At 40.2% G+C, this 288,358-nt stretch overlaps 1 protein-coding gene and 1 long non-coding RNA gene across 4 annotated transcripts; both read left to right on the top strand.

Moving 5' to 3' along the window:
• The first annotated feature begins 5,766 nt into the window (after positions 1–5,766).
• LOC137159717 (uncharacterized) lies at positions 5,767–12,798 on the top strand. Its single transcript, XR_010921715.1, has 3 exons — positions 5,767–5,847; positions 8,392–8,472; positions 12,557–12,798. It is a non-coding gene; the product is annotated as an uncharacterized lncRNA (long non-coding RNA).
• A 45,148-nt stretch (positions 12,799–57,946) lies between these two features.
• STXBP6 (syntaxin binding protein 6) lies at positions 57,947–280,519 on the top strand. 3 transcript variants are annotated; one of them, XM_067558075.1, is made up of 6 exons: positions 57,947–58,139; positions 116,351–116,536; positions 216,338–216,468; positions 218,452–218,617; positions 265,289–265,446; positions 274,053–274,697. In XM_067558075.1, exons 2-6 carry the CDS (start codon positions 116,383–116,385, stop codon positions 274,176–274,178), a joined length of 735 nt encoding a protein of 244 aa, XP_067414176.1. In that variant the 5' UTR covers positions 57,947–58,139; positions 116,351–116,382; the 3' UTR covers positions 274,179–274,697. The 3 variants fall into 3 exon arrangements, with proteins under 3 accessions (XP_067414176.1, XP_067414177.1, XP_067414175.1); XM_067558076.1 differs by lacking the exons at positions 57,947–58,139; positions 274,053–274,697 and adding exons at positions 107,708–107,837; positions 276,818–280,519; XM_067558074.1 differs by lacking the exon at positions 57,947–58,139 and adding an exon at positions 107,708–107,837.
• The last annotated feature ends 7,839 nt before the right edge of the window (positions 280,520–288,358 follow it).

Here is a 288,358-nt window from a genome sequence, read left to right as displayed (position 1 = left end):
GTGACATCATTGCAGTCTATTGTCAGCCAGCTCTTCCCAATTCATGGTGACAATGCTTCCCTTTTAAAATATGCTTTTAAGGTATTATCCTTGTAGCATTTCCTCTGTCCCCCCATGGGTCCTCTTGACTAACTTGAGAAAAGAGGACTGGCTTCAGAAGACTAGTATCAGCCATCCGCACACAATGACCAGCCCAGTGAAACTGATGTTTAATAATCGCCTCAACACAGGTGATGCTAGCTAAAATCTGTCAATAAAGACATGACAGAGCAACTATCCAAAGGATGTGCTAGCAGAACGGATTCTATGTTCGATCTCCACATCAAGGTTGGCTGCCTGGGAGAGGTTGCTATCAAGGTAAGGGAAATGCTCAACGTTTTCCAAAGGTTCACTGCCAATGACAATTTGTGGGAGAAGAGGGGAACTTGTGCTGGGGCAGGCTGGTGGAGCACCTTAGTCTTCCCAATATTGAGGGAGAGCCCTAGGCTAAGATAGGTGCCTGAGAAGAGATCTAGGGTGGATTGCAAGTCAACCCCAGTGTATGCAAAGATAGCACAGTCATCAGCATGCTGAAGGTCAGTAGTAAATGTTATATACCATAAAAGGGGACACAATAAATTTATATAGAATAATGAGCAAATGATCTAGAGAAGGTGGATCAGAGTTTCTATTCTCCCTGTCACATAACACAAGAACAAAGCGGTATTCAATGGAATTAAATTCAATGAAAATTCAATTAAATTAAAAGTCGACAAATTCAAAACTTGTCATTTCTTCCAATAGGACCATGTAAATGACAGGCACTTATTAGCTCAGTTACAGATTGAATAAAGTTCTACCCTTGCGTTGGGGTGCTGGGTTTGATTCACACTGGAATTCCCACATAGCAGCATGGCAGGAAGCGCTTAAAGTAAAACAATTTGTATTGCTAAAACTATATAAATTGCTCTTTGTTTTTGTTCTTATTAGCTTGTGTACAAAGTAGAAGCCTGGACAGAAAGATAGTTTGCTCCATAGGATATATTCCATGGTTTGTTTTTTTATTTTAGGCTGATATTAGCATATTGCTAGTCTTTAAGAAATGGCTCTGATCTTACTCTGGTGTAAATCAGGAGTAACTCCAGAGAAGTCACTGGAGTTATAGAAGTAGTTGAAATGGGATCAGAATAAAGACAAAGTAGTTTAGAACTAATGGCCCTGATTCGATGAAGCACTTCAGCACATGCCTATGTGAGTAAGCCCATCCCTAGTCTGCAAAGCACTGAGCATGTGGAGATTGACACATGTCTAACTCCCTTTGAAAAGTGCTTTGGTGAACTGGGGCCTAAGAAAGCCTTTAGAAGATTATTACTAGATTTTTCTCTCTTAAAAATGGTGAAAATATGTTTCATAATGAGATCTTTGTGTGGGTCATAGGAGGTCTCCTGATTCCAAAGATATCTGGGTGATACATACAGGCAAGTGGGGCATTAGGAACGAAATAAAGGAGTATCAAGAGTTCTCAAAACTGGTTTAGCATAGTTTTTGTCTGCACATGAAGATGAGAAATGATTTCATTTATTTGTGATACTATATGACACTTTTATGCATAGTTCTTTCAGTCCAGAGTAGAATTTTCACAGATTGTGTGTATTTCAGGCCTGATTCTGATCTGACTTACACCAGTTTTACACTGGTGCACATCCATTTACTTCAAGAGAGGTACTTTTGATTTATGCCAGTGTGAATCAAACCCAGCATCTCTACACAATGGCAGAATCTAATTAAATCTGTAACTGAGCTTAGAAGTGCCTGTCACTTCCATGGTCCTACTGGAAAGTATGAAAAGACAAAGAAGCATTTATTCTAGCAATTTAGAGACTTTTCTAATATGAAGTAAATTTTAGTCCTCGTGGCAAATAAAAATAAATTAAGATTCAAAATGCAAAGCTGAAAAGCACTGAAAAAATCCTGGCTCAAAAATGTAGGATTAATGACAATCTTTTGACTGCTTCTCACAAGTCTTAGGTGCATATTGCTCGTGCTGAATATCCATGCAACTTGCAAGGAAAAACTACAACAGATTTCCAGTTGACATATTGTGCACCTTGTCCTGTTCACTAAGAGTAAAGTTATCCCATGGGCAAAGGGCCAGCAGAAGGGTTATGCCCACTTAAACCCTCTTTTTAGTATAGGCGTTGTCCTAGCCATTTGTATGGGGTGAATTCATCATAAACCTACCATTATTACAGCTTTCTCATACAAACATGCAGCTGCAGGAGTTTGAGGGTGCATTAGCCCAGTGCTTAGTGGTGCTGCTATGAGGCCTTGTTCTTTGGACAGATAGGAACTGGCAACCTGATAAATCGTAGGGGGGTAGGAATATCCTATTCCTCAGAAACACTTCTCATCTAGTGTAGAAGTGGAATTGAAGGGTCCCAAGGAGAAAGTCTGTTCTCAGACACTTCCTTTAAAATGGCTGTGGGTATGATGTGATGCCTTCTGGGCGGGAGCCAGGACATAACAGTGAGTGAAGGGATCTCCAGGACTCTGAAAGGGATGCTGAGAAGACAGTGAGAAGAAAACATGTCTCAAAAGGATCTTTAAAACATCCATTCTTGTAGATGTCCCAGAGCAAATATATAAGCACGTCCCAAATTGTAAATGTTTAACTCATGTTTCCAAGACCAAGTCTTCCATATTAATGTTTTCTTTGGACACTGCCACCTCGGGAGTGATGGCCCCATAACTGCCTTCAATGCAGAAGTGGTGGAGGTGGCTTGGGAAGCTCTGGAATCTGTACTCCACCCTGAGGTCAAAGCATGGGGCTGCAATGAAGTCCTGTCTTCCCTTGCAGCCAAAACTCCAGGCCCTCCACACTACTTAACTTGTGTTAAGGACACTGAATCCATAGAAATGTGTGTCCAATGGCCCCTTCCTCATACTACCTACCTCCCATCCATCACTGCTCTCCATGCTATGACCCTTTTTATGGCACACATTCGGTGCTCTAGAGCCCATGCATGGTTGCTGCATTGGGCTTGAGTGTCCCACATGTGTACACTGCTTCTTCATGAGTAAATTTTACCATTTGAAAACAACTATTTTACATCATGATGATTCAAGACTCTCAGACTACATCGAGGCTATTTATCTTTATTTCCTGAAGCTTACACGGTTGGGTGAATCAGAACTGATAATTCGTCATATCCTCTCTAAACCGTTATTGCGTAGGAGACTAATCACAGTTCCAAAAAATAGATATTTCTTTTTATTTACAAATTAATTTGACATGATGCTAAATTAAAAATGAAACATTTCATCTGCTATGTTCTCCGGTGCTAATCATTATTATCCTTTACAACATCACAACATTCTGAATTTTGCAATGTCAGTTAGGGAAGTCTTGGATGGTACACAGCAGCTTGTGCATGATTAATTTTGTCTAAATATACCTATATATAAATATAGTGAGGTACATAGACTGTGCCCTTTGGAGTATACTGCATGTCCTGTTTGCTCACATTTCCTTTGAGGAGGTTAGCTGTTGTGGAGGTGGAAATGAGTTTGTTGTTGGGGGTTGTTATTCTCTTTGAATGTAGTGAACACGCTGTGATGGTCACTACAGATCCTTCAGACTGCAAAAGAGAGTCTAGTGGCTGGGGGTCTGCCATGTGCCAGTTACCTAATACATGGAGATAACATCTGTTCTGGAAATTATAGGTGAGTAGTTAGGACCTCGAGGAGCAACCTCAGGCTCAAAGAAAGGAGCCAGGACAGCTGCACCCAATTTTCCAAAGCCCAGGAAGAAAGTTTTCTAAGAAGGTGGCTGTCACTGTGCAGAGAACTACTTTCTGCTTCCTGAAGGATTATTCCAGTTGTATTTTTTGTATTGTGAGCCTTGTACCAGACAAGGATCTCCTGTTGTTTGTGACAAGCACTGTGGGACAGGGCGGAATACATTGATTTGGTTGTGACAGTGTTAGGTTTTTGGAGTAGGATGTGACTTTGGCTTTTTGTAAATACACCTAGAGATTAGTTTACAGCCACATCTTGTAAAGGGGAAAAATAAGGCCTCTTAAAATAAACTACAGAAGCACATTTTATTACTTATGTCACAGACAGACCTTTCACTGCATTCAGTGTGGCCACTGGATCTGGCCTTTGGGGCCTAAAAAACCAGTGGCAATGGAGCCCTGGTTTTTTTGGCTCTCAAAGTCAGCTTTTATTTTATTATTTGCTGTGATGCTAGCCTTGGAAATGAAACTTGAGCATTGGGTTGAAAGACAGCCATGGTATTTTTTCCTAAGTATCATGGGTTATTCATAGTCCGCACTATCCTACAACTGCTCAGGTCTTTGGGGTCAATTAAACTTGTGGCCATTGTTCCCTTGAAATCTGAAGGAATCCCACATGAATTCATGGCTGAGTGATGGCTGGGTTGCCACTGCTACAAGCTCCCTCTCAGCCACCAGACAGCTGCCTGCATCTGGATCAGCTTCTGCATTCAGCAGCCAACTTGCTTTCTGGCCACAGGGCAGGACAGCTCAATAGTGAGAGAAGCAGCATTTTAGTCACAGGTGTGATAGCAAAAATTTTCAACGTCAGCATCTCTGACATGTACTTCTTCTGTAGACATGCCAAATCGCTTAGACTTTCTGCCTTGGTTTCCCCGTAGCGGTATTGAAAGATCAATGAGTTACTGTCTGTAAAACACTATACGAATGCTAACTATTGTAGTAAGAGCGATATGGGAAGGGCTGCAGTAAGATAAAGGTATACAGCTTGGAACAATGAGGGAAAGGATTGGAATAAGGAGAAAAACCAGAACAGAAGGGGCTTAAGGGTGAAGAGAGGATGACCAGGAAAGAGAGAATGAAAGGAAGGAGATGCTGCTTTTTGAAAGAGAGCAAGGGGGAAAAGGAAAAGAGAATAGTAGACAGGAGGATGATGAAAACTATAATGAGTCAGATATGAAAGCAGCCAAAAACGAGAACGAAATGCAAAAAGAGAGCAAGGAGTGAAAGACACACAAGTTCTGAATTAGTGAGATCATAACTTATGTTCCTTTATCTTGTTCTTCTTCTGTCACTTTGTGAGTTTGGGGAAAGGGATCTTTTGAGCATTGCTGGCTACTCCAGATTCTATAGTTAATATAATGCAGAAAAAGTCCAAGAAAACACTTTTTTTTAATTTTTATTTTATTATTTTTTGGCAGACTAACCCAAGAAACGGGCTGGCTCTGAGCTCGCTTTCCCAATGTATAGACCCCTTGTTGCTCCACATTAATTTTCAATTTGCATTCAGTACTCTTCTGCAGTCATCCCTGGGTTTGTACGTGCTTTCCTGAGGTGCTGACTTTGTGATCTGGTTCAGGACTTTCCCCATGATCAGACCGCTGCCAATAAGAGGGAGGGGAACTTGGTCTCCATTCCCATCTAGTTCTTGTCTTCACTACTGAGAAGGTCAATGTCAATTGATGTGAAGTATGACGGAGGCAGGGGACTATGTGTGTTGTTTCCTGGGACTAATTTATTTTTACACAGACCACGAAACAACTTTGTCTTTTCTTTCTCCTCTTCTTAGCATGTGCACGATGTGTTCAAGTGACACATGAGCAGGATTCATCACCAAATGTGGTCCGCTGGTTGGATCATTAGCTTGCCTGGCCTGGGCTGGGTACTGACGGGGAGCGGTCAGTGAAGACCCGCTCAATCGATCTGGAAGTCGATGAGTTAAAACCACCCCCTCAAGTGACGCAGCGCGGTGAAGACGCCACGTAGAAGAGGATTTACAAAGTCAACGGGAGTTATGCAAGCTGCTCTGTGTAGTTTGCCTAGCTCCCGTCAACTGCCACTGAATTTGAAGGTAAATGTAGACCACAGCTTACATGAAAGGGTTGGCTGTTTTTTTAAGTTAATGTTAATATTTTTGCTGACTCCTTGGGCAACTCTGGGTCCCACATGTACACATCTACTCTTCTGTGTCCAGCTCTCTCTCTCAAATGCTGCACAGCTGAGGCCTGTTCTTTCAGGGCAGAAAATAAGAATCTACCACATGCCTTTGCACTGTACCTAATTTTTAGCAGCATTAAAGTCCACATAAGGCTAACCTCTCTAGTGCCATCCTGAAATCTGCTCTGGTGGCATGTGCTGACAATTTCTGATGTGAGAAGAAAAGTATTGTCATAATAACTTCTGTTTTAATTAACTGAACTGTCATGTTTTTAACCAATTTCATGCTTTATTCTTTGTCCAATTGGTAATATTGATCTCTCTGATGCATGTTTAATCTTCAGATCCTTGGAATCTAGCTAACTGATCAAAGTAAAAACTTTTAGATACAGCTAAATTGATCTTCAGATGTTTATATGAATAGTAAAATGCAGATGTAGCCAATCATTTTCTATAGAACTGTACATCACTCATCCTAACAAAGAACTAAATCAGAGGTGCTGTTTATTTCTTGACAGGTGCATTTTCATTTTCATTAGCTCATGTCCATCAAATATAAGTGCTAGGCTTTTCTATCTCAAAGATAACGTGTTTGAAATGTGATAGCCATGTTTCAATACTGCCAGCTTAGTTTCCAATTCTGGCAGGGCTGACATCTCTGCCTGAGCAGAGCTCTTTGTAGGATAGGGGCCTTGGAGCCTTATTCTACAAACTACCACGTACTTTAGCTCCCAACTGAATTAAATGCGTAGTGCTCATCAGCTTGCAAGAATTGTATATCATCCTTCACAGATCATTCCCTAAGAGGACCTAATGGCTGTCTTAATTTTCTGTCACCTGTGTTTAAGGGAACACATTGGTGTCTTATGTAGTCCACATACTACTTACTGCAGTATTCCCTTCTTTGAAGCTTCTCACATTAACTGTTTCTGTCACACCTGTGGGAGGTCTGTTATTGACTTGTGTGAGGCTTTCACAGTAAAGAGTTTCATTGATTTGTAAGTATTAAAAAGGGAAAGGAGGGAGCCCAGACCTCACAGATCAGTCTAAGAATTTCAAATCACATAGGTTTCCAAAAGGTAAAATGTTGTATTTAAATCATAGAAGTAATGAACTGAAGCAGAGAGAAATCTTACTGATGATGAAATTCTCCCCTCCGGGTTAGGCCTTCCTGCACGCAAAATGGTAGCAACCATGGAACTATACATCACTTCCAGTATAAGGACCTGATGTAATTAGACTGTTTTGTTGATCAGAATTAGTAATGGGTCATTCATCCATGATCTAAATTCACTGAAATCTGTGAAGTCATCCCAGCAATGAATTTGCCCCCAAAATATTAATAATTTTATAATTATTAATAGCCAAGATCCAGTTGGAACTTCCATGCAGAATCAGAGTATAGTCAAAATACAAAAATGAATCACGTGCCAAATTTATCAAGTAGAATTTTAGTACCATATATATAAAACTTGTGATTCCCACAGAAATTAAATGTGTAGTTTTAAAAAAAATTCCAAGCCACTTCTGGGTTTCCCAATCTGTCGTGTTTCTAAGGGTCCTGTGTGGACGGGAGGGAAGTTGGGGTAACACATGGGAAAGAGTCCTGGCAAATTGTGCAATGAAGACATACACTAAGAAAAAGCAATTTCCTACATCTGCATACACACCCTATTTGTCATCTATGGTTCTTAAATAATGCTGTTTAATCATTCTCATAGGAAGTCTTAGATAGAAGGTGTATGTGATTGTTATGGTGGCACTAATCATTGATGTGCAGAGCCAGCAGGGATAGGCTGTTGAGAGAGCCAAGACTGATAGCAGAACAAAACCTGGAAGATGTTTCCTTAAAGTATAGACTCCCCTCCTTTTGTATATGTTTTCATATATTTTTCCACTGTATAGTAAAGCTGTATGAAGTATCCATTGACATTAGGAAATTCTGTGTTCAGACTGATTGATAGTTCTGTTACTGGAGGTGTACTGATAATTTTGTGAAGCAGTTCAGCAAAGGCTAGGTCCAATCTGGACTGTAGGCCACTGAAACAGCAATTGCTTTGTTAGAATGCAGGGGTTTCTAATACTACTTATAATGTCCTGTCATTTTCTTGCTGTCAGCTTTGGAGGCTTTTACCATTAACTACTTACCTAACTGAGTGCTTGCTTAAAGAGCAGTGCTAACCCATGGTGTTGTGGCATCACATCATCGTAAAGTTTAAATTGTATATTGATTCAGAGTTAGCACTGACTCCCTACACTTGCATTATAATATTTGTTTGCTTCTGAAAGCTACAGCCATCCAGTTGATCAACAAATTAAGACACAAATCATGGTTCTCTAACTTCTATTTGGCCAACCAGGTCGTGAGAAGAAGATACACTCACGGACTGTCTCTTCCCCCATTTTCTAACAGTTCATCCTCACTCTTCTTGGTTCTCAAAATGTGTCTTTTCTGCAGGCCTCCATGAAGGTTTCCATAGGTACAGTTTAAGAGCCACTGCCCTAAACCTTGTAGGCGATGCCATTCACTTCCATGCAGGTGAGTATTTTGTTCAGATTCCTCTGGGTTGTCAGTTAGGAGTGTGTGTGCTCTCTCCGTATGCTGTCCCAGCCCTACACAGATAGTTGGTTCAGCAGACCTTGATAATACTGTCCAGAAAGAAGGACCACCAGCACAGTTCAGTGACAAAAGCACTCCGCTACCTTTATTGCCCTCAAGACACAGTACTAGCACCCTGGCTCCATGGTTACAGGGACGTGAGTTACACATGACGTGAGTGTCCAGTGGCAAGGAATGGCTCAGTCAGCAGTGGGACTTTGCAGTCCTGAAGGCCGCACAAAGAGTTAAAAGTGAGGCACCCTGTAGGAAGCCACCGTGGCCTCCCACGGAGCCAGAGCCTGGGGAAGGCCCCGAGAGCTCTGATTGGCCTAACGCACACCCGGCCCCAGAGTCTGCCCGGCAACAGGAGACCCGGGCTGTGATAGGGCCACCCGGCCAGGCCAATTGGCAGCCGCGGGGCGGAGCCCCGACAGGAAGGGGAAGGATAAAAGCCTGGCCCCTGAGCTCAGTAGGACCCAGACTGCTGCCGGAGGCAGACGTGCTGCACCGCCAGCAGAGGCCTAGGCCAGAGCCTAGCCACCGCCGACGAACCCCGGCCCCACCTGGGACTGGGGATTGGATAGGGCCTTCGAGGAGCTGGACAAGGCAACCCGGCCAGGACGACTGGGCCGAGTTACCCCGACCCCGAGCCCGGGGCCGTGCTCTGGGACCACCAGACTGGACCGAGACCCCAGAGCAGCCCGAGTGGCGGACACCCCCGGAGGCCGGGCCAGATTTGGAGGAACTGCCGGCCGCCAAGCCCCTCCCTGCAGCAGGGCAGGACTTGGAGGAGCTGCCCGAGGCCAGCCCGCTCCCCTTCTACAACGACCTGGAGGAGCTGCCCCCTGAAGAGGAGTTTCCTGCCTTACCCCCGGTCGACGAGGAAGGACTAACAACGCTACCCCAGGTGGACTGCCTTAGGGACACGGAGGCAACAGGTACTAGGGTCAGTGGGGAGGAAGTAGCCCAGGGACAGCCACGGCCTGTGGCTGAAGCCGCCTTATAGCCGGTGTGTTGCGGCGGGAGCCCCGCCAGCACAGTGGCAGCCGCTTCTGCCGCTGCTAGGGCCCTGGGCTGGGACGCAGTGGAGACGGGTGGGCCTGCGTCCCCCTCCCCTTCCCCGTTCCCTAGCCACCCCAGGAGAATTGCTCTCCTGACCCCGCCTGAGCGATCTGCCTCTGCTCACCCTGCCTAGGGGTTGGAGCAATAGACTCCTGCTCGCTCGCCTTGCCTGAGGCCTGAGCGATCTGCCTCTGCTCACCCTGCCTAGGGGTTGGAACACTAGACTCCTGGTTCGCTCGCCTTGCCTGAGGCCTGAGCGATCTGCCTCTGCTCACCCTGCCTAGGGGTTGGAGCACTAGACTCCTGGTTCGCTCGCCTTGCCTGAGGCCTGAGCGATCTGCCTCTGCTCACCCTGCCTAGGGGTTGGAGAAATAGACTCCTGCTCGCTCGCCTTGCCTGAGGCCTGAGCGATCTGCCTCTGCTCACCCTGCCTAGGGGTTGGAGCAATAGACTCCTGCTCGCTCGCCTTGCCTGAGGCCTGAGCGATCTGCCTCTGCTCACCCTGCCTAGGGGTTGGAGCAATAGACTCCTGCTCGCTCGCCTTGCCTGAGGCCTGAGCGATCTGCCTCTGCTCACCCTGCCTAGGGGTTAGAGCAATAGACTCCTGATCACTCGCCCTGTCTGAGGGCCTGAGCGATCCGCCTGCTCACCCTGCTAGGGGTTGGAACAATAGACTCTTGCTCACTCGCCCGGCCTGAGGGCGAATTAACAAGACTGATCTCGCCAAGAGCGAGCTATTCCCCTTGTAGGAAGCCACCGTGGCCTCCCACGGAACCCGAAACGCCTACACACCCCAATATTTATATGCTGAGACAAACAACTCTCGTACTATCTTAGGTGTTTCATGACATCTGCTTGTAACCTTCCCTTGTATCATGCTCCAGGTGTCCCTAGCATAACACCCCTATTCATTATTTCTAGGAGAACCTCTGATCTGGTGTTAGAACAGGACGTACCTGGGCTTATTGTCTCTGGTATCTGTTACTTCTTTGTTTCTTCTTAGGGGTGCCTGTATTTTAGCCATGCTAGTAATATTTTTGCCAAAGTCATACAGCGAACTTGTAAGCAGCTACTTTAATACATAGCCTAACTTTGGATCACAGCCTCTGGGTCAGGCCTCAGACTTGCACCAGGTGCGGTGCTCCAGGCTCTCCCTTTCTCCTACACTCTGCTTATCAAGAAGGGCTTGGGACAGCAAATTAAGCACCCAGTCCAGCACCTTTGTAAAGTGCTATGAGAACCTATGGATGAAAACTGCACTATAAATGCCGGGTAGTTCTTACTATTATCTTGTTGCCATTGACTTCAATAAGTGACGAGCCAGGCTTCAAAAGAGAAAGTATCCAAAGTTTCCTTTTGGCAATTGTGATAATACTGTATTTGTTATGTAGGTCATACTCATTTACTCCGTTATTGCAAAACAGTATATTTCTTAATGAATTTCCCTTGGGGAAGCAAATGTGGAAATCTAACCAAGTTGTTATGGTCTGTTGCATAAAAACTACAGTACGCATGTTTATGACCCTCCACAGAGAACTACTCCTAGCTATTTAATGATGCAATACTTTTTAGCTCTGACAGAGCATCACTTTTATACAGTATCTTGGGAAGGGGTTCAGTACCACAACCTTAATGTTCCTTTGAGGATAATTCTTTTAGTTTTATTTCTATTTGTCTGTTACTAAACTACCCTAAAGAATTGAAAATATCTGTTTACTAACATATCTTGTCCTCTGAAGAAAAGCCATAGGAAAGAGAAGTTCTAATGTATAACTCATGTAAATATTCTCATTGGAAAAGAGCAGAAATAAACACAGAGAAGAGAATACAAAATAAGTATTTATAAAGACTTTTTAAATGAGAGTAAGGGGAAAGGAGGATTAGATCCCTCAAGAAATTTTCAATAGGATTGGAACATTTTACCTTCTGGTTGTTTCTCTGAATCTGGCCCAATCAGTGGTAACAAGAAGTCACGATTACTCTTTGATGGTGGTTTGGTGACCTTTATGAAATGAATTAGTGGCCTCAGTCCAATTCAGACTAGAAAGGTCAATGACAGAATGGAATTGAAGAATTCATTCCCCAAGGAAGGTAACAAATATGGCAATTTCCACAACCACTAATTTTTCTAAAACACAGTTCAGATAGGACACTTAAAAACCAAACTTCACTGCATAATGCTGTGTGTCATGAACCAAGCCTAATATCGGAAATGAGGTGACTGATATAGTACATTTGTCGCTTGGGTGGAAAATCTTTTTTCTTTTTTTTTTTTAAACACTAGTCAGACAAAGATGTTGTCTGCTTGCAAGAAGTCCTGTGTTATAAAGATCAGACTGAACACACATTCACTCCATGGTCCTGGGCAAGTATCTTAACTTTTCTGCTTCCATTTCTCTATCTGGAAAATGAGGATAAAAGTATTTACTAACCAATATGTAGGAGTATTGCAAAAATTGATTAGTTCATGCTGATGAAGCACTTGGAAGTAGGAAAGCAATACAAGTTCTCATTATTATTACAGCATTTGTGGGGACCAAAAAGCAAGATCCATATATAATCTTACACTAACACTCATCTCTGAAAAATTAGATGAAATATGTAAGCAAAAATGTTGTTCTTCCACTAGTGTAAGACAGAGACTTACTGATGTAACTAATGTGCAAGGGGAAAGTTAAAGAATATTTGCATAATTGCCAATCATCCATCCCCTTGAAAGGAAATACACTATGAAGTACTATTAATAAGTGTCAATGAAAATATAATTTTGGTTACATGATTTGAATGACTCATCAGTTCAAAATGAAGCATGTCCTTGCTTAAAGGCAAATAGAAAAGTAAGAATGAAAAGAAATGCTCTCAAAAACAGGCCGTTGTATATGAAAAATCTTCTTTCTGGGACTGACTTCCCCTTATCTCCCTCAATATTATCTGAATTGTGTTCCTTTTTATTATCTGAAAGATTGTCCCAAGATTCAGAAGTGCATATGGACCACCACCTGTACTGGTGCCCTTGGATGTTTGGAGCCAGGACCTCGGGATCTCAAAGCATGAGCTATTAAAGGGCCATGTCCTTTAGCTCTAAGGCACTCAAACCTCTCTAAGGTCTAGTCTCTACAGATGGACAAAAGCCACAGTGCTCTTTCATCCCTTTAAAGATATGTCCTACCAGGTGGGAATCACGGCATATTCAAAAAATAAATATTTAAGGCCAATTTCTGAACTTGATGCTACACTTTCATTTCCCCCTGAAGCCAATGGAAGATGCACATGCCTATCAGTAGGGCCCTAACAAATGCACAGCCGTGAAAAACGCATCATGGACCATGAAATCTGTTTTTTTTTTGTATACTTCTATCCTATACTATACAGATTTCATGGGGGAGACCAGCGTTTCTCAAATTGGGGATCCCGACCCAAAAGGGGGTCTCAAGGCTATTGTTGGAAAGAGTGGTATTGCCATCCTTACTTCTGCACTGTTGCTGGTGGCTGGCAGTGGCTGCTGGCTGGGTGCCTAGATCCTAAGGCAGTGCCACTGCCAGCAGTAGTGCAGAAGTAAGAGTGGTAATACCGTAACCCCCATCCCCCCACAACTTCCTTCTGGGTCAGGACCCCCATGATTACAACACTGTGAAATTTCATATTTAAATACCTGAAACCATGAAATTTAAGATTTTTAAAATCCAGTGACCATGACATTTCCCAAAATGGATTGTGAATTTGGGAAGACCCTATCTATCAGACACCGACTGTTACTATGAAGTTGGAGACACCATACCAGAATTTTTCATTCATCTTGTCTAGAGTTGGTTGGGAGTTTTTTTTTTTTCTAGAAAATGCCAGTTAATCAAAACTGAAATTTTTAGGGGGTATGTACCAGTTTCAACACAACTTTTGTTGGAAAGTTTCTCAGCGCCGGGGAGGGAAGGGGAAAAAGAGAGAGGATCTGCAGTCCAGAATAGCCATTAGGTGATAGCCTCGTGTTTAGGGCACTTACCTATGATGTGGAAGACCCTGCTCTGCCTGACTTGGAGCTGGTCTTCGTTTTCTCTGTTGTGGAATGAGAAGATTTTTTGAAATCTTGAAAAGTTTTGTGGGCCTGAAAAACTGTTTCCTGGCCTGCTCTAATTTTAACTTTAGTTGTATACATAGATTAAGATGGTACTTAATCCCATGCTAGTGTGTGGTGCTGGGGAGATAAAGAGTGCAAAGAACTTTCCACCTTACCTAATGTGGGCCAGGCTTAATCCCAGTGTTTGCGCGTTGACAGGCAATGTCCCACGTAGGGGACTCCAGCACTGATAGTACTGTAGTATTAGCAGTCCCACAAGAGATGGAGCAAAGCAGATGTTGGAGCGCACTGGGCCAGCATGAGAGAAATACACTCTGCGCCCTGTATTTCAAAAAAAAAAAAAAAAAAAAAAAAGCACCGACTTGTGCTCCCATGAATCTGATGCTGGAATGGCAGACGAGGAAATGACTGAGAGCAGTGGCTAGTGCTCACCTACGTATCTCCTAATGCAGGCAGTGCATTAAAACCATGATCCTGCCTGCCCTTATTTTTTAAATATTGGAATACTTCAAGTGCAAAATTCCTGAAAACTACAATATGGCTAGGACACTTTCTGCTTGACGACAGCCATCTAAAGCTAGCATTTTGTCCAGGTGTAAAGGAGACACAATCCCCTCCTCTCTCAGGGAAAACTGAAAAATTAACTAAGTTCTGAGGTGTTGAAATTTTTGCCCTTTATGTTTCTGGACACCTACATTTGAAACTTTTTTAAAATTAGACTCCTAAATCTATATTTAGGTATCTAATTAAGTATCCTTTCTTTCAAGGAAAACACTGATCTGCATGTTTGAAAATAAGACCAATCTTATTTTGGTGCCTAAACATGGATTCTTGAACAATTTGGCCATAGCAGATGCATATTAATAAATTGCTCTTCCACATTTGCAAAGTAACTTTTAGCATAGACATACTAACTTTTTTTTTTTTTTTTTAATCTGTATTTGTTTCATCCATTTTTAATCCATTGCAGTTGTTGTGAGAGAGTCCTGTTTACGGGCTTGATTTCAGTTTGAACATCCTCTGTTATCTTTTAATTCCATCTGGTTTATGTGAATAGACACAACGATACATATGTTCTCCCTACTGGATCACTGAGACATCAAACGCATCTTATGTGCATTTTTCACACCTCTTTGTGAACTTCTAACCCCTCTGATATTTCCATTATTCAGTTCTGTGATGCCTGTTAGGAAATAATATTACTGTCTTATTGCAGTTAAACAGTGCAGAATGCTAATGTATTATATCTTTTTCAGGATATGTAAGAAACAACAAAGTGATTTGGGAGAGATGGTTACATAAAAAGCCTCAAACAAATGTCATTTGTTGTCATTAGTTGGCAGCTATAGACCAAAGGTAATGAAACTGCAGCATGTTGCTATCATTAATAGGTGTCTCTTTCAGCAGCTTTCACAATGAGAAAATTCTCTCTTTTTCTGATTCCCAGTTAAGACTGAGAGCTGTAGTCTCATTTTTTTCCTAATAGCTATCTTTCTAGCTTTGGGTTAAGGGGGGCATATCTATTTTGAGTTTGTTTATGATTTGTTCTGCTTGGTTTCTCCCAAGGGCATTTCTGTCTTTAAAAGTATGATTAATATTTGTAAAATGTTAGTGTTTGTGAACAGTCCATATTGACAGCCTGGATGTCATATCTAAAGCCACAGAAAAGATAATAAAGCTCAGGCAGCAATGTGAACTACTCCAGGCTAATTCACCAAATGTATCAACGTATGTTCTTATTCTTATATGGCAGCCCTTGCTCTAGTGTCTGACCTCCCAAATCCCATAACGTCCCTGAAGTAGAGAAGTATTATCCCCATTTTACACTAGGGAAATTGAGGCAAAGGGACTAAAGACAAAATTTTCTAAAGCACCTAAGTTATTTAGGCTCCTAAATCCCATTGTCATTGTCATGTCAGGACTTAGGCTCCTAAGTCTCTTTAGAAAATTTTGCCCTAAGTCACTCGCCCAAGGTTATGCAGGAAGTCTATGGCAGAGCTGGAAATTGAATCCATATCTCCTTAATCTCTGTCCACTGCCTTGATTGCAAGACCATCTTTCCCCATCATCATGGAGAGACTATCTGGAGAGTAGGTCAGGAGGGTGTCCATTCAGTTCTTGGCCTCTCTGGGATGGCACTAGCAATAAATACCTTTGTTGGCAAACTCTTTTTTTTTGGTAAAACGGATACTTGCATACTGGGAAATGGACTAAAACCACCAAACTCATTTTACATGGGATAGTTTGCAAGATAGTAATCTGTGAATATTTTCCCCTGAGCTATTCCCTAAAATCAAAGATTTGTCATTAAAATACTACAAGTTTTTTACATATCAGTCCAAACAGCAGGTATACCAGTCTAAAAAATTTTCCTGCACCCTCTTATAGGTTAAAGAAAATAGTCTAATGATTAAGGTTCCTAACGTTCTGTTGGGACTGACATTGCTGGAGCACTAACAATGAAAAATCTCTTTCTTGAAACATAAAAGGTCCAATGTGCAACCTCTAGCAAGTAGTCATGTCATTGCAAATCCTGCACAAAAATCAGTACAGAGAAACAAACACCTGAAAGCTCATGTAACCATTTCCTTCTGGGTTATTTTTGTTGATGGTCTACATCAGACCACACTGAAAAGTGCATGATTAGTCTGTGTGAAATTTAATGTCAGTGACAGCAATACTCACTCAAAGGCAAGTGTCAATAATATTACCATGTCAATAATACTCAAAGGCAAGCAAGACAAAATTTTCTTCCCTCTTACTGATGTGGGATAGCAAGTAATGGGTTAACCCTTTCTATATACACAATAAATGTCTAAAAACTAAAGACTAAAAATGTTGCACCTTCTTCCTTGAGAGCTCCACTTAAACATAGCAAGTGAAATTATTGGGTTTTCTGTTTGTATAGCCTCTCTAATATCCCAGACGTGCCCTTGCTCATTGCAGATTGTTTCTGATAGGGGTACCAATTTCAGCAAATACACGAAACCTCAGGTGTATGGAAGAATGTACTGGACACAATAGAAAATGGGACTCTTTTTCATTTGATTTGTTTCTCTTCATTCCCATCTTTACTTTATCAACTTCTAACCTCTTCCTTTTACCAGGATATACTGTATCCCATTTAATAAATTCTCCCCTAAGAGATGTCTGTCAAAACCGTGTACCCTTATGCCCTTGTTGGCTTTTTTCCTGCCTTTAGTAAAAAACTTCTCTCTGACCTTTTTAATTTTACATGACAGCAATCTGGTTCTTGATTTAAGTGGAGTCCATCCTTCCTGTATAGGTTCCTTCTTTCCCAAAAGGTTCCCCAGTTCCAAATAAACCCAAATTCCTCCTCCAAACACCATTGTCTCATCCATGCATTTAGTCCATGCAGTTCTCCCTGTCTAACTAGCCCTGTGCATGGAACTGGAAGCATCTCAGAGAATGCTATCATAGAGGTCCTGGACTTTAATCTCTTAGCTAGCAGCCTAAATTTGGCCCCCAGGACCACTTTCTTACCTTTTCCTGTCATTTGTACCTACGTATAGCTCACCACTGGTTCTTTCCCAGCACTGCAAGTATGTCTATCTAGATGTCTCAAGAGGTCCGCAACCTTCGCATGCTGTTCTCCTGGTCATCACAAATCCAATTATCTACATTTCTCATAACAAAATCCCCCCTAACTATTATCTGACTCTTGCTAATCACAAGGGTCCCCTCCTCCTGGAAGGGTATCCTCTGTGTGAGAGGATACCATGACATCGTCTGGAATTAGGATACCAGCTATGAGATTGTTTCCCTCCGCTCCAGCTTAATGTTCTCTTTCCCTTAGACTTTCCTCCTCCTCGACAGTACAGAGTCTGTCAGAGTGGGGGTGGAGTAGAATCTCTCTGTTGTGTCATGGAAAGTCTCATCAGGTTACCTCTCTGTCTCCCTTTGCTCTTCCTGTTCACCCATGCTGGTTTCAAGAGCCCGAACTTGGTCTCTGAGGGCCATGAGTTGCTTGCACCTTATGCACACATGCCACCTGCCCACAAGGCAGGTAATTGTTCATACTTCATAGAATGTAACAAATTGGATAGTCTCCATTCTGCTGCTGGACTTCTGTTTGCATTATTTTTACTCTTGCAGAGGTTTTCTTTTTGTTTTAGGTTTTGGTTTTTTTTGGGGGGGGCAGATATTGAGGAGTTGGGTTTGGGGGGGATTTTTTTGTTTTGTTTTTAGTGGTCATGCAAATGCTCAACCTCCATTCCTACCTGACTCCCCAATCTTTTGGCAGCTGTGGTACTACAATGTGATGTCAGGGGAGTCAATGCCATCCTGATGTCCAGGTTCAATAACTGACACAGTGAGTTCCCAATAAATAACTTTGTGCTTTTTTATTGTTGTCCACTAATAGCTAGATTAATGATGTGGGACAATTTCCTCCCATGTTTACGAAGGAGGCGGACACTTGCTACACTAATGGGCCCCCAGGAACTCACTGGAACCACATTTTAGTCTAGTCCACATTCTACTCCCTCCATTATCCACCTCCCCTAGGATCTTCTTAGAGGTTAATGCATCCTAGAGCAGGCAGTGATAATCCACAAAGAGCAATGCTCAGATGTTGGGAATTTGTTTTCATTGTCCTGTTCACCCAAGTTCCAAGCCATTCTGTGGTCCCCAGCCATGGAAGGAGCTTGCGTCCCTTTCACTTCCAAGGTACAGCTAGGTTGTGTGATGGCAGTAGTCTATTCTGCTTTCTTATCACATAATACATATCTAGGATTTGGGGCCATGAAAAAATGGATTACTAAAAACCATTTCCACCCAGCACCACAGTTCAGTTTCTTTTACTTGTTCCTGTTATCAAAAAAAAAAAATTCTTTACTCCTGTTAGTTTGCTTTTTCAGAAGAGGTCATCTGTGGCAAATGTCTCTGCTGATATTGGTACTGATCCTGCAGCTCACGTGAGAAGGCCACTGAAGATGAAGGCCTTCTGGGTTGGAAATGTTGTCCTTTTGGGATGCGATTCCTTGCCTTCATATGTAACATCTAGAAATCTCTTACTTTTTAAACAAATCATCCCATCCCCACACAATACTGCATATCTAAGAACCCGTGACATCTTTTACTTATATTTAGAAAACAAACATAATGCTTCTAATGAAATATACTTTTAAGAGTGAATTTTTATTTCATAAAAAAAATCCCACTATTATGCATCCAGATCTGCTCTCAGTACAGCCATTGTAAATTGAGATTAGTCATTGGAGTTACGTCAGGTTTACACAGGTGTATAGCAGAGCAGAATCTGTCCCTCACTATTACCTGTTTGCCTATCTTAGTGCCTGAGGGCATCAGACTAGATACTTTCTCACTCTCATTTGGCAGTCTATTTTTGTTCGGCTAGCCAATCTAATCTAATCTAGGTTTTTGTACTGCGCCTTCACCATGCTATCTAAGTGACTTGGAGCTGAGCTGCTGTCTGATCTTTCTAATACTCTTAAATTCACTTTTTTCTATGTGATTACATTCTAATATCCTGATTAACTGAACTGACATCTTAATAGGCATATGAAGAGTCCTGAAACAATAGTGCTATTATCAATGTAATATGCATAATTACTGCATGGATTATTACTGTATTTCATTCACTTATCAATTACCCTGTGTTCTCATAAGTAATTGATAGTCTGATTCTCATAATCCCAAAATAATCCAGAATACAAAAATTCAAGATGTTTGGAGAATGTCTTCTATGAACTGAAATAGGCTTTTTAATTCATGTAAAAATGTGCCTCTTCAGTTTAAATCGTTATGGTTGAAATTCACAGTAGTGCAAAGAGCATACACAGGACCCTTACACCACTTAAATCCCACATAATCTTGAAGTGCAAACCTTGGTTGGGGCCGTAAACCTTGCACAGGCATTTGAGTGAATTTCATTCTCTCTGAATTTAAAAGTAAACTGAAAATTTTTAACCACTAACTACTACAGCCATGGCTCTGGGTTTCTGCTGTAGGCCACTAAGGGTATGTCTACACTGCAATTAAAAACCCACGGCTGGCCTGTGGCAGCTCCCTACAGCTGGAGTTTTGGGATCCTCCCTCCTCGAGCCTGAACATCTACACCACAATTAACCAGCCCCTTAGCCCGAGCTAACCTAACTGATTTTGATTACTTCAGCTCTATGGAGATGAAGTGATGTTCACCCTTAGACTCTACTTTTGCAATTCACTGGACCAGCACAGAACGCCCTTGACTTCAGTGAGCTCCATGCAGTGTATTTGCATGCAGAGATGTGTATAGTCTGGTCTTCAGAATGTAAAAAGAGAGATGCTTCCCACACGTTCAGACCTTCTACATCCATGCTGATCTTTTCATTTTGCCCTTGAACTAATTTTGAGTCAAAACCTTAAGGCTTTACTCAAGCTGTACTTTCATTGACTGACCAAGTATGTTGACCTCAGTGGCAGTCTTGCTTGAGTGTGAACGCAGATTTGGGCTTGATGTTTGTTTCAGGAATATAGCTATCTGTATCTATCTGCAGCAAAATCTTCATGGCTTGGATAAGGAAAACACCTGCTATTTTGGGTATACATACCATTAACATTGCTATTTCAAGGACAGTCACTGCATATTTTGAGAAAATCTTTGCACTGGAAAGATTTAGATAAAATAAGCAAGCCTTCCTTTAAATGGTCACTTGAGACTTGTGCTGCTTTTTCATCTTAAGGCTGGAGTTTCTATGCTTACATTTTTCAAAAGAAATTCAATACTCAGTCCAAAAGAGATCAAAACTTTTATTCATTTATGTTATTTCAGAAACCTTCTTTTTCTCAGCCCATTCTTAATTTCTTTTTTCATGAGACATCTTATGATTATGTGGTATATTTAGCATGGCTTCTTTAGTATGAGTTCAAAGCATATGGTATGACCTCTGGAAAACAGGTTTCTCATTAATTCCATCTGGGAAATCTTTTTTCTTTGGTACAGATCTAAGGGAAGTTCTAATATTGTTTTCTTAACCTCAGCACACACAGTTTACCTTCTAAACAATCAATTTTTTTAAGTTGAGTTGGTCCCTTTTTCTTACAAAACAGATTTTCAGTCTATAATCTAGAGGGATTTCTTATCTCAATGTGTGCGTGTGTGCATGCATGCACAATGGTTATTTTTTTCTATCAGGAGCTAAAACTGAGAATGTTGTGACTAGAAATAACATTTGTAGTTACTTTTGTTAAGATGCAATATGTTGTTGTAACAGAACTCTTTTCACAGCTAGGATATTATATGCTTAGTAATTATATATACACTATAAATGCATATGGGGGAAAGTTTCTTCCAGACTGCAATGATCAGTTTATGCTCTGAAGTAGGATCTTTGACTAACTTTATCTGTGTTGGGGGTTTTTTGTTTTGTTTTTATGAAATATTTTACCAAGAGAAAAGGGGGTAGGGAGCGTGTGTGTGTGTGTGTGCATTATATAAGATATATATATGCTAATAAATTGTACATGTAAAAAATAAACCCAGCCTAAGTCTGAGATTTAGTTTCTGAGTTTAGGTCTATCTAGCTCTAAGAGTCACAGCCCAACCATCTATTAGTTAGGTAGTTCCAAGGAAAAAATAAGCCTGCAAGTCTCAGTTTCAGAAAAAGTCATTGTTAACTTCTTTCAACTCCTAAACTACTGAACAGATTTACTTCTAACATGTCTGAAAATTCAGTCTGTCCTCAGAAAGTAAATGTTGTAAGTGCTGATGCACACTCTTTAAAATCTCTATCAAAGTTCAAATCTTAAGGCAGTCTTACATTAGAAGAGGATCTGGGCACTAATATAGCTAACTATCTTCTGGTATAATCTGGTCCAAATCAGCCCATCTCCATCGTCTTTAAGGACTTGGTCCTGCAAACTGGAACAGAGATTGGGCACAATCTAGCTCTCTGTGGATAAAACAACATTTCCTGAACTTAGCCTCAGAAACTTCTTTTTCACTTCAGTTAAGGCTTTACATAAAACTCAGACATGAATATCTTATTTTGATTACTATAGAGGACTGAGAAGACACTTTCAACTGTGAGAAACTTCACCAATAGAATATCTGAAGGATCTATGAATTGTGGAGTGAAAGATATTTATCAATTGACAGTATGGCTGTTGTTTTGGGCTAAGAGGCATAATTTAACAAGGTGCAAGTATAATACGCAGCTCACTTCTGCTCCTGTTGCAACTGATGGCATAAGTCCCACTGATTGAAATAAAAGCCAGACCAGCTCAGCGGTTAGTGCAGAATTAGCTTCTAGAATTTGGAAAAGCTACAAGTTAGTTTGGAATTCTCAACCTATTCTTCTGTTCCTATTTGGGAGGAATTTGTGGCAGCAAGATTTGTAGTTTTTTATAGTTTCATTTATTTTGGTTATTAAAGGTCTGTGAAACACTTCTCCTTAAATTCAACCTTTCATGTTGCAATTGCTCAAAGGCAGTGCATCTAATTAAGCCTCCGATATATATATCATTACTCTGTAACATTTAATATTAAATGATTTGACCTCCAAGGCTTTTGAACATCTTGGTAATTGCTAAACTTAATTTTAAACAATTAACATAACCACTTTGTTAGTTTTCCTTTCACACAAGAGAAATAAAACAGAACATGCTCTGTTCAGTGCAAACTAGGGATGAGTGAATCTCGGGGACTTGGAGGTTTTGCAAACCACTTTAACCATATTTTGTGTTCACAGTTCACAAACCTCATGTTCCTGTATTCTAGAAATACATCTTTTAAGTAATTCAATTAAAAATAAACAAGTTTTCATAGCCCAAGAGAAAACTGTACTATGAATTGGATGGGAAACCCCTCACCCCCCCAAAAAAAACCCTAAAGTGGAATATAGAGTGTATATGGTATACACAAACACATACATAAAGTGTATATAGTATATAAAACATATATCGTACGTAAAGTATATGTAGAATACAGAGTATATATTTTTATTAGAAACTTTTCTCTTACCCTCTTGATTCCACTTTTTCATCCTGTTCTTTTTCATAATATATTTTTCTCTATGCCCTTCCTCTTCTAGTTTAGTCTCTTTTCCACAGTCTCTTAAAGGGAATTGAACCCAACAATGTTCAAGTCAGAACTGAACTGCTAAGCACAAATGTTCAAAATTAGGCCAAACAAGTTCACACACCTGTTTTACAAACTTTAATTGTGGACCCTACTTGCCAAAACAGTCCTTTATACTGTAAAGCATACTAAGAATGGTTTAAGTTCTAGGCTGCTCCAAAACGAGCAAAACCTGGGATATGAAATCTTCTAAGGTTGAGTATACAGACTAGTCTATTGTAATGAAAATGTATGTGCATTTTCAAGCACAATCTAATATGTCTTACATAACTTGTCCATAGACACTAGTGAAGTGAGACAGGTTCAGCGCCCTTAGTGCAAATTAAATAAACAAGGTTAAAGGATTGTGAGACAGGGTTTAGCTATAACTGCTGAAACTAATGGCTGAGAGAGGAAAGGAAAATCTGTTTTTTCTTTTCTGTTGTGTTACTTTACTACTAAAAAGGACTTAACCTGTCAATAGAAATTGAACGTGCTTGGAACTAAAGTTCTCCTCATAATCAGAAGCCATAAAATCATAGAAATGTAGGATTGGAAGGTTATTCTGACATGGTAATCTGCCCCTTAAGGGCTGCACTGCCTACAGGTCAGTCTTCCCTATCAAGTGGTATGGCCCTTTACGAGTTTGGGGTGGTCTGACACACAAAGCCTGAGGAGAGAGGAAAGGGGTCTCGGAAAGAAGTAGCATTTAGAAATAATCCTGTTTACTGTATCTTTATGGGCCTGGAACATGGAGCCTTGCAGAGAGGGTGGGTCAGGGCTCCCCTCTCACCCATCCGAAAAGAAATAAGCGGGGAGAAGAGGCCAGGATAAATACCACTTCCTTCTTCATAGCAGGGAGATGCCTGTAGACACTGCAGGGAGTAAGAAGGCTCCTGCAGGGCCCTGAGTTAACAGGGAGCAGACACCCACAGGAGAAGGCTGCCAAACTGTCTGAGCCTGAGGACTAAGTGGGGCCCACTGATGGAGATAAATTGCAACCTTACTCCAGGAGGCCAGCTGGGGACTCCTACTAAGAGAGAGAATAATTGCCTGAACTACCCAAGTTCCAGGAGAAGGGCTGAGACTCCTCCCATAAGTGGAGAGACAGGACTGTGATGGCATGGACTTCACTAGGCTCAGAGGCCCCCTGCTGGAGACCTCAGGGTCCTGCCACACCCATCCCAGGGAAGGAGTAGTGAAGCAAAGTTTTTCAAGCAGAGTCTTTTCAAGTCTTTAAAGCAAGTCTTTTCAAGAGAGACTGAAGCAATCGAAAGGCTTCAGAGGCAGCCAATGAGGGCCCAGAAGAGCTGTATAAAAGGAACTGCAGAGTCAGAGACTGCAGTTCCTTGCTGGAGCCAGAGGAGTGCAGCAGCTGGTGCTCCTGGCAGGCCAAAGGGAACTGCAACATCACAGACAGCTTAAGGACCAGGGGAGAGAGGAAGAGCTCCTGGCTGGCTGCTGGGCCTGAACATAAAAGAGCCCTGAGGTAAGGATGAAGTTTTGGTGAATGCTGGGACCACGGGGAAGTGGCTCAGGGAACTGAAAGCAGTTTCGTTAAAGGGACATTATGGTATGTGGCTGCTATTCTTAGGGTCCCTTGCGTGGGACCCGAAGTTGTGGGTAGGCTTGGGTCCCCCACTTTAGGCCACGGGGGAAGTAGCCTACAATTGCACAGCGATAAACCTCCAGAAGGGGATCTGAACTGTTAAGTGGCCCATCTGGGACTAGAAGGGCCCAGAGAAGGTTAAACCATACCCTCTAAGAAGGAAGCACTGGGGCTATGGCCTGATACCAGGGCTGGGACCATTTAAAAACTGCAGACACACCTGACCAGAAAGGGTATTTGCAAGATATAGGTGCCATGCTGTTACAAAGACTGAGAGAGAGCCCTGAAGGGACTAGAATAGACCTTACCATGTAAGCCAGAAGCATGTTTTGTTTATCTTGGACTTATTGTTATTGCCACTTTTGTATGAGACTTTGTAATAAAAAAAACCCTACGAAGGGTATCATTGAATCAAACATCAAAAGTGCCTGAAGTGAAGTCATTCCCTTCCTGAGAAGGGAAACTGAAGCAGGGAGTATGTAGCATGCTACACTAACTCAGCAGGGGGCACTATAAGACAGGCATGCCCTATAAAAGTCAGTCCATCCCCTGGTTTGATGCAGGGCCAAATATACATGGACAATCCCTAATAGGTGGACAATCCCTACATGGACAATCCCTAATAGCTGTCCAACCTCTTCTTAAAAACCTCCAGCAACTGGGACTCTATAACTTCCCTTGGAAGCCTATTCCAGTGTTTAACTATCCTTATAGTTAGAAAGTTTTCTCTAATATCTAACCTAAATCTCTCTTGCTGCAGGTTAAGCCTATTGCTACTTATCCTACCTTCAATGGACATGAGAACAATTGATCCCAGTGCTCTTTATAACAAACCTGAACATATCTGAAGACCATTTTCAGGTCCTCCCTCAGTCTTCTTTTCTCAAGACTAAACATGTCCAAGTTTTTTTAACTTTCCCTCATAGCTCACGTTTTCTAATCCTTTTAGCATTTTTTGTTGCTCTCTTCTGGACTTTCTCCAATTTGTCCGTATCTTTCCTAAAGTGTGGTGCCCAAAACTGGACACAGTACTCCAGCTGAGACCTCAACAGTACTAAGTAGAGCAGGAAAATTACCGCCTGAGTCTTTGTTAGACTGCGTGTAAAGGCAATGATTGAACTATAAGACACTGTAATGGTTATTGGCAAAGAACAAATATAGTTCATCCTGAACTTAATGTGAGTGGTGAGTAATAGGAAAGTCATATTGGCTTATTTCCAGTTTTGTACCTCCTGAAATAAAATATGGAACTGCTGTAAGTAAATGGGCAGGGCTAGGTGATTCAAAAGGGATTCTCATTATTTGCCTTTAGAACAAACAGATTTAATTACATTTCAAATTACTCTAGTTCCCTCAAGCTGTTTCCTAATGAATGTTTATTCACATTACAAAACTACACAATTTGACATCAGCCTCCAATATCTACTTATAATAGACATGACTGGAACAAGGTTTATAGATTTAAGATTAAGATGCTATGTCAGTGTCACAGAGAGAGGTTTATGTAACACTTGCATGTACCATCCTAAACTGAGATTGCTCAAGTAGCAGAGCCCTTCTGTGGCCACCCACTTGCACCCTCCCAAAAAAAATAACTTGCCATCTGTGCCACCATCTTATATGACAGAAGAAAATCTGGAATGAGGAACCCATCTGGCTAGAAAATTCCCCATGGAAAACAGCAGAGCTCTTCAGATATGGGGAGGAGGGAAATTTTGTCAGAGCTTCTTTCTGGAACCTTTCTCCTCCCTCCCTGTTTCACACACAATTATAGGTCACTGTGGCTTTGTGGTTCCCTCAGAGGACGACCAATAAGTGCTCCATGGATAGACAATGGAGAGGGTGATAAATTCTTTAAGAACATCTTTCTGACCCCTTTGGCTCCATTGTGGTATGGATGGAAACTCTCTATCAGTGGTATAGCGGAGGACTTTTTAAGGGCTAAACTAACCTAAACTAAACTCCATAGTCTCCCAAATGAGAAGTCTGCAAATTCCATTTGCCAGTGTTTACCCTTGTTCACAATACTACTCTCAGCAACACCTTGCTTTATTGCGGCAAGGTTCATGAACTGCTGCGCAGGTTCATTCCGACTGTCTGAGAGCTCTACTACTTGCAGATACAAGGGCTGTGCACTTCTCAGTGTTCATTGTCAAGTTTGTTTGTAGACATCCACATAGCTGTTGATCTCCTTTTAGATGTTCAGATACCTTGATGTTCAGCCTGATATAAAACACAGATACAATTATACTTCTGCGACACCCTTGCAGATTGAATCAAATCAATACCAGATTAACCTAGATACTCTGGGTAGCTTTTTTTAGAGGGTCTAAAGTGGTTTTAGGAAAACAAGTCCCATTCAACTTTCATGTGAAATTTGTGCTCCAAATGTTCTTAGGTACTTTACAAAGCCCCACCCTGTTTGAAGAAAGATGGTTGGGGAGAATAATCCAAAAGTATGAAAATGTTATATTTACAAAGGAAATCATGGTTCACGTAAACCAGCTAATCTATCATTCTCCTGGTCCTCTCCACTCCCCCAAAAGTATGTGTTTGTGTTATACACACGTGTAGAGACATTAGATAAGAAGGAACTAGCTATAGTACATCGTGGGTTCTGTTTGGGGAGCCAATCGTAGCTGTGTTACAGCCAGATGTGTGTTTAAAAAAGGATTTTCACTGAATTGGGAGCTAAGGACAGTAACTCTAATTTCATTAAAACAAACTAATGTTTATGTAACTTTTCATTAGCTTGAATATTTGTAATGCCACTCTTAAGTATGGGAGTGACACTTAACAGTTTGAAAGTAATACAAAAGAATATAAAATGTGTTATACTGTACATCCATTTTATGTACCATGCATTTAGGAAAAACCAAAAATAATCCTTATCTTATTTTCCTACCGTGGATAAAATCTTAGGATGATAGGTTAAGTTTAGCCTCAATTCTCTATTATAAGAAATTTTTTTTTTAAAAGCAGCCAGGACTCATTTTATATCACCCTGAGTAGCTGCATTTTATGTCTGTCCTTGCACAGAAACATAATGTATAATTTCTTAAATGCCCGAAGACATCCACAGTTTAATTTCTTTACCAGCAGTGAGTCCTCTTCAATATCTTTCTGATTTAGGCTCAAAGTCAAAAAACTGTCAGGTACAGAATGACTTCTACTATCAAACTAGCTGCAAGGCCTTTGAACGAATACAAAGCAAGGTGTTTATTGGATGGAGAAAACTGAATATAGTCTGTCCTGATAAGACTTGGGTTGAAATCTGATCCTACTGAATAATTCAGTCCTTGTAATACGTTAAATGAGTAAAGCACTAGAACCAGCCACCATAAATATGTATTGATCCACCTTAATTCTGTCTTCTGAAATATGTAAGTGTCCAAATTTGACTTTACAGAAAGCATTCTTAGGGCTTGTCTTCATTTACCTCGGAGATTCGGTGGCAGTTGACCAGAGTTATGCAGACTACGCAAAAAACTTGCATAACTCCCGTTGACTTCTGTGCTTCTGTTCTGCGCGCTGTCTTCACTGCACTGCGCTGATGGGAACCGTGTACCCGTCAACGCAGTGCTACACCACTTGAGAAGGCGGTCTTAATACGTCGATTTCTGGATCGACTGAGCGGGTCTTCACTGACCACTCAGTCAATCCAGGTAAGTCAATCTGATGGTGGCGAATTTTTGGTGGTGGTAAAAATCTAGCTCCAGTTCCTAATGAACATGGACTTTCCTAATAATTCTCAGTAAACAAAGTGGGGGGTAGGAATTATTAAACTTTTAAATTAAACCTTTTATATTAATTTAAGGAGAGGAAACTCTACAAATATAAAGAAGAGGGAAAAAAGTAAAAACCCATTTTTTAAAGTTTTTCAGATTATCCTTACATATATATGGAAACATATATATAGAGAGGAATGTAAATTCTTAATAAATGTCTGGTTTGTTTGAGATTATTTTAAAATATTTCTATTGTAAGAGTCTGTTTAGACAAAGTAAATATGAATAACTTAAGACTGTCTGCTGCAAATGAAATGCAGACTGTTTCTCTGGTTCAAATAACACCACTCGTGCTTAGTTGTCACTTGTGAAGAGGGACACGTAGTACAGGAAAACCTTGTTCAGTTAACTCTGCATTCTTTAAACTCCTTTATAGATTAACGCACTGAATTTAAGAAAACAAATAAACAAATCCAGTTTAATCCCAGAAAGTTTTTAAAAAATCTTTGGTATATATTCCGTGAAACAAAGAGTGAAATGACTGCACAATCCGATAGAGCCTGTCAACAGATTGCACACCACTAATGTATATTGCATTGGGAGCTGGGGAGACAAATTGCACATATACTGCTACCGTATGGAAATCTATAATAAACTAGCTTTGTTTTCCTCTGAATACCAGACTACATGTTGTTGATGCTATATTTTGTGATTAAATCAATGTACGGTGTTGGATACTGAAATGACATTTGAAGAAAGTACAGCAAAGTACTAATAAGAAGTAATTAGCAATTTGTACAACTGATTGATTAATATGTTAGTCTGCAGTACCTTGGCTCATGGCAGTAGATACCAGGATGTATAACTGATAGGTGCTTAAATCCAGTCATAAAGGGGATTGATGGAACACAAAAGGATAATATGCCATTCGCTTAAGAACCTGTTAGTCAAGTAAACATCTCATGATGATACTTTAGTGCTCACATAACATATTCCTGAGGAAGTTTAATTATGAGGTATAGCAGCATTGCTGGGCAGTCATAGAGACTGCCAAAATATCTATTATAAGGCTTACCTCTCACGTGTGTACAACTTTTTAGATGAGGAAAAAATAGGCTTAGATATGGAATGTAAATGATGCACAATATTGGTCCGTTCATGCCTGCAGCCATATCATTGTGGGATTAAATCTCCTACTAAGCAGGATCACGGCAGATCACTCTACTAACTTCAGCAGGATGGACTCTTTGGAAAGTAGCCCAGTAGAGCCATGTTCTTCAAAATGTGGTCAATGTGGACTGCACAGAGCTTGCTGGTGGTCCGTAGTGAGTCTGAAGAAAACATTATGCTGGCTCTTCTGCATTTATTTCAACCATTTCCAGAGATATGCAGGTTCCATAGAACAGGTATCAACAAGGCAGAGGAGCTAGCCTAGCTCACACCATTTGGGACGACTAATACATAAGTTGAGGAGATAAAAAAGGCGCTGTCCTGAATGACTAGAGCTGCAAGTGAGATCAAGATTACTTGCCACCCGTGGGACCACCAGGAGCCGCCAGTGAGAGAAGAACGTGCAGGAAAGGGGGTGAAAGGAGGATCAAGTGGAGGAAAAGCATGTGCTAGAAGCAGGGGAAGAAAACAGAAGTGATGGGAGAGCAGAGGTGAAATAAAGAGAAATACAACAATGATCACTCCCTCTTCCTACTCTCATATCAGTAAAGACTGATGGAGAATTGTGAATACTTCCATGTACTACTTTTCCACATAAGTAATTGCTGTAGTTGCCACAGGGGTGTTTTATGGTCACAAACAGTATCATGGTTCGAACAGGAAAAGCATAAGAGGTCCATGAGATAATTAGAGCTGGTCAAAAATCTGTGATGACTTTTTTATTTTAAAAAATGGGCTTTCATAGAAAACAAGGTTTTAAAAAAAAAATCATTTTTGATGAGATGTCTTGGTTTGATAACCCATCATTAAAAACTTTAGGGGAGAACATTTTTTATTCAGAAATTGTGGGAAATTGTATACCTTCTCTCATTTCTGTTTTCCCTAGAAAAACGGGTTGGGGGCAGAAGCCCATCATGGTAACAAATGGAAAATAGTGAGAAAACAAGGGTGTGGGGGGGAAAGAAGAAGATTGTCCAACACTTTCTTATTGTTTCTAATTTTCCTATGTGAAAACATTTATTTTCTATCAGGAAGTTTTCTCATGGAAATTTTTCCTCTGAGAACTCCGACTGCAAAAACTCCTATTTTCCAGCCTGCTCTAGAGACAAATTCACCATTATGATTTAGCCACACTATGAAAAACAAAGGGATCCCCCCTTAATCGCTAAAGGCAAAAACAGTAAGATGTTGCAGCTGCTGGAAGTGATGTTGGCTCAGTAGGTGGCACTGTGCTCTGAGTCACGGCTGAATTTAAGTGTCAGTGTGATGTTATAGGACATTGCACAACTGTCTTTCTAATGACAATTGAATGGGTCCCCTACCATGCCTCCCCTACCCCTGAATCCTCCCCACTCTGCTAAATAAAAAGGAAATGAAAAACAAAAGCCATGTTAATGTTTTGTTTAGCATTTGCTGATTTAAGTCAAGCAGTTCAAAATTATGATTGAAATTAAGCCTTTAAACTGCCTTAATGTGCTTAGGTGATAAAATGCTTATGGCATCTAAAATCACCCACTGATCACAAATCCCTGAAATACCTAGACATTCAGCATTTCAGCTTGAGCATCACTTTTTTGTTGATTATAGCCAGACATTTTAACATAATCTATTGCATTCAATACTGTACACAAAGATTCATTAAATTCATAAATAATTATCTTCATTATGTCTAATCTTAGCTATGTAAACTTATTTACTGTTGTCTTTTCTAATAAATGACTCAATGTGTCCACTTTCTTAATGGTCTCAGAAAGAAAAATAATCCACTTTCTAGCTGGCATGCATTTACTGAAAAGCTGTAGAATGACAGATGTCAATGTGGAGATTGCATTTATTTCTCCAATATGTTTTTGAATTAACCTGAATCTGTTCATATTTAGCATATCCCAGAAAGTTGGTTATAATTGCATTATTTCTATATCTATTTTTAATGCTAAAATTGCAGCTGCACATGCAGGATTTAGTTTGTGCATTGGCAGCTAACCAAAACAGCCTTTCAGCTATGGGCTAGATACTTAGCAGGATAGTAATCTTCTCTCTTTTATTTTATTGTGAATTCAGAAATCAGCTCACTTTTTACCGCAAAACATTTAATGCCTTACACTAGAGTTCAGTGGTCAGCTGAATCTTTGTACTTACCATCAATAGCATTTAGACAAAGGGAGATAAGCATGTGTCTCCTGCTAGAAAGATATTCCCGACTGCTAAAGCCATCTTGTACCATTAATGAACACAGACACATTTTCTCTCTCCTTCTGAAAAAGAAATACCTGCTGATGCAGAACATAGAGGCATGTTGAGAACTAGGTGAAAAAATGAGAAAAGTAACCTCCAGAGGTTATAGTCAGGAAAAAGTAAAAGTGTAAAAGTGACAGTTTTGTACTCAATATGTCTATTCTATGTACATCTTGGAATGAAGCCTGCTTACTTTAAAGTCAGGAGCAGTGGGTTGCGGTGTTTTTACCTTTTTAGCCTCGAAGAGACAGTTCAGTTATGGAAGAATGAGCTGGATTCTATTTTTTTTCTTCTTGCATCATCCAAATTGTCAGCTAAATTCTCACTGCAGAATCATTATGAAGAGTGATATCAGAGAGAAAGCACAGCTTGTTTTTTCTTTTTTTTTTTCCAGATCCCAAATGGAGGTTCCATCATTGTCAGGTGTGGGGAGGGGAGGAAAGGAACCTTCTGATGTATAAAATGAACAGCCATAATCTAGACTTGGTCTACACTAAAAAATTAGTTCAGTTTAACTGCATCTATCAGTGATATTGAAAAATCCACACCCCTAATCCCCTTGTAGACAGCTCTAGGTCAATAGAAGAATTCTGCCTCTCAGGGTGGTGAATTACCTATGTTGACAGGAGAACCACCTCCATAAGTGTAGGTAGTGACTATGCTGAAGTGCTATAGCTGCACCGATGTTGCATTTTAAGTGTAGACACACCCTTAGAAGTTCTTGAGAGAACTGATATGGGACTAAGCTAGTCCCTCTTATATATTGGTTTTAATGCAATTGTTTGTCTGAGGAAGGTAAGCAGATTTTGAGTTGCTGTTATTTTTTCCACGATCATTTTCAGATGGGGGGCAAATTTTTCAAAACTGCATTTCCAAATTGCCCCTAACAATCTGCAGTTGGACATAAAAGGACGCTATACCAATTATGCCAGATGAGGCTCTGGCCCATAAACTGGGTTGTTTGCATACAAACTCACAAAATTAGTCATTTTGTCTGAACAAAACCATATTCTATTTGCATGCACAATTATCTCTCTGCGATTGGAGTAGCTATTTGCAGGTGCAGCTTAGGCACCCACATCTTAAAATGTGACCTAGTGTGACTTCAGAGCACAAACATAGGTTCAAGACAGCTTGACATGTGCTTTTTACTTCACTTGCTTCACATGAAAGGAAGCGTGGTAAAGGTATTTTTAAAAACAAGACCTTTTATTACAAATACTGAGATGATTCTTGCCTGCCAAATTCCCCCCATGTATTCTAAAGCAAAAAAAAAAAAAAATCTAAAAAGGCAAAAGACAGGTCTAAAAATTGTATGGAGCTAAAAGAATAAGTCAAAGGTGAAAAACCAGATTGCTAAAAAGCGTTAAAACAAATTTACTACACAGGTAAATAAATTACCCTTTCACTTAGTCATCTACTAAGCCAAACTAGATAGTAGTAGAACAGTACTTGGGATATTGCAAACAACTGATAAGAATAAATCTGATGGAGCCCACAAATAAAAAAAGGGGGGTGGGGGAGTTTACTAAATCAACAACTAGGATCCATTTTCCCAATGGGGAATATGTTGAATAGTGAACAGAAAACAGCACTGATTGTGCAAAGACTTTCATGCTTAACTTTAAGCACAAGCAGGTCCATTGACATCAGTGGGATTACTCAGGTATAAAATTAAATACATGCATGATTTTTTGTAGCATCTGGGCCCAAAAATGCCATATAAAGTTACGTGAATGGGAACAGGTTCAGGGCCAAAGTATGTCTTAAATGCTATGGATGAAATCCTGGACACATTGAAGTCAATGGCAAATCTCCCAGGTGAAAGGGGGACAGCATTTCACCCTGCTTCTTCTAGGAAACCTAATATATTTTCATCTGAGTTTACCATTGTTCTGGTAAAAATATATGCAGATCAATAAACTACCAAGGGATAATAGCCTATTATAAGTATAAACTTGTGCTGGTTATTACTCTTTTCCACAGTAATGAAAAATATATATTGAATGTAAGTCATTACACTGTCCTCAGCTCTTTAGTGTTTTATAGCATATGAGGGCCCAATCATACAAGTGACTGAGAACCTCCTCTTATTTTCTGAATACCCATAACTCTCAGTTAATGGGATTGGTGAAGTTAATGGGATTTAAAGGTGCATAGCTAGTAGGAAGCTCGCAGCACCATTCAAGATCAGTCCCTTAACCTTGTAAGGAATGACACAAAAAGATGAAACCTACAATTTCATTGTAAAGGAATAGGATTTGGTTACTTTGGAACTAAATTAATTCCACCCAACCCAATAAAATATCATTTGAAAGAACTCTAAGATACAGTAGAAATGAAAATAACGTCTTTTATCAGCCAAACTTTTCTATATTACTGATTCCTAACTTCATTTAAATGGGGGGAAAAAACTTAAATCTGAGTTACTTTAAAACATTTTACTATTTTGATATTTTTGAAATTTCATTCACCTGGGTCTATGAAAGCAGATTTATTATTTTCACTTGTTTTTCATAGCTGATTTCACTTTCCAGTTTTCTTGCATGCACCAAATGATGTTGCATTCAGGGTAACAACACTACAAGGGAATCTTGAAATAAGAACTGTTTTAATTATTATAAAAATATTTCATGTTCCTTTATTCAGTAACCCTCCTCCCCCTTTTACTCCTCAAAAATCTGAATTTCAGGGGCTAAATTAAGCTGACAGCTTTCTCTTAATTGAAAGGACCCAAGCTGTTGATCCATCAAACTGAGGTTACAGCTCTAAAAAGGGCACCTTGACCAACCTATATATAAAAAGCTATTTCAGTGGCTTGAAATGAGCTCTCATCAGGTCTTAAAATTTTAGATATAAATTTCATCTGGCCACAAAACGGCTGATTCTGGATCGCAGAAGGGCAAGGGCTTTCAATGCATGGGTCTGTTGCTAAAGGAATGTCTATATGCCTGCAGTTTGCATTAGAAGGAACTCTGGCCCTTTTGTATTGAAAAAGGAAAATAAAACTTGTAGAGATCTTCAGGGGAAAATGTACACAATCTGAAAATAAAGCTCCTGTCTCTGCCACAGGAAACTACTGTAATAAATGCTTTTAGAAATTGTAGAAGAATATTTGTGGCTTGCTGTGCACTATAAGTTGTGGAGGTCACGGATTTTGTGTTTTACCAGACCTCCATGACTTCCTCAAAATTCCACTAATTCAGTCCTTCCCAGCTTCAACCCAAGCCCTGCCACCCACAATGTAGCTTCGCGGGGCCCCCTGTGGTGTGGGGCCCCAGGCCATTGCCCTACTTCCGTGGTTCCCAACCTTTTTGGCTCAAGGGCCACAAATATCATTTTTACAACCCTGAAGGGCCACCAGTCTATCAACTCAAAAAAAGTGTATTGATGACCATTAAGGTTGACAAATCACTACATATTTAACGTAAACATTTTGATGCTATTGTGCTCATTTTTACATTCACTATTTTACACCTACAAGTTATTCACAGTATATCACACGCTCACAAACAAAGCACTACTGTAGATGAGTGGCTGTCACTACACGCTGAAGTGCATGGCCTGGCAGCTAAGTCATGGTGGGTGGCCTGCTGAGTGTAGGCCAAACCGTAAGGCACTGATTTTTAGATTCCTGCCCCTCCTCCAGGATGGTAGTTCCTGGCTGCTCCACCAGCAGTGCCCCCCCCTCCACCCCACTGCAGCCAAATGGAAGGAGTTCAGCAAGGAGGCTGCCTCCTTGCTGATCTCCTATCCCCCTGGCTGCAGTAGGGAAACTGCACATGTCCTTTAGCCCTGTGCACTCCAACTGGGTCCCTAGGCAGTGGCTCCCTTCTGCAGCCAGGAGGAAGGGAAATCAGTGCTCCCCTCCCTCCAGCTCCAGCAGGGACCCCAGCACCTATGGACCCAGGAGGAACACTTTGCCATGCTGCTAGCAACAGCCAGGGGGGAAGAGAGCACTAATCTCCCATCCCCTTGGTTGTAGCAAGGAGCCTACACCCGTCCTGTAGCCCCGCGGCAATGCGCTCCGCCTGAGTCCTTCGGCAGTGGCTCCCTTCTGCAGCCAGCAGGAGAGGAGTGGCAGGTCACTTTGAAAGATCCCGTGGGCCACAGGTTGGGAACCGCTGCCTTACTCGCTACCCCCTAATGCTGGCCCTATGTATATTTCTATGTTTTATTGTTTATTGCCCACATCCTGTCCATGACTTTTAATAAAAATACCTCTGTCAAAAATCTTAGCCTTAGCCCTAAGCCCTCCAGATTCTGACTCCAAGCTGTTATTTTTAGCCTGGTTAGCTTGATAAGGCAAAATGCCTTTTAAGTTAATACTTCACACTTTATTGAGTTGTCTTTAGAGTGTATGAAGGGGAGGGAAGGCGGCCTAGTAGCTAACCACAGGGACTGGTCAGGCCTCCTGGTTTCTATTCCCACTTAACATCTTTGTGCCTCAATTTACCAATTTAGGGAGCAACCATCCTCTTTACCTTCACTACATAGTTCAAAAAGGGTGCTGTGGAGATGTATATTTTTACCATACTTTTTGCAATCCTTAGGTTAACATGCTATAGAAATGCAAAGCACCTTTATCAATTGTGAAAACTGCATCCTGTGGAGCTCTGTTCCTAAATTCAAGGCTAGAGTGTGTGCCAGAGGTACTTAATAAGAGCTATCAGACCACTTCAATTCTCCCTCCCTCCAGGATATTTCATTAATTTATCTCCCATAGGAAAAGTGGTTTAGCATGTCGTCCAAACTTGAAGCAAAAACCTACAGCGGGAAGGTTTTAAAACTGATTAATATGCAGGACTTGGCTTTAGGTTAATGGTCTAATGATCAGGAATAGCAGTAACATCTGTGGTGAGTGAACCGTTGGGAATTCTAGCGCTCTTCGCTGCAGCAGACATGAGAGTTTTTAAAGGGCCGTTTAAATTTGGCCTGCTGAACTTGGTGTTTTGTGAAGCTGGAAGTCGATTGAGCTTCACTGCTTCATTTAGGTCTTACAAAGAGAATGTGTGAAGAGTATGATCAGGTTTAATCGGATGGTTTTTTGAGCTTCCAAAGTATAGGATGAAGAGTTGCTTTCAGGTTTATTCCATCAAGCTCTGGATAAAAAATCTTCCTATGTGCTACCATGTCTTAAACATGTACCATAGCCTATATTGACATGGCTAAACTTGAACTTTTTTCTTTATTTTAATTACCAAGGAATAAATACTATGATGAAGCATTAAGGTGAAATCCTGCCAGTAATGAAGTAAGTGGGAATACTGCCTGTGGGGCCAGCATTTCACCCTTAAACTCGCCTTTCTAAGCAGTCTTTGGCAGCTGTGTAATACATTATGCTAAAAATTCTAACATACACTTTTCAGTAGTTGTAACTATTCTTTGATTTTACTGCTGAAGAGCAAAACTTTACACTTCTCTTGCTTCGTTTTGCTTTAAAGCTTAGGCTGCCGATGGTTTTTGATCAGAGGAAAAATATATCCTCTAAGTATGGATATGTGCTATAGTAGTTCTTATGATAGATAAAGTAGCTTATGAAGAGATTTATGAAGTATTTCCAGTTCAAAGTACTTTCCATATTTTTGGACTCAGAATGCAAGAATCCAATATTGTACACCATGATTTAAAAATCTTGTAAAATACCTTGTTAACTTCTATACACTGGAAGTCTGGAAACTGAATTACTACCCCATCCTTAACTCACCCCGATATGGTTAGGTTCTGTACTGTGGCATGTAAGATGCTCTTCATGTTTTGAGGTTCGCGCACAGCTAGATAACATAAGGATGATATAGCAGCCGTATTTCAGCCCTTGTTTATATTTGGTTTACATCAGGTCTTTAACGTTTTTTTAATCGGGATTTTTGTATGTCATGTAAACTTATCTACTGAAGTCTGTCGGTACTGACCTCTGCCATGTGAAAGAAGTATAACTATTTGTCACCCTGACTCATATTTTGTGTCTGGGGCTGGTAAATGAAGACCAGCCTTATAACAGCACTTTGTATCACATTTTCATTACATGTAATACTGATGTAGCCTTGAACATAAGAATGGCCATACTGGGGCAGACCAAAGAACCGTCTAGCCCAGTATCCTGTCTTCCAACAGTGGCCAATGCCAGGTGCTTCAGAGGGAATGAACAGAACAAGTAATCATCAAGTGATCCATCCCCTGTTGCTCATTCCCAACTTCTGGCAAACAGAGGCGAGGGACACTTCAGAGCATGCTTTTGCATCCCTGTACATCCTGGCTAATAGCCATTGATGGATCTATCTTCCATGAACTTATCTAGTTCTTTTTTGAAACCAGTTATAATCTTATCCTTCACAGCACCCTCTGGCAAAGAGTTCCACAGGTTGAGTGTGCATTGTGAAAAGAAATGCTCCCTTTTGCTGGTTTTAAACCTGCTGCCCATTAATTTCATTTGGTGTTCCCTAGTTCTTGAGTTATGCCAAGGAGTAAATAACACTTCCTTATTTACTTTCTCCATACTTGTCATGATTTTATAGACCTCTATCATATCCTCTCTTAGCTGTCTCTTTTCCAAGCTGAAAAGTTCCACTCTTATTAATCTCTCCTCATATTGAAGCTGTTCTATACCCCTAATCATTTTAATTGCCCTTTTCTGTAACTTTTCCATTTCCAATATATCTTTTTTGAGATGAGGCGACCAGATCTGCATGCAGTATTCAAGATGTGGACATACCATGGATTTACATAGAGATAATATGATATATTTTCTGTCTTATTATCTATCCCTTTCCTAATGATTCCCAACATTCTATTATTAGCTTTTCTGACTGCCACTGCACATTGAGTGGAAGTTTTCAGAGAACTATCTACAATGACTCCAAGATCTCTTTCTTGAGTAATAACAGCTAATTTAGACCCCATCATTTTATATGTATAGTTGGGATTATGTTTTCCAATGTGAATTACTTTGCATTTATCAACATTGAATTTCATCTGCCATTTTGTTGCCCAGTCTCCCAGTTTTGTGAGATACCTTTGTAACTCTTGGCAGTCTGCTTTGGATGTATTTTTGCCATGTAATAGCATGCAGTCATTGTTACACACTGAATTCAGAGATCTCACTTGCTGGCTAAGCAATCTATTTTTAGGGTTTTATACTGCTGTCCAACACCATAAAAGGTGCCCAGTTATTATGTAAAAATCATTAATAATGGCAAAGTCCCTAGTGCACGTCAAGGAGGCTCTGGCCCTTTTTCCTTTACAGGGTAATATCTCTGCTTCTAATGTTTCATTTTAGTTGGTCAATTTACTTGTTCATTAAAGAGTTATATTTTATTTTATTTGCCTTTGAGTAGGGGTGAGGTCTTTGAATGTCATTCTTGTTATGAAAGAAACAAATTTTTTATTTTGTTTTTTTAAGTGGATTCACTTAATCTTCTCTGAAAGCAGAGCTGGTGCCACCAGCAAGCAGACAAGAGGATTTTTGCCCCACCTCCCCAAGGTGATCTTCAATGGGCCCCAAATTCATAAGCGCCAAAGAGGCCTTATCCCCTCACCTTTTAAAACCTGAATTTCAGATCCTGACTTCTGAACGACTAGGAGGATGGACACCACTCTGTCGTTCCCCTCTGCAATCTGGACTGGCGAATCGCTGTGTCATCCCCATCCCTCACTCTTGGAGCCTCTCTTACCCTGCTTTGCTGTGAGAACCTTCACTCCTGGGAAGCTCACGCACAGCCTATAGAATGTAAATTGCTCCCAACTCAGTAAGTGAGTGCCTCTAGCCAGCCACTCATGGGATTATGCAATGGTATGACCCCATTCACTATCCCCAGTTCCAGGTGCAACCCTAGGAACTGCCATTTTACAATGTTCATTGTTGCCTGTGAACACTGCAAGCTCATATGTTCATCAATTTATCAAAGAAATTGATATGCACCAGCCTTGTCACTTCAAATGGAGTCTCTAACACACCTTAAACCAAATGCACTGCTTTATATAAAACAAACAAACACATTAAGTAAGTACAGAAAGATTTTAAGTGGATAGCAGGTCAGATTTGATCAAGAAAAAATAAAAGGCAAATCGCATTCTAAATTAAGCTTAACACTTTCATCAACCTTACAAAGTTAGATGATTCTCACCACAGGCTGGCTGGTTTGCCTCCAGCCAGACCCTCCACCTGTGATCAGCACTTGGGTTGCTTAGTGATGTTTGTAGATGGAGGTCGAAGAGAGAGCGAATTGCAAAATGTCTCTCCTTTTTAATATGTTCCTTCTCCTTGATGGGGCTTCACCTCACCCTCCACCCTTTGGGATCAGATGACAAACAGCGTCCCTGCATGGTTCCCTCCATACCCTGAGTCCCTGAGGTCCTTTGGGGATTCACTTCTTGTTGTCTGGGCCAGCCCTTTGTTCCTGGAATGCTGAGCTGGGTTGTTCTATACAAGTCCTAATGCGAATTGGTCGCTGGTGCGAATTGCTCACAGCTCTGTAGAGTTTTGCCTAGATCTGTCTCAAGCCATGAGACATATATTTGGGAATGTTACATAGTGAAGCCTCATAACCATACATATGACATTGCAACAAACATATCACTATAACAATAATGTTTAGTATGCCAGCAGCATTCCAAAAACATCTTACATGACATATTTTGCATTAAACAATACACAGTTACATCATAAGGGTGATCATGGGGGTGCCGTGTGTCATAACCATGGGCTCATCAGCACCTGGGTCCTGCTCCGCCATACCACATCCCATGTGCAGTGTACCAGCTGGATCCTGCTCTGTGTGCCGCATGTTGCTGGGCCTTCATTTGTCACTGGCTGCTGAAATTCTGGCAATGGCTTCTTTTGGCAGTAGGAACCATCTGGGTCCAGGAAGTAGGACAGACCCATCCTCTGAGGGCCTCGGGGGTTGCCAGCAGGGAGGGTAAGTTTAAGGAGTGGAAGAGAAGCCAGAGGCTCCAGTAGGAAGGCAGGGGGTCCTGGAGTGGGGCAGGAGCTCTGGGAGTTGAGCTGGTGGGGATAGGGAGAGGCAGGGTGCTGAAATATTGAAATATTGATAAAAATAATAAAAGGGACCAAGATCATGGTGGGGCCGGGATGCTATGCTGTAGCTCTGCGTGTTAGATTCTAGCTCCTCCCACTCCTACTCCTGATCATGCCATGGTGACAGCCCATCGTTCTGATAAAAGAGCATAGAATCCTTTCAGTTTAGCTGGAAGGGAAGATTTCAAAAACGATTGTGGTGCCATGACTGGGAGTGAGATGACATCTGCTTTTAATTGCCTTGGCGTTATCTCTCCAAGAGCTTTAAAACTGCACATTTCTTTAGTTCACCTCCCCCAGAATTGACTCTCTCCCCATCCCTGTTCCAGTGATGCTGTAGCAGCGGAGGTTCTCTTCTTGTGGGTAGAGAGTTGGGTAGCAGGGAGAAGTCTGGTGAGGAGAAGGGGTTTCCCTTGCTCTCCCCTCCCTATCCAATATGAGGTTGCTTGAGGGAAGGGCTCTGTGACAATTGGTGCGGGTGGAGGCAGGGGCTCTGGGAAAGTCAAGGGGGCGGAAAGGGAGAGGGGAGGCAGGGGCAGGAACTGCTGAAGTTGTGAAAACTGGCAGATCCAGGAGAGGGTAGTAGAGTGACATTCTCTAAGCACTCAGAGCTGGTAACAGCAGTTTGAGGTGCATGTTCAGTAGAGAGCCATGAAACAGACACAGGCTAAACAGGAATAAGAAGTGAGGTAAACTGTTCTTAAATACATGGACTGATCACATTTATTCTATCAAGGAATCAGGAAGAGGGGCCAAAGAAATTGAAAATTTCACGTCCCTTACATCCCTTATCACCTGAAGCATCCCTCAGATTATCTTATTCTTAAAGATAGGTGAGCTGGTTCTGATAATATCATAGTTTCCAGAGATGATCAGGCTGGTGTGTGTTGGAGAGGGAGGCTCATCTGAGAGGGGAAGAGGTGGATCAGACTGAGGGAGCGGAGCGCCAGTGCTCCCTTGAGGGTCAGGGAGGGAGATGTTTTGGTTGCTTGTTTTTGAAGCATGTTATTTTACTGATTGGCTTATTTTGTGAATGTGCATCTTCCTAACTGCTGAGTAGTTCTTAGCAGAGATTTTATTGTTTCAAGTTTTTTTTGGAGCGCTGGCTGAAAATTTAAAAAAACTGGTGTTTTGTTTGCTACATAATCAGATTCCATCTGGAGAATCTTCATAATAAGAACAGTATTATTTAGCATATCTTGATAACGTGCTTTAAACCGAGCATTTGCATTTCGGGTTTTCAGCAGAAATAATTCATAAATAATTCATAAAATAGGTGCAAAGTCTGAACTGTGTCTCCCTTCCCTTTCTAGTGAATAGAAAGCAGCGTTACAGCCATGTCAATATTTCATTTAATTCTATTTTCGTTTTGGAGATTTTTTTTTCTCACAAATCTGCCAGGGAAAATACTGGCACTGTAGCCACATTTTCCTTGTTTCAGACTCTTAAAATCCAAGATTTTCCAGAGATCTAACTTGCCCCTGGACTCTTGGAAGATTTGTTTCTTTAATGGGTACATCCAGGGATCCCAAAATATCCACCTGACCCCTCCCACCAATAATGGGGCTCTAGAACCTGCCTTGTCTGGAAGTTCTGTCCATAGCTTGACAGGCTGTCTTAACTATGGAGAAGGTGGGCAGATGCATTCTGTATCAGCTGGAGCCTGTGCATTGTCTTCACACGTAGCTTCACATAGGGTAAATCGCAGTAATCCAGCCTGGAGGTGACATATGCATGGATCAATATGGCAAGATCCTCATCCAGGAGGAAAGGGCAAAGTTCTCTGGGGAGTTGGAGATGAAAGAATGCATCTTTAGACACTAACCAATTTGTTCATCCAGATTTAGTCAGGAGTAAAACAGGACTCCGAAGCTTCACAACACTTTGACAAATGGGTTTGGATGCCTTCAGTGCAAGGTGGGGACGGTGTCCTAGTTTGTTCTTTAAAGCATTTCGCCTGCCTAGCCAGCATCACTTCAACGTTGCCTGAGTTCATCTTGAGGTAGCTGCTCTTAATCCAAGAACAAATCTCTTGTAGGCAGCGTAACATCTTTGCAGTGGCAGTGGCTTTTGTATCCAGGTGGAGATTTTAAGCATGATTTAGATATACTTGTTAAAATGCAAATCATATTTTACTATAATATCCATTATCTCCATACAATTTCTTTTATGGATTCACTTTTCATGACCCTCAGAATCAATGCCCAACTGATACAAAACAGGGTTGCTTTATGTTTAAGTATTTTTGCTATGATCGCCAACAGAGTTTATTTATTCCATGATCACTTTTTTTATGTTAACTCAAGATGGACATTGTAAATCTGACTGCGGCATTGAAATACTATTATAATCTGTTTTGGTGTAGAATTAGATATTTGTTTTTTTAAGATATCTTTAATTTTTCATATTAAAAATCAGTAAAGAAAGAAATATATATTAGCTATAATAAAAAGTGATGATGTATTTTAAAGAGAAATTCCACACTTCTTCTATATTCAGTATCTCTAATCTGTAAAATCATATGAAGCAAAATTACATGCAAAACAGTAATATTTTTTGCTACATCTCTTCCAATGAGTGTTCAAATAGCATCACCATCACGATTTCTGAAGATGACATGAATGATTAATTTTAACAAGACTTTTGTGAGAACATAGTACCTCCAGTTTAGTAAACTCTGAACTATAGCCTTGATCGAGCAAAACACATGCATGAAGTCATTGGAACAATTCACATGGGGAAAGTTAAGAATATAGAATTATGGAATCATAAAAATGTAGGGCTGGAAAAGACCTTGAGAAGTCATCTAGTTCAGCCCCTGAGCTGGGGCCCGACCAAATATACCTAGATCATCCCTGACCAGTATTTGTCTAGTCTGTTCTTTAAAAACCTCCAGTGATGGGGATTCCACAACCTCCAAGTACTTAACTATTGTTTATAATTAGGAAGTTTTTCCTAATATCTAACCTAAATCACCATTGCTGCATATTAAGCCCATTACTTTTTGTTCTAGCTTCAGTGGACATGGAGAACAATTGATCACCATTCTCTTTATAACAGCCCTTAACATATTTGAAGACTGTCATCAGGGCCCACCCCCGCCCCAGTCTTCTTTTCTGAAGACTAAACACACCCAGCTTTTTAACCTGTCCTCACAGATCATTTTATCCAGTCCTTTATCATATTTCTTGATCTCCTCTGGCCTCCCTCCAATTTGTTGCACCAGATGGACACAGTACTCCAGCTGAGGCCTCACTAGTACTGAGCAAAGTGGGACAATTACCTTCCGTGTCTTACATATGACACTCCTATGAACACCCCAGAATATTAGCCTTTTTCACAACTTCATCACATTGTTGATTCATATTGAATTTATGATTCACTGTAACCCCCCCCCCCCCGTTCCTTTTCAGCAGTACTAACCTAACCAGTTATTCCCCATTTTGTATTTCTGCATTTGATTTTTTTTTCTTCCTCAGTATAGTACTTTGTACTTGTCTTCATTGATCTTCACCTTGCTGTTTTCAGACAAATTCTCCAATTTGTCAAGATCATTTTGAATTCAAATCTTGTCCTCCAAAGCATTTGCAACCCCTCCCAACTTGGTGTCATCTGCAAATGTTATAAATGCATTCTCCACTCCATAATCCAAGTTATTAATGAAAATATTGAATAGTACCATACCCTGGACAAAGACCTCTGTGGGACTTCATTTGATTTGAATCCAACTTTGACAATGAACTGTTGAAAACTACTTGTTGAATACAGTTTTTCAACCACTTGTGCACCCGTGTTAGGGTAATTTCATCTAGACCACATTTCCCTACCTTGCTCATGAGAATGTCATGTGGGACTATCAAAAGCCTCCCTAAAATCAAAATATATCATATCTGCAGCTTCCAGTAACCCTGACGTAAAAGGAAATTTGGTTGGTTAGTTATGATTTGTTCTTGACAAATCCTTGTTGGCTATTACTTATAACATGGTTATCCTACATATGCATACAGGTGTACTTAAATGTTTTGATAAATTGGGACCTAAGCCTTGACAAATGTCTGGTACTTAGCTGTGACACTCATTAGGGTTCCAAACAAAAGGATTCTGCAGAGCTTAGGAGTTCCTTTTTCAATTTTTATTACATCCTCACTCAAGCAAACTCTCTCTATTCTTTTCCTGACTAAAGTGTGAGTAAATATTAAGTAAAAACAATTTTCTTCAACTCTAAAAGGGGTAAAACATCTTAGTTATAGAAAACGTACTGACTGCCAAGGACAATTTCTAAGTCACTTGGTTACAGTTCACTGAGTATGCAAAATATGATCTTAGTATGTGCAAGCTGCAGAAATTGGACAATTTTTCGCTTTATTAGTTTGAACTGTTTTAGCCTCTTGACAGACATAGAAAGTGGTTATCTGGAATTTGTAATATGTGGTATTCCAGTATGCCCTTTATCATCTCTTTGGATTTTTTTTTTCTCCTGCCCTTATTCATTGCATTTTTTACTGCTTCACAATGAGACCATTTAAAAATATTCAGATAAGATGACAGAGAAAAAGCAGAACAAGGTTCTTGGGATTTGGCCCATAGCTGTGTAGCATTTTTGGGGCTTTGTTTATATGAAAACTGTTACATGAACAAACATTTCATACTCCTTTTCTTAGGAAGTAATTTCTTCACTCATATCCACTAATAAAAAAGCATTTACTTGAACGAAGAGGAAAGAACTATAAATATTATGTTTTGGGGGGAAGGAGAGTCACAAAATGTCACCCTACTTAAATTTAGGTACAGAGAGGGTATTCTTCTACAATACTTCTTATTTTACTTGGTTGGGTGCCTGAATATAATCCCACTGAAGTGAATAGGAGAAGGATCAAGCCTCAAAAGAAAAAAGCTATGTGAACATTTTTTCTTTTTCAAATACAAAACCAAAGCAGTCTTGTATCTTTAGTCACAATATATAGCAAATATCTCAAACACTGATTGTGTCTGACCTAGAGAGCCCACGAAAATTGATCTAAAAAAATTGCTTGTCTCAACTTTGACAGTATCGTGCTTTTTGTGAAGGAAAGATATTTTATTCCCTCACTTTACCAGAACTATTCAAGTTAAATACTGTTTGATAGTGAAGCAAAAATTATGTATGAAGACTAAAACAATGTGACTACACATGGAGCAGGAATGAATAATGAATTAAAATATATAGGACAAGTTTCTTTCATGTGTTATCATTTCATACACATACCCTCACTTCTTAGTTATGTCTGTGCTACAATATGAATCTTACCAGTAGAGAGAATAATTCATAGCATGAAAAGTATTCAATTTTTTTCAGTTCATTATTCTCTTTAAAAAGTCTTGCAAATATTCAAGTATTGCACTGTGTTGATTGGTCATATTAAGTCACATGGTATTATTTCTGTTCCCTGACTGGATTTATATAACTAATCAACATAATCCAAATCTGAAATTTATATTTATTTTCATTTGTAATATTCTGATAATCTTTTCCATCTAATTTTACCACATTTCTACTAACATTGCTGATCTGGTCTGAAATATGACCACCTTATTCAGCAGATCTGTTCTTTTTCACAAGCTGAAAACTTTATCATTACAGTGCCAGCATAGCTAAGAGGCCATGATTAGGTATTCAATTCCTTATTGTGAATTCCGATCAGAATCATGTTTGATGTTCCAACCAGTACCACCTAACCAGCCCAATGAAGACCATGAACATGTGTCAGTGGGGCCTATCTTGGCCTGTGGAGCCTCTATTACTGGCAGGGATGGAAAGAAATTAGTTTAATCTCCTGATGCCATTATTCACAGAGCAATTTTTCAGAGTAAAACCATACTTTAAATATTAGTTTTAATTGATTATACATTGTAGCATTAGTCAAGTGCTTAAATGTTCCTAAATGCAAACAACATAGATCATGATCATGGTTACATTGAAATTGGCTTTCAAATTTGAATGAATGGTAACAGGCAACTTTTTATTTTCATAGAATTATAAAAATGTATGACTGGAAGAGACCTTAAGAGGTCATCAAGTCCAGACCTCTGTGCCGAGGCAGGACCAAATAAACCTAGACTGTTCCTTACAGGTGTTTGTCCAACCTGTTCTTAAAAGTCTCTAATGATGGGGACAACCTCCCTTGGAGTCCACAACCTTCCTTTACATGGTCAGCTCTAGTAATTTATAAAGCAAAGTTTGTAGAAGTCTATACTGGTGCACATGCTAAACTCCTTCAAATGCAGTCTTGTGAATATATATATGTATATGTGTATATACATATACATATATATGTATGTATGTATATACTAAATATAATGGTCTTCTTTTAAGTTATCTAGAGACACTTCCATGATTCTCAGTATTAGCTGTTATGGCCGCTGAATGCACTGACCTTTGTTGTACCTAAGAAATTGTACGTGGGTGCTATAAGTTGAAATCATTCAGCCAATTACTAAAAGACTAAACCAACTATTCCGATCAAATGTAGGATTTTTGTTGTGGTTTTGTTTTTTAAATGTGGGGAAGGATTATGCATCTATAGATTCTCTCTCTCTCTCTCTTCATATCTGCCCATTATCACAAGTCTGATCTGGTTAGGTTCTTCAGGGAATGTGGACTAACCAAAAGTGCAAAAATTACCCTAATTTATCTGCCAGAAGTTGAATTAATTGTTAAAAACCACAAAGAAGAATACTTCAGCCTATAGATTTTAAAATGCTTTGGACAGGTTGTGCATTGGACCGTGTGTGTGTTGACATTCTATTGTAATTTAATATATGATTTTGGTGCGTATTGTAAATAAGGAACTGGTATGGGTATGTGTATACTGCTATTCTCTGCTGAAACTAACAAGCCTTTTTAAGGAGTTTGTATGTTCCTACTGCTTGATCTAAATGAGCTGCCTCTGATTCCTTTCTCTTTTGAAGCCAAAAGCTGTGATTTATATTATTTCTGACGTATGTATGTAGTTAGTTGATGTGGGGTCTCTTGTTAGAAGGCAGCCTGGATTGTCTTGGTGTGACAGGGTGCTAGGAGAAAGCAGGCTGAGGCAGTCCTCTGCCACTGGAGCCCTAATCACGCTTGAGCTCCACACTCTCCATTTCCTCGCCTTCGTGTCCTGCCCTGACACCAAGGGGCAGGAACTCTTATCACCTGTCGAGGGCGAGAGACCCCGGTGGGCCAGTCTGTATTCCATCAGCCCACCAGGGATATCAGCTGGCAGCTCCTTCACAGAGCTGTGAGCACGGGTGTGTACCTGGCGCAGTTCACCCCCCCGTCCCGAAGCCTGTCCCTTTTGCAGCGTGAGGGAGACCCTGGTGCATATCTCTCTGGAGTGCACCACCTAGTCTGGCTTCTCCAGAACCTCCTCCTGCAGTTCTGGCTGCACTTCTCCCCACACCTCCTGATCTACACGCACCCCATCATCACAGGACCTCCTCATCAACCTTCTCCTCACCTTGGCCAAGGTAACTATCTACAACACCTGGGAGAGGAAGTTGGCTGAGGAGATGCTCTGCAACTGTGGGGCCTACTTCCGTTCCTCCATCCGATCACATCTCCGGGCATAGTTCCTGTGGGTCTTGTCCGCTGACTCCTTAGCTACCTTCAAGGAGCAGTGGGTGCTGTCTGGGGTTCTTTGCTCAGTGTCCCCTTCAGGTTCCCTCCATTTAGCCCTTTGACATTCACGACCATCCCTGTTTTTTCATTTGTTGTCCCCCATGATTAGTTGAGTCCTGGTTCAGTAGCTCCTTCCCTTAGGCTGAGGGGAGGAGCTTTCAGCTGTGGGCAGGTGTCTGGTACTCAAATAGTACAGGTGCCCTAATTGAGGGGAATTGGAACAACCTGAGTCAGCCTACACACAGTGGGCTAAGGAAGAGCTGCCGGGCTAATTAGCTAGGCACTAAAAAGGCTCCCAGGAAGGCAATGCAGAGGGGGGCAAACAGCCAGAAAAAGGAGAGGCCACTGGAGGAGGGCTTGAACAGTGAGGCCCCTGGAGTGGGTAAATTGGACTGTGCTTAGATAGATGGCGGTGGGTAATAAGTTATAAATAAAGAGCATGGATGTCTGCAAATGGTTTGTGGGCACAGAGGACCTGAGCAGAAGGGGGGCCTGCATGAACCTGTTACACTAGGCCTCACTTCACAAGGTAGTTTCACCTTTAACAGACAAATTTTCAGAGGACCATTATATTGTGTGCATCCAAACCCTGTATTGTGAGTATTCAAATTGGATAGTAAGGTACAGTTACTCAATTTTCATGTGCATACTCATTTGCACAAATAAAATTGATAGAAAACATGCATACTAATAACCTCTGGACTGCTTGAAAAAGAAGCAACTATTCGATCCTTTCTATGTATGAACTCAAAGTGATTTTTGTCTTGAGATGTGTTACTTACGCTTCCCTCAGCTAACAGTCCCTTTGCATCTAGGGGAGTTTACACCACTTGCCTTCCCTCAAGTGTTTCACAGAGGGAGGACAGCTTTAATTATGTGGGGGGCTGGGATTCCACCAAAGCCTCGCTTGCGGGGGGGAGTGCTAAACAAGTGCATCAGCCAGACATCCTGGCGATGCACCCTCACTGGCCAATGTAATTTATATTTGGCTGCAAGCCATCAGCAGAAGGAAGTTTGTAGACATTTTATACTGCTGCAACCCCATTTTGGGTTGACTCTCCACCAGCAGCAGCCCTGAATCTAGTTCCAGGTATAACAACAAGCCCAGTGAGATCTATGATATTGAGATCTTTGAAATTTTTCAGCTGGATGTATCCTTGCAAAGCACATGGAGTTGGAGGATGATAGAAACAGAAAGGAAAGAAAAAAGTAAAATAGTGTAGACATGGACTATTCAAAATATTTTTAGACATAATGAAGGTATCAGAATAATTCAGAAAGCAGCTGTGCGGAATTATTTCTGGAGCAGGTTTTCTGAACTGCCTTCTTGTATCTTTGTCAAAACTGGCTATGGAAACATAGGTAAACATAATCATTAAAACAATAATGTTGGATCCCAGAGAGTGGAGTTTGGCAGGGTCTTGAAGCTCCTCATAAATTCCTGCACGTAGTTAGCTTTATTTTCTGATTTCTGGTTGATGCAGGCTGAGCTGCTCTGTGTAATTGGATGAAAGTTTTAATTCCACAATCCTTCTGACAGATGGAGATGAGAGGGAATGTTTGGGTCAGAGTGATATTTTAGATTCCAATATCCCTGGCTGAGGTGGATTTCAATACACAAAGCAGAAGCCTCAACAATATTTAAATTGCTGTACTACAATAAAATGCCCCTTTATACCTTTTCTGTTTCTTCAGTTGCAGTTGAAAAATACAGTATGATAATGAATTAAAATAAACTCTTGTACAGTATTGGTTGCTTACAAAATTTTGAATGGCAATTTGAGGCACATTCCCTCATGTACCATGGATCTGCTTAGCATGGGTGCAGGCATGGTGTGATGTCAGGAGGCAAATTCCATTTCCCTGATTCTTAATGTAGGGCTACACTGCAGCTAAGAATGTGCTTCACAGTGCTGATAGACACATGCTAGCTCTGCTCCAGCTAGCATGCCAAAAACAGCTGTGTAGCAGGGAGAAGCATTGGCACCGTCTGGGACCATAACCAAATGCTAAACTGTATTATACAGTATAGCCAGTAGGTGGTACCATGCATAACATACCTCATCTGAGCTGCTAATAGCTAAACCAGCAATGCATTAAATTATTTGAGAGAATACAAGGTGGGTAAGTTAATATCTTTCATTGGACCAACTTCGGTTGGTGAGAGAGACAAGCTTTTGAGCCATACAGAGCTCTTCTTCAGGTCTGGGAAAGGTATGCAAGGTTGTTGCACTGAAGTAATTAGCACATATTGTAAGGGACCATATTCAAGGTAGAGTGGCCATGATGTCTTTTCAAAAGACAAGCCTGGGAGCTTAAATTCATTACTTTGCTAGACAAGAAAAATCATGGATTTATACAAAGACACTGGATTTATGTTTTTTATAACAATCTGTAGCCCACTGACCCCCTCCCTCTTTTTGTCCTATGACTGCAGAGGTGTTAACTGGCCACTCTACCTTGGATGGTCCCCCAATATGTGCTAACTATATATGCTAAACCATTTGTTCCACCTGGCAGTTAGCTGTGACACTCTTATGGCTGGTCTACACTAGAGAATTTTGTTGACAAAAGTCAGCTTTTGTTAACGAAACAGTGGAGGTGTAGACATACGTTGGTGGGAGGAGCATTTGGAACTTCCTTGCTATGCTGTCATAATACCCACCTCAACGAGAGGTGTAGGGCTAATGTTGGCATAGATTGGACGACACAGTGTCAATGTAGACACTGATACTACCTTCCCTTAGTTATCTGTCATTCTTGTCAATTTCAGGGCTCTGCTGGAGCTCTGAAATTGACAAGAAAACCAGTGGGCAGCATCCTGGGGGAATGGACCCCAGCTACCAGCGGGGAGCGTGCGAAAAGCCTCTGCCCGCTGGACCCTGGCTGGCTCCCTGCTGGGAGCATGGCATCCTTGTCAATTTCACAATTGAGCCATGAAACTGACAAGGCTGCCTGCTCCTGGTAGGAAGAGGAGTGAGAGGCTGGAGCAGCTGGACCCCACTCCCCAGGGGTGAGAAGCCCCAGGTGCTTCCCTCTGGGAACAGGGATCGGGGAAAAGCCTCTGGTGGATTTCTCTGGCTCTCAGCGGGGAACGGGGCGGGGAGAAGCCGAGGCTGGAGCACGGGAGCCTATGGGGCTCCTGGCATAGAATTGAGTGCTCAGTCTCTCAGCTCCCCACGGTGCCCCTTTTAGGTTGCTGGAAGGGCTCCTGGAAAGGACGCACTCCACCAACCCAAGGATGGTAATGTGGAATTACTGCAGGGGCTTCTCAGACATAGAAACACATGGCTGAGGAAAACTGCTGGCAAGATTCAAAAAGGAAATCCTTGCCAAGTTCCCACTGCATTCTCCTCTCAGTGGGAGGGGTTTGTAACCTTATGGAGTAGGTGTTGTAGAGTCAGGGATCTTCAAAACAAATGGAGCCCAGAAATCCTCTCAGGGCAGCTCCTGAATATGGAAAACCAGTCCACACTATTTTCAGTCACTCCCACACACTCCATGGCAGCATGACTGCTTCCTAAGGTATGCTGTTATGCTGGGTGTTGGGTGAAACCACACTGAAGCTGGTGGGGGTACAATCAAGATGAATGAAGATGCAATTAAGCTCCTTTTTGGCATGGGATAGCTGAAACAATGGGAGTCAAAACACAGGCCACATACAAGGTTGGTCAGAAACTGAACTGTGTGGCTGAAATGGTTTCATGGGGGTGAAGGGAGAATGGACTGAATGCAAATACAAAGGGCTGGGTATTATTTTGATGGAGGGAGCATGCCTGCGCAGGGAAGCAGCCAGAAACACTGGAGAAGAAGGCAGCAGAAAGTCGAGAACAAAGAAGCACTTGTAAGGTGATCCAGAGAGAGAACTCTTTGGGTAGACTGCTGGCTGGAAAAAAAGGCTTGGAATACTGAGCAAGGAAACGGTCTTCTTTTTTAAAAAAACAACGAGAGTCCGATAGCACTTTAAAAACTAACAAATTTCAGCAGGCATAAGCTTTCGTGGGCTGCAACCCACTTCATCAGATGCATGAAATAGAAATCAGATAGGGGGTATATATATACATCCAAGGGTAAGAATTGTCACTGTTCACACATTCTCATCTTCTAATCAGTGGTTGTGAATAGGCCTCATCTACTCTAACTGAATGAACTTTGCTACCTCTCCATTGTTGTTTGTTACCCTTGGATGTATATATATATACCTCCTATCTGATTTCTTGCATCTGACGAAGTGGGTTGCAGCCCATGAAAGCTTATGCCTGCAGAAATTTGTTAGTCTTAAAGTGCTATAGGACTCTCATTGTTTTTGCTGTATACAGACTAACACGGCTACCTTTCTGGATGTCTTCTTTTTGATTCGTACTGAGTTCAGGGAGACAGGACTTTGTTTACGTTATTTGTAAATAAACAGGATTGCATCTAAGAAATATCTGACTCTATCCTCAATTTCTCCCCCAAAAAGAAATAATTCACAAAACCCCAAATATTGCTAAATGTTGGAGTCAAAAGGGCTAACACTGCTGTTGATTTCTGTTGCTATGCTTCTTCCCATCTCATCATGAGAAGGAGAAGATAGCTATAAAGGGAGCTAATGCTATTATGGGTACTATTATCTACCACATGAAAAATCCGCTAAGTTTGAAAGGTGGTGTACTACATAAAGCCATAGAGAGGTTTTTCTGGAAGGGGGAGCAAGCAATGGGGCTGCTGTTCTCCTTGTTTTTTTGGTTTCTAGGCTTGTTTTCTCTTTATTTCACTGCAGGCTGGACATAAATGGTAGAATTTGGCCCCAATATTTTACATTGGCATTATTTTAGGATATACCATTAGTTTTGCAGTGGAGTCCTATAGTTTTCAAAGCCTATATCCCTATCTCTCTTCTTTTGTGAGGGAGAAGGCAGCAGCATCTAGTGCTCAGAGCATAGGAGATGGGTAACCAAGAACTCCTCTGTCCTAAACCTGGCTTTGCTGAGTAATCTTGAGCAAATTCTGTTTTCAGAAATGGCTTCGGATTCTGGGTTTCTCAGTTTCTGAATGCCCAAATTACCATACATCCCTTATGGAATCTCAAATGAACATTCAAAAATGGAGGTGCCCAAAACTAGAGCTCATTTCTGAAAATGTGGCTGTTAACATCTCTGTATCTGACTTTCACATCTATAAAATTCAGAAGATAATATTGACTTCACGGGGTGTTCTGAGAATGTAATTGCTAAAGTTTGTACAGTGATTAGGAGTAAAGTGATAAGATTTTATTTGACTTGATTATGAATTTAAATTGCCAGACAATCAAGCTTCCCATTAAAGGAATTTCATATAAAGTATAAACCTTTCAGGTTGAAAAGTACCTATGACTCATATTGCATACATATTGCCCTCAGCTCATAACCAGAACTCCCACTGAGATCCACAAGAATTATTCTTGCAATGGTGGGCTGTATAGGGCCCTTAGCCTGTCCCATTTCTGGATTTTTATATGATCTCTTCAGCTATAACAGATTATAAAAGATTGTTTTCATGGCATTAATAGCTTGCTCTGAGACATTACGTTTCCAGCATGATTCTCTGTGGATTTCTTTTTCTCACAAGATTATATATATAACTCTGGCTTATAAATCCTTTTTAGAAAATAGGAACATATTTTTTTAAAGGTCCCACTAATGCCTGCAATTAGCTATCTATGGGCACAAGTGGCAGCATTGAGACATCTGTCAGACTCTGCTGTTAAGTAAGGTAGTTAGACATCTTCATGTTGTCATTTGCACCTGTAAAAATTGAGGTCAGAATGAAATTTGGCTCTTCAGAAGCAGTGTGGAAGGCACTACTGTAATACCAACAAAATCTGGATTTTATTTATGTGGATCTGGATTTCAGAAAGCTACTTTCAACATTCTCTGCCTTCTTTCATGTATTTATGATATGCTGTATATTGCTGGATTTTAAACCCTCTCTTCCTCACAAGAGCCAAGCTGTTTCAAACATCCTTTGCAATTTTTTAAAAAAGAAATACAAAAAAGTTAAGGGAGACCAATCATTACAATAATGAGAAACAAATCAGGTTTTTGAAAGGAGCCAAAAATCTGTTGATAGCCATTAGACTTTTAATGTTCTTCTTTCCATTCAAAACCATAATTTCAATAGGACGAGACAGCTCCCTCTGAGAAAAGAAATATGTTTGTATTAGTTAAACTGGAAAACTATTTTTAAAAGGACACCAGAGAACCAATAAAACATTATACATGTATTTAATATACCCCTGAAGTTTTATTTATTTATTTGTTTAAATGAATTCAAATTATTAGGTTTTAAGCTTTTGAGATAGACTCTGACCGCCCCTCCTAACCCCAGCCAAAAAATCCCAAACATAAAACTGCGACAAACTAATTGTTATGAAAACATATCTGTGTCTAAGTCCTTGTTTAGACTCTATCAGCATGTCTTCACATGGCTATGACAATAACCATTTAGTAATGATTAGCAGAAAGGCGTGCCATGCAAATGGTATATAATTTTATATTGTATTTTCCTTGCCTTATTACATATAATTACAATTTGTGTGGTCAAATTATAAACATTGTTAAGGTATCAGTCAAGAAGGCACATGACATCACAACCATGTACAACAAATTTCCCTGTGAATCAGAAATGTTGTTTTACACAGTTGGTAAAGCAAGCCCTGTAATTAATAGTTGAGCCCATTAGAACTAATAAAATATCTCCATTTTCTAAAACTTGTAACTGGTAACTAGCCAGAGCTTTCCATAGCTCATATCCATACTCGACTCACATTCCATCTTCTCATTTTTATTATGGAAAGTTTAGAGCCATACTCTCTCTTAACACTATCCAAAATCCAGAGTAACTCCAGTAAGGTCAATGGCATTACATCAATGAAAACTAATGCAAGAGGAGAATCAGGCCCATTGTTTTGGAAAGTACTTAGATTTAGTTACACTTTTGATGTTCAATTGGAGGTAAGAGTTAGGATACCTCTGAACTTTCAGTTAGGGATACCAGTTAAAATACAAATGGGAAATGAGTAAACACAAGGAGATAAAAGCGAGGAGATGGAACAAAAAGATGACAAAGATTATTCTATATTTTGATAGTATTTCGTTTTGCACAATACGGATTTAAAAATCATATAGCAGGGGGAAAAGAATCATGCATAACAATGGTGTCCTCTGCAAATTAGATCCTTGTTGATATTAAAAGTATTGAAGCTTCTCTCTTCTGTTTCAAGATGCTGCTAGACCAGATTCCCTAGATGGAACAGCAGACTTGTTTTAGGTGATTGCTTATCTACTATAGGCTGGGCTGTGCACTCCACAGTGTTACTTATGTAATATGAATTGTTTCTTTGTGGTACATCTTCCACACTCGTTTCTCACACTCATTCTCACAAGTGTACCTTAAAGGCTTAGAAAACGGGAAAGGAAATAAAAAAGATATATCTATTATTTTGAAAAATCTCATGATTTTTAAGCCAATCTCATCTTTTTTGGGGCCTGACTTGTGACTTCTTGGAGTCAGCAATACTGCATTTTATAGCGATGTGAGGAGGGCTAGCTTCTATGGCTGTGGCTGCATGTGACTTTACCCTTTTGGAAGTCCTGGCCAGTTGCCCTTGACTTCCTTCCAAGGCTGTGCATTAATCAAAAATCTGTGAGTGCTGGAAACACCTGGCTATACTGGCAATGAGAATCTCAGAAATAAAGGACCTGATTTGAGAGTTTAACCTCACAACAGGGAAAACGGAAGACCAGTGTTGGCCAAATGAAAAATAACTGGTCCAGCTACGTAATGGGAGAAGGCCAGACACCTGGAGGAGGCTCTGCTACAGAATCTAGCACAGAGGCAACTAGTTGGATGTTTTCCAAGGCCCCCATCCAAAATTCTGAAATCTATGGAAGTCATAGCCATAGATTCCTATGGATTCTGGATTGACTTCTAAATGAACTAAATTTAACAAGTTGTAATGATACAGGGCCCAATCCTGCCCTACAATGATCCATTATTAAGCTTCACTTAACTTTAGTGTGAACTGTAGTTGATTAAGAAGCAAAACTGAAAACTAAGTGGCTAGTGAACTGTTTAGCTGCAGTGTTGGATAAAACGATTGTAAATATAAAGCTCTTGACTAAAACTGTATAATAACTAAATCACTTTCCTCAAACGCTGTAAATTTTTTTAAAAATGTTGTAATTGAAAATGTTACAAAATACCCTCTTAACATTATAGACTTGAAAGCAGACCAAGAGGATTTTCAAACTAGCTGGTTTACCTGTTTTTAAATGTTGCATTGGCACTGATGTCACAGTGACATTGTATGGTAACACAATGTGACACACCAAAAGTAGGACAAATCTTCTTCATTTAATATTAAAGTAATTTGACAAAACACGTAGCAAAATATGGTCCTGATCCTGCAAGCTGTTCCATACAGATGGGCCTTAGAACTGAGGCTCCATGCAGACAGAATGCATCCATTGTTGCAGAGAAGGTTGCAGGATCAGGGCCTACATTGATAGTTACTGTCTTCCTAGCATAACATGCACTGCTGTTTAAGATTTAGTCCCTGCATTCGTTCAGTAAGGCAAAAGTTCCTTCCCATATTGATGTGCGTTCTGTTGCCAGACTAGGTGATATGTCAGCTTTTCTCAGCAAAGTTAGCATTGTGAAGCTTATGATACAAAAAAACTAGAATTATATTTTCTAAATTAATTCCATGTTGTTTGGATTTCCCTCCTCTTCAGAATTCTTTTAATTCCACATGTAAGCCCCAGCCCTGCAAACATGCCAGTTGCCTCGCTGAGACTGAGTGCATTTGTGAAGCCACTCACATTCATAGTGTTTGCTTTGTACTCTTGTCCTCCAGGCTGCTCCTGGTACATTGAATTGTACCAAGAAGCCTTCCTATATTGGAAATCAACGAAGGCCCCCATCCTGCAACTACTAATAAAGCAGGTTGTGAAATTTGTCAAAAGCAAAAATGTTTTAGTTTAAATGGGTTTTTGTTGAAAAATCAAAATATTTTTTGTTTTTTTTTTACTAAAAACCTGTAACTTTTAAAAACAAAAATGGACATTTTTGTGAACATCTGTTTTTGTCAAAATAGCCATTTTGCTGGGGAAAAATTGTGATAGAATTTTTTGGCCAGTTCTAGTTTTGAACCAGAGCATTACTGAGTTTAAGGCCCAGATCCTGAAAGGTAAACTCCCACTGATTTCAAGGGAGAGAATTAAACCCCTTTTAGGGCATTCACCCTTACTTTTCCTTTAGGTTTTCTCACAAACTTGCTTTTTTAATTTAGGATTATTTGTTGTTGAATGGACAGCCTTGATACTTTTGCTTAACCTTCAGTGTTCAAACGACGAAGGGAAACCAGGGAACGATCAGCACTTTCTCCGATCAAAGGTTTCTGTGTTTCCTTCTTTCCAAGATCTCTCTCCCCATTCCATCTCGCATTCTCGTTTTCCTTGAATCCACGTTTTCAATCCTGGGCAAGCAGCATTAGTTATGATCATACTTCATTTTACACGATCTCTCAGAGGGAACTGCTGCCCCCCGCCTGCACTGGAAGTTGGTGGCGAGGAGGGTGCAGGATCAAAACGCTGCTCACTTGGGATCCTTCTTTGGACAGTCCCACACGTGAAGAAGCGAGCTCTGATTCACAATTCACCGCGGCTGGGGGGGGGGAAGGGGAAATGCGGTCTCGCGCTCTGGATTGGCTCGGCATCTGCACGTGAGGTTCCGCTCACGCCTCTGGGCTGACAGCTGGGTGGCCGCGCGGTCGCTGCTGCGGGCGGCTCACTGAGTGTGGGTGGGTTGGCGGGCGCGGGAGCCGGCCGGGAAGGGAGCGGCGCGCTCGAGCCCTGCCCCTTGGCTGGCAGCCGGAGTGCCAGCAGAGCGCGGGCGGCCCGGAGCCGGTCGGAGCGCGCAGCGCAGAGAGCAGCGGCAGGATCCGGGCGGAAAGGTAGGTCTGCCCCGCTGCAGCCGGGAGTTACACGCGGGCAGAGCGGGGCGGCGGCGGCTGCTGCAGTAGTTACGGGAGGCTTTGCTTTGCGGGTGGCAGCAGCCCGTGTCAGGCAGTCGAGCTGCCCTGAAGTTCCTATGGTGGAGAGGCTGCGGTTAGTGGCTGTCCCTCGCTGGTTTTGCTCCTCACCGGGAGGGTGTGTTGGGTTCGGACGCTGCCCGGCGATCTTCTCCCGCGAAGTGTAGAGAAGTAGCAGCGTGGGGTGAGCCCGCCGCCTCTGGAGCCCCCAACACGTGCAGATGGGGGAAGTGCTGGGGAGGTTGGGTGGCCCGCGCCGAGGTTCGGTGTCCCGGTGTAAACGCACTGCCTGGCTTCCCTTCGCGTCTTCGAGGAAAAGCCCGTCGTTACGTGCTGCGATCAGCCTCTGGCACGGGGAGAACTGCCTGGCACGGTGCTTTTTTTGGAGGGCCAGATCCGGCTCCGGTTGATGTCGGTGGCACAGCTCCCCTGGCCTGCGGTGGGGTCGGGGCGGGTTAGTTTGTCCGCATTCCTGGGTTGGCGTTTACTAGTGTAGCAAAAGTTAAATATTAATTACAGGCGGAGAGTTTGAATGGGCTTCTCGTGGCTGAATGCGGCGGGTGTGCAGTGGCTATGGTGTGGTGGTTCGCCTACTTAAACGGCATGGGGTGAGATTTTTGTGGGGGCCCGCTGGGGAAGGAGGGCACCCCAGCTGCGACTTTGCAACGGGCTGCACATCTTATGGAAATCAGGACAGAGTCGCCGGAGCTATTGGAGTAACCAAGATCCGAGTCTGACCCAGTCTTTCTACCCTTGGCCTCTCCACTCTTCTAAAGCTTTTAAAGCTGAGGGACCAGGAGAGCGAAAGAGAAGGCTCCTGTGGTCTTCACCTTCCTGCTTCCTTGTAGTCTTTCTGCTCAGTAGCTAAATAAGTCCCAGTCAGGTGCTTTTCCTATAGCAGAGAAGTGCTGTGAAATGTAGAGAGTGCTAGTAGGGAATTGTTCCAGAAATGATTGAGGTCTAGAAGTAGTCCTTTCCCCTCATCTCCAAGGGTGAGATTCTTAAAGGGATAAAGATCGGGATAAAAATAAGTATATGATGCCTTAAACTGCTTTGTGCATGTTACTTACAAAACACGTTAAAACAATACACTTGGTTGCAAATGTTACTTTTGTTCATCATTATGTTGCCTGTTTGCTGGTTTCCATTTCATCTACGGTGGACAGTCCACTGGATTTGCAAGCCTCACTTTTCTTTATAGCTAGCTTCAGTGTTTCTCCTGCACTAGAACAATAGTGCTGTTAAGATCCGAAACACTGCAATGGAATCTTTGCTTTAAAAAAAATTGAGTCCAGTTCTCCCATTCTGCTCCTTTCCCTCCTTTTGTTTCCTCTCAGAAGAAACAAACAGCCTATTTTTTATGGTTCAAATAATCTGAATGTCCCCTTTTAACCTCATTCTCTGTTAATACAGATGATTTTTGAGGAGTGCCTTCATTTTATCCTTTGTTTTTATTTTGAAGCAGTGGAGATGTTATCACTTTTTATTGCTTGAGCAGAACCAAAATTCAATACCCATTGCAACTTCACAAAGAAATACTTAAAAGATTCTCTCATCCTAGGCCATCTGACAGGAATAGTGCTGGCACCTCTTCAGATATTCTGCTGTTGGTATTCACCTGGAAGAATAGATTCTTCCATCTCCCCTTACTGAAATATTGGAGGATGGGCAGTGCATTACCTTGACTCTCCTCTGCTAGTCATATCTAATCAGGGCTGCAGCACACTGCTATGAAGGAGGTCACTAAAACCTACTATCTCTTTTTCTTCTCTTCTTTAGGTGTCACAGGAAAGAAACAGGCATAGAGGTTCCACCCAATTGGTGGAGCATTAAATTGGATGACTAAACAGCACTGGACATTTAGCAAGAGACAGTTTCTACAATTTTCCTGTGTCCTCTTAATTGCAGGGTTCTTTGTAGGTGTAGGCATCTATTCTAATACCATTTAATTACTATCCCCAAAAGAGAATAAATGTCCCTTTGAAGGCACAAACAGAAAAGAAACCTTTAACCATGTTGATATTCAAATGGAAAGCTTCTCCCCCTACCCCCCTTTGCCAAGACTGGATAATTTAACAGCTCCTTCAGCCAAAGGAGAAATGTGACCGGGGAGGGGGAAATGTCGAAGCCATTATCTCCAGGAAGTTTGTTTGTAGGACTTAATTCCTAGAGTTGTTGGTAGGTCTATTTGCCTCCTGGGCAAAGGTTCTTATCAGTAAAATGAAAGTTTTTGAGGCACTTACTCTGTTTGCATTCAGAGATAACATGATGATGTGTTCTGAAAAAGGCCCTAAGATAAGTAGGTTTTTCTTGTAGCTCAGACCCAGTTCAGCTTGTTTTCCTGTGAGGAGGTTCATGATTTTTCAGCAGTACATGTTGATTTGAAAACACAGGATGGCTTGAAAATAATTAGCCGTTTAGGGAGTTCTTGTGTGTTGGTTTGTTTTCTGGGATTTTTTTTTTTTAATTCTCTGTAATCTCCCATGACACTTCAAACTTTATATATTTTGGCCAGTTAAACTTTTAAAAGAGAAACAATCCCTGAGAAGTGTATGAATTCTGCATTCTTCGTTGTGTTTAATGTAACAAATGGGGGAGGGGAATGTACTTTGTCCCTGTGTGTCAGCACTCCACCCCCACTTCCCCAAAACACCAAACAAACATGCAAGGTTCATTTTGTACATGTTATATACATGTTCTCTAAATGGAGGAGAATAAACCCTGTTCGCTGATGAATCTAGATAGAATAACTATAATTACTATTCTCATTCTGATTGATTTTTTTTTTTGGGTGTATTCTGGAGCTATCTAAAGTAACGGTGGATTTCTTTCTCTCCCTTCCTTTCAGCTTTGGTGATTGCACTTCAGGCAGGAGTCTGTTTAAGGTTGTTCTCAGCAGTGTTGGGCACAAAAGTTTGCATCCCAGCTTTGATGTCTTTTTTCCTCTGGATTTGATGTAGAACAGCAGGTTGAAGGCTGTCAAAGTCTTGGTATCACATTAGCTGTATATTTCTGTAAATAGTGTTTGTGGAGAAAGCAAAGCCACCCAAGGGTTTCCTGAATCCACTTTTCCTAGTCTGGCTCAGCAGTGTTGTGGAGATTAAGTGGTGTGTGCGTTGAAACACTCGTATATCTTCCAATTATTTTGGGTCTTGAAGCTATACACTTTGGACAGTTTACAAATCCCCTTGTATGGTGGACTGCTGTACGCATGACCACATGGAGTCCATACAGGTTTATGTAAATAAGGCACTTTAACTCTTTTTGTGAATAGGCAAATAACTCAGATTTGGATACACAACCTGGGGGGGGGGGGGAACAACACCTTATCACTACTAATAAATTTCTCTGTTTTTATTTTGAAAACCTCTTCTAGGCATCTGTTTTCAAAGCACTGGTTTAGTTTTCTTTTAAATAGGTGTCATATTCCAAATAAATCCCCACAGCTCCTGAAGAGTAGAGCAAAATGGAAACAAACACTTACCACATACAATAATAATTCTTCCTGACATACAATAAATAATGCCACTGTGTAAAATAAGGGAACAAAAAGCTTAGAGTCCTGCCCTGAAGGATGCAGAGTCTCGTGCATAGGTCATGTAGACTTGAGGGCCTTCACAAAAAAGCCATGACTCCAATCCTTAGGAGTATCCCAGGTATGGTAATTCTTCTAGGGTGGGCTGCGTCCTGTTACTAACAGAAATCAGATACCTTGACAGTTAAGGTATTGATACAAATAAATCATTGTGGGGTTCCTGAACCCAGAATTTTGGGGTAACAGGAACTAGTTCTATAGGGTTTTTTGGACCTAAGATACCACAACAAAAATGACCATGGCTCTTCAGGAAGACAGGTACAATGTTTTGTTAAGGCTATATATAGCAGAAGTAAAATTGGGAAAGACATTTACTAGGCAATAATCACAGTGATAAGATTTGTGAAATAGGGTACTCGATGTAGAATGGACTATCCTTTCCCTCCTCCCCCTTGGCTCTTTGTTAAATGCAGGTATTTGAGCAATAACTTGTCCTTAAAGCCATCTATTAAAGTGTGTTTCCTTTCCTTTCTCTAATGTGTACTTGTTGCTGCAGGTCCAATTAACTTTTGGCGTAATGTTTGTTTGTGGTGGTCTAATTTTTCATGGTTGAGCATTAAGATAAAGTTCTGTTTTACCACATCTTAAGAAGGTTACTTCTATAGATGAACTTCTTCGTCATGTTTGCAGTGGTGTTTTAGCCGTGGTGGTCTCAGGATATGAGAAAGACACGATGGGTGAGGTAATATTGGACAAACTTTTGTTGGTAAAAGAGACAAGCTTTTGAGCTTACATAGGCCAGGACTCGTGAACTCCGGGTGGAATCTGGTCCTGCCATAACAATGGATGGCCAACTTGCAGTCATATCTTCACAGCTATGATGATTGATATGGCCTCCCGCCCTACAACATACCTTTCAAGATCCAGGGATTTGACATGTTCCGATAGGCATATGTGGTGTACCTCATCCAGTACTCCAACTACTACTATGTGGGTGAAACTAGACAATCACTATGCATAGAAAAATGATAAAAGACCAAATACCCTATCCTATCTAAAGGTTGATGCAAGGCGGCTTACGTTGATCTAATTACATCAGCTGGAGCCTTTCCTCTGGCCCTGGTGCTGCCAGTGCTGGGATGTGTGTGGGGTAGGAGGCGGCAGCTGTGAGCCTGTGCCCTGCTGACAGCTCGGGCTGTCAGTGCTGGGGTAACTGTCAGCAGCAGCGGGGGCCAGCTGTGAGCCCCATGTGGGACTGACAGGCTCCAGCTGTCTGTGCCCCACAATGCCCCACTTCAGTCAGTGGAAGTGGTCCTGCGGAGGATGTGGGTCACTGACAGAAGGCGCAAGTGTGGATGTGAACCACTGCTTTAACTACAGTGGTGGCTGTACGTTGACGTAATTTTGTACCATAGACAGGCCCTAAGTGGGCAAATACTTTTCATAACTACTCCGTATTTGGCCTCTCCATCCTTGTCCTCAAAGGAAGCCAGCACAACCTCTTCAAAAGACAAGACTGGGTGCTTTAACTCTACTAGACCCCAAAAATTATGGACAGACTAGAGATACTGGTTTTGTCTCATTACAAGAGTCTGTAACCCATTAACTCTTTGTTCTGTGACTGTAGAGATGTTAATTGCCCACTTCATTTTGAATGGTTTCCTGCAATGTGTGTTTATTCCATATGTTTAACCATCTGTCCACCTTGTATTTAGCTGTGACACCGTGACCTGACCTTTTCCCAGACCTGAAGAAGAGTGCTGTGTAGCTTGAAACCTTTCTTTCACCAAAAGAAGTTGGTCCAATGAAAGATAATACCTCACCCATTTTGTCTCTCTTCTTGCTTATGGTATACAGAGCAGTACGGAGATGCTTCCATGTATCACAGATGGTATTTCAGGATAAGGGACTGTATATCTGTAACAGCACTTGTATGACCAAAGTACATTCCTCCCTCCCATCTCTCATTCCTTGTGTTCTGAGACAGTTAGAGAAGAACTCTGAAAGAGTGAAAGTGAAAGTTCTGCTCACTGCGGGAGTTAAAGCAATAAAAGAGTTCATGATTTGGTTTCATGTTCTGCCTTGCACATCTTGTGTTGAGGATTTTATTCATCCCTAATTTTGGTTCCTCCTGGTGGTGGGATTGTGTACTTCCACTTTGAAATTGCATGCTGCAGTTTTTTAATTGGAGTAGGGCAAAAAGATTTCTCATCCAATAGTAAATTCATTGAAAAATACAAGTTTAAGGGCACTGAAACTATTTGCAAATTCAGGTTGAATTCGGCATATCGTTTTCAGGGGGAAAAAATCAGTATTGCTTTTTGGAAACGTTTTGACGTCTTGTTTTGAAATGATATTCAAAATGTTTTGTTTGACCTGTATGATTCCCCTCGCCCCCTCCCCCCCCACCCAGGTTTTTTTTGGTTCTGAGAGAAAGTTTTGAACTGAAACTTTTCTAACAGATTTTTTTGTGGGGTTAGCAAAAAATGAAGCAAATAATGAATTATTTGCTCAACTCTGTTTTTAATTAAATGCCCAGGTTTTAAATGGTGGTGGCACAGCTGCTATAAAGGTCTTAGGGAGAAGAAACAAGAGCTCTGATTCTGTATTTTTTTTTGTTTGTTTTAAAAGAGAACCTGTATTTCATAAAGTTTAAAAAAAAAACAAAAAACAGCTGAGGAATGCAGTATTGGCACCAACTGGCTATACAGCATAGGTAGCAGACGTGACAATAAAGCTTTTGTAGTTGTCTGACAGTTAGCTGCTGTAAGCCCATGAGAAAGTTGAGCAAGGTAATTTGTCTCTTCCCCCTATGGCTGTTGGGCATGTCCACCCACCAAGGCGTTTAACTAGACTGGCTTAAATAACCTCATAAGAGTGCTACTCTGTTTGCTGAGAGGCTGTTCTAGGATCTCCAAGGCTGGTGCAGACTGGCCCTCAAAAACTGGAGAGCCATTATTGGCTCTGTGACCTTTCAACTCACTCCTGCACCAAGAAGAATGCAGCTGCAAGAGAGAATCTGGCCTGTTGTGTCTTGGTTTTTTTTTTTTTAAAGGAATACTGCGAACTTAAATACAGTACGATAATTTACACTATCTAAATACACAAATATGGGATTATAAAACTGCATTTTATAGTATCTTTCTAATGTCCAAAGCCATGACAAGAGTGGCTTATGTGCCTTGTACATGTAGATACATACGTGAGATAAGTATATTCTCAGTTTATATATAGGTCTGCTATATTTAGCTTTTCTTAAAAGGGTATTAAGACAAATTGTAGGATTCAAAAAGGGATTTGATACTTGAATAAGAATATCTGCCTTACATTAGTTAGGACAAAAAAATGAGGGCTATTGTTTTCATGTTTGGGTTATAAAGAAGTAGGGTCAGGAAGGAATTTCACAAATTTCATGATGTAATATTATGCAACAGGTCTGGCATGTTTCATGAGTTTTCACATCCTTTGGTTTCAATTGCACTGAGCTTTAAAAATCAGTAACGGAGGAAACAAATTAGATTTTTAGACTCTATTTTCACTCTGCTTGCTTTTCCGTGTGTAATTAGTTTACGTGATGAAACTAGACTAGTTAGTCTTGTTCTCTGGCTTTTATTCATTAGTACAGTGTGGTCTGTTTGGGTTTGTAATGCTGTAAGTTATGAATATTTTATTTATTTGCACCAGCTAAGTCCTAGAGCAGTGTTTCTCAATTGGTGTTCCACTGTTAGGGTTCCAAGAGAAGCTGCTCTCCGCGGCGCCGAAAAAGGGACAATGTCTCAGATTTTCCGGTGGAGGGTATCCAGTGTAAGTGTAATTTAAGTAAGAAATGCTGACCTTTGCTCATTTCAACATTTGAAGACTGTTAAGAGTTTGGGGGGTTCCACAATTATTTATGGAGTTCAAAAGGGTTCATTGGCCAAATTTAATTGAGAAACACTGTCGAAGAGGGTAATGTGTAGATTAGGAAGTTTCTATTTTATTTAAAAAAAAAAAAAAAAAAAAATCATGTAAGCACTTTTGTTCAAAAAGAACTCTCACTGATGTGGATGTCCACTTTACAGTGAATTTTCTGACACTTTGTAGTGACATGATCTTAACTCTGTTTTAAAGGCAGGGTTTTTTTTTTTAAATCTAATGGTTACATTCTATACATTTGTTTATATGTGGCCGTCCATTGCAAATGTATCTGGGTCCTCTAACAGCAAAACCAGTGTGCTATTTAAAAAATAAAATAAAAGGTATTCCTCTGCATTTTGATTCCTGTGTTCTTGGGATGCCAATCAGGAAGTGGTCCTTTCAAAGTAAGGAAGCCTGAAATTATACTTTTGCCGGGGGGGAGATAAAACTGGCATTGCCTACCATTTTGTAACCAGCATCTCTCATTACAGGTCCTGTGAGGTTTTTCAAGAGCACATGCTTGTCTATCTCCTTTTTTGTCTGTGACCCTAGTACTTTGCTCTGATATTGATATTCCAGCTCCTCCGTGATAAGATAGAAATCTAGGATTAACAATAGCTTTTTGATATCAGTACTCTACAAATGCGAGGGCTAGGGGATTCAAAACATGAGTGGCTTGAAAATAAACTCTCATGATGTTTATTTTTCTCTTATTCAGGACAGAAATTTTATTTTATTTTAAGGAATTTTTTATTTGCTTTGTTCTGACTATTTTATTAAGTTCCAATATTCCCTTTCTTTAAAACCTATCAATTTAAAAACAAATATGAATGTGTATAATAGATGTGCATTTAAATGTACTGTTTTGCCATGTCCTATACATATTAGCAGCTGTTCATTTAAAAAAAATTCACATCACAGAATGAAGAGTTTTATATCCCAATAAAAAAATTTTGTGAAGTGGTACTTACAAATCTTGTTTCTTGACCAGGGTCTTGGAAAGTATTTGAAACAGGCATCCGAGACTGAATGTATAAATGTCTTAAAAATAATTTGCTGCTTCACAAACCAATTTGAATACTTTACCTCAGAAATCTGCATGAGAATTATCACTTTCAATTTACCGGAACCTAAAAGATGCATATATAAATTAATGATTTTAAGCTTTAAAAATGTGCATTGATTTATTTGACTCTTATTGAAGTTAATGGAAGGCCTCCAATTGTTTTCAATGAAAGTTGGAGGAATTGGCTGAGTGCTCTATCATGTGTTTTTCCCCCTTCTAAATTGTAGGGAAGAACCAAATGAAATGTGTATTAAACTAAGGTTGGAACAGAGCATGATATAGTTAGGCTTACATGGGTGTGAGGTATGATGCATTCTCAACACTTGGGGAGAACCTAATTATAACTTTAAAACTCTTCTTGGAAAAATGGAATTTAAGGTTGAAACTAAGTGCTTTATTTGCTTTCATGCACATTTGAAGTTCCATATCTTTTGAGGTCTTTAGCAATTTACACTGCAAAGGGAAACTCTTTTCCCTGAATCTTCTACATATGACCCATAAGTTCCAATTTTCTGATGCTTACTCTGGCTTACTCTGTCAGGCTTACTCTGTTACTGTTTGTGAAATAGTAAGATCTTCAGTTAGAAGGTCTTATTATAAGTGCTAATGAAAGATCCTTGCTTTCAGTCCCATGGGTTTGTTTGTTTTTTTTAAAACAACCACTTATCGTTGTCTCTTATCACTTGGATTTAATTTTCAGTACCTATTAGTTAGGTAAGCTGTTTTTTCCCATAAGCATAACTGTTAGTCTCCTTACCACTTAGTGCAAAATTGTAAGGAGATTTCATGGGAAAGTGCTTTGAAACTAAGACACTTCTTTGTTCTGACGGACTTCTCAAGCTGATTGTGACCCAATAATTTTTCTTTAACGTTCTTGAGGAATCTCTAATTGAAATTTGCTGTCTGACACTAAAGTAAATTCTATCCAATAAAACGTGTCTGTCTCATTGTGTTAGTATTTATGTAAGGAGCACTTCATTTGAGGATAGATTTGGAAGACAGTCTAGGTAGGAAAAGTTGTGAAAACAAGAAGCCATTGACTTGAACAGAGAACCTGGAGAATTTGAAAGTTATGAACTACTCACATTTTTCATCCCAAGAGCTAAATTGCTCTGCATCTAAACTAGTAATAAATTCCAAATGCAGTAAGTGTACAATTATAACATTTTAATTGATTTGGGAGCTTTTACTGAGAAATAAATTATTAAAATCTTTAACTTTAGTGGCTTTCTAGTTTTCGGTTTTTAATACTTCTAGCCCAGTAGAAAGATGAAAGTTGAGAAAGCTACAAGAAATTCAGGAAAATGAATTACATGCTGCAAAAATACTCTTAGGAAACATTCCCAAAATGTTTGCTCTTTGTTTTCCATACAAAAATAAGAAGCTTGACTTAACAGCTGTCAAATAAAGTAAAACCTCTTATTTTATTCCTTGGTTGTGGAAGAGAAATGAAATATTTTGAGGGAGGGAGGAAGTGAAGTGCTCCTTGTTGGTCTTGTAGCTCCTTTGTCACAGCTCTGGACAGCATCTTGGGATACAGTCATACTTGTATTTACATGCATCATTTTTCATGTGAATACTTTATTGATTTAAATGAGACTACTTGTGTTTAAGTTCACATCTGTGTGTGTGCAAGAGCTGGCTCTCATTTAGCATACGATACAGCTTGTCAAATAGGGCTTGATCCTGTCTTCACTACAACGTAGTTAATAAATCTCAATAACTTTAATGGGTGTGAGACAGAGGCCATAATGGGAGGAAAAAACAGATTTGTGAATGTATTTTTGAACAAGCTCTTGGAGTTCGAATTGTTACTTTGTTTGTGGGGAGTCACACTCTATTTGTAGATCCCCGGATGATTTTTGTATATTTACAACATTGTTCATGAATCCCTCCAGAGTCTCAGTATCCTTTGCCTGAAATTTATTATTTTGATGTTCACTAGTCCATAGGGTGACCAGACATCTTGATATTAGGGACTTTGTCTTATATACGCAATTATACGTCTCCCCTTCCCCACAGGAAAAAAAGCGTCCTGATTTTTCACACTTGCTATCTGGTCACCCTACTTATATGCTGTTTGTCATTTAGTACCTATTAAATCCTGGAGGGTACGCCCATCTGCGTCCAAAGGCTCCTCCCTCAGCCTAAAGGAGGTGCCACTAAGCCCCGGTCTCAAATTAATTTGGGGGACAGCTAATGAAAAACAGGATCAGGAGGGAGGGTCACAGGTTCAAAATCAGGCAGCCTGAAGGGGACACCAAGCAGAGAACTCAGGACTGCCCTTTGTTGACAAAGGAGTAAATAGTGTGTGTAGTGCTTTCTCTATTCCTTTTTCTATGTGCATTTATTTACAGACCTTTCAATGTAGGAGTATCCAAAGTTCAATTTCAGATCAGTTTGACTTGATTGTTTTCAGAATAATTTGCATGAATGTGACTCTTCTTTCAGTATATGAAATAGAGGGGCAGTCTCATGAGAAGTTGTGGAGTGGATCAATTGTGGATTCCTATGATCTGTCACCATATTGAAGGGGAGCATCAACAGAGTAGTAAAAAGCTGCAGGCAGGGGAATGGTAGGAGAGCCAGCAAAAAAGTGTTCTCTTGAATCCCTCTTCTCCCCACCCTATGTGCTTTAAGAAAAACTGTACCTTTAAAGTTGGACTCCTTGTGGTGGTAAGAAGAGAGGGGCTGATGGAACCAACACATACAAGAATCAGAGTGGGCCAGGCACAGGGAAAGTGCAGCAAATAGTCTTTTAATACAGAGATATGGGAAAGGTCAGAGGAGTCTTAGTTAACTTTTGTGGAATGTTAGTTGCATATTTCCTTCCTCTTGCTTCTTTATTTTATCGGCAGCTCTAGTTAAACTCTCCCACTCATCAAAAGAGTTGTTCACTCAACCTGATATTCACCATGCACATCTCGCTCGATCTCTCCCTCTGAGCTTGCTCTCTCTCTGAACTCCCCCTCTCCAACTAATACCTGATCTCCTTCAGCACCACCCATCAGCCCTCTCTCTCAATTCCTGTCATTCAACTTTTCAATGACTACCAGCCTATTAATGTTGATGACTTTTGTTTGCTCTCAGCCCTTTCTTCCAGTCATATGGTTGTGAATTCTCTCCAGACTTTACTCTTCTCATCCCTTGACTCTCTAGCCCCTCTTTCCCATTGCAAGATCTGCCCTACCAACCCCAGCCTTTGCTTAACTCCAACATCTGCTGCCTCTGTTCCTGGTCTCATGCTGCATCTATGTCTAAATCTTGCAAGTTCTTTCTGCATAACATCTCCAAGATATGGCCTTTCCTATCCATTCATACAGCCAAAGCTCTCATCATCTTGCTTTCTGCCTTGGTGCATGCAGTCTTGCCCTGATGTCTTGCAGTCCATTAAAAATGCTGCTGGAAAGATCATTTTCCTAGCTGTTCCCTTGACCGTGTCACCCTTCTTTTTGGATCTGGTCACTGGCTTCTCTTTCTCTATTGTATCAAACATAAACTACTTGTCTCTCAAGGCCCTTCATGGCCTACTCCCATCCTATGTATCAGTTTTCAGTCACTATCAAATATCGACTCCCACTATTCCGTGATGCCAGCCTCCATCACCACTTCTTAAATTTTCAAATAAGCATCCTCGTGCTTGTCCTATGCTGCCCTTCCTGCTTGGGAGGAACGTCCCATAAACATCTGCAAAATTAACTCCCTATTCTCCTTCAAAACTTTTTGCCCCTACTGCCTACAGAAAACTTGACAGTGATTGGACTCATGGTGAGGTGAGACCACCGCCCATTATGCTGACCAATAAGGTCTCATTGTTTCCCCATTTGTCTGTCTGCAACAACCTGTTGTCTCTTGTCTTATACTTGAATTGTAAACTTTTTGGGGCAAGGACTGTCTTTTGTTCTGTTTGTAAATGGGCTTCTTGGTGCTACTGTAATTCAAATAATAAATTGGGCCATGTTCTACTGAAGGAGAGGCCTGTACAAAAGGGGTGCTCTGCATTTCACAGACTGTGTGTGGAGCTAATCTCAGCTGGAGACTAGATGGAATAACTAGGGGGGCATTAAACAATAGTGCAGAAGGAGAGTGCCAAGGAGTCAAATGTGGTACAAACTCAAACTTGGTGTTGTGAACAAATGGAGCCAAAGTGAAAAGATATTTTTAATTGGTGAAGTAAAGGCAACAATGGGAAATGTAAAAAGCAACATAGAACAAATGGAAAAAGAGGTAAATAGAAAGCAATCATTTATAAATGAGAAGTTAAGAAGTGCAGAAAACAGGAAAGTTAGAGATGTCAGGGAAAAATCTCTGGCAGGCCAGTTTAAGGATGATAGATTTATTTTGTTTCTAATATACTTAAAATTAACAATGGTACAGGCCCATTACTAGATGGAGATGGTAGAATTGTTAGTAGTAATATGGAAAAGGCAGAAGTGTTACATAAATATTTCTGTTCTTTATTTGGGAAGAAGCAGGATGATGTACTTGTATCATATGAGGATGACAGAATAAATTACAGTCCATTAGTAACTAAGGAGGATATTAGACAGCATCTATTAAGGATAGATATTTTTTAAGCAGCAAGCCTGGAAAACTTGCACCCAAGAATCTTAAGAGTTGACTGAATTCATCTCTGGCCTCCTGAAGTTAGATTCTGGAATTTCTCCAGTATTCCAAGATTTATTAAGAACTATCTGTCTTACGTACTGATGACACCCATTATTGTGGTAACTGAGTGCTTCGTAAAGTTTAATTGACTTCCTTACCCCACAGGAATGTTGTGAAGGTAAGTACTTTTTATCCCCATTTTATAGATGAGGAACTGAGGCATGATAAGGCTAAATTCCTTTCCCATAGTCAAAGGAAGTCTGTGGAGGAGCAGGGACTTGAAACTAGGTCTCCCAAGTCCTATACTGGTTCCCTACCTATTGTACCATCCTTCCAGAAGACCGCTACTGTTGTGTCAGTATTCAAAGAGGGCAAGCGGGGTGACCCAGGTAACTATAGGTCAGTTAGCCTGATGTCAGTTCCAGGTTAAATAATGGAAATGGGAAGCGATTAAGAGAGGAATATAATTAATATCTGTCAACATGGAAAATAGGCCTTATCGAACAAACCTGATTTAATTATTGGATGAAATTACAAGTTTGTTTGTTTAAAGGTAACTGCACAGATGTAATGTAGAGAGACAAGGTAGGAGAGGCAATATCTTTCATCGGACCAACTTCTGTTGGTGAGAGACAAGCTTTCAATCTTGCATAACTGTTGTTCGGGTCTCAATGTAGATGTAATATATTTTTTTGTAAAGTGTATAACTTAGAATTGCACAATATTCTGATGAAAAATTAGCACTGTACTGTATCAACAAAGCACACAGTAAGTAGATTAAGAACTGAAAGCTCAAAAGGTAGTCTTCAGTGGGGAATTATCTTTTGAATGGGAGTGTTTCTAATGGAGTTTTGCAGAAATTGATACTAGGCCTGTTGCTATTGAACATTTTCATCAATGATCTGAAAGTAAAAATAAAGTTGCTGCAGATTTTTTTTTTTTTAAATTGCGGATGACCAAAAGATTGGCAAAATGCTAAATAATGATGAGGATTGGATGGTCCTGCAGAGTGATCTGGGTATTTGGATGGCTTGGTAACCTGGTCCCATTCAGCCAAAACAAGGCATTTTAATACAGCCAAATGTGAATGTGACATGCAGGCCATACCTCCAAAATGGGGGACTGTATCCTGGAAAGCAGTGACTCTGAGAAGGATTTAGGGGTCATAGTGGACAAGCAACTGAATATGAGCTCCCAGTGTGATTCTGTGGCAAAAGAGCTCACATGATCTTTGGATGTATAAACAGAGAAGTGGCTGTGAGTAAGGAGGTGATTTATTTTCATCTGCTTGTGACATTTTGTGAGACTGATACTGGAATAGTGTGTACAATTCCAAATGTCCGCATTTTAAAAAATCTGTTGAGAAATTGCAGAGAGTGCAATGAAGAGCTACAGCAATGATTTGAGGGCTGGAGAAGATGCCTCCCAGTGAGAGACTTAAGAGTTAGAGAGCTCAGTGTTCTAAGCTTATCAAAGATTTAGAGGTGAGTTTATTACGTGTAAATACCTTCTCAGGGAGAAAATATTGGGTACTAAAGAGCTTATGTCTTTCTCCACTAAATTAAAATGAATCAATGGCTGGAAACTGATGCCAGACAAATTGAAATGAAAAATTAGGTACAGTTTTTAACAACGTAATTAACCATTTGGAACAAACTAGCAAGGAAAGTGATGGATTTTCCATGATTTGATGTCTTCAAATTCAGACAACCAGTTATGCGTTAGTCAAACACACAATATAGGGCTCAATACAGGGTGATGAAATGTAGTGGCCTGTGATATATAGGAGATCATACTAGATGATCTAACCATCCCTTCTAGCCTTAAACTCTTTGAACATTGCTGCATATTGCAGCCAAGAACTAAAATTATTATCTGGTTAGACTGTGTTGATGAATGTTGTCATGTGTTCAGCATAGGTTTTTTTTTATTTTCCTGTAGGCACAGTTCTCTTCTCTTGTATGGTGTCACTGTTCTGGTAAATTGCAGGCTAGTCCGAAAGTGCTTGAACTGTCTACTTGAATATACTGCTAAATAACATCTATAGTAGAAAACTCAGAAGGGGAATGTTGACAAACTTCCTTAAAAATGGCTTTGTCCGCTCCTTAATAAAATTAGGGACATCATATCGGAAATTAGTTAACAATTATCTGATGCTCTGTTTTTTGTTTTTGTTTTTCAATTTAGAGGCCTTCTTTTCTTGACACACACAATAATTGAACTGGTTCATTTCCTTTGATTCTGGGTGTCTTTATTTTGAAAAGAAGAACTTAGATAAAAATTTACCTAATTTAAATATTTGCAAAGCGCTCCTGTGTTTGTATAAAGATTGGAGAGTTGAATAAACCAAGCTGACCTTTCTGGAACTTTTAAAATTGTCTTTTCACTGCATGAGACCTCATAGTTGAGGGTTAGTGGCTTGAGTGATATTATGTGTTGGGTTAATAATGTAAATCCTAGTAAATGACTTATTGATTGGGTTACTGTGGTGATAAAATCTTTTCCTTTTTTCCAGATCAAACATAAAACTAAGGCTCTTTTTGGAAGAGTAGGTTTATTAACCCCTGTCTTCTGGCCTAATTCCAAACCGGGTAATTGCTTTCTGCATAACTGAAATTCCCCTTGGAGTTTTCATTGAAATTACTCTTAGAAAGCACATGTTTGCTTCCCTATTATGCACTGCTGGTGGCTGAGGAGCCCTGTTGGTAAAGGGATGTTGTCAACCTGAAATAAGTCAATTTAAAACATGAGTTGCAAGTAGTTACTGGTACTACCTTCTCCCTCTGCCCACACTTACGGTTTTTGCAATCCTGTTTTCTTAAGTGTTTTTTCTTGCCTGTCGCTGTGTGAATGACTCTCTTGAAGGGGAAACTGACTCCTCATTTCAAGGACAGTGAGACTTACTGAATGCATTGCTGTCAAATGCATGAAGTAAACTTGAAAACACCTACTCTTCAGTGGTGGTTGTGACTATAGTGGGTAAAAAGTTTTCAGACAACTTTTTTCAAGTTGACTAAAGCTCCTCGAAAGCTGAAATGAAAGTCTGCCTTCCTTCCTTCCTTTCTATGAGACCAGCACTAATATCTTATTGTCGGTCTGAGAACGAGTCTTGTGTGTAATATCATGGTACAGCACTGCCCTTCTCTGCAGCTGCACCCAGGTGTCTGCTGTGATGATCTCTTCAATCACTTCTTGCTATTCCGATATGAAATCCCATGGTGATGGAGGATTACTAAATGCTACTTTGGTCCCAATGCAGTGGGTAATGCAATCTCTACTTGGGCCACATTAGGTTTCCTTTTTAAAAAAAAAACAAAAAAAAACGTAATATAAATTCAGTGTTCAGCCTGTCCTTCTTTAAAAAAACATCCTCCTATAGACACATGAAAGTCAGAGATTTTTAAGAGAAAATCATGCCCAAGTAGTGCCCTGCCTCTCTTAAGCATACAGGGCAGTGAGAATTCTGGTTGAATGCTTTCCAGCATCTGAACCCTGCCTTTGCAGCAGCCCGAATAAAGGACAAAAAGAGAGGTTAAAGCAGGTGTTTCCATATGCCAGATATGCCCCCAGGCCTCTGTAATATTTATGTTCAGTCTTATCCCAGCTAAGACTGCTATACATCAGTAGGCATTGTGATACTACCACTTCGGTCACAGGTTTATTGCAATATTGAATGAAGCCTATTAAAAATACTAATTTATTTTAGGATTAGATATCATTAACTGGATACAGTTGTTGTATTCTTAAGTTGCAAATAAATCCATTCCACCTTCCACCTACCTGGCAAGACATAAGTTCAGACTTTCCGGCTTCTATTTTCTCAATCTACAGTTGGTGAAATAGATAACATAAAGCAAAAGCTGCTTTAGTTTGTTAAGGTGTTGGTGATATCAGCAAAAACGCATGCTGGAATGTGCAAAACATTCAAAGTACTTTAACTTGAGGAGTCTCTCCTTTCTAATGCTTACTGTATCTTTGCATTTGTGGACTATCAAGACGCAGAGTGGAGAAACCAATCCTGTCAGTCTAATGTAGGGGTGAAAAATAATGGTAGGAGTGTAAAGCCTAAAAGTTTTTATCCCTATGGATGAAGCCCTCTTTGCATAATGAGGTCTCTAATAGGATGAACCTCTTAATTGTACTATTCTCAGTTTAAGATTTTCTTTTTCTACAAGATTTCCAAGTATCTATTGAAACTTTGTAGATCTCCCACTGGAGTTTCTCCAGCTATTGATGGTGTGGACACATGGCATTGGAGACCATTAGTGATCTATAGATGATGGTTTTGCTGCTGCCCAAGGTACATGAAAGGCTCAGATCCTCCTTCTCCACTTTGGCCTTCACTCCTCACTCCCACTCTTCTGCTGTGAAAGAAGCAGCTGCTCAGAGGCTGCTGTGCTCCCTACCTCCATCTTTTCCTATGAAAAATGGTGTGGCTTCAGCTGCTTTGCTCCTTGACTTCCCCCTCCTATTCTCAAGAGCAGGTTGTGGCATCTGAGTTGCTCTGCTTTCCACCTCATCCATTCCCTTCCAGAAAGGCAGCCAGAAGACCAAAATTTCAGCTAGCTACATGGGAACTAGGGTTGGTGAAAGCAAAAGGCCTGAAATACAGTAGTGCCACTGTCACTGAAAAAAACAGCAATGAATGGAAACTTGTTTTTGTTTTTAAAAAGGACTGCAGTGGTAATATGAGCAGATATTTTTGGAGTCTCTCTCTTCCTCCATCCCTCCCCACAACCCAGTAGATGCATTATTGGGAAGGTCTTTGAAACATATATACTGAGGAATCTCAAAACCTGGAATTTCAAGCCCTGAGAGCTTATTTATACTGGCAATCATTTAAAATCCTGCCAAAATGTTAGTCCACTGGTAGTTAGTTGATATATTACGCAGAGGCTCATAGCTCCCGAAGGGCTGCTCTGACATATGCTCTACTTCTCATGGTAGCTACCAGACAATAGCCATAGTGCACTCTGACCACTTCTTTTCCCCCACACACCTCATTCCCTATACTGACGGATGAGTACAAGGCTAGTGTAGAGCTCTTATATCAATTCTACACCAGCTGGGGAGGCGCTCTGCCAGGGGAGGGGGCGTAATCTCAGGGGGTCATTTCCACCCACTGTAAAGGTAGTTAATCATTAAAGAACATTTGCATAATAGAACTCTGTCAGAGGGAGTAAAAGTTGGATAGGAGTTGCATATTTGCAGAAGAAATTGTTCTTAGTGTTGAGGTATACACACAAACTTCATTAAGTTATGTGAAAGGAATAGTGAAGACTTGGTGGGGTGAAACTTGTGTTAGACATTTTAGCAATCCAATAAAATGCACTAAAGCTGGATGTTAAACTTGGTATAGGACATGATCTGAATTAAGTAGAAGAATGAAGGTGATAAAATAACTGCAGTATGTTTTAACAATATTAGAAGATTTCATGAATGAAAAGCTATTTTCTTTTAAATCACTCTCCTTTGATAACAATTTACATTCTTCCCACACACACTAAGTGGTATTCATACTTCCAACTATTCTGGAATAAGTTCAAAAGTGAATTAAGAAATTAAGAAATTCAGAATTTGAATTAAGAAAACAGGAATTTTTTTTGTGGGGGGACGGGGGATTTTGAATCAATCCACTTCAGCTGTAGAATTGAATCCAGGGTATACTTGATCTGCATTGTTTGTTCTTGCTTACTCCTCTTTTGTGTAGTAGTAAAGACATTATTATGGAGAACTAAAGAACAATAAACATTATGGGCTTGGATGTTTATTTTCACTTATAATGTTTATTTAATCTTTAGTGTGGTGGCAGCATGATAGATTTGGAGCCGCGTGATAATCACAAGGAAGTTCTTGTCTTCCTATTCCAGATGGCGAGGTGGGGAGCAGCCGTTCCAGTTTCTAAAGGCTTGCTTGTCTTCACTAGATTTCTGTACCTTGAGTTATTTGCCAAATAACTTGATAGTTAAAATGTTTGTAAAGGCTAGTGTGGTCCCTCTGCACATGCTTGAACAAGGCTACAATTTTTTGTCCTTAAACCTGGGTTGATCCCAAGGGTCTTGTCTAAACACACAAGTTAACTGTTTTCGCTATACTTGTGTAGTAAGTGTTAAAATTCCCTTAGGATGGACACAGTTACGTCTATGTACAGGTACCTTACACCAGTATAGCAATACCCATACATAGAGGGGAGTAAGCTATAAAGTAAGGCACCTTTGTGTTGGCAATGTTGAAAACTCTCATGATTTCCTTAAGGGTAAAACAGTTTTGGCTGGGGCTGGAGCCAGTTTCTCAATGACATAAGAAGCTCTAGCTCTCATGAATTTTACTGCTGATTGGGTGCCTTTCCCACTTCCCTGGCTCCTGGCTCAGGAGCAAAGAGGAATATTTTGGCTGGAGAAGAGTGAGAGGGAGCAGCTGATGCCATGCTCACCTGAGGGGGAGCAGAAAGAGCCCAGCAGGTCACTGCGGCTCTTCTCCCTCCTCTTCCCCACCTTGTGAAAAATGGGTCAGTGTGCTTTCTGCTTCAACTCCCTTCTCCATCCCTGCAACTCCAGGCCTGGCAAGAGGGAGACGAGGACTCTTCAGCTGCACCCTGTTACCACCTGGTCAGTATTTGGCTCGCCTGGCTGGTATTTTTGTGGATTTGCCAGTTGCCAGAACAATAATTTAATCTGCTGGGGTTTTTTAAGTGGGTCTAAGGATTTGCATTATCATCACAATATACTGGGATATCTAATGTTTAAAAGTTTGTGTCCAGGTAAAAATGCGCAGTGTTTCCACTTCTGCAGTTTAAGCACTAATGGATCAAAGCTCACCGTGTGTGTGTGTGTGTGTGTGTGTGTGTGTGTGTGTGAGAGAGAGAGAGTTGGTTTGAGTCATGTGAGAGCAAGGAGCTGTGCAGATATTGTTAATCTTATCTGTGTGTGTGTTATCTCTAGATACTGTAGGTGGGGGTGGTTTGCAGAGTTGCTTGTGGTTGAGGTTATGGCCAACTTTCCGGGGGCAAGGTGCTTTTTTGCATTTCTAAGGTGGTAACTCCTAAGGATACAATTGGTGTAGGGTGGGGCATGCATACATAATTGCTGCCAGTGGCATTGGCAGACCTGTGGGACACAGTTAATTAGAAAGCTGGGGTTTGGGGGGGAGGCCGGAAGCTTCCCGCTATTGGGCAGCCAGCGACAGCTCCAGCAGCAGGGCCTAGAATCACCAATTACACCGGATTTGGATAGTAATTATCACATACTTGCACTCTTGCTCTTCTTGGGGGAGAGGGGTCAAAAATCAAGATGGACCAAAAAAAGCACAAAATAATCTTTTTTAAGACCAAAAACACTAGTAATTTTTTGAGCTTCTGGGGTTCGCAGTAGGAGTTCTACCAGTGTTACTTCAGTATTTTTTAAAAAAGGAAAATCACCCACTACTTGAGAGTCATCTCTGTTCAGAAGTTGTGTGTAGGCCTAGGATAAAGAACAAACATTTGTAGCCTAGAACAAACCTGTTGGGAATGGCCATGCTATTGACTTCTACTGATGTGTTAACTACCTCACATTAATTGGTCATCAATTATCTTGAGGTACAAAAATCTAATATAAACCTATGTGAAATCATTAGCATTTGGCTGAAGCCAGGAACCCATCTCATGTTCCACTTGGATACTGGAAGTAATTTTTGTAGTAAAAAGTGCATATAAGCCTAGGGGATGCATCAGTTGCTAACAATTGCTATGGTTATAGTTGTATAACATTTTCTTTTATAAACACTGTGTTAACAACTTTACAGAATTTTCAACTTTGAACCTGATGGGTTTCCCTTCATGGATAAACTTCAGACTTTGACAAAGGATTTTTTAAATTTGAGCAGAAGCCCCTCAACTGCGTTTGACCTGAGGGGAGTTAATTATTTTTCTCCCTTAAAAAATTCTAGCTGTTTTGTTGCTTTTAGCATTTTTAAAGGGGGGGGAGGGAACTCTTGGAAAGTTGGAAATTGGCCTGGTCTGAGCCCCTGCTGAGAGGCAGTTTTTTAGATAGGTATGTCATAGCATGAAACCTTTGGATGACAAGTGGGTGGAACATACAGTGTTCAGGTCATTTTCCAAGGAAGGCCTTCTGCTGAGAAATTCCCTTTCAGCCAGTCAGAATGAGGCCCAGTACTGACACTTTGAGGTCATGTTGCAATGCCATTTCTTTGCTCAGGCTTTCCTTGTGATGTTCTTTTGGAAGACAGCCATGTAAGTGGTATCAGTGGGGACAGTAGCTATAACTAAAGGGAGGTGGAGAATTGAGGTGGTTTAATTAACAGAATTAGATAGGTTTTATTTATATGTCGTCTTGATACTGCAGTGATGGGAAATCTACACAGATAGATATGGATGATGGCATTTATTGCCTTCTCAGCAAGAAGACTAATAATTTTTTCCACTCCTAAACTATAGTTAATTTCAGTGTTTTTTTTTAATTAACCCTTTTAAAATAATAAATCACTAGGCAGTTGATGCTGGTAAAGCCTGCCAGTATTATTAAAAGCTATATTGTGGTGAATGTTTTTACAAAGGAGGATTTTTTGTGATCTTCTGTTGACTAATGTTTCCCTCTTGAAACATAATCTGTAAATGTCCTCTATTAAAGCAATCTATTGTCCTGTCTTGATATGAATTTCCTGTCCTTATAGAAGAGGTTCAGGGATGACATCTAAAATATCTTGAACCTTAATGCAAGCAGGTTTTTTGATCACATGACCCTGTAAATCCGTGAGAGCCAATCTAGCTCCAATGGGAATATGGATTCAAGATTGCCTGTGACGTTCCAAGATTTTAAATAACTACACATACCTAATACAGCCATGCTAGAGCCTAAATATTATTTGCTATGCAGGCTCCTTCCATAAATCAGATTAAATCCTGAGCTTAACTGACTGTCTAGCATTTTTGGCCTGTTACAGAAGAGAGAACCTGGAACCAGATCCCAGCCCCTGTCTCTGTCATACTACTCGTATGGTGTGAAAGGGGGCATGGCATCCCAAGGGGACTATTGTAGCAGGGAAAACTTAAAACAACCCTTGTGGTGTTCTAAAGAGTTTGGGCCAAGATCAGGGAGAGGAGAATGTGTCTTGGAGCCATCTCCTCACTCCTCCCCACCTCAGGTCCTACAATGAACACAGCTCAGCCAGGTTTGGGAATCTGGCCCTTTGTCTTAGTATGCTTCTAAGTTTGCATTATAATGGATTTTTTTCTTTTATTAGACTGCCTGATCTAATAGATATGAGGTGTATATATAGAAGGCTAAAAGGATGCTAAAGATTGCTAATCACCTTCCCTCTTCCTTCCTCCCAAACTCACTCACTCTATCTTACTCTGACAAAAAGTGTGTGTGTGGGGGAAGGGGGGTTTGTGTCTGGGATGGGGGGGGAGGGGGAAGAGAGAGAGAAACTAAGGCAGACCCAACTAGGCTTACTAATAAAATGAATTTCTTGCTGTTTTGTATTCTAAGAGGAACTATGTCTCAAATGACACCTTCTTGCAATTGAAGATAGCTCCAGATTGTAGGCCCAGAAGATGGGAAATTATGTAAATTAAATATGGGATTACTCTGTGTTCCTTCCTTAAATAGGTAAGATTTCTGGGGTGAAAGGTATCCCTTTGAGTAGGTTGGTTATGCTAGATTTTAAGATTAGTTTTTTTCCCCTTCATGAACCATCTATGTTGGAGGAAAAAACCTCCTACTAGCATTGTCATTTGCATCCAGTAAGTGCGTAACTTGAAGGTGTTAATATAATGATGGACACTTGTTCAGCCTCTGTTTAATCTCTTTACTTGACACTTTCGTACAGTGTAGTGGGAAATCACAAATTACTAATTCCACAAATTGTACATTTACTAGTTAATTACCATATCTTGACTGATAAGGCTTTCCAAGGCTTGAAATTCACAGTATCAGTGGTGTAGATTATTTTTCACAGTTACATTTACTGACATTTCATAAGTCTTTCATGGTTAAATATCAGGTATTAACAGGCTGCTTCAGTTTAACTGTAGATAAGACCACTTCTGATATAAATGTTCCCTTTATTAAAATAGGTTTAAAACTTCATTTTATTTTTTTTATTTTTGTGGGTTTTTTTTCTATCAAGTGTAATCAGTGTGTCTCGAAGGATCCTGTTCACTTTATGGATGGCCTGTATTTTACATATGCAGTGGTCTTGAAGATTAAGTGCTTTATTATTATGTTGTGAAAAATAAATGTTAATAAATATGAATGGAAATAATCTAGATTTAACACATCATGAAATTCTGTTGCTTACAGAACATTTAAGGACTTTAGGCCCAGGTTCCTCGTAGTCAAAAATGGAAAACTCCTATTAACTCCTGAGGAGTCAGTGTTGGGTCTTTAATTAGTAAACGAATACACACTGCAGCTGGGAGTGTGCTTCCCAGTGTGTATAGACACACACAAGCTCTGCATGAGCCAACACACTAAAAATAGCGGTGTTGCTGGGGGTGTCACAAGTTGTCACTTGGGCTTAACCACCGGAGTCCAAACCCGCCTGGATCCCCTCCAATACCTATCTGGGTGGCTAGCCTGAGCCACTGCCTGTGCTACCCCGGTGAGCTAATGTGTGTAGGTCGACCTGAGCTGGGACGCACACTCCAGCTGTGGTGTAGATGTACCCCAGAAGGGTTTCTACCTGCTGAGTTGGGCCTTAAAACCCCATTTCCCCTGAAGCTGTTGGTATCATAGGTTATAAACTGGAACAGGAGTTGTATTCTTTGTACCGTTTTGTGTTAGGGGTTGGCCTCAGCTGTGGGCCTAAGGTGACAAGATACAGCCTGAACTCTGGCCCTGGCAGAGAAGTCAGAGGAACAGACCTGAAATGACTTGGCTTCAGAATGTGTCTGAGCTACATTTGTAATCCTACAAGTGTCCACGCTGCCTTTAGTGGGTCTGTGTGTGTGACTAAGAACTTGGACCTGAACGTACCAGTGTTTAAACGTATTTTGTTGGTAAGGAGTTTTTTAATAGGTGAGCATTTTACTTTAAATATTAATACGTTTTATATACTTAAATAAAAGAAGCATAAGAATAACATGCCTGTTTCCTCTCATGACATTTCAGTTTTTCTACTGTGTTCAAGGATATGACTGACCTTTTTTTCCTTTGTGTTCTTCTTCTTCTTTTCCTCTCATCAGTTTCTCCAACCTCCCTTTCCCTCTGGGTAGGAAACATAGCAGCCTGAACCATTTAGTCCTCTCACGTGGGCGGGGAGGAGAACATAGGTGGATCAGATATAGTAGATTTTAATGCTTCCTCCCCTGAGGTTAAAGGGAATGGGGAACTAGATCTGGTGAAAATATTTGCTCCCTCTTCTGAGTCCCCACAGTAGGGAAAACTAGATCTTCCAGTCTAGTGCGCTCTCTGTTCTGTGGATTTCACACCAGCCTGGGAAACAGTGATCTGAAATCCAGTGGCTGTGTGCTCAACCACTGAAGATGCTGTTTGAGGATGTGAGGAATTGGCTTTCCGGGCCACTGGGCATGCATATAGTTGTCCAGCAGTCGGTCTGGATTTGACGGTTCATATTGAAAACTCACCTTAATGCATGTTGTCTATAATATTTAAAGAGTCTGTGTCTCTTATTTAAAATTTGTTTTTATACGTTTGTTTAGAAAGCAGCAAATGTTTGCTTCACTGTCACTGGTTGTTTTTGGGCTAACAAAAATTATCTCCCTTTAAATGACTGTGCTACAAGATAGTGGATGGTGCTGTGTACTGCAAGAGAGCTCCTCTCTAAGGATACTTTAATGAATTTCATTTGCAGTTCTTCCTGGCAACTGATTCATGCAGTGCATCATACAGTACTCTGGCAGTGTAAGAAACAGCTTGGAAGCCATCCAGAGTTTTACATGCCTGTTTCTCTAGATTATGAAGTTCTGCCAAAAGTGTGTTTCATCATCCCAGAAACTCTGCTCTTTCTGAGCCTATTTTTGGAAACTAAGAAGCATCTGTGATCCTCTGTGTCCCTGGAACTCGCTTGTTACAGGAAAAAAGTTCATATAGCTCAAGGCATGCACTTAATTTCTTTTTAGTTTAAAGAAAAACTTGAGTAGAAATAGGGATCATGGATTTCTCAATTGATTTCTGGAGTTATTGAAGAGTGACCAAATCCATTTCATGCTCTAATTCAGCTCTTTACTCAGGGCTCCTGTCCTGCACCAGCATACATGGCATATGTGTCTTTGTTGGTGCTTTGTCTTAATTAGATATTTTAGTTCAGCTCAGCTGTAAATGGCAATTTATGCAAAATGTGTTTCCAGCTTTCAAATCGTTCTTCAGACTCATAGAAACATAGGGCTGGAAGGAAAGTTGAGGTCATTGGTCCATTCTGCTATGATGAGGCAGGATTAAGTATACGCAGAGCATCCTAGACAAAAACTTGTTCTTAAAAACTTCCATTGACAGAGATTCCACAACCTCTTTAGGTAACCAGTTCCAGAGCTTAACTATCCTTAGAGTAGAAAGTTCTTCCGAATATCTAACTGAAAATGTAGGCACTGAATTTGAAAACTGTCCAGAACATTTATTGATTTGCATAAATCTCCACATTACCCCACTGTGATATCACCAATTTCAGTAACATCACAACAGCTCAACTGATTTGTAATGACAATATCGCTATAGTATCTAGAGGGAGTATTTATCATCTTGTGTGACACTTGCAAGAATCACCTTTTATAGTTCATACGTGCACTGTCTGCTTCATGCTGTTAGTGTGCTGAGTTTCAGGCTCAGCTGCATGTGACTTCTGAAACTGTTGGATACACCAGTACTGCAATTACTTCATGGTGCAATATGCCAGAAGCACAAATGCCAGTTCTTTGTGTAATACAAGGAATACTGACGTAATAGAGGAATACTTGAGATACTTGATGGAGTAGTTTGGGTGTGGTGTAAACAGGACATAAAATACACTGTTCATATATGAGAGACAAGGTGCGTGAGGCTATATCTTTTATTGGATAAACTTGGTGAGAGAGACCAGCTTTAGCACTTATCGCTCTTCTTTGTGTAAGTTTGAACGCTTGTCTCTCTGACGAGAGAAGTTTGCCTTTCTCACTCATTGTCTCCCAAATATCCTGAGACCAACATGGCTACAGCAACAATGCACACTGGTCATATCTTGCAGATATAAGTCATTAATGCAGTTCTCTTTTTGGCCCAATAAATGCCTCAGACTTATTTGTACTAACAGTGTCTTATTACATGATTGATCATGTCCTGAACAGAGAGAGGTCTTAGAACTTACTTCATTATCACACTATTGATGAACGGCTTTATTGAGGAGGTGTAAAAAATATCTCAGGGCTTGTTTAGATCAGGAATCCGTGTCTGTAGAGCATCTGGCACAATGGGACCATGGTCCATCAGTAGGTATATTAGGTTCTACGGTAATACAAATAATAATGATAGAATCAATTTTTCCTGACCTGGTCTTTTTGTAGACACTTATCTTTTAACATGCATGGCAGTACAGTTCCTATTGCCTTTATCAACCTCCTGTGATCAGGCTGCCTTCTCTTTCAGAATTGCTATAAATGAAGTTGACGCTATATAACCCACATTGAAGAACCACAAATTTGAAAATGTACAACAACTTCAAAGCATCCTGAGAGCTGTATTGATGACTATATTTTACTGCACAGGGCACATTATCTTTTTCTCATTTGATCAAAGAACACTGAATACACTGGTACTCCATGTAGACTTTTCAGCTATTGAACTATTGAGGATATTTTCATAGCAGCGTGTGTTCCATAATAGTAACACATTAGGCACTGTACACTTGTATCAGTATGAATTTTTAAACTATATATGATGGGATAAAAGTTGAGGGTGTGTGGGTTTTTTTGAACACTTCTGAAAATATTGTTTCAGAAGGTTTTTGTCTGAAGGAATTGTGTAGATTATCTACAGTTAGTAAACAGATCTAAAAGGTACTTGTATGGATTTAAGTGATCAGGGACTGTGACTATCTTTCTGTTAGACATGTTTTCATATGAATTCTCCTCTCTTCATTGGCATTGTGGAAGCTATTCAGTTTTTTGTTAATGACATTAAAGAAATGATTTTTCACATAGTTATACATTCTGTACTTTAGCTGCCTAGAGTGAAGGATATGTGCTTTGTCAAACAAAAAGATAACAGCAACAGGTAAATCTTGAAAGTTTCTTTAGTGCTCTGTTTCTGGACATTAGCTAAGTGCTGTCTTACACTGAGTTGGGAATCTCAACTCCTCAGTTGCCCTTTGTTTTACAGAGGACTAATCCATATTATGGGGAAAACTGACACAAGAAATTTAGCATTGCAAGCAGTGGGCTGTATTGTGCCATCTGTTTTTTTTGGGGGGGAGTTGTGCTTTAAAATCAATAGCACAATATGAGTGAGGAGAGAAGCAGGAGGAAATAATGAAACTTCTGATTTCACCACAGATGATTGTGAAACATATTAAGTTTCACACAACTATGCTTTGATATAGTTGAGGTTAGTCCTGCTTTGAGCAGGGGGTTGGACTAGATGACCTCCTGAGGTCCCTTCCAACTCTAATATTCTATGATTCTATGAAATGCATTCTTGTACCAAACAAAACTACAGTGGTTGGGTAGAGTTAATCAATTGGTAGTCTGTGGAAATTTTCAGAGTGCTGTTAAACTATTAAAGCTATGTTTATGAGAACAGGAGTTATCAAATAAAACTTATAAATCCACCTTTTATGTTAGAGTATTGAACTGTTTGTGTTCTGTGTCTTGTGGATAGTTAAATTTGACAGGCTATAAAGATGCTTCAAGATGTCTTTTCTAGGTATCAGCTGTACAAATAAATTGCTTTAAAAAATCTGTCAGTAATTATACTGTCTCACTTGTCAGGCTTGTAAAGCCTGACGGATTCTTTCTCCAAGAATCAGGCAGCACAGACAATACTGAAGAGGTTTATTCAGGATACCGGGAAGTCTGATAAATCAGCTTCAACTTCATGGTGTTACAGTGGTCAATTATATACACTTTCTTATCAATTACATAGTACATTTTAAATTCCCTATCTGTTCACTTACAAATACAGACATTGTCCCATCCGGAGAGAACAACAGTGATAATGGTCGTTACATACATGCAGAGACACTTTTAATCACTCTACTTACATCAAGGACCCTAGGGCTACACTCAGGGTGGGGGTAGGGTGGAGGAAGAATGGGGGCGCAGTCCTTACAAATAGGTGGCAGATGAGACCGAAATTCTAAAAGCAAATGTGCTGTTCTCATTAGAATTAGAATCACTAGGAGGACCTCTGGTTTCCTGAGCCGTCGGATGCTTACACTAGCCATTGTGCTTGAGGATCAGGTATGCTCATTAGCCATTTGCATGAGTTTCGACTTACAACTTGTTAGCTGAAAACAACCTCAAGCCTTACAGGCTTAATTCTTCAGCCAGCTGTAAAACAACACTGTTAGCTGGTGATAACCAAGTCACAAAAGGCAAGTCCATGGAGTTACACTTCTTGTTTTCATTTAGACAGGGCTGTGATTTCCATGAAATTGTTCTTCTCACTCCTCCTGACCTTCTAAGTTAGATCCTCCCCTTTATCCAGCAACCCTGCAGCTTCTTAACTATATTGAGCTTGGGAAGTTGTAAGGCAACTCCTTGTACAAACCACTTTTCTGGCCTATCCAGTACTTCTCCTTCTCAGTCTCTTAACTGCTGTAGGCCCAAAGGACATTGACAACACTGACATGAATTGTGGCAGTCTCTCCAGTTTCTTCTTGGAGTGCTTGCTCATGTCCATTCCCCAATTTAGGGGTGTGTGCATGCCACAAACTTTTTCTCCTAGTGGTACCTGTACAAGCTGGCTCTAGCACCCACTGCAACAGCCTGCACATACACCCGCACATAGGCACCGGTGGCTCCCCCTCCCTCTCGGTTCCCTCTTGCTGCCAGTGACGGTACTGGAACGTCTCTTGCCTTTGCAAGTTGTCTAGATAAACCTAATGGTTTGTTCTTGGTTCTAGTGTACATAATTTGTTAGAGTCCCAGGGTTGGGGCATGCCCCATTCCCCAGGATTTAAACCCTGCACTTTGTGTAAGAAGCCTATGCTGCGGAATGACCCGCATCAAAGTTGCCTAAAGTGTTTGGGGGAAGCACACATCTGTGAGAGGTGCAAGATCTGTAAAAGTTTTTGCCCACGAATTAATAAAGGCCGAGATATTCATCTCAGGGCCATCCTGGTGGAGTTGGCACTTAAACTGGTGTCGGAGCCTGGTAGATCAGATTTGACACCAAGCATGACAACCTCGGCATGCAGCGCACCTCCGGTGCCCTCTTCCTCCTCTTGGCACTGATCACCATCTCCGGTACCAAAAAAGAGGCCGAAGAGCGGAGCGAGGTTGCTCTCCTGTGGAAAAGGCAAAGGGGGACCAGGCGAGACCCACATCAGGCCGCCAATCCTCCCCGCCTCAGAAGGGTTCTTCACTGCTGCCAGTGTCCACTCTGGCACCGGGTCCTCTATTGACTCTGGGTAGCGGTAGAGGCCATCACCTCCTGGTGGTGCTGTCAACTCTGGAGGCCTTCCAGGCTATGAAGGACCTCCTGGTGCTGCCTGTGCCGCCGATGCCAAGGGACAGCATGCCGACACACCGAGATTCAGCACCAGCGGGTAACATATTGAGGGACAGATCTGCCCAGCAGTTCCTGTCTTTAAGGCACTGTTTGCCAGTGCGCTGACACTCCCTGGAGTTGAGACTATGCTCTCCAGGTCAGGACAGCGTCAGATTGGGCTTCTGCACTGGTCTCCGGAAGAGCAGCACTGAGGGGAACAGCATTAGTAACTGCGGAATGATACAGGCCGCCGGATTCATGGCATGTTTCCCTGGCACCGCAACCCTGCTCGCCTAGCCTGCATAGAAACCGAAAGATGAGAGCCAGTCCCACCATGCCCATCATTCGGGCTCTCTCTGTACTGCTCACCAGTGCTTGTGTGATACTCTGTCAGTACCATCCTGTGATACTGTCAGTACCATCCTGGCCATCAGACAGCACTTCCTCCTCAGACAGTGACCAGGTTCGTACCAGGCAAGCCTCAATCCCGATGCCTGGCTTCATGATGGTGCCGCCAATGGGAGTGTGGCCACAGGGACAATGGCCCGGACCATGGCCTTATTGGTAGGGAACTTCCACACCCAGAACGGAGGCCCCCTCCTCCAGCTCAGGTGCCAGCTTCATCCTGGTCACCAGTGAGGCGGTCACGGGATCCTTGGCTGCAGAGCTGATGGATGAATTCAAGGCGTACCAAGACCTATTGAAAAGGGTCTCCTCCACCTTGGGCCTCAAAATAGAGGAGCTGGACGAGCATATCCATGAGCTCTTTGGAATACTGGTCTTGGCAGCTGTGACCCGTCTGTGTCTAGGGCAGCCACCTGAAAATGCCAAGGTCAGGGCAGGCTGTAAAAGAGGAGCAGATTCTCCCAACACTGGTGGGAGAGACTCTGAAGTCAGACTTCCCAACCAGCCACAAACAGTGCTTCTGATTCCCCACACTGGTTATCAAGAAGCCAAAATAAAATATACACAGCCCCCTTTACTGCATTTCAGTCTCTGGCTCCCAATCAACCACTAGGTCCAGTAAAGAGACCAGTTATTTAAACTCTATGCTTTTTACCATAAAGTCCATATATATCAGGTTTCTAGAAGAATTGTGGAGTTTGCAGGCTTGTGTAGTCCCTGTGGTACACATCCAGTACCTGGATGGGTCTCAGTCCTTTGTTTCACAGCTTTAGTAGATGAGTTGATCCAGAGGTAGGTGATGACTGAAAGACAGACTAAAGACTTGTGACGGAAGACAAAATGGATCCCAGGCAGCTGCCTTTTATGTCCTTTGACCTTTGCCATGCTGCTTGTGGAATTTTGCAGGAACCAGAATGGAGTCCAGAGTCACATGAGTAAGTCCTGGTAACTCATCAGGTATATCCCTGGGTTTTCCCCCTGGGCTCCTTGTACCTGTGAATTTCTTAATGGGCCAGTAAGCAGTCTACCGCTGCAGCCATTCTGTCTGGGGTGTGTCCCAGACACAGCACAGTTTAAAATACAGATATATCAAACACATCCATAAGTTCCATTACACACATGAACATAAACATTTTCATCTTACTTAGTACATTATAGCCTTTCTAACAGTATCTGACATGGCATATCTCATACGAATTATTATGATTTTGACATATTGATGTTCAATAATAAATGCCCCCCTCCTGATCCAGCCAGCGTGACAGCAGCCCCTAGTAAAGTGGCCCTCCCAGTCCATGAGGGGGTTGTTAAACTGGCCAAGGCCCTGTGGCAAACCTCTGCCTCACTGTCCGTCCGCCGCCGCCATCATTTCCCCCCCCCCCCTTCCGAAAGAGGGCAGAGAGGAAATATTATGTGCTGACCATAGGGTTTGAATATCTTTACACCCACCCCATGCTGGGATTTCTGTCCCTTTCATTGGCGACTGTGACCACCAGACGAGAGTCAGCTCGACCCCTAAGTGCACAGATGCAAAGAGACAACTTATTCAGTTGGAAAAAATTTATTCCATGGCCTGCCTGCAGCTACGGGTAGCAAACCAATAGGCACTACTAGGTAGATACCATTTTAATATCTGGCAGCTGCTGGACAAGGTTGCGGATTCATTGGCCCCCTCCTCCAAGCAGGAGTTTGAGGCCATCTTAGAAGAGGGGAGATCATAGGCCAGGGCATCCCTGCAAGCTGCATCTGCAGCGGATTCCGCAGCCAGGACGATGGCCTCGGCCATATTGATGAGATGGCCATCATGGCTATAATCTTCAGGGCTCCCATCAGAGGTCCATCAGTCTATTCAGGACCTCCCTTTCAATGTCTCGGCCCTCTTTGTCGAGCAAATGGTCTCCAGGCTGCATGGCATGTAGGACTTGAGCTACTCTGAGGTTCCTCACCCTTTTTAAACCTTCTTCTTCCAGGAGGCACTTCAGGCCCCAGCAGGAGCAGCGATCTGGGAACCACTCCCACAGAGGCTCCTATAAGAAGAAAACCAAAGCTTACAAGAGGCACCAGAGCCACTCGTCATCTGCTGGCCCTCGACCAGGCTCTAACTGACCTAATCGGGGTGGAAAGCAGGCCTTTTGAAAGCGCACCCAAGAGGAACCTATCAGTCCAACTCACGGGTCCAAACCCCCTTCTGTTTTCAGGGTAGTCAGGTACTCTCGGGAATGCCCTTCGAAAGACCCCCAATTGTTGGTAATACTGATCTCCGATGCTTCAGACCTGGGATGGGGAGCTCCCCTGGGTTCCCTAAAAACCCACGGTGTATGGACCTCAGGAGAAACTGCAGCTACACATCAATATTAAGGAACTCAGGGCAATTCATCTGGCCTGTACAGTCTTCTTACCACATCTCTCCAACAAAGCAGTGCAGATACTCACGGACAATACAGCCACAGTGTACTATATATAACAAATGGGGTGGGGCTCGGTTCCCAGCCTTGTGCAAGGAGGCTGTATTTCTGGCACGTTTGCATTACTCATGAAATTCACCCAGTAGCAGTTCATCTCCCAGGAGTCAACAACTCTTTGGCGGACCGTATCAGCAGGTCCTTCTGCTCTCACCACGAGTGGTCCCTCCATCCAGAGGTGGCAACTCGCATCTTCCAAAGGTGGGGCAGTTTCCAAGTGGACCTCTTTGCTACCAGGGCCAAGAGGAAAGGCCATAATTTCTGTTCATGTCAGGGACTCAGGCATTGTTGATAGAGCCTGCACTTTCTCCTTTCCTGGTCCGGGAACCTCTTGTATGCCTTCTCTTCCCCCCCGATTCTTCTGATCCACAAGGTCCTTCTGAAAGTGAGGAGAGACCAAGCATGGGTCATCCTTGTGGCACCAGCGTGGCCCTGACAACATTGGTTTGGGATGCTGCTGGAGCTGTCACGTTCTAGGCAGTGGTTCCTGTCACTGCAACCAGACCTCCTGTCCCAGGACCACAGTTACCTGCTCCACCTAGATCTGGCCTCCTTATACCTGATGGCTTGGATGCTCCATGGCTGAGTGAGGAAGAGCAAGCCTGCTCATCCCAAGTTCAGCGCGTGCATTTCCCCAATGGAAACATCAATTCCAATAATTTTAGAGTATCTGCTCCATTTGAAACAAGTGAGGGTTGGCCTTCTCATCCATCAAGGTCCATGTGGCAGCCATATCGGCTTTCCACCCCTTGGTTGAAGGTATATTCTTTTTGCACGAAATGACAGCCAGGTTCCTTAAGGGATTAGAAAGGCTTTTCCCGCCAATAAGGGAGACTTCTCAGTGAGACTTGAACTTGGTCCTCTCCAGACTCACTGGGCCCCACTTCGAGCCCATGGCTTCGTGCTCCCTTACATACCTGACCTGGAAGATAACTTTCTTGGTGGCTATTAGATATGCCAGAAGAGTTTCGGAGATCAGGGGGTTAACATCAGAATCACCCTACACGGTGTTTTCTAAAGACAAAGTCCAACTATGCTTGCACTTTGCTTCTTTGCCTAAGGTAGTCTCTCATTTTCACCTTAACCAGGATATTTTCTTACCTGTCTTTTGTCCCAAACCTCACAGTGCCTGTGAAAAGAGACGCCGGCACTCTCTCGATGTGAGACGGGCCCTGGCGTTTTATATCGATAGGACCAAACCTTTTCACCAGTCAATGCAACTCTTCGTGAATGAGAGGGCTGCTGGTTTCTTCGCAGTGGATCTCGCAGTGGATCATGGCTTGCAGCCAAGTCTGCCATGAGCAGGCTGGAGTTGCACATCCAGTGTCCTTGACAGCCCACTGAATGGGAGCGCAGACATCTACGGCCTTCCAAGTGCATTTCCCCATATTGGACATCTGCAGGGCAGCTACCTGGTTATCAGTACACATCTTCGCATCTCCCTATGCCTTGACACTGCCATTCTAATTGCACAAGGTGTAAGGCAATGCTGAATCAGACTCAGGGCGCTGTGAACAGCACTCTGGTTACTAGCTGAATATGAGTGGAAGGCTGTTTTCTACTCCACCCTGCTTTTGTTGGTTTATCATGGTGAAGCTGCAGCTGCTGAACTAATCTTTTCCTCTGCTCTTGGTCTGCAGTGGTGTAAAAGCTCCCATAAAGCAGGTAAAGAACAACTTTGTTGCCTTCTCCTTCATCTTCCCTTCCCCCAATCAAAATGGTAGACTGCCAAAATTTGAGGTCGTGTGCTAATAAATGAAATAAGAAACAGACTTTATAACCTAATACACAGTAAAATATTTGCTCAGGATGTTTGTATGTCATCTATGTGCAAATAGTTACTGGAGCTTGTGAATTTTCTTCTGTTAATTTTACCTCCGACGTGTGGGATGGGTTTTGTTAACCTGACACCATTGTTTACAGGACTACTTCAGGACTCTTTTTTTTTTTTTTTTTTTTGTGTCCGCACATTTTAGTGGAAAAGAGCAGAAGTAAAATGCATCTTTTAGGATTGCTACTTCAGCTTTGTTTCAGAAGCATTCTGAAAACTGGATACATAACCAGTAGAAAGGCTGCCAATTTTAATTTGTTGTGGAGCTGGATTGATGTCGTTCCACCCTAAAGGTTCATTAAAACTTGGTAATTTTTTTTAGAAATACAAGTCTAGGATTTTAAAAATTGACAACTGGCCATTTGTTTGACACATCCTTCCTGATTTTTGTATCTGAATGCAAAATAATGTCCAGTGTTAAAATTCCTGCTACTGTTTTCCCATTATGCTCTCAACATACCAATTGGGATTTTGTCAGAATTCATGTCGTCTAAATAACCGGTTTATCACAGTCTTTTATAAATCCTTCATGTGGTATTTTATTGTTGATCTAAACCTTGGCTGCTGGAGGATCAACTCCAACTCTCCCCCGCTCCTCCCTCTCCTTCCACACACTGTTTCCACTGTTCTGTTAGGGCATTGTATTAGCATAGTAGGTTAATTGGAAGCTTTGTCTGCTTGGTTAGTTTTGACAAATAAGTACGAGGACATCGTGATATGCCAAAATTCTTCAGCTCAGCAAAAATGGTGGGCTTCTTTCTTATGTGCTGTTTGTTCAAATTATTGACACTTTCAGCTTCAATCTTTCTCAGTTGGCACAACAAAACATATTTTATTTTTCTGCTGATAATATGATAGAGAAAAAATGTTTAGTGATGAAGTTGCTATTTAATATTTAATTAATAAACTTTTGAGATGTTGCATATCCAGTGTCATGCTTAATGTGAAGAATTAGGGGTTGAGGACAATAGTTTTGTCAAATGCTTGCCCAGGTCTTGGACCTTTCTTAAAATATCAGTACCACTGGACATGTCTGCACAGCATGACAAAGTAAAATGTTGCTTGTGCTTAGGTCTTGTCATTTGGTAGCTGTCTTCCTTCTACCCTGCCCCTTCAAAGCACATCCAGAATGCTTGGGAAGGAAAACTGAAGCAGTTTGTATAAGCTTGAGTGCAGTTCTACTTCTCTCCATCAATTTTGGTTGGCATTTTCATCAGTTTGGGTGTTGACCTTAGCCACCTCGTGTGGCTGGGACCCAAAACTTGTGCACTCTATTTGGCTTTTGAAGTACTAGTTTGCTGGAACATGGAACAATGGAAAAACAGTCACTGGTAACTTCATGTCTGTTAGATTCTTGGGTTATACGATCCTAAAGGAGGCAATAACAGCGGCTATCATTTATCTCTTGTATTCTGTCACATTAATGCAACATATCACATGTTATGCCAACAAATCTGCTAAGGCAATATCATGCCTTGGAAACTAGAAAAGTGCTAAATTCTCTTGTTCAGCAGCACAAAATGCATAGTTTTTTCTTACATTTTATAATTTACAACTTAATTCTAATGGATTGAGAGAAATAAGATCAGATGAAGTTGCATCCCAGCCACACCCTTTGCCAAGAGGTAGCTCATAATGATAGAACTATATAAGATCGTGGTGGAAAGTGGATATCAAGAGGGTCTTTACCTGAAAAGCTGGGGTGTAAATAGTTCCGTGATCCCTACTAAAATATCCCAGAAGCATGTAGAGCCATATTCTGATCAGCATTACTTCAGGGACACCAGTGTAACTCTACTGACTTCAGTTTGGCTTGTAGTCTCCTTTTAAAATTTGAGTTCCCAGTATCTAGAGAGTTGAGCTTTGTGAAACTGAGACTCCAATTGTCAGCTTTGTGAATTGTCCAATTGAGCTTTGTGAAACTGGGACTCCAATTGGGCACAGTGCCAAGTGCTGATCAGAGATCCTGATAGTTTATCTGTGTATCATAATTCTAAATCCCATATTTTTTTCATAGTGTGCTACAAAATTGTAATTGGGGCTACATTGTAGGAATAAAATTGTAATGGTAACCCTGTAGCTTAATTCAGAGCTTTTAATTGTAATTGTAACCCTGTAGATTAATTCATAGCTTTTAATTCATACCCTTATTTGTGTCAACCTCTATATGGTTATTATTGAAATCATGTAACATTTGAACTTCTCTCAGTCATACTCCATCTTGTGAATGTAAAACCCCATTTTGACCTATGTACTCCATCTTGTGTAAAAACCCCATTTTGACCCTATGTACTCCATCTTGTGTCAAACCCTTTCTAAACCTTTAGATGAATAAGATAGTTATCTGAACAAGGTATGAATGGAGGGTGTATGTGTGTGTGAGTCAGACCCAAACTGCCAGCTTGTCCTGATGAAGTTGTCCTGATGAAGTGTGAAGTCCATCCTAGGCTGAAGAGTGTGAACATAGCCCCAAAAGCAAAGAAGGATCCACCCCAGAAAAACTTAATCAAACTTAATCAAGACATCAAAGAACAAGCTGAAAGTCACGTCTGCTATTGTACCAGCAATCAAGGGTCACAGAGAAGCGACGTGACACAGCAGAACTGAAAAACCTATAAAAGACTGGGTGAGATTTCAAGGCTTTGGGGGGAAAAACAGCGTTCTACATATCATCTAAAGAAGAGCGTCGGTGCGCGCCCGACAAGGACCCTGCTCTCCTCGTGCCCAGCTTCCCTGGCCAGGTAGCTGCCACGAGCCACGATTCCAGCAACGAACCCTAGCTACGATCTCAAGCCACAATCAGGACTGGTAGCTATATATAACTATAGAACGCTTTCTGGTATGTTTGGGCGCGTGTATGTGTATGTGTGTGTGTGTGTGTGTGTGTAGGTTTAAGTTAGTTATTACTTTAGTTTTTGTCAATAAATGCGGCATACTGCCTTTTCCCCTTGAAAAAGTCCCGAGTGCTTAATTTTGCACAACAACATGATTGCTCCATTTTAATCTCTTTTATGCAGAAGTAAATTCCAGATTTTGCCACATAAATCAAAGGGAAATTTTGTTTCTTGGAAGGGAAAGTAAATGAAGATGAAAACACTAAAGGGAAAGTAAATACATGTGCGTAGATCATAATTAGCAAATTAATTTTGTATTTGCAAGGCAATTCTTCACACAATCTATTTATATTTACACGGTTACCTTCTGCCCCTTCCAGATGACAACTCAGATCAATTTGTAATTTTTAGTTTTCGAATGGGGAAGGCAAGACTGACTGAGTTTTTTGGCACATATCTGCTGTAGAAGATGTACTTGTTTAAGCCTGATGTATTTATGATGAACGAATAAATCCCTTTAATGTTTCTCTTTCCAAAGCAACCCTCACCCCCAACCGCTTAACTATGAGGCATTATTGGATAGGATTGGATAGGTTTGGGAACTGTGCTGGCCTCAGTGCAGGTTAGGTCAGTTGGCTCTTGCTCCTCAGAGGAAAAATTTCATTGCAGTGTTAGTGGAAATCTTATTTTTACACGTGCACACAGCATTTTAATTTCACATCTTTATATAATGTCTGTGAATGTTTTTAAAAGAAGGAAGCTTTATTTTTATCCTACCACTTAAAAAGATGAAGGGAGTTAGAGAAAATTCTAAAAATCTGAATTGAACTAAAGGAGTGGGAAAATGAGATCACTTTCAACTTACTTTTGACCTACTATTTAAATTTGGCTAAAAACAAGCTTTTCTAAAACCTAAGACCAACTGGCACTAACAAAAGTGTGGAAACAATGCAATGAGAATAGTTTTAAACAAAGAAATTCCTGAAATGTTTGAAATGCAAATTTTGCAGCCCTATCAAGTGACTGTCAAAAGCGAAATTACTGATTTTTTTTGTCAGGATCCAAACTGAAATAAATGCAAATAATGAAGGAAGAACATAATAAAGAGAGAGTTTTAAGATTATTCACTTTGGATAATAAGATTTTGTTGGTAATTTAGGGGAGTTTAGGTTTTATCTAATGGGAAATTGATGAGCAGAACTAGGAGGTATAATTTACCGCTGGAGCTATGCCAGTATAATTTCCCATGTGGACATTCTGTTCTGGAATAAAAGTGATTTTTTTTTCAGTACCTTATTTATTTTCTGATTTCTAAAGTGACACAAACCATACTGAAAAAAGTCACTTATTTTGGAACAGAGGAGTGGTTTTCAACCTTTTTTTCATTTGTGGACCCCTAAAAAATTTCAGAGGGAGGTGTTGGAAATCCTAGGAAAAGTCAGCAGGCCCCCAAATAAAAACTACTGGATTAGAGTGCTCAGATGAAGTATACTGGCATAGCTGTGGAAGCAGTATAATACTACTACTATAGTTCTGTCAGTTAATATCACCATGTAGATGAGCCACTGTTGCTTGCGACTTGACTTCTAAGTTTACAGTGTTTCTCTTTAAAGATGCTGTTCTGTCCTTATTTCTTTGGATGTACTGTAGGATTTATATTTAAAAGAAAAATATTTTACAATGTTGTGTAGCCCTTAGATATATAGGGAAGGTCTAAGTAATCCACTCGTTTAGTTCTGTAGGTTATAAGGAGATATGAGAGCACCCCTTTCACGAACACCTTTTTGATAAGAATAAAAAGATAAGTGAGTTGAGTGTAGTGTGATCAACTTGACCCTGAGCTTTCTTTTAGTGTACAATAAGTTGGATGCTTTTTTTCATACTTGTATGTTAAAATGTCACCTGATCTAGTCCCTTATCTGAAGGGATGCTAATTATTTTGTGATTTGGGTCCAACCATTGAATCCCATGTGCTTCTAAGCCCCCTGGATCTGGGTAGTGACTGGTCACTGTTTTTGTCTCTGGTTTCCTCAGATTTACTCCCCAAATGTGGACCCGATGTCTGAAATCCTTCCTGGGCAGTCGGTTCTTGCTGTTTGGAACCCAAAACCCACTAGGAACCAATGCTTCTGCCCTCGTGACTCTCCCAGTTGCTTATACACATACTCCCCAGAGTCCACGTGGCTTTGAGAACTTTGGTGTTCTACTTATGCCTTTTAGGAACAATGTGGGAGGAAAGCAAGGAAACACCATCTTAGCAAAGGAATTTCTTCAGTCCTTAAACTCCTGTGACTCTATGGAACGAACACACACATCTCTCTCTCTCTCTCTCTCAAAAGCACAAGAGACTTTCAGATCTATGAAAAACAGCAAACTGCTGAATGTATCCACACTATATCTGATCTCAACCCTTTTTGTGAGCCCCTGAGTTTGGTCCAAATTCTTAAGAGGCAAGGTCCTTCCTGCCTCCAGTAGTTCTCCTGGGCCTTCTGTTTCCTGCAGGGCAATGGCCCATTTTGGTGTGGAAAAGCACATCCCTCTTCGGGTCACATGGTCAAGCAAAGAAAACTGTACCTTTCCCAGCCATGTGCTTAGATTAGGGTGCAAGAAGGGATACGGTGATTACTCCAGCCCCTTCCCTCTAGGCGGGTATTGAGTCCATTCAACATCAGTGGCTCTTCTGGAAGCAACCCTATTGTTTCACTAGGAGAAAACCACCAATGTTGGACATTGATAGCCTCATCACCACTTTCCCCATGGCTTCCTCACAACGTGTCTGTTCCTGCTCCAGAATGAACCATCTAATCTGCAATGACGGTAACAATTACAAATAGTGCTTATAAAATCAACTAGAATTCATAACTGGACACAGACCCATTTCCTGAACTGTTCCACAGCTGTTAGCTGTTTTATCTCACACTCACAGCACCTCCTCTGTGAGTTGCTGCTTCTAGAAATGGCAACCCATTGCACAGGCTGTTGGCAGGAGTAGAGATTTTTGTTTTATGTAGCCCAATGCCATAAATAGGCACTTTAGTGCCTGAGGTGAGCAAGCATATTTGTGCTCCCTACCATTTTTCTGTCACTTTTCTGCCCCATTTTTCCACCCCCAGGGCTTCGGGCCCTGGGCAGTTACTCCACTTGCCCCGTCCTGGTTTACGGCCTTGTTGTAGTTGTTGTGTTTCAAAATGCAATTTAAAAAAAAGAACGGGCAGAGTCATATTTCACCTGCAGGACACTAGCATATCCTCTGATATATCAGCATGGGCATATCTGATCCTGGTTATCTCCTCTTGCTGATAAGCTCAAAACTCCTCCCCTTTTTCCCCTCTACTTTGTCTTCTGTACTGTACTAGTGGTTTCCTTTCTGCATTGTTGGACTCTGTGTTTTCACAGCAGCATTCTGTCAGTGAAACAGCTACCATGAGGGCTCTTTGTTGATGCTTGTGAAATTGGGATGATGTTCAGGGCATGCAGAATGCACAACCAGGAGGCAGTATGTGGGGGAGGGGAGAGAGTATATATGAGAAATGTAGTGTATCTGGCCATTTTTCTCCTCCTCTAGCCCGTCCGTGTCTGTCTCAATCTTTTGACAGGAAACTTTAAAACAGCATATCCTCTCGCACCCAGTGTCCCAGTATTACATACAAGAGTGTACAAAGAAGGTTAAAAATCCAAAATATGAGGCTTCTGTCACCTATAGATCTCTTGTCCACTTTTCTATCTTTTCCTTTGGTCTTACTTCGAGAGGGGGATTTTTTTTGTTACAATGTTGTCACGTGACTTGAACGTTCCATGAATATGCCTTAAATTACATTTTATTCCCCTGTTAGGATTTTTTCTTTATAATGCTTTTCTCTCTGTTTTTAATCCAATCTTTGCATTTCCTCTTCCTGTAAATTCCCTCTTTTAATTTTCTCATCCTCACTTGCAGTCTAGTCCTGCGTAGTCTCTTCTGCTCCTTCCTTTTTTTGTCCTTCTTGGTCCCTTTTCAATATATCTCTTTAGCTTTTCTGGTTTCTTTCAAATGTATGGACAGTGAAGAGAATCTTGCTGCTGCTTTTAAATAGCTAATCATTTGTCTTGTTGTGACTTTGGTTTTCAGAAAAACCCCAGGACATTTCTAGCACTCTAAGAGAAGTTTTTGAGCACCTTAAGCCTGTTTAAGAGTTTATTACATTCCACTTTGTACAAAATTAGATTCTTTCGCCCCATGTGGTTTTGGAAATGAAATCCACCCAAAACTGTAAAGTGTTGATGATAAGCAAAAAACATGGTCATTGCAACAGAATCCAGATTCAATTACCTTCACAGGATGAAAAAAATTGTTGGTCAATCTGTATAAATAGCTAAACGCATATTATTTTAAGCACCAATAGTGAACACAAAGCTGTACCAGGCACAAATAAAGGCACACTAATATAGAGGATAGCCTTTGGCGTGGACTGCTTACCTACTGTAGACTACTTGAGATAACCTGTGCTTGAGACAGCCTTTATCATAAAATAATGCACTAATAACACAGTGGAAAAAGCTACTGGAGCCTTTGAGAACACTGACTAGACAAAGAAATTATTACTTCTAGAAATCTCCCTTTTCAGCTGCCATAAGGACAAGCTCGTCTGACTTTAAGATGGCAAACAATTAGATACCAAAAACTCTGAAATGTGTGGTATGATGCTATTACTTGTTGACTTATCACTACAGGGATTGAGATCAGTTCACTTCTGTGTAATATGTTGTCTACTGTATATAATTTGTATTAATTTTACCTTGCCTTATTGCCCCTTTGGAACAACAGTTAGGAGTTGAACTTTCGTGTCTCTCTCTCACCCCTTATCGCTATAATATTTTAGTACATTACAGAACTGTAATAAACCCATCAAGATCTAAATACAAATTTTCTTGTTCTCTCTCCCCTTTCTTTGTGTATAGTCAGAGGATCTCTGCCATCTTTCTCCAGTATCATTTATTGGCCTAGTAGGTTGGATTTGTTTCTCTTTTTTTCTTTCTTTCCCCTTGCTCCCAGGAGATATTTCCTCTTGCTCCCAGGAGATATTGGTGATCATGGCTGTGTAGAATAGATGAGTTTTACCTTTTTGTCTCGAAATTGGTAAGATTAGAAGGAAAATTAATTTCCTGCAGCAATGTATTTCATAACTGCAAGCTAGCTGCTGTCCCATTCTCAAGAGTCTCCTATTCCATTTAAAAAAAAATCTTTGATCACTTCACAGAAGTGGTCTGTTAGATGTTTCACGCTCCCCCAGCCACATTGGAAGTCAGGGATTGTTCTCTTCTATAAGCAAGCTGCTTGACTGCATCAGATTTTTTTACTCCATTTCTTTTCTATATCTGTTTATGTATCTATGTACAGGTTCACTTCCATTTACTATCTGGATTATGAGTCTGTGTGAAGGAGGAGATGGATGAATTTTTTTTTCTGTTATAGGCCAAAAACTAGCATTCTAGCAATAGTAGTACTGAAGAATTAAACATTCGAACATCAATCAATATAGAGTTGAGATAGAAAACCTTAACTTTGCTTCCTTGAGATGATGCCTTTTAAAATCTGGTCTGTTTATATGGTTTTCCAGTTTGTATACTGCATTAAATACCAATTCTTATATATATTTTATCATATATATTTAGGGCAGATCCTTAGATGGCGATGCAACTATTTATACCATTGTCCTCAGTGAGTTTACACCAGCTGTGGTCAAACCCATTTTGTTCAACCTGCCTTTAAATCTCACTAAGCCCTGCAGAGCAAGTCTTGTTTGAAGGAAATAATCACAGTTGTTTAAACTTGTGAATATCTTACATTTCAATTAATCAGTTTCAGTCTCTGGAGCAGTGTTCAAACCCATACACTAGCTTTGAATCTATCTAAAAGCTGAATGAAAAACATTAACTTGCTGACATTTATAATAAAACAATTAAACTGATTTTTTTAAAATCTCATTTAAACTTAAAAATCCAGCCATATCAGAAATTTGTAAATAGTTTACTATTGTGTAAGTTTCTAGTTTGTATACTTCAGGGGAGGTGGGGGTTGGGGATGTGGATATATGTATAAAATGTAAGGATTAGTGACCATTTCTTACCTAAAGAGAGAATATTTTAAGGCATGGCTCTCTAAGTCTTCACCGTAGCTGTCTTTCTTGGACCAATATAAAACTACTCATCACTGTACCGTAACATTTTATGATGGTCTGTGTCACACTGGCTAGATAGGCGGGGGGTAGGGGGCATTTATTATGTTCGACATCAATATGTTAAAATCCTAATAATTTGTACAAGAAATACCAGGTCATGTACTGTTAGAAAGGCTATAATGTGATAAGTAAGATGATGATGTTTATGTTCATGTGTTTATATATGTAATGGAAGTTATGGATTTGTTTGCTATATCTGTATTTCAAACTGTGCTGTGTCTGGGTGACACCCCAGGCAGGATGGCTGCAGCACTAGCCTGCTTAATGGCCCATTAAGGAAACTCCCAGGTGCAATGGCCCAGGGTGAGAAGCCAGGGATACACTTCATGAGTCACCAGGACTTACTTATGTGACTCTGGACTCCATCTTGTTCCTGTAAAATTCCACAAGCAGCATGGCAAAGACCAAAGGCAGCTGCCCGAGATCCATTTCATCTTTCAGTCTCTGTCTTCAGTCTTCACCTACCTCTGGATAAACTCATCTGCAACTGAACTGAAGCTGTGAAACAAAGGACTGAGACCCATCCAGGTACTGGATGTATACCAGAGGCACTATGCAAGCCTCCAAACTCCACAATTCTACTAGGAACCTGATATATATGAACTTTTTCAAATCATTTGTATGTATCTGATTGCTTTAATCCTTTAACATTTCTCTTATACTTTGTTTCTTTTTTTATAATAAACGTTTAGTTTTAGTTACTAAAGGATTGGCTGGCAGCGTGGTATTTTGGGTAAGATCTAAACTTATATTGATCTGGTAATGTGGCTGACCCTTTGGGGTCAGGAGAACCTTTTTTGATAAAGAGCATAGAGTTTTAAATAACTGGTCTCCTTACTGGACCTAGTGGCTGATTGGGAGCCAGAGACTGAAATGCAGTAAAGGGGGCTGTATATATTTTATTTTGGCTTCTTGATAACCAGTGAGGGGAATCAGAAGCACTGTTTGTGGCTGGTTGGGAAGTTTGACTTCAGAGTCACCCACCAGTGTTGGGAGAATCTGCTCCTCTTTTACAGCCTACCCTGACCTTGGCATTTTCAGGTGGCTATCTTAGGCACGGACAATTCACAGTCTGAGCTTCTAAAAATTCAGTGTGGAGTTGGAAACAGCCAGCTTGATGGAGCTAACCAGGAGAATCATTCAGACATGCAAAGAACTTATGCTTCAGGGTTTCAGATGGCCACCTACAGGAGTCAGGAAGGGATTTGTTCCCCCCACTCTTCTGTGCATTCAGATGTGTGGGTTTTAAAAAAAAACAAAACCAAAAAGTTCCTTTCTCTAAAGCCTCAAGGATGGCTAGAGATGGGGCATTAGACAGGGAGGGCCAGGGCTCTGAGGTGGCACCAAGCATTCTGTCTCAGGTGTTCGGCTGTTGGTTCTTGCTCACAAGCTCAGGGACTAATTGATGGCCATATGTGGAGTCAGGAAGGAATTTTCCCCCAGGTTAGATTGGGTATATTTTTTGTCTTCCTCGGCAGTATATGGGTGTGGGTCACTTTCCAGGATTATCTGGGTATGTGTCTCTGAATCATTGGCAGGAATATCAGGCATTGGTGCATCTCGGTCCCTCCTGTTCCCTGTTTGTGACACATAATAGTTTAGTCTCCTTTGGGCTGAAATATTTGGTCTAACTTTGGTTGTTGAGTTTAATGAGTAAGTGCTGAGTGGTACTGGTGGCTTGTGATATACAGGAGGTCAGACTAGATGATCTAATGGTCCTTTCTGGCCTTAATCTCTGTTAACTTGTACTCTTTTCAAACTTCTCCAAGATGGTTGGGGGTGGGGAAGTTATGACTGGTATCCACAAACAAACTTCTTTTAAGATAGTCACTGTCCTACCTTGTGCAATATCATTTTTATGCTCTGGATTGAGTTTTTTTCCACAGTTTGTGAGGTTGGTCTGGGATGCAAAGTCAAGCAAAACTTGTCCTATTTCTCACTTCCTATTCAAAATAGCTCAAGAATGACTGGAAAAGTCTGCAAAACTACTCTCTGAACCATTTCAGTGTGCAAAATTGGGTCTGTGTAGGCTCATCAAGTTCATCAAAGGGCCTACATGAAATGGAAATGGATAACACTTAGTCAGAAGACAGCCTGAAAGAAGTAGGCAGGATGTCAGCAATACTTCGTTTGTTATCTATCATTTACCAGAAATAAAATCGTAAGCAGACGTTTGCTAGATAGAGAAGTGGCTGCAGAAAGCATATTTGTCTAACCATAGCAAATACACAAGATGCTGCTAACAGACAGCTTCCATCCCACATAATTCTTTCTTGTCCCAAAGAACAAAAATATTGGAGTAATATATCCAAAGATCAATCCATGGTTAAAAAGGTATCTCCATATTTCAAACTCTGTCTGTTGGACACCAAGAAATGGGGGCTGATGTCATTTATTGGAAAAATATCTAATAGTCAGACAATGGAAATCTGACACACTTTGAGTGTTCAGAAAGGCTGAAAGAATTGTCACGTTGAATGGTGAGAGCTACTCTTTCTCAATCTATCACTCGTGGAGCAGAACTGAATTTGGTGTTTTCTGGATACATTAATCCATGGTATCACTGCACTCTGAGTATCTTCCCCTCACACACTCAGGAAGTGAGTGGGGAAGAGCATGAGGAGGAATGTAGTGGGAGAGAGCGCTTCACTCCCTCTCCAGACCTGGGGGCTGCAGTTAGGTTCTTTACCCTCTTTTTCAACATTAGAAACCTGCCCTCTGCTTCTCCTCAGTACATCCAGTTCCCATAGATACCTTCTGTTGGCATAGACACAGCAGGAGTTTTATTGCTGCTAGCACCGTTGGCTTGAGGAGGATGGAACTGAGGATTTATTCTACAAGGCCTCCTGATGGAATAGTGTATAATGATCTGTTGGCTGAAGACCCATTTTAAGAAATAAGCCCAAGGGAGCAGAGTTGTAGTTGAACTGTTAACCCTAACTCAGCTATTTCTTGACTCGTTCAACTTCCATGCTGCTTTCTTTTGTCAGGGCTGGAATGTAGGTGGCCGTGCCTGGTGGTTCGTGTAGAGCAGAGACCTGGGTCCCCACACCGCTGCAGTTCAGAAGCAGGATCTGAGGTCAGGGACCAAGAGTCAGGTAGCAGGAATCAGGCCAAATAAAGAGGTCTGGATCAGGTAGAGCTGGCTGAACTGCCTGAAACAGGGTGGAACCCAGTTGTACAGAAACAGAAATACGAATTTTCATGCTTTTTCAACTTCCAGTTGATTTATTAGCTATGAGTGAAAAATACCAAACAATAAAAATATTCTCTGTGCCTGCAGAGGAAGTGAAAAGCTGTGAAAAGTTGGCTTAGCAACTGAAGGAACTCTGTTTCAAGGTGTCTGTCTAATGATTTCCACCAATTCAGGGGAGTGACTTTGTTCAAAGTAAACATGTACTGTTTAAATGGTTCTGCTCCAGCTCTGAAATTTATTATGACTGAGGACTGATTTTGAGATGCCCATGCCATGGCAGCAGCATCATCTTCAGAAGTTAGGCATCTACCTTTATATCTGGGGTCGAGAATGTTTGCAAGAAAATGAGATGGAGTTAGTGCTTGATCCATTCACTTCTTTATTGCCTGCAGTTTAACTTTCTGGTGAGGTATTTCTTTCTTCAATGTCTCTTGAAGTGCCTTCCAAATTTTGACAGCATCAGCAATGCAGCAACAATTTCTCTGAAGTTTGTTTAAGGCTATGGATATAGGCTTCAGTATACTGAGCATATCTTCTACATTCCTCTTTAATCCATTGTTAAATCCTTTGGATGAGATACTTCCATCTATTTTATCATGGTTTTCTTCCCAAAGTTTTATGAGAATGGGCTGGTTCGTAATAAATTGTTCAAAATAATCAACCACAGAATTCCATCGAACAACTTGAGGGAGATTTAGTTTGGATCCTCCTGCTCTCTTCGGTGAAGCTGAAGCAAAATGGTTGTTACCGAAGTATTTTGTGACTTCAACAACATTTTCTTTTAGTCCTGGAGAAGACGTACTTAAGTCTGGCTAAAAGATGCATTAAACGGGCACTGCAGCCATATATTGTTAAGGAGCATCCTTCCGTTTCTTAGTATCTTCTCATCTTTGCCACGTTTGTAGCATTGTCCGTGACAAAACTGTGCATGTGACAGTTGAATTTTTGTTCACAGTTCATTACAACTGTCACTGCCACTTCTTTAAATATTCCGTTGTATGGGCATTTCCCAATGTATCTGGTGTTTCTGAAAGATATGCAACCCATCTTCTGTTGTCACATAGGCACATATTACTGGATCATTGTGTACATTGCTCCACCCATCAAGGCTTAAACTGGCAAATTTCCCCTCAGTATCTCTTGCACCCTGTTCAAGTTCCTTCTCGTACACTGTATCTAGCAACCTTCCACCAACGTCTGCTCTACCAGGAGGAGTGTAGCCTGGTTGTAAGGACTCAACCATGTCAATGAAGTGTTTATTGTTAACAGTGCGAAAAGGAGAATTTGTGGCATAAATTAACCGAGCAATCTTCCAGTTTTTCTGTTCCAAAAGTGTGGGAGAATATAGGAAGCTGTGTGTGTACTGAATGTCTTCCCTTTTTCTTTCCAGTCCACTCCACTGTTCCTTTCTACTCTGCCTCTGTCCTTAAGACAGTATCTTAACTAATTCCTCTGCCTTGGTTGGCCCAGCTCCACCACCATATAAGCACAGAACAACAGCAATCCTATCCAAGCCTGTGTCTTTCATTACACATGTGACTTTAGTTTGTTGAGAAACACAAACTGAAAGCCCAGAACTTTCAAGACGGAAGAGCTGGTAGTTAGGCTGGACAGATTAGAGCCATTAATTCATTTTTATGAGACTAAGTGTAGGGTTAGCATGTTTGTGATGAGATTTAATTGTAATTGTTTTTTAAAGGAGAGGGAAATTTAGTGTTGATTTAAAAAAAAAAAAACAATTTAAATTTAAAAAAATCTGTTTTTAATTGACTTTTATCCACCCTGGTTGCAACATGGGCTCTCATTTTAATCAATCCCTGACTCTTTCAAGCAAAGAGTTTCTTAAATTCTTTGAGAGTCACAACTAATAGAATGGAATCAGGTAGGCATTTTGATTGTGCTATTCTAACTAACAGCCTTTTCAGGATTTCACCTTGACTCTGTAAGTGAAGTTGACCTATTTAGTTTAATCCTTGTATGCAGAGCTAATTAAATTCTTTAATTACATTGTAAGGATAAATTTAAGTCCAAAACCTCTTCTGGGATCAAGTCTAGAAATTGGGTGTTTTAACGTTTGCATTTTGAAGGGTTAGATTACCTTTCTGTATTCAGAATGGCAATATGCTCCTCAAAACACTGTGTTCGTTGTTTTGCTTGAGACCGCAATGGATATAAAATGTTGATGAAAGGTGATAGTCAAATGCATTGCCTCAGCATTTATAACAAGCAAATATCCATGGGAAAATCAAGATTCGTAAAGCAGCAGAAGCTGTTTTTACAAACGCAATGGTGTTTTACAATGACACCACCATTGACTGAAATTGATTTCAGCTCTGTCTCATGGCTCTTAGAGATTTCTGCAACACTTAGTTACTCAACAGTTGCATAGTGTGGACCATAACTTAATAGAGAAGTTGTCTTCCAGATGCAATCTTGTTTGTGACTGATACCATCCTAGTGAATACAGCAGTCTCATACTTTGAAAAGTAATAGTTAAAACTGCATGCATATGTTAATTTGTCACCATGTTTAATATGAGTGTTTTGTCCTTGCTGGCAAATAGATGACTCTCCTTCCTTTTGTCATTTCATTTCCCCGTCCCAGTGTTTGTCCTCTTGCTTCTCTGGGCATTCTTCTTGCCTCCTTTTCTGCTGCTCTCCTGAGCATCTGGTCCTTTTTCTCCTCTTGCACAGCATTTTGCGTTGCTTTGATTCCATTGGACATTCCTCTTCAACTGGAAGTTCCACTTCTACTGTTGAATTCTGTTCTCTTTAGGTCTGGTTTGCCCAACGCTTCCTATGTAGCAGTAGCTGTAATGAAGACATTGGCTGGATCCTCTTCCTTGATTCCCACTAAAAGCAGCTGGAAACAAGGGGAAGGCAACTGCATGTGATATGTCCACTTTTCTCAGACTGCTAGCCACCATTCCAGGTTGCTTACTGTTTGACTTATTTTGGGCTTCACTTGCACAGATATGCTTGATCATAAGTAGTTTATTAATTTTAATGTAGTCTTAGAACTACTGTAAATTTGCTTAAAATTGAAATATTTTTTGTTGCATCACTGAATAATGGGTCAGCTGTCGAACTGCAAGATGCTACTTGGCATAGATTCCATTTAGAAAGATTTTAGCACTGAAAAATTGAGCAGTGCTGTGCATGACTAGTGTATTTCAGATTCACATTTGCTTAAATATGTTTTTCTTGTGTGTTTCATTTGGTCCTCATTCTGGCATGTCAATTCTGTAATCATATCCATAAAACTGTAATATGGCTAGAATGAAAATCTGCACTGGAGAAAAAGCAATTTTCTTAATTCCTCCAAGATTATCATTACAGTAATATGAGGTGGCAACATTTGCAGCTGATATGATATAAAACTACTCAAGATGATTAAGTCCAAGGCTGACTTGTGAAGTGTTGCAAAGGGATGTCACAAAACTGGGTGACTGGGTAACAAAATGGCAGATAAAGTTCAGTTTTGATAAATGCAAATATTTGATAAATGAACATTGGAAAACATAATCCCAACTATGCATTTAAAATGATGGGGTTTAAATTAGCTGTTACCTCTCAAGAAAGAGATCTTGGAGTTATTGTGGATAGTTCTCTGAAAACGTCCACTCAGTGTGCAGTGGCAGTCAAAAACAGCTAACAGAATGTTTGAAATCATTAGAAAAGGGATGGATAGATAGTAAGACAGAAAATATCATATTGCCTCTTTATAAATCCATGGTACACCATTTCTTGAATACTGCATGCAGATCTGGTCACCCCATCTCAAAAAAGATATATTGGAATTGGAAAAGGTACAGAAAAGTGCAACAGAAATGATTATAGGGAGCAGCTTCCCATATGAGGAAAGATTTAATAAGACTGGAGCTTTTCAGTTTGGAAAAGAGACAGCTAAAGGGTGATATGATGGAGGTCTGTGAAATCCTGACTGGTGTGAGGAAAGTAAATGAAGTGTTTACTCTTTCTTATAATGCAGAACTAGGGGTCACCAAATTAAATTAATAGGCAGCAGGTTTAAAACAAAATGAAGTATTTCTTCACCCAACACACAGTCAATCTGTGGAACTCCTTGCCAGAGGATGTTGTGAAAGCCGAGACTATAAAGAGGTTAAAAAAACTAGGTAAGTTCATGAAGGATAGGTCCATTAGTGGCTGTTAGCAAGATGGGCAGGAATTGCTATTTGCCAGAAGCTGGGAATGTGTGATGGATGGATCACTTGATGATTACCTGCTCTGTTCATTCCTTCTGAGGCACTGGCATTGGCCACTATCGGAAGACTGGATACTGGGCTAGATGGACCATTGGTCTGACCCAGCGTGGCCGTTCTTATGAAAGACACAGTGACCTGGCCCCATATGGCTGATGTGTGTGCCTCAAGGCTGATGAGGAGCAGAGCAGGTCTTTTATACCCTTAAATTCTTGGCTGGTACCATCAACTCCTTGGAGACTATCTGTGACTGATAGGGCTTATATTTTCAAAAATGGCCAGTGATTTTTTTGGGTTGCCTATCTTGAGGCATACAAAAGGGCCTATTTTCAGCAGATAGGTGCTCATTACTTTCTGAAAACCACAGGCCCCTTTCAAGGTATCATGTTGATCACCTAAACAATTCACCAAAATTGCTAATCACTTTTGAAAAGTTATGCCTGGACTATAAAAAATTAAAAATAAGGACCATACCACAAACCGAGTTTCTATAATCCCAGAAGGAGTCTCTATGAAATCCATTAGGGACATATATTGGAAATCTCAATTTTTACGTGGAAGGGGCTCATACATGGTGATGGGTGGCAATACAAACCCATTAAGTTATAAGAGCTTTGTAAACACTTAGATTGTCATTTGAATCCATGCATATTGCACAATGTGAAATGGTGTTTGCACCAAGCCTTCTTTGACTTCTGGTTAGAACACATTTCTGGATGTGATAAGAGTTAAGCACCTAGTGACAATCCTCTAATGAACCTGTAACTATTTCATTTACAAAATGAGATGCTTCTCAGCTGGGGGTGAAAGTCAGGGAGCTGAGTAGATTTTAATTGGGCTCTGATTACTCAGATTTCTGGCACCTGGTGGTGTTTTGTACTCTAGCTGAAGAGAGCAGTTCTGAAGATGACAACTAGCCATGGTACCCAACTAATTGCAGTTTCTGTTTGCAACAGCCTGTAATTGGTACTGTAGAATTTTTATATGTTGATAGTGAGATGAAGCAGATTTTGCAAAGACAATTTGTGAAAAATCATTAGTAAGTTTGGGGAAGGTAGGAGCTAAAACAGTGAGTTTTATTTTTTCTTTTAGAATTCTATCTTGCTTGCAGTATTGTCACCCAAGTATTCAAAAATTGAGAGGGCTGCAAAAAAAAAAACAAAAAAAAACCCATTAGCTTTTTTGGGGGGGGAGGGGAGGAAGGGGGACGGTTCTCATTTACCTTCTGGTTCTTAAGCCTTGATAGTCCACATTTGCAACCTTTCTGCAACCCTGAGGGCTAATAACTTTTTTTTATGTGAAAGGTAAGATTGTCACAATCATATAAATTCAAGAGGTGGGGCTTTTAAATAGAAGCCAGATATGGCCAGACAATACAATCATGAGTTGGCAACAAAGTTTCCCCCCCACCCACCCACCCCCCGCCCCAAGGGGATCCTGCATTTTTTTCTATCAACACCTCTGTCTACCTTGAAACACTTAAAACAAGAGATTCTCTCTTCCAACTTCAGTGGAGAATTGCTTCCATTCACTTGTTTGTTGCTCCTGTAAAGGATACTTCCCTGACAGGACCAGCAGAGGCATGACAAGATCACAGTGTATTTTCTCTTCCTCCCAGTCTAGTAGCACATCAGATGTTGATAGCTGAAAGTTATTTTCAAGTGGCTGAGGCTTGGCTAGCAGAGGCCATAGGAATCCAGGAGGAAAAGTAGATGGAAACCAGTACACAAACCAGAAAGGAAGAGATGAAAAGATAACAGCAAATTGCTTAATTTTAGGGTTGACAATGTGTTTCTTTAACAGTCTGATTGCTTGTGGCAATTGGCGGTGAGTTGGTAGTCAGAAACTGAAATTCAACTCTAGACTGCCTTTTTAATGTGTTTAATTCTTCTTCTTCCCTGCGTCATTTCAGTGCATTTCAGATGATAATGCTTGTCTGAATCCCTCCATCCTGCCTCAGACTAGGATTACCAACTGTCTGCTTTTTACCCAGATGGTTCCATTTTTGGCTTGTGTGTCCAGGTGCTACTCAGACATCAGTGAATTAAAGACTAGGTTGATATACAGTAATTTGTTTTTGTATAGGTAGCTGGTGAAGCTATCCTTTGGGGTGGAGTGGGGCTGAGTAAAACTTTCAGGCTCCACTATTGTGTGTGAGAGTGAGAGAGAGTCATAGGAGACATAGTACCAGTGCCCATGATGTATAATCCTTGGGGGGGGAAATCAACTAGTTTCTATACAATAGTAGAATTGTCCTTGCCTGTCACTGCAAGATAATTGTGGATCCCTGAGCTCAGTGCTTAAAGAAGACTGTAAAAAGCGTGGATGTGGGTGGGAGGATTTGGGGTATCTGGTAATCCCAGCTGAAATAAATGTTCATGCACTTGGTAGGGCAGCACTTAAAGTGCACCCTCAGTGACCTGACTCCATTTTAAATTCCTTTTTTGCCAGGACTGTGACCCCTTGTGACTGCCCACTTTAAGCCTTGGCTGAGCTGGGCCCACAAAACAGCTGCAGTGTCAGTCCTCTTCTGGGCTGCAGTGCAGGGGGCAGTGTGCAGAGCGTGTGGCACACAACAGCTGTCTGTCCTGGGCTCCCCTTACCCAGAGCTCTTCTGAGGCAGAGGCAGAGAGCCCTGCTGGAGGCTGCCTGGCTGCTATCTCTGTCGGTGTGTGAGTGGCACTGACCTCCGGCTGGCAGAAGTGACTGTGGAGGGGTGCAGCTGGGCTAGAGGGGGCTGCTCCGAGCCCCGCACAGTGCAGCAGGCACAAAGAGCATGCAGTGAGCCCCACGTGGGACTCAATCCTTGGGGTGCTGTTCAGACTAAAGAGGGTTGCTGCTGTGGAGTGTATTTGAGCCCTGTAGCAGAGATTGCCTGGGAAGGGGAGGGAGAGAAGGCTTCTCCCCACCCTACCTGCCATTGCTGCCCAGTTAGGCACATGTCCCTCCGCGCCTGCTCCCAGACACTCAGGCAGGGATGATTCCACCCACCGAGCTGTAGGGGACCCTAGCTGGAAAGCCCCCCATGGGACAAATTTCCACTCCACACCTCTCCCCAGTCCCCCCCAGAGATGCAACTTACAGGGCAGCCTCCTGCTCCTGGCTGTGGGCTCTGGATCTGGACATGGCCAACAGGGAATGGGCAGGCAAGTGCTGTCTGCTGAAGGAAGCCCAGAGCATGCTGCAATCTGGAGCATGCTCCCCCACCCCAGCCCCTTCTAGGTGACACACAGCTGTAACTAGTGGGGGGGCACGTGCCTCCCCCATTTCTCTAGAGCCTCTGGTGCAGATTCCCAGAAGCGAGGAGGCAGCGCTCCCTCTGGCATTGGCGTTCTCAGCGTGTCCCTGCAGCGCACAGCCGGCTGAGCTCAGCTTCTCACCTGCCACATGAGGCTGTTTTGCCTTCTCTGCTGGCAGAGAGATCTCTATCAGGGCTCTGTGGCACCATCTTGCCCCAGCCAGGACCAGGGAGTGAGGCAATCACTGCAGCAATCTTGGCATTTTTTTTTAGCACACAGTCTGGCCGCAGCTGTCCACACTGAAGTGCTACAGCGGCTCAGCTACCCCTGTGCTGCTGCAACTTTTCTAGTAAGGACCTGGCCTAAAGCTTTCCTTGTGTGTGGCAAAAGCCAATAATCCTTTATAGTGGTCACGTTTAACAAGTCAGCATTTTACATACAGTTGTCACATTCTGGTATCTTGAGTTACTGCAGCTATTTCCATAAACTGAGAAGAGGAATGAACTGTGGTATGTCAGAAGTGGGATGTATCAAAATTAATTAAATTAAGTGATTGATTAATTCTTAATTAATACTGTAATAAGAGTAACTGGAGTGTGAAGAATTTATCCTTTTTCTTTCTGGTTTCATTTATTTACTGAGAGTCTATTTTTCAAAGTTTGTTTAGGTTATTTACTTAGAGTTGTGAGAAATGTGAACTTTGAGAAAATATTTGTGCAGTTTTTGCACAATCCCAACAGTGTAGTTGTGATAAGTGTTGTGTGCATAAAAATGTTAGAATGCACTTTGTTATAACAATTCTGATCTGTCCCAAAATGAATTGATAGTAAACTACCTGGACCAAATTACTCACACCTGAGTAACTCCAGAATCTCTGACATCAGTGCAAACAGCAAATGTAAAGGTTTAAAGTGAAATTGCTTTATGTATGCATGCTGAATATTGGATCGTATATTTATTTGCTTTTATTTTTAATGCACAACCTAAGACTGGAACTTTTCCATATGTTTTGTTAGCTAGGTGATGACAAATGTTATGTATCTTTTTTTTTTTATTCAGTGAATTAAATTTTTGGGCTAATTAGCAGTGACCTGAAGGTGATTCATACTGTGAGCGTACAAAGGAAGTTCAAGATATAAAAAGAGGCTTATGAGCTTGAATACCTTTGACTGGAGTTAGAGTTTAGTTATGCATTATGCAACGATACACCATACATAAAGGCACTGTGAAATGGGTGCAGGCTGGCAGTAGGGGGCGGAGGGGAGGGGAAAGAGGGCAATGCCAGTAAAACTTCAAATATTGCTGGTTCACTTTAGACTTCTTCAAAAGTTGCCTTTAGTTTACCTTGAGTAAACATCCTTAGAAAGGCAAGCAACTTTCATTTAAAAAAAAACAAAAAACATCTGAATTATAGCTGCCATTTAAATTAAGCGCAGGATTTAAATCCAGCTGTCAAATAGCACAATTGCCACTGTAAATCAGTAGTTCAGGGTAAGATACCACTCAGTAAAATATTTGAACTATTTATTACTGTTCTTGACCACTTTCCATCAAGGTCAACTGTACAGGCAAGGGACATATCACAGTCACCTTGGCCGTGTCTCTAGGAAAAAAAGTTTAATTTTTTTTGGTAGATTTATTTATTTATTCTTGAAGTAGATTCTAACTCACATGAAAGCTACAAACTGCCTTGTCTTTACTAGGATTTTTCCTTCACTTAGTTCCTAGTGTAGAGAACTTTAACACTTGTTAAAATATTCAAATGAAGACTTGATACAATTTTTTTTCTGTGGCTTTTCTCAAGTTTTAATTTTAAATTTTTGTTTCAATGTTATCTGTGTAAATAATAAACTGCAAAATAAACTATTTTTTAAAATTGTGAAAATTTTAAGTTTTACATTAGTTTACAAAAGTGATTTGTGTTCAGTTATTGAAAATTTGTATAGTATTTTTATAGATTTTTTTCCTTTTTAAAAGCACGCTTTAGAATTTCAAAAAAGATTTTCAAATAATAAATTTTCAAACAAATTTGATTTTGAAGAAAAAAATGCCATCACTTGACTAAGCTGACCAATCGAAATTGGTAGTACATACTGAATAGTAATTTTTTTTTAAAATCCAAGTTTTTTGGGAGGAAAAAAGTCCTGATCCTGCAGACTTGCATACATGAATTCACTATTCACACACAACACTAATCTCATCTGAATTACTAACATATATAAAGTTTAAAACGTGTGTAATGGTTTGGAATCATGGCCCAAACTACTGTGTGAAAGTTCTGGAGGAAAAAAGTTTTATTTTTTCAACTGAGTTTTGACCTGCTTTGCTTATGAGCTTGAAACTAGGCAAACAAGGGTTAACCATTGTCTGTCTCTGAGATGGCTGGGTGAATGAAGAGCTGGGTTAAGTCATTTAAATAGTTTTTTGAATAGAACCTAAAAGGTCCTTCATTAATTCCTCCTGTAAATTCAAAGGTCCTCCCCTTTCATTTTAAGTTTTATGTTAAATACTGTAAATATACTAGAGATTGGAGAGACTGAATAAGGGACATTTCATTAACTTACAAATGAGCTTGGATATAGAATCTGTTTGAAAATCAATTGTTTAAAATTTGAAGGGAAGGAGTGGCACTTAATTGGGTTAAGACTCTTCATTCCCTCTAAGTAGTAACAAACTAAGCCGTGGTTTACACTGCAGAGTTAGGTCGAGGTAAACTGCCTTACATCAGTCTAACTCTGTAAGCATCCACACTAAAATGTATGTTCCATAAATGTAACCTGCCCACTATACTGACCTAATAACTCCACCTCCGCGAGAGGCGTAGCGCTTAACTCGATGTAGTTAGGTTGATGCAGTGTTAGTGCAGACACTGAGGGGCTTATATCTACTGTTGCTCCTTTCAGAACTCTTCCCGCAATGCCTCAGGCTGGCAGTTACATCGGTGTAAGTGCTCCTGATGAGGACGCATACTGTGGATACAAGCAGCCTAGTGTTGCCATGCAAAAGCCATTTAATTACTGTGGTGGCTGTATGTCAATATAACTTAGGTTGACTTAGTTTTGTAGTCTAGGCATACCCTAAAGGGGGTATCAAGGGAGCCCCTCCTAAGGGGGAAACAAGTTTAAACTAATTGAGGGAGCCAGACAGAAGGTCATCTAATTTTATTTGGAACTCTCCAGAGAAAACATAGCTGTGGTCGGTGACAGGAGGAGGCTGAAGAGTCCAGTCTGCATGGTGAGAGAGGCATGCTTCCTCATAGCCAGCTGCCATATAGTCTCTTAAGACCTAGTGGCATCACTCAATGGAGTTAAAATTATGGGCTTGTCTTCAATGCAGAGATAAATGGAGTTACAACTTAATATATGTCCACATATAAACACTCTTAGCTATGTTGTGGAGGTGCTTTGAACTCTAGTTGCTGGCTCAAGAGAGAATATAGGCTACCTATATCTCGAGTGACCTCTACCTGTAACTCAAGTGAATGAGACTCATTTGTTACTAACATGACCACTCTGTAGTAGGGACATGTCTGTGTGCTGCAAGTCCTTCAGTGCCTTTCCACAATTCTCTCTGTGTGCTCTGAAAGGACAGACCTGTTTTTGCCCAATTCACTGGTAAATAATTCATAGAGTAGTTTGTATTACTGCAGCACTAAGAACCATGAAATGTGTCACACACGAGTGAGTATGGCACCAGTGCTGCACGTCAAGTGTTACTGTGCAGTGTGGCACTTACTGGAGCAAAGCTAACTCGAGAGTAGTAACTTGTGTGTAGATAAACTTGAGTTAACTCTGCAGTGAAAACATACCTTTTAGATGCTTTTGAAAATCCCACCTCTAGATAAGGGATGAAATTATCATCCAAAACCTTTCAAGTCATTCAAGACTTAATTTGAAGCCTAAAATAATTGATCTACATGAAAGTCAACCTAGTCTCTTCTAACGTGGCATTCATTTTAATTTTTTGATGATTTTATTTTGTAGAGGACAGAAGCCTCTTCCATCTCAGATCTGCAATGAGTGCCAAAGCTGCTATCAACAAGGAAATTTTCGCCCCACATGATGAAAGGATGCTGGGAGCTGTCCAAGTGAAAAGGAGAACAAAGAAAAAGATCCCTTTCCTTGCAACGGGGGGCCAGGGTGAATATTTAACCTACATCTGCCTGTCAGGTAAAATAAATGATTTTGACATCCAGCCATCCTTTCAGTTATCTTTGAAGTTATCTTTGAAGTTTGATTAACTGATTGGCTGATTGTTGCTATAAGAAACAGAGTGACTTGCATTTTAATAATGCAAGTGGCTGAACTATGATGGTTACATCTTTAAGTTTTATAAATTTGAATGCAGGAAGTGTGTGGTGTATCAGATGATAAAGCTGACTGAAACAATGGCTGATTTATCAGATGGTTTCACGGTTCTTATTAAAACAGTCTTTGGTGGCATAGCTGCACGGTATGAACTTATCCTGTAGTTAGTGTATTTGAAAATATTAGGTCTTTGCTAATCTGATTCAGCTATTCCTCTGAGGGATGAACTTTATATTGTACCTGCTTCTTTTATTTCCTTCATTTGTCTGAAACTAATATGCTCCCTCCTCCCTTTCAAAGATTCCCTCTGTGTATGATTACGTCATTGGGACCATGACAACTTAGCTGTAACTGGAATATTTTCAGCTCTGTGAAGAATGTCACTGTCACCTAATTTAAAAAGGGGATGAAAAACAAGTATTTCTTGAAAGGATTTTGGGCGAGGATGGGAAGAAAGAACATAAAAATCTCTTTGAGAGGTCATGTGGGAAGGATGATCTAGTTGTTGCTGATGTGTTTAGTATTCATTGCAGTATCTTATTAGGCGTCTACCAACTAGCCTAACAAAAAGGCTCCAAGTTTGAGTAAGGGTAATATGGTGACATGGCCTTAATGCTTTCTGCTATTTTAAAACTGTATATTCTTTTCTTACTACCTGATGTTAAAACTTAACTATTATATATTGCCTTCTTTTTGCTCATTCAGGTTGAGAGAGTAAACTGAATCCTGTGACAACATAATCTGCATGCCACAACATAATTAATTTCCCAGGAATTGTTGTTTTTATGCATCTATATGCTATATACCTGTTAGAGCATAAATAAATATAATTGTAGCGATCGTAAAAGACAGACTTCTTTGTACTGAGACAAAGAAAATAAGAGTTATTTAAATAATTTATAAATCCCTGAAGGAATACTTCAAATTTGGGCCAAAATTTAAATTTTGTTTAAAACCGACAAAACAGCCAAGCTGCCATAAAACTGAAGACCAATAGAAATGATTCCACAATTTAAAAAACGCTATTTTCATTGATTTTACTTTTCAAATAAATAGTCCCCTGCAGCATTTTAAACAGCAAAGAAGTGATTCATTGATTTTTTTTTCTCATTCTCCCTGCTGAAAACAATGCAAAAAGTAAGCAAGAAGTGTAGTAACAAGTACATTGAATTTAGTTAAGAAATCTGTTTCTTTGACATGACTCTAAATTGACCTTTTCCCTTTAAGTGGAAAGATATGAAATAAACAGTGGATTTTTGTGTTTGCTGCTGCCTTCTTTTATGAAAGTACTTTGATCTGAGATGGTTATATTTTTTTTTTTTTTAAGTGGAGCTGCCATTTATGTATTCAAAGTCTTAGAAAAATAATGTCCTCTTAGTTGTCGGGCTGCTTTGAGAACAGTCTTTCTGTAATTGTTTTTAGTGTACCACTGTAGAGTCAGGAGCAGCTGGGGGGAGATTGCAGGCTGCTTGGAGACATGTCAGTCACATTGATGTCTCTTGCCTAAGCATCTATTCTTACTCTTATTGTCTCCATTTGAACAACAAATATAGAAACAACATATGTTTAGTATTCTGATTTCATATTATTTCCCCTTAAATCACACTTTTAAACTGTTTGTTTTCAAGCTCATAGTGAACTGGTACCACCTTCTGGCTAAAATGATATGGCTGACAGCCAATGAGAGAGAGACCCTGAAATATGAGCTATAAGTCTGAATTGGGGACACTCTCTCTCTAGTATTTTCTTTTCAGCTGTTAATATCCTAGGAATCCTACATCTAATGTATGAATCCTCAGTTGCCTTTTTCATTCTTTCTCCATTGCCTTCCTTCTGCAATCTTCAAAGAGATGAAGAAATTGCACTTTTATGCTGAAATACTTCAGGGTTATCACAGTGAAATACATACGCAGCTAAATTAAGAATATAGTTGTGTAAACACTTTGAAATTAGTTTCAGTTTTGGTGGATTTTTTGTTTGTTTGTTTGACTGGAAGTTTTCAGGTCTGATTTATCCTATGGTCTAATCCTAGACGTAAGCTCTGGGTTTTTGTGACGTTATGAGGAACCGGCGTAATACCAGTGGTCATATTAGAAAATACCATTGGAATTTTTCAGTAAACGTGTGTCATACCTGAAGGGTATCCAGATAAGTCTGCTGTTCTTGGTTTGGTCTTTTCCAGAAAGATTTCTTTCCAATACAAATTAACTTAAATTACCAAAGTATAAAAAGGCAAAACTTATTAACGACTCTCCTTTTATGGTATGTATGTATAATATGCATTATATATGTGTACATGTTCGGATATATAGCAAGTATATAATGTGTTTATGTATGTGCACATAAGGACCAACCAGACTTCAAAAAAATTTTACTATATATTTAGGTATGGAATGATTAGATTTTAGTTGGTAAAAGTTGGTCATCATTTGATTTCAATGTACACACACAAATGATAACATAGTTCCATCATTAAAAATGAAAAAGATAATTTACAAATAGGCAAAGTAAGAACAATGTTTGTCGAGAACTTATTAAAGTTTAAGGATATGTACTTCGTGTGTTGGACATATGATGTTGACAATTTGTGATTTTTACATTTATAAAACTTTAACTTTTTTTTTTTTTAATAGCAACGTCTGCAGTCATTAAATAATTTTCTGACTCCCTGTACTGCTTGACTGCCCCAATTTCCTGAAACTGTGGGAATTTAAATTGATAAAAATCTTACTGCTTTTGTGTGTCATTCCACAGACTAGTTTACTTTGTGCTCTGCTAAAGTAATTTTGATATAACTTGTTTTTAATGAGAGTTTAACTTGCAGACTGAAACAGTTAGCACAAATGAAGTGACTTGTTAAATTGTGCTAATAAATATTCCATGGACAAGAAGTCCCTGCTAAGTTCTACTGTTAGAATCTAGGTTCTGATATGTACAGAAACCTGAAACTAATCATGGTAATACCATATTTACTGTTCAAGCTGTAACTTCTGAGTTACATGATATATTAAAAATCAGTTAAACATTATTTTCATCCTAAGTGTATTGTATGTATTGTACAAAACGTTTCATCCCGAATATGTATTGTACAAAACTACTAGGGACCTAAAGACCTCTGTAAAGAGCCCCTCTGTTCTATGTCTATGTGTTTCCAAGAGAAGGACAGTTGGAACTCTGGAATGTTGTGAAGGTCAACTGTTAAACATTACGAGCTGAAAGAGAGGGAGGAAGAAACTACCTTTTAAAATTTGTTTAACTTAAGCGTGTGCTTAACTACGTGCCTGAGTGCTTTGCTGAATTGGGACCTAAGATAAGATTAGAAAGAATTGTTTATGATGGTCTAAGGAGGGATAATGACTTGAAACTATGTGAAGGTTAATTTAGGGATAGGGTTACAAAATTGCCTAACTGTCTATTAAACTGTAGAATAATAGGTCAAAGGTAGGGGAAGAAACCCTATTGTGTGCTTACATAAAGCATTCTAATATACTGTAGTGATAAGGGCTAACCATAAAGTGGGACTGACCAGCATTGAGGAGCCATACACATTTTAACGATGGAGATGGGAAAAAAGCAAGAAATAGGCAGAGGGGAAATGGAGAAAAACAGATAGAACAAACAGAATGTCTCTTAAAAGAAAGAGTTGGAAAGGATTTGACATAGAGAAAAGTTAGTAAATTCAAAGTTAAAAACAGATTCCATCTGTAGTACTTTACCACCTCCTTCACATCACCAGACAAAGTGACAAGATGTTAAGTGAGTCAGACTTAACTTTGAGTTTTGTGGCCTTCATATTATGTAACCTTAAACTTAAGTTCTAAAAAGGACTTTTTGTTTAGCCTTATTGTTAAATGAATGTGTGAATAAAGTGCTAAGAATATGGAATATGCTCTGTATACTTTAGGAAGTCATGTTTCAGAAAAAACGATGCTTAACTGTACCTATATTGCCAACCCCAAGTGTTTAAAGGAGTTTGCACCGATTATACTAAATTAGTATAAAAATTCATTTTAAGTTAAACCAGTACAATTTTCTTCTCTAGACCAGGCCTAAGGAGCTGGCTTTCCTTCCTCTTCCTCATATATTGGTATATTGAAAAATGTTGAATGTGAGAACATCCTAGTTTTTTGTATGGCTTTTATGTAAATATGACAATTTTAATTTTAAAATTGTCAAAGAAAAAAATTAATCTTCCATGCACCATGAGAAATCAAAAGAGCAAAGGAATAATAAGAATTGAATCTACCTCTCTTTCATTCCCCCCCCTTCCTTTCGCTACCATTAGACTCTCATGATCTATCTCGGAGCAATTCCTCACCCGAAGTGCTGAAGCAACTTTCTTTTATTATTTTTAAATCTCTGTGCTACCAAGTCTCAGACTTCTTCACAGGGAAATCAACAAACAGCTGCAAATGCCACAGGTTACTAATCTCTGATCCAAAGCCTGTTGAGACAAGGCCTCCCTATACTACACTAATGCTATGTGCTTAACTTTGTTCTAATCCTAGGATTGCTCTAATGCTTTACTCTTTTTAACTCATTAAAAACCAACTCCTTTTGAAGTATTGAATTTCTGAATTTATGCTTTGCTTTTGCCCTCCTGCTCTCCATCCAACTTTTTTTTGAAGTTATTGGTTTATTTGCTGCTACTTCTCATACTACTTCTCATACAATGCTATTGAATGTGGCTTCTATTTCCTTTGAAATGTTTCAAGTACCACTAATACCATTCAATACAACATTGCTAGAAGGAACATTTTGTTGTTCCAATTCAACATACTTTGAAGTTAAGGGTTGCTGTGGTATATAATACCTGTATAATATCTGTATGCAAAATACTAAGGTTTTTGCCATTAAAAAACAAAGCAAAACAACCAAAAAACCCCACTGCAAAGCAACTAATGACAAAAAAAAAGATTCCAAATGAGGTTCCCCACTATAACCTCCAAGCTTTATTTCATGCGTGGAACTAATGACTAACCAACATTCATTTACACTTCTAGCTCATTCACTTTACATGACTTTAAATTACAAATTGCAATAACCACCACTGACCCACTCCATTCAGTTCCAGCATAAACATCAGATTTCATTATCCCTTCTGCTCTACCAATGGCGTCCACCTCGACCACTTATTTGCTCCACTTCTCCCACAGATATTTCTGTGTTTCCTTCCATACTATTTTGTGCTTATGGAATGGAATGTCCTTTAACCAGTCATAAGATCACTACTGTCTTCGCCTTCAGCAGTTGTCTGAAAACCCACACTGCTGAGGTGGCTGCCAGAAATTGGCCACCCTTTAATAGGTTGAGAGGTTGTTAAATAAAGCTGCTGTGTGCATTTCTTCTCTGTGTGTTATAAAATATATAATGTCCTCTGAGTCTGACTAGTTAGCTAGTATTAGGGCCTCGATGGGTTGCTTCCGTTGGAGGAGAATTTGATTGTAGGAGCCAGGTATTTCTTTGATGCAGTCCTGTCTTGTTTACAGAGAATTTACACAAATCCAGGAGTCAGTTTCCTTGTTCAGAAATCCAAGTGTGCCTTTTCAGTGAGTTCTCTGCCCAGTAGAAGCTCTTGTCTCTTGGATTCCTCCGAGGGCCAACTTGCTGCTCTTGCTGTTTTCCTCTTTATTTTCTGGTTCCTTTCTCTTCCTCTCACACACAGCTGCAACCAAACAATGCCCTTGCTCCTGCAATTGCATTCAGTCTCCAGGAACATCTCTCGTCTCTCCCAGTTTACCTTTTGCTCAGCCCTTGCCATGCTGGCTTGGATGGTGGTGTCTCTTGTTTCAGCTATCACTAAACAAAGGCACATTTAATCACTCCATCTCTTAGCCTGAATGAAGGGAGCTCAATATGTCGATAGACTTCTACCAGGACTGTGATTAATGGCTGCAATTAACATCTACGAGCATAACTAGAGATATATGGTATGTGTGTAATAATACATATACCCTCTCTCCTCCCCTTAACCTTCATATGTTATTTGTCTTGGGTGGAAAAAAAAAGGCACACCTGATATTAATTCCAATCTTTTCTCTGCCCAATTTGTATGCTGAATCCTGTTCCCCTCTGCAGCTCCCCACCGTCGTTTTTATTGCTTTTCTGTTTAGATTGCAAGCTACTCTGAACAGGGATTCTCTCTGTGTCAGTGTGGCACCCAGTGCAGAAGGGTCACTATCCTGCCTGAGAGCATCTGACCACTCTCAAAATACAAATAATAATTGAAAATTAGAATTTGCAGGAGAAGAATACACACTTAAATGTTCCGATTTTAGCTTTCCCAATCATAGTGCCTTAAAATGTTGGTGTTTGTTACTTGAGACATTCCGTTTTCCTTGAAGTTTTACAGGAAAATGCTTTGAAATATTTAAATTTCTTAATCAAAGTCAAGAAAATTGTCATAGGATTCTTACAGCTAGGTGAAGAGACAGTTACGAAGTTTCAGTTTGTGTTGAAAGTAGGCTCTTCGTAGTATTCCAGGATCCACGTCTGTTAGATCGATTGCCATGTCTTTCTTTTTGAATCTGAAGGAGTGGGACTTGAATAAACACTATGCTTCCTTGCAGTGGATGGGGAGACGTTTTTTCCTTGGGTCTATGAACATTTGCTAGTACTGGTGCTGCATGCTATTTATTCAAGTCCTACCCCGTCTTGTTTTTGCAGCATGTGTGTGAATGGCATTTCTTTTTCAGACTGTGAACTTTGTCCAGCCCTGCAGCACAGGAAAATTGGCAAAGTTTATCCTATTCCTGTACTTCAGATATTTACTTTGACTTTCATGTGTGAAGTGAATCGACACTTACATTTACTTCGTACCTGTTTTTTTAAGGCAGTACATTGAGGGTGACTGAGATTTGTCTTTACTAATCCTTTACATTATTATCAATGAGTTTATATTAAGCTATTCTCCTTTTTACTAACCCCTTATCCATATAGCTTCTGAACAAGTTAGTGCCTTTGTGGAATTATTTTAAATATTTCCATGATTTTGTTGCTTCTGAAAGATGCTCCATTGTGGCAGCACTGGAAACAGACACTTTTTTATAGAGAGCAAATAGATATGGCAGTGACATTGCAGACAAGTTTACCATCTTTTCCTCAGTTATGTGTCTAAGCCTTGCTCTTCAGGAGGCTATTACTAGGACTTAGAGGGCAGTTTTCATGTCCAACCTGCTCCTTGGCTCTTAAGACCCCATCAGATTGTACCAGGAAGAATGCCAAAGATGATGGCTTCATGTATATGATGTGGATATGTATGTACAAGAAACTGGAGTAAGACTAACTTGCTTAACAGGCCATCAAAATGCTCATTTTGATTTTTTGGGGTCACTCCTTAACATGGATGGATTCAGACCACTTGCCTACTATGAGAGGCTCCACATGCCATTCAGTCCTCCAAGTCACCCTGCTTCAGAGTTTGGAGAAACTGAAGCAGTTGTTGATGTAACGTGTTTTGCAGAAACATATACCATATTGTGGTTTGGAATGACTAACTGCAGAGATGTGAATAATCTCTTCACAGCTAGTTTTGCTGTCACATGGCAACTCTGAGAATTTAGCTTCTGTGTTAATCTCGTTGAGACTGTTGCCCATTTTAAATTCTCTAAATGTAATTAAATCATTTCTTCATCTACATATTACCGTATGCACTTTTTCTTGCACTTCAGTAACATTCTTAACCAAACTTCTTTATTTACATGTGTGGCTTAGTTTTCACTGTTTGATATAGGATTAAAATCTCAAAAGCACCTAAATCCCAAAAGAGTCAGTGGTATTTAAGATCCTAAATCCTTTTTGAAAATGTGACTTTGAAGCCTAAGGCCTGTCTACACTTAATGCTACAACGGCACCGCTGTGCTGCTCAAGTGCTTCAGTGTAGACACTGCCTGTGCTGACGGGAGGGATTCTCTTCTTGGTGCAGGTAATCCACCTCTCCTGAAGGCGGTAGTCAGGTGGGCGGAAGAATTCTTCCACTGACCTAGCACTGTCTACATGGGGATTTAGGTCAGTTTAACTGAACACTTCAGGGTATGGATTTTTTATATCCTGGAGGAACTTAGTTATGCCGAGCTAATTTTCTAGTGCAAACCAGGCCCCAGTCACTTTGTTTCTTGAAAAATTTGCACATGGTCAAATTATGTTAGTAGGGGAAGTGGTTGCTTTTTGTTTGCAGTCTGACTTGCCTTTCTTGACCTCCTTATTGATCTTTTTTTCCTTTTTTTTTTTTTTACAGTTAAAATTTTTCTTTTTAGCAGACTACATGTATTGATCCCAAACAAACCCCTCCCCCAATGTAATTTATGGTGAAACTGTAAATTCCCTCTGGCCATGTGTGATTGTTTGCATCAATGCTATTGATATGTCATTTTTTTTCTCTTCATAAGTGTTTCATCCTTCCCCGAGGATAGTTTGCAGTTGTTTTATGCCATATATTTCTCCTTATTCTCTCTCCCCCCCCCCCCCCCAAAAAAAAAAAAAAAACAAAAAAAAACAAAAAAAACACACACACAGAGAAAAGACTGGCCATGAGCTTAGATCAAAATTGGATGCCTCTGGTACATCACCTAGATATGTGGCCTGTATCCTAGAGGTGCCCAATACCTGCATCTTTCATTAACTGTAATGGGAGATGCGTTGCTCAGCACCTCTAGAAGAACAGGACCTATATTTAGGTGACAACTGGATTTTGCTGCCAACTTTAGACACGTTTGCAGAAGTTGGTTTTAGTAGCTGAATCTATATGATCTTGCCCCCTTCTTTGCCCATTTGAATCTTTGCAGGTATGGAAGAAACCTGGCTTTCATATTTATTTGTTTCTAATTGAGGAGATTATTAGTCAGGAAAACAGCTTTTGGGGTACCTGACCACTCTTTCAGCTTGGATTGTGATTACTGTTTAAATTTGACTAGATTCTTTATATTCTTCAGTGCAATGGAAAGTTTCAAAATCTAAATACTGAAATTTCTGGACTAAAATGTTATTGTAGCTGTGACTACTGATTCTCCTCCTCCCCCCCCCCCCCCCCCCCCCCAAATTAATCACTTACATAGAAGGAGTTCCAAACTCCTAGACTCAAAATTGGCAGATCTTGTTAAGTTGGTTTTTAAATTAGCTAGGAAAGGTGAACAAATGGATCTTTCAGTTCACTAAGATGACCTGAGGTGGTGGTCTCCCCTCCCCAACCGTCAAAGACTGTAGATGGAATTACATAAGATCATAATTGTTTTGAAACATGAAGAGTATTAATATATTAAAATTCTTGTACACAAAGCTGAGCGGCATGGGAAACCAACATATGGGAACTAGCCATATTTATATCCTTTTTATTCCATTTGGCATAAAGAAACTTAATAAGGTTATTCTCAATGGGAATATATCGGTCTATGTAAAAAAAGGTGTGAATATCCAAAATTAGCCTTTATCGTCAAATTCTGAGTCACTATGTCTACAGTACTACTTATGTTGGTATAACTGAAGTTACACAGGGGTATGAATAAACGACCCTCCCTGAGCGACATAAGTTACACCAACCTAAATGCCAGTGTGGATAGAGCTATGTCGGCAGGAGAGTGTCTCCCTGCCAGTGTAGCTATGGCTTCTTGTTGGGGGTGGATTAATTAAGTCAATGGGAGAGCTCTCCTGTGAGCTTAGAGCGGCTATAGTAGAGAATTTACAGTGGCACTGATGCAGCTGCACCACTGTAAACTCTCTAGTGTAGCCATAGGCTAAGAATGCAGTGGAGAATTTCCTTTGCTTAAGGGTTTAAAGGAAGGAATCTTAATGCTTCCTCCCCCTCCAATTCCTCCAAAAGCACACAGAATTTAAGGTACTGGCTCATCCATTCTCCCTTGTTTTCTCTGACTACTTACTAAGCCAATGTCCAGAAGAGGGAGAGGGGTTCTCTGTATCAGAATCAGGGAGTTGAACCCACTATGGAGGGTTTTCAACACAGCTTGGAGTTGTTGCTGGAATGGGTGTTGCAAAATCCCTTCCAGTCCATACTTCAGTCCAAGAGATGATGGAGACTGCAGTACCTTCTCATGGAGTTGTTTGCTAGGTAGGCTCAGGGACTACATGTTTGCAGAAATTTGGGGGTTAAGTAACTCTCTTCGAGTAAGCTGGATTCTGTGGTTACATCCTTCTCAAATTAAGACAGAAACAGACATGAAGTTTAATGTCAAGTTAAAGTGTCGCATTGAATGTCATGTTATCTTTGGTAGCTATTAATACATCTTGTGTTTGTTAGTTATGGCTGGCTGGTGTTTGCCTCCCGTCTAGCAAAAATACGTCAGAGTGCAAAGTGAGAGAGACTACCAGATAACATTTTGGGTTAGAGTGTAGTAGCCATACACAAGAAGATGGGCAGAAGCAAAATTACCTTTTTTGGTGGCTAACTTCCTGCTGTGAAATTGTTTTACTGTAGTGTTTAAAAGCTGTAGGAAACAGATACAAGACCCAATTATGCCTTGCGATGAGATTTTGGCTCAGACAGTGTCTCTTGTATCAAGCTTTCCAGATAGTGGAGAGCTCTATTTGCAATACTGCACACGTGGTGTCACAAATTGTTAAGAAGTTCAAACCTAATCTTTATCAGATGAATAACTTTGTATCACTTCCATGCAGCTGTACTGCGGAAGGCAGTTGTCTCAGATACTGTATTGTTACATTATTAAATAATTTTACTATTCAAGAGCCTATTGCCTCTTTTCCTAGTGTTTTCTAGCTGATATGCTTCATTTTCAATCTTTATTCTTTTACGTTATATCAAGCTGCATGTTAAAGAAAGTAAGAGAAACAAGCTTGTCACACATCTGCTTTTTTGAGCTTTGCACTAATGAATATTCTTGATTACAGTAAAGCAAATAAGAAAAATATATGACAAAGGAATGTCTAGTCATATTAGAATGCTATATATAGAATAGAATCATAGAATTGTAGGACTAGAAGGGACCTCCTGAAGTCATCTAGTTCAGTCCCCTGAACTTATGGATGATGAAGAATTATCTAGACCATCTCTGACAGGTGTTTGTCTAACCTGCTCTTAAAAATCTGTAATGATGGAGATTCCACAACCTCCCAAGGCAATTTATTCTAGCGCTTAACTACCCTCACAATTAGTAAGTTTTTCCTGATGTCCAATCTAAACTGCTCTTATTGCAATTTAAGACCATTGCTTCTTGTCCTATCCTCAGAAGTTAAGGAGAACAATTTCTCTCCCTCCTCCTTGTAATAACCTTTTTATGTACTTTAAAACAGTTATCATGTTCTTCCCCCCTCCTCCCTAGTCTTTTCTCTTCTCCAAACTAAACAAACCGTTTCTTCTCTGGACTTTCTCTGAAATAGGATTTTAATCTGCTAAATTACTTTTTTTGTTTACTTTTTGGAAAGCTCAAGGGGAGGGGCACTTCCCATGCTGTAGGCCCAAACAATTGCACCCCCTCTTCCTCCGAACTCCCCCCCCCCCTTTCAGGAAAAGAACAGGACCTACAGTGCAGGAAGCAGCCTGCTAATAATCGCTTTCCCAGAATCCCCCCTTTCAGGGGGAAAAAAAAAACAGGGCCTACAGCATGGAAAGCAGGGGACGCAGCAGCAGCGGCAGTGGGCAGCAAGCACCAGCAGCAACGCAGGGCAGCAGCAGCGTGGGGTGCATGCCCAGCAGCGGCCAGGGGGTGGCTGTTGCTGCCGGAGGTGGGCAGCGGCTGCTTCCGTCTCCGGGGAACGTGGAGCTGGACTGGCTCTGCACCCTGCTCCATGCCCCGCCATGATCCATCTCATGTACCCTTCCCTGGGGGGGTTTGTCCCCCACTTTGAGAATCACTGCTCTATGCCTCCAACCTTCTATCAAAAAGGCAGATTCGAAGTGTTGCTTCACCTTTTAAAAATCTATTTGTATAGATCAGTGCTTCCCAAACTGTGAGCAGTGGCTCCATTGGGCAGCCACAAAGGGTTCATAGAGGACCACAAGTGTTTGGGGACTTTTTTTTTGTGTTGTTGCCTAATTAAGAGAGACAAGGTGAGTGAGACAATACCGTTTATTGGACTAACTTCTGTTGGTGAAAGGGACAAGCTTACATGGAGCTCGTCTGGGAAAGGTACTCGGGGTGTCACAGCTAACTACAAGGTGGACAGATTGTTTAGCATGCCAGCCGAAGGAACTATGATACTGACAGTCAGATTTCATTTAATTGTGGAGAAGGGCTTTGGATGGGACACGCTGCAATGGTGTAGAAAAATCAAGGAGCTGCGGCAGGGATACCAAAAAGATAGGGAGTCAAACCATTGCTCTGATGAAGAGCCAAAGAGCTGCTGCTTTTATAAGGAGCTGGAAGCCATCTTCAGTGGCAACCTCACCTCCACCACCAAGAGCCCTTGGATACCTCTGCAGGTCCGGAGGCAGCGGAAACTGGAGTCAACCCCAACGAAGTCGTGGATGAGGAGGTTGAGTTGAAGGATGATGCACAGCAGGAGACCAGGTCGTTTGCTGACATGGAGAGCCAGGACCTTTTCTTGGACCCGGAGGGTTTGAGCCAGTCCCAGACCTCCAGCTCTGGCATGCAGGAGAAAGGAGCTCGGGTAAGTGATTATTTTGAGCTGATGCTGCTCAGTTACATGAGGTCCTTCACTTTGTTGCATTATACAGCTGGTTGAAGGGATAGAAATGCACACGAGTAGCTGTTTGCGCATGTGCTTCCCATTCCCCTATTTTTGGAGGTACTCGCCAATCCTCTGCTGGAGATTCCTTGGCAGAGCTGCTGACTCTGCGCGGAATGAGCAATCTTTGTCTCTTGCACAAGGTGGTTCCACCCCACATTGATACAAAGTGCAAGTTGGATAGCAGTCATAGCATGGCACAGTGCTGTTAACAAGGTCACCTTTTTGGTGCTCATTGCCAATATAGTTCCTCAAGGTCTCCTTGATTCGAATGGCCCCCCGTTGGGCCCGTCTAATACTTCTGACATCTTGTTCATATTCAGCTACAAAGCAATGCGCCTCTGTGCTCCACCCAGGGGGAAACTTTTCAACTTAGCTTCACAAATATTATGGAGAACACAGCAGAGGGCTATAACCAGGAGAATATTTTCCTCAATTAGGTCTAACCTACCATAAAGGCATCGCCAGTGAGCTTTTAATCTACCAAACGCACATTCAACAGTCATTTGGCACTTGCTCAGCCTGTTGTTGAAGCGCTCCTTGGTGCTATCCAGGTTGCCTGTGTAAGGCTTCATGAGCCATGGCAGTAATGGGTAGGCTGGTTCTCCTTGGGTCACTATGGTTTTTTCAACATCCCCATTGGAATCTTTTGGTCTGGAAAGAAAGTCCCTGCTTGCAGCTCTCTGTACAGGCCAGAGTTCCTGAAGATGTGTGTGTCACTCACCTTCCCTGACCAACCCGCATTGACATAATTGAAATTCCCATGGTGATCCACAAGCCCCTGCAGTACCATAGAGAAGTACCACTTTCTATTGATATACTCCATCGCAAGATCTGGGGCCAAAATTGGGATATGCGTGCTGTCCTGTCACCCTGCCACAATTAGGGAATCCCATCGCTGAGAAGCCATCCGTTATTTCACACACATTTCTAAGACTCTCAGTCCTTCATAGCAGAATGCAATTAATGGCCCTCCACACTTGCGATAACAGTGCCAATGGTGGACTTCCCGACTCCAAATTGATTAGCGACCGACCAGCAGCAATCTGGAGTTGCCAGCTTCCATATGGCGATAGCCACGCACTTCTCTACAGAGAGGGCAGCTCTCATTCTGGTGTCCTTTCACTACAGTACAGTGGCAAGCTCTGCACAGAGTTCCATAATTGTGGCTTTGTGCATTCAAAAGTTCTGCAGCCATTGCTGGTCATCCCAGACCCTCATAATGATGTGATCCCACCACTCAGTGCTTGTTTCACGCACACAAAAATGGCAGTGCAGATGCTCCGTGGATGCAAACAGCAATCCGTTGAAAAGTGCTGCAAACGCAGTTGGAAACCCATGGAATGACGGGATGGAAATCTCCACATCATGGGATATTGAGCCTGCACCCATGATGCACCGCGATCCTTTCAATCTTCCCTCAACTCTTGTCTACACAAGAAAGTTTTGTCAACACAAGAGTTGAGGCTATGTATACTACTACTTGTCGGCATAATTTGTCGCTCAGTGGTGTGAAAAAACACCCCCTGAGCAATATAAGTTACACTGACTTAAGCGCTGGTGTGGACAGTGCTGTGTTGTTGGGAGATCTGCTACTGCCGCTCATTAGGGGTGCTTTAATTATGTCGATGGGAGAGCTCTCTCCTATCTGCATAGAGCAGCTACATGGGAGACCTTAGTGGCGCAGCGGCATCAGTACTTTTGGGTCTCAGTAAGTTCCCTAATGTAGACATGACCTAAGGCCTTGTCTCCACTGCTAACAGAGGTGTAGTTATACCTTGGTGTAACTTAAGTGTGTGAGTTACCCTGAGTAAAAACACAGCAAAGCCAAGGCACTTCAGGTGTACTTAGTTTTACTTCAGTTTAAAGCAGGCAAGGTTAACCCAAGGTGGGGTTATAGTTTACTTAGCAGTAAAACACAAGTGTCTTGTCTTTGGTGTGTTTTTTATCTCAGGATAGCACATGCACATAAGTTACCCCGAGGTAAAATTGAGCTCTTTTTAGCAATGAAGACAAGGCCCAAGGTAGTGAGTACAAGACCTGCTGTACATCGGTGGTTCCCCAAAGTTCACACCAGAGAGCAATTAACCTTTCATTCTCTTCCCCTCTCCACCTCCTATTTACTTCAAGCCTCATGGTGTATCAGCTACACTGGATTTCAAATTTTTAAACTTTGATACTTGAGGAAAAGATCATCTGCTCTGAAATCTGAGTTTCATTTTCCTCCACCACACAGGTTAAGCACCTGGCTTGAACTTTGGATTCAGCCCTAACTGCTTTATAGATGCAGTTATCATACCTAAGAAACTTTCTTTCCAGTTGAAATCATACACTAGATTAGCAGATCTCCTTTGAACCAACTTCCTCTTGGAGAGATGAAGCTCAGTAAACCTGTACAAGAGTCTACCCTTCATTCACAGGCTTGTCCTGTCTTAATAGATGGTCCAGAAGTATACCTAAAAATTAACAAGTTCATGTTCAATCTTACTTAGAAGACCAGTTTTGTTACACAAAAATATGATTGATTGTTTATTCCTTGAGTGGTCACTTAGTACAAGTTTCACTCTCTTTCCCTATCCAAATGTTTAGTCTAATCAAGCCCTTACCTGAAACATGAGTCCATTTTCAGTTCATATGTGTGAATGATTGTCTTAGCATTCTGAAACATTGAAGAGAAGGAGAAATTACACTGTCTTGAGACATTTTCATCATATAAGATCCCTAAGGCAGTTTCATCCCTTGAGTCTAGATGAATATTGGAAAAACTTATTAAGAATCTAGTCATGTACTTTAGTCTTGTCTTCTCAAATTTTGCTTTACTGGAGGCAATATCAGATGGAAGGGAAGTTACAACATAGTTTTCTTTTCCAGATGAAGTAAGTATTGCATGCTTTCCATAGATAGTAATTTTGGTACAATAGAACTCTATTGTATTCTGTTTTTTCACCGAATCTTACCTCTGTCACTGTATCTAGAACCACATAATAGTTATAAGAGCTGATGTCCATGAGTGGACTAATTAACTGAGATCTAAGCTTTTAAGTTTTGTCACAAGGATATACTCAAATGAAATAACTGCTTCAAAGCATTTCAATATAGTGTACTCTTTCTGAGACAGATTGAAAAGATAGGTTTAGAAAGCTTATATAGCCAAAGGCTTTCAACTCAAGCTTTATTTATGCTTATTCATCCAGAATAATGACATTCATACAAAGAAATTTAGAAAACCCTAATGCCTGGGGTTAATAACTTGCATCTCTAAAATTAATTGTGCAAAATATCACGTGATGGATCTTTAGTGGCAGATTTTTGGCAGCTGAAATTTGTTGAACCTACTTAAAGGAAAGCGGCAGAAGCAACTTTATAGCAGTAGCTGAAATTAAAATTTGTGTGTGTACACTATCTTTGAAAAGTCAGGGTTTTTTAATTAAAAAATCCCAACGTTTATTAGCAACAATATTTTAAATGTAAACATAACTGATGATAGTCCTGGAGTCTCTCTCTCTCTCTCTCAAAAAAAGAGCATTTGCTGCTATTTTTTTAGGAAGTCAGTTTGCTGGCATAGTTTCAGACAAAGGATCTGCTAATTAACATCCATGAATTCATATTCTAGGAGCTCTCACCATTATATTAGGTAAATTCCAATACTTTAAATATGTCTCTCTAAAAATAATATTAATTAATATATTTCTCATTTATTCATTTGAGTATTGAGTATTACTTTTGATTCAAACAGTGATGGGGCTTATTGGGTTTATGGCACAGCCCTGAGTAAGGGGATGGTATGCAGGTGCACTACTCCAGGCAAAACAGTGGGAGATACCATGGCTTAGGAGAAGGCATCTTCACCAGTGCTGGCTGCCTGAGGTATCTGCTGTATCCTTTTCCACCTCTTAAAGTGGGAGAAGGCCGAATAGGGGAGGGGTGATCGAGATATGATCCAACTTCAAGGGGCATGAGGGAAATAAAAGAACCCCAAGGGGAGCTCTCGGTGGGGAGGGGCTTGGAACAGATTGAGAGAAGTGCAATGTCCTGTAAAGACTGGTGTGAAGAGGGAGGCTGCATAGGAGTGAAAATTGTTAGGATTAGATCAGTTTGGTTAACAGGTGTAGGGTTTGATAAACATTCTAATCTCTGAAGCTTTTCCACCTCTGCTCTTACCTATACACTTGTATTCGACATTATGGTGGGGTTTCACATGCTTCCACATTGTATCTTTGCAATTTTGAGTCCTTATGGCAGGCATCTTTATCACACAGTTTCAATGCTGTATGCAGCAGCACAGTTTCATAAGGTGTGGAGCACATTTCACTGATGGATTGTGAGGGATGCCTGCTGAGTGGCCTTTAAGGATTCAGAAAACACACAAATAGCAAAATACGATGAGTTTATAGACCCAGTGGGACTGAAAGAGAGGAAAAATGAATAATTTCTCCTGCTGCTGCCTTTTCTTTATCCCCCATTTCTACCCCTTTGCCCTCCAAAACCACTCTGCAGCTTCTTGCACCTCCTTTTCTTGATATTTTAAGTTGTGGTGATAAATAGTTGAGTTTTTTAATCCCAAGTGAAAAGAAGATTTAGACCCACTTGTATAGAGGCTTTACAGTTTGGGAAGGAGTGGGCAGGAGTGCTTTTATTTTGCCCTTTTCAGCTTTTTGAACAGCCTGAACATTGTAGCAGTTCTGAAGTACTGATAAATGGGTATAGATACAAAAAATAACCTACATTTTACAAAACGTAAGCAAACCCTCTACGCAAAGCAGCCCCAACAACTTTGTCTATTTGGAGAATTGTTTCTTGAAAAACGTCAACACTGGCATCTGTGCACTACCAAATTCCTGGTACAATGGAACGTTTTCCCAAATTCTTCCCAATCTTCTAGAGCTCCTGGTGTTGAAAGGTTTGGAGCCTGTAAAATCCTGCAAGGAATTGGGAAAGTTTGTGTTACGGAGTAGGAAAGTTTGCAAGATAATAGATAGTTATACTTGCTCAGTAGTAGTCTCCAAAAAGCACTGTTTATCTTTTTTCTCCACTAGAGTCTGAAATGCAATTCTAGAAAATTTATTTGTAAATTTCATGAACTACATGTGGTGGTCAAACATTTTTTGCAAAGACATCTCTTAAATCCAGAAGAAATGAGAGATCATTCTTTACATTTGGACGTATCAAACAATAGGTTTGAAATAAGGATTGATGCATCTGTGCGACAGGATGCTGTAATAAACCAAGACTTTTATATTTATTGAGATAATGTTTGTTTTCTAGCAGGAAACTGATGCAACCTAATAAGCTATTAGTCATTAGTGAAAATCTGGCTGAACTTCCTGAATGTGAGTAGCCAGTGAGTTGGATGGGACTGGAGGTGGGGATTCAATCTACATAACAATGCAGGACTGTATAACATGATTCCTGAACAGAAGTACTCAGGTGTAAAATACAGTAAAGAAAAAACTAATGTTGCCATTCAAAAATGCTGCCTAAAGATCATAACCGTGCATAATTGGATATCTTGAGGACCATAGCACTCACTTTCTCATTAACCTTTTCTTATAATGTTCTGTCTGTGATCCTGTAGATAAATACCATTTTGCATCTTCTCAGTGAGCTCTATATTGGTAACATATTGTGATGCAGTCCCCCAGGAACCGTGCTCTTGAACCACTCGGGACGCAGCCAGTCAGGACTCTAGTGCTTCGGAGTCCGCCACCTCGGGTCTCCACATACCAGTGCAGCTGCCTCCTGACTCTGGCCTCGCAGTGTTCAGCACCCCTGCTCCGTCTTAACTGCCCCTATGAGCCCCCTTTCCGGGACTCTGGGGAGCCCTACACTCCCCCAAAGGGGCCATGTGCCCCACCTTGCAGTCAGAAGCGATTCACAGCTAGCGTGGAAGTCAGAAGGATTTATTAGTTTTCAGGATCAGTGTAGAAAGACTTTTTGCTAGTAGCTTAATTAGGAGTTACAGCAGCGGCCACCTGGATAACCCCATTCTCAGGGCTCCCTCCCTGCTGGTCCCTCATGGGGGATTGGCCTCTTTCCCCTGGCCACCCCCTGAGCCATCCCCTAGCCCCTCCCCAGTCCTTTGTCTCCGTCCCGGGGCAAGGTGGCCTCTCCTCTTGGTCTCCACCTGTCACAACCTATAAAAACTGGTTGGGCTAAGGCAGGGGGTCCTGGCTAGGTCTGTATACGTGTGGCTGGGGAAGGCCCATCCTTCCTCTGGTGGTCTCTGAAATGATCACACACCGGGGTCCCATCACCAAAATACATGAGTAACACATGGGGAAACTGAAGCGCACACACAGCACCTAGAGAAAACCCCAAGAATATCTCCACTTTGTCACATATCAATGTTAAATATGTTTCCCTATGTTCTGGGAGTATGTCTACACTGAAGTCGAAGGTGTGATTTCAGTCTGCATAGGCTTTCCCATGCTAGCTTTAATTTAGCTAACAGATTTAAAAATGGTAGTGAAGATGTAGCAGCATGGGCTTCAGTGTGGGCCATACAGGCCCGTCCAGAATCCTGGATATATACTTGCATTGCTAGTGCTAGTCTGCACTAAGGTCTGTGCCACCATGTCTTCACTGCTATTTTTAGCCATGCTACCTAGATCAGAGCTAGGGCAGGCATGCCTACCCAAGCTGCAATCACACCTTGGATTGCAGTGTAGACATCCCCCGACACTTGGTCCTCTATAATTCCAATGCAGGCGTGATACTGTCTTTAAAAAAAAAAAAAAAAAAACACTCTGTATTAGCAATTAACTTTTCAATATTAATATATCCTGATACTGTGTAACACCATATCTTGTTTATACTATTGATCATAGGAATTTTAGGTGCTATATTAGTGCATTTAGCAATTATTGAGGAGAATTGATAAGTGATGCTAACAAACAAGTGAACGAATCCAATAGCTTGTTAAGTGCTTCAGAAATGTAATAGTGTGGAAGTAACCATTTTTCTCTCCCTCTCATTCTGTGCTAGTCTCTGTGGTTTTTTTTATATCTAATCTCTCAAATTTTACGAACCATGCTAAGGTCTTTGAGGTTAAAGGATTTACATTTTCACTGGAATAGTCAGTTCTAGTGTGTAAAAAGTGCCTGACATGCCCTTTTAAGAATTTTCTTCAAACAAATTGCAAAAATTCCACATATGGTATTTCATGAAGTGACTGAGTTTTATCACCTTTTTTTTTTACTTAGATGATAAATATAATTGGCATTTCCAGAACATAAATCCCAAGTTACTAGTGGCTTAAAAGCGACTATACATAGGTGAGAGAGAACCATCTCTTGCTGTCACTTTGTTTTATCTCCTGGTTGTTAAGCCATAAAGGCAACATGTGATATATGTTCAGAACAGTTCACTGGCAGAGGTGCTTTGGATATAAGTAAACATATGGCAAAGTGTGCTGCAAATAGCTGGTTGGCTCTGTGTAAATATTGACATCAGGAAATCCCCTGAAAAGTGCAAGGTGCATACCTAATGAATTTTCTTGCCCTCACCTTGGGTAACTGTAAGGATGCGCTGGTTTGGGAAGTGTTTGGTGCAAGTCTCATGTGTCCATGCCCAAAGTATGTTTCTGGATTTTTATATACTACTAATACCTAACTGTGGAAGTGCATAGGTGGAATAGTGCATAGGAAGTGCATAGACAATGGAGATCAACCAGAGAAAGAATGGAAAAATTACACCTACTGGAATTTTTGTTGGTGGGGCAATAAGTTTTCTTTGCTGAGTTTCCGCTTTAGGATTAAGGTGAGAGCTGAGAGAGAGAGAGAGAGAATAGAGAAGGATGAAAATGGACCTTTATTAATATAAACTACAAAAGCTGGCAAATTCAAAACTAGATCTAGTGAATGATAGTCAAAATATGCATAGGAATACCATTTGGATTGTGATAGAGAAACATTTCTTTATGAATAAAAATGTTTAGAAGTTTGAAATTGTGAATAATTTTTAAATTTCAAGTGGTTTGATGGAATATGTATCTGAATGCTGAAGCCTCCTTCATGCATGCTTCTTTCCGTCTAACCTTATGAGAGCAGGATCTTTAACAAATTTGATCTTTTCTGTTTCAATTCAGATTGGGAATATTGGAAAACATCCAGAAGTGAAACTAGAAATGTACAAACATTTGGGGAGGGTGTTGGGGGACATTTAATTGAGCCCAAACTTCCAAAAAGATTCAGATATATTGAATTTTGGGGGTCACCACTTTTCTTATCCAAACTGGTTCACTCATTCCTAATTTCAGTTTTTGAAGGATAGGTGATCAGCTAATAGTAACTCTGTCAATCTTCCTCAATCACGTGTAATTTGAAACTCCTCAGCAGATCCATTGCAATAGGTTCTACTTGCTATTACTTGCAACAGTCACCAGGAAGCTCCAGCTGGTTTGAAACGTACTTGCCAGCCTTCTGAGTGAGTGAACTGATAAAAGTACATCACACCTGTGTTCTGGTTCTTGCACTAGCTACTGGTACAACTGATTTTCATATGGCAATTAGTTACCCCATGCCAAGCCCTAAATGAACAAACACCATATTTCTTTAAGAACTTCCTTACCATTTCCAGTTCACTGTACAGTCTATGCCCATCCAGAATAGTCCAACATTATTCCAAAGGATGAAGGTTGTGGGTGCTGGAGGCTGGGCAATGCCAGCAGCAGGTTCACGTCTCTGGAATTTGCTCCCTGCCAGATGCAAATAAACTCTAGAATTTTCAGTTGCAAGATGTACCTCATTATCCAGACCTTTGTGAATAATTAATTCTTTATCAGACTGGATCAGATTAAAATCTGTAGGCAGAGCATGGTTGTGTATGTGTCATTAAGATCACTTTTATCTTGTCTCAAAGTGTGTAAAGAGTTCCAGTTAGCACAATGATGGGTCCCCTTTAAAAGCTTTATTAATGACCAACAGATAGGGGAGTTTTATAGAATAAGGGCTTAAAAAAAAAAAAACACCAAAAAAACCCCCCAAAAAACAATTCACGTGCTTTCTTAACAATGGTTCATTTCCTATGCTGCCCAAGACATAACTATATGACAAGTGTAAACCAAATTGTCTCTGTGATGGAAAGCAAAAACTTCCATTGCCTTCCAAAAAGCATGGATGGATGTTCACAAATTGTTTGCAAGATGAATCTTTAGATGACCCTTTAGTTCAGGGGTCCTCAAACTACAGCCTGTATCCAGCCCGCCGACACATTTTGACTGGGCCTCTCCCCCCCCCCCCGCCCCTTCCCCCCGCCCGTCTCCCACGTGATGTAGGCTCAGCAGCTCCGGCCCACCATAAGAGCAAGACTGAGTGGTGTGGCCCTCGCAGCTGAAAGTTTGGGGACCCCTGCTTTAGCTCATCAGTGACTTCCACAGATTTCAAAGTTTTGAGAAAAACAATTAACTTGAGCTTATTTTAAAATCTAGGTAACAGGGACTGCATTAAAAGATTCAGTATGAAACAAACATAAAAGCAAGGGAAAGTTGATTTAAACCTCCAATACCTTGAAATAATGTGGTAAGGCTAGATAATGTGACCTCAGTTTTCTTTAAACGTGTCAGTCTATTAAAGTTAATGTGTACATTACTGTAAAATGAAAATGAGGGCTTACAGGTGATGTGCAGGCACCTGCTTTCTACTCTTAAAAACAGTGAGCTCTGCTGTAATAATTTTCACAATTCAGATTTCAAAAGTAAGTGCAACCACTTCACTTATGGAACATTTCTATAATGTTATGTCTGTGCTATGCATAGTGTCTCCCTAGGGTGGGTGGGTGGGGGTGTGGTGGATGCAGGCTCATGTGCCCCCCCGCCGCGATTTGTTGCTTGGCTTGTCCTGAGCATGCTCAGTAATACTGCTGTAACTGTATACTGCCCCCATTCTGTCCCCCCCCCCTTTTTTTTCCCCCATTGGCAGGCAAGAGTCTCTTCTGGTGTCTCTTGAGCCTTGTCTTCAATGCCTTGTGGGTTTTTTGCCTATCAGAAGTGATCTCCACATAGAGAGAGAAACCATCTCATTGAAAACCTTGAATATGCATGGTTAGAGTAGAAGATGGTCTTTTGTGTAAGATTCACTGCCAGACAGTTCTGTGATGTGCCATGGCGATTGGAGCAGAGAGTACAGGACGTTGGTTGAGCTGACAGGCAGACTGCCATGAACATTTTTGTAAGAGGCCCTTTGGTTGAACTGGCTCTGGATCATGTTTAATCTTAATTTACCACTGGTTTTACTCTAAATATAATTGTGCTTATCCATGTTTTTGAGTGTTACAAGTCCGTTTTATGGGTTTTGTTCTTTTTTTTGGTGTTTGTTTTTATGGAAAAGTGTATTGTGATGTCATTTTATTTTGATTGATGTCATTTCCAGGTTATAAGGGGGGCCGGGGAGAATCACCAATGGGTCATAATTAGTGTTGTTTTACATCCCTCCCTCGCGCCCCCCCCCCCGATATGTAACATCAGAAGTTTCCTGTGAGGTTCACACTACTGGAATTTTAGAGCTCATTTTGGATCAGTTGTAGTGGTTGTGTAAGAACGAAGACAATTTTTTAAAAAGAAACAAGTTTTCTAGCTACAAATTAACTCAGCACAAATGAATACGGTAACCTCTTTTTTTTTTTTTTTTTTTTAAGATAATGTTAGCTCTTTTTCAGAGTTCTAAGCTATAGAACTAGAGCTATAGGCTGTAGTAAAAAGCTATAGGCTGTATTAAAAAGATCAGGTTATTTTTTATCCATTTAAACCTCAAAGTATTGAAGACAAGTATGATGTACTATTTTGTTTTGTGGGGTTTTTTTGTGTGTGTCTGGTGTTATTTTGCACTAAGGAATTGCAGAAGAGTTTATTCTCATTTTCAACGCCTTCCCCTTCCCTCTGCCTCCAAATTAGAGGCCTGCCCCACTTCAAAGTGGCTGCTCCATTGCTTTTATTTTCCAACACTGAAGACACTCTTGCCTGCCTGATCGTCCCTGAGCTGTCAGTCACAACTCTATGAAGCAGCACTACAGATTGACCTCTTCTCCCAATTCACTCCTCCTCCCTTTCCACTTTCCTGCTCTAAGCCAACTCCAGATTGACTCCAGTGTCCCACAGGGAATATACACTCTTTGTTGATTCCCTGTTGAGAACTAATGGCTGGGGAGGTGTGGTGTGAGTATTACAGGGTCGAAATAAAGGAAGTCTTCTAGCATCAGGAAGGTGGGGGAAAATTGGAAATCAATCCAGACAAGTCTCAACTTGCGCAACTTTGGTGAATTCTCCCTCACTCCCAGGCTAGGTCTCCATTATATCTGTATAAACTGTATTGATTCTGGTGAAGACGCTGTAAGCCGAAAGGAGAGAGCTCTCCCATTGGCTTAATAACCCCTGCCTTTCACAAGAGGCGGTAGTTACATTAATGGCAGAAATTCTCGTTTTGACATAGCGCTATCTACACCGGCACCTACATCGGTATAATTTACGTTGCTCAGGAGTGTGGATTATTCAAACCCCTGAGGGGTGTAAATTATACCAGCGTAATTTGTAGTGTAGACATAGTCCCAGTGTAACAGCCTATCAGAAATGTTTTCTAGTCAAAACTGGTAATTAATCATAAAAAATTAAGTAAAACAGCTTTATAAGGCTCTAATTGCCTTTTAAAGATAACAGAATGTAAATTAGAGAGAACTTTAAACTCATCATTTTGGAGGTTATCTAGGTAATTGCTTACATGTTCAGTTTTTAATTAATAGTAGGAAATAACAAGCTATCCAAAAACTTAGTATCTAATGAGACCTCCTCTCTCTGTATTAAATCCGAGGCAGCCTACTAGGATTATTCAGCTCAGCAGTGTAAATTATGGTCAAGAAGTGTACTAGCCAAGCTTTATTTGAAGATCTGAGCTGCCTACATATCTGAGTTATCAGAGCCATATGCTTCTCATACCTTTAGATCTGAAACCTATTGACTAGGAGAGATCCGTGTAATAAAGGACTTGGGAGAAATTTTGCAGAACTTGAACAAATGATGTTGTGGTATCTTAGCGTGAACGATATTCCTGTATTTTGGACATGGTTTAGTTAGATTTTTACAGCATTTGGAGGCCTAGTGGATAAAGGACAATGTAAGATAGAAATGGTGAAGTTCAGAGCTTCTGTCAATGGTTTCATTTCAACAGGCATTTCTGTGGCATTCCTCACCCTCGCTCTTTTCCCCTTACCTCAAATGCAGTTTGTGTTCTGATAAAATCCGTTTGATGCTCATGATCTGTATACTTGCTCATCTGAAAAACCTGAGTCTATATGGGCAATGGAGAATTTTTCAGAAGATTGAGCCTCAGGACTATATGAAAATTGTATACTTTTGCCAAATGCAGGAGCCAGGAAGCTGCTAAACTGAAAGCTCATGTTTGGAGTGAGACAGCTGTGTCAAGATCCGTTTGTAATGGATGGCTTCCCCCTCCTACCCCTTCCTCCCTGTGGAGCTGAGCCTGAGCTGGTTACTGTGTCTGAGTGACTGAAAGGTGCAGGGGAATAGACGATGATATGCATCTGGTATAGTAGGTTTTTTTTGTTTTGTTTTGTTTTGTTTTGTTTTTTAAATGTGAAGATTTTGTTCTGTGATGTTATGCACCAGGGAGCAAATGGAATGGTTATTTTAGATATTCTTAGAGTGTGTATGAGAAATTGAACAATAGTGTGTTTTTTTCTAGAGGTATTTATGTGCATCATATCAATTAAGGTGAGATAAAACCTTAGTGAAATGGCACTTTTATATGTTGCTGTCTTGGAGATGGATTTGCTTAATGATACAGCGAGTTTCACTTTTAATTAGGCGGTGAGTACTGAAGAGAGTTATAAACCAAACATTTTTCTCTTGTTTTGACAGGTAGCTTTTCTTTCATGTACATATTGTGGGATTTTATAGATATTACTTAAACCTTCACCACCCCTACGAAATCTTATGAGTCCAGCATGTGAGAGCATATGGTGAGTTTGTTTTTCACACATGCTTCTTGACAACTTTCAGATTGGAATAATGTGAATCTCAGTAACCGGTCTGTCCTGAAATGCATGTCTGTGAGAACTAAATTTTAAGAGGAATGTTCACTCTGATTCCTTCATGCATGCCCAGAGCAATTCAGTTTACTTTGGAGAAAGAAGTTATTTCCTATGGTCATGTATAAGAAAAGTTCATAATCACACCAGGGAAAAATTGAATTCTGGTTTGTTTTTGTGTGCGTGCCCCAATTAATTTTGTGTTAGAAATTACATCAAGCCTCATTTTCAGTTTAATTCAGATGCTATTCTTAAAAGCCTGTAGATTTGCACTCTGTATTAGCCTCAATAATTAATACCTTTTTAAAATCTCAAGTTCATTGAATGCAAAATGAGAATAAATTCTATGTTAACACAGACTTCCAATGAAGGATGCTAAGTAAAAGAAAATATTTACCATAGACTTCTCTTTCAATCACATCTCTCTCTTACACAGAGAGACTGTGTGTTTTAGGATTTACAACCCCTCAAAAAGGAGATTTATTTCACTGATCTACCCCCCCCCCCCATCCCCCCAGCAGTCTTCAGGGTGGCCAGACTTCTTAATTCCTCCGAGCTGAGGCCCTACTTTCTGCTTCCTGTTCTTTCTCTTAGTCATTTTCCTGCTTTGCCACTGCTTACCGTGCAGCAAGGCAGCTCTGATGTCCTCCATTTTGTTTCCATTTTCAGACTGTTAGGGAATGGAGTAAAAGTAGTTTATAGCTCAGAAATGAGCAAAGATCAACAGAATAACAGGTGTGTATTGCAGGACACTATTTTCTGAACCTGTTAACTGGTCAGTCCAGGTGGAGAGGCAATGGGGGGGAATCCTGAATCTTTGCTCAGAGGGGGAATTTGGAAGAGCATAGTCTTAAGAGCAGTGCTACAGACTCAGGCTGCAGATCTTTACCTTTGATGAGGTAGGCTAGATACCAGAGGAGGTAGAGAACCCCATTGAGATGTGAAAGGTCCCTGAGAGGAGGTTGGCACATGCAACCATACAATGAAAGAAAGAATTCAGACGATTTCCCCACTTCATTGTCCTGGACCAACAAAATTTTCCTGACCTCTTTGGGGAAATCTGATCCTTACATAATAAAAAACTGAGTATATCTGGGAAAACCTGTCTATTCTTGAATGTGTTGGTCTGAACTTGAGTTGGGATCCTTAACATTTTGAGTCAGTCCAAACCCTTTGGTAACTCAGATGACCTGTTTCTCCTGTTCTAGAGGCCCTGGACCAGTGGCTCAGTGCTTGCATGCGGGAGGCTTATAGACACAGACGACCTGTATCTGCTGATTGTGGGGCGGGAGGGTACAATTACAAAGATTTGGCTGTCCCTGGAACGGATGAAGTCATGCTCCCCCAAAGTCCCTCCTCACGGAAAGCAGCAGCCCCTCCCTGCCAGCTCTGGCATCTGCCGTGAAGGGAGGAGGCCAAGCTCCACCATGTGAATGAGCGGGGCTGGCGAACTCAGGCAGAAATGGGGGGGGGGGGGAAGGAGGGGAGATGTGATGCCATGTGGCACATGACCTCATGTGGCACTTCTCTCTCCCCCCTTACATCATTAAAATGGTGCATCAGGTGTAGTGAGTTTGTCAGGTATGAGGCAGGAGTCACTTGTAAAGAACAGCGAACCCTTTGCCAGTTGGCACTATTAAGCTTCTGAGACACCGTAGTATCTGATTGTTCTGGCATCTTCTGTTGCAGTGTTAGTCACTTGGTGCTTAGAACCATAATCCCATAGCAGAATAGCCAGTCAAAGGAGAGAAATGGAACACGGAGGACTTGATTCACCACTATGAGACTCCCATTTTACATCATAGTAGCACCAATGATTTAAATGAAGTTTCACCAGAACAAAATTAGAATATTGCTGTGGTGAATTGAGCTGAATGCTTTCAGTGTATTTGGTCTTTCTTCAAAATTTCCCTCCTTACCCTTAATTGTCTTGGATCTGGTCTGTTTTTTTCCTCTGTGATTTTCTTTGGTGCGGGGAGGACTAAGAAGGGTGAAACAACTGCTGTACCGTATCCCATAGTCTCTGCTGGTGAAAACCAAGCCATAGTAAATTACTATTTTTCATCTTTTATGCAGATTTGCTTTTCATGGCTCAGCTGAACGAGTGACTGCACTATCCAGGGTGTATCTTGTCAAAGAAAAGACTCAGATGAAGGGATTAATTTAGAGAAAGTTGTAGACACCATAAAAGAGGAGACCAACTGGGGGGGAACAAAAAATCTGAAATCTGATTGTTTTCTGCCTATAGACTGCAGAGAGATGGAGTCTGTGCTGTATTTTACCATGCAACAAAAACTAGCATGCAAGGGGAAAAATTGACTTGTAGCCATTGTATGCTGCAGAAATCCCCCTAAAAATTGTTTTCAGAGTGTTTCTGGTGTTTCCACCTGCGATCGTTCCTGTGCTGTTGGCTATTGACATGGGTCCTGGAGTATTAAAATACAAATAGCTTGAATTTTCAGTTTGAATGTTAGTCATCTTGCAAATAAACAGTCTTTAGTTGACCACTAAGGTTTTGCTGTCACTAGAGGAATTGTCAGGGCACTCTATGCCAGATTTAAAAATTTTAAGTTTTTCAGTGGAACAGTTGATGAATGTCCATTAAATATGTCTTTGAGGCTGCTTAGCTCACTGTAGTAAGAATTTTAAAAAAATATTATTCTTTGTGAAAACCTGATGATTTTTCCAATCTCATCCCCACAAAGGAAAATGATACTTCTCAAACAACCTTGAATTCTGAAATCACTATACTATTTTAAGGCAAATTAAACCCACACACCTTTTAATATGTGCTTTATTTCCTCTTACTAGTGGTCAGAAATTGGAACACAGTTGGTAGCACTTACTGTATCTGGTGAGGCTATTCTGGGAGAAGATAGAAGAGAATGGGTAGATAGTATTTGATACTGTCACTCCTAACCCTCTCGCCCGTAATTCAGAACACATCAAAGCAGCATTCACTGCATAAGTGCTAAACTACATCCTGAAATCTTGGAGGAGAAGAAATACATAAATTGTTTCTTCTATTTCAGAAACCCTATGAATACAGGTGGTCAAGCTGCTGACATTCACAAGGATAAAAATAGACCTGCATTTCTTATCAATTTACAAACAGTCCATTTATCAGAAAGGTCATGTAAGGGTTTCCTGCATCAGAAAAGGTGAAAGCAAATGATCAATGCAGGCCTAAGCCATTTATCCAAATACAAACTTTTCTGTGAATCTGTGTTCAGGAGACTGGAAAATGATGTGGATTTACTTAAAAGGTTTCTAATATTTACAAAATTCAGATTTACTGCTTTTCTTTTGACAGCCTCCTACCTTAACCTTCAGTTTTGGATTGACATTTCCACTCAGTCTTGGGGTCCTTCTGGACATGGCCTTTACCATTGATGCCTCATTCTTCTCCATGTAATTCTGAATTCCCTCTTTGCCTCTTTGTTCTTTTGACCTTTCTTCGCTCCTTCTCCTCACTCTTATTTTGCAACCTACACTACAGCTTCTATGCTGCTTCTATCAGCTTCTATGCTGCTCTCCACTCCTTTACTTCCCTCCTCTGAGGCGAAGTCTACACTTAAACCATTACTGCGTCAGGGTAGACATCACTACAGTGATGGGAGGGTTCTCCCGTTACTATAGTTAATCCACCTCCCCAAGAGGCAGTAGCCAGGTTGACAGAATTCTTCCGTCGACCTGGCTCTATCTACGGGGGCTAGCTTGGCTTAACTATATCGCTCAAGTGTAGATTTTTCACATCCCTGAGCAATGTAGCTGGGTTGACCTAACTTTTTAGCATAGTCCACTCCAGAGCTTCCTAAAGTGTGGTCTGAGGAGAGCTGTCTGATTACATGGTGCTGTCTCTTTGTTTGCAGCAGCTAAATGGCATTTGCACACAGCCAAAAACATATGTAATGCTCTCCCTATATTTTTCACCACAGAGATATAAGGGATTGCAGTGGTTAGGAGAGGTAGCCTCAAAACAAACCTTGCTTTACTTAATTTCTACTTTCAACTCTAGCCCTTTTCTTTACATGTGACTCATTTTGCTTCCCTTTCCCACCATTGTGACATCCCCTCTGTCTGTCTGTCTTCTCCCCTCCTCATTTGCTGCCTCCATGCTAGTTCTCAGGCTGCTGCTGCCTAATTTTGGAGAAAGTCTTGAGTATACATCAAGCTCATTTCCTAATCTCAACTTTGCTCTCTCCCTTCCTAAATTTGACTGTTCACTGGTAACCATCTGCTGCCAACTCTTCTGTCATTGACCTACTTCTTAACCCATTTTCCATCCTCCCCTGCCTCTGTACATGAACTTGCCATATGCTTTTAAAAACAAAACTTAATATCTTCAATGCCTCCTTTCTCCCCTTCTTCCGCAAGTAGTTCCAACCTTTCTGCTTTCCCTCATGATTCCAACCCTTTTTACCTCGATTGCTTCCTTTCAGCCTTTTTTTTCTCCTCCCTTTTTAGTGGCCCTCTCTCCTATGGTCCTGTCCCTTTTGCCTACAAATGCATTTCTTTACCTTCTAACTTACCAAGGTACCTTTTTGCCTCTTCAGTTACCATTATCCTTTCCTCCCACTTGTTTCCAGACTCCTACAGCATGCGGTCAACTCAAGCTCTTTGATCCCCTCCCAACTGGCATCATCTCTTACCAAGAACACCAATGACTTCTTCCTAGCTAAGATGATTTCAACACAATTGATTATTTCTCCTTCTTCCATGCTTGCTCGTCTCTTTGGATTCCGTGAGCATGTGCCTTCATCGTGGCTGTATCTAGCAGACTTGCTTCTCCTCCTAACCTGTCTTTTCAACTTCTGGTGTCCTGCCAGGTTCTATCCTTGGTGAACCTACTAATAAATGAAGAAGTTAGGGGGGAAAAGATGAGTAGATTTAAGAAGCATCAGATTTTTTGCTTCAGTATCCAAATGTGACATTTCTGGTTCAGTAGATTGAGTGCCCTTGCTGGCATTTAGAGCATCACTGTCTTCGTTACAGCACTTTCCCCCCTCAAGTTAGCAGTTCATGAATTATTTGAGTGATTGCAGTGTTTCTGGGTGTTGCTTGATTGCAGATATGCTAACATAGATCCCAGGATATTAGAATGAAAATAATTAGATTGTTGATATGTCCAAAGAAAAGTTAAAATGGTTTTAAAACAACAGCTGTCACCTTTGGAGGATCCTACTTCAACTAGGTCCCCAGCAGAGAAATGGCATGACAGTGAATCATTAAGATTGTAGTAAAACAGTATCGCTGATATTGGAATTTTGCACTGATATACATTATTCAGGAGAGATTTGTCCAGCACCAGGTGTTCATCTAAGCAACAAAAAGCAGTGGCAGCAGAAGAGTTTGTACTCCACCAGTTCAACTCATTTGGCTTAATATGTTCACCCTGCCACTTGTTCATTACAAATTAAAAGTACATACTTCTATAGGTTGCAGGTTTTTGGTGCCCCATTGCATAGCAAGTTTTGGTACCTTTGCTTAAAACAATCATAGATCTAAGTCACATGCTCTGTGAGGAGAAAATTCCTGTAGGAGAGAAATGAAACTGAGTTCCTGAATTCCTGAGGGGGGAGACTGTTTGCAACATGAGCGAAGGATGTGATTCCCAGTTTGTGTAGACATAGTTGTTGTCCATGCTAGGCATGGCTCATGACTGAGTGCCTACCTCAGAGCAGATTGTCAAAAACAGGGCAGACACCCCAAACTGGTGGTATGTTATATCATTAGATTTCACTGAGCCACTGACAAATGTGAACTCCTTTATTACTATAACAGTCTCTCCATGAAGTCACAGACAGTCCCCTTAGACTCTCCAGTCTATCGTGCCATCCAGACAAATGGGACTTAGTGATAAATGGTCACTCACACCAAAAATCAGACCACATTCAGATTGCTTTCAATCCCCAGGCACCAGTCACATACCCCAGATCATTTGGTACACTAGATCTTACACACCAAGGACAATACCAGTAGCCAACCCTGTAATAAACTGTCCAAAGGTTTATTAACTAGGAAAAAGGAATAAGAGCTTTTTACAGGTTAAAGCAAGCAAACACATACACACAAACAAGTTACCATCTAAATCAGAAAAGTGACAAGAGTTGTAGTGATCTGTCTATTCAAATTGGCTTTCAGGGCAAAACTAGGAGGCAACCCATGGGGATGTCTTGCTTCAGTTTAGTGTGTCTGACCCTTAAAGTTCAAATAGCCAAAAAGATGCAGTTTCTTCTTGTCAGAGACTTTTATTCCCTCCTCCAGAGTACAAGATGATGGGATGAACTCACATGCACGTCTCCTCTTCATAGGTGGTAGGGGAGCAATCAACAAATTTTTTTGTCCTCTGATGTACCACAATAGTTTGTCTGGTGTCTATGGATCTTCTTTTGTTGGGCAGGAGATAACATCGCCTGTGCAAACCAGTATTTCACACTTGGGGTATGTCTACACTGCTGGCAGCACAGGATCGATTTTGCGGGTTCGGTTGAGCGGCAGTAAAGTCTTGTGCAATTGAACCCAAAAGTCAACTCCGTAAATCCACCCCAGCAAGTAGCATAGTGCTGCGTTGATGGGAGGGCATTTCCCATTGGCGCGGTGCAGTGGAGACACCGTGGTAAGTAGACGTTAGGAAGTCGATGGGAGATACTGAAGTTACTGTACATAGCTTGTGTATCTACCGTTGATTGCTGCTGAAATCCACGGCCAGTGTAGATCAGGCCTTGGTAATGTTTCTTTCCTGACTGTGGAGGTTTACAGCAGGGGTAGTCAGTAGGTAGACCGTGGGCCAAATTCAGACCACCAGACGCTTTTGAACAGACCCTGAAATCTTTTATTTTTAAAATTATTTTTTCTGAAGTCTGAACCTTGACTATACATTGACCAAGAAATGTGGGCCTTGACACACACTAATTCACTACCCCTGTTCTACAGTTTCAGAGCAAACACTTAAATATTACTTTATCACTTGGGATATAGATATTAGAAGTGAGATTAATACATGCAGCAACATCCAACATTCTATAGAATCTACACATACATGCATATGAGACTAATACCTATTTTCAGCAAAACGAACATACAGGTGACCTGGTCTGGTCTCCAGCTACAAGGTTGTCTCTTTTAGCTAGAGCCTGCAGCCTGGGCAAGAGCTGGCATCTGCCCTGCCAGTGTCACTGTTGTGCTAGCTCTCATCAAGTTAGTGTGCTAAAAATAGTAGTGTAGTCAGGTAGCACAGGCAGCAGTGAGTGATGGCACAGGCTAGACACCCCAAATACATACCTACAGAGTTCAGGTGGGTTTGTATTCACCCCAGCTAGCCTGTGCCACTGCTCATTGCTATCCATGCAACTGTGGCTACGCCACTGTGTTTAACCCGTTACCCATGCTAGCTCTCATTGAGCTATGTCTACACAAGCTGGGAATCACACCCCCAGCTTCAACTGTAGATATACACTGTGTGCATGTGTAACTGTGAGCATGGCTAAAAATAAGTTAGGGGACCGTGGGGAAAGTACTTAGGGTAACAACAGAACCAGTGAAGACTTAGACAGCTCCGCAGGTCTGCTGGTGGGCTGTGAAGGAGTGGACACTGGGACACTTAGCTGTCGGAGAAAAGCACTGGAGGCAGTTGTAGTCCCTCTCTGTCTCTTTAGCTGCTGGATCACAATGTCTGACTCTAAGGCTTCTGGAGCAGCTGGAGCCGCTGCAGCTTTCCTCTATAGAGAGCCTATGGCTTCTTTCCCATGGAGATCTAAGAAGAGCTATTGTTGCTGTTCCATTATTAGCTCCTTCCCTTCCCTACACAGACATACTCATAAATTCTGTAGCACCTAAAATACATATGGAGGGTTCAGCAAACAACAGGGAAAGGAGGAGTTATCACTGTTTAGATTCGATTCCCTCCTATGCAGTTTGTACCACTTCAAGAAGTTTTCAGCTATTTTCCTTCCCTCCATATGTAAGACTTGATCTGGCATCTGTCCTGGTTTCTGGGTTTGTGGTATCAGTTGTCTGGAACAACCTGTCTTTGAAAGATTACACGTAACAAAATCATACAACATGGTTTGTTTCCTGGCTGCCCCATCACACTGCATTATCTCTTCATTTGATAATGTGACATGTTATGATACACTCCTGACAAGTATCTGAGAGCACAGGATGCAGACTAAAAGAAATATAAATTTTCCAGGTATTTAAAAGGCATGTGTCAACATGCAAAGGTAATTTCCTCTTTAACTATAACAGGCATGCACCAGTATGTAAACTGATTTAAATACTGAGACATTACTTTTCTGAAGATGTAACATTTTTAAATGAAGTTTTTAAAATCAAATATAGTTGAAAATAACCCAGGAATTTGGCTAGAATCAGTTTGGTGTTTAAAAGATTCCGGAAATTTTAAGAATAAATATGACTTGGACAAAAAGCTACTTGGTCAGTGATCATGTGGTTGCCAAAAGCTTCAGTGGCACAATAAAATTGCCAGTGATGGACATAGACTGTACATCCAACCAGACCGTTCTAAGGACTGACTTAGAGATGATCCAAGTAGTGCTTGATTTGTAAGGAGGCTATGTCCCTTTTGGGATTTGCTGTCGCGATGGTGGCCAAAAGAATATCTCGGTAAATCTTACCTAACACATTGAGACCCTAAGAACCTTTCAATGCTAAATGGTAAAGTGGGTTACAAGAATAACCTGATCCTGATGTGTATGTTCTGGTTCACCGGGGTATCATGCATGATCTTGAGTGAAAGCCAGGATTACACTCATCATTAATAGTGCTTGAAATGTATTTACAGATACTATATCAAGTTATATATGCATAATAAAAATACATTCTTAATGTCTGAATCAAGGCAGGATTGACAGAGTTCTTTCAGACAAAGGATGTTTATTCATCTGTAAAGTAAGCATTGTAAACCCCCAAGCTGTATTTGCATACATGGGGGGTGGTAAGTCAAAAGGGAGACAAAACACCAACGACTGAACCACAGGGGGATTGTCCTGTCTCTGGGGGCAGACAATGAATTTGACACTCGTATATCCTGCACCGAAGAAGTAATCAGGAAGTGTGATTACATTCATGAAAACGGGATCATGACCAGCCTTGTCTGGAAGCACTGCAAAAAGGCTTTGGATGTGACAAGACTGCTTTAGGCAGGAGATTAACCGGTTCGTTTTCGACTCTAGCAAGCGTGTATTGATTTTGTTTTATATGCAACTCTTCTGTTTCCATTTCCTGTTTCTTACTCACCATCTCGTAAATCTTGATAGTGGACAGTAAACTTAGGTTTGTTTTCACAGTAAACCTATCTCAGTGCTGTAGTAAGGAGCTGATCCTGAGCTGAGTCGTTCAAGCTGGTGTGTATAATATTCCTTTGAGGAACAGCGTAGCAGGTATGACTGTGAGAGTTCAGTGGATAAGGGACTGAACACTACAGGGGAATGCTTCAAAGCGGCTTGCGAACTGAGCAAAGTAAGGGCTGGTATAACTCGGAGGAGATTGTTTGGGTGGCTAACAGGCTGCTGGTGTCAGGGAGCTTACACCCAGTTAAGCACAAGACATCTCTCTCTCGCTGGAGGCAGGGGAGGGAGGGATGGAGTAACAGTGACATAGTCCTGAGTACCCCAACATCAATTACACTCATTCTGTTTAGAACGTGATTTGAAAGGGCAAGCAGAACTTACTGTGATAGATCTGACTAACCTGACATTCATGCACCCTTTTTCTTAACACATTATTTTCAGCAAGTCCATATCTTGACAAAGCTGGTTATTTTCAGTCGTCTTTGACCAAAAAAGCAATTATCACCCAATTCCTCGTGTGACTGTAAACCTTGGTCGGGGGCTGCCTCTTGACAGAAGCCTACTAATATTCTCTGTAAAATTGGATTTTACCAGGATCTGCTAGAAAAGTGTTACTCTCCAAGGAAATAGGATAATGTCATGCTTCAATGAGTACCTTATTTTTTGTTTTTGAAGGCAATGTGCTTTATTGGGAGGTGCCGCTGTTGATGTAGCTCACATAGGAATTGCCTTATTGGATGAGGGTGGTGGTGGTGGTCCAGGTAATGGAGTATCCCATTTGACAGTAAAAGATATTATTTCAGAGTAAGGTGCAAGAATCTTGAAGTGGCCATTAAGATATAACGTGCCCATAGGGAATGCTGTTACCTAACACCCTTAAAAGTTGGCTTGTCCCCTGCAGGATGAAGGCTGGTTAATGTTTCACTGTCCCTCTTCTCTCTTCCCCCCCTCTCCCCATTTTTTTCTTGTAGCCAAGAAATTATTTTGCTGTTGATGTAAATGAACTTTTTTTATGCCAAATGAGAGCAGACCTGTCAAAGGTGAGAAGTTAGAGGTTGTAGCCGGAAGCAAAGAGGCTAGTAAAGGGATATTAAGTTTTAGTAATTACACGCAACATCCCCTTTAACAGAACTTTTAAGATGGCAAAGTCAAGGACTTGGAATTTAGAAAATACCAGAAACAAGGTTGCCTGATCGGCCTTAATTCAGTCCCTTTGTGCATTTAATACATTATCAAATATCTAATCAAATACATTATTTGATACATTATCAAATATCGGAGGAAGTGCTGCTTAAAACATTGGAGGTATTTTTCTCTATTTTTTTGCTTGGATAAGAACTCCTTGATATTATGGCATCTTTTGTGGTTTTACTGTACTTGAATTTGGAGATGGAAGGAACTGGAGAGCAGGAGCTAAAAATAAACCACAAAGGAAATAGACTTTTCAGTATTGCAACTAATGACTGCTGCAGGATCCTATAAAGAAGCAGTGACTGGAGAGTATTTCTAGACATTTGAAATAATGTGGGCATCTTCTGCCTTGTTTTAAAAACAGCCCTAATTATATTTGGCAGAAGGGTGGAGAATGGAGTAATGGAAGTGATGAAGCAGAATGCCTTCCATTTAATTTTGGGAAGTAATGGTTTGAATAGGCAGGTCAAGGCAGCTGACCGATAGGAATTGGGAAGTAAAAGAGGGGAGATGGATTTTTATAATTACATATAAAAACATTAAATCTGTTGGTGGCAGTAGGAGTTGGTGTCTGGAGTAGTACCATAATGTTTCGGGAGAATAGCAAGCTGTTAAATCGGCTTTTTTTTTTTAAGTGCATTTTGTAACTAAATGTTCAGCAGGAGTAATGTGTGTCTTGCCCTTGTATTTGAGCTCATCCAGCATTCTTTCATTGTTTGAAATGTGTGGCGTGTTCTAAAATTATCTTACTCTTTCCCTTGAGTTTTTGTTGGACTTCCAGCTTTCCACTTTCAGCTGATGACAGTAATACCATTGCTTTCTGAAGGGACCTTAGAATTTCATACAACTTTCTTCCAGCCTCTCTGCAGCAGCCATTTGAAAATTCCTTTTCTAGGGGGATTGGTGGGGGGTGTCAGAAAGCATTACAAAGTCAGGGGAGTGGTGAAGGGGAAAGAGCAGTTATATTTAGAATCTGCAGCCTCGCTTCCTGCTACCAGCCCAACTAATGTATAAAATTAAATTCATATTAATGCCAAACATCGTTCCAATAACTCTCTGTATCTTATTTTATTTTATATCTAATGTATTGTGTATGGACTTGCCCAGGACATAGTTAAAGAATGATGCAGGAGCTTAGGTGTCTGTGTTGTATTTGTATTAGAGCAGGGCAGTAGGATACTGAAGTGCTAACATCAATACCTTTTAAAATAATTCTGTCATAAGCATTGGGCTGATGAGTGTCTTCCAGTTTTTGGTCAGTCAGATTTTTCATACACTACACTCTGAGAATTGAAGCTTCCTTTTTCCCCACTGGCATCTGCTAGGCCCATGAGGCCTGCCTCATTTGAGTGTTTAGATGTTGAGCGTTTTCTGAAATACCATCTGGAAATCTCCTTTTGAGAGCTGGCAGGGTCCAAGAATTTAGAAGTTTAATAAACATATTGCTTTTGTTTTTCTTGTTTTCTTGTTTGACGGACTAATTTTAAGAAGTCCTTTTATTTTCCATCTGGGATTTTATAAAACCAGGTTATTTTTAAATTAATCCCTCTTTTGAAGGTCCATGTGTGATGACAGTAGTACATCTATGGCCGTTATAGTTTTAGGCCCTATTTCAGAGAGAACTTGTGTGATCTTCAAAGTAACCTCAGTTTAGAGTTGGTTTGCATAATGTAATTTTCCAAAAAGGCTAGATTCAATACAATTCAGCTGATAAGTGAAACGTGATCTCTTACAAGAGATTTATTTTTCAAAGCTTTTCTTTCTCCTGGACCCAGTAAAAGCCAGCACGGGTTCCTTTTCTGGTTGCTGCTCCAGTGTGCTGGGTGAACTTTCCTAGTTTGTTGTCTAAAATTCTATGGGGTGAAATTCCTGGTAACATGAGGATCAGAACAAAATACACCAGCCATGGGCACCATATGTATTTGATTCTTTCCTTTCTTTTCTCCTTTTATGAAGTCACCCCTTTTTAAGTAGAGACTGAAGGAGTCTTGTGGAAAAATTCTTGAGCAGGTTTTATGGAGAGACCAGATCAACCCAAATGTTCCAAAACAGACTGAACCTTTAATTTGTATAAGCCCGTCAGCATAAATATTAACAAAGTTAATAAATAAATATGCTGTATTTATAAATAAACTTTAAAAATTAGCACTGTTGTAAGCACTGTAAGTTTCCTCTCTCTGTAACATGATGAATTTCTTAGATATGCAGGATTATCTGTGATTATATTGTAAACGTCCTTTGAGAGTACTCCTAGGGTATGTCTTCACTGACGGTGGCAAATTCACCCCCGTCAGATCAATGTGTATCAATCGATTGAGTAGTCAGTGAAGACCCGCTCAATCGATCTGGAAGTCAACGCGTTAAAACCACCCCCTCAAATGGCGCAGTGCAGAGAAGATGCCATGTAAAAGAGGAGTTACGAAGTCAACAGGAGTTACGCTAGCTACTCTGCGTAGCTTGCGTAACTCCCATTGACTACCAGTGAATTTGAAGGTAAGTGTAGACCAGGCCCTATTCACCACAAAATTGAATTACATGTACACTATCCATCACTCTTCAGAGCAAGTTAACGTATGAGCTTCTGAGGCTACCAGGCTAACCTCTAATAGGTTTTATGGATCAGAGATTCCATTGCTTCACATGCTGTTGGATTCTCTTCCTTACACGTGCTCTTTATGTGCTATAATTTACTGATGAGGATGGATATCCCCTGTTTCTTAGCTTAATGTCTTTAAACAATTGAGATCTGAAGGACCTTTGCAATGACAGATCAGAATGAGCAGTGATTGAATATGATAGTTCCAGTCATCACAGAACTGTACAACTTGAAATCTCGGGGGATGTTTACTCCAGGTTTTTACACTGATTGTTAAAATACCTACCCTACTTGAAATTAATTCTGTATTGTGTGACTCTTTGGATATTGTAAAATTGACAAAGAGCTGGAAGATTGGTGTCAAAGGCTAAGAATATTGTGTTATTCCAATTCTTAATCACACGGCTTTAACAAGACTAATAGACTGCTAGATGAAGAAATAACCGCTTTGAGTTTGAGACTACTAACATTCCAAATCAGTGATATAGCATATGGCTTGATAAGTGCCATAAAAGAGAGCATGGAAAATAGCAAAGGATATTGTTTTGAAACACTGACAAATGTAAAGGTTAATGAGGAAGGAAATTAATATATACCAACTCAATTAAAGATTAAATCACTGGCAGCCCAGTTTGTGTTGATTGGGTGTATCATATTGTATTTGATTTTAAATTTTAGCATCATTAACAATGTACATTTTCCCCAGAATACACCCCACATTATTGTATGCCTTCCAGAATTAAACCTAGTGGTGTTTCCTAGTGATGGAAAAACAGATTTGCCTAATTACAACATGATTATGGAAAATACTGAACTAGGCTCTGAATCAATAAGTGGGGCATCTCCAGGTTCTGCTGTGTTGTGAATAGATGTTGTTTAAACAATTGTCCATATGTAGCACTGTATCAACAGCTGTTAGTAAAATATGGGCCATCCAAGCAGTAAACTGATGTGAATTAATGTGAACTAAATCTTGGGCCGATCATATTCTATCCTGGAATTGGAGGAGGGGAAAAAGCAACCAGAGTTTGTTCTTATAACTACAGGTGCAGAAAATAGGTTATTATATTCAGTTAATATATATTGATAAAACAGTTCTGCAGGTAAAATATATATTTTCCACAAAAATGAGTTAATGCTAGTCATATGGCATTAAGAGGAATTAGAAGTGCCTTTTACAAATATAGTGGTGAGAAAACAAATGCTAACAGTTCTAAACTGGCTAAGCTACAGCACTGCTTAAAAAGGAAATACTGTAAAATAAAGAGATGGTATATGAGCAATTTGAAAGTATTACTAAATGTGTTCGTATGTGACACACAGGCCACTGGTGGTTCACTACTCTATGTCCGCAACTCTTGTCAGGCCTGATGTGCACCTAACATCCTGTCATGTAAAGGTGGAGCTGTAAAATTGACAAAGGCTGGTAGACTCCGTGCTGTGAAATTGAGCCTGGCACTGGGCTCACAGTTGTGTGCGCCCCCTCCCCCCCTTCACCAGCTGTCAAAGGGGCTCATACTGGAGCCCCTACCCGCCACCCTGGGGTGACAGCCCATGCTGTGATTGCAGCACAGGGCTTAGTTTCACAGCACAGTCTCTCGGTCTTTCTTATCAATTTCATGGCTGTCACCACAGGGTGGGGGTGAGGGGGTGGAGGCTCCAGCTATGAGCCAGGTGCCTGGCTCACATCTGCAGGGAGGAGAGGCAGCTGTGAGCTCCCTGTTGGGCTTAATTTCATAGTAGGGAAATTTCTTGTCAATTTCATGGCTCCAGCTGGGAGCCCCCTCACTGCAGAGAGTGAAGCTGACAAGAACCTATAACACTGCCTTGCTATGACTACACTGATATAAGCCCTAGGCCTCTTGTGGAGGTGGAGTTGTGATGTCAGTGTAGCAGGCCAATTACTTCCGCGGAAGTAGCATTCTAGTGTAGACACTGATATAGCTGCCTTATGTCGACCTAACTCTCTCTAAGTAGACTGAGCCTTAGTGTATTTTTCCTTTTGTTTGTTTGTAACACTTTCTATCTTTTTTCCTTATATTTGGTATCACTTAAACCTCTGACTTTTTGTTTAATAAACTTTTGTTTTAATATAACCAATACAGGGCTGTGATTAAACCAAGTGTTTGTCAAACCACAATTAAATTAATAAGCTGCAGTGCATGTCTCTTTTAAAGAGCAGCGAACATCATAATTTCTCTGGGTGTTGCAGGATAAGGCTGGACGCTTCAGGGAGACAGTTCTGGATAACTTGGGCAGACTCCTGTAAAGTTTGCGGGAAAGGCAGACAAGCTGGTATTGTCACACAGTTTAGCAGTGGCAAAACTCTCTCACTTGCTGGGGCCGAGAGGGGTAATGCAGTAACTCTCAATTCCGGGAACCTCAGCAGATTGTCACGTTGGCGGACAGTTTTGAGGACATTTGGGATTGGGAAGGTGTTTTTTGCAGTGACACCGACAATTGGTTGGTTTAAGACAGGGTGGGACCGGCATGCATGTATGCTAGCTATTGGTGTCAGGGCTGTGAGCCACAGCAGCGTAGCATTGAGAGCATCCAGAGTTGCAGGGCAGGCAATGACATACTCACTTAATGTTCTGGGTTGAATCTAGAAATGCTCTTATGTAGTGCTTTTCATCTATAGAGCTAAAGTGCTTTACAAAGGAGGTAGGTTTCATCACCCCCATTTTATAGGTGGGGAAACTGAGGTACAGGCAAAATTATTTGCTTGAGGTCACCAGTAGCAGAGCTTGGAATAAGGTCTCCCAAGTCTTAGTCCACTGCAAACTGTATCAATGTAGCTGTTGCTTTTTTTTTAAAGGAAAGTAGAGAGATTTTTATATGAATATTTTAGCAGGTCTAGATAACATATATTCCAGTGTATGAATTCATCATAACCCTGTGGTCTTTTTTTAAAGCATTGGAAAATCAGGATGGCACTCAAGAACTAGAATAGAGCAAAACCTTTGTATAAAAGAAAATTTAACAATCCTGATTAACGTCTAACAATCTTAACTTCAACTGTGAGTGCACCATAATACAAATAGTAGGTAGAGCTTTAGAGGATAGGTTGACTGTAATGGGAGGAGAGTTAGGCCAATGCTCTATACTTCTGAAAATCTCATTCAAAGTGGAAAATGGAAGCATGAAAAATAGTGGCTTATAAAAAAAAAAAAACTGATTGCTTTTGTAAACAAATTTCAAAATTACTGGATTACTGAAATAGAATAAATGCAATATACAGACTATAGTAAAGAACTTAATAATGATGCTTCATAAAATCTTCCTCTGAGGGCTATGTGGGTGGAATAAGATTGGGAGCAATTTCAGAATTGCAGACTATGTGGACACTCCATTCCAGAATAAAGTCACTTTTATTCCAGAATAGACTGCCACATGGAATAGTAAAATTATTCCAGGGTAGTTTGGAATACATATGCTGGTCATTTTGCTCTGTGTAGAACAACCATTTAGACTGTTCCTCAAAGAAGTGGTAAAAATACCACTTAATTAAATGTACAGCTAGTACATTGGAAGGTGTTGCTAACACCAGTGACAACCAAGAAATAATGCCGTGTGTGCAACGGATAGGAAATAAAACCCAAGATTTGCACTTTTCCAGGTTGAATCTTACCTGAAAAATATAATCTGCAACATAGCTGCATGGGAGGAAGATAATTGGATAGCATTTAATGCCTAAAGAGATCTAGGAGTGGTAGTTGAGAATGTATTTAATTTATATTAAATTGTAATATAGTAGCATAAGAAGAGTGGCTTAAAGTTATGTATGCAAAGACATCACAATGTGAGCGACGGAGTTTGAGTCTTTGCTGGGGGTGTGTGCGTGATTGAGATAGATAGATACGCACGCACGCAGAGGCATTCTGTCCTTGATTTGGCCCCATAGGCAGCTATAGCAGTTTAGCAGGTCTGTAAATGAGTGTCAAGGCACTGACGACGTGATGAAGGTGTCTTGCTGTCTGGAGTGGCTCATGACCATGAGTGCCTGGCATAGGCAGGGCAGACACCCCAACTGGTGGTATGTTCTACAATTAGATTTCACTAGGCCAGTAGCAAATGTGAACTCCTAAGTACTGCAGTAGTCTTGTCATGTAGCCACAGACATTCCAACCTGCCTTGTTACCCAGGCAAGCTCGAATATGTGATAGATGGTCACACCAAAAAAATCACATGTTCAGGTTACACCCATTCCCAAGAGACCAGGTCATTTTGCATCCCAGCTCTTACACCAAAGACAACACCGGTAGCCAATTCTATAGTAAACAAACAAAAGGTTTATTAGCTAAGAAAAAGGAATGAGAGTTATTTAGAGGGCAAAGCAAGTAAAAATATACATACAGGTGACCCACAATCTACAATTCCAAATAGTAGCAGAGATGTAATAATCTGCCAGTTTCCCAAAAGTCTCGCAAGGCTACCCAGAATAACTCTGGGGATCGCCATCTTCTCGTTCAGTTATTCTGCCTTGTTAGAATCCAAATAGTCCTGAGATTGAGTTTCTCCTTATGGTCCATACTTATAGCATCTTGTCACAGAAAACAAGCTGACAGGATCACTACCCAACTTTCTTTGGCGGAGAGGAGTGCATTTAGAGTCTTTGATCTCTGATCATCACACACAATGGCCATTTGACTTCACATATGCAAAAATTAGTACTTTCCTGCTCAAGTTCTTCATTTGTGTTACACAAGGCTTCTTTCTCATTTGACGGGTTTTTTAGTTACAGGTATATACAATATACATGTTTGCTATGACATTATAACAGGATATAGATAAGTAAATATAATGCATGCAGCACCCCATTAGTTTTCACGAAGTATAAACACCAAATACGTTCTTACATATTTAACAATCACTTTTATCTATATACTAATACACAAGTGAATTGGTCAGGCTTCCAGCAGTGAGTTTCTGTTCTCAGCTGACGCCTAGGCTTTGGCCAGAGCTAGCGCTTGGCTTACGAGAGTCACAGCAGGAATAGTGTAGAGCTCTCAGTAGCCCTGTGTTACTGATCCTTGAAACCCTGTGAGGGAGTGGGGTAGGGAGGGAATGGGGGAGGTGGTATACTCAGGGCAGGAAGTGGCATGCCTAAGGCAGAACAGAATAGTAGCTGGCAATGCAGCCTATAGACCAATGGTTTTCAACCTTTCCAGACTAATGTACGCCTGTCAAGAGTCTGATTTGTTTTGTGTACTCCAGGTTTCACCTCACTTAAAAACTAATTGTTTACAATATCAGACATAAAAATACAAAAGGCGTCACAGCACACTACTGAAAAATTGCTCATTTTTAGCATATAATGATAAAATAAATCTATTGGAATATAAATATTATACTTATGTCAGCATAGTTTATCGAGCAGTATAGAGTCATTGTCTGTGTGAAATTTTAGTTTGTACTGACTTCGCTAGTGCTTTGTATGTAGCCTGTTGTAAAACTCTGCAAATATCTAGATGAGTTGATGTACCTCCTGGAAGACCTCTGTGTATCCTCAGGGGTACACGTACCCCTGGTTGAGAACCACTGAGACCACTGTAGAGTGGTTGCTGTTAGAGTAGCCTCCAGGGCTGCTCCATTTATGCTGGTGACTATTTCAACTCCTACAACAACCCAAAATTCAGACTGCGCATATGTGACATGAATTAGCTCTCTGGCCTATACTATCAGGGAAACTCAGCACAAAATTTGATCCACCACTTCTACTGTTTGTGTCAAAGTGTTGGGGGGACTAGCCCTAGACTGGACAGTCCTGAGCATCTCAATACCAGTAAGATTGCTCAGTGTAGAGGAAAAAAAATCCTTCTCCACAACATATGTGGAAAGCAGCAGCTTCTTAGTATAGTGCTACTTGTTTAGAAAATTATGGGTGAGGGGCCAGATCTATTACTGTGTAGAAACATGTAACACTGTAAAATTCAGGCATAAAGCAGCTATGGAACAAATACGAAGGAAAACACAACAAGGAGTGAGTTTTAACTACTTCACCACCATTGTATTTCCCACCAGTATTTTTCCAGGATAATTCAATTGTTCTCACATCACTGTTTCTTTTCTGGCCCCTTCTTGCTATTAGCTGATTTTCATCCCATTTGCTAAACTAATTCCTGAACCATTATTAGGAGCAAGAGTTCATGGGACTGACTAGTTGTCTCTGCATAGTGATTGGTAATAGCCTGGAATTCAAGCTGTCAAAATCAGTAGACAATGGGCAATAAAAGAGTCAGGATGATTATGCGTATCTGTTGCCTGGATTAGAAAGCGGGGGTTCTCCCTGTTAAAGGCACCAAATCAGCAAAAGAGTAGTGTTAATCTGGGGACAACAGCCAACCCAGTAGGAGCTGCTGTTGGAGCCGCATGCATGAAAAAAGATTTAAGTAATGAACTGCAGAGGGAGAAAGTTGTAGAAAAACTAACCATTTTTCAGTACAACATTGATTTATCTTTCCAAGTTATAGGCTGTCCCACAAAAAATACCAACTAGACAAAAAGCCCATTTGTCTCATAAGACCATAACCTATATCATCTTGCAATTTCCAGCCTCACTTGCTATGAATCCCAAACCTACCCAAGTGCCTTCATGAAAATGCTGGGTTATTCAATAGCATGGAAGGTTAAGAAACCCAGTTAATTTTTTGTGTAGAAGTTGTTGGCTTCTCCAAGGAGTTATAGAAATACAAAATATTTTTAAACAAGTCAACATGATTTATTTACATTTAGTCCAGTTTTTCCAGCAAGTTGGTTTTATTTTACAGTGCATTTCAGACACTATTTACGTATGACACTAGTGGTACATTTCAAATGGCTCTTTCCTTGCTATAGTGATCGGCGCTCAAGTGGAATTTGGGGGTGGTACATGGACTCAAAGGCCAGTTGAAGGCCTGTGACTTTGTTTTTGGAAGTTAAAACAAAAGTAAAACAAAAGTTGGAAGTAAAATAAACAAAAGCACAAAAAGTTTAGCCACTAGTTTTCTGATTTGTCAATGATACAAAATAAGTCAACAGCCTGGGCTAAATGGCAGATAGTCATGTGGGAAAACTTAAATAAATCTTCAAACAAGTGTTTTAATCATAACCTGGGAATAGAAATCAAGGTTTTTGTGTTTTAGCTTTTTTCAGACTTAACCCTACAATAAATCTTTGTGCCTCTGAAAAGTTCCACCTGTATCTAATTATATTGGTTTATAATGCACATTCAATCCCCATGTTGGTGATTGTGATAATACACATGGCTTTTATAAAGTGCTCTGAGATTCCCAAATGAGATGCTTTATACTGAGTTCTGCAGAGTTTTAGAAAATGTACCCTAACAGGTCTTACTCGGTTTTGGTCTCATATCTAATTGCATCATAATGCACGCTGTCATGTCTAAAGAATTGGAATGCACGTCAAGAGAAATTAAGAAATCGCAACTCAAACACTATTAGTCCCTTTGTCGCTTATGTAATAAAGTTGAAAGCATTATTTGTGCCATACATTTTCTGATCTTTATCATGGTTTAGTTGTCCTTATCGTACTGACAGTTAAATCTGGATGCACTGTAAAGAGGGTATCTGCATAGAGTTAAATCAGACTGGTTATAATGCAATAAACCTATTCTATTCCAATATCAGTAACATTCCAGTAATCATGCTAATTCATCCACTGATTACTTGTAGCTGAGTCTCTGATTTTTCTGAACTCAAAATCTGCCTTTAAGTAGGGAAGAAGATGCAGAAGCTTTATACTCCATAGTTCGTACTTCTGTGCATGGTACTAGCAGTGATCCAATCACTCTCCCAGACCTCTGAAATACTTAAAGGAATTAAAACTATAACAGAAGCTTATTTTAGGTACCAGACTGATATTCACGCCCAGACACGCTCCTTCTAGTTCCTCTGGGAAGGGAGTAAGCGGAGTCATCCATCCAAGGACACATTCATGCTACTTTCATGAAGAGCCAGGTGACTTGGAGCAGGGCAGAAATCAAATCACTGGAAAGTGCTTTGGACAACAGCTCAGGATAATGTTTCAACTGTTTAGCATGGGGCTCACCAGCAAGAAAATTGCAGCTGCCAGTGGCAAACTGCCAAAGGAGGGGGGAGGAGGGCAGTCTTTGCAGCTCTATGGGCAGCAGTCTGACTAAAGGCAGAAGCTGATGTAGAGTGAAGAAAATCATTAGAGTTCATAATGGTGGGATAGCTACTGTCTCTATGGGCATATTAGATATGTAGGTAGGTATCTTAAGGCAACAATAGTTAATCGAAACTTGCTAATTATAATCATTGAAAGTCATTATGCTACCTTTTGATATGTGCTTGATAGCTCGAGGTGTGTCCATATAAAATATTACTATTTCAGTCTTGTATGCCAAGACGGCATAAATTCAGTAGCACAGAGTAAAGTGCATAATGCAAATTAATAAAATGCTGTAAGATAAGAGTCCAGCCACATGTGCAGGCTTAAAGATGTAGGCGGAAGAGCGGTAGTCAATAAAATGTTTTAAAATAGGCAGATGGGGATGATTTCCTTCCTATAAGACAATGACTGTAGTTTAACTCTTGACAATTCCATGACTATTGTTTTAGGGTGGGTTTTTTGTCTTTTGTGTTTTCCCTTCGATAGGCTTTCTTAAGACTTTGTGTTAGATTAATTAACATCCATAGTGGAAATAAAGGCCAAAGCAAAAATTGCCAAAATTCTTAAGTCAATTTGAAAGCCACTTAAACACATGTTTTGTTCTTTACAATATATCAGAGAGAGTTTTTTTTTTTTTTTTTTTTTTTAAGTCCTAAATAAACCGTATAGTGAGGTAGATCTGATTAAATTAAGATAGGAATGTAACCGGTACCTTTCAACACTGTAAATAAAGCAACATATAAACTGGATAAAATTGAATTCACTGGGTTAAATAAATCTTAAAGAATGGTAACATTAAGCTGCTTACTGGATTGTATAATTGAGGCATATTTCTATATGCATAGTCTTGGGTTTATAGAATTCAAGGCTAGAAGTATATATTATCATCTAATCTGATTTACTGCTAACACAGAGCTTTGAACATCAGCCAGTAATTCCTTCTCCCAGCCCAATAGTTTATGGTTGAGCATATCTTTTAGAAAGACAATGAATCTTAATTACAAGACTTCAGGTGATGGCAAATATATCACTTCCCTTGTATCTATTCCACTACTTACATACCCTCACTATTAAAATCATAAAGCAGTTTAAATATTTTCTTTCTTTTCTAACATAGTGGAGCTTAGTGCATGTTTACAGTCCAGATAATTTTTTACCTCTCTGTAGAAATAAATTTACTCCAGTGACAGGCTTTTATATTTCCTGCGTTGTTTACTTAGGGGACTGTCCTTTGCATGAACTGTGTTGAAATATCATTAGAAGTTACAGTTGAGACAATAAAAACAGTTAAACAATCAGGAAAATATTTAAAGCACAGCCAGTTTATTAGGTGCTAGGTCAGCCACCTTCCTAAACAGCACTCATTATTGTTACTGTTGTCCAGTCTGCCTAGAGGCTAAACCAAAAGAAGCCACCAAAACCCTCTCGGGAACTGGCCTTTTTATTTTCCAATTTGGAGAAAGCTCAGGAGTGGAGCTGGTGGTCTTGATATAATGGAAAAGCTACCAACAGCAATGTCCAGGTAGATCTGCTCAGAATTCACCATAACACAATCGAGACTCCGCTTCTCTCAGACCCTGCTAGAGATACAAGCCGTCCAAAGCAAGGAGATTTATGCAGTAACATAAAATATCCGTATACAAATACTCATGCAGGAATTTTCCCCCTCATAGTTTATATAGGAGATGACATTTTGTTTTCTTATGTTAAATATCTCATTAAAAATAACTGTAAGATTTAACCGTTGTCACCACTACTTCAAAATTGTCTCAAATCCTGTTTTAAAGTCAGTTCAATAAACTTTTTTTGCTTTTCAGAGTTGTAACTTTTGTGCTTAAATAACTATCTCCAGCCTCATTCTCATGAAGAAAAATATTGATCCAGAGTGATCAGTATATGTAGCAAGAACAAAACTGTGGTTCACTTTCCTGACAGTTGCTGTTGCTTCTAAATGCCACAGTGGTATTGAAGTAAAGATCCACTGCCTTTGTGGGTGAAAATAGCATGTGTGTGTTGCTATGTGAATTTGAACAAAAGCTCCATAACTTTTGTTATCTCTCACAGGAGACTAAAAGCTTCCTTCAAGGCAGCAGGCTGGTTAAAAAATAAATATAAGTCTCTTCTATCTGGACAGAGTTTGACAAAAGTGAAATGATGAGAAAGTTGTCTCATCTTTTTTATCACTCTTAAATATCTCTTGTGTGTCCGTTAGGTAGGTATGAAACACCTGCTGGCTAATAATCCACTGCAGCACCACTCAGGAGAAATCAACATTTAGTTACCATTTAATTACTGTAAGCATAAAGAATATGGGAGCCAGATTCTTCTCCCATTCTCAGTTTGTAGTGCCTTACTCTTAGAGTAGTCCAGTCTAAATAAGTGGCCAAAAAGGTGGCAGAATCTGGCCCTTAAAAAGACTGTAAGCCCCAAAATACCTGGACTGTTTCTTACATCGTGGGCCACTCCTTGGGCTATATCTACATCAATTTTTCCGGTTCGATTGTCTAGATCGATTTTTATGGTTCGATTGAACGGCAGTGAAGACCCGCTCAATCAATCTGGAAGTCGATTTAATAAAGTCACCTTCCCAAAAAGCATAGTGCTGCATCGACAGGTACGCATTTCCCGTCAGCGCAATACAGTGGAGACAGCATGCTAAACAGAAGTTACGAAGTCGACGGGAGTTACTCAAGCTACTCTGCTTACCTTGCATAATTCCCGTCGACTGCTGTTGAATTTTGCTGGCAGTGTAGACCAGGCCTTAATGTAAGTCTGCTAATAGATACCAGTCCTGACCCCACACCTACCCTGCAGTAGCATTAGTAACTGGCTGTATGAAATAAGGAGAAAAGGTGAAAATATACTTTGATAGAATGTGTGGGACTGCTTGGTTGTGCTTTTTACTTTCTCTTTCTGAGTGTATGATTGTACCAGATGGTCTGTATTTGCCTGCATTCCTAATAGCTCTGATCCCTCCAGATCACTGTGAATATTGTCTTCCTGTGTTGGCTACTGCTATGATTATGTTGTGTTTAGTAACAGCTTTGGACATGGTTAAATTGATGCCCAAGCAACACTTGTTAAACTCATTAACATACTTCATTTCCTATGCAAGCACTCTGACAGGAACAAGCACACAGGGGAGCTCTGGCAAATGTCAGAGAAAAGTGCTTGAACATCGAGGCTTGTGCAATTGAAACTTTCTAGGACTGAGCCTCCTTTTTATTTCAATTGCACATGCTTTGCCAGTTTGGATGGAAGCAGGTGTGTGAATCACCTAGAAGCACTGTGCACAGATCCCTGTCCAGGAACCTGTGCACCAATTGACTTGACAAGATGCTAGTTCAGGTATCTTTTTGTTAGTGAAGCCCTAATCTTTAGGTTCACTGGGAAGCTCCTGGTTTTAAAGCTGTGGCTCACGGTAAAGTTGACCTTGTAAATTTGTTCTTGCGGGGAGCGGGTAGGTGGGGGGAGTACATACTAACGTCAACCACTGTCATTCAGCAGCTAAACAGCCCTATTTTTTTTGGTAAATATTAAAACCAACTCTCAGAATAATGATGAACGGATGCACATACTGTGCCATCACAATCATTGATGTATCACTTCATTTGTCTGACGTTCTGACATTCTAGTATCACATTTATCATTTCCTGGCGAGAACTGAATGCTCAGAAGAAAGTTGCCTCTTCCAAAAGAAGTGGATGCCAGAGGAGAGGAAAAGAACTCCAGTTAGGTCATTTCTTTGATTTTTTGTTCTGGTGTTTTTTTTTTTTTTTCCAAATTTAATTTTAAGCTCTTCTTTGGTGTTTCTGTAAAATAAATGTTGTGGTTTATTTTAATACCATCCTATGAAGGTTTGCCTTTGAAAAAAGGAATGTATTTAAAAGACCTGGTATGGAAGGGGTTATTACTGCTGAATCCTTTGTTGTATGCATTTCAGGTGTTCTCTGTTGAGCATCACACTGCAACATTGTCCAGGGATGCAGATGCACTTGTTCTGCAGGGACACCCAGTTTTGTTGCAGTTTAACTTCAGCAGCAGGTTTCTTTTCTGTGCGGTCTCTAAAATGAGAGAGTTCTAATGGTTCTTAACAAACTACTGCATGTGAAGTGCTCTACAGAGACAGGGCAGCAGAAGTAGTCTCTTTATGAAACAAAAGTGAAAATTTGCTCATTTGCAAGGGTTTGCATGAAGAAGAATAATTTCCTCTAAGGTCCCATCTCTAACTACTGCTATTAAAGTATAATTTAGCTAAGCACGTGTTGACGAACTTTTAAAATACACATCGTCCACTGAGAATTTGTATTGCTTCTGCTGACTCAGATTTCTAGCTGGATAGAGTTCCAAAAGTTTTATTTCTTCATTCCCATCTCCTTCACTCTTCACTTGGGCTGGGGGTGAAGAGCGTTTCTAGCTCCACGTTAACTAGGGGTAGAACTAGGCCTGCAAAAGGTTCCCTACCTGCTGCAAATTAAACATTACTGTAGCATAATTAAAAGTGAAATCTCTAGTATGTCGCTTGTACAGTCCAATGGATATTTTTCCATAGAGCTAAAAAGATGTCTGGTTCTCTGAAGAGCCTTTAGTACCAAGGTCTATTAATTTGCACAAGTTTGGTTTTTTGGCTCAAAGCACAGTATAGGTTAAAAAGCTTAAGTTTATCGGTGGTTTATCTTTAATACAGTTAGTAATTTTTAAAAACCTATGTTGAAAGAGGATATAATTTTAGTGCTGATCTGAGAAACTACATGATGCAGCATTTTGATTCAGTGATCTTTTTTTTAAAAAAAGAAAAATACAATCGTTTTGTCCATAACAAAAGTTCTGCAAAATTATTTTGTTCTTTTTAAATGAAAGATACCCGTGCTTTATTCATTTTAGGAACTAAGTTTGCATGGGATCTCCAATAGCCTTTGTTTTTGGGTCTGGATATATCACGTCTGGCTTGGCTTAGGTATCTCTCTATCTATGCAGGGTTTACCTGTATGAAGGAAATGCTGGATGGTTTGTTAGCAGTGTTTAAAAGCTGTTTGCACAAAAGTTTATTCTTGGCATTAGGCAGCAAATCATGAATCGTAATAAACAAAAAGTTTCTAGGCCTCAATGCTCAGTGCAGAGGTGCCTTTGGCAGATTGGAGCAAATGAAAGCAATATTGAGGTTGAGGCTGACTATTGGCAGCAATTTTATTCAGCAATAAATGGTGAACAAGACATTAGCCTTAGGCTAACTACATAACGTTGGTTTTGGAAAATCTATTCCCCCCCCACAAAAAAGCATCTGAAGGCACAAAGTTCAAACAAAGATAGCTATTGATGACTGACTGCTAAATGGTGCAGAAGAGGGCCATTAAGGAAAAACAAATTATGTCAAGATTGCTTGTCTTGTACTCCTCTTACCTTGATGTAGACGGTTGTCATGCCTTTGGTGCAGGACTCTGGTAGGAAAGAAAGAGTTTCAAGTCTGACCTCTGCAGACAGTAGTGGCATGTAATACAAATGTGCCATTTGGTTAAATCCTGACAAACGCTGATACATTGTTCTAGTTCTGCACGTCTCATCCCCATCCCCTGAAACTGGAGTAAGCCTCTGTGTGTAAAATAAGTTCTAATATTAATGAAGAAGGGTAAGAGAGACTGTTTCAGTTAGGGTTACCTGGACATGGCTTCTTTTTTGAGACTTCTTTCTTTGTCCGGGCAGATTTTTCAAATAATAAGCAATATCAGGAGTTTTTGCAGAGCAGACAAGCTGCAGTTCAGAAAGAGCCATGATTGGTCTGCTTCCCCTACAAGCCACAGCTGCTGGATCCCAGCCTTCCAGCCCTGAGATGGGAGTCCTGCCAGGAGGTGCTGACTGACAGCTGTTGCTGCATCCTGGGCTTGCCCAGCTGCCCTGCCACTGTGACAGGGAGCAATACTGCTCCCTATTTCCTATGAGTACTCCTGCCACAGATACCCCCTCCCACACTCCCAACTGTACTCCCTCCCCCAGCCCCGGCAGTGCCCTCTTTTGGGGAACCTGAAATATGGTAACCCTAGTTTCACTTGATAACTATATACTCTAGAAATTCTTCCAACTTACAGGCTATTCCACAGACTTGTTTCTGGCAGTAAAGAAAATCATTTTTCTGAATGCTGGGATGAGAAAACAAACGCTCTGGTGACTGTGAGCTATTTAAAAATACACATTGTATTTAAAATGCTCAAATGCAGTTTTCTCCCGAGGTGTGTCTAAATATAAATGAGTACTTCTTGTAATCTATCACTAGTTATCAAGTTTCAGTCTCTGTGTTTCTAACGCAACGGCACAAATCTGGGGTTTAAGAACTAACCACTAGATTTATTTTTCTCTGTGCCACTAGACAGCTTGAAAACGGTAATTGGAATAAACCAGCAACACTACTTGCAGTTTACTTTAGCCTGGACTTTTTTTTGCAGCATGTGACTGTGACACTTGTTCAGCAATGATTTTAATCCAGTGAAGTGCTGGCAATTAAGTGAGTGCTTATAGACAACAAGCACAAATTTGATAATGTGGTTTTTTTAGGTGGATTTTTATAGAAGGTACAAGAATAAAATTATCTCCCAGTTAGATGTAGGGATCAATACTGTGTAATATAGCCAATCCATCAAAACACACACATAGCGCTAAAGGTTTTAGTTGTGATGATGTGACTTAGATCATTAGAGATTGTAAGAAAAAAATCATCACATTTCAGATTTTTTTTTATTGTTTCAAAATCAGTGAAACATAAGTAGGACTAATTGTCTGGCTGAACAATTTTCCACAAGCTATAATATGACTAAATATGGAGATATCAACAGAGGACCCATGAGATTTACCAGTAAGTTTCTAGTTTACGGAAGTTGGCACAGTGATTCAGATGTTGAAAAAGCATCCTCTCTCTACGTCACACCATAGACCCAAAAACAGCCTCACAAATTCACACTTCCTTTATCAATGGGGAAAACTACTCTGGTCTCCTCTTTTGACAACCCATTGGGCAGGCTGCAGAATTTACAATAGCTTATAATTTATCAATATTTGAGTTGGCCATGGAGAGAGCTTTACCCTTGTGGTGGCTTTTTGTGATGGATTTGTGCAGACCATTTTTTTTCCTGTTTCCTTTATTTCAAATAAAAAAATAGAGAGATGCTTAATAATCTAGATTGCAGCTTTAACATAGTTTATAAAAGCAATGTGGCAGGGTTCTAACTCTAGAAAGTGTTGTCCATTAAAGAGACAAGATAGGTGAGGTAATATCTTTTATTGGAGCAACTTCTGTTTGTGGAAGAGACAAGCTTTCGAGCTTTCATCTCCTTCAGGTCTGGGGAAGGTTACCAGACTTTCTAAGCTAAATAGAAGTTGGGACGGATTTAATTTAGAGACACTGGTTACCTTCCCCAGATCTGCAGAAGAGCTTCGTGGAGCTCAAAAGTGTGTCCCTTCCACCAGCAGAAGTTGGCCTAGTAAAGGATATTATCTCACCTACCTCATCTCTCTCGTCTCCTGGAACCAACATGGCTACAACAACACTGCAAACAATTGTCCATTTAATCCGTGTCTTGGTACTGTAAACAGTATGCGTCACTAGATAAAACTGTGACAGCCATGAGTCCAGACACAAAAAGAAGCACTTCTAAAGTAGTTCCCTCTTCCCCCCCCAATAAAAAGTCTTAGTCGTTGTCATTGTGACCAGTCCACCGCTGAAGAATATTCCTCCATGTATTTTAAAAATTTGACTGTGCACATGAGGAATGTAGTTGAGTATTACAAGTTTTTAAATAGTTGTAAATTGTTAACATGTAATATAATTTAGCTAACCAATTTATGTTGTAAAATAACATGTTTGTTTGACTAGTCATGGTGTCCCATGACAAACTTAATATTAATTAAAATATTGTGTGGTATGACTTTTTCCTGGGTAAGCTTCAAATTTTGACTCTTGGTTTTTTGCCATCACAAAACGGAGCCCCCTCCATTTTTTTTACCCTGACAATGTCCCTTGCTTTCTATAATAAATATGCATTTGTTTCTAACAGTACTGGAGGAAGTATTATAATTAACTTTTGTAATGCTATGTAGAGAAAATTTATTTTAGATCACTATTGGAGATTTCTAAAATTTTGTTTTATTCACTCCAACTATTAATAGGGATGTGAAGAATAGTATCAATAACTTTAAAAAATAGTTTCTCTGGAATCTGTGTGGCCCAAACAAAAATATCATATAGTCTGATGTAAAGATTTGATGTCATTTTTAGATTACTTTCATAAATCACTTGTGAACTTATGACTAATGCAGCCATTTTAAGCACACTAATAAAACTTCAAAACTAGACTATAAAATTATGTGCAAACATTAATTAATAGTTGTCATTCCAGTTCTTAAATTTCATGGTCAGTGCACAATGTCTGGTAAAACATTTGTGACGTTAGTCTTTTGTAATGAAAAAAATTTTGTTTCTTTATTTGCAAACAAGGGTTTCACTAAGTAATGATTATAGCTAACCATTGGTCATTAACTCCTGGTTTTTCTGAATATTCCTTACATTAAAATTTTTGACTTGTCTGTCTAAATTTAGGCACTCAGATACATACCCACATGCTTGGGCATCTGAAAATCAGGCCACTTAAGTAGTGCTAAGTTCCTGAAACTCCTATCAATGTTGAGAGTTGAAAATTCAGCACCAGTGGATGTCAAATCACTTATTTAGGTACCAAAATACTTAAAATTTGTAGCTTACTCTTTGGATTTACTATACTAAAATCAATATTGTGATGCTTATGATGGAACCTACAAAGCCCCACATGAATCCAGCATCACACAATATATGTATAAAAGGGTAGTAATTGGAAAAATAACAACATGGCAGCAAATGAAAATAGAAATGTTTCAGAAAATGATTTAGATTTAATTCTAGTCAGTTAGAAAAGGAGCTGATCTGTACATGTTAAACTAATTTTTAAATTCTTTTTTGAACACAAGGGGCTTTTCCTAAATTATGTAACACATTTTTGGTGACTTTTTTCCAGGCTTTCCTTCAACCCACTCCTCTGGTAACATTTTGTAATACTGAAACAACTATGCAATATTAAGGATCCACCCACCCCTTAATATTGTGATGTAATTTATGGACATCCTGCAAGGGTTTGGGGCACAAGAAACCTGAATGTTTGATATAAGGCGATGTTCTTTAAAGCTTCATAGTGGAATTTAAGAAATTTACTATAAGATAGTGTTCTGGGAAAGGAGGCAACTTGAAGTCCAGGTTGACTTTGTTTCATAAACATTCAAGGTGAAGTACTGGCCACTGAGTTAAATGGGGCTAGGATTTCACCCTTAGTTTCCAAAGGTTGAGTTTAGTGGCAAGACCTGGCTTAGCTAATCTCTCTCAAGACGTGGGTTGTAATGGCTGCAACATTGCAGGAAGAACAGCTTGTTGGCAAATGTAAGCCCTTGATAGAGCCTTCAATTCCTTGAGCTCATTGGAACTGGAAGGAGGCGGGTCACTAAGGCCCTGCCTACACAACAATGAACAGCACAACTGTCTTTTTGTTTAGTCTACCTTTTTGTCAGTTTCAGACTCAGCAGTGAGATAAAACAGAGGATCCTAACAAGGGACCACTCTGAACCACTAAATGCAATTTGCCATGACTTTCTTTGATTAATTAACTTCCTTTCCCATTGAATTCCACAGTAGCTTCTTATTGCTGCTTTTTTTGCTTAACTCCTAGAGGTCGTTGTTTGTATTCTTCCTGTGACTATACTACTAGGACTTCTATTCATGACTTTAGCAGGAATCCTATGGAGTCCCTGTCTCGTTATGGAGAGATTCTGGCATTGAGTGACATGTTTAGCTATTTGAAAGCAGAAAATCAAGACTTCAAAAGTGATGTGGGTGGAAAGCTGCTCTTGCTCATATCCAGCTGACAAAAGAGGAGAGGTTACTTATTTGCTTTTCACTGTACACAATCGAGATTACTGATATAACAGTAACTGTAAAGCTGTGTTTTTAAACTAATACTTCCAGCAGAACTCCTCCTGTATTAATGATATAAACATGTTCCTTATCCATTTGTGCCCTACCACTTTAAAATTAATCTAAGTTTTAACTACAGTGACTGGCACATGTGTATGTCTGGGATCTGGATTTGACTTCCTGTTGACAGATTCTTCATTGGAATAAAGCCTGATTAATTATTTTAGTCTGAGCAGTTGCAGTTTTGGTTTTGTTGTGCATTGTTGAACCTGTGTAAATATATTTTCATAAGAAAAGCAAGTGAGATCAGCATACTTTCAGAATATTACTTTCTAGCCAGAACTATTGGGTAGAAGGTCTTCATGTGTGATGCAGTTCAGTGCAATTTGTATTTCATGTCATGAGCCAAACAAGCTGCATGTTAGAATTTAAAGATTCCAGTTTTCAATCTGCACATCTACCTTGTTAGAGATGGCCAAATTTAAACACCAGAACTTAAAATATATCCATTTAAAAAACCATCTTTTATAACATTTTACCAGCGTTGTTGCTGACAGCCAGTTTAACTTAATGCTACACCTTTCTATTTGCCCCACCATAAGACAACTATAAATCATTATGAAGTATGGCGGGCTTTAATGAGCTGTTCATATGATAGATGTTCTCTAATTGGCTTATGTGACGATTATTTAAAGTGACAGAACAAATCTACAGGGTATTCCAGCAATATATACAATACCAATTTCCTTTTGCTTTGCGTATGCAAATATGCTGGCTTTGTCTAGCCTGCTTCTTGCCCCTGGATAGTTTAACCTTTTTTTGTAGTTTAAAGTGATCCTAAGATATAAGATGATCTTAATTAACTCAGACATATTGTCATCCAAGTACTTGCTTTCATTTGGGTTTTCTACTTCTTAAACTGTTTTTTTGCTTTTGTTTTTGTATTGTGCAGCCTTGTAACTTTTTTATTTCTCCACTTTCCTTAAATGTAAGACCTGCTATATGGAAGGCCTTTTTGATGCAATAGGACTGCTGCCCTCATTACAGGCACCTTTTTTGAAGTTGGCTCAGGCAGCACATAGTTTGGTATTCAAGATTCCTTAAAGGAATGGAACTATCAATGTGATTCCCAGCTCTGGGACTACCACCTGCTTGCAGAAGTGCTCAGCTAGTTGAGAGTCATGGTGGTATAAATATTGGGAGAGGAAATGGGTAACAATTTGGTTACCTGTAATGAATCCCCTTCCTTCTTGCTTCTCTAATTTAATTTCTCTTTCCCTTTTCTGTTCTATTCTTTCTTGCCTCTTTCTTCAACCTTGTTCTTCTTTCCATACCTAAAATTGGAAGGTTTATTTATCTGTTTTAAAAAAATCTCCAGCTATTAACCTTCAAAGGTTAATGAAATCAGGATCTGAGAAACAATTATTCTTTCCTTCACCTGATTTAAATTAATTCATAAATAAATGCACAACTCTTATAGATGGAATGCTAAACAAAATAATTGCTTTTTCCCCTTGCTGATATTAATGTAGTGTGTCCAGGAACATTGTGCCTACTGCTGTACAAGGAACATGTTGTTGTACATTATGTATGTATGTGAGATGTTTCCTTTGTATTATCCTGTGTATGCCGTCACCTCCACTTTACATCCATGTATTCCAAAGCCAGGGACCATTGTGGTCATTTAATCTGACGTCCTGTGTAACACAGGCCATAGAACTTCCTCCAAATAATTCCTAGAACGTAATTTTTAAAAAACATCCAATCTCGATTTAAAAATTGCTAGTGAATTGGTAAATTGTTTCAATGGTTAATTACCCTCACTGTTAAAAGTTTGCACCTTATTTCCAGTCTGAATTTGTCTAGCTTTCTAGCCGTTGGGTGACATTATACCTTTCTCTTCTAGACTGAAGAGCCCATTCTCAGATTTTTTCCCCCCATGTAGGTACTTAGACTGTGATCAAATCACCCCTTAACCTTCTCTTTTTTTCAGCTACATAGATTGAGCTCAGCGGGTTAATCGCTATAAGGTACGCTTTCTAATTTCTGAATCATTCATTTGGCTCTTCACTGAACTCTCTCCAATTAATCAACATACTCCTTGCAGTGTGGATACCGGATGTAATGTCCCCCCATTATTTCTCCCGTCAGCCACCCTGGAGCCTGCTGCACCATAGGAAATGTAGTGTTCGCTGGCAGATAAAATGGATTCCTGCATCTCAGACAGTAAATTGATTGGTCTCTCAGTATAGAGATACAACATAATTCTCTGTGTGTTTTTATATCTTTCTGAGGTGCCTATTGATCTGGCATCTGGCTGCTATAGAAAATTAAGTATCAGCATTCTTAACAAAATAGTGTTATTTCTGTCAGTTTTCCTGCAAACAGGTGTGTGTTTTTGGTTTTTGTGTATTTTGTAGAAAGTTTTCGTCAAATATGTATTATGTTAATATCTGAATAGAGTCTCATGTGGGTAACTTGTTAGTAAAGTTTAGTATCTAAAAAGCATGTTATAATTTTGTTTCCAATATCCTTACTATCACCTGAATCACTTATTCTTGTTTTCACTATAAATCTATCTAAAAGCTGTGGTGATAAGCAAAGTCGTGACCCTGAAATCTTACAAGCTGGAGTGTACTGTTCCTTTAGGAACAGCAGGCATGGTGATTCTGTGAGTGCTTAGTATATAAGGGCCTGAACACTACATGAGTACACTCTGAGTGCTTGGGTGTTGGTATGTGCCTATCACTAACCTGCATAGAGGGAGTGAGGCCTACAGGGGCCTGGAAGACAGTGCTTTTGTTGCCAGAGACTGGTGGTTTAAGGGAACTGATCCACAACAGTCATAGACAATACTGCTTCATGCTAAGGGCACGTGGTGGTGAGATGCCACACAACCCTGGGTGTACCAGGAGGAAGCATCACAATGAAACTCTGTACAAACCAGACAAATGCTGCTTTTGAATTGATCTTTTATACTATGCATCTTATTTTTTGGGAATCCACAAATGAGACTTTTAAAAATGCATTTACTGACTGCCATATTAGTTTTCTTTCTTGTTTATAGCTCATTATTTTCAATTATGATTTTAGCTACAGTAATGTAGCCCTTCCGTATAAGTCACTGATATTTGATTTAAAAATTTAGAAAACAAATACATTTGCACCACCTTGAGAGTGAATAAACAAGGAAAGTGTCTGAACAGTCCCTCAGTGGAATGGAGAGGAAGTTTTGTAAATGCAGAGGAACATGTGCTAGTAACTTATTTTAGTCTAAAATAAATACCTCAAAAGAAAAATACTCCTTTCAATCCTGGTGATGTATGTGCAAATATAGGATACTTTAAAAAGATAAATATAAATTTTGTCTTAGTGAAAGGACACCATCAACTTAAACTATTCTAACAAAAGAACAATTTTCTTTAACTAATGTTATGTTTTTGAAAGAGTTTTCAAAAATCTAATTTAATTTTAATTTTTAATCATTCATGGCTATTTCCAGACATGTCTCAAATCAGCAGTAATATTTTTATGAGAGGCTCCAGTTTCTATAGTGTATTAACACTATTCGTTAAAAATCAGTCAACAATTAGATTTTTAAAACATTTTAATGAAGTTTTTAACTTGGCCCTTGAAATTTCCTTTGGGTTGAAACTTGGTATACCAAGACATCTCCAGGAATGAAGTTTTAGATTAACCTTTATACATTTTCTGTTTTTTAATATCTTTAAAGGGACACAGCTAACAAAAACTTGCCCCCAAATCTTGACATTTTAAAAAATAAACTAAACATCAATAAAGGTATCCTCATTTTATTTAAAAAATAAAATAATCTCAGCGGAAAGGATTTTAAACAGAAATGTTGTGTAGCATTTGTAGCACAAACATTGCAGTCCAGAGAAACCTGAAAGTGAAATTGATGAAACAAAGGAGAAACTTGATTTTCATTGTTCAGACCCGGAGATATGCAAGGAAAAACAATATAATTAATTATTTAATTTATAATGGTGTTTGTAACAGAGCAGTAGACCTCATTCCCCCCCCCCCCCCCCCCGCAAATTGCTAATGTGATTTTAAAAAAGATGAAAAGCTAATTTTATTGTTCAAGTTGCCCGTATTTGAACATCCCACCTTTGAGATTCTGGTGATTAGTTTGATGTGGGTTTTTATTGTATGTTTTCTGAGATCTTTGTTTGTCTCAAAAAAACAAAAAACAAAACCAAACCCAACCCCCACCCCAAATGCAAATTACTAGTGCTGATACACTTAGAAGATCCTGAAAGTCCTCTCATTCCATACCCCTCTCTTCTTTTCACAGGTGAACAAAGGGGTTAATGGGAGTCAGAGAACTCGGCCCACCTGGTTGCTCTGGGAGGTGGGCCAGGCCTAATAAATGAAACCCAACGGGGAGGGACTCGGAGCCGCTATAAACAGAAGATGTTTGGAGCAGAAAGTTCTGGGAGAGAGGGGAGAAGTCTGTAGTCGGTCTCCAGGTAGCAGACAGTGAAGAAATCTATAGAGGGAGCAAGAAGTCTATTGCAGAGCAAGTAGAAAGGCCAGGGAAACGCTAGCTAGAAGGAAGTCCAGGGGGGTGGCAGCAAGGAGTCTGGTGGAGTCAACCTTAACTCCTGAGGGTCTCAGTACTGAAACCGTATGTAGAGGGGGTGCTTAGGTTTCCCCTACCAGCTACTGGTAAGATGGTATGAAGCCCCTGAGAAGTGGCTATGGACTACTAGCCCTGAGAAAAGGATATGTAGACAGTAGGCCCAGAATCAAGGGTGGCCACCAGACACCGGCTCAGTTGTTTGTTTTTGTTACTGTTACTCTGAAAGAGGTGGGACTAAGCGTGACCTGGCTGGAGGTTTGAGTCATGAGACGAGGCAGACCACTGCAGAACCAGAGCAGCTGTTGGCAGGGGGCACTAGAAGAGGAGAGCCTGCTACATCAGTGGCTCTCAACCTTTCCAGAGTACTGTACCCCTTTCACTGTATTGTGATTTGGCTTGTGTATCCCTCAAGTTTCACCTCACTTAAAAACGATTTGCTTACAAAATCAGACCTAAAAATACAAAAGTGTCACACACAGCAACCTGTTAGTGAAAAATTGCTTACTGTCTCATTTTACCATATAATTATAAAATAAATCAATTGGAATATAAATATCATACTTACATTTCAGTGTATAGTATATAGAGCAGTGTAAAGTCATCATGAGTTGATATACCCTCAGAAGACATCTGCGTACCCCGAGTTGAGAACCACTGTGCTACATCATGCCCAACTGTGAGGGGACCCTCCTCTGATTAATCTTCTCTTGCACATTTCCCATAAAGGGATATATAGTGGTACAGTGCTACTGCTGGAAGGCAGATTTTGGACTTGAGGAATACACAGTATGCTGGTGAAAGGGTTTCCTAAATCAGAGGTGATTAGTTGCTATTTTGTTTAGAAGAAACAAGTGAAGCACTAAATTTTATTTGGAGGAAAAATTAGGATAAAAATGAAATTTAGAGAACTTTTTGTGGCAAACCTCTGGTGTGTGTCTATTAGGTTTACAGTCACATCTCTCTGCACACTTTGAGGGATAACGGTTACAGTGTAAGAAAGTAATCTCAGTAAGAGTACAGCTAGATGTGCCTAATATTATATAGCACAGATATATTGAATTGCTCCCTTAACGTGCTTTTAATTATGTTTTTCTGACTGGGGGGAAACATACTTTGGAGAACTCCTTTTTAAAAAAAAAAAAGGAAATACCAAACCTAGTAAAACATGCTGTGAATATTTGGGTGCTTTCTGATATAGTGTGTGTCTGCGTGTCATCTACTAGGTTTAACAAAGCCACTGGAAAAGGTCAATACCAGTGCATACCTAGAAAACCTTTCTAAAAAAATTTGCTCATTTTCAATTAATTTATCTGGGGCAACATCTAGCTGCTTATTGTAAATAGGGAGCACAGACTTTACAAAGTATAAGTTTTATTTTATTCCTGAACAACAGAGATTTGCTTCAAAGTTTGTGGAGCCAGGCTTTGGAGGAAATCATTCAATCTGGGCGCCTGATTGGTGAAAGCCACCTTTAATTCCTCTGACAGTGAATGGACATTGTAAATGTAATTCTTTTCAATGCAGTGCCCATAATTTAAGATTCTGCATTTGCTTTGATTTGTCTGAAATATTGGGGAAGGGGTGTGTGTGTGTGTGTGTGTGTGTGTGTGTGTGTGTGTGTGTGTGTGTGTGTGTGTGTGTGTGTGTGTGTGTGTGTGTGTGTGTGTGTGTGTGTGTGTGTGTGTGTGTGTGTGTGTGTGTGTGTGTGTAAAAAGCCCTGAATGTAAACCCAATTCAGCTATGCTTTAGATACAACAGATGGCTATATTCAAGTGGCTACATAGACTTGTTGTCAATGTCTATGGTGGGGGGGAGAGAGAGAAATTTCAAACCCTTGTGATTTGTTTTCTAAAGAACACCTTTAATCATATGCATAACATTGACTGTGGAAACTGCAATTATTATACATAAATTTTGAACATTGGCCTTTCCAAAGGTGCTAGTTATGGTGATTGTCAGGATAGAGCAGAAGGAGTCCACCTGGGTCCTCACCAGCTTCTCATGGTAAAATATTGTCACCTTAGTCGTGCCTTTATTCCAAGTTTCTCGCACCTAATTTGTCATGGTTTAATGTTGAGCTTGGATTGTAAGCTCTTCAGAGTCAAAGGATTTACTGATACTGTAGGGGACGTTGTTCTGTTCTATTCTAGATAGAATACTGTGCTCATCACTGAGGTATCCAGGCACCTTCCAGTATAAGCAGCATGACTAACATCTGTCACGGAGTGTTTTGTTCTCATCCTTGGCCCAGGGGGAGAAGTGTGTGCAGTGAAATATCTTGTTTTGTAGTATATTTTGAATACACATGTTGCTCTGTGCGTGTGCGTGTGTGTGTGTGTTAGAAAAGACATGGTCAAATAAACCTTGCACTTGGAGCAGAAGGTGATGTTTGTTTGGTCCTTTGTTCCAGGGGGAATTCATTCCACAGTCTCAGACCAGCCCCTGAGGAAGCTCCCACACAAATGAGCTTTATCCTTTTTGAAAGTTCCATAGATCCAGAGGAGTGAAGTTGTCAGCCATGGTCTTCATCCTGGTACTTTAGTCAGTCTTTCAGAACACAAGCCATTGAAGATAAGACTGGGACCTTTCAACTTGATTTGTTGTTTGATAGGAAGCAAAGGAGAGGGGAGATATGATGTGTCTAAGGTAGCTGGTATTGCTGAGGGGAGAAGCTACAGCATTCTGTACTCACTGGAGTTTTCTAAGGGTTGAAGGCTTTATATCCAAGTAAATTGTATTGCTGTAGTCTGGCCATGAGATGAAGGCATGAATAAATGAGGCCATGTCATTATTCACCAGGCTGGGACGGAGTCTCCTGACCAACAGATGGTAAAAGCGTTTCTCACAGATGCTGGGATACGACAACAAGAATGTCTCCCTGCAGGAATGTTGTGGGGTTGTGTTGCATCAGGGACAGTGGAGTGGCATGTTTCCTGTGTCTGTGTCTGCCTTTTGGAACTCATGGTGATTCAGGTAGCGCTGTGTACTGGAATACGTCCTGTGGACCCTTCACATCATAGTTTCTTCAATAGCTAGGGAGCAGCGGTGTGTGTCAAACGAGGACAGTAGCCCACTACTATCAGAAGTGGTCCTGCTGTTCACATAGATTGTTTCCTCATTGCTGTGGAATTACAACTATGCAACTTTTGGGAAGGACTATTCCTGAGCTAATTGGTGTAGTCACCATGAGAGGGACAGTGGCAGAACTGCTGTGTGAGGAGGTATCCCACCTTTATTCTCCTTGTTGTGTTCTCGCTATGAAGAGAATGAGTAAATTGGAGGAGAAGCAAAATTATAATAAGCAAAAATTACTTACTGGGAACTTATGTATAGTAGTATTTTCCTGCTCTCTTCTCACATTTTGCCCAGTCCTGTCTCCATCCTTGTCTCCGCTCTTTAAAGAGATGAGTAGACTCCTGGGTATTTTTTCTTAAAAGTAGGAAATTGCTTGGAAAGGGGGTGCGTTACCCAGGGAAACTGTGGAATCCCCATAACTGGAGACCTTTTAAGAATAGATTAGACAAACACCAGGGATGATCAGGGATGGTCTAGATATATTTGGTCCTGCATTAGTGTGGGGGTATGGACTAGATGACCTCTCAAGATCCCTTCCATCCTGTGATTTCTAGGAATCTGTTTTTATTTCATGAAACTCATTTCTAAATGACAAGTTAACCATTCTTTTAAGTTGGTCCAGTACCTTATTGACAATTCAAAGTGTGAACCTATTAACGTATGTATTGAAACCCTTCTTGCTCAATTAAGAAATACTTATTTTTATTACTATTAATATGAAAACATTTAACAATCTTAATTAGATTAAGATACAGATGTTGAAACATTTTGGCTGAGGCACAGTGTGTTCCAAGAAAAGTTAAACTTGAACAGCAGGCAGCTGTTTCACATTAGTGGATAAATTGCATGCTCCATTAGCTGAGAGCTCAGTGCAACTGCTGCTTTCTCCACTGCAGTTTTCATGTTACATTCACTGCATTGTTCTGACTTTAAATAGCTCTTCGGAGGTAAGTGTTGAGAAGTAGAATAGTCAAGATGTTATGCATTCTGCTTCATGCACATTGTGGTGATCAGAGTTGTGAGTTTAATAAGTAAAGGAAGTGGGAAGGTTTCACACACTGTCTCGAGTGGCTCATGACTGTGAGTGCCTGTTTCAGGGCAGACTGTCAGAAAACAGGGCAGACAGCCCAAGCTGGTGGTGTGTTCTATAATTAGATTTCACCATGCCAGTGACAAACATGAACTGGATCACTATACCAGTCCTACCATGGAGTCACAGACAGGCCCCTTAGACTCTCCGGTCTGTCTTGCCACCCAGACAAATTGGGCTTTGTGATAAAATGGTTGTTACACCAAAAATCACGTCACATTTAGGTTGTTTCCAGTCCCAAGAAGCCAGTCACTTACCCCAGATCAATTAGTACTCTAGATTTTACTCCAAAGACAATGCTGGTAGCTAATGCTATAGTAAACTAACCAAAGGTTTTATTAGCTAAGAAAAGGAAATGAGAGTTATGGAGAGGTTAAAGCAAATAAAATATATGCACAGATGAGTCACAATTTGTAATTCCAAATGGTGGCAGTGATGTCAGAAGCTGCCAGTTTCCCAAAAGTCTTTTCAGGGTTTCCAGATTGTCTCCAGGGATCTCCACTTTGCAGCTGGTACGCTTCCTTGTAAGAGTTCAGTCAGTTCAGAGATGTTGGCTCTTTCCTTGAATCCATACTTAGCTTGTTATCTGTGAGAATAAGTTATGACTGTTGTTCTACCCACATGGGCTTTTCCTTTAATGCTTGAGAGTGAGGAATGCATTTTGAGTCATTTGACCTCTGATCATCACATACAATGACCACTTGCTTTGAAATTAGCACTTTTCTGTTAGTCCTTCATTTGCATTTCACAAGGTTTCTTTCTTGATACTTAGTTACATGGGTTTCACAATGTTTACTATTACATTATAATGGGATACAGGTGAGTGAAAACAGTGGATGTAACATCCCACTATTTTCATGAAGTTTAAACACCAAATACACTCTTATACATTTAAAAATCACTTTGATCTATACTAATACACAAATGAATTGGCCTGCAGCTCTGTCATGAGTGGCACCTGGTCTGCCAGCGTCACAGAAGGGTACAGGTTTTTCATTTTTAATTCAGTTATTCTGTATATATCATTTTAAATTCCTATTTTCATTACCTCAAAAAGGTTCAGTTTGATGTCTCAACATGTCTCAGATTTCATGTTGGTCCCCACATAGTACTCCTGTAGCCACAGCTGGAACGCTCAAGGATGCTCAATGTGTGCCCTTCCAAGCCCCCCACCACTCTAGAATATGAATGCACACTAAGAGGAAGAAGCTAATGTGTACAAGCAGTAATGCCTGAGTTTCAATTCTTACAAAAGAAAACCAAAATTGGTGAAAAGTGCATGTGACTATCATGCAGTTTTGTAATTTGGTAATCTGCATACCGACTCACCTTTTTTGTTATATAGGATATGTAATAGGAAAACACAGAAATGGGTTCAACATTTAAGCCTTGTTGAATCATGAACCATGTTCAACCACTGTTACACAATTGTTACAAAATAACAGTTGACCAACTTTTAGTTCCAATCTTCAGTGTTTTTACACTGAAAGTAAAAGCAGCTTCATTTAAAGTTCCCTTAGTGTATTGTAAAATGAAGTTTATTGGCTTTCACAGTTGGTTTTTATATATATATATATATATATTTTTTTTTTTTGCACAATGTTAGCCATGTTTGATATGAGGAGTGTGATGCTATGTATAAGAAAGGTGACCATTTATATCACTGTTACCACTGTTACACAATTTCCATAAATCTTATACAATATATCATGGAAAAGTTATGATTGGCTAAGTATGATTATCCTGTTTATATGCATACATCATTTTTATCTGAAGTTATGAATATTGGCTCTGTGCTTATATCATAAATGTGTTATATTCCTGGGTGACACCCTTCAGATGGCTGTTGTCTAGTCCTGATGTAAATCTGTATGTTGATGGTCTATTAAGGACACTCCACTCACAATGGGCCATTGAAGAAATTCCTCCCGCCCAGTAGGTCTTCCTGTGGATGCTTCAGACAGCAAGGAGCCAGTGGCCAACCCCTGTGATTCAGCAAACTATGTAAGGACATGTGATAGGCTCATGTGACTCTGGACTCCAACTTGGGCCAGTAACTTTCCATACACAGGCTTTGTTTGGGAGAGTAAATTTTCCATGCACTTGGCAAAGGAGATAAAGACTCCTGAGATTCCTCTATTTGGCTCTTTCCTGCTCTAATTCTTTGGACTGTGGATTTACAATCAAAAGGAGCATCTTAAACTATGGACCAAGGGCCTTCCAATCTTCTGGAAGTTACCAGAGAGACTTTTGCAAGTCAGTAGTCTATTCCATTACTGTTACCAACCAGATATTAAGACTTTGCAATCATTTTGTGTATAGGATATATTAACCATTTATAACTCTCCTTTTCTTTTACTAATAAATCTTTGGTTAATTTACTAAGGATTGGCTGATAGCGTGACATTTGGGTTAAGGTCTCAGGTTCATATTGATCTGAGGGATAAGTGTCTGATCCTTTGGGTTTAGTAAGAACCTCAGTATGGTGAAGTCGGTTTTCAGTAACATCTCACTATATTAGACTTAGTTGTCTGGATGGGCTGGAATGCCTAAAGGGGACTATTTGGCTTCTGGTCAACCACTGTAGTGTCATAGAAGCTCTTTTGTTACTGTCTTGGTGAATCTAATTATAGAATAAACCACCAGTTTTGGGGATTGTCTGCCCTATTTCTTGCAGTGACCCCTGAATGTGGCATTCTTGGTGTGGTCCGTACCAGACACCCGATCACAAGGAATACTCTGTGAATCGGCTAGCGTGTGGCTATACCTTTATAAACAATGCTGTGAGGAGATGACAGTACATAATGTGTTGTCCTCATGAGGTAGTTTTACAAATCCATCCACTGTGTTATTTGATAAGTGTGCTCACAGTGGGTTTCATGGTAGCTGTGAACGTGGAGACAATAACCTCCTACAACAATACCATCAGAATAATATGATCTAGTTTAATTCTTTTAACTTTAAGCAATTCTTTCACCATCTTGCTTTTAAGCTGGAAAGAACAGAACATGAGAACATGTAGATATGTACCTTATGTACTTTTCTAATATGTATGCAAGCTTCACATGCATTGATAATTCAGATGAAAGCAACTTCTCTTGATTCTGTTATTTTTATCTTGATGGTTCCTCTTGTAATAATAAAGAAAGCTAAGTGGCTAATTTCTGAAGCGAGGCCCTCCAGCCTATGAGTTCAGTTTACCAGATTTTGTTTTTCTGTCACTTTTAATTTAGATTCATCATCCTAGCAGCATGCTTTTTCAGCCATCACTGCCAGAAAGCAGTGGCAAATCAGAAACAATTGGGGTTCAGTAAAACCTTTCGCATGAGTAAATTTTCACTGTTCACCATTCTCATGTGAAGTGCCTCCAGCAATGATTTAATAAGTCCTATTTGCCAAACGAGGAAGGAAAAAAAAATGTAATAACTTCAAGTATAAACCCATTAATGTTTCAAACCATTGAATGAAAAATCTACAATAAATAAGCAAGAAATTAAAGGAAAAGGGGAGTGTGTTTTTTAAAGGTGAGAATGGACTATTTCTCAAAAACAATGCTTAGTCATTCCACTAAGTACGTAGAAGTTCAGACTATATTGTTTTGTACATGCAATGATACCTACCAGGTACCTCCATCAACATGCCGTGCATTATCATAAGCAGTCATTCTTCAAGTGATGGTCCCTGTTGTATTTCAGTGAGGGTTACACATGCACACCACGTGTCCAGAGTCAGAAAATTTGAAGGTAGTATCCATTGATCCATTCATGCACCCTGGCTCACCTCATGCTTCTGTCGGAGGTGATAAAGGGTGGTGTGTGGATCAACTATGTCTTCGGTTCCTTCTCACAGATTGGAACTGTCTCCTCACCTCTGATGCACTTCTAGAAATGATAGTTATACATAATTTTTAAACAGTTTTTACAGTATTTTACAAATTTTATTTCTTTTCTATTTTGTAAAAGTTCTTAATAGTTACTAGCTTCAGTTGTTTTAGGTAGATTGGGGGTTTCATCCCCTCTCACCCATACCCACGTGTGGGTACCGGACTATGCCCATGACTCCAGGCTTCAAACTCTGCACCTCCTGTCCATGATCCTTTTCTGTCAGTGATCCAAGGCTGCCACTACGGCTTGTGAGAAGCTCACATTGTGGTACGGTGCAGTATTTGTCAATCCTTCGCCATGCTTAGACACCATACTTAGACACAGGCCAGGGCACACCCCCTGATACTATGAGGAGCATTCCTCCTGCTACTACATCCAATTCTGGTGCTGGCAGAACTACCCCCATGGATCCCATGGTGAGGCCTGGTTGGGACATAAGGAAATATTCCCATAAACATGGGACTAAGTCTTCCTCCAAATCAAAGAAGATTAATGCTTTTTCCACCATCTTGGCCAAAGGGGACAAAGCACGGTCCCATAGGCATGAGAAAAAGACTCACAAACAATGGGACCCAGTGGTTCTGGGTGCTGATCAGTCAGTACCGCCATCCCTGACACTCCACAAGGCTCGGGACCCTCCCATACGGGAAAGACTCCAGCACTGGTTTGTATGAAGGCAAGGAGAAAGTGCCTCTCACACTGGGAAGATCTGGAGTAATACCTGCTCCCCAGTAGGTCGTTGCCTTCCCAGATCTGGAGTCCGCCAGCCCTCCATCGGGTCCTTCAGTGGTCAGCAGGCTGGCATTTAATCCAGCATCAAAAGCAGCTCACTGGCTTCTCAACACTCACAGCGTTACCTTGTTCCTGCTGCTCCTGTCTTGCACCCAGCCTTGCCTCTGTCTTGCCCCTGTCTTGAACCTCTCCTTTTCTGTTACCCTGCTTGTTCCAGTTCCTAACCTCTAGCTTGATCCTTAGCTTTGGCTCCTGACTATGGCTCTGACCTTAGCCATTAGACCTGGTGCCCGCTCCTGCCTGGCATCTGCTCCCACCACTAGGCTAGACAGCCCTCTTCCTGGTTGGCTGATATGCATAGAGATGTGTGTATATTTTCTTGTTCAGAAGTTTTCCTCTGAAGTAAGGACGTTTCTTCTGAGCAGTGTACCTTACAGCCCAAGGAGACATACCTGCACTAACTCTGACCAAGCTGGTACACCAAAAGTAGAGTGTAGCCAATGCAGTGCAAGCAGCAGGAGATGTTCACTGCCCTGAATGTAGCGTCTTGTACCGGTCCATACTCAGAGTGGCTAGCTCCTCATGCTGCTCTCCATTTTTAGCACTCTACTTGATCAGAGCTAATGCAGGTTTGTCTCCTTGAGCTGGAATGTGCATCTCCTGCTTGAAGTGTAGACATACCATGATCTTCTTGGTAGCCTAGCTTCAGTGTGTTTTCTTAAGCAGTGGAGCAGAGAAGTCCTGAGGGATCCCATCACAAGGGTGTTAAACAGTAAGGATTTTCCATTGTAATAAATCGGAAGAGTAAGAACAAAACCATTTTGTGGTGCAAATTAACAGAAGTCAAATGTAACCTGTTCTCTGATGAGCTATTGAATGTGTTTTGTTTTTTTTAATTTAAATATTTTTTAAAAAATAGTAAAATAGGATGTTCAGTGATTATCCTAGTTTAGCCAAAATTTTATTAAACAAATTGCATTCACTAGTTTTAATGTGTGTGTTTTCCTTCAAACCAAAAATATCTGTGTGCTCTGCCATGCTAGATATCCTGTGTTACAGCTTTTTGTTATTTTTAGTATACAAAAGAGGATTGGTAGAATACCTAAATATAGACTCGTATTACTCTGTAGAAAAGAAGGCAAAACTAGATTCTAGTTACTTTAAATATCTGAATCTCTTTCAGATGAGGTGAAACAAGGTCAGTGCTATGTAACTGTAATAAATCAGTTGTGGAAGAGAAAGCAGGTTTAGAAACAGTCTTGTGCAATTGAATGATGAGTTGGGGAAATAAGGCATAGCGGGAAAGAATGCAAACAAATACAAGGTAAATATGCTACCCAGGTAATTTTAAAAGGACATTTTTCAATGGCATAGATGGAAATTTTACTTTATATACGACAAATGTATTAGTAAACTATATGAATAATTTTTCATTCCTGCAAAATATGAGGAGCATGTGATCTGAAATACCTGATTAACTGACTACATATCCATGAAAAGAACAAAAGTTTTATACCAAGGCTCTATTTACATTTTCCCAGTTGATTATCTAGGCCCTTTTTCAGCAAGATACTTAGGCATGTGTAAAAGGTGTGTAGGTGCCTTGCTGAATTGGGGCCTAAATCATGCTATTATTTTCCTTCATGTTATCTCATTAAGCACTTTATTTTATTTTATTTTTTTTAATGTAAGTAGTGCTTATATACTATCTTTCATACAAGGATCTCAGTGCTATGCTAACATTAATCTTCACAGGCAGCCCTGTTGTGTTTATGGTATGTAGACAATATGTAGAGGTTGCCTCATCACTGAAATGCTGCTTTCTCAGGGGTTGAACACTGCAGCTGTTAAACAGTGCACAGATGTATGACTGAACATTTTGACAAAATACTGAACAATGTCACTTTTACAATTGACACTAGCCAAGCACCAACTTGGCTTGATCATAATTAACTAGTAAAGTTTGCTAAGATCACAGTTGCTGCAATTTTATACCATGTAATTAAAACTGTTAGGTATGTTTGAAGGGATTAGTAGACTTTGTAATTCTGCATCAACTAATAGTTGATGGGTGGGTAACGTGTATGCACCTGTATTGAGACAAATATCTTTGTAAGAAACAGGCTTACCGGGAGATTAATTTTTCCCTTTACCTCTGTTTTATTTTTAAATTGGATTAAATACAGATCAGAATAGAGCATTTTGCTACCCTTTAGTCTCATGCTAGTAAACTCTGTCTGAATTACATTTGAGAGGCATTTTATTTCATTTGCAATTTTATATGATAAAGATGGGACACAGCAGATCGGACGTTGTCAAGAAAGATTTTACCTTTCAAAAAGATATTATTCTTCAGAATGTTGCCTCACAACATTTAAAGTAAATTCAGTATTATAGTATAAATATTTGTACCTTTCTTTCTTTCTTTTTTTTTTAAACATACCTTTATCATAATGGTGAGTCCCAAATATAACATGCATCTCTTCCACGTGCATCATGGTGTAACAGTGAAGTTTAGGTTCAGATGGTAATCTTGGTCTCTGTGAGACAAAAAAGATTTAAATAAATAGCTCCAGTTACACTATCCCACATTGCATTATTTTAACTAAGAATTGTGGAGGTTGGCTGGGTCACTGAGTTCTACTCCTGATTGGCCTTCCCTTTTTTCTGCCTTCTTCCATCCAACAATCTATGGCCTCCTTCCTTCTTCCTCCCATTTGTCCTCTTATTCTTAGTCCTTTCAAACTCCTCATCCCTTCATCCATCTCCTTTCCCTTAGTTCTCTTATACACTCCACTCCTTCTCCCTACTTCAGGCATCATCTCCTAATCCTTCGTCGGTTGACCCTCTTTCACATTCATGATTTGTTCAACTAGTTTTCCCTCCCTATTGTAAAGTGTTTCTCCCCATCACGGTGTACAGCCTGATGCAGATTATAAGTGGTAAGCGTAAACAAACTAGAAATAGTTATCAAAGAAATAAAAATAAGATTTCAGTCTAAATTCCACACACTGACAGGATTTGAATCTAGAAATGTCTCACCCTGAGAAATGGTACAAGCAGGCTACACATCTTCAGTACACAGGCAGGGACTGTTTTCCCTACCTGGGACCACCACCACTCCCCCAGTTAAAAGTTCTTTGTCTTCCTGACATTTCTTCAGGTGTTGAGCTGGGGCAGAGAGAAGCCAAGTGATGATGTTACTCCCCTTCTTTTATAGTCTGTTCCAACTTGCTGGAACAATCAATGCTTGTGTCCTCATCAGTCAGTCAGGATCCATTGCCTATGTGCTTCTTCAATGAAGTCCCCATTGTAAACAATCCCTGTTAGTGGATTCTTTCCTTGAATGGGCGAGAGAGAACCATCAATGCTGTCTGGCCACTCCATTGTTGTAAGGTGGGAAACTCCTATAACCTTTCAGGCACAACATGTTCAAGTACCATTTTCAGCAATATTTTATAACTTCATATACAATGATGGTACATGCAATCAACCATGATGTTAATGTTTAGCAGATCAAGACTTTTAAAATGATACCTCACAAGGCATATTTTATGCAGATCATATCATAATGATATGCCAGTGGTGAATAGGGGTTTTGGGATGTTGCTTTTAGACAATGTCACCCCCCCTTTCTATCCATTTGTTTGCACATGTTTTCTCTGTTCTCCTGGTATAGTTCAATTTAAGGCTTTTCTTCTATTCACAGCGTGGAAACGTAGCTCTTACCACTCCCATTCTGTCAAGGATGTTTCTCAGCATCTTAGGTACTCTAGTTCCTTCCTCCTGCCAAATGGTCATATGACAGGAAGTGAGTACTGATAGGAACTGCTGCAGGAATGGACCACTGTCTGGGATCTGGAAACATAGTGCTTCCACACCCAATATGGAGGTACAGTTTTTGTGGTTTTGTATGGCAAGAAGTTAGGAATAGCATACTTACTTAAACTTCTAGAGAATTTTAGGCAGGTAGATTAGAAATACAAAAATAGACCCAGTGTCCAACTTAATGCCTAACTCAGAACAAGTGCCGCTGGATCTTTGGTGAGCATAAGAGGCCAAAGGATGAGAAGTCTGTCTCTCATTTCTTAGGAAAAAGTCACTAGCCAGCACAGTGCTGCCTCTTAACAATCCAGACTAGAGAATCATGAGCACAACTTGCAAGAGCATGGTCAAAGTACTGACTGGGCCTGATTCTGCTTAGATAGTATGATCAGAAGTGGTCACAGACCAGACTGTTTGAGTATTAAGACCACCAAATAATCTGACCAGCTGTGTAGATGGAAAGCTAATTATTTCTTAATACATTGCCTTTTAGAACTGGGCAAATTTTTTGAATGAATAAAGTTTATTAAATGAAAAATGCAGTTTTGGTCAACCCAAACCTATTCACAATTTTAACACTAATTTGTCTAATAGTTTTGGTGAAAGCAAACTTTTTATGGGACCTAGGGCTAGTCTGCACCTTGGGATAATGTGCTCTACGGGAGTGTGATTTCTGAAGCACACTAATGTTTTGCACACTAATTGGTCTGTATAGACCCTGCTGGTGTGCTTTAACATAGTGTTGTCTCAGACAGTACTAAGTTAAAGCACACTGGGGAACCTTTAATGCTCACCAACAGGGTCTACATGGACCAATTAATGTGCAACATGTTAGTGTACTCTGGGACTCTCACTCCCATAGATCATGTTTTCCCACCATGTAGACAAGCCCTTAGACAACATTCACAAAAAGGGAGGGAGCGTGTGTGCCAATCTTTCAGATTTTAGCCCTGTGATTATGGCACTGACTTGGCATGTGGGAGAACCAGATTCAAATACTTCTACATTGCAGGAGGCTATTGTATTAAAAAGTGCCTAGAAACTAAACCAATAGTTTTGGTTGAATGAAATGTTGTGGTCAACCCAATACAAAACTTTTGCTGATTTGAATTTGCCATTCCCTCGCCCCCTTACCCCCTGAATTTTCAGATTTGGTTTGACCTGAAATTAATTCTTGTTTTAAGATTTTTTTTTTTTCAGAATTGCTAATGAACCAAAGAAATCTGTTTATTCACCAAATTCTAATACTTTTAATGTGATGCATTGAATAATGAAGTGGAGCATCTAGCTTATTTTCTTAGTCTCTTCCTGCCCTGAGACCCTTTGCTGCTATAAAGTTCCAGCATTGTTTTTCAATGCTGGTCAGGTAGTTCCTAGTGTCCTGTGTGCTTAAGGAGGCACATCTGTTTGACTCATACAGGAATTTTGCCAAATTCCACTAACAAACAGTAGAGACCTTCCGGGTATAAATTTTAAACAGTTTTCCAGAGGTGAAACTTCTGATGTTGAAATATGATTAAGAAAAACAACATCTTTAAGCCGAGCTCCTAGGCCTCCACTGGATGTCATGAATATTGAGCCTTAAATGCTAAGCCATCCTGAAATGAGATTATCTTAAATATACATAACTAAATGCTAGGCTTAATTCTTTTTATTAAATATTTTTACTGTTAAGCAAAAGCTGTGTGAGATGCTAACAACATATAAAATGTCTGTGTTTAAGAAGTGGAAAGCCAAGGGATGCAGAGAGTAAAACACGGCATTTGTAAGCAGCAGAGAGAGTTCAGCTAGTCCTCTCAATGCCAAAAGACTTCTGTGGTACTAAGACTTTTGTGATACTAATCTAGCAAGTATATTATTCTTGAATAAACAAGGAAGTAACAACTGCTGAATGGGAGGTATACAGTTTTTAGATCAAAATAGCAGGAGAGAGAACAGGTTTGACGCGGACTCTTGGCCTGAGAAAGAGAGCTTTATTTGGACTTGACTTGAGTCTAAATGCCTCTAAAATTCAAGATCTTGAGTAAATTTTTTGTGACCAGTTGTAGAAAATCGTATTTAGCTTATAAAAGGGCAGTTGTATATTTGATTAAAAGTGAGATTTTGAATTTTTCTCATATGTATATTACACATCTATAACTTTGTCATGTTACATACACAATTTAAAATGTAAATACATCCCTAATGATCAGATTCTGAAAGCCCAATTCTGATCTTGCTTACACAGTGTCACCCCCAGACTAACCTGATTGAAGGAAATGGAGTTAATCCAGATTTTTGCCGTTATATAAAAAAAAAAATCAAAATCAGGATTTGGCCTGTCGTGGAAAAGAATCACACTGCTACATTTTAGAGTTGGATCGGGTGCAGCTTTAATTGTGACACACACAATCACATAACCATAGCTATGGGGAATACTATAGCCAGAGGGAAAACCCAGGTGGCTATAGGGAAGTCAAGCAGCATGTCTGGATGCTGAGCAAATGTACTTCACCTGGCTACCAGATACAAAAGACTTATATAGGGGTTGCTTAGGTTCATTTACACATAGATCGTATAGTGGAATTTGATTAACAGTTTATACTTAACAGGAAAGACAATCACAATGCACAGTGGGGCACACCACATGCCCTCACAGGAACGCCCAATGAGTCACTTGATTATACAATCAGGTTTTCAGGGACCCTGGTTAACTCCCGAAGATGGGTGGTGACACAATACTTGTTCAAATGCTAATTTGTATGGAGTGAGTTTCTATGGGGCCGGTAAGACAAAGGGGGGAAGGTACTAGTACTTATCAAAACAGGTGAAGTCTCTTCAGACTTCAATTAAGGCTCATAACAGAGACTTGCCTCTCGGGTGTGGTTCAGAGACCTCTTGTGTGACTTTAACATCTTTATCCTAATTTCAGTTGAGGCATTCTGTTAATGGTTTAGCCTGGGCCTTCTATTTCAGTTTCAGGCTACAACTTCAGGCCAGGCCTTCCATGACCAGTTTCAGGCCAAGCATTCTATTAATAAATGTAATGCTTATTTCTTTGATTCCACAGGCCCTAGGATTGATTCTAACCTGAAGCAACTGGGAGAGGGAGGGGAACATTGTGAGGGCCACACTTCACCAGGCCAAGTAGAAATGATAGTGTGGTGTCAGTTTCTTCTGTACCAGAGCTGATGTACGTTTCTTCTTACTATGAGCTCTCTGGTGATAACTTGAGCCTCTAACATGCTAGAGTTCACACCACCCCCTGTACTGTATAACAAACATGCCCTTACACTGGTTCAGGATGCATCGCCTGCTCTCACCCCTGCTCTCCATGGAAATGAATGCAACTTTCTTGCCCCTTCTGCCCTGCAATTAGCAGAGCATAAGACTTTGGGGCCAGTGCAGGGAAAGAATCACACATGGAGTCCTGGGGCTTTTGGCTTAGTTGAATGGTTTCACAGGGAGCCCCAGGCTGATTGAACATCATACATGTAATCCAGATTTAAATTAAATTACAAACAAAAAACTCAGATGGTTACTGTTATAGACTTGAAATATCCAAAGAGGCTTCAAATGCCAATGGTGCTTCAGCTGTAAGGCAGGAAAAGTTGAGGTGGGAGATTGAAAAGTTGAGGAATAGTTGGAGGTATATTCCAGCAAAACCTGGAAGTTTGATAATCATTCTGGATATTAATATGCATTTAACGAGATTGCTCTGCAAGCATTTGCAATTGTGTGCAAGTAGCATATAAGGGGCGTAGCTAGGAAATAAAGTTGGTGCAGCATGGGGCACGGCTCACTTGCTGGTGGATTCTCTGTACCTTAAAGTCTTTAAACTATGATTTGAGGACCTTAACTCAGTCATAGGTTAGAGGTTAATTACAGGAGTTGGTGTGTGAGGTTCTGTGGCCTGCATTGTGCAGGAGGTCAAATTAGATGATCATATTGCTCCCTTCTGACCTTAGAGTCTCTGAGTCAGTCCTTATTGACTTCACAGTAGCCCATGACACTGTGTGTGGCTGTCAAGTTATTCCTTGTAGGTCAACGGTGTGGTTCATCCAAGAAATTATTAGTAATTGAAGCTTCATCCTGCAAATCAGAGAGAAAATCAGTCACCTTAAATGTCTCCACAATTGCCTTCGACAAGGCTCCGCTTTTTTTCAATATATATATATACATATATCCTTCCTGAAACACAGGCTGAGTGTGTGTATGCTGATGACATCTGTGTGCTGACACTGGAAACTATTTCCATAGTATTGATGGGAATCTCACCTGAGATATGGACATTTTAACACTTATTTCCACAATGGAAACTCATTCCTAGTGAAACCAAGACAGTGGCAACTACTTTCCATCTACTTAGTTGTCTTGCAAATCAACCCATCTTGATCCATTTTCAAGGATGGTGACCTTGGGTGTTGAGCTCTTAGGTCTGCGTACAAGAAGAAAGTGGCTAAAAAATGAGCTGCTTTTAGGCTGTCTCTACACAAGTACTTATGCTGGCAAAACTTTTGTTGCTTGGGTGTGAAAAAAACACACTCCTGAGCAATATAAATTTTGCTGGCATACGCACTAGTAGACGAAGCCTTAGAAAGGCCACACTAATCTATTAAAGGTTAATGACATAAAGACAAAGCTAGTTTTATCTTACTGCTTCAAGTCTTCCTTTTCAATTTCTGTTTTTTTCTGTCAGTTATGTAGCCATGCTGAAAAATGAAGGAAATTAGCAATGTCTGGATTTTCCCCATGACCTTTTAATTACAGTGCACTTACTATCATATACATAAAAACAATATAATGTGTGTGAAATAATGTATCTGATATATTTCCCCCCTTGAAGCATTTAGAAAATTAATAATATGGGTATAATAATAACTCAAGTCCATATTTGTCAATCTGGGAGGACTAAAATATGTATGGCACCCTAGATGCCATAAATTTATTCGAATAGCTCCACAAGGACTAGTGTTGCCTGTCTTTGAGAGTTCATACTGCCTGATTCTGCAAGGCACTAAGGTCCTTGTGAGGTTGAGTTTGTGTCTGTTTTCAGAACAATTATTAAGGGAAGGAAAATCTGCACAAGAAAAATAGGTCACATTCTGGGTGTGCTTTTTGGTAGTTTTCAGAGAAGCCCAATCCCCGGCAGTGTGATACACACACATTTTAATGTTTGAGACATTTCACATGCTGAATTTCATAATCAGTAACCTCAGGTTTTTTACATTTTTCTCATAGATATTTGTTGAAAGCTTTCTGAGCAAAAACAACTCGTTATGAAGGCCAATGAAAACTGCTTTATTCAGCTTTTCCGTTCAGGAAAGTAGCATGTGATTTTGATGTGATGACTAACCTCAGTTTTTACTTGCTGAAAAGGAAACTAGATTTGATTTACAATGTGGTGTTTTTGATTATATATAAGGTATAAGAGGATATGTTACAGGAACATGAGAAGAATTATTGTCCAAGAAGAAGAAAAAATATTAAAAATCACTGTAGATCGAACAAAGGCCAAGGAAATCTTAGTTTGGGAATATAATTTAGTTCTGCTCTAATACTTGACCTGGAAGGCTATGGAAGTGGGAATGAAAGATTGACATGCCTGGCTAAAGGTGCAGATACAGTAGGTGCCAATTCAGACAGAGACTGATATGCCGGGATGTTTGTTGTTTGAACTCTGGGAAAGGGATGTGGAAAGAGAAAGAATGTTTTAGATTTTGGCAGATGCAGCTTGTGTCTGTTGTATCTGGAAACTGCCTTCAATTTTTTATCCAGTTTTTCTCCATCACTTGTAAAATATAATGTGGATGGAAGAAGGAGGCTTTTGGTGACATTAAACCATACTGTAATTACTTGCAAAATGACAGAGCACCCAGAATATTATTGAAAGGCTATTGATAAAAATTATGTTGTTTTCTGTTCCTTTGCTCAGATATTCTGATCTAAATCAGATTAAAAAAAAAGAGAGAGAGAGCGGGGGAAGGAGAGGAATCTAGGGTGGGGACAATAAACTGCTTGGTTAAAGTACATTCTTTTGTTACATAAATAGCTGGCTCTTGATTTTATCCAGTAAGTAGTAGTGAAACTAGCATGTTGAGAAGCATAAGGACGAATCTGGGGGGAGGAATCTGTATCTTGTAGTAAACCATCAAAGCCTTTCTACTAAATAAATATGTTTTTAAGACTATTCAATGAGATCTTTGCATGTTTACAATAAAACTTAACCAAGAAGTTAAGCTATTAGCAATATTTTATTTTATGCATAGTGTGCATAGTGGATCTACTACTATTGCTGTTATTTACTGAAGACTACCATAAATATTTTGCTTTACAAGATGATGGATTTTATATTTTATATAGGGTCTAAGGATGATATTGGTACATAACAGTAGCCCTTTGAAATTGATGTGATCCTCTGTCTGGCCAACTGGCTCATCTGGACAGAAACTTCCAGAGCAGTCATCTACCGTTGATCCAAACACTGGAGCTGATCATGAATAGGGAAAAATGCTCCCTGATGCAATATTCACAGAGACTGACCGTCCTGGGGGCAGATATCAATAACTGAGAGAAGGGACTTTCTCTTCCAGAAAAGGATTATAAAACTAGAGTCTACTATCAGGGCAGCCACAGAATATCTATCCAGTCCATTATGTCCCTGCTGGGTCTTCTGGCTGCATTCAGAGTCTTGGGGGCTCAGTTCCTTTCCCATATCTTTCATCCTTTCCTCCCAACAATCTTGATATGACCAGGTGATCCTCATGCCAGTTGTACTTCCTGGATGAACACACTGAAGGGAGCTTGTCTCCACAGTGGATGTCTTCACACTCCAGTCAGTTTCACAGTGTCCCCCTTTGTTTGTGGGGGGTCTTTTAAACATAGAAACTGTGCCTTTACAACAAAACAAAATTGTAATGGAGATTCAGAAGTGTAGAACTGAAAGTACATTTTCATGAACTTTTTACAAAATGACTAGATGTCATGTAAACAATACAACTTAGCAAAATTTGTTTTTTTGTTTTTTGTTTTTTGTTTTTTTTCCCCCAAAGTAGAAAAATAACCATGTACAATAACATTTCTGAAATGAACTCTGGGACCTAGAATGCTCAGCAGTTTCACTTTTTTTTTTGCCTTAATAGCTCTGTGAGAACAGGAAGCTACGTTCCCAAAAATTATTAGGATTCTACATAGTAGAGAGGCATTCTGAGTACATATAAAATATCCATACATGGTGCTGTAAAGCCAAAGTATTAAAGTACAAAGCTCCAACACAGCATTAAAATATTAGCACAAAGATTGATTAACATTAATATTGATGTTCTTTAGCAACCTACAATTCATTCAAAGAAATGAATGCAAGTAGTTTCATAAAAACTAATTTTAATGATCTCTGCTATTCTGTTTGCAGATCATTTTGTGTATGTTTAAAGTTCAGTTAAGAATGTGGCTCTGTTAAATTGTCAATAAAATTAACTTGACTCCTAAACTGAAATGCAGAGTTGTAGCTGTAAACTGTTAATTAAGGTTTGTACTTCTCATAGCAATAACAGAATTAAAAAGAGAAAAGAAAACAATGGGGTTGTAAAATTGTCATCTTGTTCTGGGGAACTTATTGTCCTTTGTTTCTCACCACTACCAGAATTTTAGCAGCCAAATACTAAGTCTTTCATTCTGCTTTTTGAATGCTGAAGTGTCTCTCCAAGATCCATCATAGTCACAAGTTTTCACTGGAGATACAGGATGCTCTAATTTCACGCATCGGATCTGAGTGTGTGTTTGGGATTTCTATTTGTTGTTCTTTTATATTTAAACACATACCACAATTCATTTAATTTTTCTGTTCCCATCTTAAGTTGTGTTTCAGAGATATTTGTCATCAACTATAGAACAGTTAGCGGAATGAGTGTTTCTAGTATGTAAAGAATTAAATTAATTATTACATTTTGGGTCTGGAAATCATTTCTTCCCACTTTCAACCATATGGTTATTGGCAAAATTATAAGCAATTGAAAACAGGATCTAGTAATAGGAAGCATTGGGCAAAATTAAATATAGACATTACTACCTGTGCCACTTGTAATAAAGCCCCATTGCCATAGTCTGTGTGCTTTGCTTTCTTTAATGTATTTATACTTGCAATACTCCTGGGAGGTAGGGAAGTGCTGCTATTCCCATTTTTCAGATGGGGGTGAGGTGCAGAGAGACTCAGCATTCTATTCAAGGGCTCCACAGGAAGTTGGTGGGGGTGCAGAGAAACTAGCCTCCTAAGTGCCATGCTCATGTCCAAATGACTCTCCGTGTATTATGTGCGTGCTTTTTACTGTATAGGCTAATGCTATGATTGATATCATGTGCCATTAGTTCCTGCATTATAGAATTGTAGTTTCTGTGTATGAAATTCACCAGACTGGTAGCTTCCCAGGGCAGATAATCTCTCCATATATACAGTGCCTTTGCCACATAGACTGCATGGACGCAAGGTATATGTGTGTGAATGCTATGTTTAAAATTAGTGTTTAGGAAAGAAGATGAAGGAGCAGAAGATCAGATGTTTAGCATGGATACCACTATTTTAACACTGTTGAAATGTGCAGGCTTTTGCTTCTGTCATTCATGGCCTGTTTATGCAGGGAGCTAACTGTTTTTAGTAGAACCATGAACCTTGCAAGTGGAGTCTTCTCTTTCTAGATACACTTCAATATTTGCTGCTGTGTGATATTCAAATTTAGAAGAGTTCTAAAATATAATCCTGTATTTTCAACTAATCTGGTGTTGTCTTTGTCATGCTGTCTGGAGTGGCTCACAACTGTGAGCCCACCTCAAGGCAGACTGTCAAAAAAAACCCCAGGGCAGATACCCCAAGCTAATGGTGTGTTCTATAATTAGATTTCACCAAGCCAGTAAACAAATGTGAACTCAGAGTCACACCGTCCCCTTAGACTCTCTAGCCTATCTTGCCACCCAGACAAACTGAACTTCAAGATAATAGTCACTTAAGCCAAAAATCACACCATAGCTGGTTGCTCCCAGTCCCAAGAGACTGATCACTTACTCCAGATCAATTGGTTCTCTAGATCTTACCCCAAAGACAACACTGGCAACCAATTCTATAGTAAACTAACAGGTTTATTAGCTCAGAAAAGGAAATGAGTTATTGAGAAGTTAAAGCAGATAAAATATATGTATTGGTGAAACACCGTTTGTAATTCCAAATGATGGCAGTGATGTAATAAACTCCCAGTTTCCCAAAAGTCTTTTCAAGGTACCCAGATGATCTCTGGGGATCTCCGCTTTGCATCTGGTACAGTTCCTTGTAAGAGTCCCAAACAGTCCAGAGAGGAAGGATGTTTCCTAGAATCCATCTTATAGCTTCTCACAGAAAACAAGGTGATGATCTCCTTACCTATGTGGGTTTTACCTTTGATGGTCGGTGAGGAATGCACTTTGAGTCATTCATCTCCAGTCATCACACACAACAGCCACTTGCTTTGAAATACTTTTCTGCTAAACTCCTTCATTAGCATCCCACAAGGCTTCTTTGATGGGTTGTTTAGTTACAGGGGTATTTACAATGTAAATGTTTGCTATTACATTATAACATGATACTAACAAGTGAAAACAATGCAGGTAACCTCCCATTAGTTTTCATGAATACCAAAATACTTTTACCATCACCAGTCGCTTTGATATATATTAATACATAAGTGAATTGGCTTGAATACACTCTGGCATGACCTGATCTTCCAGGGTCACAGTCTTCACAAACTGTTTTATTGTGAAATAGGAAGAAAAAGAATCAGGAAGTCACCTGAACAATAAAATTTACCTAAGTTTGAAAGTTTTCAATGTTTTTTTCATCCTATAGGCAATGTCAGCTTTTTAAAAAATGCCTGGGTGAATTCACATTATGGTGACATGCATGCACACATACATACATATATGGTTCTTAAATATATTGTCCCTAAATTTGAATAGCCAGGTCTCACTATTAGTCTTTTGATTTGTTCTTTAGAAAACCTCTTTTATTTGATTCAGACATGGTCCACTATAACAATTTGTACTCTAAAAGTGCTGCTGTAAAAGCTGCAGAATTAGAAAGAGAAAAGAAGAAAATAAGGTTGCACAATTTGAATTCCACATTGCAGTCTACTACTCTGTAGCCATGGTTTTCTGTTTTTAGTGTTACTTCCAAAGGATAATGTTCAGGTTTTATTTCTAGAATATCCTTCCTCTTTTTTATATAAATAAAAGAAGAGCTTGTCCAGCTGTGTTTGGAAGGGAGTTTAATCTATTGTTTAAATTCTACTGTGATTGTTTGAACAGTACTGTGATTAAGTATGCATCTGTGGGGTAGCTTTCAGTTCATTGTTGATTATCACTCATCCATATGACAGAAGATTATGTTGGAGTCCTTTGTTTCTAAAACTTTAACCTATACAGTTCTGGAAGCTGTGGAAAAACCTGCTATAGATCAGTTGGCATTGTTCTGGTGATATATTCCAATTTGTTAAATCAATATTGATTGAGACTCTGATCCTGGAACTTACAACATATGATTTGGCTGCTGGGCCTGCATGATGGAAAACCACTGACTTCAGGATTGGGGCTAAAAATAACCAATATTACCTGGAAACTAATGTCAAAGTCTCTTGGTTATATTAAGATACGGATTTTAACATAGAACCTTAGCAAGGTAACAATACGTAGATTTTAATGTTGCTACATTTGCATCAACAAGTCTGGTGTCAAGTGTGTTGGTACTGTGAATTTCTGTTAGTTACCTGGTATTGCATAGTCCAGAGAAGGAAAAGTAGCATCCACACTTGTTTGCATTCAGCCTTAGATGCAGTAGAGGCCCAAGAAAGGGAAAGGGACAGGCTTTGTTCTGGGAGTTGTTGCAGCACAACTAGCTTCTTATCAGAGCTAACTTTAAGCTGTTATGTTGAGTGTGCTATTGGAATTTTCCAAATTCATTGTCCCCTTGCACATTAAAGTGCAATTCTACTTTGAAAAGTGATCATGTAAAAAGGATATCTTCTCACTAGCAGAACTACTTCAGATGCATTTTCAGAGACCTGTGTGTTTACTACTGTTTGAACTTTCCCAGATAGGGAGTTCTAGACTTTTCTTTGTTTGGTGGCAGACACGAGGAACATAGCGACTGTGATCCAAGAAAGGTTAAGATTAGGGGTGTTATCCTCCTTCAAAGAGATGAACCAGCCATGTAGGTCTGCCCTTGGGATCTGATAGATCCATAGCTCCTTTTGGTGACTGATGTCCAACCACAGAAATTAGGATATGTATGAACCAGTAGAACATGCCAGCCATCTGTTGTCCACAACTAGTAAAGATTTGGCCCCTAGGCACTATCTCACTCCTGCATCAGCTCCATAGGTCACTGTTTCACCGGTGATCTGCAACAAATATTGAACACCAAAAAAGTAAGCTATAAGAGTGCAAGTGCCAGAAAACAGGATCAGAACTCTACTAATTTCAGTATAAAGGTTTTGTGTGACAATTTGCATAAGGAAGACTAAGAGGTCCTTCTCTCACAGGAACTGTCAAAACTCAACCTATGAAAATGATCTGGTTCACCCAGTCTAGGACTTCAATATCTTCCACTCTGAGAATTTCTCATCCTATTCTGCAGAAAAAGGTAGTTTGCATTCAAGATTCATTCCTTCTAGAAGCAGGATCTAACTAAAAAGGGCTGTAGACCCATTTTCCCTTAGCAAGCTTCCCTTCCCATTCCCATAGATAGATTATATCAATGCTGTGCAGGAAGACCTTGCCATCTGAGGTGAAATGGACGGTTTTACATGATGAAAAATGGATTGGATCTATCTACCTGTGATAAAGATTACCAGTGCCTCCTAAGAGTCAGAAATTTATTAGTCATCCTTTAACACACAACTATCCAGCCTATACTCATGAAGACATCACTCAGTATTGATGGTTTAACCAACTACTGTCTGGCCTCTAATCTCTCTTCCTTTGGTTAGATAATGAAGGAGATAGTGTGAGACTACTGCCCATCTTTCATGATCTTAGATTCATTTAAATGAGCCATGGGGACCAGTCAAATGTAACTGCAAATTCTATTCAATCTATTACTGAGTTTGACACTAGGAAGCAATGACTGCTGCTAAGATGTCTAATGGACCTGCAGGAGTTGGCGGATTCACTGTAGGATAGCTCTGTTTATTCCTTGCATAGAATCCTCAGGCTGTCTTCACCCCAGCGCTCTCCATTGGCTGCCAAGTCAATTTCAGATCATGTTCAAATTTCTCCTCATCTTTAAATCCCTAAGGAGGATAGAGCCTAGCTGTTGACTGCCTAGCACTCTGAGCCCCAGCATGTCAGTTATACTAAGCAGGGGCCCTTTGATTCTTGGAGCCCAGGTTCAAACTTAGGAGGTTAGGAGATGGTGTTCTCAGCAGAGGGCTTGTGACTGTGAAAACTTGCAACACTGGAAGTCAGACTGCTGATCCCAGGCCTTTCCACTTCTAGAGTCCTACTTTAAACAACATTTCACAACACATCTATGTCAAAAATTGCCCTTGCAAGGTACATTTGAAAGTACTTTCCCCAAAATGTAGTGTCTGGCCTATTTGAGCATGATAGTGCAAGTTGTCCCCATGCTGCCTTCCCAGTATCATGTATGGGTGACTTAGCTTTTGGAAGTTTGGGAAATGCTGCTCCAGGGTAGCTGTTACAATGGAGACGAAAGGGAAGTTCCCCCTTTTAGAGGAAAAAGCATTCACTTATTGGAAATGAGTTCAGAATCTCAAAGAGGAATTGAAACCTTTATGAAATCCCTGTTGTCAGCATCTTTTCTTACAGACTGTGTACTTTATGATCTTTACAAGAAAGGATTGGTCATAGGCTCTCCGAAACTTTTGTAGCATTTCAGCAAGGTCACTTTTTTCCCCACCTTGTTCATCTGAATATAAAAGTGAACCCAGAAAGTGGTGTGGAATTGAGTGGAAGTTGGACAGATTAACAAAAAAAGATACTGTGTTTGAAGGTCAGAAACCACAGCTGTCTTTATAAATTATAATATCATATATATAATTTATCATATAAGTTTTGAGAACCTGAATGTTAGGATTTCAATTGATTGTCTTTGAAAGTTTGCAAAATACGATATAGTCCTCAGGGGCTGAACCTAACTTCATATGGTTTGGTTGCATTGACATAAAAGTTTGGGGAGAGGGAGTGGAAAAGACAACTTCGGAGTACTGAGTTCCCTGGTATGTAAGGCTAAGAAGCAGCTATTTAACTCTCTCAGGCCTCATGCATAACAAAAGTTATTTAATTTAAATCTTCAAATCAGAGATTAAAAAAGCCTATTAGAAAAATAATTTTGTCCCCTGCTGCTGCTTCCTACCACCATTGCAAGGTATAGCTCCCAGATACAGACTATATCAGGTATTAAACACTGTTATAAAACCGAATGTGTTAATTCTGTCTATACATTTGTAGATACATATATATCCAGGATACTGCTAATCATTTTTGGACTAGGAATTTCACTAGAACCTGAATATTCAGCTTTTTGGGGGGACAAAAATTCATGCTGCTCTTTAAATGATGTTTTCTCTATTTTTGAGGGGGTGGGAAAGAAAGGGAGGAAGACAGGGATAAATAAAATTTGGGAATGGAGTCTGTTAGGTACTTGTGCTGTGCAATGGAAGTCCTACTATACAGAGAGTCCATAGTGGGATCTGAAGGCCTGAGTTTTGTCTTCATGGTTTATTTAATTTGTAAGGAGCAGCATTCTAACTATTAAATAGAAAATTATAGAGACATTCTATAAGGACATGAAAACTCTGTTTCCAGTGTGTGGTTTTTTTTATACTGAGCTGTAAATATCCCCTCTTGTTAAAATGAAAGCAAATTTACTTTATTTCACAAATGTTCTCACTCCCTTTCAAATATCAGTATAAAATGTTTACTTTTTATTAAATTTGACACTTCATATGCTCATAAGTCGAAGAAATGTCGACCCTAATTAACTTCATTTTGTAAGGGGAAATTGAGGTTTCCAACTGAAAAAAATTAAGACTAAGAATGTACACTTTGATTTTCATAATTATTAAACATATTTTAAATATTGTACATAAGCTTTGAAGGAACTGTTACATTTTCACATGAACTCTCGTACACTAATCACTCATTGCCGGAGTCCTTTCTTATTAGACAAAATTGCTATTCTAACCTGTCTGCGATTCCATAAACGAGCTTTTAAAAGGAATTAAGGTTAGCTAGGCGTGAAACTAAAAGCCTTAAAAGCAAGGAAATGCCAAATTGAGAATTCTTTTAACCACACTCTTAATATCCACATAGCACGTTTCCATGGACAGTGACAAATTTCCCATCTTCAGTCACTTTTAACATAATTTTCATAAAATTAATGTAAAGTCTATTTTATTTCTTGAAGTAGCATTATTCCATTCCCATTGTTTTCAGTATAGAGATTTTAAAAGCATCTTCTAGATTTAAAAATAAAATAAAATTAGTCTAAGCACTGTGGGCAACTTTTCCTGCATTCACAGTTAAAGCTAAAATTCTTTTTGTTAAAATATAAACAATTGTAGCAATCACTTCCTTTATAACTGCTCCAAGACTTTATACACTAATTCCTTGCATCAATAGTTATTTGATGCATTCAGCACTTTATAAATGCATAGAATTTCCAGTTGTATTGCGATGAGGCAATCAAGCCATTTGTCATAGGATTTCTGATTAGCTAAAGGATTTTAGAGTTTGACACTGCCTGCTGTTAATCGTCAGCAGTCAGTGCACTTGAACTTTTCATACCGTGTATTTTGAACAAAAAAAGAAAATGAATTTTTAAATGAAGATTTGTTATTCCAAAGTAAAGATTTGCAGAACTAAATGAATCAATCCTAAATCAAGATCTCAAAAGCAGATTAAATAAATAAACCTCCACAACAACAACCTGTATTTCAAAACTGGTCCAGTTAAAAAATGTTTGGTCCGCCAGAGCCAGGATTTGTTGAAGACCATTTCTCTTTCCTAAGACTGCTAGGGTAGGGGGTAGTCTGAGATAGAGAGAGATTCATAAGGGGAGTGCTTTTGCATTATTTTGTGGGTCCCATTTGGGAGATAGATACTTATATTTAGTGTCACGGTTACAAGGCTAACTGCACTAATGATCTCTTGTTTCAGCTCTGAATACACCCCTTCGAATAGGAGGCCTCTAGCCTTTATCTCCATGGGGTGGAATCCTGTTAGTCTCCCACTCTCAGAGCAGGTGCTAGGCTAGTGTATCAGCCTTGCTTACCCAGCAGGTTCTATTGCAGTTGTTCCCTTCAGGACCTTGTGACCAGCAGTGCATAGAGTGACACCGAACAGTCTTCTTTTAAAACAAAGTATTGTTTAATATTAGCAATGGGAACAAGGCAAAGCATAACAGGTTTATATAACAATAAACAGTCTATAAGCATGTCTGTTTTTTACCTAAAGACTTAGGCAGGTATATCTGTCTCATTCTGTTCCCCAATAGTGTCTGCCCCTGTCCTAGAGGGCCTGCCTTTTTGTCCAGTCAAAGTCCTTTGTCATCTCCTGTGTCTCCTGAGTCTTGTTAAACTGGTTTGGATGGCTCAGCAGCCTGTCAGAGGTGGACTTCAAAAGGGATAGGTATTGCCCTGATGTGATTGTAGAGATCTGCATACCAGGATCACCCCCCAATTTCTGGGTGCATTTCCTGACAAACCTGTTAGTGAATTAACTCAATGTGTTCATACAGTAAACAGCACAGTAACCCAAGCAGGCTGTACTATTCATACATTATTATGGGCAGCTTCAAATCAGGCAGTTACAGTTTAGAAAACTGAAGAAACAAATAAAATGTAGTGTTCCAAATTTACATATGGTCAAAACTGGAGCTTTATATCTGCACCCATCTAATTTTTTGTGTGGAGAGGAGGTTTGAATTTGCTTCTTCAGATTCAATCTTGCCATGCAGTTGTTAGGTTCTGGGTCAGATCCAGAATTAGAGGTTTCTGTTTCAGAGTATACCAAATGATCATAGTCATTTACAAGACTGGCACAATATGCAAAAGCTAGATCTGGTCTGTATATTTCTACCTGTGTCTCTGATCTGGTATTGAAACTATTTTTCTTGGATGCATGTCTCTGAAACCTATGCAACCTTCTTACATTTGAGACTGACATTTTTATCATGTGACTGATGCAGAAAGTCAGGTTCATGCCAAGAAGCTAGCATAATCTTTAACTATGGAGCGACTGTCACCTTTCCATAATACATTTCTGCTATTTTCAGATGTACATTAACCTATTTCAGCGTCCCAAAGCATGTCACCATGTCTTGAGGTTACCCTTAGCCCAAACTTCTCATGCCATAGTATAGACTGCTGCTGTTTAAACTTCTCAAACCTTCACTGATTGTACCAGAAAGCATTGGACACATTAAAAAAAAAAAAAACACGCAAAATGAGTTAATATATATTTATTTGTGTCTGTCTGAGCTAGGAACAGAAACAAAACAATGTGGTGTACTGAATGGGACTGTAATGTAATGTTGGATTCTAAATGAATAAAACATGGTCCAGAAGATTAGTACTTCATTCAGTTTGTCTTTATAGGTTTAATTCAAGGTGTGAAGTGGTGTTACCATACAGGAACTGAAATTGACGCACAGTTAATTCTGTTTTCCTCTAGATTATTAAATTGGTTAACGACCACGAAATGCCCTAGCTGAAGTGGATGAATAATTTAGAGTCAAAACCTAGTTTGAGAAGTGTAGCTATCCCCCATTCTTTATCAAATGATTTTAAAAAACCCAAGACTTATAGAATGCAGGCAAAGTTCACACCCAATCTGTAACTTGTGACAGTGCTCTAGTTTGCAAAGCAACATAAAGAGCAGCTAGTCAGCATGCTATCCCCATCTGCCACTATGTTTATGTAATGTCTAACATGTCACTGTCAAGCTGTCATGAACTAAAGGAAGTTTTCAGGTTGTTTTTAAACATGTTTTGTGGGGGATGGGAAGATTGGGTTTGGTGTTGGGCCTTCTGGAATTCTAGCTTAATGTTTATCTTAACTATTAACATACAGAAGGTGAAATAATAACTAGATCTAGACAACCCCATGTAACAGCTCAAGGTCAATGGGACCCAAAGAGAGAACAACTAGTATTCCAAAAGTATTGTCAATTAAGATGAAATTGAATTCCTAGGGAAGGAAAATCTTTGTAAACAAAGAGTAACTAGCATTAACCTGCTGTATCTGCAAACACATGTACCACAGCATAGACAACTACAAAAAGTGGTGTAATGAAGGTGATTGAAGAGATCAACCAATATGAGAAGGGGGTGGGGGATTTTTTGGAGGGTTTTTCTTTCCCCACGACTTAAGGATCTCTTTTTTCACTAGCAAGTCCTGCCCAAATATAATTTTTTGAAACCTGTCTTTTTGATGGATTCATGTTAATTATTCTACAACCTTCTGAATGGAGTGATGTGAATGCTGTGCTAAATTCCTATAGAAATGTTTTCCTGACTCTAGGACTGTCCTAAGTATGAGACATAAAAGTGTTTTATGGAGGTTTGTCTTGTAGCCTTTCTTCTGCAGAGTCTCAGCTTACTTAAGTTGTTTCATATTGATTAACTTCAAATGACTCTTATTTGTCAATAGCATATGTTACTGACATGTGGAACACACCTTCCAAACTCACTGACTTTTGTTTCTTGTCTGAGTTGGAAACCTCACCGAGGGTAGTGGTATATAGTCTTGAAAGAGCATTAAGGAAACACATCAGATCATCTCCCTGGTTCATACTGTACTGTATCACCTGTACTGTCAGCACTTCATAACGGATGTTTAATTTCATTTTGTCTGTCCTGAACGGTCTCCAAGGATTTCATTTTTTCTGATGTTATTTAGTATTGGCTTACATCAGCTGAATGAACAGCACTGACAAGATTCCAGTATTATGCCAGTTATCTTTTTGTTTGATTCAGGCAATAAGTTTTAAAAAATGAATATAAATCAAAGTAGTCTGTCATCGGAATCTAAAACTGTCTGTTTTTATGGAACATTGTTTTTACGGTTGATATACCATGAAGGTTTTTGGCTTATATTGTGAATGAGACTTCAGAATAATAGAGTTCACAAGCTAGGGCCCTGATCTGTGAAACTAGAGGTGCTGCTCTTCAAAACTGGACCACAGTGCTTAAATGTAATGCTGAATCTGGGGCTTTACTGTACCTTAAGGAAAAGTGATGTCTGTCTTTTTGTATTATAGAGAAAAGGTGAGTGAGGTAATATCTTTTTATTGAACCAACTTCTCTTGATAAGAGAGACAAGCTTTCAAGTTACACAGAGTTCTTCCTAGGATCTGGGAAACTTACTCATGACAGCGTCACAGCTAAATACAAGATCAAACAGATAATTTAATATAAGTAGCGTGGCGAGGGAGGCCTATTCTGCCCCTCCTGGTCCTGCGCTTTCTTCGGCTACGCCAGTGGTGTAGTTGGGTGGAAGTGGGAGTGGGGCGGTCCTGCCCTCTACCCCGGGCCCCAACACAGAGACCCTGCAAGGAGTAGCCTCAAACTGCTTAGCCCCTGAGACCTACTACCTTCCCTGGGCCGCCTATCCATGGCCCCGCTGCTTGTGGTCCACTTCCTGGAACCAGGGAGAAGGGTTGTTCCGCCTTCCTCACCTTGAGCCTCTCCGTCTTTGTGACCCTCCCCTGTCTGGGGTGAGGTTCCCCCACCTCAACTCCTTCGCCCAATTGCATGAGCGACCAGGTTCTCCTTCAGGCCTCTGGGCCCACGACCCTCGGCCCCACCTGGACGGGCTTCTCCCTAGCTCCCGTACCTGGTATTGACAGCAACCACGATAGCACCAAGCTCCGAAGCTGCGTTGCTCCTTCTCTCAACTCCCTTCCAGCTGCCCCGTCTGCCTGAAATGGAGGCTTTTAACTGCTGGGGCAAGCTCCTTAGTTGGCCTCAGCTGGCCTAATTGCCCTGGAGTAACATCAGCTGAATCACACAGGGAATAAGGATTTATTGAGCCTGGGACTAATATATGCTTTTCAACACCCTTCTATAGCCATCAGGTCTGGCCCTGTCACAGTAGTTAGCACATATTCTAGGGGACCATTCAAGGTGAAGTGGCCCACTAACATCCCTGTTGTCATAGGACAAGAAGGTGGGTTAATGGGCTACAGATTGCTGGAATAAGAAATAAATTCAGTGTATTTATTAAGACCATGATTTTTAGTGCCTAGCAAAGCTATACATTTTAAGTTCTCAGGCTCAGCTTTTGGAAGTGTTGTGCAGGTTTTCTCTGAGGATGGGGACTGATAGGTCTGTTAGCGTGATCACTTTGTGAAAAGTGCACACCCACAGGTGACGTGGTGTTTTTGTCTTAACATTGTCCTGTATGATTTCATTTGAGAGTGTTGTAGTGATTGTCTGGTTTCACCCACCTAATTGTTTTTGTGGCGTTTAGTGCACTGGGTGAGGTACACTGCATGTTGTGATTGGCATGTGTAGGACCCACAGATCTTGAAAGGTGCGTTGGGGGGATTGTTGATCGTTGTAGCAGTGGAGAGTTGTCTGCAGGTTTTGCATCTGGTCTGGCAGGGTTTGGAACCACTTTGAGTTGGTGTGTTCTGGTCTGTGGGGAGCTTGCTTCTGACAATGAGCATGGAGAGGTTGGGGGCTTGTTTGAATTCTAAAAGAGAGGGTTCAGGAAAGGTTTCTTTCAAGATGGGGTCCCCATTGAGAATGGGGTTGTATTTCGATGATACCCACCACCCCACACTGGAACCAATACGGGGTAACAACTAGGGGGCTATAATCAGAGAGGGGTTTATTTCTGTATTGAAGCAGGTTTTTTCAGGGTATTTGGGTTCTGCTTCTCTGGTGGAGTGTCCTTGTTGGTAAAAGTGGTTTTCAGTGTGTTAAGGTGCATATCTTGGATGCTCTCCTTGGAGCATATTCTGTAGTATCTGAGTGCGTGGCTGTAGAGAACAGATTTCTTGGTGTGTATGGGGCAGTTACTGGATTTTGTTGTTGCTCTACATTTACATCAGCCATACGAAGAAGACAGGATCTTTGAAGGTAGGTGTGATGATCCATGAGTTTCTTGTATAGAGTTGTCTGTAAAGTGCCATTGTTGAAGTTGATCATGGTATTCAGGAAGTTGATGTTAGTGTGAAAGAGTCCCAGAGGGAATTTAATGGACGGGTAGTGGTTGTTGAAGTTGTGTTGGAAGTCTAAGGGAGTTTAAGTAGTTTTCCCAGAGGATGAAAATATCATCAATGTATCTCAGGTATATCATTGGTTTTGTAAGAGCATAAGAATGGCCCTACTGAGTCAGACTAGTGGTCCATCTAGCCCGGTATCCTGTCGTCTGACAGAAGCCAATGCCAAATACTACATAGGGAATGAACAGAACAGGCAATCATCAAATGATCCATCTCCTGTCGTCCACTCCCCACTTCTGGCAAACAGAAGATAGTGACGCTCAAAGCATACCAACCGTATGCTTTTGTCAAACTGCGTTTGTCCAGAAATCCTTCCTCAAGCTGGCCCATGAAGAAGTAGATGATTGGGGAGCCATCCTAATGCTCCTGGCTGTTCCTATGGACAAAGTGTTTGTTGTTGAATGTAAAATTCTTATGGGTGAGGATGAAATGGGTGAGTTTGGCAATGTGTTTTGGGTGGATATCTGAGGGTTGTCCCAGTGTCTTGTAAGTATTTAAAGCAAGCAGCCATGCCATCATTGTGGGGGATGTTGGTATATGGGGAAGTGACATGAGTGGTGGCAAGAATGGTGTTCTGAGGTAGATGGTTAATGTTGTGGCGTTTGTGGAGGAAGTCAGTTGCGTCTTAGAGGAAGCTGGTCCTTTGAGTGCTTTGAGAATTGTTTCCGAGAGTCCTGATTTTCCTTCAGTAAGAAGGCCATGGCCAAATATGATGGGTCTACTTGGGTTCCCCTGTTTGTATGGCTTGCGAACAGGTCCCAAGCATATTTTTTTCAGGGCCAGTACAAACTTGTAACACGGGCCCCCCTCCCACACACATACCACAATTCCTCATCCCATACATACAATCTCATGAGCCATGAAAAAAGTTTGAGTTCCAAAATTACTGTTACATATTCTACATTTCTGAAAAATGACCCCTTCCCTCCCCCACTTTGCTATTTTTGTTTCTATAAATATCCTTAGGCATGATCTACAATTTAGTCTCAATATTTTCCTCATGGTAATGGGGGTTGCAGCCTGGGCTGGGCCCCGCCGGGGTCTGGGAGCCCTGGTAAAGTGTACCCTTCCCCCCCATGAGGGGCCCCTGCTTGCGAAGCATGTATATGGTGGGTTTTTGACCAGTCACTATTCTCCCAGAAATGAATTTTATGTTGTTGTATTGAATCTCTCCTGTAACTGGGAAACGAGAGAGAGAGTAAATCTGAGATAATGTCAAATGAATAGAACTTTTAATATAATAATGGTCTTCATTTGTTACTCAAATGCACCAGCAAAACCATGTCTTTTTATAACCAGACACATTGATTTGTGACAATGTTATAGTAAAGGTAAATGGCTTAATTTTTTTTCTAAAAAATAATGAATGTAAGTGTAATCCCTTTATTGATGATGGAATGCATCATTACTGACCTGCATGCAGAAGTGTTACACAATGTGCATACAGTTGTATAATGTCAAGGAATGGAAGACCAGGGTTTTGTGGGATTTTTTGGTTTGTTTTTGCTTTGTCTAAGTATTCCGTGCTAGTAGAAACTGCCTGACCAAAGCTTTGGTTCTTTTAGAAACTTTTTAATATTGTTCAGCTATTCAGTATTGTGTTTATAGAAGATCTGATTTAAAATGTATACATCTGCAAGTTTCACATGCTGCTTTGTTTATTGTATTAAAAAGGGGGAAATTTAAATGTCAACATCTGAAAGCAAAAAACACAGCAAGTCTCCCTAAACGTTCCAGTCTCAGCTACAGGCGCACTTGGGGATAAAAGGATTTTAGAAATATAGGTATTCCAGAGAGCAAGGGGAAAACAGTAACACCACCTTCTTAGATTACCAGATTGTGCAGCACAGTGAATTTTCAAGAATGCAGAGATAATATAATAATGTACTTTGCAAGTAAGTGAAGAGAACATAAGGCAACAGAAAAGTAAAGTAGGAGACAAGAATAAGCTATAACAAAAATATTCATATACTTATTTAAAAACTGTAAGATGGTTCTAAAATTTTATTGAGGGATCAAAAGTATATATGATTTTCATCAACAAAAAGGACATCTCATTTCTGTTTTTAGAGAGTGAGTCTACTACAGGAAGCCTTTTTCCTGTTGTTGAAAGTTAGCTTTAATCTTTTAAGCACATTTCAAAAGATTGAGGATAATGTGTTTAAGTAGTACTGTTTTGTTTATTTGTAAAGTGTAATGGCAGTCTTAAAAGGTGCGGTGTGTTCCCACCACACTTAATATTTTTAGAACATAGTGTATTGTTTGCTATAATTGAGATTGGTTTTTATTTACATGATCTGTTTATAGAAGTTTATGGAACCACAAGTGAGAGAATTCAAGGAGTTCTGTGCTAGAATAAATATATTTTTAACAAACTGTATTTTGCCTCTGGCTCAATTGCTCCGTCGTTTTTAGTGCAAAATTCAGTTGTTTATGAAATACCCAGTGAAATGACATTGACAGTGTACTGTCGTTATATGTATAGTTTATTATGTATATTGACTAGACACTGCAAATAAGTAACTAAACTTTTTATATTTTGAGGTTATTAAATCAGTGTAGGCTGTGATGTTAGGGACTACTGGCAGACTCTCTAGGGCTGCGAATCAATCACTGAAATGAAAGTCAATAGTAACATTGAGACAACTGGAGATGGGCAAACAGCATGGGGTTATTTGAAGAATTTACAATCTGGCTGCTTTGCTGTTACAAAAAGACAGGAGGAAGAAATGAATGAGTGGATAGGCCAACGCATGGCCAAGAAGCCAGTGAAAGAGTGAAGGAATAAGAATATTATTAAACTGGTAACAAGTACACGGATATCCAGTTTTTTTTTTTTGGTTCTGTTTTTGAAAGTATTTGGCAGCATAATTGTTGCCAGGCGCCCGTTTTTTGATGGGAAAGTCTGGTTGAAAGGAGCCTGTACGCTGTGGGGTAGGGAGTGGGTGCCGGGTCATCAACCCATGCCAGCCCCTGGTCAGCCTGGGTCACCTCCTACCTATCTCATGGGCTGGCAGGTCCAGAGGGGAAGGAGCCCAGCTGGGCACAGGGAGGGAAGTGGAGAGGATCCAGCAATGAAGAAGGGGGAGGAGGGAGAACAGTGTGTGAGGGTGGAGAGAGGAATGGGCAGGGCCTCAACGGAAGAGGCAGAGCAGGGGTAGGGCCTTGGGGCGGGGGTGTCCAGTTTTCAGAAATGAGAGAGTTAGCAATTCTAGCATAGAAGTTGCTACGGAACTTCGTAATGCGTCTGGGCCTGAGAAGTACAGTGCTTGTTTGATATTACACCATCATTTTACCAATAAGGAACATGTATCCTAACATTGCATCAAAGATAAGAAACAATGATTTTTCTCATGTCATGTGTTTATCAAAAGAGACGCTCTGTAATTTCCCCTTGGAGTTCAGTCAGGAGAAATCAGCAGAAGACCAGCCAGTAATGCAGTGACTTAGACACACAATTTTACAGACGTTCACTGGCGAAGTCTATGTACCAGTATGAAAGCCAGAGTCTGAAGCATGTGAAAATCCTGGATGGAAATATAGCGCATGCCATAGGAATTAAAAACAAAAAACAAAACAAAAAAAAACCAGTGTGTAAATGTTGTGAACACAGTTAATAAAAACAATGCTATGCAATTGCTTGTATTTCCCTTCCTAGCATGCTAAATTTTGTTGTTTGTCCAATTTATCGGTTAAAATCGAATACTGAAAATAGGCTATGTATATAAAGAAATAGATTGTGAAGTTATGACTTGCTATCTCTCTCCTATAGGAGAACACTCATACTTATGTTTCAGAGACTCAAAGAAGTAAATCTATCACTGTGAAGTCACAGAATATTGTAACAAGAATACGCTGGAATAGAAATAACTCTGTCTCCATTCCTTTGGATATTTTGAATATTTCCATTACAGTAACTAATGTGATATGCTACTGCATATGAGAGAGGTTGCTTACATGAGTAAGTGGTGGTGAATAATTTTGTCTGGAACAACCTTTCTCAAGTTTTGGCCTTAAGATTTCTGCTTCTGCCTGTCACTGCCTTCCAGGAGTGCTTTGCCATTGCCCACTTTCCTACCCCTGGGATAAAATTCACCAGTTGAAGCTCCCTAACCAGGGAAAGCTGACATTGATTGGCAGGCATCCAGGGCATATGGACTGCAATGTCCAGCATCCCTTAAATACTGTAGGCAACCAGAAAATAAAATACTTCCAGTACATGAAACTATAGCGTATGTTTAATACAGAACTGTAGACTGTTATCCTGTAAGATATTAATTTAAAAGCATGTTTAAGGCTTTGATACTACTAGTGTGATCTGACTCCTCACTTGTGTTGAGATAGTGCTTTAACAGACTCCTGGTGCTATGCAGTGTTCACATTTTCATAGTATTTGGTGTCTATCTTAAAGGGCCAACTACAGGAGTCATATTATTTCATGAGAAGCTCATCTTATGGGTTTTTTTTTTTTTAAAAAAGGACTTTTCTATCCTTTGGTTCTGGAGAAAAGCATGAAAACATGAAGCAAATGTGCCCTGTAGTCTTGGAAACCAGAAGGCAAATAGATTTTAGGTTATTTGTATCTTTATTTATTTATTTTTTAATCTGATGGTTTTTAAATCTGTCTCATAATTTTTCAGGGTTTGATTTGGTGATTTTTGAATGCCTGTATGCTCAGAAGGAGCAACCTATAATCTCAAGCTTGCAGTGCAGTAATGTGAATGAATATTTTCTCATCTTAAATTGCAAAAGGAGTCCTTTATCATTTAAGATATACAACGTTCAGTACAGAGGGCCAAATCCTGCTGGCTTTACTAATTTGCAAAATCCACCAGTGAATAAGACAGGTAGCATTTAAGACCCATCTTTTATTTTACTAATGGTAGATTATTAGTATATCTTAACTGTAGATCAGCTAATGTATGGGAAGACTGTGAAGCAGTAATTCAGAAATTTAAAATGCTGTTAGCGTTAGTAAAAAATTATAAATGCATATACATTGAATGTTGTTTACAACAAAGGAAATATTTTTTGCATCAAATACACAAGTCATCTTTATTTTAAAAAAAGAAATTTTACATCCTCCATCCTCAATGCAGTTTCTATGCCACAAGTGAAGTCACAGTCACTCCAAACAACTCTAACTTATATTTGTCCTGATCTTGGCACATAGATGGTGATCCAAGTTTTCCATGTCATTAGTTCTGTAAACGACATTTCTTTACTAATGCTTCATGCATCAGCGTGTTTTGTGTCTGTGTATTTATACATTTTCTGCTTTCTTTCATGTGTTCAGTGACAAACAAGAAACCCTCTCAGGCATCTATTACAAAAGTCAAACAGTTTGAAGGTTCCACGTCGTTTGTAAGGAGATCACAGTGGATGCTTGAGCAGCTTCGCCAGGTTAATGGTATAGACTCCAATCGGGTGAGTACATTGTACAGTCCAAGAGACAGTGACTTTGTTAGGATTTTTGCTTTCATTGTTGAGGATCAAGGATGTTCTGCTGTTGTCCGAATTGCAGTTGGAAGGGACCCTATCATGATTGTTACCCCTTCTCCTTGGGTCTTCCTCGCCAAAAAAAAAAAATATATATATATATCCAGGACAGTTTTCAATTTTGCATGCTTATGTATAACCAAGTATTCTCAAGCACCCAGCTTTAATTGTGAAGTCCTGACTATCCTGTGGAGCAGTATGTTTTCTCCCAAGGATTGGAGCAGAATAAGCTCACTCCTGTTTTGCTCTTTCAGTCCTGCCTTACCCTCCTTCTCTCTTCCCTCTCTTCTCTCTGCTTCTGTCTTGTACCTCTATGAAGAACAAATTTTTCAGCCTTCCCTTGGTGGCCTTCACTTCATCATGGAGCTGCATCCAATATAAAACTTGGAAATTTATCCCTAGATGCTTCCTTCAATAAAATGGAGCAATACCTGGGGACAGGCAAAGGGGTGAGAGAGAGCATAAAAGGAGAGTTCACGGAACTTGCTCTGCCAACAAGTCCCAATTGCAGCTTTTCCTTTCAGAGATCACAGACATTTCTCTCTTTCTTGATGCAGTGCTTCCCTACAGGCTCCCCCTTAATCCAAGAAACTGGCGATGGTTTAGGTGTAAACATCTGTCTAAGCTGCCCTTTGTCCCAAAGAGTAAAGATGTAGTTTTCAAGGTGGTGCATGAATATAATTTAACATAACACTTGTTATTATCTGAGTTTTTCTCCTTTCAGAATGTCTAACATCTATCTGTGTTAAGTGCACTAGACAGATTTGCAAAGGGTAAGCTAGTTAAAGATAAAACCTTTTTAAGCATCAACTTGAAATTTATGTGTGCAGCATTAGGAGATGGGGATTTAAATCAAATCTTGTGGTCATAAACATTATGCAGTATAAAATAAACAAATTCATTATCCAGTGAAACATGCTCATTGTTAAAGTATGGCTGATTGTCTAAAGCCACATTCTGATTGGTCACATAATATTTTTTAATGATGATGAACTTGTGTACCAACTCCTCTTGGTGTACGTCTGGGACCTTATTACCGAAGAACAAAATTTAAAAAAAAAATTCATACACCCATTCAACTAAGTGCGTGCATCAGTAAATTACTGGAGCACTTTGTAGGTAAAAGACTGAACCTACATGAAGCCTGCACTAATAGCCTACTAATACATGTCCTGTTGTGACTCATTGCTGTATGTCAGTACATATATCATACCATCTCACCAGTGTGTATGGGTGTGTCCTAAATTGCAGGTGAAGGAAACCAGTCACAAGATCAGAGTCTGTTTCTTTTTGAAGTTGGCATAGTGTTTGTTGTGTGGCTGTATTTTGTTGGCTGCGTGCTTGCTGCCCCAGTTGAATCCAGACTGTCAGCCCAGCAGCCTATTGGGAAACATGACAAGCTTACCCCAACTACAAATTGTAGTTTTGCTTCTTGTGTCCCCATTCTCCTCAAAGACTGAGAATGCTTATTTGGAGTACATCTCCCGCAATGCATTACAATCAGAAAAACTCCATGTTGCACAGCTTTGCCTTCCCAAAAGGAGAGTCTGTGTTGCATTATGGGTGATATAGTCCACCCAGAGAGAAGAAAGGGCATATGAGTACACTACCACCCCCTTGTTGTGGCTCTACAACTCTCATTTTTGGCTGAAATCTTTGTTTTGAGTTTTTATTGAAAACGTGAAATTACCCATGGAAATTTCCATTAGGAAACATTCTTTTCATTTTCATCAAAAATTTCTGCAGGAAAAAAAAATTTCTGACCAGCTCTAAAAGCATATGCCTGTCAATTAAAATAATTTATTTTAAATTGCTTTTTTTAAAATGTCCTTTGGCTACATCAGTCTTCAGATCGGTTTTAAAATATAACTTCAGTGATACAAATGTGTTGTTTTTTTTTTTTCCTTCTAGGATTCTCCAGAATTTGATTTACTATTTGAAAATGCTTTTGACCAATGGGTAGCAAGCACAGCCTCCGAAAAATGCACATTCTTTCAGATTCTTCATCACACTTGTCAGCGCTACCTTACAGACAAGAAACCAGAATTTATCAACTGCCAGTCCAAAATTATGGGAGGTAAGTAAAGGAAGATTGAAATACTTCTGGGGGTTGATCATGAAGTAATCTGTTTTATATTGTTTTTTAATGTAGGCTGTATGCTCAATTGTATTAATGTTTCTGCATTGTTTTGAACATGCAAAGAGCCATGTAAGTGTTACTCTTAAATGCCATTATAAACTGTTGCATATGTTTACACAAAAGAAGAACCATATCTAGTTGCTGTAGAAGTGTTCTTGATGGAATCATTCATAACACTAGCCACTGGGTTAAGTGTTGACATCAGTCATCCTAAGGAGCTGGTACGCTCAGCAAAATAGACAACCATTCAACTGAAGGACTGAGTAGTTTGGTCTCTGAGGAAGTGGAGTTGTAACTGTCACTGGAAAAACCTTCCTGCTCAGTCCCCCCACTTCCCAGGTTTTAATTTATTTTGCTTTAAGATGTGTTAGATACAAGAACACTGCCCCAATTTTTTAATCGCATCCTTTCCTCTCAGTTCTTCAGAATACCAACTTAAAAGCCTGAAAAATTAATTCCTTTCCCCACTGATTTTGTTCTTTTCCATTTAGCAAACGTTGATTTTTTTTTCCTGTTTTGAAAAAGCTAAATTAGAATAACTGTTGTTTAAACAATAACCACTTCCATTCAGTGCTCTATTGTGCCAAGACATCTTTGTTTGTGCACCAGCATCATTGATGTCAGCATAGTTCTAAGACGTGTCAGTGTGTGTCAGTGAATTGCTGCTTCAGATAGCAGAAAGCTCTCCCAATAATTGCTGTCTTTTTTTGTTGTTGTTTCTTATGGCAAATATGTAAGCATGTATTTGATCTCTCAAAAAATTACTTAAAATTACATCACTGGAATCTATAAGGCAAAATATTGGAGCCTCTGGTCTGACTGAGCTATGTTGTGTGTCACCCAAGTTAGAAAGGGAGGTGGGTTTATTCCACTTCTGCACTTCTCTGGTTCACAAGGCTGCTGCATTTAATTGTGGGTTAAGCAAGAGCAAACTCAGGGCTGTTTTAACTAATTGCCCAGAAAATCATTGCAGTGGCTGGAGATCACTGCCATCCAGTGTGCTTTGGCCAGGCCCCCTCCCTCTCTTTATGCCTCTTTTATGCTGGCAGTGGGCGAGGGTGGCATAGGACTGTCTGTGTCAGCTTTACCCCACGTAGGGACTCCCCAACACCAGCATCTTTTCAATAGCCACTACAAACCTTGTTAACTCTCAATGGCATTTTCTCCACTAGTGTTTGTTCTTTTGCAAAACTTTTCACTGCTGTTAACACTGATGCTGATCCAGCAGTGGTAGCGATATTGAGAATGCTAACATAAGCTAGGGCAGTGTTGTTTATAACACAATGTCATTTTGACCTGCTTGAAAAAGGATTATAAAACATGGTGTTTAAAAATGCTGACAGGTATATGGAGCTTTGCTAGTGTCCCAAGAACTTTATTGTCCAGTGAAGAAACTTACATTTGGGTAGCTTGAGAAGTCAAGTATGCTTGTAACTTGCTAAAAATCATCTGTTGTCCCATGGTGGATGAGTAAATTGTCATCTAGATATACATAGTAATACATTTTTCCTTCGCCTCCCACTACCACTTGATCTGTGACCCTCTGATATATGTTGGGTGCATTCTTCAGTCCAAAAAAACTATATGGGAAGGAAAAAGAGTCACTTGGTAAATACAGTCTCTGCCTTACTTTTCTGTCTATTTTAATTTGCGCATATGCTAATGGTAGATCTAAGATACTAAGTAGTCAAACTCATTTCAGAGATTCAAGAATCTGTTGCATCTCTTTTAGTACATAAGTTTAGCTTTTGAGAACACAAATGTTGCTCATCAATCATTAAAAACATTGGGCTTAACATGACTGTTGTCTAGAGTGACTGAGGTGGCTCAAAATCTTTCTTTTTTTAACATCTCTTGGGGTATGTCTACATTGCTGGGGCTGTGTCAGGCTCCACGGATCGATGCAGAGGGATCAATTGAGTGGGTAGTGGAGACCTGCTCAATCGATCCCTGTAGCCTGATTTTCAATGTATTAGTTATTTAATAGAGTTATAGGCTTGCCAATTACTTGGATTAGAAGGTTCTTGTCCCTGAATCAGGCTCCAGAAGAGTTTTATAGGGACCCCCGGCGTGTACAACAGGAAGATTCTTAATGATAACTAAATTTGTATAATTTTATAAGTTTTATTTAAGATAACATAAAATGATAGACAAATGATTGAGAGAGAGAAAATAAACAATCAAATGGATAGTACAATCTTGATTTTAGAGACTCATATGGTATATATATTTCTACGATATACTTTGGATTAATATACTCACACCCTTCCCTGAAGATTTGGTTGAGAGAGATGTCTGGTTCCTTAACTCTTGAATAGAGGGGTGTAGCAGGCAATGCTCGAGCTAAGAACTATAAGACTAAGACTAACACTACAAATAATACTAAGTATAAATGAAAAAGAAAAATCTGAACACTAACTAAAGAAACTTCAAACAGGAGTAGCTGACGATCGATCCACCAGTAGCACGATCTGCCCCTTCTTATACCCCAAGAATATGGGTCCTCCTTCTAAGTCCATACTTGGATTTTCCCCCTCCAAACTACTGGGGTACACATATTCTATAGGCTGGCCGGTTCGTGCGTATTATTGACATATCCACATCCTTTCCAGGTGGTCTTTTTATCTCACCTTTATTATTTCTGGCCCTTTGTGGGTTCTGTGGTGGACTTGTAAAGTTTCTTGGGGCATAACCTGTGACAGCCCCCTCCCCTGTTTAATGTCTCCTGACTTATCTATGGTAAAGGTTCTAAATATATGTATGCTAGCTATGTTTCATACAGGATGTGACCTGTATGGTGTCTTGCATTACAGCAAAATATATAAATTTAGAACTATATTTATTATTTATATATTTATATATATATTATATATAAACTATATTTAACTATTTATAAATCTATAAGAAAAAATATATATCTATGATACAAGCAAGCAGGCTAGTCCTATGGGCTACATCCCAGAAGCGCTCTTCGGCCAATGTAGTAAATCCACCCCCCACCCCCTAAAAAGAGTAATGATGTGTTGATCAGAGGGCGGGTCCTGTCGACGCAAAGCAGTGGAGATGCCACGGTAAGGGTGTGTAAGTAAGTCGACAGGAGATGCAACCTACGTACTACAGCTTGTGTATCTCCCATCAGCGGCTGCCAGCAGTGTAGACCAGGCCGTGCTCTAGTCTTAATTATTTCTTGTATTTTTTAGAGACAACTGCAGAAGTTTTCTCTTCCAGTTTCAATTTTGTATTCAGTTAACATTTTTGTTTCCTCTTTAGTGTTACATACAATCCTAGTCATTGAGTTTTCACTTCCTCATAATGTTTGGCATCTTTTACACATTCCTGAGGCATAGAAGCATTTTTTTTGGTTAATCAACAGAATCTGCAATGAAAGTGGCAGAATATCCATAATATAAATTGTCCCTATGTGTAAAGCCATGTAAGTATTCAGATCCAGAATTCTGGGCTCCCAAATAGTATTTCAGGTTGTACTGAATATCCTTAATACATTCATTCAATGAAAACTCTGTTTGCCAACCATTGCACATTGATTTATATGCCACTGATATCCAAAAAAGTTGCCCATAATACTAATAAGTAGGCTATTATTTTATGGTAACATATCCATAGGAACTGCTGAAGTCATTTCTTGAGTGACATGTCAGTGTGATTGTTCTGTTTTGGTATTGCTGAATTTCATTTGCCAAGGAACTAGTTCATTCTTTTTAGCACACATTTGTTTCCATGAGTGTTCACTCACTCATGTCTTGGTGGCTGCAGTATCCACAACAGTATCCTTGCCAATTCTGGATTGTTCATGAGCACCACAGCTGACTCAAAGGAGCACTATCCCCACTGTCTGAAAGGTTTCAGACTTCCTCTTCTCCTTGTCACCTTTGCTAGCACAGGATTGAGATGTTAACTTCTCCAAGGATTCTGTACAGGTCTTCCTTGACAGGGTTTCTGGGTATTACCCAGTGGATCTGGCAGATGGTTTCCTGACTATCTCAAAACCATTCAAATTCTTTTTAGTTTCAACAAAAAAATTTCTTAAAGACAGGAAACCCAGTGAATAATTCTACAATCTTTTTTAGTAATGGAAAAGACCCGGTGCATAGATATGAGATCAGAAAAGATGTGGAAGTGCCAGTTGGCTAAGCAATGCCTCATTTTTCACCACTCATAACACAGGCAAGCATTCTTGTTCAATGATGCTACAGGTATTCACTGCACCTGACAAAGAGAGACCACCGTATGCAATCCCCTGTTCTGACAGATCTTTGATTGTTTGAGCTGGTATGTGGCCAACTGTTCTTGTGTCCACATATTAATTCTTTGGAAGTAATGGACCTGAATGTGCCAGATGAGAGCTTCATTTAACTTAGTCTTCAAAACTTACGATATTTCTCTGTCAAGAGTCACAAGAGTCTTCTAACTGATTTGTTCTGATGGTGACTAGCTCTTGGATGCAAGACGTGGGGCTCTTCTTGCAAAAGACTGCTTAACTAAAACAACTTTAATGCCTAAATTTGTCGTTCCACTTTTACTCATCCAGTTCAGCTATCTGAGTCACCTTGCTCAGAAACTTTTTCTAGCCACTCGGACAGTTCCAGTTGAAAGTCTACTCTCGGTCTTACTACTTCCCTTTTCCACAAGCTGTTTAGATCACAAGTGCTTATACTATTCAGTTTCCAAGTAGGCATCCTGAAATTGAGTCTTGTCTTCAGAAATCAGTCCGACACCTTACTCCGTTTCATGCTACTTCGCTTCATTCCTATATAATAGCATAAAGTGTGTTGCTTAAAATAACTATGAACTCGGAATCAGTCATTGGATATAAAATACTTGTTGAAACCCTATATGAGTCTGTCTACAGTTTCCTTTGTCCAAACAGTGGAAAGTGCATCTGCTGGGAAGAGTCCCAGTTCTTCCACTTAGGTTTTCAGAATCATCTGCATCAGGTTTGGTTTTACCTACAGGCTGGAATTTCTTATTCACCATCTTCAGCGCATGGTTTTATAAGTTTAGTCAGCAATTCTCTAATGTGCTTTTGCTTGACGAAATTAAGGAAAACTTATTTGTCACTCAAACAATCTGATTAATCCATTCAGTCTATTTCCTGAGTGGTGAACTCTTCTGATCTTTCTTGCTGAGTCTTTCAAACTGTGAAACAAAGGCATAACCTGATATATTCCTCCCGCAAGTAGAAGATAAACAGATGTTCTCAACCAGGTCCCAAATACTACCCTGTTCCATTCTTACTGCCACCTCTTCACTGGCCTTTGTCTCCTTCCTCATACAATCAGAGTATGTCCTTATCATCTTCCATCCTCAAAGACATTGCTTGGCCCCCACCTGCCTCCCCCAGTGTGTCTTACTCCCCTTCACCTCTAAATTCACTGAACACACCTTTCATACCCATCACCTCAAGTTCTTCCCTAGTTTCATGTTATTTTCTCCAGTTGATCATTCCTCCTTCTTAGCACCTTATCCTCCCTGAGTTTTCATTATACCATCCTCTACTTACTTTTCATCTACCTCTGACTGTTCCTTCAGTGTGTCTGTTGATGGAGTTTTCCTGCTTTTCTTCTACTGTTTGTCGGTAATTTTCATTTAAGTTGCTCTTCACCCTTTATGCCCTTTTGTAAAGCAATCTTATTGGCTCATATGGCTTCAACTGCCAGTTCTCTGCCAATGACTTACATCTGTCTCCTGAACTGTTTGACTTCATCCAACCCCACATATCAGCCTGCCTATGAAATCTGTTCCTTAAGGCAGACATGCCAACGCTTGCGAATTAATCATGAGATGCGATTTCTAAATAAAATGAAGCCTGATTCATGATCTCGTGATAGAACTCTTAAAAGTGAGATTTGAGAGTTCTATCCCCTGATCGTGAATCAGATTAGAAAGCACTGTGGCGGCCAGAGCTCCCACCATCAGTTCACCCTGAGGAGCCAGGGCTCCTGCTTTCAAACAACCCCGGGCTGACAGCGGTAGCTGCAGCTATCCGAGGTTGACAGTGGGAACCCTGGCCACCGTGAGGTGAGGCTCCCTCTATTAGCCAGCTCCAGTTGGCGTTCCCACTGTCAGTCATCCAGGAATGACAGCAGGAGCCAGAGCCACCCAGGGCACCCACTATCAGTCAGCCCCAGTTGGGCCAGGGCTCCTGCTGTCAGCCCCAGCCCTGGGGTGGCTGGGGCTCTCCTGTGAGCCTGGGAAGTGGGAGAGGGGACCTCACTGTAGCCCCCTTATGGCTGAGGAGGGTGAAGAACCCTCAGGAGCAGAGGTGAGGCTGGGAGGGCTGAACTATGTCGTGGAGGCTGCAGGGGGCTGGAGTGATGAGGGTGGGGGCTGATGGGGTAGGAGGACTGTATTGATGATGGGTTCTGAGCAGATGGGGTGAGTGCTGGGAGGGTGAACTGAGGGTGATGGGGGTCGATGGGGTAGGGGACTGAACTGATGGGGTGGTGATGATGTAGGCCGGGGGATTGAACTGAGGGGGAGCTGAATCGAGTGGGGGTTGGGGTGGGGAGAGAAGTGATGGGGACTGGGGAGACAAGATAAATTGTTGGGTGGGAGACAGGCAATTGTGGGAGAACAGGCAACACTAATTGTCACATGCACACACCCTGGGGATGGGCCGAGGGAGTTCAAAAATGAAGAGACTGACCTAAAAAACACAATATAATCTTTTCTTAAAATGTCATGATTTTTTGGGGGCCAATCTCATTAGTTTTAGTGGTCCGACTCAGTATTTTTGATCGATTGAAGTTGGCAATATTGTGTATGTCTCAATGTCAACTCAATTCAAGCTTAACATAACCACAACTGAGTTGGTTTTCTTCTATCCCAAACCATTACCCCAATTTTCTTAATCTTGACAACATCAGTATTTGCTTTGTCACTTAGGCTTATAATCCTGGGGCTCATTGTATCTTCCCTCTTCCCAGCTCTGCACATCTAAGAAGTGCCCAAATACTGTTGCCTATAAAGTGAAAAGGTTAGTCTCTTTTTTTAAAAGGCACTGCTCTCATGAGTCTTGGCAAATCTCACCACCTGGTTACCATGCTTGTTGTTACTCTTTCCCCTGTCATCTGTTTCTCATTTTAAAGCACGAGCTCTTTGTGGCAAGATTCTTTTTGTGATTGTACGGTGCCTAGCAAGTTGTAGTTGCTACCAGAAACAACAACATCATAAGTAAACTAACTATGCTAATGGTGTGGCCACAAAACCCAAATGATCATTGCTTCTCAGAGACACTAATAGAAAATACAGTTATATATATCACAAAGCTCAAAATCGGGAGGGGGTGGAGGGCAGTGGAAATTGGCCTGAAGCAAAACATCATCCCCTCTCAACCTCACCTGACAATAGGAAATCCCCTGCCAATTCCTCATGAGCAAACCATATCCATTATTATTGTGGGACTATTGGAAAATATTTTTGAAATACCATGGAATCATGTAATTAGAGGCTATATTGCAATATGGAAGCACCACTGGATAGGGTAGGGGAAGGTGGGGATATTAAACTTCCACGTTACATCTGCATTTCTTGACTTTAAGCATTCAAATCCATAACCTTAATGTAACATTAATGATTTATATATATATAAAAATATACATAGAGTATAATTACATAATTGTATGATGTGAATGTATACATAAAGATACATTTTAATCTAGTTTTAAAAGCACAGTTTTACCACAACTGCCAAGATCTTTATGAAAACATAAATGAAGTGCGTATTATTAGGAAAAGAGCACAGATGAGATTAGTTTAGTTGATAGAAAGCTCTCATAGAATAACATGGAGAAAGTATTCCTTTGTTAATCTTTACGATCAACTCAACCAAAGAGCCTACTCCTGTAAAGGAGTCAACATCAGCAGCAATGCATAGAAAGAAGCTTTCATAGTATTAAAACAAAATGTTTTGGCCTGTATTACTGTTTATGGCCTCATATGTTTAGACACAGGAAAATGGTCTCTCCTACAGAGTGAGAGACAAAATATTTGTCATAGAAATCTTAATTAGAGGATATCTGAAAGGCAGATATCCTTGGTAATATGGAACAGAATGTAGTGCTATTTAGTTCCCTTTATTTTCAAACTTGTGCAAACCTGAGTTGCCGTTAGTAGGTCAATGACTTCGAAGGCAAACAGAATAGCTATTCAGTGACCAAAAACAGCCCCATTTGTTGATGTTAAAAACTATTTTATGAAGCAAGGGAGACTGGGATTATCCACAACTCTCTCAAAGTGAAGAGTAATCTTTAACTACTTCCATGGACGATCCCGTTATATTCCATAGAACCGTGTTCAGAGACACTAATATAAAATTCAGAGAGATATATCACAAAGCTCAAAATGGGGAGAGAGGAGTAGAAATTGGCTGAAATGAAACATCAAGTGTAAACAACTCAGTTTTAGGGATTATCAGGGAAGGCTTTAGAATCTAAGTGCAGATCAGAATTTGCAAATGACCCTTTTTCTTCTAATTTGTTGAACCAAAACAGCAAATCCAAATTTACTTCTGCGGTGTTAAAAATCCAGGTTGAAACTTGTGGCTTCATCCCATCTCTTTAAGGTAACTTTAGTATGGGACAAGTATTGTTTCTTGGTTTGTTTTTTGATATGGAGTATGCAGTTGCTTCAGGGGTAGTTTGTTTAAAGTCTAAGGTTGTCTGGTCCTTTGTTTTGTGTGACTGATTATATTAGACGTATTAATAACATACATTTTATTAAATAAATACAATTGAAGATGAAATGCAACTGTCTCATTAGTATCTGTAAATGTTAAGTAGAGCTGGTCAAAGAGAGATGCATATTTTGCATACAAAAACACCCTCGCCTCCTCAAAAAATCCCACATTTTCTCTCTCTCTCTCACTCTCTCTCTCACTCACTAGTGAACATGAATCTTTGCCAAATGAGTCCTCAAAGCCCTCGGTAGCTGTTTTGCCATCAGACTGGAGCAGCACCTCCCTTGTGGTACTGAACAAGTTTTTGAGGCAGGCAGAGCCAGTTAGCATCGCTAGCAGGGCTGCACAGAAGTTTTGGAGGGCCTGGGGCAAAATCTGAAAATGAGGCCCGTCCCCTGCATCCAAAATATTACTACTAAAGGGAGGCCTGGGGTTGGGATTTAGAGACCCCTAAGTGCCGGGTAGAGATGCCACTCAGTTTGGGGGCCCTCTCAAACAGAAGGTCTGGGGCAAATTGAGCCTTCCATCCCTACCCTGGCGGCTCTGATACTAGGTGTAGGGCCTGAATCACAGACCACAGACTTTTTGCATGTATTCAGATGTTGATGCAACAAGTTAAAAGGCACCGATTGTTTGAGGGGACCTCCCCCCCTTTAAATAGAGGTAGTATTCCTTCTATTTTGTAACAGAATCTTGGTTGATGTTGATTTAATGGTGAGGGTAACAAATAATTTTCTTTATTGTTAAATGACAATGTTCTGCAAATGATATTGTAATTTAAACCATGAAAATAGTCTCTCCGTCACTTGAGCCATTTAAAACTAGTGAAGATAAAGGGCATCACAATAGGGTTGAAAATTCCAGTTACTGGTGTGACTGAATCAATGCAGTACAGTTTTTCTGAATCTGCACTCTTCAGATAGTTCCAGTGCCTCTGCTGCTGCTTATAATCTTGCCAAGTAGCATCTGACTAGAATTAAACAGACTAAGGCCAGTGTTGCACTGCTAGTCAGCATGTGGGCAGAAATGAAAAGGATGAAGTGACACATTTTTTGTCCAGTTCTTTCCTGAGAAATCTGTGAACAGCAGTTGACGCAGGCACTTTTGCCATTAGCTGTTTGCTAATAGTGTGTGTTTGGTTATTACCCCCCTTCCTGCAGTGTTACCTTTGAAGTCTACATTTGGTGATATGTGAGATTTTTACCTATGACATACATGGCGTTAGAAAATAGATGCTTGGTGTCAAAATTAATCTTTTGCATATCCCTAGAAGCTTAGATTTTGTAGCACCTCCACAATATGCACTGCATTAAATTCCAAACAGCCTTGTAGCAGTCATTTAAATATTCCCAGCTGAGTGATTTCAAACAATCCTTTGTCATTTTAGGCGAAAATATTTTTCATTAAACTTGTTCTTAGTGTCTCTGAAGGCAATAATTATGCCGTTTCAGTGGGAGATAGTAGCAGAACAGACTATAGCCTTCTAATGTGTTCTGACACCTCACAAAATATTAATTTTGCCCACTTCTATCTAGCAAAATGTAGAATTCTAATAATCTGCCATTTGGTACAGGATCTTGCAAAACGTGTATAAATAAACATTTGTTACTAATGTGTAAATCTTTTGATATGGAAGAAAATTGTAGTTAGTTTTGTCCATTTCATTTTTTTTAAATAGATAAAGTTACTTGCAAACTTTTCATCTTGTTATATCAGTGGGCTCCATCTTTTTGTTGTGGCTGTACTTAGTATATGGAAACAAAAGGGGTAAATCTCTCCAGCAAATCTGTTGATCTTGCATTTCTCATACGAATGATGAAATTGTAGCAGAATTCTAAGCGTGGGTTTGTGATTATTATATTAGAAGAGACTCAATAAACCATGTGTTATCCGAAGTAAAAATACTGATTTTAATTTTTCCATGTATGTATGATTATTTATTTAGTTGGTAATTAAGAACTGTTGATAAGTATTTGTTGTTTTCAGTTTTGTGCTTTCGTTTTGTGCAAAATGTTTTCCAGATAATAGTAAGTTGTTTGATAAATCATGCCTCTGGACATTCAGACCACACACGCAGACTTCTTTTAGTATCTTTAGAGCCCTTGGGTGAAATCCTGGTTCCAGTGAAGTCAGTGGGAACTTTTGTTATTGACTTCAGTGTGGCCAGGATTTCAACCTCACCCTTTTTTACTTAACTGGCTCACTTTTTCCTGGTACCAGTACTGCATGTCAGGCATTGTTTCTCAACTTTCTAGAAAAGCTGTTTGTGCCAGTCCAAAAGCAGCTAACTTTTAAAGAAGCAGTGGTGTCTGGTCAGTTAGGGAACAAAAAAATAATTTATCACTCTTTGCAAACAGCTCTCTTAACCAAAAAGTGTCCATATATATGAGATGTTTGGGAAAGGACGTGGATGGAAAAATTACCAAAGAGAAATAGGGTTTAATCCAGAAAAGATCATCAGCAACCTCAGTCTGTAGTGCAATAAAAGAAAATTTCTTTAAGATACTCTTTCAGTGATATGTCACACCAGTCAGGTTAAAAATATATAGAGATTGAATGGGGATCAATGTTGAAGAAGTTGTGGTGAAAGAGGAGATTTTATGCATATATGGTGGACTTGTCCAGTCATTAGAGGGTATTGCCATAAAATCCTGAACCAAATATCACAAACTGTTAGATATTTATTACCAAATGATCTTTGGTAAGCCTCCTAGGGCTTTCTAGCAGAAATGGTCGCACAAGAGAAAATTAAGAATGAATTTCTCATCTGCTAGTAGCTTCTCAGCTATTTGTAGCCTCTGACTGGAAAAAGAAAAAATAGCCCAACTGTAGAGGAATATTTTTTGTCGTTGTTGCTGGTTGGTTTTTTTATATAAAAGAAAAGGGAGGCTATGGTTCTGGAAAAATTAATTATGTACCAATTATGTACCAGCAAAATAGACAGAGGACAGTTAGGTATGGTTACCTTTTATTCCATACTCAAAGTACACTCTCTTTCCAAAAAACAAAACAAAACACACCACCACCACCGTCATACCAGTCCAATTTTTTTTAATGTTAACATTTGATAGACATTCCTGGTCTGTCAAATGTGTGTGAAGATTTCACTCATTTTAATACAATCACTAGAAACAACATGTTATAGGTGTAATGATGCTAACTCCATTTAACCCCTGTTAAATATAAAGATCTAATTACTATATTCCCATATAATGTCTCTTAAACTAAAACTGTTGTAATGCTTGTTTTGTTTCTGATATTTACATGGGAAGGATTTGTAAACTTATTTAAACTTCCTAAATAAAGATAAAAAAATAAACAAACAAACAAAAATGCTGTGAGATTAGAATCAAGCCCAATATGTGTCCTTAGAAGGCAAAGCCTTATATCTTCATCCATATTGCTACTGTGATATAAATTATTGAACACATTTGGCCAAATTAATTCCTGGTGTAAATATTGGGCTTAAACTAGAATCGAATTTGACCCTTATGATTCTGGGCTATATTTTGAAAGCTCCCTGTTTATATTTGAATTATTTCAATCAAGACTGCATCTGCCCTTCTAAGAGCAAAGAGTTGCTGCCACCTATAGATAAATATGAAAACTGCAAAGTACAGTGATTCCAGTGACAGCAGGAATGATCTGGGATTTTCTGTAAATGCTACTGTAAATGATCTGGGATTTTCTAGTGCAGCCTGCATGCTATGTACTTTGGTCTCAAACCAATCCATCTGCCAATTCCATGAAAAAAAGCAGCTTCACCAGCTCAGCTGTTGAGATTTTTTTAAAAGAATCAAGGTATAGCTGGCAGGAGTTACTTTATGAACTATCCAATTCTTCCTCCTCAGACAAGAATTTGCCACAGTGATAGTGATAATTAGTCCTTTGATTTTCATCAGCTCCATGTTGGCTCAGATTAGCTATGCACAAATAACACAATATGGTGATTCCACTAGTCTCATGGGCTAATCTTAAACATATTTATCTTTAAAATCTGGTCTGCCTTCCAGTTCACTGTGATGTTTTAAACATGAGCCAGTTGGGTCTTATTTGAAAACATAAGCAAAGCTGTAAACATTTACCTTTTGGTTTTGCGGTCTTGAGGCTGTATATTGGGAAACAAACTTTGTATGCGGGATAAAATGTTTGACTAGCAGTACTTGATAATATAATACTAAAATATACAGTAATTGCAGTCATATTACTTTACAGCAAAACCTCTCAATAATACATCTAAGTCTTTCTTATCCAGCTGTTAACATAAGTATGCATGAAAGAATGAAGGGAAAAGAACTAGAAGCTACAGAATAGTGGTAGGAAAAAGTAATGGGCTCTTGCATTAGTGCATAAGCCTGATGATTATTGATTGGGCGGGCGGGGGGAAGGAACCTTTTTGATGGCATTAAGCAATATTATTTTCTCAATGTCCTCGGCACCGTAAAACACCTGAATTGTATTTAACTTTGTATCTTATTTGCACACTATTTTTCCTGATTTTAAGACACACAGCACATACAGTATTGAATTCTTCTTTATGGTATTGTACTCATAAGTGAACTGTTATAAAAATGCATATAAATATTAATAACTATAGTTTGGTGTCTTGCTACAAATGGAGCTCAGTACTGATTACAAGGAAACTCCCACTGAAACCTTTATATGTGATGGACAACTTCCATTGCATTCTATTTATTTTCAGTTTAAATAAAATACGAATAGCATGGCCTCTAGGCAGAAGTACATCAACAATACCGTCACTTTAAAATGTAGTTATGGTCAGAAAAGTGACTGTAAAAGTGGCACTTTAGTCAAGAGTTTCATTTTTTAGCAGCCTTGGGAGGAGAATGCGCTGGATTCTAATTTTGCTCAGGTATTCTCAAAGGTAACAAATGGCAGTCACGGTATATCCATTGACACTGCTGGGCTTTAGATCATGTCCCGAGTTCCAACTGCATAACTGATGATGGTGGGATCAGATACAAGAACAGCAGTTTGACTATTAGAGCACAGGCTATGTTTGCAGGCCTGGCAATTAGAAAATAAAAACATACTTGTAAAATAAGCACATTTGATGTAGAAATTATTTAGACAAGATATACACAGGACTTCCCAATGACATATTTTATGAAGTTGATGTAGCTGTGTCGGTCCCAGGTTATTAGAGAGAGAAGGTGGGAGAAGTAATATTTTTTTATTGAACCAGCTTCTGTTGGTGAAAGAGACAAGCTTTCAAGCTTACACAGAGCTCTTCTTCAGGTCTGGGAAACGTACTATTTTAGTGCTATACTTGCCATTCACATTGAAAGCAAGCATTAATATTCCTAAAATAAAACTGAACAAGTAAAAAAACCCAAGCTGTTGAATTGTAGGTTTCATCTTGGAGTAGAAACTTAACTGTCCATTAATAGCAGGAAAAACAGGGATGAAAAAAGTTGAAACACCATAAACCAAGAAAATTGATACAGATTTTAAAATGGTGGTTCAAGTTTTTATTCTAGTAGAAAAACTATCAATAGGGTGTTACCCTTGAGGCAAATAATAATACATGGGCAAATAATATAAGTCTGCCGAATTCTTTCAACTTATTTCCGTTTCTGCTACCTAGAGCAGTGTTCCTCAACCAGGAGTACGTGTACCCCTGGGGGTACAAAAAGTCTTCAAGGCGGTACATCAACTCATCTAGATATTTGCCTAGTTTTACAATAGGCTACAAAAAACCCACTAGTGAAGTCAGTACAAACTAAAATTTCATAGACAATGGCTTGTTTATACTGCTTTATATGTTATACACTGAAATGTAAGTACAATATTTATATTCCAATCAATTTATTTTATAACTATATGGTAAAAATGAGACGGTAAGCAATTTTTCAATAAAGGTATGCTGTGACACTTCTGTATTTTTACGTTTGATTTTGTAAGCACATAGTTTTTAAGTGAGGTGAAACTTGGAGTACATAAAGCAAATCGGACTCCCGAAAGGGGTATAATCGTCTGGAAAGGTTGAGAACCACTGACCTAGAGTTCAGTGTTCTGAGCAAGAAGTTATTTGAGTGTTTTTTGTGTGGTGAGTTGCAGTTGTTTACTTTGGGGATGATAATGGCCATTGTAAAAGTTGAGATGGAAACAAAAAGCAATAGAAGGTGTACCACCAAAGAGCTCTTTTTAAAATAATGTGTATATATATGTGGTGGTTTTTCTTCATAGCATATGCATGTCAAGGTTTAATCAACTTCACTATTCTTTGATTTAAGGACATCATATAAATCAACAAATAAAACTTTTCAATATTTGCTGAGTTTTATTTTTGTCAAGCTGATGGTTTATATGCTGAGATCAAAATGCATAAAAGTAGAACCAGGCTTTCTCCAGGACAATGCTGCACATAATCAAATATCAGAATTGCCTTCCTAAAACAAACACATGCTAGGACAATCAAATAAACAGTATGTTTGTTCTTGTAAAAATTGTAGAAGAGGATAAGGTAAGTCGAAAAGGACATTCATAATTAAAGAGAGGAAGGTAGACTGCTTTAATCTATACAGTATTTAATTCGGATAACAAATTCCATAATATTATCCAATAATTTTATAATTGTCTCTTGTCTTTTGGTAACAATAAATCAGTGGGTGGCACTTTCATGATTTACAAAATTGTTCTTTATTTTGATGTGTAAAGAGTCCAATTTGTATCAGATTGTAAAGAGCAATGCATGGAAAAGTTAGAGTGGTAAGATGAGTGAGGCAGTATCTTTTATTAGACCAACTTTGTGTGCATTCTGGAACTTTCACTCACCGTAACAGTGTCCACATAGGATATTATTGCATGGCAAGCTGATGCGCTGTAGGTTCACACTCTGGCTTTCAGCACAGTAATTTACTGTGTAGACAAGCCCCCTAGTGACATTGGAGGAAGTTGAGTGGTTTGCACATTATCTGATCAGTCTCAATATTTTAAAAACAAGTGGGATATAGGGGGGAAAAGAGATGGTCTTTCATCATTTTATTTATTGTCCACATCCTATTTTAACCTCTGTCTTTTTTACTTGATCTGATCTCCAGACTAACTTACTAGCAGAGCAGTTTGCTGAATGGTGCTTTGACGAGACCTAAAATATGTCTGTCTATTCTTGCTAATTTATCCAAGATACATTTTTTTTTTCTGGTTAAAAAGTTAACTTTCATAAATCTTTAGAAGGGCAGAACTATATAATAGAATTATGTATATTTTAATATTTATATTGCCTGTATTGGTGAATAGAGGAACACCCTATGAAGACCATAGGCACATGTAACCAATAACTCAGTCATAGGTTAGGAGTCTGTTACAGGAGTGGGTGGGTGAGGTTCTATGGCCTGTGTTATGCAGGAGGTCAGACTAGATGATCATAATGGTCCCTTCGGACCTTAAGTCTATGAACCAACCAAAATGCAACTAATGTCCCATATTCCATTTTTTTTAAGCATGACGTGTGTTTGTTAATGCTAAAACAAAGGCATATTTAATGAATTAGAAAGACAGCAAATTTAAAATTGATAAGAAAAAATTGTTCACCGAACACAGGTGGATTCCTTTGCTACAAGATACCATGGAGGAAAAGAGGATTCAGAGGATTAGAGTTCATATGGATAACAAGAATATCTAGAATTGAAACAATAACTATTTAAAAAATAAACTACAGCTTTGGAAGGGATATGAACTCTCATGTTTCAGGCTATAAAGAAACCTCTAACTATTAGGATTTAGAAGGAAACTTTATTTGGGACAGGTTATTTCATAATTGCCTACTGCAGCGTTTCTTCCTGTAAAGCAGCTGGTACAGCTAACCATCAAACACAGGTTATAGGACTAGATGGACCTCTAATCTGATCCATTTTGGCAATTCCTCCGGTTCTCTTAACTCATTTTCCTTTAAAATAATAAGTAAATTCCATAGTTGTTTTGTTAGGTTATTCCTGAGCTCTTATTCAGTCCTTGCTGGAGATGGGAATTATAAAACCTTTCAGACATACGCTGATGTGTGTTTTTGTTTTGTTTTAACTATCTTTCCAGAAAGATGAGTTGAAATTGAATTATGTTGTTGATTATGGCATAATAAGTAGCAGGCGTGTAGGTTTTGATGAATAACAAAGTTCTTGTTTGCAGAGATGCTTTTGTCATCTATTGTGAGAGAAAGCAGAGAGCAGCCTATAAAAATAAACATGAGCCAGAAGCCAATTTTTAAACTGTCAGTCAATTCATGGTCCTAAGCAAAAGCATAAAGTTAATCATATTTACAGGATATTCTGATGAAAACAGGAGAAACAAACCTTTATGGATCCAATAATCACTATGAGAGTGCTTAAAAGTGTGTTATATTAAAAATAGTGGTTGGTGACTAAAGAAAGTGAGAATCTTGTAGGTGGAATATGATTGCCCTGACTCAGTCATATCTTAGTCAGTTTTGAGGTTTGAAAAATCTTTGAAACCTTCCGTGCTGGTAGCTGATGTTCCATTTGGCTTTACTAAATAAAAATTGCTGCCAGGTTAGCCAAGAAAAAATAAATTCTTCAGCTTTAATATTACTGTGTATTAGAGTGAATTTGAGCAGGACAAGTAAGTTGTTTTATTCACATTCTCAGATTGGCAAGCTTAGTTGATGAGTGCCAAGGTGCATTCTGCTCAGGAGGACAGGAAATTCGTGTCTTCCTCTAACAGCTCCAAAGTATTGTGGATATGCTAAATTTTACTTTCCAGAAGGTGGTATTCTTGCCTGTGACAGAGTATATAAGCCTCACATCTCTATTCTCAGTAGTGTAGCCACCAGCAGTTTAGTAGTCAGAGTTAATTGCACAGTTTGCAGTACTTGGAGTTTATTTTCAGTGTTAATCTACTGCATAATAAAAATGGATAGTCTGATATCGCTATTGAACATTGTGTGAAGTGAATGAACTAAATCAGGAGAGAAATTTCAGTATTTCTGCAATGGCGGTGACAACCCGTAATTCACGCAGAGTGAGGAAAAAAAGATGTATTTATTCTGTTGAAAAGAGAATTCAATTTAGTCATCACTGATTTGCAAAGCGAACAGAAAACAGCCAATTGAGGTGTTAGCGTGTATCCTGAAATCCATTTTCATTTCTCCTCTAGTTAAAATTTAACTTGAAGACTAAATCGTGTCCTTATGGCTCGGCCCAGCACTGGAATAGCACAGAAGGCTCATGTACCAAGGGAAGCCCAGGAGGAGTAGAATTTCCAGTAGTAGAATTGTCAGGTAGAATTTCCCCTAGCATAGTGACCCTAAGACCCTTGGGATTTCATAAGAAGTTGGATGCACCAATTACAGTTTCCTTAAACTTTCCTTTCATCTGGTACTTGCATTTTTGTAGAGGAGTATTTTCTTTGAAGACAACAACCAGGGCACTAATTGTATTCCCTAACTTTGGGTAGTTCTTCATTGACCCTTTAGAATTCTGAACTACAGTTGGGCAAGGAGACTGGGAATGAGAATGGGTGGGATGGGGGAAAGGAGGTGAAGGGGGAGCGCAGACTGACCTGATGAAGTGTCTAGGTGAGGCTGGAGAACTGGGACTGGTTAGGTAAGGAGCTGGAAGGGGAAGTGCAGAGTTGGGAGTGGATGGGCAGGGAGACTGTGAGACTCCTGTAAGCCTGTACTGGGTGGGGAGTCTGGAGTAGAGAGACTAGGACTTGCTGGGCAAGCAAACTGGACTGGAATGAGAAGCCTGAGGTGTAGAAGCTGGGACTGACTAGGTGAGTACAGCGGGACATGGAGCCACAGGTGGTGAAGAGACAGGACTGGGACGTAGAAGGGTTGGAGGGTACAGGGCAGAAGGAGAGTCACACTTGTGGGAGACAAGAGAAAAGTCTGTGCTAACTAGAGCCTTGAATGGAACCCAAGATTCCTGATTCTCACCATTCTTCTGCGGTCAGCAAATTTCTATGAAACTCCTGGCAATGTGCCCTAGTGCTTTGTATTGCTGGTCCACATATAGTACGACAATCTCATGCTGCTGTCAGTTGTTCCATTAGCTAAAGGGGCAGCAGTTTGTGTGGCGGATCTAAAGGTTCCAGCCCTGCTGATGAACGATGTGGGTGTCAATATGATGGAATTTGGGGAAAGGGGGGCTAGTTCACTTTTTTAAAAACAGGAAATTACACAATAACATTCGTGGAACAATTCAAAATAATTGAAAATGAAGTAGTGTGCTTTTTAAGTAAACAGGGTGTTAAACTGTTTGTGGTGCCTGTGCTGCTGCCCGGCCACCTTGTGTGGACTCTTCCAGGGGCCCGTGTGTGTGTGTAGCCATGCAGAATCAGCCAGTCTGGTCCTCCATAAAGCTTTTTGTAATCCACTGTATTGCAGCTTTGGAAATTCATATTCACTACAGCACTGTCAGAATTAAAGTTACTTGGTTATCTCTTTCTGTCAACATCTATTTTAAAAAAATGGGAGGAAAGGGGACCAATCAAAATCTTTATCTGATGATCTTCATGATTCTTTGTTACCCTGAAACTGTGGCAGAGGCAACTGAACCTGTATTCCCCTCTCCATGGTCCATTCCAGGAGTGCCCAGTTAGGTCTCAGGTCTCCAGCTGTCACCTGTCTCTGGGTAGGGCCTCTTGTCCCACTCCCTTTTGTCCAGAGGTTTTTAAGGCTCTACAACTCTCTGCCTTATTCTGTGATATTCCCAGAAAGCCAGTCTGCCTAAAGGCTAGCACCTGTGCTTTGTTTTCTCTTAGACATCTTCAGATGTCTATTATTGGTCATTACAAGCTACCACACAGCTCTTTCTAAGGCCTGCTGTACACCGCCACCGGCGGTAGATGGGAAATACGCAAGCTACTTCCGTTGCCATACCACAGCATCTTCACGGTGCTGCATCGATGGGAGATGCCTTCCTGTCAACGCAGCCTTATTCCTTTTGGGGGTGTGGACTACCAGCATCGACTGGAGCACCCATATGGGGTCGATTGAGTGGGTCACAATCCTGCTGCATAGGTCGCTGCGGAGCCAGCAGTATAGACATACCCTAAGAAAGCACGTTTATTGTTAAAGTAAAAGCATTACAGAGAAAACATATTAAAACAGTAAAAATTCATGTATGCATGCTAGAGGCTTACCAGAGGTTACCCATCAGTCTAATAGGCCGAAAGCATCCAACCCTTCACAAGGGTTGGGCCCCCACTTGGACAGAAGGTCCTGTCTGACATTTTCCATCTCGTCCCCAAGTTTGTCGTTTTGATGTGCATAAAAACGATTCATTATCTAGAATTCTACCATCTGATTCCACAGTGATGGCTTTTTTTAGTCTTTTTGTCTTAATCACTACATAGATAATTTTTCTTGTGAAAGGAATCGTAAAATATCCATCTTTTACAACTGGACACGGTTTATGTAAAAAGATTTATATATGGATTGTAATTTATTTCTTTTGGATAGTGTATTTATGGGCACTTTGAACTTTTGAGTGTTCCTGATTACATATAACAACTTGCAGTCCTTGTGGATTTTATAGCACACAAATTGTTATATTTTAAATTCCTATATGTATTGGCCATTTATATGTTTCTTAATACTTGATAATTCAGCCTGGTGGCCTGAGTTTCTTATTCTCAGTATGCTTTGTGAACTGTCCATCACACTTTCAATGTCTGTCACTGACCTGTTGAATAGGAGTTGAAAAGAAATAACAAATCACCATTCATATATCATTTTTTTAAATAAAAACTGATATTTTACAATTCCTTCCACAAGAAAAATTATCTATGTGGTGATTAAGGTAGAAGACCAAAAATAAGTATGTTACCTCGATATCTTAAACTACACAACTCAGAGTACTAAATTACAAGGGACGGGCATAGCTAAAGGTGGGTCTGGCCATGGCCCACCCACTTTGAAAGCAGGCACACCCAGGCTCCGCTTAAGCTACCTTCCACTGGAGCTTTCTCGGCCGGTGGCTTCCTGAACTTCCTCCTTCCGGTCACGTGGCCAGAAGCAGGAAGTTCGGGAAGCACTTATTTTTCAGCTGTGTCAGCCATAGGCCCTGCCAAAAGATCACATCTGGCTATGCTCCTGACAAGGGACAGAAATGCTCTATGCTAAGCAACACTTTCCCGTGTGCTTTGTCCCATTTGTTAGCTCTTTGAATTTCTCTTCTTGCTAGCTTGCATCTACCATCAACAATTCCCAGAAATGAGTTGGAAGACCAGTATTTAAACATTGGAAATGTTCAAAAATCTTAATGGTAAACAACAACAACAAAATTGGAAGAGTGCCAGCTAAACTCCATATTCTATCGAAAAATGCTGCAAAACTGAAAATTAATTATTCAGTAGCATGGACACTTTGAACTTATTCTCTAGCTCCAGAAAGTAGCATCTCACAAGTGTGATATTTTGCCAGTGGCTTCTGAGTTATCTGATTTGAACTGGCGGTCTTCCTTGTTAATCTGATCATAGCAAATGCTTATACCCTTAATAAAGGGTAGGATGGAATCTTCATGACCTGCCCCATTGTGACTTTCCCACATGCTGAGTCAGACTATCAAGCACTGAGCACTACCTTCAAGGTGCATAGAAAGAAAGGCAAGTTGGGTTGAGTGGAAAACATAGGAGCCACCTGACTAACAAGACATTTATTTAATTGAAATGTAATGAATGGAAAGATAATACACCCAGGAAAGATTGGACTACAAGTGATGTTTCTGGACTGACAAGTTCCAGTACTTAGGGTTCTTTTTAAAGCTATCCCCATTCCATTTTTACATAGCCTGAATCAGCCTCCTGGCTAAGATGTCACCTCCAATCAGTCTGGTCTCCTGTTTTTATTGGGCATGTTGTTAACTGACTTTTGTGCTTCATTATCTGTTATAGATGAGACCTGTGATGGAAAAATAAAAGTACCCTCACAGTCTTTTTGCTAGTATTGCTTAACTTGGTGAACTTGATTCCAAGTGGAGAATTAATGAGAGGATGCAGCAACTATGTAAGACTTGTCAATTAACTTAATTAGTCTCAAAGTTAAGTGAGTTGGGAGGACAGCCAGGATGCTCTAAAGCAGTGGTTCCCAACCTTTTTGAGTGAAAGCCCCACTAGTTAACACTGGGTAAAACACAGACCTCACCGGCCATAAACATGCATGACCTCTATAAACACATAATAACACTAAATTATATACATCATAATAAATTACCCTTACCTGAGTAAGAAGCTAAGCCTTCCCTGGCGCAGCTGCCACTGCACGCCCCCTGTGGCCCCACCTCTTCCCGTCCCTCATGGACTGAGGGTAATGGAGATGGGCCCTGGTGGGTTGGCCGGGGCTGCTCCTCTCTGGCCAGGCGGCTGGCCGGTGCAGGGTTGGGGGGGCTGCTCCTCTACTCTGGCCAGAGATAGACCTCAGGGCTGCTGCTCCCTTGGGGGGCTGCTGTTTCACTCCAGCCGGTGAGGAGTTCGAGGGGCTAAATGACCTCAATATTACTGAAGCCTCATGGACCCTCTGTAACCTTTGGCGCCCCCCATATTGGAAACTGTTGCTCTAAATGGGTCTATTTATGTGTATATAATAAATTAAGGGATCGTGGGCAATTGGACAGCATTGAAAAATAAGGACCATTCACCTCTCATTGAATTTGAACACACATAGATCTGCATTGCAAAGCCTTGCCTCCTTGAGTCAACATATGCCCATTATAGCAAGTGACTAAATATCACCTTTTGCTCTGTTTCCTCATTTGCTTTTGCTTGACATTCATTAGTAACATCCACACAATAATATACAAGATTTATATATTTTTTTAAAACACGGTTACATGCAACTGATTATACACTGGAATTGAAATCCTCGATCTTCTATATTTCTGCATATTAAACATCCTCTAGCAAAACCAACTTCCTAACTCCATCCCAATGATTTTCCTGCTTTATCTTCACAGCCTTTTGCGATTGACTATTGTTGGTGTTATCTGCCTTGTGTTGTGTTTCTTGCACTTCTGAGGGGTCCTACACTAAAGATGACAGGCTAACATTTCTTTTGAAAGGCAAGATGCAAAAGAGTATTTTAACAAAAGTAGAGAGGTTACTGCTTTAAAGACCGTGAACAACCTCTATATCAGGATGTTCCTTTATTTAATAAGGGTAATATCCATCAGTAATAGGAAAAAGCAGCATGTACTGCATACTCTTTCTCCAACACTGTCCAGCATGTTGCCCGTTGCTTGTATTCTACTTGCAACAAAAGAATAAACTAGTGAGCAACATAACTGTCTTTTTATTGTTTATACCCCATTACTCCCATTTTTCCTACCCCCAAAATTCAAATACATTTTCTAAACATTGTTTGAGGCTAAAAATGAAAGATTTTAGTATTGTAAAGTATTAAAAGCAAACCATCAAGAACATGGAAGAAACAAATAAAATCACAACTCAACCTGGCAGTAATTTTCCTTATTATCCAACAAAATTAAGGATACAACACTAAAATTCATTCAGGTTTCTTCACTATTGACCACTGGCTTCTCAATGTTGTCATCCATCTGTGGCTGCATTTGTGTCCTGTGGAGTTATACTTGCAAATATACTTGCAGATTATTTGTAAAATGCTTTGGATTCTTTGAGATTTGAGTTGCTATAACTCCAATTATTCTTGTAGTTGTAATTATTCTTATTTGTTAACTTGAACAATAAAAATGCTTAAATACAAGTATATATGTACATTAAACATGTATACAGAAGAGAGGCTATAAATGCAGTCTTAGACATGTTCATTTCACTTCCTTTTTTTTTTTCGCCCCCCCTTTCTTTATTTAACTCAGTCTCAGCTAAATCACTGCTACATTGACCCTCAGAGTAACTCTACACTGCAGCTGGAGGTATAATTTCCAGTTTGGGTAGACATATATGCACTAGTTTTGACTGAGCTCATGAACTAAAAATAGCAGTGTAGATGCTGTGGCATAAGTGATTACATGGGCTAGCCTTCAGAGTTCTGGATGGATTGTCTTGCGCGTCTAGCCCATGCAGCTGCTCATTCTGCCATGGCTACACTGCTTTTTTGGCATTCTAGCTCAGTCGGCGCTAGCACATGTATAGCAATTTAGACATGTATCTTCTGTGTCATTCTAGTACTATACCTCCTCTTCCTGTAGCTGTAATATAGTGAGGTGGAAAGAGCAGTATACTTGTATCTCCCTGGCTTTACATATAGCCAATGCATTGAGGGACTGCCACCTGATCTCTCTGGTATTAAGGAACTGATATCAAGGGTGAAGACTGTGTACGTGTCCCATCAGTATAATGCTGAGTTCTGGAATCATGGTTATTGGTGATTATAGGCTCAATAATGTGTTTTGTACATTTTTTCTTTTTAAATTTCTCTCTGGAAAATTGGCTGAATATTAGACTAAAACAAGTATTGACAAAATGGAACGTATTCCCCATCAGGCTGTCATAGTTGAGGAAATCACAATTTAGTGCCTAAACACAAATTCCTTTTTAGAGGAAACTGCTGTAGCTAGCAGCTGTATGTTTAGTGAGCAAAACAATGTAGCAGACAGCAACATTGAATTTTGCTGGCAATCGGTGAGCCTCATTTCCCTGGTTTGTTTGTTGATGTGTTGCCCATCTGAGAAATTGGGATATCAGCCCTTGTTTTCCAGGGATATTATTCATGACTAGTATGGCTTTTGTTTTTTTAATGGAGTTGTTGTGATTCAGGAGGTTAGATTTTTAGTCTAACAACTTTGATAGTGTCAGTTTTAATCCATTGAGGATGTGAAAATTATCTACCAGCGGACATAAAATAAGGTATCTCATATGAATACAATCATGGTACCATAAACCTGGCATTCATGGTTTAAAGTGTAGGATTACAAATATAAAATGAAATCTTATGCAAATCTAAATAAAAGTATTCCTAAACAATGAAATGGCAAATTGGATCTTGTAAAACATGCTGTTACAGCATTAGAAACCACTAAATTACTGAAATTAATATTGTATATGATTCAGCCAAAATGGGTAACAGTTATAACAATTAGGGAATAAATTGTGAAAAGCAGGGATCATGTTTTAAGAGACTATAATATTCCAACTTGTTTCTTTCTTTTTCCACAAGTGTTGGGCTAAATACTAACTTAGTTATTACATTCTGTCTATCTAAAATTCCCCTGCAGTTTAATTGGATACAATATTTTTTTCCTTTCCTGTACTAAGTTTTTCTCTGCTGTGGTCAAAATTGCTAGGTGCTATTAAATAACAGCTATGATCCTTTTCAAAATGGCTACTTTCTGTGGTGGGGGAACATGCCTTGACTAACTCAAAAAGGTGGAATTGGGTTTAATTACTATTACTTTGTCAGGTGATTCAACTTGCCATGACACTTGCAGCACTTCTCAACATAGAGTTGGCTTTTCTGGAGATAGTGCCTCCTCTCAGTCACAAGATCAGAAATGCTATCTCTAGGTCAGGACAGGTTTCATTTGTCAGCCTTTTTTCCACTCCTTCCTTTCTCCTTGTTGCTTTTTTCGTTTTTCAGGTGCTCCCTCTAGTTGTTCATATGTTGGTTGCCAAATGCTGGGGTCTAATGCTAGTACTTCTGCTAGCAATTTCCCATTGGGACAGCCCAGTGTGTTGTCCCAGTCAAGTTACAGTGGTCCACAGAGAGGGGATAGTGTACCGAGTACAACATCCCAGACTCTGAAATGAATGTATATAATACCATAAGTCTCAAAGGATGTACAGTGCTTTACAAACCATGAGAAAAAGAACTTATTGAGAATTTTTTGCCAATGTTTTTCTGCAAAATGTGATTTCCCTGTGAAGATTTGATTTTGCTGAATCAAATATTTTCTGTCAGGATGAATGAAATGAAATAGTTAGGTTGGTTTGTCAAATCAAATCAAAACCTTTGTTTGTCAACTGAATCAAAACAATATGGGATGAAAATAAATGTTGACATATCAGAAATACTCACCTACCAGAAATTCTGATATTTTTGATGAGGCATCGTGGGAAGTGCTAATGGTATGAACCCGTTCTGGAATGTAGGACAGCGGCCAGGTTAACACTGCTTAAGAGTGACACTGTATGAGGTAAATTGACTATCGCAGAGCATAACTCTACTCTTCTTAAATGCCTATGGGATATTTAATGGCAGAGCCAATAGAGCTCCATTTTTAAGGTTTTACTTTAGTTTCACAATAAACTGCATGGAACTTAAGTTATCCATCTTGCATGGATGAAGAGATGAGGCAATAATGTTCAGATTCAACTGTGTGGCTTCAGGGAAGCTGAGTATTTCAAACCAGTAATTACGTCACTGAAGCATCCCTTAAGCTCCCCTTCTGGCTTTGAATTGACATACTGGAAATGTTTTGTTTTCAAGCACACTGTATACATGTCATATTAGAATTCTTCATTAATACCACAAGAAAGAATTAGCATATAAAATTACATTAATAGACATAACATTACTCTAAGATTTTGTCTGATACCTATAAATTTTTTAATAAGGGATGTCAATAAGGGATACACAAGCTCACAAGCCCTTTGCTACCTGCTTGATTATGTCTGTAATTTTATTATTTAATGGAAAAATAACACATGAGCAGGGCTGGCAAAATGCAGCAAATAGACCCAAGATGACATGTGACAGCTGCCCGCTTAAAAAAGCACCACCACCAAACTAGCATTTAGAGAAGATAGTTCCTGTCAAGCAGTGTTTTTCACAGTTACATTGTATGGTAGAGAAAAGCCTTGGATAAAGGGATTTAGTAACCTAGCAAATATAACTCGGGTAATGACCATTTAAAGAAGAAATATAAATGCAGCACTCATTTGTAATAGGGAGGGTTGATTTATAGAGTTTGTAAGTATTATTATGCAACGTTCATAGTTCATCTGTGTATATCTGTTTTAAAATACCTAATCTTCCTGGAATCATAGGTTAGAATACGGGGCTTTAATTCAGTCCTTTATCATTCCATTGAAGTCTGTGAAATTAATGTGTGTGGGGCCTTTCTGATGAGTCATTAAAAAACTGAGGTTAACCTGGCACTTTGTGTACATCAGTGATTCCACAAGATTTTCACAAGACGAAGGATTTACCTGATTGACCTGTGGCAAGCTTCTACTTTCTCTGCCATTTGAGGAATGTACTGTGTCATCTGTCTACCCGCTACTACAATCCTTTCTAGAGTTCACTGCAGTGCTCAACTTTTTTGTGATATATATTTTCTGCTCGGAACAAAACTGAGCATTACTTGTTGAGGCCTATAGTCTGTAGGTCACCATTCTGGAATTAAGATATAGGGGGGAGACTTTCAAAGGCAAGAACAGTTAAGTGCACAGCTTTCAGTGGAAGTTGGGCACCTAACTGACTTTTGCCTTCTAAAATCTCCCTTTTAGGCAGCTGTGGGATATGGCATTTTGTAAAACTAGGTACAGAACTCCTGGGAAATTACCAAATCTGTCCTCAGATTGGCCTCTGGTCAAGAGTCTGCCAGCAAATCTTGTCTCTGTTGCTGTCACAGGGGCCACAACACCTATTTGAGTTTTGTGGAGTGATGCATTTTCTGGTATGGGAGCAAAGACTGACTCTTCTACAGTAGCTATTATTGTTTCAGTGGAATTGTGAAGTGGCCATTAAGGTATCAATTTCTTTTTTTCTGAAGCTTGTGTCTGCTGATTTATACATATAGCTTTCCTACATATTCAGAGATTGAACATGTATCTGGCTGTGTTTCTGGATAAATATGTATATGTGTGTGTAAATAAGTAAGTAAAAATCCAATCCCTGGAGCTCAACTGTTTCCTCTGCTTTCTCTAACCTGGCAACTAACTTAATTGTATACAGCAAGTAATACAGCTTTCCAGTGATGATGAAAGAATAATTACATAGGCTGTCAGAAGGGGAAAAAATCTAGATCAGATAGTCTGGATATTTTTTGCTCTTTGTAGTTATTACTTCGCTATTACTTCTTAACCAAACGTGACAGATGCATTTAAGAAACGTAAATGTCGGAAAGCGAATAAGTAAAGATACTATACTTAGTTATATCCTTTTACTATTTTTCAAGAACTTTGTTTTATACAAATGAAGAGTCTAAAGTTATCCCGATAACCTGGGTTTTTTGTTCTCAAATACATATTGGATGGGATTTTCAAAATCACATAAGTGGGAACACAAGTCCCATTGAAAATAAAGTCAGCCATCCCATTATGTCTCTTGAGTCATCTGCTTTCATCATAGGTATTATTCTACAACTATTCAATATAAATACAACATTGGCTTACCAAACAATAAAATTGAAAATTACTAAATCAAACATCAGCATAACTTTTGTAACTAACATATTAGTTAAACTGTTCATGAGCTAGAAGATTTAAAATATCTACAAGGTGGAGTGATTATCTCATTTTTTTTAAGCTAATGCCAATAGGCTGATGACGTGATGAAACATACAGTGCTTGCAGCTGGAAGTGCATACGCCTGAGAGAGGCTCATCTTGGCAGTAAAAAGGCTTAATTACACTCATGTAAATTTTCACTGAAACTAGACGTTTCATAGATAAAAATAATTCCTTGCCTTACACCAGTCTTTGTCCTCTCTCATAAAATTCTTTGCAAAACAGTACAGTAACAGAATGTTATAATTGCACGCTTCAGAACTCAGGAAACGTAAAAGTTAAGGTTGTTTGTAGAATTGGTCATAAAAATTTTCAGCTAACCATTTGGTCGTTGGGATTTGCTGATTTGTTGAATTAGAAATGTTCTGTGACATCAGGTAGATTTCCGTGAAATTCCACCAGAAACCGCTTGTGTGTGTGGTCTCCTGCCAACTTGCCCTCCCAGCTCCTCAGCAGCCAGACTCTCAGGCCTTTCAGAGCCATCAGCTCCAGGGCAACCCCCCAGGCTAACTGCCTCAGAGTCTGGGTTCCCGTAGAACAGGGTGGAGAACAGTAATTACATTTTCTCCTTCGGGTGATTGCTCACGTCCATTCCAATATAGATGAGTGCACGCCACCGTGCGCAGTTCCCTGAACTTTTTTCCCCTTAGCAGACCCCATAGGGCTGGCTCTGGTGCCCCCTGGGGTCCTGCGCACATACCGCGGTATGTGAGGCACTGCTGGCCCCACGCCCCCTCAGTTCCTTCTTTCCGCCTGTGATGGTTGCTGGAACTAGCCTTGCTCTCTGCAAGTGCTATTCCCCTTCTTTGAACTCTTTGTTGTTCGAAGTACTTTAGTTAGTTTTAAGTAGTTATTAAGTAGTGTAGTTAGATAAGAAGTCCCTGAGGGACTTAAGGTGGCCAGGCCCCAGTTGCCTGGATTTAAGCTGCCCCCACGATCAGTGTCTTAAGTGCCTGGGGGCAGAGCAAACAGGAAAGACAAGTTTAAGATATGCAGGGCTTTTGAACTGCGGACTCAGAAGGACAGAGAGATCAGGTTAAAAGCCTTGTTTACTGAGGCAGCGCTCCACCCAGCATCTGAGCCGTCCCGCTCCACCTCTGCATCAGTGCAGAGTGCACCACTGACACCGGGCTCGACTGAGCAACATCCCCGGTGCCGAAGAAGAAGAGACAGCGCATGGAGCGCGGACACTTCCCTGCACCATCGGTATGGGCAGGGTCGAGTACGGAGATGTGCCAGCCACGGCCCATCAAGTCTTCTCGGGTGCCTGCATCTCCGAGCAGGGAGCCTCCCCCGACTCCTGGGAGTGGGAGAGTGCCGATGCCGTCGACACCAGAGGCTTTTCTGGCGGCAAGAGCCTTGTTGGCCTGCCTCTGCAACCTCCGCCCTCTGCCGAGGGAGACGGGGCCAGTGTCCTAGGGCAAGCCCGCGTTGCCTGGTACAGGGTAGAAGATCTCCCACCGAGGCTCCGGTACCAAGAGCTCTTCAGAGCGCGCCTCCGTCCACTAGCACTGCTTGTGGCGACGGAGGCGGTCCTCGTCGTCCTCCACATTGGAGGCGGCAAGAAGACGGTCCCCGGCGCAGCACGGCACTACTGGTCTAGTGGCTTGGGGTCCCACAGGGGGACAGTTGTTGGGACAGCAGACACCCCCACAAGGCGTCACAGCAGGTGGCACCATCAGCCCCGGTTTGGCCCCAGATGGGGTAAGGGCCCTAATCCACCCTGTCAGCAGGGGTGCAGTCCGTGCCCCCGGCACAGGAGAAGGCCCATAGACACCGCTCCTCGGATGAGGAGTCGGACTCCATGGAGGGCCTCTCTATGGATGCATCCCTTCAGCAGGCAGGGGAGCATCCACAGGATGTGCCTCGGCAGTCTTCCTCCTCCTCCCCGAACGAGGCAGTCTCCCGAGACCACATGGTGCCACTGGAGGGTTTCAGGGTGCAACAGGAGCTGCTCAAGAGGGTGGCCTCTAACTTGGGGCTGGAGGTCAAGGAGTTAGTGGAGGCCGTTGATACCCTCTTCAATGTGCTGGCAGCGGCTGCCCCAGCGAGAGTGGCCCTACTAGTCCACGATAGTCCTCAAAATTAAGGCCCTTTGCAAACCCCTTCCTTGGTCACCCCTACGTCGAAGGTGTCTGAGAAAAAGTATTATGTCCAGCCAAAGGGTTCGAATGTCTGTTCACTCACCGGGCCCTGGGAACCCTGGTGGTGGATGCAGCCAACCTGCGGGACGGGCAAGGTCAGCCTGGTTCCATTCCCAAGAACAAAGACAACAAAGTTGTGGATTTGTTTGGGAGGAAAATTTATTCCACAGCCGTCCTGCAGGTCATGATTGCCAACCATCAGGCCCTCCTGGGGAGATAAAATTTTAATTTGTGGGACTCCCTCAGGAGGGACTCCCTCCCTCCCTTGCTGAGGCCCTGCCCCAGGACCAGGCCGCAGACTTCACCACCATCCTGGATGAAGGAATCACAGTGGCTAGGGCAGCGCTCCAAATGTCCAGTGATGCTGCTGACTCGGCGGGTATGGCCATAGCCTCCGCCATTTCCTTGAGGAGGTGCTCGTGGCTGCAACCCTCAGGCCTGTCCCAAGAGGTGCAGCAATCAATCCAGGACCTCCCCTTCGATGGGTCGGCCCTCTTCTCCAATCAGACCGATGCGAAGCTGCACGGTCTGAAGGACTCCAGGGCCACGCTTCACTCCCTGGGTCTGTACACGCCCCCAGGCTTCCAGGCCACGGTCACGGCCCCAGGCGCAGCAGCGACCAAGGGCTCCGTCTAGGCCCTTTCAACCCTACAGACGTAGGGACAGAAATAGGGGGTTTAGAAGATGGAATCAGCCCACCAGCTCGTCCTCAGCCCCCCATCAGAGGCCCCCCAGGGAGTCGAGCAATCGTAGGAGACAGTTTTGATGGTGTGCCTGAGGGTGGCACCCCTACTGCTCTCCTGGACCTGCCCCGCCCTGTCCTGAACAGGTTAAGGCCCTTCTGTCCCGAATGGGCAAAGATTACGTCCGACCATTGGGTCCTCGGGAGTCTCTGGGGGCTACGCCATACAGTTTACCTCTACTCCCCCTCCCCCAACAGTCCCCCACCTCCGTCCCTCTTCAGGGACCCCTCTCACAAGCAACTCCTCTTGCAGGAGGTGGACACCCTGCTCAACATAGGAGCGGTGGTTATGGTTCCTGAAGGGGGAAGGGGTTCTATTCGAGGTACTTCCTCATCCCCAAGGCAAAGGGGCTCTGAGACCCATACTAGACCTGCATCGTCTAAACAAATATGTCAAACAACTCAGGTTTCGCAGCATTTCCCTAGCCTCCATAATCCCTTCCCGGGATCCAGGAGACTGGTATGCAGTCGTCAACCTCAAGGACGCATACTTTCATGGATCCATCCTCCCCAGCCACAGGCGCTTCCTCTGCTTCACAGTGGCTGACTCCCACTACCAATTTACAGCCCTGACCTTTGGCCTATCTTCGGCTCCAAGGGTGTTCACCACATGCTGTCCAGGTTCCAAGTGCAGGAGAGCATGGCCCTCACTTTCTCCACGTGCAGCAGGCTGGGACTGCTCATAAACAAGCAGCAGTCTACACTAACCCCAGTGCAACACATAGAATCCATCGGCATCACCCTGGATGTTTCCCAGGCCACAGCCTTCCTGCCTCAGCCACGTTTCGAGGCGATGGTCTCTATCATCTCCTAGCTACACCAATGCCTCACGACAACAGCCAGGCACCTTCTAGAGCTGTTAGGCCCCAGGAGGGCCTGCACGTAGTGGTTGGCCTCGGTGTACGTGCCGAGCAGACACCCACTGAATTGGGTGGTCACAGTTCCCCTGCCAGTCCTAGGCTCCCGAGACTGGTGGAGATCTCCCAGAGCAGTGTTGAAGGGCGTTCCGTTCAGGGAACTGGTCCTGTCGGTCACCCTAATCTGACGCCTCAGATGTGGGATGGGGAACCCACATCAGCGCCAACCTGAGCATTCAGGGGCTCTGGTTGGGGGAGGACGGGTGCCTGCACATCGTGAAGGAGCTGAAGGCTATTCGCCTAGCATGCTGGGTGTTCCTCTGATTCCTGACAGGCAGAGTGGTACAGGTGCTGACGGACAACACCACAGCTATGTTTTATATAAACAGGCAGAGACGGGCGCACTCCTCAGCTCTCTGCAAGGAAGCTACCCATCTGTGTAACTTTACTATGAGGCACAACTTCCACTTGACTGCCTCTTACCTCCTGGGAGTGGGGAACGACGAGGCGGATTGCCTCAGCAGGTCATTTCTGCCCCGCCACCACTGGTTGCAGCACCCGGAGGTAGTGACTATGATCCTCCAAAAGTGGTATGTTCCCCAACGGGACCTATTCGCGTTAGCCTGGAACGCGAAGTGCCCAAGGTTCTGCTCACTCCGGGGTCACGAGACCGGGGTGATTTCCGACACATTCCTCACCGACTGGGCGGGGACCCTCATGAAAATTTCATTCTTAACTGAATAAATTAGGTCCTGCCGCTGCATAGATCCAAAAGTTAAAGGAGCTACTTGTGGTTCATAAAGTTAAGCATGGCTATAAATCTTTTTAGGAACAGGCCTTTAGACTGTAACATACATATTTGTATTGTGTCTAGTAAAGTGGGAATTCAGTCCTGACTAGGGCCTTGGGTTATTACCACAATTCAAATAATAAAGAGTAACAAAGATTCATTTGTTTTTATAGTTGGGGGTTTTATGTGAACATTTGGGTAGTGTTTGAAATTTGGCACAATGACACCTTCAGAACTTTTTCGGATTTCATGGAACAGTCTGACGTTGAGTGAGATAAAACGGAAAGTACCTAAACAGGAATAATACCTACAGGTATACATCTGTGGTACATGGGCAGCAGTATGCAGTATTGAATCTCTTTTTTCAATGTTTGAAATAACTTTAAACTGGTCAAATGAATCAATTTCTTCACAAAAATTCACATTGACAGTCTTAGAGAACGATGTGTCCTTGAATCTCTTTCTCATTACGTTCTTCCTCAAATTTCATATGCAGAAAATCTTGATTGTGATCTTCTCTTTCTCCCCTTTCGCATCTGCTGTCTTACTAAACTATCCATAAATGCATTTTCCAATGCAATGGAAAGCATATTAACTCAAACCTTAACTATGTAAGTGACTTTCCTCCGGCATTCACAATGGTGTTTGACTAAAAACACAACATCCAGTTAATACACACATTTTGTATTTTAAATGCAGCCATTTTAACATGTTTAGAAATGTATCTAATTTAAATGATTTGGGATTGTGCATTCACTTGAGGAACTTGCAACACTTCCTGAATCCCAATGAGATGGTATTGCAACAGATCTGATTTTCTCCATCTTTTCAGTAGCAAGATTAATTCTTAGGGACTTCACAGATCTTGTCCTTCCATTTTTACTCTTTTCCTCCCTATTCAGAAAGCAGACAGAATAATTAATTTTTTTAATTACAGTCTAGCATTATGGGAAGGCAGTAGCACAAGAGATGGGTCTTGCATTTTACCTGAATGTGGTCAGGTGTCTGGTCATACTCAGCTCTAATAAAAAAGGATTTCCTTAGCCAATGGTAGTCCCTTGAAAAGGCTCTGTCTTCAACTCCTTGTGGTCTAACCCTTCTGTTGAGTGCTTTATCATTGCTCTGGATAGCAGCTACCTCAGAAGTCTGTCACAGGAGAGACTGTCTTTGAGTTTGTATTTGGTCCAGCTCATAGTCTTGATTTTCAAGTGTAACGATTGAGATTTTTCCCCACATTAGGGGATTTGGATGCCCATTTTCCGTTAAACCATGGATTACTATGCCCAAGTGTGTGGTAGCTGATAGACTGGGAAATAGTCTCCTTAGCTGGCCAAAGTTGGGGTTTACTGCTCTTTCAATTTGAGTATATGTTGTGAAAATAGTCCAGGAGGACTTCTTTACTACATACTCTTTGACAAATGGGAGCACATACTTTTATGAAGGGTAGTAGGACTATATGAAATCTACCATGTTTTTCCTTAAAATGTTTGCTGATACTTTGTTAACAAGATAGCATTTCCATTTCTTGTACCAAAAAATAAACTCTCATTTAAAAAAAAAATACTTTTCTGCCCAAAGAAAGTGGTATTTTTGTCCAAAAAGTAACCATTTACATAAATACTTTGTAAATGAAGTGTACAGGCAGATAGTCATACTGACTGGTAAATCACATCTCAAATGACACCACCCTATAAAAGACATTCAGAGAAAATGTGACAAAAGCTACAAATCTTTTGCCAAAGAAGATTTGTGAAGACCAAATGAATCCATATAAGGTATTTCATTTTGTTGGCGCTAGATCAAAGCTCTTCCTTTTTAAATTGGATAACACAGAAACAAACTGGAAAAACCTTTTTAAAAGAAAAAAAGCTGCCTCCAAAAAGTCTTACTCTAATTTTTTTTAAAAATTATCAAGTTCAAGTAGTGTCCCAAGGCGATTTAACTTCTGGCTTCTTTCCAAATTCTACCTGTTTAGTAATATTACCTCTTTAGAGAGAACGAGAGTCTTCAGCTAGATTAATTAAATTGAAACTGAATTATTAAATGATAATATGGACATATAAATTGAACTATTTATGTCAATACGGGTGTGCACAGGGGACGGGGTGGGAGGGGGAAGCAGGGGCACAGCAGCACAGAATGTGCCTTTCCCAAAAGGGGTCAAATTCTTATTTTTGGGCATGCCCCTGCATCAATAAATTCTACTGAACTGTAAAGCTAATATTGATTCCTTTACCCAGCCTACCCAGCCAAAAGCAGAGAAGTAGGAGGTCTGCCATGTTGTTCAGACATTTTGGATGCTCTACGGGGTAAATGCTGGCCTCTGGTCCATGGGCATGGAGGGCAGTCTTGCAGTACAAATGTTTCAGTTCCACCACCTGGAGCTTGGGAAACCCATGCAAGGGACATGCACCCCTTGCGTGCCGCAGAGACTAGCTTCACACAAGCTCTGTACATATCACAGTGCCGTGGGGATTTGGAATCGGAGTTGGTGGTTTCACACAGAGGGTCTTTCAGTCCAGAGCTTGGATCAACAACACTAGAATGCTCTGTTGCAGAGCCAAAATCATAGTGATGGAGCTACTTCTAGCTTCCCAGTTTTCAGCCTGGGAAATAACAGTAGCTCTGTCATTATTTCATTCTAACAGAGATATTAATGCTTAGTATAGCAATCCATTTTAGCTAAATCGCAGCTTAAACTTTTTTGATGTCGTGTTATGACCGAAGATGTCTGCCACTCTCACATCTATTATTCTTCTGCCCATTTCTTAAATATTTTAAGCAAATTTTAAATAATCTCTGTAACAAACCAATTGCTAGCACAAATCTGGAAGATCCTTGCTGCCTACAACTACATTAAGGTCCTTTTGCAAAGTACTTTATAAACAGTCAAGTAGAATCAAAGTTACTAAGACACTGAGCTGGTAAACACTATTTAGGATCAGGAGCATGATTATTGTAGTTTGCAACAATCCCAGAATTTGTAGATCAGAAAGAAGGCGCTTCAAAGTAATTTTTGATTTGGGTGCTTCCAAATAACCAAAGTGCTAAGTTAAGAAGCTATGTTTACATTTAAAAAAAATATAACTGCCCTCATAAAATGTAGAGGAACATGGCATCTGGTTACTAAGAGTCAGCATAACAGTGAGCAAAATTCCATATTGTGCTGTAGCAGGTTTTAACAGGATTTCCTTTTATGCAGAGAAAGTAAAACTGATCCTCAGTATTTGGATTGTGTTGAGACTGGACCGATTTTAGCTTTCGTTTACATGGAGAAACAGGATTTAGTGACACACTCATGAACGTCAGTCCTGTTTATGAATTTAAAATAATATTATGCAGACACACATCTATATTTGATAGCAGTTTGAGTCAGCTGATGATGATCTGCAGCATATTTTAATGGTCAGTTGACTTGAATTAAGTATTTTTCTTTTTTTAATGAAATCCTAATTAGTTATGGGAATTCATCAGTGTTTAATTTGTAATGAAAGAGGTGCTGGAGCTGAAGCGATTTTTTTACATTCGTAACTGTTGCAGCAAGCCCAGGAGTGCTGGAGCTGTGAACTGCCAAGCCTAGAGGAGCCCCAGCAAGCCATGGCATAAATTAAGCACTGGAATTCATTAGTAACTTAATTAAATCTGTTAAGAAATTAGGAGAAACGACTTGATTCTAAAATGAGGCCCAGTTATAATTAATTGAATAACTATTGATAGTAGTAACCAAAGCAAGAGTACACCGATGGTAATGCAAAGCTCTTTTAGAAGCTGAAACATCTAGACTTTCCAGCAAATAAAATGACAATTGTAATAGAAGAAGGTGCCGAGTGGTAAATGATAATCAAAGATATAAATATGTGCCAGATCCTTCTCTCACACCAATTTTACACCCATGTAACTCCACTGACTTCAGTCCTGTTATGTCTGATTTTACAGTGGTATAAATGGGAGAAGAAATCCGACCCTATATAAATATTTTAATCAAACTTTTCTATGGCTTAGCATTCAGAAATATTAGACACCTCTTCAGAAATGACCCAATAATAAGTCAGAACACTAGAACTGCTGTGAAATTGTACTTTTTATCATTTTTCATAAAATGACTAATTAAATGTATGAAACTGGGTATTTTCTCACATTTTAGAGGCTGTAAAAGGATGTGAACTTTCACTGCACGCTACCAGGTCAAATTCCTGAAGAGTTCCTGTTGCCCAGACAAGCTGAATAAAGCTTCAAAAGCAGTCCAAGGCACAATTATTTCCAGACCAATTATATATAACTCCATCTTAAAATCTGTATACAGTTATTAAAACACACTGGTGTATACTTTATTTGGGAAGGGACTTTCAAACTGTGACATGAGAATTTCTATACTAGAACAGTTGAGTAACTTTCTGAATTCTGGTTTCTATTTTCCTGAGCTATTTATGTTCCAGCAATAACATTTTCTGGCCTAGCCCAAATTCCTTCAGTTAAAACCTGCAGTGAATTCACAAATCTAAGTTTGTGGCATCAGTTTGTTGAATATGAATAATTACACGGTCATGTGTCCATAACACATTCAGAACTATCATCACACCCTTTACTCTTTTCCCTCTATTTTTTGGCACCTACAATTATTTGCATTATAGTAGACTAAAGTCCCCCACTTGGAACAGGGCCCCATTGTGGAAGGTACCATACAAATATGTAATAAAAAACAGTCCCTGCCCTAATGAGATTACAGACTAAGTAGAAAGTCTATGACAGAGGATAAAACTGAACACAGATCTCCTGAATCTCAGTCCAGTGACTTAATCACAAGATCAACCTTCCCTTCCATAACAGACGCCTTAAATATAGATTTTCACTTTAAATTATTATATTGGTTCCAAAGTCCTCTAATATTTTTCTGTTTGTAATAGCTAAGATTTATAATCAGAATGTTTTATATATAAATGTGAGGATTTACATGCAACACTTCTGTTAACTAGAACTGGTCACGTTTTTGCAGGCCGGTAGTTAATTGACCAAAAAAAATTAATTTGGGGTTGACTGTGAATTTGGCAAATAGTTTTAGTCCAAAATAATGGAGTGAGAGACTCTGGAAAATGTCAAAATGTTCCATTTCAATATTTTCAAAAGAGAATATTTCAACTTTTTGTTTTGATATGTTTGAAGTTTAGCTAGATTTACCACCAAAAATAAAACCCCAACTACTAAAAAACTAAACAAAATGTTTCATTTCAGAAATAAAAAGAAACACATCTTTTGTTCCTAAACAAATTTTTTCCCCAGTTTTTTGTTTTGGTAAGAACGGTTTAAGGGGGGGAGACAGGAGGGGAAGAGATTTCAGGTTGACCCAAAGTGAATTTTGTTTTGGTTTTTTTCTGATCAGCTTCCAAATTGAAAAATCAATTATTTGGCCAGCTCTGCTATTAACCCCTTTGAACTGTTGTTACAATACTCTCTGGTGCATTGACATCAGAGCAGTCACTAAAAGAAAAATAATCTGATCCACTGAGCGTTTCCTAGTCTGATGAATCATTGCCTACTGCTGTACCAAGACCACTTCTAGGGATTGTCAATGTGGCACAAATTACCTGAAACATAGGTAGTCATCGGTTTTACATTACCATTCCGTTGTGATCTAGTGTACTAGAAGAGGTCAGCCAGGATGAACAAGTGTGTGTCATGAGAAGACAATTTAGTTTCCCTTGCGGTTGTGCAGCTCAACACTACATTTATTGTATAAAGTAGTTCTACAAGCAAGAGATGATAGTGAAAGAGCACTTGACAATTTGACCCCTTTATGGAGTTGACACCTTATTTATCAAGATATTCAATACTAACATAGACTTCTTACCTGAAATAACTCTGCTATGGTGGCTGTGTGTGTGTGTGTGTGTGTTTAAAATATATATATGTAACAATCCACTGATATAATGAAGTGAATGTCAGTGTGTTATGTAATCATTTGTATTGAAACCGATCACATGTTTGGATCTATTGTTTAACTTCACTTCATCTTTCATTTCTCTCATTGGTCTCTGTCCAAAGTGTGTGTATGCTCTTGTATAATGGATACAGTTTTGTTTCACAGGTCATGGAGCTGGAGGAGTGAAGTGTTGTGAAAATAGTGTGTTTAAAAAAAAAAAAAAAAAATCTCTCTCCTCTCCCACCCTTCCCGCCCCACAATATGTGGAGTATTTTCTGGCTCAAAATGTAAAAGGTCAGTTCTGAGAATGGAGAGGAAAAGCTTTTAGCTGACCGTTGTTTTACAGAAAACAGCCTTCAATTTTGCTTCTTCCTTAGGAAAACATGTTTTCCATTTTAAAAAAAAAACAGAACTTCTGTACACTATATTTGAAACTGCTTTAAGAACATTCTTTAAGTAGTATTATGTAGAAATATTTTCCCTTAAGTTAGAACTTTGAAATGCACCATGTTGCAAATGTTTCCAGTTCGGTTTACTTGCTGTTACCACCACGACCACCACCACCGTTAGTTGCATTAATAAGCACCCATAGGAAGGTTTGGACTTCTTTTGAACCACAGACCAACTTATTTATCAACCTGGGTTTTGCCAGTGTAAGTGAGTACACTGAGTTTGGCCAAATATGCAATCTTTTCAATATAAGTCGATCCTGTGGTCAACATAGAGGCTTATGTTGATCATAGGAATCAGTGGGGCTGCACTGGTGTAACTAAGAAGAGAATTAAGCAGTTATAGGGTATATAAGTCGATGGGAGCTCAGTTAGGCCAAATGCTGAGTGCTTTTTGAAATCCCACTCTTAATTCATCTTGTATCACTATTGCCTCAATCTTTGGCTCAAGTGAGATTATACAATGAAATGAAATCTTAAATCCTCTATCGTTACAGGATATTGTTGTAGTGAAAAATATATTTCAGACTTAGGAGTTTAAGACTATAAAAGATAAGTAGTCGGTAAAAAATAAAGTAACCTAGTATAACTTCATCTTGAAAGACAATTATAACGTAAGTGATAATAAATTCCTAAGGAGGTAATGGTTGCATGTGGCTGACAGTTATCTGATTGCATGAAAACAGAAAAGTTTTTCACTTGCTATATTCAGCAATTTTTAAATTCATTTTTTCAGCAATGGTTTCCTTCTGCAGCAGGTAATCAGTCGCAACCCTTCAATTTTGAGATAAGGTGAACTTTCTAGTGCATTACTTTATTCTCATCAGATCATCATTTAAGGGCTTAACCCTGAAAGAATTTAGTTATCAAAAGTTGAAAGTGTCTTGAACAACTTCAGTTACTTTTATGCAGTAATTATTTCCTTTTTTCTATTGGCATTGCACTCCTTTACATGTTACATGGTTCTACATTTAGTCACATAAGTCTTTCCACACAATAGACCCTTAGTCATGGAGATCAAAGCTTTTTCCCATGGCATATTTCCAGAATATATGTACACAACAGGAGGGAAAGAAATGCATTTTCTATTAGGCATTTATTTTAACCACATTTTTCATCTTTTTGGCCTAGTCAGCCCTAGAAAAGGTTTGCCAATATAGCTATACTGACACATTCTCCTTGTGTAGACACAGTTTATCCTAGCAAGAGTTATTCTGCCAGTATAACTTATACCCATTCCCCAACTGACAATATATACTGGTTAATACTGGCAAAAGCACTATTTTTGGCAGTGTAACTGCATCTACACTAGAGTTTTTGCTTGTATAAAAATGTTGTACAAAGTCAAACTTCTGACATACTTTACAGGCAAAAGTTTTAAGTGTAGACCTGGCATTTGTAATAGGACCTGACTAACCTACTGTAGGAGAGGCAAAGGAACCAAATTACAAAATGGAAAACAGTCAAATGAAAATACGGATCCTCAGATACGTCAAAGGAGAAAGACAAATGAAACTGCTCCAATTGCAATGAATATTGGGGAATGTTGAAAAGAACTTTTAGCACAGGTCAAGACTCTCAAATATAACCTATTGTCAGCAGTATCCATGCCATAGTTTCACACTTGTTGACGTACTACCATTGTGAAATCACACCAGCATATACTGCATATCCAAGTACCAACAGAAGCCCAGAGCAGGTATTCTGTATGCTGTATATTTAAGCGTATGGTATTACTGATCTACCCATACTGCTTAAATATTTGGTCCTCATGTATAATTACCCTGTTTCTACATTCCAGCAGGAGTCCTGCTACTGCGCCTCTTGTAGACAGCAGAACAATCAATTCCTAGTGTGTGGAAATGGCTTCCTTGCAACCTCAGATCATGCTTTCCACTTACATAAAGCATCTTAAAACACTCCCCTCCCCTCCCCTACAAAGATATTTCCAATTTTAATTGATCAACTTCTTTCCCAAACCCTATGCCTTTAATTTCACATTATTTGATATTTAATGTTTTATATGGTGGCTGATATCTTAATTGTGTTTTATTTTAAACTGTTGAGTGACACTTCAAGCAACCTGGAGGGCAGACACATTATAAACTACAGAATTTTCAAGAAAAAGCACATGTAGGGTAGAAATCCTGGCCCCAAAATGCCCAATGATTTCCTGAGGCCAGTATTTCACCCAAAATATGTATCTGTATGTATATAGAGAGATGGGTGTTTATGTATATGGAATATATGCAGGGCTCTCTCACAGTTTTTTCAGGCCCAATACAAACTTGTAAAATGGGCTTCCTCCCACACACATACCACAATCCCTCATCCCATACATACAATCTCATAGCTGTGAAAAAAGTTTGAATTCTGAAATTACTGTTATATATTCTACATTTCTGAAAAATGCCCCCCTTTGCTATTTTTCTTCCTATAAATATACTCAGGCATGATCTACAATTTAACCTCAATTTTTTCCTCATGGTGTAATGGGGGTTGCAGTCTGGGCCAGGGCCTCCACGCCCCCCGTAAAGTGTATCCTTCCACGCCCCCCCCCCCCCCCCCCCATGTGGGGGCCTGCATATGTTTATGTGATTTAAAGGTTCTCTCCTTTTGAGTCTGGAACAGCTGCTTTATTCACCAGTTGTAAAGCCAAAATTAAATTATATCTATAAAGCAGCCTTATTAATTAACATTAATCCAGTTTTACAGGGTTTAGAGTGAGCTATAAATGCCTATTTAAAATGACCAGAAATGTTTTTATTCTAAACTCATATATTTTACAAACGTTGACAAACCCATTTCTTCTAGCTGCATAGCTAACTGCACACATTTCCTCCTCAAAGCAGACAGGAATCATTAAATGTTCTTGATGATGTGTACACACTTAAAAATGAACTGTAATTCTTTACAAAGCAATCACTGTAAGTAATATCATTGACACACAGTAAAAGCCTATGGGTAAGTCAGACTGAAGTGTTTCATGACATGGCTAATAGAGAATGTGATGAACGTTTTATGAAGTGTTAAAACAGATCATGCAAGCAAGCAACAATTGTATCTCGGGAGACCAATTAGTATCTTGATCTGACAGACTGATTCCTGTGCTAATCATTGTGATGACAACATCTGTGTATGCATTTTTGTGTGTGTGTGATGTGTTAAGGGCTTACTCTTCTTACATTGGATAAATGACCTAAAGCATTCACACAGGGGTTTGTGTCCTTGTGCTGCTACTATTCATTAGGACCGTGATACATTTTGCATATCATTTAGAAATGCTAATACAAGTTCCTGAGGGAGGGAGGGGGATTTTATTTCTGTGGTTTATATCACACTGCAAGGAATTAAGAAACAAAATGTCTAGATCTCTGCTAAACAAATTGGATTACCAATTTATTTGTAGCTAATGATTTATTTGTAAAAGTGCATATTGGCTTCCTGTGAGTAGAAACCTCTGATAATGAGAGAGGCCATCATAGGTAGGAAAAGCTTCATTAAAAGCCATCTTATTAAGCTGCTTGCTTATGTAATTTTATAGGAACTAAATTGGGATATGCTTGTGCTTTCATATACAGTGAAATTAAACTGAAGAAGAGAATTAGCTCATCATCCTCTTCTGATTTTCAGAATCTTAGGCTGAAATAATTGGCCTTAATACACACGTTTTGCTGATATAATTTAATTAAAATCACTATAAAATACATGTTTTCTCACTTTTTCTATGTTGTAGGCAAATGTCCACAAAGGACTAGCTTGACATCACAAATCAGTGTTTCACTGATGTCCTGAGTTGGTATTTGAACCATGAAAGACTATCATAATATTTAAGGTTTTAACAATAGGCCACCATCAGCTGACAGTTAGAGAACAATGCTTCTGACTCTGCCAGCAATTAAATAAGGAGGGTGCAGGGGCAGGAAGGGTGCCAATGTAATATTTCAGAACCCTTTGCTATGAAGGGAACAGGAGTTCCTCATCAGCTATTTCAGCTGTCTGATCACTAGCACTAAAATACATTTATTTTTAGATCCATACTACACTTCCAAACAACCAAGTAAACAGCAGCTCAAATAGAACAAATAGCCAGAAACTATGCACCAAAGTCAGTCAGATAATAGCTCTCTCTGTAGGTCACTGAATACAGGAAAATGTAACAAAATAGCATCTGGAGAGAATACAATACCATAAGAAGAAGAATAACCCAATTATTATTGCCTGCTGACAAAATCAGAGCCATATTGTTCTCTGCTGAAAAGTATTAAATGTAGAATTTTGACCTCTCTCTGAAAATATTTTAAAGAATTTCTAGGTGTGCTACATTTTTAGATTGAAAGTATATAAGATCAGCAATATATCCATCATAATGAACCTTTTCAAAACACTAGAGGTTGGATTTTTCAAAAGCACTTCCCATTGAAGTTAATACTGTTCACTTCAGTGGAAGCAGAGTTAGCCCAATACTGAGTGCTTTTGAAAATCTCATCCTAGAAAACGACAATACAAGAGGTCAGAACACTGCTGAGCACATCAACATAAAAATGGGGGTTATTTCTTGCCCACTACATGTGTTTATAGGACAAGCCACCTGAGCAAAAGCCAAAATAAGCTCCCTAGAAAAAGCAATAGAATCAGCTTTACACAAGCAAATTCTGAGCTAAACAAGAATTTCTGAAAAACTTAAGCAGGCGACTGCTCAGTGTAATCAGATATTTCTTACCATCAAAGTGTTCTCAATGTCCTGAAGGAGTCCACCTGAAAAACAGTTTCTTTCCCACTCTACCAACTCCTAGTCCGAGGTATATTTATGCATCTGTCCTCCCCAGTAATCCCAAATTACTAGTGCCCAACTTTACCGTTGCTGAAAGCGGCCCTCGACTTCTGGCAGCAAATAAAATTCTACAGCTGCCCAGCATACTAAATCTCCCTAGTTTGCTAGTGTATAAAATGTGAAATGTATTGATAGCATTTTTCAATCAAATCTGTCTAACATGATTAAGGTTTTAAGCTAATTTTTTTTAGTCAGTGGATCTGACATTTGCCCGCACTTGAAATGCACCAGCAAATGGATATAAAATGGACATTAAGAAGTTTAGGCTTGAGTTTAGATGAAGATTTCTAACCATCAGAGGATTAAGTTTTGGAACAACCTTCCAAGGGGAGTATTGGAGTCAAAAAACCTAACTGGTTTGAAAACTGACTTGAATAAGTTAATCGAGGCTTGGGATGATAAGGTTGCACAGTGGCATATGACCCATCTGCGTCTGCTCTTAGCAAATATCTTCAATGGCTGAGGTGGGCCTTGACTTACTACAGAGAGTTCTATTAATTACATGTTCAGGGTTTAACCGATCGCCATATTTGGGGTCAGAAAGGAAATTTCCACCAAGTTAGATTGGCAGCGACCCTGGAGGTTTTTTGCCTTCCTTTGCAGCATGTTGTATTATTTGTTAGGTTATGTCAGAATTACTTTAATTTCCACTTTCATTGTACCTTACAAGCAGACAGATAAATGCTGAAATTGGTCTCCATTTAATTTTTGTTTTATTTTGGCATTAGTAGCAAAACATAAAATCAACAAGTGATTTTTTTTTTTTTAAACTGAGGATATTTTGTAACAGTGTAATCTTCACTTTAGGATTATATCCAGATTTGCCCATTAAACTACATTTGAGTAAGCATTGCTAATTATTCTTGTAGCCCCATAAGGGAAACAGACCTCTTGTCATAAAAGAGAGCTTGTTTATAGTGCTCAGTGCTACCTCTTGTGCGTTTGAACTAGTTTTATTACCCCATTAAGCGGAACCACATTGCCAGTAAAACTCACCTAACTGCATCATTTCAATTGATTCATTCATAAGATGTGGAAGAAGCTGCCCTGGTAACAGTGTAACAACTGGGCTAGGAGTAATTTTGGAACTTAGCATAGCCGTTTTTGAAACAGTTGATTTCCAGCAGACTCATAGCTTGTCTAGTTGTTAGAGCAGAGGACTGGGAGTTATATCTGGATTCCTTTCCTGATCATCGACGGCTTGCTGTATGACTTAAGCAAATTGCTTATCTTCTGAAATAGATTTTAAAACATTTTGAGTCTCTCAGATGAAAGCCACCAAGATTATTATATCAACAATATAACAGTATTGGGAAATACCTAATCCATAATAGTTCCTTACATTAAAGAGTTAAATTATCAAACTAGCTTTTAATCATGAATTTATAACAATATGTTAATGGTATGATATAGCTACAGGGTATAGTGTGTGTGGCTTTAAATACCTCAGGGAAATTAATTTTTGATATTTGTAAATCCGAGGATATCCACTTTATATCTGCAGATTATTTTTGCGGATCCCGGATTGGAGGTGGATACAAATTTTGTATCTGCGCAGGGATCTATTCATGAGGGCATAGAGCCCTGTATGGGGAAACCAAGGTAGAAAGACTCTTGAAAGAAATGAGTTTTAAGGATTTGGAGGTAGATGTGGTAGATGGACAAAAAATGGCAGACTACTGCAAGTTTAGGGAATTGCATAAGAGAGTGCAGAGTCATACATAAGAGAGGAAACAAAAGGAAAGACAGCTAAATCAGAGAAAGAAGGGGATTAGAAGAAATGAGCACAGAGATTGTAGATAGGATGGGTCTGGGAAGAACATAAATGTAATGCTTGAATTTGATGTGATAAGAAATGGTGGGGAGAAATAATGATCAAATTGGTAAAGGATTACTTCAGCAGCAGCATTTTGGACTGAGAGATGAGATGACAGATGGCCAGCTATGGCTGAAGGTTTTAGCAATAAGAATAAAAAGGAGGGTACTGGACTTGGTGGGGGGAGGAGGAGCAACAGGAAGTAATAAAAACCTGGATATGAAGGAAAGAGAAAGGAATCCAAATGAATCTATGAGCTTAGGGCATGACAAAGACATGGAGCTGTAAAGAAGGGAGAAAGCAGACAGTAATTTGGAGGAAAGATGAAAAATACATTCTTTTTAATATAATGAACCTGATATGGTGGCAAAGGGATCGGGGAGGACTTAGAGATGCAAGACTCTAGCCTCTCAGGGGGTACAGGATTTAGATAACTTTACATGATAGAGATATTGTATAGACTCTTAAGATGAGCTGTTATGTTACTGTGGTGAATTTCTGTGAATGGTTCCATTGATTTACTTGGGTAGTATCCTGAGATGAACGACCATCATACGATACTGTAACCTGAAAGATAACATGCCACTAGATGACACCAGTAGCACACTGTGTTCAGTCTGACCCATTTAGCTATTAGTCATAGTAATGCTTTCTTCTGTTCCTAAATGTATATTGTTTTAATGTGGTTTGGTCATAATCTGTTAATGGTATGGTTTGGGACAAAATCATATCAGTAGTCGGGTTTAGGACAACCAAACCCTGATTATTTGAGGATTCATGTAACTAGATGTAATATAGTTGGGATGGATTAGCAGACATGCTATTTTAGAGTGAATAATTTAAGGGATGAATGTAACTTCTTTTAATACTCAAAAGAGAAATCTAGTAATGTCTTCACTTTTATTATGCTGCACTGTTTAACATTGGGTTGCTAATGATACATCTGACATTTCAGGAAACAGCATACTCCATTCAGCAGCAGACAGCGTGACCAGTGCAGTACAGAAGGCAAGTCAGGCTTTGAATGAACGTGGCGAAAGGTTAGGTTGGGCAGAAGAAAAGACCGAGGATATGAAGAACAGTGCCCAGCAGTTTGCAGAAACTGCACACAAGGTAAGATTTTTAGTGGAATGGGGTTCACAGTATCTCAAAATGGTGCTTCGTGTTTGCTGCCACACCTCTGCAGGAAGTACAGGTTGCTAGGAACTTTTCAATTAATCACCAACATTCACAAGTGTCATCCTTTGCCTCACAACTATCCCTCAATGACAGGCAAATTCTGGTTTATAATTTCTCTCTTGTGTAATAGTGGTGTTCTTATACTTCCCTGGACTAGTTGTAATTTGCATGTTACAAAATCAAAACAAAAACAATGTTTAAGTATTTCTATTTATTTCGTCCCCATTCCATGCACACATCTTTCAAGCCGATAGCCCCAGTTTATCCTGAGAGTTGTAACCAATATTAGTTGCTATAGCACCAGGCTACTTTGTTGATGTTCAAATGAAAAAGTTGTACAGTGGTAAGGAACTGATTTTTTGTAATTTTACTGTCCATTTTATGATAAGGTGAACATTAGGGGAGTTGCAGATGATATCTCAACAACATATTTTATGCCACTCGGTTTATTTCATATTTCAGCCTAACACTGATACGGGAAAGGAATACATTTTCATTCCGACATAAGGAAATGACTACTTGTTGCTGGAGATACAATTGTCCTGCAAGCTAGAAAGGGCTTATCTCTTATTATGCTGCCTACAAAGACCCTATGCTGTTTGTACATGACTGAGAGTCACTACCGCAGAGCACACGTTTTTTACTCTGGCAATGTCTGATCTAATTCTCTGATCTGGCAGTCTCTCTGGGTCCTGTCTGGCTGTTGTATTCAAATCTAGCTATCAGGGCACAAAATACATTCAGAGGTGCTTCTAGGATGTCCCACAGTAGCAAGATATGACTGGAGTTCGTGGCCAAGGCACATGAGAGAAGGAGAGAGGGACTACCTGACTTCAGAGACTGCAGCAGTGTCCAATGTTGGATTCCTGTTGGAGGGTAGTTTTCAAAAGTAATTAAACAAAACTTTTACAGAGCTTGCAGTCTGAAGAGAAGGTGGTTTACGTCAATAAACAAATGCACCTATCCTTTTATTGTTTAACTTTTCATTTCCATACAGTAGTGTATAGTATAGTAATCACCCTTAAGGAGCCCATACATTGTCCTCTTACATCAGTTTTGACTTTTCATTTGCAAATTTTGGTTCACCTTTGCACCAGATAAGATAAAACTTGTTGCCAAATTGGCCCAATTTCATTTAGTTCCTTGTTTGTGCGGGAGTATCATTAGGCATATTACCTTAATTCTGAAAATAGGATTTAATTTGGATCCCTCCTAGTGTCCTAAAAGGTGACTCAAATTGCAGTGTACGTGTAGTAATCTATTTCATTCTCATCCTCATTTCTTAAATAGTGATTATAGCTGAGCTGGCTCTCTTAGGCAGGGCATCTACTCTACCATTGCTAAGCATTTGATACTGAAGACACTGCTCCGTCATACAAAATACATTATGTTCTGCATATTTTCATCTCTGGCAGTCTCATGATTGACACTAGCATGGTAACTACTATGTGTTCATTCCCAGAATCAAAAACTACCTTAGAAATACTGTTGCAAGGGAGTGGGTTGGAAACTGATATGGAGCTGCAGTGTAAAGGAGGTGTTCTGCATTTAGAAATGCCTTCCAAAAGCAGTGGGATGGGGTGGGGTGCTGGCAGATGTCAGTACTACCTAAACATGTACTCTCTAGAGTCATATCGTAAATTAGTTGTCAGAATAACATTCATTTTTACACTTCAGAAACATGGAATCGATGGGCTTTATGGAAGACTGTCCCAGAGGAGTTTCTAACCCTCCCCCGCCCCCTTTCCCCAAGTGCTTTTTGGGGGTTGGGTGAGCAACGGTGCCTGCCTCCAACTGTGTTTTGAAATTCTAAAATTGGTTTATTAATCACTCGGGAGCTGGCAGAGTTCTCTAACATTGAATCCATTTACATAGAAATAGATCCATCTTCGTGCCAGTTAACAAGAATTATTGAAGGCAGAGTCTCACCAGCCGTCAAGACTGAGCTGCAGCACTGTCCTTCCACCTGTCAGATACTGACTGCTCCTCGTTTTTATTGTGTTGGGAGAGTGTAAAGGAAAGTGACTACTGTCTTAGCCCACCCCAATTCAAACAGCCATATGGAAATCTGGGAGGTGAGCTAATACGTGTGGTTGGTGCCTATCCCCCCACGCATGCATGCACGCACGCACGCACTTTCAAAAGAGAGGGAGAGAGAGAGAGAGACTGATGTTGGAAATATTCAGTCTGACTTCCCTCTTTTTTGTTAATGATTCCTCAGCTCGCTCATGCTCAGTGAGAGGTCCATCATTTCATCCATGTTGCCAGACTTGCCATCATAAGTGGCATCCAAAATGAAGTAAAAGAAGCTTCCCAAAAGCCAAGCTCTGTGGTGGCCCAGCAAGGATGCTATTGTACTACAATCTGTCCTTGGTGGCTTTAAAAAAAAAAAAAAAAAAAAAAAAATTTGCATACTCAATGCTTCACTTTGAATTTCAGCAGTAGGAACGGTAGAGTCTGGACTGGCAGCAGCAAGCAGGGTAACTGCTAAGGTGAAAGAACAGGAAACAGCTGGGAGCCATGCTGCTGTTCCTCTCACTTTTTTCCGGCCCATCAATTAAAAAGTGTAGGGGACAGCCTTAGAGGAGAGTAGAATGAAAGGGTGGAAGAACAGACATTTGGTAGCAGGGGAATGAGATGAATTTGGGAGGCAATGAAGGGACCCTTTTATGGGAAGTTGTTGGTTTATATTTGATTTTATTTTACTTTTATGGCACTAGTATATGCTGGGTGCTTGTAGGTGTCCTCTTTTTAGGGGTATATGTCAAACTGAGGCATTGGGAATTTAAGAAGTACTGTATGTTTGGGTGACCTGGTGGTGTGGTGGTACTGTATGTTTGGCTGGTGGTGTGTCAGGAGGCTAAAATCTGGGCTCCAGCTTTCTCTGCCTCCAAATGCGGGCACCCGGGAACTACAAGCCCCATTTAGTTAAGAATAAGAAGAGCTGCAGTTCAGGATTCAGCCTCTCAGTACATCACTACCCAGTTCTTGCAAACCCTTTCAAAGTTCTCTGGAAAAAAGAGGGAGCCGAAGCCCTGATATTTGATATGTAAAGAAAGGAGTGGGAAAAATATTATTGGAAATGGTTTAATTAAAGGACACAAACAGTGTTTGAATGCAGGCTTCAAGTTCACCATGACAATTCACATTAAAACAGTCACTATGGACTGAAACAAAAGTGATTGTCACCCTCCCTGAATTTGCCCTGTCAGTACTCCTTACCCTATTTCAGATAACTGGGCAACAATGTGATAAGTCAATATATGATCTCAGTTGTAACCCATTCTAATGAAAATCATACCGACCTGCAGTGATGTATCCATCTGTCTTTATTACTCATAGAAAGTGTGCAAGCTACTGAAACAACAGTACCCATTTCTGTGTATACAAGCATATGCACATATGTAGCAGGGTATTGATAGCATCCCGTGAACACTTTTCAAGTTATAAAGGCTATCATTATCATGGGTTTGGGGTTTTGTTTGTGTTTTTTTGAGAAAATACCAAAAAGAAAAAAAAATTGGTCACAATTTTTTACTTACGCATCGTTTTGGGGGACAGAATTAGAGACCTCTTTTCAGAAGGTGGCTGTGGAGCACTTTCTAAAATCAGATCTCTTTAAGGTGTCTCAAGTTAGGTACCAAAAATCACGAGCCCCACTTGAGAAAATCTTGGCCATTATTTTTATTTGTTTATGTAGATGTATACAAAATATCCAGACCACTAAAATACCTTTGCTATATGTTAAAAAAAACACAAGAAACATATACAAACATAAATAAATGCAGCCCCTTCCTTAGGAGACTAAGGTCTGGTCTACACTGGTGACGGAGGTTGACGTAAAGTCACTTACATCGATCTCCAAACAGCTGCGTCTCCACTGGCACTACTGTTAAGTCAATTTAATAAGACCACCTCTGCAAGTGGCGTAGCGCCTTTTTTGAATTTATTAATTCGATTTAGTGTCAGTGTAGACACAACTTCACTTAAATTGATTTTACTGGCCTCCGGGAGGTATCCCACAATGCCCCCTTGTGACCACTCTGGACATTCGCGCTGTGCCGTATTGTGGTCACGCTACCAGGAAATGTCCCCTCCCCTCAAACCCTGGGAAAATTTGAATTTTCAGTTCCTGTGCTGCCAGCCTGGAGAGAGTGCTCCTCATAGCTGCTGCAAAGCCCAAATGTGCTCCAGCATGGAGTCCACCAGAGGTCTTAGATCTCATCGGTCTGTGGGGCGAGAAGTCATACTCAATGATAAGCCATGATGTATTTGTGAGGCTCACAATAATAGTGCAGAGTTGAGCTGGTTCCATGTCTCCGCAGCAATGGCGAGCAAGCGGAGTAAAAAAAGAGGCAAAAACAGTTTTCCTGTTTGTTTGGGGGAAGAAGGGAGGGGGAAGCAGCATTGCATCATGGGACAATGACACTCGTCCCAACGGCCACCGCGGCTAGTTGCACTGTGGGATAGCAACCCACAGCGCACTCCTTTGAAAGTTGAAATAAGTGTGGTGAGTGTGGACGCATGAGCCTGGCGCAAACAGCGTAGTGCGTACACGCTGCTGTGACTTCTAAAAATTGGCTGCTGAAAGTTGTCGACTTCACTCGGCAGTCTAGACATACCCTAAAATATGAACCGTGTTAAAGCAGGAATTCTGATTGGCACTTCCAGCTATGTGTAGCTATTTATTGACCCCACAACCTTCCCAGCTTTTACCACAATTCATCAGCTGATGGATACCCCTGCAAGTCTACTAGAACAGATTGTGGCCGGTAACAGTGACATTATAAGCCCCATAAATGTCAAATGATTTGGTTACATGCGACAGCTCTCTGGGTTTACGGTGTTTGGAAATATTATTTAATTTATTTCTAAGCACTGTAAACCAGTGCACACAGTAACCCGGGTCCAGAAGGAGTTCCTGGATACATAGCATTAGCCTTTCTAAAAGAGAGTCAAGGCAGAGACCTAAAAATATACCATGAACTGAACATGAAAATATACCCTGAACTGAACATGAAAGTATACCATCTGCTGTTGTAGATAACATTAACTTTATAGCATTTCACTTTTCCGTAAGTTAATGTTCTCAGATGAGATATAGACCTGATAAATGTTGTGCTTTTTAGTTCACTGTAAAGGATTGTTTTATAATCTAATGGTCTGTGTACATGAGTAGCTGCATGTTCCTTAGACTAAATTTAGCAACTCAGTGAAAATGCAGTGAGCAAGTGTTGTTTGTGGTGGTTGCTAATCAGTATTTTAGCACACTGGATGCCTTATTAGTTGAATGCCTAAAAAGTCAATACAGAGTGTATAATGGAACTTCAAGTAGCCTGATTGGTGTTGCAAATGCTATTCCTGACCTAAATAGGGAAAATTGCCAGTGGCAAGGGAGGAGGAAGCCACATAGGTTTAACCAGAGAAGGGAGAGTCTGAAATCTCTTGTCACAAAAAATCTTGTAATGGCTTCTCAGCTTTTCTTTTTTTCAAGCCCGCCATCCCTACAGTTTTCTTCAGTGTTTGGAGTGGAAAAGCATAGATTAATCATTTTAAAATCATAATGCATTTATTTATTTCTACAGCAGCCTCCAACCAAAGCAGTCGGGGTGCTGTAGAATGGAGCAAAACTAAATAAAGGCTGCATAGAATCAATAGCAAGGAACTGAACAAGGAAGAAGTGAAGGAGCAAAGAGAAATGAGCTGTTCTTTAGTTCCTACTGTGAGTGATAATGTACTTGGAATTAGAATGTGTATTAGAAAACGGAACTGTCAGTCTTAGGAGCAAAGCAGCATTATTCAGTCATATCCTAAACAACGAGAGTCCTGTACCACTTTAAAGACCTAACAAATTTAATTTCTGCAGGCATTAGCTTTCGTGGGCTGCAACCCACTTCCTCAGATGCAAGAAATAGAAATCAGATAGGAGGGTGTGTGTGTGTGTGTGTGTGTGTGTGTGCGTGTGCGCGCGCGCACATACATCCAAGGTAAGGAACAACAATGGGGAGGGTAGGTGTTAGCAAAGTCCATTCAGTTAGAGTAGATGAGGCCTATTCACAACCATTGATTAGAAAGTGAGAAGATGTGAACAGTGACAATTACTTCTTGTAATAAGATAACCATTCCAAGTCCCTATTCAGACCCAGTTTGATTATGTCAAGTTTGCATCTGAGTTCCAGCTCTGCAGTTTCTCACTAACGTCTGTTTTTGAAGTTTTTTTGTAGAAGTATAGCAACTTTCAAGTCAGCTACAGGGTATCCTGGGAGATTGAAGTGCTCTTCGACTGGTTTATGGATGTTACTATTTTTTATGTCTGATTTGTGTCATTTATTCTTTTGTGTAGTGACAGTCCGGTTTGGCCAATGTACATGGCAGAGAGGCATTGCTGGCACATGATGGCATATATTACATTACTAGATGTGCAGGTGAATGAGCTCCTTATGGTGTGGCTGATGTGATTAGGACTTGTGATGGTGTCACTAGAGTCGATGTGCGGGCAGAATTGGCAACGAGGTTTGTTTCAGAGGTATGTTCCTGGGTTAGTGTTCTTCTTGTATGGTGTACGGTTGCTGGTGAGTATTTGTTTCAGGTTGGGGAGCTGTCTGTAAGCAAGGATAGGTCTGCCTCCCACAGCTTGAGCGAGTGAGGGATCATCTGCTAGGATAGGTTGTAGATCCTTAATGATGTGTTGGAGAGATTTTAGCTGGGGGCTGTAGGTGATGGCCAGTGGTGTTCTGTTGTTGTCTTTGTTGGGTCTGTCCTGTAGTAGGTGACTTCTGGGTACCCATCTGGCTCTGTCAATTTGTTTCTTCACCTCTCCAGGTGGGTATTGTAGTTTTAAGAATGTTTTATGGAGATCCTGTAGGTGTTTGTCTCTGTCTGAAGGATTGAAGCAAATCCGGTTGTATCTTAGGGCTTGGCTGTAGACAATGGATCGTGTAATGTGTCCAGGGTTATCTCATTACAAGAAGTAATTGTCACTGTTCACACTTTCTCACCTTCTAATCAATGATTGTGAATAGACCTCATCTACTCTAACTGAATGGACTTTGCTAACACCTACCCTCCCCATTGTTGTTCCTTACACTTGGATGTGTATATATGTATATATATATACACCCCCTATCTGATTTCTATTTCTTGCATCTGAGGAAGTGGGTTGCAGCTCACGAAAGCTAATGCCTGCAGAAATTAAATTTGTTAGTCTTTAAAGTGCTACAGGACTCTCGTTGTTTTTGCCGTATACAGACTAACACGGCTACCTTTCTGGAACTTTTCAGTCACATCCTAGTGGCTCCTACTGTTGTGTTTTAAAAATACCACTTATTGCCCAGTAATACTGTAGAATTTCTAGCCTCTCAAAACCATTCTCAGGAGCTATCCCCCCTGTTTGTATTGTGTGTGTCTAGTACAGTGAAACCTGCAGTAAAGGGCCATCTTTGATAAGCAACCCCTTATCGTACACAACCCCATTAAAATATCACCACATGCTTTCCACTACACCTTCCCTTGACTTCTACCTATAGACCAGCTCAACATTTCTTGTCCACTTAGATGAAGATGTAAACAGATTTCACTAGTACATGAGCATTGTGTGCATATATGTATGTATAATATAAAATATTGTAAAAATATTTTCTTTTAAACACTTGAACAATAATTTTAAGGAGCTAGAAGTTTATCAAAACACTTATAGTAACTATCAAAACATCTTCTAATTTTAGTAAGTGATTTTATGGCCTGTCTGCTTAGAACCTTGTCAAATCCACAAATGAAGACCTACTGTGGACAAAAAGGCAACTTTATTTTGTTTCCCACAGGCCCCATAAGGAAAATCCCATTCTGGGAATCAGAGCTAAAACATACGATATAAATTCACATAGAATATTTTTCTTTTGAGTGCTGATAATATGCTTAGTGTTATACAGCTCAAATATACTGGTGTGATATTCAAAACTAGAAGAAAAAAGGTGTGTGGGGGGTGTGAAGGGCGGTAGAAGGGAAAGTCATCCACAACACAAAGATTTGTGAGGGGAAAAAAATTCTGGAGAACTTCCAGTTCTCATTTTCTAGCCACTCACAGTTGCCTTCACCCACTATTGTAGCTAAATGTATCTTCTGCAAAGGCTGTCCTCTTTGATCCTGTCAGATCTCAGTTTGGAAGTAATGTTGGAATTAGATTGCTAAAAGTTCATGCAACTCAAGCTTTACTAAGTGATAAGCATCATGAATTGCCTCTTGCTTGGATTTATATGTTCCACTATGCATTGCTAGGTATCCTGGCTTGTCAGCTGCATGTCTTGACAGCGTGACAGATGTTTGGTGGGTGATGGTTGGGGAGTTGATGAAGTTGATAAGTGCTTGGATTATTTACAATAGAATTTTTTATTTTTAATTAAAGAAAAGCAGAGAAAAAGTGCTTCTGGTTCACATTCAGGAAGGTAAATAAATGAAGCATCTTCCCAGAATAAATTAGTGGGTTCAGTTAAAGAAAATAAAATGGGTAGATTATTTTTCACTTCTGTTTTTTTCCCTTAAAGGGCAGAGCGCCTGTATTGAACTACTACCACAAATCTTTTCTTGGATACTGGACAGATGAGTTAGTCCTCCAGTTCTGTAGCAATGGGGTCACAAAAATCTGCTACTGGCATTTTGGGGGGCAGTGAGACGACTAATCAGGAATAGCATGGCTGCTTCTGCTTTGCTAGCAATCAGAGAGAGAATCTGGCTTTTCTCTCCATCAATGGCTGGAAGACAGAGTGGATGCCAGAGACTGCCTACTCTACCTACTTCTGCTCTGGAGTATATGAGGAAGAGCACAAGGGGAGCCATTGATTGCGGCAGAAAGCTCCTCCTCATCACAAGCTTTTCTCATAGCAGTTGCACTGCCTGACCCAAATCAGTTATTTGTAACCAGCTTTCTTTCAATGTTAACTATGTTGAAGCAAAATCTGTTTAAAAAAAGTTTATGAATGAATTAAAATTCCCCACAAAGAACAGGAAAGACACTTATTAAAATTCTGCGGATGATCTCATCACTTCCCATTGTCTGATCAAAATGTGTAGGGCTGCTAAATGGGTGACCTAGTGGTTTGTAGATGCTCAATTGGTGTTTTTGCCAATTAAAAAAAAAAAAAGAAAAGAAAAGTTATTGGGTTTGTTTTTGATGGGCTTTTATATAATGGTGAAGTAAATTTGTCGTTTTTTGTTCATATTTAATTATTAAATACTTTGAAATAGTAGGACAGTTACTACACAGAGCTTAGTCATTGTTATAAAGAATTAAGTGATTTTTTAAAAAAATTGCTGCATACTTCTGTATTCCAAAGCAAATGAGAAAAGTAGGAATCTAATTATGCAGTGTTTTAAATGTAAAATAATACTTCTGTGGCAGAATACTGATAATGAACATCACTGTTCATCAACTTAGAAGAAACAAGCACCAAATTAACATTTGCAAATATTTTTTGCAGCCAATTAGAGTCTCCATTTAGGAAGCTTTTCCTGGCAGCATTCTCTAGGCATAGGCCCGGCTTCAAAGAAATGGCTCAAATATTTGTATTATTTTAAACTTCTAATTAATTTCACCATTAATATGCTATTACTGCGTACTGGTTTATTTCATGGCTATACATTTATATGACTAATCATTATTACAGCTACATGTCGAGTTACTTTAAGAAATAAGATTGCATCAATGTTGGGGGGTAAGGAATTGGAATAATCTTTCTGGAACCTTAAAGTACAGTTTAATCATCTCTTCAAAGTCTGTGTCAGAAGGCAAAGCACCAGTGGGACTAGTTGCTTTTTGTTTTACTGTTTCTCACCTGGAACAATTAAAATCTTTATATTCTGTTAAATGTAAAGTAGCTCTAGCTAATTGGTTCTCAACCTTTTCCATGCCAAGGGATCCCATTTTCCATACTGTGAGTCTCCCCTTCTCACCCCTGTTGCTCCCTCCCATTTGTCTGGGATCTAGTTGGGATCCTGGAACTACTGATACCAGATTACAAGAGCTTGCTGTCTTAAGGCCATGTCTAAACTAGAGAGCTTACAGCGGCACAGCAGTACCAATGCAGCTGCGCTGCTGTAAAATCTCTCATGTAGCCGCTCTATGCTGATGTGAGAGCTCTCCCGTCAACATAATTAAACCACCCCAATGAGTGGAAATAGCTATGTCAGCAGGAGAACCGCTGTCCACACTGCTGCTTATGTTGGTGTAACTTGTTGCTCAGGGGTGTATTTTTTCACACGCCTGAGTGACATAAGTTATACTGACATAGAAGTGGTAGTGTAGATTCAGTCTAAGCCACTTAGACAGTTACTTCTCATAACTGAATATTCATGAAGTTTCCAGAAAGGATAGTGGTAATTGACACTCCTTTAAAATGCACATTTCATTTTCCAGTAAATTTCTATTTCATAAAAAAAAAATCCCTCTCTGTGGGCACCCTAATAAAGAGGCCAAGGATGGAACACATGGAGGTTCACCTAAATCCAGTCCTGGTTGTTTCTGATCAGGATTTGACTGGAGGCAAATGAGATTGTTTTTATTGCTCATTTGGTTCTGTAAATACATTGCTGATGACTTCAGTCCCCTCTGCTCACTATAGCAAGCTAAGTCTGTAGCTAGTAGCCTCTATATAGTTAGAGGTTGAAGCTAGCTTCCCTAGCAGTTTCCATGAAACTTCACATTCCAGGGTCTTAGCTCAGGATAGATTCCCCCCCCCCCCCCCCCCCCAAAAAAAAAAAAAAAGTTTTGAGTCCATTGGACAAGGTACTTCAGGGAAGAAGTTTAAAAAATTGGGTTGGAAATTCTGCATCATCATTTTCCTAACTGTTTGGGGCGCAGGAGCACACATCTGTGTGAAACAGCTTGATCAAAAACCTCCAAATTTGTTTTGACTAGTTAAACCTCAGGCCTTGGTGATCTTTTACAGGAAACCTCCATTGGACTGGAGGGGAAATGTGTCCCTGTCCCCTTTCCCCCCAGCTCCTACTAGTGAGTCTCTGCTCCTTCTCTCTTCACAGAGAAACTAATGCATGGTGCCCCTAGAAAGCTAGTTCTATGAAAGCAGCCAAATACCTTCCCTGTTGCATAGGAGAGAGGAGAGCAAGGAAAGGCTGATCTGGGTTAAAACTTGGATCTGGTTTCAGGTCGACTTTCAACAACCTTTTCACTAGAAAATAGTTTATTGGAGGGGGGGTTCCCTTTACAGCCCATCTCTAATCTAGATAAGTCGCTTTAGCCAAGAATGTCTGTAATTGCAAATAGTATCACTTTTTCTCTCTCGTTCTTTTTCAGCTTGCCATGAAGCACAAATGTTGAGATACTGCCTAATATAGAGATCTTCCCAAGAGGAACTGAAAAGCTAGGCTCAGCAATTTTTACTGGAGATCCAAACTTTCACCTGCTTTATTCTTCCAATTCAGTGAAGATCAATTATTCAGTTAACATACAGAAAAAATGTTGCATTCCCACATTTTTATGGTAATTTTGCTAAGCAATTCTGCTGCATTTCCAAACTTTATTTTGTATTTAAGTTATTGTAGGTGTTTTTAAAAACATGGAAACTGGACCAAATGAGAAACTGATCAAGATTAAACTGACACTGTCTTATTTTTCTGGTGTCCCACAGGAAGAAGTATTAAATTGGCAACAAAAGATCTTACTGTATGGATATAAAATCCAAACAGTGATTACATATTTTTTTCCCTTTTGTATAGTGCTAGTGGAATTTGAGCATTGGAATTGTGCATCCCAGATCATAATCCTGTAGTGGAAAGCAGACTTCATTGTTATGTGAAACAGCAGGCCTTATCATTTTTGCCACTCAGTAGGAATTTTTGCATGTGCCATCACCAGCATTCAGAAGTGCAAATTTGACTTCCAGATGTGACCCTGCTATCCATGCTGCATTTTGAAAATATCCTATTGTACTTTCTAGATTGATTATTAGGAGTGTACAATAAACCATGAAGAATGTAAATGTGAGATTTTAAAGATCTAAGAAAAATTTGATTTTTAAATCTACACACAAAATGGTTGTGCCTCTTTACCTCAGTCTGGAATTTAGCAGTCTTTGTATGGCTTCTTTTTAACTATAATTTCTCTGATTAAGGGCCTATATAAATGGAAGTTTGAAAACAAACTTTTCAAGCTACTAGTTTTTCATGAACTTTACACAGAAAATGTTTTGGGACTACAACACGTGGACTGATTGAAGTGTATACTATTCAGAAATAAATCTACGTAGAATGAGTTGACTTCTGTGCTGTGTAGTTCATGTGACTTAAAATATGGGTTTTTAAAAAACCTTTCTCATAACAAAGAGCTGTATCTTCTCTAGTTTGAACATTAGTAATATTTTTAACATAAAATAGCTTGGAACAAATATATTTCCATTGCAGATTCATTGACTAAGCTATGTCTTCCTTAACAAACAGCTGTTTTCCTCACATTTCTTCAGAAGTTCTTAATTTATTTAGTCATAGGATTAAAATGTTAAGCCAGTACAGAAGGTATACTTGATTTTACTAACACAAACTACTAGCTAAGATAGTACGTACGTTGGTTCTAAGCTGCATGCATCTTCAAAATGTTCTGTTCCCCTCTTACTCATGGCCAGACAGCCAGTGTAATCTGAATATACCATAGTTTCCATTGTCGGTGCAGAATAAGATGTTGCATTATTAATGACATTTTAAAGAGCTTAGAATCTAATAATAAAGCAGCACATGGGAGAGAAAGAAAGAGAAAAGCAACAGAAGAAAAAATATCTCTTGGAAATATCGATATTACAAAAAGGGAACTGAATTTACTTGGGAAGAAATTCTAAGTCAACCGACAGAAGTCATCTAGTTAAATGTATAGTTTGTACATGTAGTTAATTTTAAATACATATATTTTTAATTGTGCTATTTTATATGAAGTTTTTTAATTGCATAATGGAAGTTGTTTGGAGGAGGGAGCATCTTTGTCATCTGTTCAGCACTGTTGGATCCCATCAAGGACAACCTTGAAAACTGTCACATATCAAGATGCCAGCTGGGAAAGAATTTGGCCAGTCATAGCTGCAAGTCAGAACAGGGCCACTTAAAAACATGAGGCCCCAAGCACCACTTGAGCTACTTATAACTAATGCTTGCCCTGAAAGAATCTGTAACTTCACAAGCACAACAGTAGGCAACATTTTAACAAAAGGGCTCTTACTAGTGATCTCCAAGAAAGACTGGGGATTAGATTTTGGCCTATTTCAAAACAAAACCAAACAAAAACTAACCTCATTAGAATATTTGTTCAGAAGTACAGTACAGTTCTGACAGCAAAGCAGATTTGTCTTCATCCTCTTCACTCTCTTAGGGTATGTCTACCTTGTGATAAAACACCTGCAGCTGGCCCGGATCAGCTGACTCAAGCTTGCAGGGCTCGGGCTCTGAGGTTATATCCCTGCAATGTAGACATTTGGGCTCAGTCTGGTACCCCCACAAGGAGGCGTGGGCCCGAAGATAGGGCTCCAGATTGAGCCCAAATGTCTACACTGCAGTTGTATAGTCCCACAGCCTGAGCCCCACGAATCCGAGTCAGCTGACCTAGGCCAGCTGTGAATGTTTTATTGCAGTGTCAACATACCCTTACTGGTTTGGTTTTTTAACTCTATTCTGATGTCATGAGTAGTCAGTCTTAATGAAAATTCAGTAATGAGAACTACAACCACAAAAGTGGTTCACTGAAGGAGAGAGAGAATAGGATTTGAATTGTTGCCATCTAACTTTTACTCAAAGATTACAAATAATTTAGAAGAGAAGTTCAAACTCCAGATCAGATATACTTGTGGAGGATGAGTTATTTAGGTTCAGGTAACAATCTGTAGTGCTTGAGGAGAGTACAAGTTTAAACATCTCCTGGGCAGATCAGGTCACAGGCACACTGCTAAATTCCAGATCCCTTTTTCACAGATTAAATGGTTGTTGTTTAATGTGTGTTTTAGTACCATTAACTGTTTTTCAGGGTTGACTGTGAATAACTCAATGCATGAAGAAAGGAAAAGGTTTATTTGCGTTCTACTTCATTCCTGGTATTCAGTAAACTACTAGAAGTGGTGGTACTTAGGAAGGTTTCAAGAAAGTGTCCTGGCATCCCATACTGAAGATAAACTTTATAACATTACAGTTCCCTCCTGGAACTTAGTTGTAGTATACAACACTAGTATTATTAGATATTTGTGTACATACAGTATACAGTAATTCAGGTTAATGTTTCATATTAAAGAATGTATTTGTAAAATGTAACAAGATCAATAGTTTCCTTATTCTATTACCTTTTTAAAGTTCTGCAAAGAATAAAGATCATGTATTGTTGGACTTGAGACTGGTGTACTGCAAAATCTGTCTTAAAAGGCTACTTTTGTGGCTAGCAAAAGTTGTGCATTCACGTAATACTTGCTGATATATGTTGTAATTAATTCCTCAAAAGTTAAAATAATTTTGTGCCATTCTGAAAAAAGTGGGAACTGCTCTGTTGCAAACGCTACTTTTGTCATTAAACATTTTAACTGTGACAAACTGTTTCTTGGATTATTGGTTTTTTGTTTTATAGTGGTGGTGGTGGTTTTGTTTTGTTTTTGTTTTCGTTCTCTTCTAATCAAAATAGAAAAGGTTTGGTGGTTGCTACTTAAAAAGAAAAACCCAAGGTTTCACTGTACTATAATCAATAGTTTCCTCTCAAAAGAATGTGGTTTTCTACAGGAAACAATGAAAAGTATTTTAAAATTTTTGTGTCCATCTAGGCTTATGAATTCTTCTGCTGTATAAACACTGCTATTGAACATATGAACACAAATGTATGTTAATTTTCTACCCAAATGTTGCACTGTTCAGAGAAGTCCATGTTTCCATTTCAATTCAATTCTGCTGCAGAACATATACTCTCATTCACTTGGCTGATTGTTAGACTATTACTGTACAAATATGATTGTATTATATAATAAAAACACGTGAGAGGAAAGATGCTGCTCAATGCAAATCATTCTTTTTCAAGTGAAGCTACTTGAGGAGTAAGGTATCGATCAATGTGTATCAGAATCAGTTACGCGCCCCCTCCCCCTAATTTTTTATTTAAAATGTTACATTTGTCATTTTCATTACCCAACTAGGAATATCACCTCAAAAATGTCCTTACTTGTTCTTATATCTGCATAACTATATATATAATTACTGAAAGAGAATTCCAATCTACTGATCTATGACAGAGAAGCCAACTAATTATGAACCATTCCAGATTCCCATTCACTATTTCATGCATGCCCATACCAAATTGTTGACACCAGTCTGGATGCTGACTTTGATATGCACCCCAGCAATATCCAAATTATATTACCAATATAGAATGTGACATGTTCCTTGTCCCAGCTTCTTCGATTAATAATGGTCCCCATATGTATTCTAATCGTGGACACGTATACACGCCATGTGCTGGAGCCAAAGGTTTTTGTAGCATTGTCTATTGACATGTGCATCGTGCGTCACTTCATGCTCCCAGTGGAGGTTATAATAGGTCATGCTGATCTTTACCTCTCCAGTTCCCTCTTATCACTGCATAGCCAGAGTTGGAACCCCTGTCCCTTTGTGATCTTAGTGTTTATACCAAGAGAGCCTTTCCCATACTTGTACGTAGTTCTTCCTTGCTATTTTTTAGTGTAGCTAGCATAGTTGAAGTACTTAGTGTTCGCTATTTAGGATAGATTTCCCCCATCAGGGTCTGAGCCCTCACCCCTTCCCGGAGACCATGTCCCGCAGCGCAGGGTCCAAGTACTGTGATTTGTAACCTCACTCGTTTCCCATGAACAACGAGCACCCATGTTGTCTCTATTGCCTTGGGGAAACCCATATCGCTGCTCACTCTGCCATTTCTAAGGCTTTCCCGCTGCAGACCCAAGACTCGTGAGAACTTCAGCTCAGGAAGCACCTCATGGAGGAGACTGAGGCCGCTCACACACTCTCATCCGGGACTGTCGCAACCGACTGCACTGGCCATCGCTGACAGTGAGTGCTCCTCCCAGCGCCTCCTGGACCTTGAATCTGGCAGCCCTGGACAAGCCCAAATAGAAGAGTAGGAAGCACTCATGGACATTAAAGCAAGTCCCTGTCAAGGGCTGCTTTTAAGAGCTGTGCCAGGTCAGGTGACGTTGCACACTGACACCGCTGCACTGGCGCTCAAGCTTCCCCGCCTTGAGGATAAGGTGAAGAGGAGAAAGGATCCAGCAGCAGCATCGGTGGTCCAGGTTCTCACTCAATCTGTGCCATCCCGTGCACGCAAATCGCTGCTTCTGCAACCTTTGCTGCAGCTGGCTCCATGGACTCCGTGTCGGTCTTCATCTGCCTTCAGGGACACTCCCTGGACTCCTGGCTGTCTGGAGCCCCTTCTGTCCATGCAGGAATTGGAGCTGTCCGACCCATCTTCTCCCTTGTGTGCAGGCACAGCTCTCACTCCCTCTCCTGCTCCTGCTTGCCTTACCCTGCTGCTTATGACCCAGCGATGGCAGTGTGGTACTGATAACCCTGGGGCCCTTCGCACCCCTGATCCATACCTTTTGGCCACACTGAGCAACCTGGGACTAATGCTGCCCTTGGTACTCACCCACATAGGCCTCCTACCAGTCTCCTCCACTGGCACCATTGGGCTCAGAGAAAGAGGCAGGGGTCCTGGAACTAAGGCAGTAGCACCTCCTGGCTTGAAGTGGTTTCCATCATATACAGGGTTTACAGTTTTGTTGACTTTTCAGCACCCTCACTATAAAAACTCTTCCAACAGCAGAGATCAAACTGGTACTTCCCGTTCCGCCGTTCCCTGCAGCTGCTTCCTCCTTTCTGGATGAAGTGCTGTTTCCTGCCTCCATGTCTCCCCCCGATGACAAAAGGCAGTATCAGGACTTATTACAAGGGGTGGCAACGTCCTTGGGCATTCTGCTGGAGGAGGTACAAGACCAGCTGCGCAACATCCTCCAGCCACAGGTACCCGCATAGGTGGCACTCCCCATTCATGATGCCACCCTCCAGTCTGCACAAGCAAAGTGACACACCTCGGCCTCCTGCACTCCCACACTGAAAGGAGCGGAGCAGGGCTATTTTGTCCCAGCTAAAAGGGAGATACCCCTCACCCCCAGAGCCCTGGTTGTGCTTGCAGCCGTGGAGAGGACACCCCCTATATACCCTGAAATCCACCTCACCAGACCGGGTGGCGAAAAGGTTAGACCTTTTGGGGAGAAAGGCCTACGCCTCGGTGCCACCCATGCGGGTTCCTGTGGCTGGAGGATGTTGAGCAGCTGGTGCTGCTGGTCTTGCACCTCCTCCAGCTGCAGGAATGTCTACTATGCCCTGCTGCTCAGAAACAACTTTAATACCTACGGCAGGCTGACAGAGTTCAAAGACAAACTATCCCCAGGCCAGCAGTAGCACTTTCAGACACGGGTGGATAAAGGGCCCATCGTAGCCAAAGTCGGCCTCCAAGCAGCAGTTGATGCGGCCGACGTGTTCTCATGCTCACTTGTGATGGGTGTTGTCATGTGTCATGACTCCTGGCTGCAGTCTTCTGGCTTCCCTCAAGAGGTCCAAATGACCATAGAGGACCTCTCCTTTGACGAGGATAAGTTATTTTATTTTAAGAGCAACGATTCTCTTCATTCATTAAAGGATTCAAGGGCTACACTATGCTTTCTGGGGATCTATACCCCAGCCTCACACTACAAACAACAGCATCAACAATTTAATCCTCCGCTATATGCGCCTTACTCGCCATACTACCAGCGGCACCAGGAACCCCCACAGGTGCCACCAGTCCCAGCATCAGCAACCCACAACCTCTGCCTTGGTCACTTCCTCAACCCTCACCCAGTGACAACCCATGGTACAGTTTGGCTATGTTGGTTGAGAGCTGCAAACCTTCCCCATTGCCACCCACGGCCCCACACTTCATCTTTGGAGGGCAGTCTTGCCCTATTCGCCCACAATTGGGGAAGATTACCATGGATCATTGGGTACTGGAGGTTATCCACCATGGATACGCCATAGAATTTCTTTCATTTCCCCCACACCAGGCCTTCCCCCCAGATGCCTTTAGGCATCTATGCCTATCCATCAATGCCTTCTCCAACAAGAGGTCGAAGCTTTTCTCGCAAACGGTGCCATGGTCTCCCTAGGTAAACAGAGGCTTCTAATCCCTATACTTCCTCATCTCCAAGAAGGACGGAGGGAACCACCCCATTCTTAATCTTTGCCTACTATATACCTTTATCCAAAAATCCAGGTTCCATTTGGTGACGCTAGCTTATATTATCCCCTCTTTCCCCACCCTAAGACATGTTTCATGGCTTTCGACATGAAGGATGCATACTTCCATGTCGACATCCACTTGGCCCACCAGAGATGCAGTCACCTACATCAACAAACAGGGGAGCACCAAGTCTCTATCCCTCTGCATGGAGTCCATACACCTGGGAAACTTGTGCATCTGCCATCATGTCATCCACCAGGCCACGTACCTACCGGACACCCAAAATTCCATAGTCATTGCGCTCAGCAGAGCTCTCCACCTCAACCATGACCGGGAACTACACAACCCCACTTTCTGCTACCTCTTCTGAATCTTGGGCACCCCACTCTAGAATCTCCTTGCCACTCACAAGAACTGCAAGTTGCCTTTTTATTGCTCTAGGGAAGGCCTGGGGCAGGACTCCCAAGGTGATGTGCTTCTCCTGACCTCTACAAGAGACTTTCGCTGTGCCTTTCCCCCATTCCCCTTCTACCACAAGTCTTCTGCAAGATTTGATGAGACCAGACTACCATAATACTCAGAGCCCCATACTGGCGGTGTCAGTTTTGGTTCCTAGACCTCCTAAGACTCTCCGCCCAGGTACCTTTCTGCCTCAGAACACTCCCAGACCACCTCATGCAACAGCAGGGATGAGTCCGGGATCCCAATACGGACCCACTTCACTTCACAGCCTGGTTTTTGGATGTAGCTCAAGGGCAGACAAAATCTGCTCTACTCAAAGCAGGAAGGCCTGCTACCAAGCTAAAGAGAAACGTTTCAACACTTGGGCTCACAACCTCACCTTGGTGAAATTTCCATTCCCATCGTCCTCGATTACCTCCTCGAGCTCAAAACGTCAGGCCTTGCCCTAAACTCTATCTTGATCCACCTGGCAGTACTTAATGCCTTCCTCCCCTCAGTGGATGGTGCACCAATGTTTACTCACCCTACCACCATCTGCTTCATGAGAGGTCTCCTCAACATCTTTCTCCCAGTACTCAAGCCCAGACCCAAATGGGACCTTATTCTCATCCCATTGGTTGTCACGAAGCCACCCTTTGAGCTGCTAGCAATGTGCTCCCTCTCCCATCTCTCTATGAAGGTACTGGTCTTGGTAGCCATTACTTCTGCTACCAAGTACTGCTACTTCTGATGGGTCTGCAGAGAGACCTGTACGTGCTGCTACGGGGGGCCAAAGTGAGAGCAGTGGTTTCAGCAGATGTCACGGAGCATGTTCAGTCTGTGACAGCATGCTCAGTACAAGCCAATCAGCAAATGGGGAAATGAGACTCCATGTGCTGGCCTCCCACGCATCACTGCTGAGTCAGCAAACTGGCAGCCATGATGGCTGAACCCCTTTATACCATATTCTACATGGACAAAGTCTCCTTATGGCTGCACCCTGAGTTCCTCTTGAAGGTGATCTTGGAGTTCTATCTAAATCAGTCCATTCACCTCTCTGTCTTCTGTCCCAAGCCACACGCTTTCAATGCGAGCAGAGTCCTTCAATGTCCACCGTACCCTAGCCTTCTGTCTCCATCGGACCTGCGTCTTGAGGGCGTCACCAGAGATGTTCATAGCAATTGCAGTCCAGTCCAAAGGCCAAGCACTCTCCTCCCAACAGATCTCAAAATGGGTCTCTGGGTGCATCCAGACATGCTACACACTCTCCAACGTACAGCTGCCAGATATAGTTACAGCTCACTCTACATGAGCACAAGCTACCACATCAGCATACCTAGCAGACGTCTCATGACACATCTATTGAGCAGCAACATGACAGTCCAGTCACACCTTCATCTCCCACTATGCCATCACCTGAGGGGTGGCTGTGGATGCTGCCATGGGCCACATGGTACTACAGACTGCATTTGCTCCTGCATCCTTGCACCCACCTCCATACTTACTACAGCTTGCTACTCACCCACAATTGGAATACATATAGGGACCATCCGTCAAAGAAAAAGAAGAGGAGGTTACTTACCTGTAACTGGAGGTTCTTTGAGATGCATGGTACCTATTTCTATTCTAATACCCACCCTCTATCCCCTCTGCTGTGGACTGGCATACTCAGCATTAAGAGGGTCACTGGAGAGGTGTCCGCACGCCTATTATATGGCCTATTATATATTGCCTTGGAGCACGAGGAGATGCATGATACTCATGCAGGTCAACAGACACTGCTACGTAAACCTTCTGGCCCTGGTGCATGGCGCACATGCACACCCACAATTAGGGACCACACATTTTGAAGAACCTCATTAGAGGTAAGTAACCTCCTCTTCTACCAGATGAAACAAAGTGATATGCAACATCGGATGGTGAAAGCATCTTTATATTATTGGCATCATTCTGCACTACACAACATTAATCTGGCTAGTGTAATTACATCTTTACTATATTTAGCATATATTTATGCTACTGAAATGTAGACAATTTTCATGATTCTGCGATGCACCCCCATGCATATTGCAAAGCATTTGAAATGAAATCCATCCTACTGATGGATTGTCTGTAATTTATTATGACCTTCATGAAAGAATATATTGTATAAGACAAAAACTTTCCTGATCGCTGGCTATAATGTATAATTGAGAAGAGTGTCTTCTGTCCTCTGTTATACTGTTATATGATGATGCCTGTAAGGCTCAAGAATGTATAAGGACAAGAATTTTCTTTGTTTCCACAGTAAAGATTTCATTGTCTATGAAATAAAGCAGTGGCTTTTGCTGTTGTGGATCATGCACTGGTCTATCTCCGTGGTTCTCAACCCGCAGGCTGCTTGCAGCACAATAAGCACAACTGCGGCCCATGTGACATCCTCAGGGCCATATGGGTAGTATATAGTGTGGATGAGGCCCTGCATAACACAGAGAGAGCTGCTTAAGCGGCCCACAACGGTAAATAAGTTGACAACCACTGGCCAGTACAGCAGCGCCATAAAAATGTCCTGCAGCAAGTGCCATCAAATTTCAGGTGTTGCTGAATAAAATACAGTGGTACTTTGGATACTGGAATGTAACCGGTGTATGCTATAAATAACGTTAAATATACCAACTTTGTATCATGTACTAGGTATTCTTTATTATTCACTTCTAGTGCATTTACAGTAATGATTAATCACTGGACAGAAATCTTGGGGTCAGTTTCAAAATGGCTTTTCACTATATAAAACAATTACATTTTCATCTGTAGTGATCCAATGAAAGTTTTAATTGAAACCTATAATTTAATACGAGCACAGTTAGTAGAGCATCTAATCTTTAATGAGAGGGCTACGGTTCAAGTTCTTATAGGAAGATACTTTCAAGAGGAATATGAAGGTCTTTTGTATAATTTTCAGCAGAAAACGGTCGTACTAGAAAGGAAAATGTGCTAATGAATACATGTGAACAGGGATGAAATTAGTAAGCCACATGTAGGAAGTAAAGAATATATCTAGGATGAGATTTTTTAAATGCATTAATAAGGCTTTATAATGTGAAACTTAGACACGTTATACAGCCAACTGACATACATAAAACTTGTAGGGAGTTAATGGACTCAGCAAGAAACTTACTTAGCACTAACAATTAATTTGCTAAACTGGCAATAAATGACTGGTAAAAATCAGGTTTTACCAATTTTCAGTAAAGCAAAGGGGAAAAAGTGATCCTGATAATCACGTTTCAGTAAGGTTAAGACGGGTAAGCAATTTTTTAAAACATGGTTATTAATCTCACATTATTCTTTTAAGTGTTAGGTGGAAATGAATATTAAGCCCCAATATGAATAATGATATAATCTAAATGTGCATATCAAATTTAAAATGATAATCAGAGAATAGACCTGAATTTCTAATAATCCTGAGGGGTCCCATCCTGCCAGGTACTGAATCCATTAACTGCCCTTAAAGTCAATGGGAGTGGAGGCTCAGCATCTCTAAGAAGCACTCATCACCCTGCAGGATGAGGCCATAATTACCGACAGGAGCACTGTCAATTCAGAGTTTCCAATAATTCAGCATCCCATCTACTTTCAAATTCACTAAAAAGGGAACTCATTTTCAGAAAGTGCTGAATTAAGCACAACTCAGCGTGGAAGTCTGAAGAAGCCATTTTCCTCATGTTTGCATTTTATTATGAAACACTTTTAATGCAATACATTTCCACCCTCTTTCTTTACATTTCTCTTCTCTAAATAACTGCCTGCAGTAAGCAGTTCTCCGTTACACAGTGTTTGCTGCAAAGGGCTGCTCTGACAGCCTGCCAGACTGGGTGGGGCATTTAGAGGGGGAAAAAATATATACTACTTTTTGCAAGAGACCGTTCTAATGGCTGCTGTTGTGGCCCTCATCCTTTGCAAACAGTAAACAAAGTCAATGTTCGTTTCTATGTGAAAACATCTACATCGCCCATTGAGCAAGTTCAAAAAAATGAAATGTTTGTTGATTTTAATGTTCTTGGCATCTGTATGAAAGTCTAATGGGTCTAAAGAGAAAACGTCTAATCGTGTGTGCATTTGTGTAGCCTTTAGTTGTATACAGTGCCTATATCT

The sequence above is a fragment of the Emydura macquarii genome, unplaced genomic scaffold, assembly GCF_026122565.2.
Source record: "Emydura macquarii macquarii isolate MOO-44397 ecotype Brisbane River unplaced genomic scaffold, CSIRO-AGI_Emac_v2 contig_1876, whole genome shotgun sequence".
NCBI lineage: Eukaryota > Metazoa > Chordata > Testudines > Chelidae > Emydura > Emydura macquarii.
The sequence above is the reverse complement of the archived record's forward strand: the minus strand, read 5'-3'. Positions and strand labels throughout refer to the sequence as shown.

Coding starts and splice junctions, on each gene's coding strand:
- STXBP6 (XM_067558074.1), top strand. CDS start 107,801: ATGTCCACTTTTCTCAGACTGCTAGCCACCATTCCAG. Junction 218,618..265,288: donor CCAGTCCAAAATTATGGGAG/GTAAGTAAAGGA, acceptor CTGACATTTCAG/GAAACAGCATACTCCATTCA. Junction 265,447..274,052: donor TTGCAGAAACTGCACACAAG/GTAAGATTTTTA, acceptor TTTCCCTTAAAG/GGCAGAGCGCCTGTATTGAA.